The sequence below is a fragment of the Heptranchias perlo genome, unplaced genomic scaffold (assembly GCF_035084215.1).
Source record: "Heptranchias perlo isolate sHepPer1 unplaced genomic scaffold, sHepPer1.hap1 HAP1_SCAFFOLD_210, whole genome shotgun sequence".
Lineage (NCBI taxonomy): Eukaryota > Metazoa > Chordata > Chondrichthyes > Hexanchiformes > Hexanchidae > Heptranchias > Heptranchias perlo.
Genome location: NW_027139224.1, coordinates 2,983 through 291,340, shown reverse-complemented (window position 1 = coordinate 291,340; position 288,358 = coordinate 2,983). Strand labels below are relative to the sequence as shown.

The following is a 288,358-nucleotide window of genomic DNA, read 5'->3' as shown; positions in this document are numbered from 1 at the left end:
ACAGTGTTCGCACAGGGACAGAGAGAGGGAGAGACCAGGAGGTACAGTGTTAGCACAGGGACAGAGAGAGGGAGAGACCAGGAGGTACAGTGTTAGCACAGGGACAGAGAGAGGGAGAGACCAGGAGGTACAGTGTTAGCACAGGGACAGAGAGAGGGCGAGACCAGGAGGTACAGTGTTAGCACAGGGACAGAGAGAGGGAGAGACCAGGAGGTACAGTGTTCGCACAGGGACAGAGAGAGGGAGAGACCAGGAGGTACAGTGTTAGCACAGGGACAGAGAGAGGGAGGGACCAGGAGGTACAGTGTTAGCACAGGGACAGAGAGAGGGAGGGACCAGGAGGTACAGTGTTAGCACAGGGACAGAGGGAGGGAGAGACCAGGAGGTACAGTGTTAGCACAGGGACAGAGAGAGGGAGAGACCAGGAGGTACAGTGTTCGCACAGGGACAGAGAGAGGGAGAGACCAGGAGGTACAGTGTTAGCACAGGGACAGAGAGAGGGAGAGACCAGGAGGTACAGTGTTAGCACAGGGACAGAGAGAGGGAGAGACCAGGAGGTACAGTGTTAGCACAGGGACAGAGAGAGGGCGAGACCAGGAGGTACAGTGTTAGCACAGGGACAGAGAGAGGGAGAGACCAGGAGGTACAGTGTTAGCACAGGGACAGAGAGAGGGAGAGACCAGGAGGTACAGTGTTAGCACAGGGACAGAGAGAGGGCGAGACCAGGAGGTACAGTGTTAGCACAGGGACAGAGAGAGGGAGAGACCAGGAGGTACAGTGTTCGCACAGGGACAGAGAGAGGGAGAGACCAGGAGGTACAGTGTTAGCACAGGGACAGAGAGAGGGAGAGACCAGGAGGTACAGTGTTAGCACAGGGACAGAGAGAGGGAGAGACCAGGAGGTACAGTGTTAGCACAGGGACAGAGAGAGGGAGAGACCAGGAGGTACAGTGTTAGCACAGGGACAGAGAGAGGGAGAGACCAGGAGGTACAGTGTTAGCACAGGGACAGAGAGAGGGAGAGACCAGGAGGTACAGTGTTCGCACAGGGACAGAGGGAGGGAGAGACCAGGAGGTACAGTGTGAGCACAGGGACAGAGAGAGGGAGAGACCAGGAGGTACAGTGTTAGCACAGGGACAGAGGGAGGGAGAGACCAGGAGGTACAGTGTTAGCACAGGGACAGAGGAGACCGTCTCCTTGAAAAGGATTTCCCACAAACTGCTCATCCCAGCCTGTCGAGGGAAGCAGCAATGATTGGACTGATAGTTCTGGTCGTTCTGTGTGGAGGGGTCTCTGCAGGTGAGTAATGGGGTCTGAGAGGGGCTCAGTGCCAGGCTGGGTATTGGGGCATTAACCCTCGGTCAGTGGGTAATGGGGTCTGAGAGGGGCTCAGTGCCAGGCTGGGTATTGGGGCATTAACCCTCGGTCAGTGGGTAATGGCGTCTGAGAGGGGCTCAGTGCCAGGCTGGGTATTGGGGCATTAACCCTCGGTCAGTGGGTAATGGCGTCTGAGAGGGGCTCAGTGCCAGGCTGGGTATTGGGGCATTAACCCTCGGTCAGTGGGTAATGGGGGCTGAGAGGGACTCAGTGCCTGGCTGGGTATTGGGGCATTAACCCTCGGTCAGTGGGTAATGGGGTCTGAGATGGGCTCAGTGCCAGGCTGGGTATTGGGACATTGAGAGACCGGGGTGCGGGGTTGGGGAGCGGGGAGATGGAGAGAGAGAGAGAGACGGCAGGGGCACAGGGCTAGAGAGTGGGAGTGGAGAGAGGAACATCGCAGGCCATTCAGCCCCTCGAGCCTGTTCCTCCATTCAATTAGATCAAGGCTGATCTGAACCACAACTCCATTTTCCCCCTTTGCTCCATATCCCTTGATGTCCTGACCCAACAAAAATCGATCAATCTCAGTTTTGAAAGCTCCAATGAACCCCCAGAATGCTCAGCCTTTTGGGGGAGAGAGTTCCAGATTCCCACCACCCTTTGTGTGAAGAAATGCTTCCTGGTTTCACCCCTGAACGGCCTGGCTCGAATTTGAAGATTCCGTCCTCTTGTTCTTGTCTCCCCGACTGGACGAAGTTGTTTCTCCGTATCTACCCTATCAAATCCTTTTAACATTTTAAACACCCTCGATCAGATCACCCCTCAATCTTCTGAACTCGAGGGAATACAAGCCTCGTCTGTACAACCTGTCCTCGTAATTTAACCCTTTCAGCCCCGGGATCATTCTGGTGAATCTGGGCTGCACCCCCTCCAAGGCCAATCTATCCTTCCTGAGGTGCGGTGCCCAGAACTGAACACAGTCTCCAGATGTGGTCTGACCAGAGCTCTGCGCAGCTGGAACATAACTTCCTCCCCTTTGTATTCCAGCCCCCGAGATAAAGGCCAACGTTCCATTAGCCTTTCCCAATCCTTTTTGTGTCTCCACTGGCTTTTAATGATTTCTGTACTTGGACTCCCAAATCTCTCTGTTCCTCTCCAGTTCCTAGTTTCTCACCGTGTAGAAAATACTCTGATTTATCTTTCTTAGGTCTAAAGTCGATGACCTCACACTTTCCCACATTGAACTCCATTTGCCACAGTTTTGCCCACTCACTTAATCTGTCTCTGTCCCTTCACAACTCCCTGCTCCCGTCTACACTATTTCCTGTCCCTCCTAATTTAGTGTCGTCAGTAAACTTGGATATCCAGCTCTCTATTCTTCATCCAAGTCATGACCAGTACAGATCCCTGGGGGACACCACTGGTCACATCCTGCCAATCAGAGGACATCCCCTTTCTCCCCACTCTCTGTCTCCAACCTCCCAGCCAATGTTCAACCCAGGTCTAAATGGTGAGAAGCTGGGAACTGGGTGAGCAGAGAGATTTAGGGGTCTAAGTACAGAAATCACTAAAAGGTCGTAGACAGGTACGGAAAATAATTAAAAAGGCTAATGGAACGTTGGTCTTTATCTCGGGGACTGGAATACAAAGGGGAGGAAGTTATGTTCCAGCTGTACAGAGCTCTGGTCAGCCCACATCTGGAGACTGTGTTCAGTTCTGGGCACCGCACCTCAGGAAGGATAGATTGGCCTTGGAGGGAGTGCAGCCCAGATTCACCAGAATGATCCCGGGGTTTAAAGGGTTAAATTACGAAGACAGGTTGTACAGACTAGGCTTGTATTCCCTCGAGTTTAGAAGATTAAGGGGTGATCTAATTGAGGTGTTTAAAATGATTAAAGGATTTGATAGGGTAGATAGAGAGAAACTATTTCCTCTGGTGGGAGAGTCCAGAACAAGGGGGCATAACCTTTAAATTAGAGCTCGGCCGTTCAGGGTGATGTCAGGAAGCATTTCTTCACACAAAGGGGAGTGGAAATCTGGAACTCTCTCCCCCAAAAAGCTGTTGAGACTGGGGGTCAATTGAAAATTACAAAACTGAGATTGATCGATTTTTGTTGGACACGGGTATTAAGGGTTATGGAACCAAGGCGGGAGATGGAGTTAAGATACAGATCAGCCATGATTGAATGATGGAACAGGCTCGAGGGGCTGAATGGCCTCCTCCTGTTCCTATGCTCCTAAAAGACTGCCTCCAATTCCATGCGCTCTCATTTTTGCAAACAGTCTCTTGTGTGGAACCTCATCGAATGCCTCTGGAAGTCCATCGAAATAACATCCATCGACACTCCCTTATCGACATTATGAGTGAGCTCCTCAAAATATTCAACTAGATTATTCAGACAATTCACCCTTAACAAATCCATGGCTCTCTCCGATCAGCTCGTACTTGTTCAAGTGCTCACTCACTCTGTCCCTAATGACAGATTCGAGTAGCTTCCCCACAACTAACGTTAAACTGACTCCCTCGAACTCCAGCCTTTCTGTTCTGCTCCTCCCCCCTTGGACTGCCTCCTGCTCCATGGTGCCTTGGTGAACATTGTGACTGTCCCTCCCCCAGCCTTTCTCCTTATCCCCACAGGTAGCAAGTACATCGTACCTGTTGGACAGGACCAGACTCTGCGGCCCCTCCTTCCCTGCCTCCACTAGATTCCCCAACCCTGCTGACTGTCAGTCACACTCTCCTCTTCCTGTACCTGTACCTCTCGACTTGGTGGGACTGAGTTCTGGAGTAAACTATCCCGATATTCCTCCCCCTCCCTCATGTGTCAGAGAGTCTCGAACTCGCACTCCAGCTCAACGACTCTGAGCCGGAGTGAGTCAAGGCAGAGACATTTCCTGTAGTGTGACAATCCGGGACAGTCTCACTGTCCACAAACTCCCACATACTGCAGTCCCAACACACTGACTATGCTGACATTTCTATTCTATATTTATTTCCCTATTTAATGATTATATAGCAGTTATTTATATATCTCCAGTGCCAACTGAATCCCCATAAATGGTAATTCACTTTCCTCCAACACTCAGCTCAGAAATTTCAACCTATTGGGTCAATTTACAGATTTAAAGTTGATGGATTGCTTTTTACCCGTGTATTGTACGTGTTATTTTAAGATAATTAGTCACGTAATAAGAACATAAGAAATAGGAGCAGGAGTAGGCCAATCGGCCCCTCGAGCCTGCTCCGCCATTCAATAAGATCATGGCTGATCTGATCCAAACCTCAAATCTAAATTCATGTCCAATTTCCTGCCCGCTCCCCGTAACCCCTAATTCCCTTTACTTCTTGGAAACTGTCGATTTCTGTTTTAAATTTATTAAATTAAATCAAATATAATCAACCATATATACCCCTGTCAGGGGGTGTGTTACCCCAGGCCCCTCTCCCTCAGTCTGTCAGTGGGTGTGTTACCCCAGGTCCCTCTCCCTCAGTCTGTCAGTGGGTGTGTTACCCCAGGCCCCTCTCCCTCAGTCTGTCAGTGGGTGTGTTACCCCAGGCCCCTCTCCCTCAGTCTGTCAGTGGGTGTGTTACCCCAGGCCCCTCTCCCTCAGTCTGTCAGTGGGTGTGTTACCCCAGGCCCCTCTCCCTCTGTCAGTGGGTGTGTTACCCCAGGCGCCTCTCCCTCTTGTGTTGGGGTTTATTTACAGGGGATCTGTGTTGGGTTGGATTTGTTTGGGGATTTGGCATGTGGTTGGGGTTCATGCCCTGATCTCTCTTTCTCTGGGGTTGGTGTTTTGGGGTTCATGCCCTGATCTGTCTCGCTGTCTGGGGTTCGTGTTTTGGGGTTCATGCCCTGATCTCTCTCTCTGGGGTTGGTGTTTTGGGGTTCATGCCCTGATCTCTCTCTCTGGAGTTGGTGTTTTGGGATTCATGCCCTGATCTCTCTCTCTGGGTTTGGTGTTTTGGGGTTCATGCCCTGATCTCTCTCTCTCTCTGGTGTTGGTGTTTTGGGGTTCATGCCCTGATCTCTCTCTCTCTGGGGTTGGTGTTTTGGGGTTCATGCCCTGATCTCTCTCTCTCTGGGGTTGGTGTTTTGGGGTTCATGCCCTGATCTCTCTCTCTCTCTCTCTCTCTCTCTCTCTGGGGTTGGTGTTTTGGGGTCAATGCCCTGATCTCTCTCTCTCTGGGGTTGGTTTTTTGGGGTTCATGCCCTGATCTCTCTCTCTGGGGTTGTTGTTTTGGGGTTCATGCCCTGATCTCTCTCTGGGGTTGGTGTTTTGGGATTCATGCCCTGATCTCTCTCTCTGGGTTTGGTGTTTTGGGGTTCATGCCCTGATCTCTCTCTCTCTCTCTGGTGTTGGTGTTTTGGGGTTCATGCCCTGATCTCTCTCTCTCTGGGGTTGGTGTTTTGGGGTTCATGCCCTGATCTCTCTCTCTGGGGTTGGTGTTTTGGGGTTCATGCCCTGATCTCTCTCTCTCTCTCTGGGGTTGGTATTTTGGGGTTCATGCCCTGATCTCTCCCTCTCTCTGTGGTTGGTGTTTTGGGGTTCATGCCCTGATCTCTCTCTCTCTCTCTGGGGTTGGTGTTTTGGGGTTCATGCCCTGATCTCTCTCTCTGGGGTTGGTCTTTTGGGGTTCATGCCCTGATCTCTCTCTCTGGGGTTGGTGTTTTGGGATTCATGCCCTGCTCTCTCTCTCTGGGTTTGGTGTTTTGGGGTTCATGCCCTGATCTCTCTCTCTCTCTCTGGTGTTGGTGTTTTGGGGTTCATGCCCTGATCTCTCTCTCTCTGGGGTTGGTGTTTTCGGGTTCATGCCCTGATCTCTCTCTCTCTCTCTCTCTGGGGTTGGTGTTTTGGGGTCAATGCCCTGATCTCTCTCTCTCTGGGGTTGGTGTTTTGGGGTTCATGCCCTGATCTCTATCTCTGGGGTTGGTGTTTTGGGGTTCATGCCCTGATCTCTCTCTCTGGGGTTGGTGTTTTGGGATTCATGCCCTGATCTCTCTCTCTGGGTTTGGTGTTTTGGGGTTCATGCCCTGATCTCTCTCTCTCTCTCTGGTGTTGGTGTTTTGGGGTTCATGCCCTGATCTCTCTCTCTCTGGGGTTGGTGTTTTGGGGTTCATGCCCTGATCTCTCTCTCTCTCTCTCTCTCTCTGGGGTTGGTGTTTTGGGGTCAATGCCCTGATCTCTCTCTCTCTGGGGTTGGTGTTTTGGGGTTCATGCCCTGATCTCTCTCTCTGGGGTTGGTGTTTTGGGGTTCATGCCCTGATCTCTCTCTCTGGGGTTGGTGCTTTGGGGTTCATGCCCTGATCTCTCTCTCTCTCTGGGGTTGTTGTTTTGGGGTTCATGCCCTGATCTCTCTCTCTCTCTGGGGTTGGTGTTTTGGGGTTCATGCCCTGATCTCTCTCTCTCTGGGGTTGGTGTTTTGGGGTTCATGCCCTGATCTCTCTCTCTGGGGTTGGTGTTTTGGGGTTCATGCCCTGATCTCTCTCTCTCTGGGGTTGGTGTTTTGGGGTTCGTGCCCTGATCTCCCTCTCTCTCTGGGGTTGGTGTTTTGGGGTTCATGCCCTGATCTCTCTCTCTCTGGGGTAGGTGTTTTGGGGTTCATGCCCTGATCTCTCTCTCTCTGGGGTTGGTGTTTTGGGGTCCATGCCCTGATCTCTCTCTCTCTGGGGTTGGTGTTTTGGGGTTCATGCCCTGATGTCTCTCTTTCTGGGGTTGGTGTTTTGGGGTTCATACCCTGATCTCTCTCTCTGGGGTTGGTGTTTTGGGGTTCATGCCCTGATCTCTCTCTCTCTGGGGTTCGTGTTTTGGGGTTCATGCCCTGATCTCTCTCTCTCTGGGGTTGGTGTTTTGGGGTTCATGCCCTGATCTCTCTCTCTCTCTGGGGTTGTTGTTTTGGGGTTCATGTCCTGATCTCTCTCTCTCTGGGGTTGGTGTTTTTGGGTTCATGCCCTGATCTCTCTCTCTCTGGGGTTGGTGTTTTGGGGTTCATGCCCTGATCTCTCTCTGTGGTGTTGGTGTTTTGGGGTTCATGCCCTGATCTCTCTCTGAGGTTGGTGTTTTGGGGTTCATGCCCTGATCTCTCTCTCTCTGGGGTTGGTGTTTTGGGGTTCATGCCCTGATCTCTCTCTCTGGGGTTGGTGTTATGGGGTTCATGCCCTGATCTCTCTCTCTCTCTGGGGTTGGTGTTTTGGGCTTCATGCCCTGATCTCTCTCTCTCTCTCTCTGGGGTTGGTGTTTTGGGGTTCATGCCCTGATCTCTCTCTCTCTGGGGTTGGTGTTTTGGGGTTCATGCCCTGATCTCTCTCTCTCTCTGGGGGTTGGTGTTTTGGGGTTCATGCCCTGATCTCTCTCTCTCTCTGGGGTTGGTGTTTTGGGATTCATGCCCTGATCTCTCTCTCTCTGGCGTTGGTGTTTTGGGGTTCATGCCCAGATCTCTCTCTCTCTGGGGTTGGTGTTTTGGGGTTCATGCCCTGATCTCTCTCTCTCTGGGGTTGTTGTTTTGGGGTTCATGTCCTGATCTCTCTCTCTCTGGGGTTGGTGTTTTTGGGTTCATGCCCTGATCTCTCTCTCTCTGGGGTTGGTGTTTTGGGGTTCATGCCCTGATCTCTCTCTCTGGGGTTGGTGTTTTGGGGTTCATGCCCTGATCTCTCTCTCTCTCTGGGGTTGGTGTTTTGGGCTTCATGCCCTGATCTCTCTCTCTCTCTCTCTGGGGTTGGTGTTTTGGGGTTCATGCCCTGATCTCTCTCTCTCTGGGGTTGGTGTTTTGGGGTTCATGCCCTGATCTCTCTCTCTCTCTGGGGGTTGGTGTTTTGGGGTTCATGCCCTGATCTCTCTCTCTCTCTGGGGTTGGTGTTTTGGGATTCATGCCCTGATCTCTCTCTCTCTGGCGTTGGTGTTTTGGGGTTCATGCCCAGATCTCTCTCTCTCTGGGGTTGGTGTTTTGGGGTTCATGCCCTGATCTCTCTCTCTCTGGGGTTGTTGTTTTGGGGTTCATGTCCTGATCTCTCTCTCTCTGGGGTTGGTGTTTTTGGGTTCATGCCCTGATCTCTCTCTCTCTGGGGTTGGTGTTTTGGGGTTCATGCCCTGATCTCTCTCTCTGGGATTGGTGTTTTGGGGTTCATGCCCTGATCTCTCTCTCTCTGGGGTTGGTGTTTTGAGGTTCATGCCCTGATCTCTCTCTCTCTAGGGTTGGTGTTTTGGGGCTACTGCCCTGATCTCTCTCTCTCTGGGGTTGGTGTTTTGGGGTTCATGCCCTGATCTCTCTCTCTGGGATTAGTGTTTTGGGGTTCATGCCCTGATCTCTCTCTCTCTGGGGTTGGTGTTTTGGGGTTCATGCCCTGATCTCTCTCTCTCTCTGGGGTTGGTGTTTTGGGGTTCATGCCCTGATCTCTCTCTCTCTGGGGTTGGTGTTTTGGGGTTCATGCCCTGAGCTCTCTCTCTCTCTGGGGTTGGTGTTTTGGGGTTCATGCCCTGATCTCTCTCTCTCTGGGGTTGGTGTTTTGGGGTTCATGCCCTGATCTCTCTCTCTCTCTGGGGTTGGTGTTTTGGGGTTCATGCCCTGATCTCTCTCTCTCTGGGGTTGGTGTTTTGGGGTTCATGCCCTGATCTCTCTCTCTCTGGGGTTGGTGTATTGGGGTTCATGCCCTGATCTCTCTCTCTCTCTGGGGTTGGTGTTTTGGGGTTCATGCCCTGATCTCTCTCTCTCTCTGGGGTTGGTGTTTTGGGGTTCATGCCCTGATCTCTCTCTCTCTGGGGTTGGTGTTTTGGGGTTCATGGCCTGATCTCTCTCTCTCTGTGTTTCAGGCTCTCACTCTCTCCGGTATTTTTATACCTCAATGACCCCGATCCCTGGTTTTCCGGAGTTTGTTGTTGTCGGTTATGTGGACGAGGCCCAGTTTGTTGAATATAACAGCGAGCGGAGGACGATGATACCGCGGCAGCGCTGGATGGAGGAGCGTGAGGGGCCCGAGTACTGGGAACGGGAGACATGGAAAGTGCGGAGCGCGGAGCGAACCGGGAAAGTCGATATTCAGACCCTCTCGACCCGGACCAACCAATCGGGCGGTGAGTCCTCGGCCTCATCCGGGGCCCGGGGGGGGGGGCGGGTTCCGGGGTCAGTCCCACCCCCCGCGGGGGGAGCGGCCAATAGGGAGCGTCCTTCGATCGGCCGTTTCTCTCGGGCTCACCGATTGGTTCCTCGACAGGGTCTGGGATTCTGACCCCGCCCCCACATTCGGCCGACATTTAATCAGTTTAAAGGGGAAGTTCCCCCCGGCCCCGAAGCTCGAGATCATCAACGGCGTTCCCGGGGGTCCTTTAAATACACAGAGTGGGGTCTGAGAATGTCATCGATTAGAGGGCGGTCTGAGGGGAGGTGTCAGGGCGGTCCGGGGGGGGAGAGGGGTGGTGCGGCCTGCGGAGGAGGGGTCTGGGGGTCGAGGATCACTCCGCAGTATTCCTTCACTCTGACCCCTGACCCTGGGCGGTGGGTGTGCGTCTGACCCCTGACCCTGGGCGGTGGGTGTGGGTCTGACCCCTGACCCTGGGCGGTGGGTGTGGGTCTGATCCCTGACCCTGGGCGGTGTGTGTGGGTCTGACCCCTGACCCTGGGCGGTGGGTGTGGGTCTGACCCTGGGCGGTGGGTGTGGGTCTGACCCCTGACCCTGGGCGGTGGGTGTGGGTCTGACCCCTGACCCTGGGCGGTGGGTGTGGGTCTGACACCTGACCCTGGGTGGTGGGTGTGGGTCTGACCCTGGGCGGTGGGTGTGGGTCTGACCCCTGACCCTGGGTGGGTGTTGTGGGTCTGACCCCTGACCCTGGGCAGGGGGTGTGGGTCTGACTGACCCCCTGTGTTTGATTGACAGGAATCCACACGGTCCAGATGATGTACGGCTGTGAGCTGGGGGATGATGGGACCACGAGAGGGTTCTATCAATACGCCTGGGACGGGGAGGATTTGATCAACTTCGATAAGGATCAGATGGTGTGGGTAACACCGGTACAGTGGGGAGAGATCACCAAGAACAAGTTGGACCAGGACAAGGCCAGGAACCAGCAGAGGAAGGGATACCTGGAGGAGGAGTGCATCAAGTGGCTGAGGAAATACCTCGAGTACGGAAAGAGGGAACTGAGGGCCGGTGAGTGAGGGGGGGGAGTGAGAGTCGGTGAGTGAGGGGGGAGTGAGAGACGGTGAGTGAGGGGGGGAGTGAGAGTAGGTGAGTGAGGGGGGGGGAGCGAGAGTCGGTGAGTGAGGGGGGAGCGAGAGTCGGTGAGTGAGGGGGGGGAGTGAGAGTCGGTGAGTGAGGGGGGAGTGAGATTCGGTGAGTGAGGGGGGGAGTGAGAGTCGGTGAGTGAGGGGGGGAGTGAGAGTCGGTGAGTGAGGGGGGGACTGGGGTCTAATCCCCAGTTTAAAGGGGTTTGTCCCGTTCCCTGGGGTCTAATCCCCAGTTTAAAGGGGTTTGTCCCGTTCCCTGGGGTCTAATCCCCAGTTTAAAGGGGTTTGTCCCGTTCCCTGGGGTCCAATCCCCAGTTTAAAGGGGTTTGTCCCGTTCCCTGGGGTCTAATCCCCAGTTTAAAGGGGTTTGTCCCGTTCCCTGGGGTCTAATCCCCAGTTTAAAGGGGTTTGTACCGTTCCCTGGGGTCTAATCCCCAGTTTAAAGGGGTTTGTCCCGTTCCCTGGGGTCTAATCCCCAGTTTAAAGGGGTTTGTCCCGTTGCCTGGGGTCTAATCCCCAGTTTAAAGGGGTTTGCACCGTTCCCTGTCTCACACTGACTCGGCTCTGATCTGTTTTACTCTCAGTTACTCCCCAAGTGTTTCTTTCTGTGGACAAGGCCTCAGACACTAAACCGGCCCAACTCTCCTGCCTGGTCACGGGGTTTTACCCTCGAGATATCGAACTCACCCTCCTGAGAAATGGACGGCCGATCTCAGACACTGATTCCACTGGCATCCTGCCCAACCACGATGGCACCTACCAGATCAAGAGATGGGTTGAGATCGGGCCCGAGGACGGAGCCACCTACTCCTGTCAGGTGGATCACAGCAGCAAAGCAGGAGTGGAGACCCGAGACTGGGGTAAGAGGATCAGTGAGTGCAGGGGGAGAGTCTGAGGCTGAGGATTAAAGATGTTTCTATCGCCTCTCCTCATTCTTCCTTCCAAAATACATCACTTCACACTTCTCTGTGTTAAACTTCATCTGCCATGTGTCTGCCCATTTCACCAGTCTGTCTGTGTCCTCCTGAACTCTGTTACTGTCCTCCACATTGTTTACTACATTTCCGAGTTTCGTGTCAGCTGCAAACTTTGAAATTATACCCTCTATACCCAAGTCCAGGTCATTAATATCTCTCAAAAAGAGCAGTGGTCCTAATACTGAGCCCTGGGGAACCCCACTGTAAACTTCCCTCCAGTCTGAGAAACAACCCTTCACCACTACTCTCTGCTTTCTGTCCCTGAGCCAATTTACCACTGTCCCTTTAATCCCATGGCTTTAATTTTACTGACAAGTCTATTATGTGGCACTTAATCAAATGCCTTTTGAAAGTCCATATACACAACATCCACCTCACTGCCCTCATTGACCCTCTCCGTTACTTCATCAAAGAACTCAATCAAGTTGGTCAAACACGATTTGCCTTTCACAAATCCGTGCTGACTTTCTTTTATTAACCCAGACTTTTCCAAGTCTCAATTAATTTTGTCCCAGATTATTGTCTTAAAGTTTCCCCTCCACTGACGTTAGACTGACTGGCCTGGATTTCCCGGGTTTATCCCTCTCCCCTTTTTTGAACAGTGTGTAACATTTACAATCCTCCAGTCCTCTGGCACCGTCCCCATATCCGTTCCCCCCCTCTCCCCCCCTCTCTCTCTTTACTCCCAGTGCTCCGTTCCCTCCCTCTCTCTCTTTACTCCCAGTGCTCCGTTCCCTCCCTCTTTCTCTTTAATCCCAGTGCTCCGTTCCCTCCCTCTTTCTCTTTAATCCCAGTGCTCCGTTCCCTCCCTCTCTCTCTTTACTCCCAGTGCTCCGTTCCCTCCCTCTCTCTCTTTACTCCCAGTGCTCCGTTCCCTCCCTCTCTCTCCTTACTCCCAGTGCTCCGTTCCCTCCCTCTCTCTCTTTACTCCCAGTGCTCCGTTCCCTCCCTCTCTCTCTTTACTCCCAGTGCTCCGTTCTCTCCCTCTTTCTCTTTAATCCCAGTGCTCCGTTCTCTCCCTCTTTCTCTTTACTCCCAGTGCTCCGTTCCCTCCCTCTCTCTCTTTACTCCCAGTGCTCCGTTCCCTCCCTCTCTCTTTACTCCCAGTGCTCCATTCCCTCCCTCTCTCTCTTTACTCCCAGTGCTCCGTTCCCTCCCTCTCTCTCTTTACTCCCAGTGCTCCGTTCCCCCCCTCTCTCTCTTTACTCCCAGTGCTCCGTTCCCTCTCTCTTTCTCTTTACTCCCAGTGCTCCGTTCCCTCCCTCTCTCTCTTTACTCCCAGTGCTCCGTTCCCTCCCTCTCTCTCTTTACTCCCAGTGCTCCGTTCCCTCTCTCTTTCTCTTTACTCCCAGTGCTCCGTTCCCTCCCTCTCTCTCTTTACTCCCAGTGCTCCGTTCCCTCCCTCTCTCTCTTTACTCCCAGTGCTCCGTTCCCTCCCTCTCTCTCTTTACTCCCAGTGCTCCGTTCCCTCCCTTTTTCTCTTTACTCCCAGTGCTCCGTTCCCTTCCTCTCTCTCTTTACTCCCAGTGCTCCGTTCCCTCCCTCTCTCTCTTTACTCCCAGTGCTCCGTTCCCTTCCTCTCTCTCTTTACTCCCAGTGCTCCGTTCCCTTCCTCTCTCTCTTTACTCCCAGTGCTCCGTTCCCTTCCTCTCTCTCTTTACTCCCAGTGCTCCGTTCCCTCCCTCTCTCTCTTTACTCCCAGTGCTCCGTTCCCTCCCTCTCTCTCTTTACTCCCAGTGCTCCGTTCCCTCCCTCTCTCTCTTTACTCCCAGTGCTCCGTTCCCTTCCTCTCTCTCTTTACTCCCAGTGCTCCGTTCCCTCCCTCTCTCTCTTTACTCCCAGTGCTCCGTTCCCTCCCTCTCTCTCTTTACTCCCAGTGCTCCGTTCCCTCCCTCTCTCTCTTTGCTCCCAGTGCTCCGTTCCCTCCCTCTCTCTCTTTGCTCCCAGTGCTCCGTTCCCTCCCTCTCTCTCTTTACTCCCAGTGCTCCGTTCCCTCCCTCTCTCTCTTTACTCCCAGTGCTCCGTTCCCTCCCTCTCTCTCTTTGCTCCCAGTGCTCCGTTCCCTCCCTTTTTCTCTTTACTCCCAGTGCTCCGTTCCCTCCCTCTTTCTCTTTACTCCCAGTGCTCCGTTCCCTCCCTCTCTCTCTTTACTCCCAGTGCTCCGTTCCCTCCCTCTCTCTCTTTACTCCCAGTGCTCCGTTCCCTCCCTCTCTCTCTTTACTCCCAGTGCTCCGCTCCCTCCTTCTTTCTCTTCACTCCCAGTGCTCCGTTCCCTCCCTCTTTCTCTTTACTCCCAGTGCTCCGTTCCCTCCCTCTCTCTCTTTACTCCCAGTGCTCCGTTCCCTCCCTCTTTCTCTTTGCTCCGAGTGCTCCGTTCCCTCCCTCTCTTTACTCCCAGTGCTCCGTTCCCTCCCTCTCTCTCTTTACTCCCAGTGCTCCGTTCCCTCCCTCTTTCTCTTTACTCCCAGTGCTCCGTTCCCTCCCTCTTTCTCTTTACTCCCAGTGCTCCGTTCCCTCCCTCTTTCTCTTTACTCCCAGTGCTCCGTTCCCTCCCTCTCTCTCTTTACTCCCAGTGCTCTGTTCCCTCCCTCTCTCTCTTTACTCCCAGTGCTCCGTTCCCTCCCTCTCTCTCTTTACTCCCAGTGCTCCGTTCCCTCCCTCTCTCTCTTTACTCCCAGTGCTCCGTTCTCTCCCTCTCTCTCTTTACTCCCAGTGCTCCGTTCCCTCCCTCTTTCTCTTTACTCCCAGTGCTCCGTTCCCTCCCTCTCTCTCTTTACTCCCAGTGCTCCGTTCTCTCCCTCTCTCTCTTTACTCCCAGTGCGCCGTTCCCTCCCTCTTTCTCTTTACTCCCAGTGCTCCGTTCTCTCCCTCTCTCTCTGTACTCCCAGTGCTCCGTTCCCTCCCTCTCTCTCTTTACTCCCAGTGCTCCGTTCTCTCCCTCTTTCTCTTTACTCCCAGTGCTCCGTTCTCTCCCTCTCTCTCTTTACTCCCAGTGCTCCGTTCCCTCCCTCTTTCTCTTTGCTCCGAGTGCTCCGTTCCCTCCCTCTCTTTACTCCCAGTGCTCCGTTCCCTCCCTCTTTCTCTTTACTCCCAGTGCTCCGTTCCCTCCCTCTTTCTCTTTACTCCCAGTGCTCCGTTCCCTCCCTCTCTCTCTTTACTCCCAGTGCTCTGTTCCCTCACTCTCTCTCTTTACTCCCAGTGCTCCGTTCCCTCCCTCTCTCTCTTTACTCCCAGTGCTCCGTTCTCTCCCTCTCTCTCTTTACTCCCAGTGCTCCGTTCTCTCCCTCTCTCTCTTTACTCCCAGTGCTCCGTTCCCTCACTCTCTCTCTTTACTCCCAGTGCTCCGTTCCCTCCTTCTTTCTCTTTACTCCCAGTGCTCCGTTCCCTCCTTCTTTCTCTTTACTCCCAGTGCTCCGTTCCCTCCCTCTCTCTCTTTACTCCCAGTGCTCCGTTCCCTCCCTCTCTCTCTTTGCTCCCAGTGCTCCGCTCCCTCCCTCTCTCTCTTTACTCCCAGTGCTCCGTTCTCTCCCTCTTTCTCTTTACTCCCAGTGCTCCGTTCCCTCCCTCTTTCTCTTTTACTGTTGTCCCTCGGTTTAAATTCCTGAGCACCTCCTCCCCCTCTGCACCGAATTCCCACTCTCACCAAATTGCTGCTTTAAAGCCTTCTCTCCGTTTCTCAGTTGCCTCTCTCTGTGCTCGAGGTTTCTTGCTGGCCCCACGGTGGGGATTGGTTGAGGGGGTGATGAGGGAGCAGATGTGCTGAGCTCCTGGGAGAGGGTAACATGTCCCACTCCGGTAGATCCACAGTCAGTCCCCCGGGGCTGCGGCTCATCGCTCCCACTGATCAGCAGGAGAGGCACCTCCGGGAGACGAGCAGCACCTTCAAAGCCCCATTCCCCAAATCAGGCAAAGTCATGGGCGGCCGACCGGCCTGTCAATCACAGTGTGAGGCCCTCGCAGTGATGGTGTTCAGGCCCTGACCCCGCCCGATTTCCCCCAGCCCTCTGACCCCTGGCCTTCCATCTGACCCCTGGCCCTCCATCTGACCCTGGCCCTGCCTCTGACCCCTGACCCTCTATCTGTCCCCTGGCCTTCCATCTGACCCCTGGCCCTCCCTCTGACCCCTGACCCTCTATCTGACCCTGGCCCTGCCTCTGACCCTGACCCTCCCTCTGATCCCTGACCCTGGCCCTCCCTCTGACCCTGACCCTCCCTCTGATCCCTGACCCTGGCCCTCCCTCTGACCCCTGACCCTCCATCTGACCCTGACCCTCCCTCTGACCCTGACCCTCTCTCTGATCCCTGACCCTGGCCCTCCCTCTGACCCTGACCCTCCCTCTGACCCCTGATCCTGGCCCTCCCTCTGACCCCTGACCCTCCATCTGACCCTGGCCCTGCCTCTGACCCTGACCCTCCCTCTGATCCCTGACCCTGGCCCTGCCTCTGACCCTGACCCTCCCTCTGATCCCTGACCCTGACCCTCCCTCTGACCCTGACCCTCCCTCTGACCCTGGCCCTCTCTCTAACCCCTGGCCCTCCCTCTGACCCTGACCCTCCCTCTGACCCTGACCCTCCCTCTGACCCCTGACCCTGGCCCTCACTCTGCTACACTGAAATCTCAGCCTGTATTAAGTGTGATTCCTGGAGTGGGCCCGAGCCCCATAACCTCTCCCTGAGGGGAGAGCGTTCCCATCGACACCCTCCTTGGGAACTGGGAGTCGCGACTGCCGTCTCTTCCCTCATATCCCCCCCTCGCCCCCTCTGCTGATTCTGGCCTTGAGGTGAGACTGGATTTTCGGGGAGGAGGGGGTCTGGTGGGAGCCCCCATTGTAATGAGTCACCAACACTCCCATTCTGCAGAGCTGGAGATTGAGGCTCAGTTAAACCAGAGATTCTGTTCTGTCTGAAATGAAGGAAAGTGAGAATATCGTGAGTTTCAGCCCACGGTAATGGGGAAATTTTATTCAGAAATACAAGAGATTTCCAAACCTGCCTGTCTATAATGAGCAGCACCATATATCTGGGTTACACTGAGTTATTGACTGGCTGGGATCTGTGTGTCAGGTGAAGGAGGCCGTTAGTCCATTGAACTCCTCAACCTTCCATAGAAAGGCCGTATCACCCATCACTATACTTCCACCAGCCGACTCTGAGACTGTGCTGGGGATTCATCACTTGTGGAGGGGACTAGTAATGACTTTGGACTGATGGGTAATTCCAATATCTGCAGACAAGCAACAACTTGTATTTATAAAGTGCCTTTAATGGAGAGAAACGTCCCAAAGTGCTTCCCAGGAGTGGAATCAAAGCCACGCTGAACTTTCTAACCTCCAACTTGCTCTGATCAGACTGCCCATCACATCGCAGACTCGAATCGAACTCAGTCTCAGGCACAGCTTTGGTCTCATTACTTCCTAATCAGCAGCGACTGTCGTTATTCATTTCTCTCCTCCTCCTTATTCCCCCCACAGATGGGACGTTCCGAGTGACTCCGGGATCTTCAGAGGGACCGAATCTGGGTTTAATTGTTGGAATTGTTCTTGCTGCCGTCGTCCTGATTGCTCTCGTCATTGGTGCCGTTGTCTGGAAGAAGAGAGGTAGGAAATGAGGACAGGATCTGTCCCACACGGGGATGAGCAGGTTCAAATGTTACAGCACAAATGGCAGAACATTAGAGACTTCCCATAGACATGTGGGAAACTCCGACACAGTCCAGTGATGGACAGGGACCCGTACGGGGAGTGAAGGGACCGGGGCCCCGTACGGGGAGTGAAGGGACCGGGGCCCATACAGGGAGTGAAGGGACCGGGGCCCCGTACAGGGAGTGAAGGGACCGGGGCCCCGTACAGGGAGTGAAGGGACCGGGGCCCCGTACAGGGAGTGAAGGGACCGGGGCCCCGTACAGGGAGTGAAGGGACCGGGGCCCATACAGGGAGTGAAGGGACCGGGGCCCCGTACAGGGAGTGAAGGGACCGGGGCCCAGTACAGGGAGTGAAGGGACCGGGGCCCCGTACAGGGAGTGAAGGGACCGGGGCCCCGTACAGGGAGTGAAGGGACCGGGGCCCCGTACGGGGAGTGAAGGGACCGGGGCCCGTACAGGGAGTGAAGGGACCGGGGCCCCGTCCGGGGAGTGAAGGGACCGGGGCCCCGTACGGGGAGTGAAGGGACCGGGCCGGCCCCGTACGGGGAGTGAAGGGACCGGGGCCCGTACAGGGAGTGAAGGGACCGGGGCCCGTACAGGGAGTGAAGGGACCGGGGCCCCGTACGGGGAGTGAAGGGACCGGGGCCCCGTACGGGGAGTGAAGGGACTGGGGCCCCGTACAGGGAGTGAAGGGACCGGGGCCCGTACAGGGAGTGAAGGGACCGGGGCCCCGTCCGGGGAGTGAAGGGACCGGGGCCCCGTACGGGGAGTGAAGGGACCGGGGCCCCGTACGGGGAGTGAAGGGACCGGGGCCCCGTACTGGGAGTGAAGGGACCGGGGCCCCGTACAGGGAGTGAAGGGACCGGGACCCCGTACAGGGAGTGAAGGGACCGGGGCCCCGTACAGGGAGTGAAGGGACCGGGGCCCCGTACAGGGAGTGAAGGGACTGGGCCTGATTGGGGAGTGAAGGGACCGGGTGAAGAGAGGATATTGTCCGATGCCTGTTTCTCAGTGAGCCTCCTGTGAGTGCCCACAGGGAAATCTGGTCATTGCCCCTGTTTCTGGAGTAAGTTTGTGTCGGCGAGGGGCTGTGCTGATCGAGGAGCTGTTTGTAACTGAAGTTCCGTCTGTTTCTGTCTCTTGTAGGAGGAGAGAAAAAATCTGGTTACAGCCCAGCAAATCGTAAGTGTGCAAATAGTGCAAGGGTGGGTGTGTCTATGTGGGTCTCTGTCTGTCTGTGTGTGTCTCGGTGTGTGTGCGTCTCCGTGTGTGTCTCTCTGTGCATCTTTATCTATGTGTGTGTGTGTCCCTCTCTCTCTCTCTCTGAGTGTGCGTCTCTCTCTGTGCGTCTCTCTCTCTCTCTCTGAGTGTGTGTCTCTCTGTGTGTGTGTCTCTCTCTCTCTGTCTCTCTCTCTCTCTCTGATTGTGTGTCTCTGCCTGCCTCTCTCTCTCTTTGTGCCCCTCTCTCTCTTTGTGCCCCTCTCTCTCTGCGTGCGCCTCTCTCTCTCTCTGCGTGCGCCTCTCTCTCTCTGCGTGCGCCTCTCTCTCTCTCTGCGTGCGCCTCTCTCTCTCTCTGCGTGCGCCTCTCTTTCTCTCTGTGTGCGCTTCTCTCTCTATCTGCGTCCGCGTCTCTCTGCGCACATGTCTCTCTGCGTGCACCTCTTTCTGCCTCTCTCTGTGCCTCTCTCTTTCCCTACCTCTCTCTGTCTGTGTGAGTCTCTCTCTCTGCCTCTCTCTTTCTCTCTCTCCTTCTCTCTCTGTCTCTCTCTCTCCCCCTCCCTCTCTGTCTTTCTTTATCTCTCACTCTGTCTCTCTTTATCTCTCACTCTGTCTCTCTCTCTCCCTCTCTGTCTCTCTCTCTCTCTCTCTCTCCCCCTCTGTCTCTCTCTCTCTCTGTCTCTCTCTCTGTCTCTCTATCTCTCCCTCTCTCTCTCTCTCTCTGTACAGAACATTCTCTGTGTTCTACAATGTCTGTTTGACAGAAATCTTTTCTTTTCACAGCTGCTGAAAGAGGAGAATCGTCCTCGAACTCATCAGCCCGAGCCTGAGGTACGAAGTCAATCACTTGAGTTTAACAGCAGCTGAACGAGCAGCAAACCAGGTTGTGAAGAGCAGTAACTGTGGGCTCAGGGGGTCGGGAGGGAGCTGCTTATATCTGACTGGACTGAGTCTCCTCACTGGAACGCTGCTTTTTCACTTAACGTTTGTAGAGATTTCTCACTGAGTGAAACCCTGATTCCATAACACAGTCTGTAAAAGACAGAGGGGTAAAATTGGATCAGGCCTATTATTGGGCGCGGGTAGCGCGATCCGATATTAACCCGAGCCCGATGGCCCCTGTGCAGGCAGGACGAGACAATCGTCCGGCCTCAGTCCTCACCTTCAGGCAGCGTTGGAAATCAGCGTTGACACAAGGATTCATTGCAATTCGCACTTTACCCTGCAGGGGGAGCCCCAATCTCTTAAAGGGAGGATGTCTCTTAAACTCTCTTAAAGGTAGCCAGTACCTGTTGTTTGTTGAAAATGACATCTGCTGTCTGCTCGGAATCTGAATGGACATCAGACATTGCACACGTAAAACACAGATGCGGGTCCCCTCCCTATGTTTAAAAACTGCTGAGTGACGTTAACAGATTGAATTAAGGTTGCGCACTACTAAATCCCACGCTGATTGTATCCATTTTCTCCTTACTTTAAATGCTGCCGGCGTTCGATATTTGCGCCTGCGCTAATACCTATACCAAGGTGGCGTCCGGCACACGTCACGCTGGAAACGTGCGTGCGCAGCCAAGGCGCCATCTTGTCACTTCAGGAGGCCGTGTCACGCTGAAACAATGTGCGCGACACGGCCCAATTTCCAGCCCACAACCCCCAGGGGTGAAGTGGAATTCCTTTGACAGTCATGGTCCACCATTGATCAACTGGGGTTTAATACATCGCAGATCTGGCAATACGAGCTTTTTTTGTGGGAAGGAAGAGTTTTTTTGAACCCATCATCAGTGTGAATCAGGCCCAGGTGAGGTCAGGGAGAGAGTAAAGCTTCTCTCTGACCCCAGGAATCACCTGGTGACCTCTTGTTCTATTAAAGGTGCCTGAGCTGCTGCAGCATCCACTTCCCTTCAGCTAACAAACTGAAGGTCCAATCGTTCTGGGCCATCGTCAGGCCGAGGCTTTAAGTGAATATGTTGGGGGAGTGAGGAGGGAATTCCAGACGTCTGGCTGGGTTGTGGAGGTTAATATTCCTGGCAGCAGTGGAATGAATTAATTTAAACAGGGAGAACTGGAGGTTTCGAAACCAGGACTGGTGAGCAACAAACTTCTGGGTCCCGTCAGCTGCTCAGTGAGACCCTGCAGCTGTTTAATATACTGGAGGATGGAATCTGTCACCTTGAGAGGGGGAGCTGGTTGTGCTGAGGATTTGAGGATGGGGATTATACCTCACCTAGGACCCTGGGCCTTAGACTGACCCATTGTGCAGTGTACCTTGTGACACTATGCTGGAACACTCGGTCTTCTCTGAGATCTGGTGCTCCTGGAGAGGTTTGATGGGAAGGATTGTGTCCTGGGCTGGGCTGGCCGTGTTCACTCACATTGCTGCAATCTTTACTTGTGTCTGTAGGGGGCCTGTCCCGTGGCACCTGGAACGGCCACCAATGGTGGGGTGAAGGGAGTGGGGGTGGACAAGAGGCCAGAATTGGAGGAACGCAGAGATCTCGGAGGGTTGTAGGGCTGGAGGAGGTTACAGAGATAGGGAGGGGGCGAGGGCCATGGAGGGATTTGAAAACAAGGATGAGAATTTTAAAATCGAGGCGTTCCCGGACCGGGAGCCAGTGTAGGTCAGTGAGCACAGGGGGTGATGGGAGAACGGGACTTGGTGAGAGTTAGGATACGGGAGCAGAGTTTTCAATGAGTTCAAGTTTATGGAGGGTGGAAGATGGGAGGCCGGCCAGGAGAGCATTGGAATAGTCCAGTCTGGAGGTAACAGAGGCACGGATGAGGGTTTCAGCAGCAGATGAGCTGAGGGAGGGGCGGAGACGGGCGATGTTACGGAGGGGGAAGTAGGCGGTCTTGGTGATGGAGCGGATATGGGGTCAGAAGCTCATCTCAGGGTCAAATAGGACCCCAAGGTTGTGAACGGTCTGGTTCAGCCTCAGACAGTGGCCAGGGAGAGGGATGGAGTCGGGGGTCTGGGGAACGGAGTTTCTATATCGATCTCTCTCAGTCCCACCTCCTGTACTGGGTGTGAGCCTCCCTGTGAATCTGTCTCTGTTCCATTCCCCAGGCTGATCCTGAGTGAAGTTGATTGGATCCAGAATCTGGATGTTCGGTGTCGCTGGGAGGATTGATTGAGAAACGATCGGGGATTGTTAATCGCAATTAGTTTTGATTGATTGTCACTGGCTGCTCTCGCTGTTTTTTGACTGTATTCTGTAATGTTTCCATCATTGAGATGATTTTTGGCTTTTTTTCTTGGTGATTTGATCAAAATCTCCAGTTGTGTGTTTTGCCATTGAATGTTAAATGAGATGTTTTTAATTGCAGTCGTTGCCTGTGTTCCTGTCGATGGGAAATGTTCATTAAACTGATTCAGGGAGAGGTCAGCGGGCCGCTGATTAGTCCCAGATCAGTGACTCCGTCTCCAACCTCTTCCCCTCGGCAAGGGTGAAATGTTTTGATTCTCTGCTCAGTTGAAGTTTCTGTTCTTCCCGCCCGTATTGATTGGTGTCTGAAGTGGGCCCTGTGTCTCCCTGGGACTGCGGTTTGTTAAAGGGAAGGAGCAGCTTCAGGTCTCTGAACCCAGCCAGGCTGTTACTGGCCTGCTGTGTGGGACTAGGGTGGGCAATGGAAATGTTTGGGATTGCACTCTGCACCACTCTACTTACTGGCTTCAATTTATACCTGTGGAATAATAAAAGCTCTCGCTCTCCAAACTGCAGCTGTGTGTTCACTCTGTCCAGGACCAGCCCCTGGAACAGAGAGTACCAGGAACACCGGGAACAACTAGATCGGGGGGTGACTCTTAAACCATTACCCTGACCCCCCCTTGTTGGCCAGAGGCTGCAGAAACCTATTGAGTTTAATTCGAATTGCTAACAAAGACACTGACCTTTTGAACTGAGGTGACCTGGAGTTCAGTCACTGGTCTGAACTGGCCAGAACCGGTTTGAATTCGTTCCGCTTCTTCGAGGGACAAAGGAACGGTGATGAGACACCAGTCCTTATTTAGAAAAGGGGTATGAGTGATGCTACCTCACCCCTTGGAACAGAGCCAATCAGGGGATGAAACCAACCACTCCAGCAACTTTGAGAAGACAGCATCATTCGAAAAGACAGACTTGGAGTTAAAACTGAAGCATTGCAGACTTTGTGCCAGAGAGAGAGAATGTGTTTGTTTGTGAGGGAGACTCCGGAGACTGACCATCGTGGAAGTGGGAACCCTACGTCAGGGACGTAGAGTCTGCATCAGGGACGTAGAGACTATGTCGGAAGTGAGAGAGAGAATTGCCTGGCCAGCAGTATCTCTCCTTTCCGGTTAATATAATATCCTTTCTATTCTGTGACCACTCGGGGAGTGTTGGTCAGAAAAACCGAGTGGGTGTGCTCTTGAATCCTAATGCTCGGGGAGTGTTGGTCAGATAAACCTAGTGGGTGTGCTCTTGAATCCTAATGCTCGGGGAGTGTTGGTCAGATAAACCTAGTGGGTGTGCTCTTGAATCCTAATACTCAGGGAGTGTTGGTCAGATAAACCTAGTGGGTGTGCGTTTAGGTCTTAGTTTGAGTGTGAAACTGTATAACCTGCTGTAAACTGCATGCCTATATATAACGAGATGTATAAGCGGTATGTACATGATCTGATAACGTTAATAAAGCGAATTGAGAATTAAGAGAGAATTGACTCTTCCTCTGTGTACTAAACCAAAACCATTAACCGGTGACTTCCGGTCAACACCCTTGACCAGTACAATACTAGTCAGTGACTTACCAGAGCAGCCAGTAACTCAAACTGACCATCACCATCCCACCTGGATAAAAGTTACATGTCCACCCTGAACTCTGTCACTGCTTTCCCATCCCAGTGCTCCCCCTCTGCTGCCTCTGGGAGATCTTGTCTGTCCCTCCTGCTCTCGTGTCTAGAGTCGGCCAGTGGGCTGGTTACACTATCAGCTGATTGAGAAAGCACAAGGGGCAGCTTAGCCCTGCTGTCATAGGGTGCCCTCTGAATGTATCTGCAGTGACTGGACAGTGGCCTTACTTACCCTGCCAACCTGAGACCACATATCACTGGCTCACTGTGGAACTCACCACATGTCCACTGGCTCCTGGCACTGCCTCTGAACTCAGGGAACGCAGTTACAATAGTCCTTGAAAGATCGGGAAAGCCAGAGCCAAGAGCTCTCTCCAACCTGTCAGCAACTTAGGAACCACCTTTGGAGACAGCCCTCTTGATTTAGTTGTCCAGGGCCTCCATGGCAGCAGTGTGGGATGCCAGGCAGCAGCCTGCTCCTGGTCGAGGGCCCTCTTCCTTGGGAGCATCCTGTGCAGGCCTGCTTGGAGTGGCCACACGGCCCATGGAGGCCTGCAGTGATTTGAAACTCTCCCTCATGGTCAGACCTGTTGTCACCCATGGACTACAGCTGGCCTGAAAGGAGCCGTGTATGGCCGGAGACTCCGACACGCCACCTGTCTGCCCTGTGAGTGGACGCTCAGCGCTCCAGGTCCAGAGTCCACTTGTTGGTGTTTTTTGTAAATCCACATTTTCTGTGGGAAAGGTGAGTCACTGGAGCTTCAGTGCTCCTGCTCATGTGTTGCATGGTTCCTCCAATGAGCAAGACAACATCGTATCTTCATCAACATCACCTCCCTTCTCCACCTTATTTCCTTGTGATTATGTAAATGGAGTAAGTTCTCAGAGCAGAGAATGTTCATTCATTCAAATACACATCAGATCGATTTCTTTCAGAACTGAATATTTTGGGATACAGTAAATGAGTAATTTGAGACATGACGTTCGAGTAAGAGGCTGGGGAGGAACAGGTGACTTTGGACCTCTGGTTCCCAAATCTCTCCACCACTGGGGGTTTTCCTCACCTCATCAGTGGGTCTGTTGTCGACACATTGATAGAGATTGGGTGGCAGGAATGGCAGCTCAGCGTTCCTGGATACAGGGTTTTTAGACGAGATAGAGAGGGGGATAAAAAAGGAGGGGGGGTGGGCAATATTGGTTAAAGAAACAATTACGGCCGTGAGGAGGGATGATATGTTCAAAGGATCATCAAATGAAGTCACATGGGTTGAGCTAAGGAACAAAAAAGGGGCAGTCCCACTGCTGGGAGTGAACGATAGACCCCCAAACAGTCAGAGGGAGAGAGAAGAGCAAATATGGAGGCAAATTTCTGAAAAGTGCAAAAACAATGGGGCAGTAATAGTGGGGGATTTCAACGCCCCTGATATTAACTGGGATAGAATCAGTGTAAAAGGTACAGAGGGTGCAGAATTCATCAATTGCATTCAGGAGAACTTTTTTATCCAGGACGTAGCAAGCCCAACAAGAGGGGGCGGGGGGTCAGTTCTGGATTTAGTTTTCGGGAATGAAGCTGGGCAGGTAGAAGGAGGATCAGTGGGAGAGCATTTTGCTGGGAGTGATCATGGGGCCGATTTTCAGATGGCCGAGCGGCAGCATTGGGGGCGGGGGGCTCCTAAAATGGCGGAATCCCGGAGCAGTTTCGGAGCCCGGCTCCAACCCGCTGACTTCCGGGTTCCCCAGTGACGTGTTCGGGTGCGTGCGCAGCTCCCGAATGTGGGACTCCCACCGGCAATTAAAGCCGGCGGGATGCTGCTTTAGATCGTCAGATACTTGAGGTACTTGAGAGACCTCATTGAGTGGAGATTTTGGCAGGGATGCAATTTTGAAGGATCCTCAGCGTGTTTCCCGTGCTGTGGGAAACACTCCCTGTTGGAGCAGACGTGTTTCACTCAGCAGCCAGTGGGAGATGCAAAGGATTATTTGACAGGTGGGGGGAAAACCTCATTTATTGCAGCAGGACACTCTGTCACTTCAGACTAAGTTTTGGCTGCAACACCTTTGTCTTTCCACTCAAAATTATTAATTTAGACCCTAAACTCTGCTGTACAAACACATTTACCTACTTTGCGGACCCCCTCAAACTCACACCGTCAGGATGGGGGGCACCATGGCTGCATTCATCACTTCATCCGAGGGCGGGCACCATCACCAGCCTCGCCAGGCACGCCGTCCACCTCCGCCACGTGGAGCTCCACAACACAGTGCTGCGCCACAGGGACCTGCACAAAATAGTCGTGGAACTACACATACACCCACTGTAGGGTCACCCAATGGGTGGCATCAAGTGTGGGTGCTCATGGAGAACCTCATGAAAGGGACTTATTACACAAGCCAGTCAAGAATGGCCAAGACGTGGCAGTAGTGGTGACAATAATAATATTTAATGTGCCATTAACAAAAATGAAATATAAATACAAAACATGACAAACCATCAAACCCCCTTGTGCATCCCCTTCGTGCTGACAAAACCTTCACCTTTCTCTTCCGACTACTCCCACGTGGTGCATCCCCTGTGGCTGCAGCAGAGGTAGTGGCAGGTTGCTCTCGTTCATGCCCTGATCGATTAGATGCTTTGGGCCTTCGCCCTCTGGGTTTCGGTGCCCGTGAGGGCCCCTCCAAAGACTGCTCCACCTGCACCTGTGCAGGGGCAGACTCGGCCACCTGGAGAGGAGGCAGCATTGTGGGTACAGGTTGAGAGGGGGGCAATGGGTGAGACGTGGGGGCGCTTTGAGTGGCTTCCCCACTTCCATGCCCACTTTCGCCATCATCCCTCTCCTGGGCCAGGCCCACATCACTCCTACCACCCTGCTGGACGACAGTTTGGAGGACATGTGTGAAGTCTTGTCAGGCCAGTGCCAGAGTATCTGCCTGCCTGTTTAAAGCAGCAGAATGTTGCTCACCCTGAGTCCGAAGGGCCGTTGTCAGGGTCTGAATGGAATCATTGGTGAGCCGTGCTTGAAGCTCCATGGAGGCTCGCCTTCCCTCCATCGTAGACATTCCCACACTTACCCACGACACTATCTCAGAGATTCCCTCACGTCCCTGTGACAGTATCTCAGAGATTCCCTCACGTCCCTGTGACAGTATCTCAGAGATTCCCTCACGTCCCTGTGACAGTATCTCAGAGATTCCCTCACGTCCCTGTGACACTATCTCAGAGATTCCCTCACGTCCCTGTGACAGTATCTCAGAGATTCCCTCACGTCCCTGTGACAGTATCTCAGAGATTCCCTCACGTCCCTGTGACAGTATCTCAGAGATTCCCTCACGTCCCTGTGACACTATCTCAGAGGTTCCTTCCTGTACCTGTGCCACCATTCCACTCATGCAGGAGTTGGACTCCTCCATCCTCTGTGCGATTGTGGAGAGTGCGCGTGGCACTTGTTCCAGCACCTCGTAAATGTGCTGCTGCCCCTCGATCATTCTCCTTTTCATGGTTGGCCCCCAGGGTTCAGCATCTGTGTCCAGCTGAGCAGAGCCTGGAGAGGAGTGCTCCCACCGACAGGGACTCTCCACAGCTGCCCCTGCCACCAGTGTCTGCTTGTGCTCACATGGGTGTGGTGACTCACCGTGTGCGACCCCAATTAAGTGAGGACGGGGACCCACCGAGGTGTGAGTATCTGCGCTGGTGGATGGCTCGCTCAGATGTGACGGTGCCCCCCGAAGGCCGGCAGGTCCTCTGAGGAATCGCCCTCCACTGTCATGGCGGTCGCTGAAGGCCCTGTAAGAGAACAGAAGGTAATATTAAGCATGATGACAGATGTTGAGGTGCTGAAGATGGTGAGGCATGTAAACATCATTTGCTATTGTGAGTGCTGAATGTTAAAGTTCTGTCACCAGATGTTTGTCGGGTGGCAGCCTCGACATCCCCGACAGACAGGCACTCGAGGGTGCGGCTCAGCTCCAGAGCCTCCTGCTCCGCGTCTGTGAGGATGACCAGATGTTGCGGCCCCCCTCCGGTCTTCGCCCTCTCCCATGCATTCTGGGCTCTCTTTTATAAGGGGAGAAAGTAGAGAGGCGTGAGTGAGGGAGGGTGACGTGGCCAACCGCTGAATGCATTGGTTTGGGTGAGGGTGACCGTGAAAGAGATGCATCAGAGGGTGAGTATGAAACAGAGCCATGAGATTGTATGAGGATTGGGTTGAGTGGTAGTGGTGGGGTGAGTACTGGGGAGGTGAGGAAGTGCAGGTAAGTTGAGGATGAGGTTTGAGTGGGTGTGAGGAGTGATGTGATAGAGTAGTGTTGGCAGTGCAGAAGGAGTTGTGGGGTGGGGGCGGTGATGTGGAAGACGGAGTGTAGGAGAATGAGTAAGTGTGCTCACTTTGACTGACCTGGTTAGGTCATTGAAGTGCTTCCTGCACTGGATCCAGGTGCGGGAGACGTTGCTGCTGCTGGTGACCTCCTCTGCCACCTCGAGCCAGGCCTTCTTGGTGGCAGAGACAGGCCACTTCCTCCTGTCCGCCGGGTAGAAAATATCTCTCCTCCTCCTCACCCCATCCAGTAGGATTTGGAGTGAGGGATCGTTAAATCTGGGAGCAGCCTTTCCCCTGGGCTGCTCCATTCTATAATTTTGGTTCTTTGCTGCAGGAGCAGCCATTGGAGGACTGCCCCTTTAAATAGGGCTCCTCCAGCTGACAGCCTGTGATGTGGGTGCGCAGGCCGCCCGCTGCGCAGGTTGACGACGGGAAACCCGGAAGCCACGGTAAGTGGCTCCAATTTACCCGCGATCGCGTGGGGAACGGATGGATTTTACTGGGCGGGTTACCCACGTGCCCAGTCGCCCCCCCCGCTGCCATCCCGCCTCCCTGGTAATATCGGGGCCCATAATTCAGTTAGATTTAGCATAGTAATGGAAAAGGACAAAGATAGAACAGGAGTAAAAGGTCGAAATTGGGGAAAGGGCAATTTTACTAAGCTGAGAAGTGATTTAGCAAAAGTGGACTGGAAACAGCTACTTGAAGGTAAATCAGTGTCAGAGCAGTGGGAGGGGTTCAAGGGGGAGATTCGAGGGGTTCAGAGTAAACATGTTCCCACAAAGATAAAGGGTGGGACTCCCAAATCTAGAGTCCCCTGGATGACAAGGAGCACACAGGGTAAAATAAGGCAAAAAAGGGAAGTTTATGTCAGACACCGAGAGCTCAATACTGCAGAAAGCCTGGAGGAGTCTAGAAAGTGCAGGGGTGAAATTAAAAAGGAAATTAGGAAAGCAAAGAGAGGGCATGAAAAAATACTGGCAAGTAAAGTTAAAGAAAACCCAAAAATGTTTTATAAATACATGAAGAGCAAGAGAATAACTAAGGAAAGAGTAGGGCCTATTAGAGACCAAAAAGGTAACCTGTGTGTGGAGGCGGAAGATGTGGGTCTGGTTCTTAATGAATACTTTGCTTCTGTCTTCACAAAGGAGAGGGACGATGCAGAGATTATAGTTAAGGAGGAGGAGTGTGAAATATTGGATGGGATAAACAGTGAGAGAGGAAGTATTTAGGGGATTAGCATCTTTGAAAGTGCCAGGCCCGGATGAAATGAATCCCAGGCTGTTAAGAGAAGCAAGGGAGGAAATAGCGGAGGCTCTGACCATCATTTTCCAATCCTTACTGGATACAGGCGTGGTGCCAGGGGATTGGAGGACTGCTAACGTTGTCCCATTGTTTAAAAAGGGAGAAAGAGATAAACCGAATAATTACAGGCCAGTCAGTCTAACCTCGGTGGTGGGCAAATTTTTTTTAATTTTTTTTTATTCGTTCACAGGATGTGGGCGCCGCTGGCAAGGCCGGCATTTATTGCCCATCCCTAAGAGGGCAATTAAGAATCAACCAATTGGAATTGATTCTAAGGGACAGGATAAACCATCATTTCGAAAGGCACGGGTTAATCAAGGACAGTCAGCATGGATTTGTTAAGGGAAGGTCATGTCTGACTAACTTGATTGAATTTTTTGAGGAGGTAACAAGGAGGGTCGATGAGGGTAGTGCGTTTGATGTAGAATACATGGATTTTAGCAAGGCTTTTGACAAGGTCCCACATGGCAGACTGGTCAAAAAGGTAAAAGCCCATGGGATACAAGGGAAAGTAGCAAGTTGGATCCAAAATTGGTTCAGTGGCAGGAAACAAAGGGTAATGGTCGATGGGTGTTTTTGCGACTGGAAGGCTGTTTCCAGTGGGGTTCCACAAGGCTCAGTACTCGGTCCCTTGCTTTTTGTGCTATATATCAATGATTTGGACTTGAATGTGGGGGCTTGATCAAGAAGTTTGCAGATGACACAAAAATTGGTGGTGTGGTTGATCGTGAGGAGGAAATAAATATTCTATTCTATGATTGCGATGATTACTGCAGGAAGATATCAATGGGCTGGTCAGGTGGGCAGAAAAGTGGCAAATGGAATTCAATCCAGAGATGTGTGAGGTAATGCATTTGGGGAGGGCAAACAAGGCAAGGGAGTACACAATAAATGGGAGGATACTGAGAGGTGTAGAGGAACAGAGGGACCTTGGAGAGCATGTCCACAGATCCTTGAAGGTCGCAGGACAGGTTGATAAGGTGGTTAAAAAGGCATACGGGATACTTTCCTTTATTAGCTGACAATTGTAAACAATTTTACAACACCAAGTTATAGTCCAGCAATTTTATTTTATCTTTATTAGCTGAGGCATAGAATATAAGAGCAGGGAGGTTACGCTGGAACTGTATAAAATATTGGTTGGACCACAGCTTGAGTACTGTGTACAGTTCTGGTCACCACATTACAGGAAAGATGTGATTGCACTAGAGAGGATACAGAGGAGATTTACGAGGATGTTGCCAGGGCTGGAGAATTTTAGCTATGAGGAAAGATTGGATAGGCTGGGGTTGTTTTCTTTGGAACAGAGGAGGCTGAGGGGAGATTTAATTGAGGTGTATAAAATTATGAGGGGCCGAGATAGAGTGGATAGGAAGGACCTATTTCCCTTAGCAGAGAGGTCAATAATCAGGGGGCATCGATTTAAAGTAATTGGTAGAAGGATTAGAGGGGAGCTGAGGAGAAATGTTTTCACCCAGAGGATGGTGGGGGTCTGGAACTCACTGCCTGAAAGGGTGGGAGAGGCAGAAACCCTCAACTCATTTAAAAAGTACCTGGATGTGCTCCTGAAGAGCCGTAACCTACAGGGCTACGTACCAAGTGCTGGAAAGTGGGATTAAGCTGGATGGCTCTTTTTCGGCCGGCACAGACTCAATGGGTCGAATGGCCTCCTTCTGTGCCCTCACTTTCTGTGATTCTCTGATTGCTATGATTGGTGAACTCTATCATCATTGTATCATGTGACCACCAGGATAACGGGAGGAGAACGAGAGGACCCTGGTCTTTTTCCGTCCAGCAATTCCTATATTCCTCTTCCTCCATCTCCATCATTATTGGACATAGGATCACGAGGAGGCCATTCAGCCCCTCGAGCCTGTTCCATCATTCAATTAGATCATGGCTGATCTGTATTTTAACTCCATCTCCCGCCTTGGTTCCGTAACCCTTAATACCCGTGTCCAACAAAAATCGATCAATCTCAGTTTTGTAATTTTCAATTGACCCCCAGTCTCAACAGCTTTTTGGGGGAGAGAGTTCCAGATTTCCACTCCCCTTTGTGTGAAGAAATGCTTCCTGACATCATCCTGAACGGCCGAGCTCTAATTTTAAGGTTATGCCCCCTTGTTCTGGACTCTCCACCAGAGGAAATAGTTTCTCTCTATCTACCCTATCAAATCCTTTAATCATCTTAAACACCTCAATTAGATCACCCCTTAATCTTCTAAACTCAAGGGAATACAAGCCTAGTCTGTACAACCTGTCCTTGCAATTTAACCCTTTAAACCCCGGGATCATTCTGGTGAATCTGGGCTGCACCCCCTCCAAGGCCAATCTATCCTTCCTGAGGTGCGGTGCCCAGAACTGAACACAGTCTCCAGATGTGGTCTGACCAGAGCTCTGTACAGCTGGAACATAACTTCCTCCCCTTTGTATTCCAGCCCCCGAGATAAAAGCCAACGTTCCATTAGCCTTTCCCAATCCTTTTTGTATCTCTCCACTGGCTTTTAATGATTTCTGTACTTGGACTCCCAAATCTCTCTGTTCCTCTCCAGTTCCAAACTTCTCGCCATTTAGAAAATACTCTGATTGATCTGTCTTCGGTCTAAAGTCGATGATCTCACACTTCCTCACTTTGAACTCCATCTGCCTCGGTTTTACCCACTCACTTTATCGATCGATCAACTCATCTCTCAATGTCCCTTTGTCACTTCCTGCTCCCACCTACACTAATTACTCTGCCACCTAACTTAGCGTCATCAGTAAACTTAGATATACAGCTCTCCATTCCTTCATCTAAATCATTTATAAATAGAGTGAAAAGCTGATGCCCCAGTACAGATCCCTGGGGGACACCACTAGTCACATCCTGCCAATCTGAGTCCATTCCCATTATCCCCACTCTCTGTCTCCAACCTCCTGACCAATTCCCGATCCAAGCCTCCAATTCCATCCACTCTCATTTTTGTTAAGTCTCTTATGTGGCACCTTATCGAATACCTTCTGGAAAAGTCCACAGAAATAATATCCACAGACACTCCCTTATCCCACGTTAGTTACTGACGCAAAAAATTCCACCAGGTTCGTTAGACATGACTTGCCCGTTACAAATCCACACTGGCTCTCTCTGATCAGATTATATTTAATGAAATGCTCAGTCACTCTGTCCCTGATAACAGATTCTAGTAACATTGTTGTTTGAGATTTGAGCCCACTTAGGGAAGGTGATCAGGAAGAGGGATTGGATGTGGGAGCTGGAATGTAATGTGTACAGGAGAGGCCTCAGTCTGAATCCAGTATTGACGTTGCTTTTGGATCATGGGAAATGATATATCAAATGTCGAGCTTCAAACCTTCAGCTGACACAGACCCTGTCAATTCTCCCTCCGCTCCTTCAGATATTGGTCTCCCAATTGGCTGGAGTCATACCGAGCACAAACGAAGATGGTAGTGGTTGTTGGAGGCCAATCATCTCAGCCCCAGAGCACTGCTGCAGGAGTTCCTCAGGGCAGTGTCCTCGACCCAACCATCTTCAGCTGCTCCATCAATGACCTTCCCTCCATCATAAGGTCAGAAATGGGGATGTTCGCTGATGGTTGCACAGTGTTCAGTTCCATTCGCAACCCCCCAGATAATGAAGCAGTCCGTGCCCACATGCAACAAGACCTGGACAACATCCAGGCTTGGGCTGATAACTGGCAAGTAACATTCGCACCAGACAAGTGCCAGGCAATGACCATCTCCAACAAGAGAGAGTCCAACCATCTCCCCATGACATTCAACGACATTACCATCGCCGAATTCCCCACCATCAACATCCTGGGGGTCACCATTGACCAGAAACTTAACTGGACCAGCCACGTAAATACTGTGGCTACGAGAGCAGGTCAGAGGCTGGGTATTCTGCGGCGAGTGACTCACCTCCTGATTCCCCAAAGCCTTTCCACCATCTACAAGGCGCAAGTCAGGAGTGTGATGGAATACTCTCCACTTGCCTGGATGAGTGCAGCTCCAACACTCAAGAAGCTCGACACCATCCAGGACAAAGCACCCTACTTGATTGGCACCCCATCCACCACCCTAAACATTCACTCCCTTCACCACCGGCGCACCGTGGCTGCAGTGTGTACCATCCACAGGATGCACTGCAGCAACTCGCCAAGGCTTCTTTGACAGCACCTCCCAAACCCGCAACCTCCACCACCTGGAAGGACAAGGGCAGCAGGTACATGGGAACAACACCACCTGCACGTTCCCCTCCAAGTCACACACCATCCCGACTTGGAAATATATCGCCGTTCCTTCATCGTCACTGGGTCAAAATCCTGAAACTCCCTTCCTAACAGCACTGTGGGAGAACCTTCACCACACGGACTGCAGCAGTTCAAGAAGGCGGCTCACCACCACCATCTCAAGGGCAATTAGGGATGGGCAATAAATGCCGGCCTTGCTAGCGATGCCCACATCCCATGAACGAATTTTTTAAAAATGTCCATTGCCTTCTCCTGATGGGGAATCAGAGGCCTGGTGAAAGCTTGTTCTCCCCCCATAGCTTTCCTCTCCTTCATTGTGGGGTTCTTCTGTAAGACTTCAAAAATGTTGCCAAGAAGAGTAGGATTGGGAGAGCTTCAGAAACCAACAAAGGATGACCAAAAAATTGATAAAAAGGGAGAAAATAGAATATGAAAGTAAATTAGTAAGAAATATAAAAATGGATAGCAAGAGCTTCTACAATTATGTAAAAAGGAAGAGAGTAGCAAAAGTAAACGTGGGTCCCTTAGAGGCTGAGACAGGAGAAATTATAATGGGGAATAAGGAAATGGCAGATGCGTTAAAGAAATATTTTGTATCTGTCTTCACAGTAGAAGACACAAAAAGCAGACCAGAAATAGTGGAGAACCAAGGGGTAAATGAGAGTGAGGAACTTAAAACAATTAATATCACGAGAGAAAAAGTACTGGACAAACTAATGGGACTAAATGCTGATAAATCCCCTGGACCTGATGGCCGACATCCAAGGGTTCTAAAAGAGGTGGCTGCAGAGATAGTGGATGCATTGGTTGTGATCTTCCAAAATTCTCCAGATTGTGGAACGGTTCTGGTGGATTGGAAGGTAGCAAATGTAACCCCGCTATTCAAGATGGGAAGGAGAGAGAAAACAGGGAACTACAGGCCAGTTAGCCTGACATCAGTCATCGGGAAAATGCTGGAATCCATGATTAAGGAAGTGGTAACAGAGCACTTAGAAAATCATAACATGATTGAGCAGAGTCAGCATGGTTTTTTGTAAGGGAAATCATCTTTGACAAATTTATTCGAGTTTTTTTGAGGGTGCAACTAGCAGGGTAAACATAGAAACAGAAAATAGGAGCAGGAGTAGGCCATTCGGCCCTTCGAGCCTGCTCCGCCATTCAATATGATCATGGCTGATCCTCTAGCTCAAACCCATATTCCCGCTCTCTCCCCATACCCCATGATGCCTTCTGTGTCTAGAAATCTATCTATTTCCTTCTTAAATATATTCAGTGACTTGGCCTCCACAGCCTTCTGTGGTAGAGAATTCCACAGGTTCACCACCCTCTGAGTGAAGAAATTTCTCCTCATCTCAGTCCTATCCCGTATCCTGAGACTGTGACCCCTCGTTCTGGACCCCCAGCCAGGGGAAACATCCTCCCTGCATCCAGTCTCTCTAGCCCGGTCAGAATTTTATATGTTTCAATGAGATCCCCTCTCATTCTTCTAAACTCTAGTGGATACAGGCCTCGTCGACCCAATCTCTCCTCATCCGACAGTCCTGCCATCCCAGGAATCAGTCTGGTGAACCTTCGCTGCACTCCCTCTATGGCAAGTGTATTCTTTCTTAGGTAAGGAGACCAAAACTGCACACAATACTCCAGGCGTGGTCTCACCAAGGCCCTGTATAACTGCAGTAAGATATCTTTGCTCCTGTACTCAAATCCCCTTGCAATGAAGGCCAACACACCATTTGCCTTCCTAACTGCTTGCTGCACCTGCATGTTTGCTTTCAGTGACTGGTGTACAAGGACACCCAGGTCCCTTTGTACATCAACATTCCCCAATCTATCACCATTTAAATAATACTCTGCCTTTCTGTTTTTCCTTCCAAAGTGGATAACTTCACATTTGTCCACGTTATACTGCATCTGCCACGGCAACCTCTGCAAGACAAGCCAGATCATCGACACAGATACCACCATTACACGAGAGGACACCACCCACCAGGTACATGGTTCACACTCCTGTGACTCGGCCAACGTTGTCTACCTCATACGTTGCAGGAAAGGATGCCCCGGAGCATGGTACATTGACGAGACCATGCAGACACTGCGACAACGGATGAACGGACACCGCGCAACAATCGCCAGACAGGAGGGTTCCCTCCCAGTCGGGGAACACTTCAGCAGTCAAGGACATTCAGCCTCCGATCTTCGGGTAAGCGTTCTCCAAGGCGGCCTTCGAGACACACGACAACGCAAAATCGTCGAGCAGAAATTGATAGCCAAGTTCCGCACCCATGAGGACGGCCTCAACCGGGATCTTGGGTTCATGTCACGCTACATGTAACCCCACCAGCAAATAAAGTTATCTGTTTTTAATACAACTGGTCATTCTCTCTCTTTCGCTGCCTTTCGGGTGTTTCGCTCTCTCTCTCTCTCTCTGTCTTTGTGTTATGACCGCTTGTGTATTCAGTAGTCTGGGATGTAATGTTTCTCTGTCTGAAGTAAAGTTTTAGAAGTAAAGGGAATTAGGGGTTACGGGGAGCGGGCAGGAAATTGGACATGAATTTAGATTTGAGATTAGGATCAGATCAGCCATGATCTTATTGAATGGCGGAGCAGGCTCGAGGGGCCAATTGGCCTATTCCTGCTCCTGTTTCTTATGTTCTTATGTTCTTATGAACACCATCCATTCCTTTGATTGCTTTGATTATATCTATGCCTAGGTATGATAATGGGCAGTTGGAAAGATTATCTGCAATCACCAGGCATTGTTCTCTGACTATATATGCTGTGCATTTACGGAATCCTACACTCACCTGACGAAGGAGGAAAGCTCCGAAAGCTTGTGATTCCAAATAAAGCTGTTGGACTATAACCTGGTGTTGTAAGACTCCTTCCATTTGATTGAATGGTGGAGCAGGATCGAGGGGCCGAATGGCCAATCCTGCTCCTATTTCTTATGTTCATATAAAGGGGAAAACAGGAAGTGTGAAAGACACAAGAGCACAGGGAGCTGAGCATTAAACATAAGAACATAAGAAATAGGAGCAGGAGTAGGCCAATCGGCCCCTCGAGCCTGCTCCGCCATTCAATAAGATCATGGCTGATCTGATCCTAACCTCAAATCTAAATTCATGTCCAATTTCCTGCCCGCTCCCCGTAACCCCTAATTCCCTTTACTTCTAGGAAACTGTCGATTTCTGTTTTAAATTTATTTAATGATGTAGCTTCCACAGCTTCCTGGGGCAGCAAATTCCACAGACCTACTACCCTCTGAGTGAAGAAGTTTCTCCTCATCTCAGTTTTGAAAGAGCAGCCCCTTATTCTAAGATTATGCCCCCGAGTTCTAGTTTCACCCATCCTTGGGAACATCCTTACCGCATCCACCCGATCAAGCCCATTCACAATCTTATATGTTTCAAAGATTGCCTCTCATTCTTCTGAACTCCAATGAGTAGAGTCCCAATCTACTCAACCTCTCCTCATATGTCCGCCCCCTCATCCCCGGGATTAACCGAGTGAACCTTCTTTGTACTGCCTCGAGAGCAAGTATGTCTTTTCTTAAGTATGGACACCAAAACTGTATTCCAGGTGCGGTCTCACCAATACCTTATATACTGCAGCAATACCTCCCTGTTTCTTTATTCTATCCCCCTAGCAATAAAAGCCAACATTCCGTTGGCCTTCTTGATCACCTGCTGCACCTGCAAACTAACTTTTTGATTTTCTTGCACTCGGACCCCCAGATCCCTTTGTACTGCAGTACTTTCCAGTTTCTCGCCATTAAGATAATAACTTGCTCTCTGATTTTTCCTGCCAAAGTGCATAACCTCACATTTTCCAATATTGTATTGCATCTACCAAATCTCCGCCCACTCACCCAGCCTGTCTATATCCCCTTGTAGGTTTTTTATGTCCTCCTCACTCTCTACTTTCCCTCCCATCTTTGTATCATCTGCAAACTTTGATATGTTACACTCGGTCCCCTCCTCCAAATCGTTGATATAGATTGTAAAGAGTTGGGGACCCAGCACCGACCCCTGCGGAACACCGCTGGCTACTGGTTGCCAGTCCGAGAATGTACCATTTATCCCAACTCTCTGCTTCCTGTTAGATAACCAATCCTCCACCCATGCCAGAATATTACCCCCAATCCAGTGATTCTTTATCTTGAGCAATAATCTTTTATGTGGCACCTTGTCGAATGCCTTCTGGAAGTCTAAATACACTACGTCCACTGGTTCCCCTTTATCCACCCTGTACGTTATGTCCTCAAAGAACTCAAGCAAATTTGTCAGACATGACTTCCCCTTCGTAAAGCCATGCTGACTTTGTCCTATTAAATTATGTTTATCCAAATGTTCCGCTACTGTCTCCTTAATAATAGATTCCAAAATTTTACCCACCACAGATGTTAGGCTAACTGGTCTGTAATTTCCAGCCTTCTGCCTACTACCCTTTTTAAATAAGGGTGTTACATTAGCAGTTTTCCAATCTGCCGGGACCTTTGCCGAGTCCAGAGAATTTTGGAAAATTATTACCAAAGCATCCACAATCCCTACTGCCACTTCCCTCAAGACCCTCGGATGTAAGCCATCAGGTCCAGGGGATTTATCCGCCTTGAGTCCCATTATTTTACTGAGTACCAATTCCTTAGTGATTTTTATCGTATTTAGCTCCTCCCCCCCTAGTGCCCCCTGTTTGTCCAGTGTTGGGATATTCTTAGTGTCCTCTACCGTAAAGACTGAAACAAAATATTTGTTCAGCATTTTTGCCATCTCCATGTTTCCCACCATTCATTTCCCAGTCTCATCCTCTTAGGGACCTACGTTTGCCTTAGCCACCCTTTTTCTTTATGGAACTATAGAAACTCTTGTGATCTGTTTTTATATTTTTTGCTAATTTATTTTCATAATCTATCTTCCCTTTCTTAATCAATCCTTCAGTTACTTTTTGCTGTCTTTTGAAGACTTCCCAATCTTCTATCCTCCCACTAAGTTTGGCTCCCTTATATGTCCTTGTTTTTAGTCGGATGCTATCCTTAATTTCTTTACAAAGCCACGGATGGCTGTCATTTCTTTCACACCCTTTTTTCCTCAGTGGAATATATATTTTTTGAAAGTTGTAAAATAACTCCTTAAATGAACACCACTGCTCATGTACCGTCTTACCCTTTAATCTATTTTCCCAGTCCACTTTAATCAATTCCGCTCTCATACCATCATAGTCTCCTTTATTCAAGCTCAGTACGCTTGTTTGAGAACCAACCTTCTCACCCTCTAATTGGATATGGAATGATTCATTGAGGAACGATCGGGGATTGTTCATCGGAATTCCACCCTTCATGTTTCAGATCCACCCGTGATTACAGATATCTCCATGATATTCAGTGTTCCTCGATCCGCTGCTCTCGCTGCTTCCTGAGATCCAGGCTCAACGCCATGCACTGCCACATGCTCGCTCTCAACATCTGTCTCCAACAGCACCGACTCACTCTCTCTCACAGCTGTCCTGGTCCGCAGTGTTTTTACTGGATCGCCTGGGAGTGAGGGATAGAATATTGGAGCCTGGTCTTCAGTTGCTTCCAAACCTTTATTGACAGAGATCCACACGGTGCACACCCTCGACCAGCTCGTATATAAATGGATAGAAGAGAGTCTTCAATTGATACCCTCCACCTGAATACAATTAACACTAATTGAAATAAATCACACGGAGACAATGAACACGCGGTTCCATTTCATCCTTCACCTCATCCGGCATTTTAACAAAAGACTTTTCTTCCTCCTTTCAGGTGTCAGGGACCGGAATCTTCAACAACTCTTAGATACCAACACCCCTCCTGATCCTTCTTCCCCTTCCCCTTCCTCTGACCCCATCCCTCCCTCCAATCTCACCCTCAGTCGTGTTTTCACTCTCCCCTCTGACCTTCCCCCTCTCTGACCCTGAACGATCGGTCCTCAGCAGAGGCCTCAGCTTCATCTCCTTCCGTCCCCACCTCAATGAATTTCCAGCTCCACACGATGCTGAGCTCTTCTTCCGTTGCCTTCGCCTCCGCGCCCACTTCTTTGGCCGGGAGTCTTCCCCCCGCTCAGTGGACCCTTTCCCCGTCTTCAGAATACTCGTTCCACCTCGACCCCTCCCTCTGGCCTCTTACCCTCTCTCGATCTTTTCATTGCGAACTGACGGTGTGACATCGGCCGTCTCAATTTCTCTGCTCCCCTCACTCACTCTAACCTCCCTCCCTCTGAACTCGCAGCACTCCGTTCTCTCAGGTCCAACCCTGATATTGTCATTAAACCTGCTGACAAGGGCGGTGCTGTTGTTGTTTGGTGAACAGACCTCGACCCTGCGGAGACTGAACGCCAATTCTCCAAAATCTCCTCCGACCTCCCCCTGGACCATGACCCCTCCGCCGAACATCAAGCCATAGTTTCCCAGACCGTCACTGACCTCATCTCCTCTGGAGATCTTCCCTCCACGGCCTCCAACCTCATCGTCCCCCAACCCCACATGGCCCGCTTCTACCTCCTTCTCACCATGGACCTCCAGTCCCTCTACACCTCCATCCCCCACCATGGACCTCCAGTCCCTGTACACCTCCATCACTCACCATGGACCTCCAGTCCCTCTACACCTCCATCCCTCACCATGGACCCCCAGTCCCTCTACACCTCCATCCCTCACCATGGACCTCCAGTCCCTCTACACCTCCATCCCCCACCATGGACCCCCAGTCCCTCTACACCTCCATCCCCCACCATGGACCCCCAGTCCCTGTACACCTCCATCCCTCACCATGGACCTCCAGTCCCTCTACACCTCCATCCCCCACCATGGACCCCCAGTCCCTCTACACCTCCATCCCTCACCATGGACCTCCAGTCCCTCTACACCTCCATCCCCCACCATGGACCCCCAGTCCCTCTACACCTCCATCCCCCAGCATGGACCCCCAGTCCCTGTACACCTCCATCACTCACCCTGGACCTCCAGTCCCTCTACACCTCCATCCCTCACCATGGACCCCCAGTCCCTCTACACCTCCATCCCCCACCATGGACCCCCAGTCCCTCGACACCTCCATCCCTCACCATGGACCCCCAGTCCCTCTACACCTCCATCCCTCACCATGGACCCCCAGTCCCTCTACACCTCCATCCCTCACCATGGACCTCCAGTCCCTCTACACCTCCATCCCCCACCATGGACCCCCAGTCCCTCTACACCTCCATCCCTCACCATGGACCCCCAGTCCCTCTACACCTCCATCCCTCACCATGGACCCCCAGTCCCTCTACACCTCCATCCCCCACCTTGGACCTCCAGTCCCTCTACACCTCCATCCCTCAACATGGACCTCCAGTCCCTCTACACCTCCATCCCCCACCATGGACCTCCAGTCCCTCGACACCTCCATCCCCCACCATGGACCTCCAGTCCCTCGACACCTCCATCACCCACCATGGACCCCCAGTCCCTCTACACCTCCATCCCTCACCATGGACCTCCAGTCCCTCGACACCTCCATCCCCCACCATGGACCTCCAGTCCCTCTACACCTCCATCCCCCACCATGGACCTCCAGTCCCTCTACACCTCCATCACCCACCATGGACCTCCAGTCCCTCTACACCTCCATCCCCCACCATGGACCTCCAGTCCCTCCACACCTCCATCCCTCACCATGGACCTCCAGTCCCTCGACACCTCCATCCCCCACCATGGACCTCCAGTCCCTCTACACCTCCATCCCCCACCATGGACCTCCAGTCCCTCGACACCACCATCCCCCACCATGGACCCCCAGTCCCTCGACACCTCCATTCCTCACCATGGACCCCCAGTCCCTCTACACCTCCATCCCCCACCATGGACCTCCAGTCCCTCCACACCTCCATCCCTCACCATGGACCTCCAGTCCCTCGACACCTCCATCCCTCACCATGGACCCCTAGTCCCTCGACACCTCCATCCCCCACCATGGACGCCCAGTCCCTCTACACCTCCATCCCTCACCATGGACCTCCAGTCCCTCGACACCTCCATCCTCCACCATGGACCTCCAGTCCCTCTACACCTCCATCCCTCACCATGGAACTCCAGTCCCTCCACACCACCATCCTTCACCATGGACCTCCAGTCCCTCTACACCTCCATCCCTCAACATGGACCTCCAGTCTCTCTACACCTCCATCCTCCACCATGGACCTCCAGTCTCTCTACACCTCCATCCCCCACCATGGACCTCCAGTCCCTCGACACCTCCATCCCTCACCCTGGACCTCCAGTCCCTCTACACCTCCATCCCCCACCATGGACCACCAGTCCCTCTACACCTCCATCCCCCACAATGGACCCCCAGTCCCTCTGCACCTCCATCCCCCACCATGGACCCCCAGTCCCTCTACACCTCCATCCCCCACAATGGACCCCCAGTCCCTCTGCACCTCCATCCCCCACCATGGACCTCCAGTCCCTCTACACCTCCATCCCCCACTATGGACCCCCAGTCCCTCGACACCTCCATCCCCCACCATGGACCTCCAGTCCCTCTACACCTCCATCTCCCACCATGGACCTCCAGTCCCTCTACACCTCCATCCCTCACCATGGACCTCCAGTCCCTCTACACCTCCATCCCCCACCATGGACCTCCAGTCCCTCGACACCTCCATCCCCCACCATGGACCTCCAGTCCCTCTACACCTCCATCCCCCACCATGGACACCCAATCCCTCTCCACCTCCATCCCTCACCATGGATCCCCAGTCCCTCGACAACTCCATCCCTCACCATGGACCTCCAGTCCCTCGACACCTCCATCCCCCACCATGGACCTCCAGTCCCTCTACACCTCCATCCCCCACCATGGACCTCCAGTCCCTCGACACCTCCATCCCCCACCATGGACCTCCAGTCCCTCTACACCTCCATCTCCCACCATGGACCCCCAGTCCCTCGACACCTCCATCCCCCACCATGGACCTCCAGTCCCTCCACACCTCCATCCCTCACCATGGACCTCCAGTCCCTCGACACCTCCATCCCCCACCATGGACCTCCAGTCCCTCTACACCTCCATCCCCCACCATGGACCTCCAGTCCCTCGACACCACCATCCCCCACCATGGACCCCCAGTCCCTCGACACCTCCATCCCTCACCATGGACCCCCAGTCCCTCTACACCTCCATCCCACACCATGGACCTCCAGTCCCTCGACACCACCATCCCCCACCATGGACCCCCAGTCCCTCGACACCTCCATCCCCCACCATGGACCTCCAGTCCCTCGACACCTCCATCCCCCACCATGGACCTCCAGTCCCTCGACACCTCCATCCCCCACCATGGACCTCCAGTCCCTCTACAACTCCATCCCTCACCATGGACCCCCAGTCCCTCGACACCTCCATCCCCCACCATGGACCTCCAGTCCCTCGAAACCTCCATCACCCACCATGGACCTCCAGTCCCTCGACACCTCCATCCCCCACCATGGACCTCTAGTCCCTCTACACCTCCATCCCTCACCATGGACCTCCGGTCCCTCGACACCTCCATCCCTCACCATGGACCTCCAGTCCCTCGACATCTCCATCCCCCACCATGGACGTCCAGTCCCTCTACGCCTCCATCCCCCACCATGGACCTTCAGTCCCTCTACACCTCCATCCCTCACCATGGACCTCCAGTCCCTCTACACCTCCATCCCCCACCATGGACCTCCAGACCCTCTACACCTCCATCCCCCACCATGGACCCCCAGTCCCTCTACACCTCCATCCCCCACCATGGACCTCCAGTCCCTCTGCACCTCCATCTTTCACCAAGGACCTCCAGTCCCTCAACACCTCCATCCCTCACCATGGACCTCCAGTCCCTCTACACCTCCATACCTCACCATGGAACTCCAGTCCCTCTACAACTCCATCCCCCACCATGGACCCCCAGTCCCTCTACACCTCCATCCCCCACCATGGACCTCCAGTCCCTCGACACCTCCATCCCCCACCATGGACCTCCAGTCTCTCTACAACTCCATCCCCCACCATGGACCTCCAGTCCCTCTACACCTCCATCCCCCACCAAGGACCTCCAGTCCCTCTACACCTCCATCCCCCACCATGGACCCCCAGTCCCTCTACACCTCCATCCCCCACCATGGACCCCCAGTCCCTCTACACCTCCATCCCCCACCATGGACCTCCAGTCCCTCGACACCTCCATCCCCCACCATGGACCTCCAGTCCCTCTACACCTCCATCCCCCACCATGGACCTCCAGTCCCTCGACACCTCAATCCCCCACCATGGACCCCCAGTCCCTCTACACCTCCATCCCCCACCATGGACCTCCAGGCCCTCTACACCTCCATCCCTCACCATGGACCTCCAGGCCCTCTACACCTCCATCCCTCACCATGGACGCCCAGTCCCTTGACACCTCCATCCCCCACCATGGACCTCCAGGCCCTCTACACCTCCATCCCTCACCATGGACCCCCAGTCCCTCGACACCTCCATCCCCCACCATGGACCTCCAGTCCCTCGACACCTCCATCCCCCACCATGGACCTCCAGTCCCTCTACAACTCCATCCCCCACCATGGACCTCCAGTCCCTCGACACCTCCATCCCTCACCATAGACCCCCAGTCACTCTACACCTCCATCCCTCACCATGGACCCCCAGTCCCTCGACACCTCCATCCCCCACCATGGACCTCCAGTCCCTCTACACCTCCATCCCTCACCATGGACCTCTCGTCCCTCTCCACCTCCATCCCTCACCATGGACCTCCAGTCCCTCTACACCTCCATACCTCACCATGGAACTCCAGTCCCTCTACAACTCCATCCCCCACCATGGACTTCCAGTCCCTCGACACCTCCATCACTCACCATAGAACTCCAGTCCCTCCACACCTCCATCGCCCACCATGGACTTCCAGTCCCTCTACACCTCCATCCCCCACCATGGACCTCCAGTCCCTCGACACCTCCATCCCCCACCATGGACCTCCAGTCCCTCGACACCTCCATCCCCCACCATGGACCTCCAGTCCCTCGACACCTCCATCCCCCACCATGGACCTCCAGTCCCTCTACACCTCCATCCCCCACCATGGACCTCCAGTCCCTCTACACCTCCATCCCCCACCATGGACCTCCAGTCCCTCGACAACTCAATCCCCCACCATGGACCCCCAGTCCCTCTACACCTCCATCCCCCACCATGGACCTCCAGGCCCTCTACACCTCCATCCCTCACCATGGACCTCCAGTCCCTCGACACCACCATCCCCCACCATGGACCTCCAGTCCCTCTACACCTCCATCCCTCACCATGGACCTCCAGTCCCTCTACACCTCCATCCCTCACCATGGACCTCCAGTCCCTCGACAACTCAATCCCCCACCATGGACCCCCAGTCCCTCTACACCTCCATCCCCCAACATGGACCTCCAGTCCCTCTACACCTCCATCCCCCACCATGGACCTCCAGTCCCTCGACACCTCCATCCCCCACCATGGACCTCCAGTCTCTCTACACCTCCATCCCCCACCATGGACCTCCAGTCCCTCTACACCTCCATCCCCCACCATGGACCTCCAGTCGCTCGACACCTCCATCCCTCACCATGGACCTCCAGTCCCTCGACACCACCATCCCCCACCATGGACCTCCAGTCCCTCTACACCTCCATCCCCCACCATGGACCTCCAGTCTCTCTACACCTCCATACCCCACCATGGACCTCCAGTCCCTCTACACCTCCATCCCCCACCATGGACCCCCAGTCCCTCTACACCTCCATCCCTCACCATGGACACCCAGTCCCTCTACACCTCCATCCCCCACCATGGACCCCCAGTCCCTCTACACCTCCATCCCTCACCATGGACACCCAGTCCCTCTACACCTCCATCCCTCACCATGGACCTCCAGTCCCTCTACACCTCCATCCCTCACCATGGACCTCCAGTCCCTCGACAACTCAATCCCCCACCATGGACCCCCAGTCCCTCTACACCTCCATCCCCCAACATGGACCTCCAGTCCCTCTACACCTCCATCCCCCACCATGGACCTCCAGTCCCTCGACACCTCCATCCCCCACCATGGACCTCCAGTCTCTCTACACCTCCATCCCCCACCATGGACCTCCAGTCCCTCTACACCTCCATCCCCCACCATGGACCTCCAGTCTCTCTACACCTCCATCCCCCACCATGGACCTCCAGTCCCTCTACACCTCCATACCTCACCATGGAACTCCAGTCCCTCTACAACTCCATCCCCCACCATGGACTTCCAGTCCCTCGACACCTCCATCCCTCACCATAGAACTCCAGTCCCTCTACACCTCCATCGCCCACCATGGACTTCCAGTCACTCTACACCTCCATCCCCCACCATGGACCTCCAGTCCCTCTACACCTCCATCCCTCACCATGGACCCCCAGTCCCTCTACACCTCCATCCCCCACCATGGACCTCCAGTCCCTCGACACCTCCATCCCTCACCCTGGACCTCCAGTCCCTCGACACATCCATCCCCCACCATGGACCTCCAGTCCCTCTGCACCTCCATCCCTCACCATGGATCCCCAGTCCCTCGACACCTCCATCCCTCACCATGGACCTCCAGTACCTCGAAACCTCCATCCCTCACCATGGACCTCCAGTCCCTCTACACCTCCATCCCCCACCATGGACCTCCAGTCCCTCGACACCTCCATCCCCCACCATGGACCCCCAGTCCCTCTACACCTCCATCCCCCACCATGGACCTCCAGTCCCTCGACACCTCCATCCTCCACCATGGAACCCCAGTCCCTCTACACCTCCATCCCTCACCATGGACCTCCAGTCCCTCTACACCTCCATCCCCAACCATGGACCTCCAGTCCCTCTACACCTCCATCCCTCACCATGGACCTCCAGTCCCCCTACACCTCCATACCTCACCATGGACCTCCAGTCCCTCTACACCTCCATCCCCCACCATGGACTTCCAGTCCCTCTACACCTCCATCCCCCACCATGGACCTCCAGTCCCTCGACACCTCCATCCCCCACCATGGACCTCCAGTCCCTCTACACCTCCATCCCCCACCATGGACCTCCAGTCCCTCGACACCTCCATCCCCCACCATGGACCCCCAGTCCCTCTACACCTCCATCCCCCACCATGGACCTCCAGTCCCTCGACACCTCCATCCCCCACCATGGACCCCCAGTCCCTCTACACCTCCATCCCTCACCATGGACCTCCAGTCCCTCTACACCTCCATCCCCAACCATGGACCTCCAGTCCCTCTACACCTCCATCCCTCACCATGGACCTCCAGTCCCCCTACACCTCCATCCCTCACCATGGACCTCCAGTCCCTCTACACCTCCATTCCCCACCATGGACTTCCAGTCCCTCTACACCTCCATCCCCCACCATGGACCTCCAGTCCCTCGACACCTCCATCCCCCACCATGGACCTCCAGTCCCTCTACACCTCCATCCCTCACCATGGACCCTCAGTCCCTCAACACCTCCATCCCCCACCATGGACCTCCAGTCCCTCTCCACCTCCATCCCTCACCATGGACCTCCAGTCCCTCTACACCTCCATCCCCCACCATGGACCTCCAGTCGCTCGACACCTCCATCCCTCACCATAGAACTTCAGTCCCTCTACACCTCCATCGCTCACCATGGACTTCCAGGCCCTCTACACCTCCATCCCCCACCATGGACCTCCAGTCCCTCTACACCTCCATCCCCCACCATGGACCTCAAGTCCCTCGACACCTCCATCCTCCACCATGGAACCCCAGTCCCTCTACACCTCCATCCCTCACCATGGACCTCCAGTCCCTCTACACCTCCATCCCCAACCATGGACCTCCAGTCCCTCTACACCTCCATCCCTCACCATGGACCTCCAGTCCCCCTACACCTCCATACCTCACCATGGACCTCCAGTCCCTCTACACCTCCATCCCCCACCATGGACTTCCAGTCCCTCTACACCTCCATCCCCCACCATGGACCTCCAGTCCCTCGACACCTCCATCCCCCACCATGGACCTCCAGTCCCTCTACACCTCCATCCCCCACCATGGACCTCCAGTCCCTCGACACCTCCATCCCCCACCATGGACCCCCAGTCCCTCTACACCTCCATCCCCCACCATGGACCTCCAGTCCCTCGACACCTCCATCCCCCACCATGGACCCCCAGTCCCTCTACACCTCCATCCCTCACCATGGACCTCCAGTCCCTCTACACCTCCATCCCCAACCATGGACCTCCAGTCCCTCTACACCTCCATCCCTCACCATGGACCTCCAGTCCCCCTACACCTCCATCCCTCACCATGGACCTCCAGTCCCTCTACACCTCCATCCCCCACCATGGACTTCCAGTCCCTCTACACCTCCATCCCCCACCATGGACCTCCAGTCCCTCGACACCTCCATCCCCCACCATGGACCTCCAGTCCCTCTACACCTCCATCCCTCACCATGGACCCCCAGTCCCTCAACACCTCCATCCCCCACCATGGACCTCCAGTCCCTCTCCACCTCCATCCCTCACCATGGACCTCCAGTCCCTCTACACCTCCATCCCCCACCATGGACCTCCAGTCGCTCGACACCTCCATCCCTCACCATAGAACTTCAGTCCCTCTACACCTCCATCGCTCACCATGGACTTCCAGGCCCTCTACACCTCCATCCCCCACCATGGACCTCCAGTCCCTCTACACCTCCATCCCTCACCATGGACCTCCAGTCCCTCCACACCACCATCCTTCACCATGGACCTCCAGTCCCTCTACACCTCCATCCCCCACCATGGACCTCCAGTCCCTCTACACCTCCATCCCTCACCATGGACCTCCAGTCCCTCCACACCACCATCCTTCACCATGGACCTCCAGTCCCTCGACACCTCCATCCCCCACCATGGACCTCCAGTCCCTCGACACCTCCATCCCTCACCCTGGACCTCCAGTCCCTCGACACCTCCATCCCTCACGCTGGACCTCCAGTCCCTCGACACCTCCATCCCCCACCATGGATCCCCAGTCCCTCGACACCTCCATCCCTCACCATGGACCTCCAGTCCCTCGAAACCTCCATCCCCCACCATGGACCTGCAGTCCCTCTACACCTCCATCCCTCACAATGGACCTCCAGTCCCTCTACACCTCCACCCCCCACCATGGACCTCCAGTCCCTCTACACCTCCACCCCCCACCATGGACCTCCAGTCCCTCTACACCTCCATCCCCCACCATGGACCTCCAGTCCCTCGACACCTCCATCCCCCATCATGGACCTCCAGTCCCTCGACACCTCCATCCCCACCATGGACCTCCAGTCCCTCGACACTTCCATCCCCCACCATGAACCTCCAGTCCCTCTACACCTCCATCCCCCACCATGGACCTCCAGTCTCTCTACACCTCCATCCCTCACCATGGACCTCCAGTCCCTCTACGCCTCCATCCCCCACCATGGACCTCTAGTCCCTCGACACCTCCATCCCCCACCATGGACCCCCAGTCCCTCTACACCTCCATCCCTCACCATGGACCTCCAGTCCCTCTACACCTCCATCCCCCACCATGGACCTCCAGTCCCTCTACACCTCCATCCCTCACCATGGACCTCCAGTCCCTCTACTCCTAAATCCCCCACCATGGACCTCCAGTCTCTCTACACCTCCATCCCCCACCATGGACCCCCAGTCCCTCTACACCTCCATCCCCGACCATGGACCTCCAGTCCCTCTACACCTCCATCCCTCACCATGGACCTCCAGTCACTCTACACCTCCAACCCTCACCATGGACCTCCAGTCCCTCTACACCTCCATCCCCCACCATGGACCTCCAGTCCCTCGACACCTCCATCCCCCACCATGGACCTCCAGTCCCTCGACACCTCCATCCCCCACCATGGACCCCCAGTCCCTCTACACCTCCATCCCCCACCATGGACTTCTAGTCCGTCTACACCTCCATCCCCCACCATGGACCTCCAGTCCCTCTACACCTCCATCCCCCACCATGGACCTCCAGTCCCTCTACACCTCCATCCCCCACCATGGACCTCCAGTCCCTCGACACCTCCATCCCTCACCATGGACCTCCAGTCCCTCTACACCTCCATCCCCCACCATGGACCTCCAGTCCCTCTACACCTCCATCCCCCACCATGGACTCCAGTCCCTCGACACCTCCATCCCCCACCATGGACCTCCAGTCCCTCTACACCTCCATCCCCCACCATGGACCTCCAGTCCCTCTACACCTCCATCCCCCACCATGGACCTCCAGTCCCTCTACACCTCCATCCCCCACCATGGACCTCCAGTCGCTCGACACCTCCATCCTCCACCATGGACCTCCAGTCCCTCTACACCTCCATCCCCCACCATGGACCTCCAGTCCCTCGACACCTCCATCCCCCACCATGGACCTCCAGTCCCTCTACACCTCCATCCCTCACCATGGACCTCCAGTCCCTCTACACCTCCATCCCTCACCATGGACCTCCAGTCCCTCCACACCACCATCCTTCACCATGGACCTCCAGTCCCTCTACACCTCCATCCCTCACCATGGACCTCCAGTCCCTCGACACCTCCATCACTCACCCTGGACCAGCAGTCCCTCTACACCTCCATCCCCCACCATGGACCTCCAGTCCCTCTGCACCTCCATCCCCCACCATGGACCTCCAGTCCCTCGACACCTCCAACCCCCACCATGGACCCCCAATCCCTCTGCACCTCCATCCCTCACCATGGATCCCCAGTCCCTCGACAACTCCATCCCTCACCATGGACCTCCAGTCCCTCGACACCTCCATCCCCCACCATGGACCTCCAGTCCCTCTACACCACCATCCCCCACCATGGACCTCCAGTCCCTCTACAACTCCATCCCCCACCATGGACCTCCAGTCCCTCTGCACCACCATCCCCCACCATGGACCTCCAGTCCCTCTACAACTCCATCCCCCACCATGGACCTCCAGTCCCTCTACACCTCCATCCTCCACCATGGACCCCCAGTCCCTCGACACCTCCATCCTCCACCATGGACCTCCAGTCCCTCTACACCTCCATCCCCCACCATGGACCTCCAGTCCCTCGACACCTCCATCCCCCACCATGGACCTCCAGTCCCTCTACACCTCCATCCCTCACCATGGACCTCCAGTCCCTCTACACCTCCATCCCTCACCATGGACCTCCAGTCCCTCCACACCACCATCCTTCACCATGGACCTCCAGTCCCTCTACACCTCCATCCCTCACCATGGACCTCCAGTCCCTCGACACCTCCATCACTCACCCTGGACCAGCAGTCCCTCTACACCTCCATCCCCCACCATGGACCTCCAGTCCCTCTGCACCTCCATCCCCCACCATGGACCTCCAGTCCCTGGACACCTCCAACCCCCACCATGGACCCCCAATCCCTCTGCACCTCCATCCCTCACCATGGATCCCCAGTCCCTCGACAACTCCATCCCTCACCATGGACCTCCAGTCCCTCGACACCTCCATCCCCCACCATGGACCTCCAGTCCCTCTACACCACCATCCCCCACCATGGACCTCCAGTCCCTCTACAACTCCATCCCCCACCATGGACCTCCAGTCCCTCTGCACCACCATCCCCCACCATGGACCTCCAGTCCCTCTACAACTCCATCCCCCACCATGGACCTCCAGTCCCTCTACACCTCCATCCTCCACCATGGACCCCCAGTCCCTCGACACCACCATCCCCCACCATGGACCTCCAGTCCCTCTACAACTCCATCCCCCACCATGGACCCCCAGTCCCTCGACACCACCATCCCCCACCATGGACCTCCAGTCCCTCTACAACTCCATCCCTCACCATGGACCTCCAGTCCCTCTACACCTCCATACCTCACCATGGACCTCCAGTCCCTCCACACCACCATCCTTCACCATGGACCTCCAGTCCCTCTACACCTCCATCCCCCACCATGGACCTCCAGTCCCTCGACACCTCCATCCCTCACCATAGAACTTCAGTCCCTCTACACCTCCATCGCTCACCATGGACTTCCAGGCCCTCTACACCTCCATCCCCCACCATGGACCTCCAGTCCCTCTACACCTCCATCCCTCACCATGGACCTCCAGTCCCTCCACACCACCATCCTTCACCATGGACCTCCAGTCCCTCTACACCTCCATCCCCCACCATGGACCTCCAGTCCCTCTACACCTCCATCCCTCACCATGGACCTCCAGTCCCTCCACACCACCATCCTTCACCATGGACCTCCAGTCCCTCTACACCTCCATCCCCCACCATGGACCTCCAGTCCCTCGACACCTCCATCCCTCACCCTGGACCTCCAGTCCCTCGACACCTCCATCCCTCACCCTGGACCTCCAGTCCCTCGACACCTCCATCCCCCACCATGGATCCCCAGTCCCTCGACACCTCCATCCCTCACCATGGACCTCCAGTCCCTCGAAACCTCCATCCCCCACCATGGACCTGCAGTCCCTCTACACCTCCATCCCTCACAATGGACCTCCAGTCCCTCTACACCTCCACCCCCCACCATGGACCTCCAGTCCCTCTACACCTCCACCCCCCACCATGGACCTCCAGTCCCTCTACACCTCCATCCCCCACCATGGACCTCCAGTCCCTCGACACCTCCATCCCCCATCATGGACCTCCAGTCCCTCGACACCTCCATCCCCACCATGGACCTCCAGTCCCTCGACACCTCCATCCCCCACCATGGACCTCCAGTCCCTCTACACCTCCATCCCCCACCATGGACCTCCAGTCTCTCTACACCTCCATCCCCCACCATGGACCTCCAGTCCCTCTACACCTCCATCCCTCACCATGGACCTCCAGTCCCTCGACTCCTAAATCCCCCACCATGGACCTCCAGTACCTCTACACCTCCATCCCCCACCATGGACCCCCAGTCCCTCTACACCTCCATCCCCGACCATGGACCTCCAGTCCCTCTACACCTCCATCCCTCACCATGGACCTCCAGTCACTCTACACCTCCAACTCTCACCATGGACCTCCAGTCCCTCTACACCTCCATCCCCCACCATGGACCTCCAGTCCCTCGACACCTCCATCCCCCACCATGGACCTCCAGTCCCTCGACACCTCCATCCCCCACCATGGACCCCCAGTCCCTCTACACCTCCATCCCCCACCATGGACTTCTAGTCCGTCTACACCTCCATCCCCCACCATGGACCTCCAGTCCCTCTACACCTCCATCCCCCACCATGGACCTCCAGTCCCTCTACACCTCCATCCCCCACCATGGACCTCCAGTCCCTCGACACCTCCATCCCTCACCATGGACCTCCAGTCCCTCTACACCTCCATCCCCCACCATGGACCTCCAGTCCCTCTACACCTCCATCCCCCACCATGGACTCCAGTCCCTCGACACCTCCATCCCCCACCATGGACCTCCAGTCCCTCTACACCTCCATCCCCCACCATGGACCTCCAGTCCCTCTACAACTCCATCCCCCACCATGGACCTCCAGTCCCGAAACACCTCCATCCCCCACCATGGACCTCCAGTCCCTCGACACCTCCATCCTCCACCATGGACCTCCAGTCCCTCTACACCTCCATCCCCCACCATGGACCTCCAGTCCCTCGACACCTCCATCCCCCACCATGGACCTCCAGTCCCTCTACACCTCCATCCCTCACCATGGACCTCCAGTCCCTCTACACCTCCATCCCTCACCATGGACCTCCAGTCCCTCCACACCACCATCCTTCACCATGGACCTCCAGTCCCTCTACACCTCCATCCCTCACCATGGACCTCCAGTCCCTCGACACCTCCATCACTCACCTTGGACCACCAGTCCCTCTACACCTCCATCCCCCACCATGGACCTCCAGTCCCTCTGCACCTCCATCCCCCACCATGGACCTCCAGTCCCTCTACACCTCCATCCCCCACCATGGACCCCCAATCCCTCTGCACCTCCATCCCTCACCATGGATCCCCAGTCCCTCGACAACTCCATCCCTCACCATGGACCTCCAGTCCCTCGAAACCTCCATCCCCCACCATGGACCTCCAGTCCCTCTACACCACCATCCCCCACCATGGACCTCCAGTCCCTCTACAACTCCATCCCCCACCATGGACCTCCAGTCCCTCTGCACCACCATCCCCCACCATGGACCTCCAGTCCCTCTACAACTCCATCCCCCACCATGGACCTCCAGTCCCTCTCCACCTCCATCCTCCACCATGGACCCCCAGTCCCTCGACACCACCATCCCCCACCATGGACCTCCAGTCCCTCTACAACTCCATCCCCCACCATGGACCCCCAGTCCCTCGACACCACCATCCCCCACCATGGACCTCCAGTCCCTCTACAACTCCATTCCTCACCATGGACCTCCAGTCCCTCTACACCTCCATCCCCCACCATGGACCTCCAGTCCCTCTACACCTCCATCCCTCACCATGGACCTCCAGTCCCTCTCCACCTCCATCGCTCACCATGGACCTCCAGTCCCTCCACACCACCATCCCCCACCATGGACCTCCAGTCCCTCTACACCTCCATCCCTCACCATGGACCTCCAGTCCCTCTACACCTCCATCCCCCACCATGGACCTCCAATCCCTCTACACCTCCATCCCCCACCATGGACCCCCAGTCCCTCTACACCTCCATCCCCCACAATGGACCTCCAGTCCCTCTACACCTCCATCCCCCACCATGGACCCCCAGTCCCTCTACACGTCCATCCCCCACCATGGACCTCCAGTTCCTCTACAGCTCCATCCCTCACCATGGACCTCCAGTCCCTCGACACCTCCATCCCCCACCATGGACCCCCAGTCCCTCTACACCTGCATCCCCCACCATGGACCTCCAGTCCCTCGACAACTCCATCCTCCACCATGGACCCCCAGTAACTCGACACCTCCATCCCCCACCATGGACCTCCAGTCCCTCGACAACTCCAACCCCCACCTTGGACCTCCAGTCCCTCGACACCTCCATCCCCCACCATGGACCTCCAGTCCCTCTACACCTCCATCCCTCACCATGGACCCCCAGTCCCTCGACACCTCCATCCCCCACCATGGACCTCCAGTCCCTCTACACCTCCATCCCTCACCATGGACCTGCAGTCCCTCTACACCTCCATCCCCCACCATGGACCCCCAGTCCCTCGACACCTCCATCCCCCACCATGGACCTCCAGTCCCTCTACACCTCCATCCCTCACCATGGACCTCCAGTCCCTCTACACCTCCATCCCACACCATGGACCTCCAGTCCCTCTGCACCTCCATCCCCCACCATGGACCTCCAGTCCCTCGACACCTCCATCCCCCACCATGGACCTCCAGTCCCTCTACACCTCCATCCCTCACCATGGACCCCCAGTCCCTCGACACCTCCATCCCCCACCATGGACCTCCAGTCCCTCTACACCTCCATCCCTCACCATGGACCTCCAGTCCCTCTACACCTCCATCCCTCACCATGGACCCCCAGTCCCTCGACACCTCCATCCCGCACCATGGACCTCCAGTCCCTCTACACCTCCATCCCTCACCATGGACCTCCAGTCCCTCTACACCTCCATCCGCCACCATGGACCTCCAGTCCCTCTACACCTCCATCCCTCCCCATGGACGTCCAGTCCCTCTACACCTCCATCCTCCACCATGGACCTCCAGTCCCTCAACACCTCCATCCCCCACCATGGACCTCCAGTCCCTCGACACCTCGATCCCCCACCATGGACCCCCAGGCACTCTACACCTCCATCCCCCACCATGGACCTCCAGTCCCTCGACACCTCCATCCCTCACCATGGACCTCCATTCCCTCTGCACCTCGATCCCCCACCATGGACCTCCAGTACCTCTACACCTCCATCCCTCACCATGGACCTCCAGTCCCTCTACACCTCCATTCCCCACCATGGACCTCCAGTCCCTCTACACCTCCATCCCCCACCATGGACCTCCAGTCCCTCTACACCTCCATCCCCCACCATGGACCTCCAGTCCCTCTACACCTCCATCCCCCACCATGGACCCCCAGTCCCTCTACACCTCCATCCCTCACCATGGACCTCCAGTCCCTCTACACCTCCATCCCTCACCATGGATCCCCAGTCCCTCTACACCTCCATCCCCCACCATGGACCTCCAGTCCCTCTACACCTCCATCCCTCACCATGGACCTCCAGTCCCTCTACACCTCCATCCCCCACCATGGACCTCCAGTCCCTCGACACCTCCATCCCCCACCATGGACCTCCAGTCCCTCGACACCTCCATCCCCCACCATGGACCTCCAGTCCCTCTACACCTCCATCCCTCACCATGGACCTCCAGTCCCTCTACACCTCCATCCCTCACCATGGACCTCCAGTCCCTCTACACCTCCATCCCCCACCATGGACCTCCAGTCCCTCTACACCTCCATTCCCTCCATGGACCTCCAGTCCCTCTACACCTCCATCCCTCACCATGGACCTCCAGTCCCTCTACACCTCCATCCCTCACCATGGACCTCCAGTCCCTCTACACGTCCATCCCCCACCATGGACCTCCAGTCCCTCTACACCTCCATTCCCCACCATGGACCTCCAGTCCCTCGACACCTCCATCCCCCACCATGGACCACCAGTCCCTCTACACCTCCATCCCTCACCATGGACCTCCAGTCCCTCTACACCTCCATCCCCCACCATGGACCTCCAGTCCCTCTACACCTCCATCCCCCACCATGGACCTCCAGTCCCTCTACACCTCCATCCCTCACCATGGACCTCCAGTCCCTCGACACCTCCATCCCCCACCATGGACCTCCAGTCCCTCTACACCTCCATCCCCCACCATGGACCTCCAGTCCCTCTACACCTCCATCCCCCACCATGGACCTCCAGTCCCTCTACACCTCCATCCCTCACCATGGACCTCCAGTCCCTCGACACCTCCATCCCCCACCATGGACCTCCAGTCCCTCTACAACTCCATCCCCCACCATGGACCTCCATTCCCTCTACACCTCCATCCCCCACCATGGACCTCCAGTCCCTCGACACCTCCATTCCCCACCATGGACCTCCAGTCCCTCGACACCTCCATTCCCCACCATGGACCTCCAGTCCCTCTACACCTCCATCCCCCACCATGGACCCCCAGTCCCTCTACACCTCCATCCCTCACCATGGACCTCCAGTCCCTCTACACCTCCATCCCCCACCATGGACCCCCAGTCCCTCTACACCTCCATTCCCCACCATGGACCTCCAGTCCCTCGACACCTCCATTCCCCACCATGGACCTCCAGTCCCTCTACACCTCCATCCCCCACCATGGACCCCCAGTCCCTCTACACCTCCATCCCCCACCATGGACCTCCTGTCCCTCGACACCTCCATTCCCCACCATGGACCTCCAGTCCCTCGACACCTCCATTCCCCACCATGGACCTCCAGTCCCTCTACACCTCCATCCCCCACCATGGACCTCCAGTCCCTCTACACCTCCATCCCCCACCATGGACCTCCAGTCCCTCTACACCTCCATCCCTCACCATGGACCTCCAGTCCCTCTACACCTCCATCCCCCACCATGGACCTCCAGTCCCTCTACACCTCCATCCCCCACCATGGACATCCAGTCCCTCTACACCTCCATCCCCCACCATGGACCTCCAGTCCCTCTACACCTCCATCCCCCACCATGGACCTCCAGTCCCTCTACATCTCCATCCCCCACCATGGACCCCCAGTCCCTCTACACCTCCATCTCCCACCATGGACCTCCAGTCCCTCTACACCTCCATCCCCCACCATGGACCTCCAGTCCCTCTACACCTCCATCCCCCACCATGGACCTCCAGTCCCTCGACACCTCCATCCCCCACCATGGACCCCCAGTGCTCTACACCTCCATCCCCCACCATGGACCTCCAGTCCCTCGACACCTCCATCCCCCACAATGGACCTCCAGTCCCTCGACGCCTCCATCCCCCACCATGGACCTCCAGTCCCTCGACACCTCCATCGCTCACCATGGACCTCCAGTCCCTCTACTCCTCCATCCCCCACCATGGACCTCCAGTCCCTCGACACCTCCATCCTCCACCATGGACCTCCAGTCCCTCTGCACCTCCATCCCCCACCATGGACCTCCAGTCCCTCTACTCCTCCATCCCCCACCATGGACCTCCAGTCCCTCGACACCTCCATCCTCCACCATGGACCTCCAGTCCCTCTACTCCTCCATCCCCCACCATGGACCTCCAGTCCCTCGACACCTCCATCCTCCACCATGGACCTCCAGTACCTCTACACCTCCATCGCTCACCATGGACCTCCAGTCCCTCTACACCTCCATCCCCCACCATGGACCTCCAGTCCCTCTACACCTCCATCCCCCACCATGGACCTCCAGTCCCTCTACACCTCCATCTCCCACCATGGACCTCCAGTCCCTCTACACCTCCATCCCTCACCATGGACCTCCAGTCCCTCTACACCTCCATCCCTCACCATGGACCTCCAGTCCCTCTATACCTCCATCCCCCACCATGGACCCCCAGTCCCTCTACACCTCCATCCCCCACCACGGACCTCCAGTCCCTCTACACCTCCATCCCTCACCATGGACCTCCAGTCCCTCTAAACCTCCATCCCTCATCATGGACCTCCAGTCCCTCTACACCTCCATACCTCACCATGGAACTCCAGGCCCTCTACACCTCCATCCCTCACCATGGACCCCCAGTCCCTCTACACCTCCATCCCCCACCATGGACCTCCAGTCCCTCGACACCTCCATCCCCCACCATGGACCTCCAGTCCCTCTACACCTCCATCCCCCACCATGGACCTCCAGTCCCTCTACACCTCCATCCCCCACCATGGACCTCCAGTCCCTCGACACCTCCATCCCCCACCATGGACCTCCAGTCCCTCTACACCTCCATCCCCCACCATGGACCTCTAGTCCCTCGACACCTCCATCCCCCACCATGGACCTCCAGTCCCTCTACACCTCCATCCCCCACCATGGACCCCCAGTCCTTCTGCACCTCCATCCCACACCATGGACGTCCAGTCCCTCTACACCTCCATCCCTCACCATGGACCTCCAGTCCCTCTACACCTCCATCCCTCACCATGGACCTCCAGTCCCTCTACACCTCCATCCCTCACCATGGACCTCCAGTCCCTCTACACCTCCATCCCTCACCATGGACCTCCAGGCCCTCTACACCTCCATACCTCACCATGGACCTCCAGTCCCTCTACACCTCCATCCCTCACCATGGACCTCCAGTCCCTCTACACCTCCATACCTCACCATGGACCCCCAGTCCCTCTACACCTCCATCCCCCACCATGGACCTCCAGTCCCTCTACACCTCCATCCCCCACCATGGACCTCCAGTCCCTCTACACCTCCATCCCCCACCATGGACCTCCAGTCCCTCTACACCTCCATCCCCCACCATGGACCCCCAGTCCCTCTACACCTCCATCCCTCACCATGGACCCCCAGTCCCTCTACAACTCCATCCCCCACCATGGACCCCCAGTCCTTCTGCACCTCCATCCCCCACCATGGACCTGCAGTCCCTCTACACCTCCATCCCCCACCATGGACGTCCAGTCCCTCTACACCTCCATCCCCCACCATGGACCTGCAGTCCCTCTACACCTCCATCCCCCACCATGGACCTCCAGTCCCTCGACACCTCCATCCTCCACCATGGACCTCCAGTCCCTCTACTCCTCCATCCCCCACCATGGACCTCCAGTCCCTCGACTCCTCCATCCTCCACCATGGACCTCCAGTACCTCTACACCTCCATCGCTCACCATGGACCTCCAGTCCCTCTACACCTCCATCCCCCACCATGGACCTCCAGTCCCTCTACACCTCCATCCCCCACCATGGACCTCCAGTCCCTCTACACCTCCATCTCCCACCATGGACCTCCAGTCCCTCTACACCTCCATCCACCACCATGGACCTCCAGTCCCTCTACACCTCCATCCCTCACCATGGACCTCCAGTCCCTCTACACCTCCATCCCCCACCATGGACCCCCAGTCCCTCTACACCTCCATCCCTCACCATGGACCTCCAGTCCCTCTACACCTCCATCCCTCACCATGGACCTCCAGTCCCTCTACACCTCCATCCCTCACGATGGACCTCCAGTCCCTCTACACCTCCATACCTCACCATGGAACTCCAGTCCCTCGACACCTCCATCCCCCACCATGGACCTCCAGTCCCTCGACACCTCCATCCCCCACCATGGACCTCCAGTCCCTCTACACCTCAATCCCTCACCATGGACCTCCAGTCCCTCTACACCTTCATCCCCCACCATGGACCTCCAGTCCCTCGACACCTCCATCCCCCACCATGGACCTCCAGTCCCTCTACACCTCCATCCCCCACCATGGACCTCCAGTCCCTCTACACCTCCATCCCCCACCATGGACCTCCAGTCCCTCTACACCTCCATCCCCCACCATGGACCCCCAGTCCTTCTGCACCTCCATCCCCCACCATGGACGTCCAGTCCCTCTACAACTCCATCCCTCACCATGGACCTCCAGTCCCTCTACACCTCCATCCCTCACCATGGACCTCCAGTCCCTCTACACCTCCATCCCTCACCATGGACCTCCAGTCCCTCTACACCTCCATCCCTCACCATGGACCTCCAGTCCCTCTACACCTCCATCCCTCACCATGGACCTCCAGTCCCTCTACACCTCCATCCCTCACCATGGACCTCCAGTCCCTCTACACCACCATACCTCACCATGGACCCCCAGTCCCTCTACACCTCCATCCCCCACCATGGACCTCCAGTCCCTCTACACCTCCATCCCCCACCAAGGAACTCCAGTCCCTCTACACCTCCATCCCCCACCATGGACCTCCAGTCCCTCTACACCTCCATCCCCCACCATGGACCCCCAGTCCCTCTACACCTCCATCCCTCACCATGGACCCCCAGTCCCTCTACACCTCCATCCCCCACCATGGACCCCCAGTCCTTTTGCACCTCCATCCCCCACCATGGACCTCCAGTCCCTCTACACCTCCATCCCCCACCATGGACGTCCAGTCCATCTACACCTCCATCCCCCACCATGGACCTCCAGTCCCTCTACACCTCCATCCCCCACCATGGACCTCCAGTCCCTCTACACCTCCATCCCCCACCATGGACGTCCAGTCCCTCTACACCTCCATCCCTCACCATGGACCTCCAGTCCCTCTACACCTCCATCCCCCACCATGGACCCCCAGTCCCTCTACACCTCCATACCTCACCATGGACCCCCAGTCCCTCTACACCTCCATCCCTCACCATGGACCTCCAGTCCCTCTACACCTCCATCCCTCACCATGGACCTCCAGTCCCTCTACACCTCCATACCTCACCATGGACCCCGAGTCCCTCTACACCTCCACCCCTCACCATGGACCTCCAGTCCCTCTACACCTCCATCCCCCACCATGGACCCAGAGTCCTTCTGCACCTCCATCCCCCACCATGGACCCCCAGTCCCTCTACACCTCCATCCCCCACCATGGACCTCTCGTCCCTCGACACCTCCATCCCCCACCAAGGACCCCCAGTCCCTCTACACCTCCATCCCTCACCATGGACCTCCAGTCCGTCTACACCTCCATCCCCCACCATGGACCCCCGGTCCCTCTACACCTCCATCCCTCACCATGGACCTCCAGTCCTTCTGCACCTCCATCCCCCACCATAGACCTCCAGTCCCTCTACACCTCCATCCCCCACCATGGACCTCCAGTCCCTCTACACCTCCATCCCCCACCATGGACCTCTAGTCCCTCGACACCTCCATCCCCCATCATGGACCTCCAGTCCCTCGACACCTCCATCCCCCACCATGGACCCCCAGTCTCTCTACACCTCCATCCCCCACCATGGACCCCCAGTCCCTCTAAACCTCCATCTCCCACCATGGACCCCCAGTCCCTCGACACCTCCATCCCCCACCATGGACCTCCAGTCCCTCGACACCTCCATTCCCCAACTTGGACCCCCAGTCCCTCGACACCTCCATCCCCCACCATGGACCTCCAGTCCCTCGACACCTCCATCCCCCACAATGGACCTCCAGTCCCTCGACACCTCCATCCCCCACCATGGACCCCCAGTCCCTCGACACCTCCATCCCCCACCATGGACCTCCAGTCTCTCTACACCTCCATCCCCCACCATGGACCCCAGTCCCTCTACACCTCCATCCCCCACCATGGACCCCCAATCCCTCTACACCTCCATCCCTCACCCTGGACCTCCAGTCCATCTACACCTCCATCCCCCACCATGGACCTCCAGTCCCTCTACACCTCCATCCCCCACCATGGACCCCCAATCCCTCTACACCTCCATCCCTCACCATGGACCTCCAGTCCCTCTACACCTCCATCCCCTACCATGGACCTCCAGTCCCTCTACACCTCCATCCCCCAGCATGGAACTCCAGTCCCTCGACACCTCCATCCCTCACCATGGACCTCCAGTCCCTCTACACCTCCACCCCCCACCATGGACCCCCAGTGCTCTACAACTCCATCCCCCACCATGGACCTCCAGTCCCTCGACACCTCCATTCCCCACCATGGACCCCCAGTCCCTCGGCACCTCCATCCCCCACCATGGACCTCCAGTCCCTCGACACCTCCAACCCCCACAATGGACCTCCAGTCCCTCGACACCTCCATCCCCCACCATGGACCCCCAGTCCCTCGACACCTCCATCCCCCACCATGGACCTCCAGTCCCTCTACACCTCCATCCCCCACCATGGACGTCCAGTCCCTCTACACCTCCATCCCTCACCATGGACCTCCAGTCCCTCTACACCTCCATCCCCCACCATGGACCCCCAGTCCTTCTGCACCTCCATCCCCCACCATGGACGTCCAGTCCCTCTACAACTCCATCCCTCACCATGGACCTCCAGTCCCTCTACACCTCCATCCCTCACCATGGACCTCCAGTCCCTCTACACCTCCATCCCTCACCATGGACCTCCAGTCCCTCTACACCTCCATCCCTCACCATGGACCTCCAGTCCCTCTACACCTCCATACCTCACCATGGACCTCCAGTCCCTCTACACCTCCATCCCTCACCATGGACCTCCAGTCCCTCAACACCTCCATACCTCACCATGGACCCCCAGTCCCTCTACACCTCCATCCCCCACCATGGACCTCCAGTCCCTCTACACCTCCATCCCCCACCATGGACCTCCAGTCCCTCTACACCTCCATCCCCCACCATGGACCCCCAATCCCTCTACACCTCCATCCCTCACCATGGACCTCCAGTCCCTCTACACCTCCATCCCCTACCATGGACCTCCAGTCCCTCTACACCTCCATCCCCCAGCATGGAACTCCAGTCCCTCGACACCTCCATCCCTCACCATGGACCTCCAGTCCCTCTACACCTCCACCCCCCACCATGGACCCCCAGTGCTCTACACCTCCATCCCCCACCATGGACCTCCAGTCCCTCTACACCTCCATCCCCCACCATGGACCCCCAGTCCCTCTACACCTCCATCCCTCACCATGGACCCCCAGTCCCTCTACACCTCCATCCCCCACCATGGACCCCCAGTCCTTCTGCACCTCCATCACCCACCATGGACCTCCAGTCCCTCTACACCTCCATCCCCCACCATGGACGTCCAGTCCATCTACACCTCCATCCCCCACCTTGGAACTCCAGTCCCTCTACACCTCCATCCCCCACCATGGACGTCCAGTCCCTCTACACCTCCATCCCTCACCATGGACCTCCAGTCCCTCTACACCTCCATCCCCCACCATGGACCCCCAGTCCCTCTACACCTCCATACCTCACCATGGACCCCCAGTCCCTCTACACCTCCATCCCTCACCATGGACCTCCAGTCCCTCTACACCTCCATCCCTCACCATGGACCTCCAGTCCCTCTACACCTCCATACCTCACCATGGACCCCGAGACCCTCTACACCTCCACCCCTCACCATGGACCTCCAGTCCCTCTACACCTCCATTCCCCACCATGGACCCCCAGTCCCTCTACACCTCCATCCCCCACCATGGACCTCTAGTCCCTCGACACCTCCATCCCCCACCATGGACCCCCAGTCCCTCTACACCTCCATCCCTCACCATGGACCTCCAGTCCCTCTGCACCTCCATCCCCCACCATGGACCCCCAGTCCCTCTACACCTCCATCCCTCACCATGGACCTCCAGTCCTTCTGCACCTCCATCCCCCACCATGGACCTCCAGTCCCTCTACACCTCCATCCCCCACCATGGACCTCCAGTCCCTCTACACCTCCATCCCCCACCATGGACCTCTAGTCCCTCGACACCTCCATCCCCCATCATGGACCTCCAGTCCCTCGACACCTCCATCCCCCACCATGGACCCCCAGTCTCTCTACACCTCCATCCCCCACCATGGACCCCCAGTCCCTCTAAACCTCCATCTCCAACCATGGACCCCCAGTCCCTCGACACCTCCATCCCCCACCATGGACCTCCAGTCCCTCGACACCTCCATTCCCCAACATGGACCCCCAGTCCCTCAACATCTCCATCCCCCACCATGGACCTCCAGTCCCTCGACACCTCCATTCCCCACAATGGACCTCCAGTCCCTCGACACCTCCATCCCCCACCATGGACCCCCAGTCCCTCGACACCTCCATCCCCCACCATGGACCTCCAGTCTCTCTACACCTCCATCCCCCACCATGGACCCCAGTCCCTCTACACCTCCATCCCCCACCATGGACCCCCAATCCCTCTACACCTCCATCCCTCACCATGGACCTCCAGTCCCTCTACACCTCCATCCCCCACCATGGACCTCCAGTCGCTCGACACCTCCATCCCCCACCATGGACCTCCAGTCCCTCGACACCTCCATCCCCCACCATGGACCTCCAGTCTCTCTACACCTCCATCCCCAACCATGGACCCCCAGTCCCTCGACACCTCCATCCCCCACCATGGACCCCCAATCCCTCTACACCTCCATCCCTCACCCTGGACCTCCAGTCCCTCTACACCTCCATCCCCCACCATGGACCTCCAGTCCCTCTACACCTCCATCCCCCACCATGGACCCCCAATCCCTCTACACCTCCATCCCTCACCATGGACCTCCAGTCCCTCTACACCTCCATCCCCCACCATGGACCTCCAGTCCCTCTACACCTCCATCCCCCAGCATGGAACTCCAGTCCCTCGACACCTCCATCCCTCACCATGGACCTCCAGTCCCTCTACACCTCCATCCCCCACCATGGACCCCCAGTGCTCTACACCTCCATCCCCCACCATGGACCTCCAGTCCCTCGACACCTCAATTCCCCACCATGGACCCCCAGTCCCTCGACACCTCCATCCCCCACCATGGACCTCCAGTCCCTCGACACCTCCATCCCCCACAATGGACCTCCAGTCCCTCGACACCTCCATCCCCCACCATGGACCCCCAGTCCCTCGACACCTCCATCCCCCACCATGGACCTCCAGTCCCTCGACACCTCCATCCCCCACCATGGACCTCCAGTCCCTCTACCCCTCCATCCCCCACCATGGACCTCCAATCCCTCTACACCTCCATCCCCCACCATGGACCCCCAGTCCCTCTACACCTCCATCCCCCACAATGGACCTCCAGTCCCTCTACACCTCCATCCCCCACCATGGACCCCCAGTCCCTCTACACGTCCATCCCCCACCATGGACCTCCAGTTCCTCTACAGCTCCATCCCTCACCATGGACCTCCAGTCCCTCGACACCTCCATCCCCCACCATGGACCCCCAGTCCCTCTACACCTGCATCCCCCACCATGGACCTCCAGTCCCTCGACACCTCCATCCTCCACCATGGAGCCCCAGTAACTCGACACCTCCATCCCCCACCATGGACCTCCAGTCCCTCGACACCTCCATCCCCCACCTTGGACCTCCAGTCCCTCGACACCTCCATCCCCCACCATGGACCTCCAGTCCCTCTACACCTCCATCCCCCACCATGGACCTCCAGTCCCTCTACACCTCCATCCCTCACCATGGACCCCCAGTCCCTCGACACCTCCATCCCCCACCATGGACCTCCAGTCCCTCTACACCTCCATCCCTCACCATGGACCTGCAGTCCCTCTACACCTCCATCCCCCACCATGGACCCCCAGTCCCTCGACACCTCCATCCCCCACCATGGACCTCCAGTCCCTCTACACCTCCATCCCTCACCATGGACCTCCAGTCCCTCTACACCTCCATCCCACACCATGGACCTCCAGTCCCTCTGCACCTCCATCCCCCACCATGGACCTCCAGTCCCTCGACACCTCCATCCCCCACCATGGACCTCCAGTCCCTCTACACCTCCATCCCTCACCATGGACCCCCAGTCCCTCGACACCTCCATCCCCCACCATGGACCTCCAGTCCCTCTACACCTCCATCCCTCACCATGGACCTCCAGTCCCTCTACACCTCCATCCCTCACCATGGACCCCCAGTCCCTCGACACCTCCATCCCCCACCATGGACCTCCAGTCCCTCTACACCTCCATCCCTCACCATGGACCTCCAGTCCCTCTACACCTCCATCCGCCACCATGGACCTCCAGTCCCTCTACACCTCCATCCCTCCCCATGGACGTCCAGTCCCTCTACACCTCCATGCTCCACCATGGACCTCCAGTCCCTCAACACCTCCATCCCCCACCATGGACCTCCAGTCCCTCGACACCTCGATCCCCCACCATGGACCCCCAGGCACTCTACACCTCCATCCCCCACCATGGACCTCCAGTCCCTCTACACCTCCATCCCCCACCATGGACCTCCAGTCCCTCTACACCTCCATCCCTCACCATGGACCTCCATTCCCTCTGCACCTCGATCCCCCACCATGGACCTCCAGTCCCTCTACACCTCCATCCCTCACCATGGACCTCCAGTCCCTCTACGCCTCCATCCCCCACCATGGACCTCCAGTCCCTCGACACCTCCATCCCCCACCATGGACCCCCAGTCCCTCTACACCTCCATCCCCCACCATGGACCTCCAGTCTCTCTACACCTCCATCCCTCACCATGGACCTCCAGTCCCTCTACACCTCCATCCCCCACCATGGACCTCCAGTCCCTCTACACCTCCATCCCCCACCATGGACCTCCAGTCCCTCTACACCTCCATCCCTCACCATGGACCTCCAGTCCCTCTACTCCTCCATCCCTCATCATGGACCTCCAGTCCCTCTACACCTTCATCCCTCACCATAGAACTCCAGTCCCCCTACACCTCGATCCCTCACCATGGACCTCCAGTCCCTCTACTCCTCCATCCCTCACCATGGACCTCCAGTCCCTCTACACCTCCATCCCTCACCATGGACCTCCAGTGCCTCTACTCCTCCATCCCTCACCATGGACCTCCAGTCCCTCTACACCTCCATCCCCCACCATGGACCTCCAGTCCCTCTACACCTCCATCCCCCACCATGGACCTCCAGTCCCTCTACACCTCCATCCCCCACCATGGACCTCCAGTCCCTCTACACCTCCATCCCCCACCATGGACCCCCAGTCCCTCTACACCTCCATCCCTCACCATGGACCTCCAGTCCCTCTACACCTCCATCCCTCACCATGGATCCCCAGTCCCTCGACACCTCCATCCCCCACCATGGACCTCCAGTCCCTCTACACCTCCATCCCTCACCATGGACCTCCAGTCCCTCTACACCTCCATCCCCCACCATGGACCTCCAGTCCCTCGACACCTCCATCCCCCACCATGGACCTCCAGTCCCTCGACACCTCCATCCCCCACCATGGACCTCCAGTCCCTCTACACCTCCATCCCTCACCATGGACCTCCAGTCCCTCTACACCTCCATCCCTCACCATGGACCTCCAGTCCCTCTACACCTCCATCCCCCACCATGGACCTCCAGTCCCTCTACACCTCCATTCCCTCCATGGACCTCCAGTCCCTCTACACCTCCATCCCTCACCATGGACCTCCAGTCCCTCTACACCTCCATCCCTCACCATGGACCTCCAGTCCCTCTACACCTCCATCCCCCACCATGGACCTCCAGTCCCTCTACACCTCCATTCCCCACCATGGACCTCCAGTCCCTCGACACCTCCATCCCCCACCATGGACCACCAGTCCCTCTACACCTCCATCCCTCACCATGGACCTCCAGTCCCTCTACACCTCCATCCCCCACCATGGACCTCCAGTCCCTCTACACCTCCATCCCCCACCATGGACCTCCAGTCCCTCTACACCTCCATCCCTCACCATGGACCTCCAGTCCCTCGACACCTCCATCCCCCACCATGGACCTCCAGTCCCTCTACACCTCCATCCCCCACCATGGACCTCCAGTCCCTCTACACCTCCATCCCCCACCATGGACCTCCAGTCCCTCTACACCTCCATCCCTCACCATGGACCTCCAGTCCCTCGACACCTCCATCCCCCACCATGGACCTCCAGTCCCTCTACAACTCCATCCCCCACCATGGACCTCCAGTCCCTCTACACCTCCATCCCCCACCATGGACCTCCAGTCCCTCGACACCTCCATTCCCCACCATGGACCTCCAGTCCCTCGACACCTCCATTCCCCACCATGGACCTCCAGTCCCTCTACACCTCCATCCCCCACCATGGACCCCCAGTCCCTCTACACCTCCATCCCTCACCATGGACCTCCAGTCCCTCTACACCTCCATCCCCCACCATGGACCCGCAGTCCCTCTACACCTCCATTCCCCACCATGGACCTCCAGTCCCTCGACACCTCCATTCCCCACCATGGACCTCCAGTCCCTATACACCTCCATCCCCCACCATGGACCCCCAGTCCCTCTACACCTCCATCCCCCACCATGTACCTCCAGTCCCTCGACACCTCCATTCCCCACCATGGACCTCCAGTCCCTCGACACCTCCATTCCCCACCATGGACCTCCAGTCCCTCTACACCTCCATCCCCCACCATGGACCTCCAGTCCCTCTACACCTCCAACCCCCACCATGGACCTCCAGTCCCTCTACACCTCCATCCCTCACCATGGACCTCCAGTCCCTCTACACCTCCATCCCCCACCATGGACCTCCAGTCCCTCTACACCTCCATCCCCCACCATGGACCTCCAGTCCCTCTACACCTCCATCCCCCACCATGGACCTCCAGTCCCTCTACACCTCCATCCCCCACCATGGACCTCCAGTCCCTCTACACCTCCATCCCCCACCATGGACCTCCAGTCCCTCTACACCTCCATCCCCCATCATGGACCTCCAGTCTCTCTACACCTCCATCCCCCACCATGGACCCCCAGTCCCTCGACACCTCCATCCCCCACCATGGACCTCCAGTCCCTCTACACCTCCATCCCCCACAATGGACCTCCAGTCCCTCTACACCTCCATCCCCCACCATGGACCCCCAGTCCCTCGACACCTCCATCCCCCACCATGGACCCCCAGTCCCTCGACACCTCCATCCCCCACCATGGACCTCCAGTCTCTCTACACCTCCATCCCCCACCATGGACCCCCAGTCCCTCTACACCTCCATCCCCCACCATGGACCCCCAATCCCTCTACACCTCCATCCCTCACCATGGATCCCCAGTCCCTCGACACCTCCATCCCTCACCATGGACCTCCAGTCCCTCGACACCTCTATCCTCCTCCATGGACCTCCAGTCCCTCGACACCTCCATCTCCCACCATGGACCTCCAGTCCCTCTACACCTCCATCCCCCAGCATGGAACTCCAGTCCCTCCACACCTCCATCCCTCACCATGGACCTCCAGTCCCTCGACACCTCCATCCCCCACCATGGACCCCCAGTGCTCTACACCTCCATCCCCCACCATGGACCTCCAGTCCCTCGACACCTCCATTCCCCACCATGGACCCCCAGTCCCTCGACACCTCCATCCCCCACCATGGACCTCCAGTCCCTCTACACCTCCATCCCTAACCTTAGACCTCCAGTCCCTCTACACCTCCATCCCCCACCATGGACCTCCAGTCCCTCGACACCTCCATCCCCCACCATGGACCCCCAGTGCTCTACACCTCCATCCCCCACCATGGACCTCCAGTCCCTCGACACCTCCATCCCCCACAATGGACCTCCAGTCCCTCGACGCCTCCATCCCCCACCATGGACCTCCAGTCCCTCGACACCTCCATCGCTCACCATGGACCTCCAGTCCCTCTACTCCTCCATCCCCCACCATGGACCTCCAGTCCCTCGACACCTCCATCCTCCACCATGGACCTCCAGTCCCTCTGCACCTCCATCCCCCACCATGGACCTCCAGTCCCTCTACTCCTCCATCCCCCACCATGGACCTCCAGTCCCTCGACACCTCCATCCTCCACCATGGACCTCCAGTCCCTCTACTCCTCCATCCCCCACCATGGACCTCCAGTCCCTCGACACCTCCATCCTCCACCATGGACCTCCAGTACCTCTACACCTCCATCGCTCACCATGGACCTCCAGTCCCTCTACACCTCCATCCCCCACCATGGACCTCCAGTCCCTCTACACCTCCATCCCCCACCATGGACCTCCAGTCCCTCTACACCTCCATCTCCCACCATGGACCTCCAGTCCCTCTACACCTCCATCCCTCACCATGGACCTCCAGTCCCTCTACACCTCCATCCCTCACCATGGACCTCCAGTCCCTCTATACCTCCATCCCCCACCATGGACCCCCAGTCCCTCTACACCTCCATCCCCCACCACGGACCTCCAGTCCCTCTACACCTCCATCCCTCACCATGGACCTCCAGTCCCTCTACACCTCCATCCCTCATCATGGACCTCCAGTCCCTCTACACCTCCATACCTCACCATGGAACTCCAGGCCCTCTACACCTCCATCCCTCACCATGGACCCCCAGTCCCTCTACACCTCCATCCCCCACCATGGACCTCCAGTCCCTCGACACCTCCATCCCCCACCATGGACCTCCAGTCCCTCTACACCTCCATCCCCCACCATGGACCTCCAGTCCCTCTACACCTCCATCCCCCACCATGGACCTCCAGTCCCTCGACACCTCCATCCCCCACCATGGACCTCCAGTCCCTCTACACCTCCATCCCCCACCATGGACCTCCAGTCCCTCTACACCTCCATCCCCCACCATGGACGTCCAGTCCCTCGACACCTCCATCCCCCACCATGGACCTCCAGTCCCTCTACACCTCCATCCCCCACCATGGACCCCCAGTCCTTCTGCACCTCCATCCCACACCATGGACGTCCAGTCCCTCTACACCTCCATCCCTCACCATGGACCTCCAGTCCCTCTACACCTCCATCCCTCACCATGGACCTCCAGTCCCTCTACACCTCCATCCCTCACCATGGACCTCCAGTCCCTCTACACCTCCATCCCTCACCATGGACCTCCAGGCCCTCTACACCTCCATACCTCACCATGGACCTCCAGTCCCTCTACACCTCCATCCCTCACCATGGACCTCCAGTCCCTCTACACCTCCATACCTCACCATGGACCCCCAGTCCCTCTACACCTCCATCCCCCACCATGGACCTCCAGTCCCTCTACACCTCCATCCCCCACCATGGACCTCCAGTCCCTCTACACCTCCATCCCCCACCATGGACCTCCAGTCCCTCTACACCTCCATCCCCCACCATGGACCCCCAGTCCCTCTACACCTCCATCCCTCACCATGGACCCCCAGTCCCTCTACACCTCCATCCCCCACCATGGACCCCCAGTCCTTCTGCACCTCCATCCCCCACCATGGACCTGCAGTCCCTCTACACCTCCATCCCCCACCATGGACGTCCAGTCCCTCTACACCTCCATCCCCCACCATGGACCTGCAGTCCCTCTACACCTCCATCCCCCACCATGGACCTCCAGTCCCTCGACACCTCCATCCTCCACCATGGACCTCCAGTCCCTCTACTCCTCCATCCCCCACCATGGACCTCCAGTCCCTCGACTCCTCCATCCTCCACCATGGACCTCCAGTACCTCTACACCTCCATCGCTCACCATGGACCTCCAGTCCCTCTACACCTCCATCCCCCACCATGGACCTCCAGTCCCTCTACACCTCCATCCCCCACCATGGACCTCCAGTCCCTCTACACCTCCATCTCCCACCATGGACCTCCAGTCCCTCTACACCTCCATCCACCACCATGGACCTCCAGTCCCTCTACACCTCCATCCCTCACCATGGACCTCCAGTCCCTCTACACCTCCATCCCCCACCATGGACCCCCAGTCCCTCTACACCTCCATCCCCCACCATGGACCTCCAGTCCCTCTACACCTCCATCCCTCACCATGGACCTCCAGTCCCTCTACACCTCCATCCCTCACCATGGACCTCCAGTCCCTCTGCACCTCCATACCTCACCATGGAACTCCAGTCCCTCGACACCTCCATCCCCCACCATGGACCTCCAGTCCCTCGACACCTCCATCCCCCACCATGGACCTCCAGTCCCTCTACACCTCAATCCCTCACCATGGACCTCCAGTCCCTCTACACCTTCATCCCCCACCATGGACCTCCAGTCCCTCGACACCTCCATCCCCCACCATGGACCTCCAGTCCCTCTACACCTCCATCCCCCACCATGGACCTCCAGTCCCTCTACACCTCCATCCCCCACCATGGACCTCCAGTCCCTCTACACCTCCATCCCCCACCATGGACCCCCAGTCCTTCTGCACCTCCATCCCCCACCATGGACGTCCAGTCCCTCTACAACTCCATCCCTCACCATGGACCTCCAGTCCCTCTACACCTCCATCCCTCACCATGGACCTCCAGTCCCTCTACACCTCCATCCCTCACCATGGACCTCCAGTCCCTCTACACCTCCATCCCTCACCATGGACCTCCAGTCCCTCTACACCTCCATCCCTCACCATGGACCTCCAGTCCCTCTACACCTCCATCCCTCACCATGGACCTCCAGTCCCTCTACACCTCCATACCTCACCATGGACCCCCAGTCCCTCTACACCTCCATCCCCCACCATGGACCTCCAGTCCCTCTACACCTCCATCCCCCACCAAGGACCTCCAGTCCCTCTACACCTCCATCCCCCACCATGGACCTCCAGTCCCTCTACACCTCCATCCCCCACCATGGACCCCCAGTCCCTCTACACCTCCATCCCTCACCATGCACCCCCAGTCCCTCTACACCTCCATCCCCCACCATGGACCCCCAGTCCTTTTGCACCTCCATCCCCCACCATGGACCTCCAGTCCCTCTACACCTCCATCCCCCACCATGGACGTCCAGTCCATCTACACCTCCATCCGCCACCATGGACCTCCAGTCCCTCTACACCTCCATCCCCCACCATGGACCTCCAGTCCCTCTACACCTCCATCCCCCACCATGGACGTCCAGTCCCTCTACACCTCCATCCCTCACCATGGACCTCCAGTCCCTCTACACCTCCATCCCCCACCATGGACCCCCAGTCCCTCTACACCTCCATACCTCACCATGGACCCCCAGTCACTCTACACCTCCATCCCTCACCATGGACCTCCAGTCCCTCTACACCTCCATCCCTCAGCATGGACCTCCAGTCCCTCTACACCTCCATACCTCACCATGGACCCCGAGTCCCTCTACACCTCCACCCCTCACCATGGACCTCCAGTCCCTCTACACCTCCATCCCCCACCATGGACCCAGAGTCCTTCTGCACCTCCATCCCCCACCATGGACCCCCAGTCCCTCTACACCTCCATCCCCCACCATGGACCTCTAGTCCCTCGACACCTCCATCCCCCACCAAGGAACCCCAGTCCCTCTACACCTCCATCCCTCACCATGGACCTCCAGTCCGTCTACACCTCCATCCCCCACCATGGACCCCCGGTCCCTCTACACCTCCATCCCTCACCATGGACCTCCAGTCCTTCTGCACCTCCATCCCCCACCATGGACCTCCAGTCCCTCTACACCTCCATCCCCCACCATGGACCTCCAGTCCCTCTACACCTCCATCCCCCACCATGGACCTCTACTCCCTCGACACCTCCATCCCCCATCATGGACCTCCAGTCCCTCGACACCTCCATCCCCCACCATGGACCCCCAGTCTCTCTACACCTCCATCCCCCAGCATGGAACACCAGTCCCTCGACACCTCCATCCCTCACCATGGACCTCCAGTCCCTCTACACCTCCATCCCCCACCATGGACCCCCAGTCTCTCTACACCTCCATCCCCCAGCATGGAACACCAGTCCCTCGACACCTCCATCCCCCACCATGGACCTCCAGTCTATCTACACCTCCATCCCCCACCATGGACCCCCAGTCCCTCGACACCTCCATCCCCCACCATTGACCCCCAATCCCTCTACACCTCCATCCCTCACCCTGGACCTCCAGTCCATCTACACCTCCATCCCCCACCATGGACCTCCAGTCCCTCTACACCTCCATCCCCCACCATGGACCCCCAATCCCTCTACACCTCCATCCCTCACCATGGACCTCCAGTCCCTCTACACCTCCATCCCCCACCATGGACCTCCAGACCCTCTACACCTGCATCCCCCACCATGGACCTCCAGTCCCTCTACACCTCCATCCCCCAGCATGGAACTCCAGTCCCTCTACACCTCCATCCCCTACCATGGACCTCCAGTCCCTCTACACCTCCATCCCCCAGCATGGAACTCCAGTCCCTCGACACCTCCATCCCTCACCATGGACCTCCTGTCCCTCTACACCTCCACCCCCCACCATGGACCCCCAGTGCTCTACACCTCCATCCCCCACCATGGACCTCCAGTCCCTCGACACCTCCATTCCCCACCATGGACCCCCAGTCCCTCGACACCTCCATCCCCCACCATGGACCTCCAGTCCCTCGACACCTCCAACCCCCACAATGGACCTCCAGTCCCTCGACACCTCCATCCCCCACCATGGACCCCCAGTCCCTCGACACCTCCATCCCCCACCATGGACCTCCAGTCCCTCTACACCTCCATCCCCCACCATGGACGTCCAGTCCCTCTACACCTCCATCCCTCACCATGGACCTCCAGTCCCTCTACACCTCCATCCCCCACCATGGACCCCCAGTCCTTCTGCACCTCCATCCCCCACCATGGACGTCCAGTCCCTCTACAACTCCATCCCTCACCATGGACCTCCAGTCCCTCTACACCTCCATCCCTCACCATGGACCTCCAGTCCCTCTACACCTCCATCCCTCACCATGGACCTCCAGTCCCTCTACACCTCCATCCCTCACCATGGACCTCCAGTCCCTCTACACCTCCATACCTCACCATGGACCTCCAGTCCCTCTACACCTCCATCCCTCACCATGGACCTCCAGTCCCTCAACACCTCCATACCTCACCATGGACCCCCAGTCCCTCTACACCTCCATCCCCCACCATGGACCTCCAGTCCCTCTACACCTCCATCCCCCACCATGGACCTCCAGTCCCTCTACACCTCCATCCCCCACCATGGACCCCCAATCCCTCTACACCTCCATCCCTCTCCATGGACCTCCAGTCCCTCTACACCTCCATCCCCTACCATGGACCTCCAGTCCCTCTACACCTCCATCCCCCAGCATGGAACTCCAGTCCCTCGACACCTCCATCCCTCACCATGGACCTCCAGTCCCTCTACACCTCCACCCCCCACCATGGACCCCCAGTGCTCTACACCTCCATCCCCCACCATGGACCTCCAGTCCCTCTACACCTCCATCCCCCACCATGGACCCCCAGTCCCTCTACACCTCCATCCCTCACCATGGACCCCCAGTCCCTCTACACCTCCATCCCCCACCATGGACCCCCAGTCCTTATGCACCTCCATCACCCACCATGGACCTCCAGTCCCTCTACACCTCCATCCCCCACCATGGACGTCCAGTCCATCTACACCTCCATCCCCCACCTTGGAACTCCAGTCCCTCTACACCTCCATCCCCCACCATGGACGTCCAGTCCCTCTACACCTCCATCCCTCACCATGGACCTCCAGTCCCTCTACACCTCCATCCCCCACCATGGACCCCCAGTCCCTCTACACCTCCATACCTCACCATGGACCCCCAGTCCCTCTACACCTCCATCCCTCACCATGGACCTCCAGTCCCTCTACACCTCCATCCCTCACCATGGACCTCCAGTCCCTCTACACCTCCATACCTCACCATGGACCCCGAATCCCTCTACACCTCCACCCCTCACCATGGACCTCCAGTCCCTCTACACCTCCATTCCCCACCATGGACCCCCAGTCCCTCTACACCTCCATCCCCCACCATGGACCTCTAGTCCCTCGACACCTCCATCCCCCACCATGGACCCCCAGTCCCTCTACACCTCCATCCCTCACCATGGACCTCCAGTCCCTCTGCACCTCCATCCCCCACCATGGACCCCCAGTCCCTCTACACCTCCATCCCTCACCATGGACCTCCAGTCCTTCTGCACCTCCATCCCCCACCATGGACCTCCAGTCCCTCTACACCTCCATCCCCCACCATGGACCTCCAGTCCCTCTACACCTTCATCCCCCACCATGGACCTCTAGTCCCTCGACACCTCCATCCCCCATCATGGACCTCCAGTCCCTCGACACCTCCATCCCCCACCATGGACCCCCAGTCTCTCTACACCTCCATCCCCCACCATGGACCCCCAGTCCCTCTAAACCTCCATCTCCAACCATGGACCCCCAGTCCCTCGACACCTCCATCCCCCACCATGGACCTCCAGTCCCTCGACACCTCCATTCCCCAACATGGACCCCCAGTCCCTCAACACCTCCATCCCCCACCATGGACCTCCAGTCCCTCGACACCTCCATTCCCCACAATGGACCTACAGTCCCTCGACACCTCCATCCCCCACCATGGACCCCCAGTCCCTCGACACCTCCATCCCCCACCATGGACCTCCAGTCTCTCTACACCTCCATCCCCCACCATGGACCCCAGTCCCTCTACACCTCCATCCCCCACCATGGACCCCCAATCCCTCTACACCTCCATCCCTCACCGTGGACCTCCAGTCCCTCATCACCTCAATCCCCCACCATGGACCTCCAGTCGCTCGACACCTCCATCCCCCACCATGGACCTCCAGTCCCTCGACACCTCCATCCCCCACCATGGACCTCCAGTCTCTCTACACCTCCATCCCCAACCATGGACCCCCAGTCCCTCGACACCTCCATCCCCCACCATGGACCCCCAATCCCTCTACACCTCCATCCCTCACCCTGGACCTCCAGTCCCTCTACACCTCCATCCCCCACCATGGACCTCCAGTCCCTCTACACCTCCATCCCCCACCATGGACCCCCAATCCCTCTACACCTCCATCCCTCACCATGGACCTCCAGTCCCTCTACACCTCCATCCCCCACCATGGACCTCCAGTCCCTCTACACCTCCATCCCCCAGCATGGAACACCAGTCCCTCGACACCTCCATCCCTCACCATGGACCTCCAGTCCCTCTACACCTCCATCCCCCACCATGGACCCCCAGTGCTCTACACCTCCATCCCCCACCATGGACCCCCAGTCCCTCGACACCTCCATCCCCCACCATGGACCTCCAGTCCCTCGACACCTCCAACCCCCACAATGGACCTCCAGTCCCTCGACACCTCCATCCCCCACCATGGACCCCCAGTCCCTCGACACCTCCATCCCCCACCATGGACCTCCAGTCCCTCTACACCTCCATCCCCCACCATGGACGTCCAGTCCCTCTACACCTCCATCCCTCACCATGGACCTCCAGTCCCTCTACACCTCCATCCCCCACCATGGACCCCCAGTCCTTCTGCACCTCCATCCCCCACCATGGACGTCCAGTCCCTCTACAACTCCATCCCTCACCATGGACCTCCAGTCCCTCTACACCTCCATCCCTCACCATGGACCTCCAGTCCCTCTACACCTCCATCCCTCACCATGGACCTCCAGTCCCTCTACACCTCCATCCCTCACCATGGACCTCCAGTCCCTCTACACCTCCATACCTCACCATGGACCTCCAGTCCCTCTACACCTCCATCCCTCACCATGGACCTCCAGTCCCTCAACACCTCCATACCTCACCATGGACCCCCAGTCCCTCTACACCTCCATCCCCCACCATGGACCTCCAGTCCCTCTACACCTCCATCCCCCACCATGGACCTCCAGTCCCTCTACACCTCCATCCCCCACCATGGACCCCCAATCCCTCTACACCTCCATCCCTCACCATGGACCTCCAGTCCCTCTACACCTCCATCCCCTACCATGGACCTCCAGTCCCTCTACACCTCCATCCCCCAGCATGGAACTCCAGTCCCTCGACACCTCCATCCCTCACCATGGACCTCCAGTCCCTCTACACCTCCACCCCCCACCATGGACCCCCAGTGCTCTACACCTCCATCCCCCACCATGGACCTCCAGTCCCTCTACACGTCCATCCCCCACCATGGACCCCCAGTCCCTCTACATCTCCATCCCTCACCATGGACCCCCAGTCCCTCTACACCTCCATCCCCCACCATGGACCCCCAGTCCTTCTGCACCTCCATCACCCACCATGGACCTCCAGTCCCTCTACACCTCCATCCCCCACCATGGACGTCCAGTCCATCTACACCTCCATCCCCCACCTTGGAACTCCAGTCCCTCTACACCTCCATCCCCCACCATGGACGTCCAGTCCCTCTACACCTCCATCCCTCACCATGGACCTCCAGTCCCTCTACACCTCCATCCCCCACCATGGACCCCCAGTCCCTCTACACCTCCATACCTCACCATGGACCCCCAGTCCCTCTACACCTCCATCCCTCACCATGGACCTCCAGTCCCTCTACACCTCCATCCCTCACCATGGACCTCCAGTCCCTCTACACCTCCATACCTCACCATGGACCCCGAGTCCCTCTACACCTCCACCCCTCACCATGGACCTCCAGTCCCTCTACACCTCCATTCCCCACCATGGACCCCCAGTCCCTCTACACCTCCATCCCCCACCATGGACCTCTAGTCCCTCGACACCTCCATCCCCCACCATGGACCCCCAGTCCCTCTACACCTCCATCCCTCACCATGGACCTCCAGTCCCTCTGCACCTCCATCCCCCACCATGGACCCCCAGTCCCTCTACACCTCCATCCCTCACCATGGACCTCCAGTCCTTCTGCACCTCCATCCCCCACCATGGACCTCCAGTCCCTCTACACCTCCATCCCCCACCATGGACCTCCAGTCCCTCTACACCTTCATCCCCCACCATGGACCTCTAGTCCCTCGACACCTCCATCCCCCATCATGGACCTCCAGTCCCTCGACACCTCCATCCCCCACCATGGACCCCCAGTCTCTCTACACCTCCATCCCCCACCATGGACCCCCAGTCCCTCTAAACCTCCATCTCCAACCATGGACCCCCAGTCCCTCGACACCTCCATCCCCCACCATGGACCTCCAGTCCCTCGACACCTCCATTCCCCAACATGGACCCCCAGTCCCTCAACACCTCCATCCCCCACCATGGACCTCCAGTCCCTCGACACCTCCATTCCCCACAATGGACCTCCAGTCCCTCGACACCTCCATCCCCCACCATGGACCCCCAGTCCCTCGACACCTCCATCCCCCACCATGGACCTCCAGTCTCTCTACACCTCCATCCCCCACCATGGACCCCAGTCCCTCTACACCTCCATCCCCCACCATGGACCCCCAATCCCTCTACACCTCCATCCCTCACCATGGACCTCCAGTCCCTCTACACCTCCATCCCCCACCATGGACCTCCAGTCGCTCGACACCTCCATCCCCCACCATGGACCTCCAGTCCCTCGACACCTCCATCCCCCACCATGGACCTCCAGTCTCTCTACACCTCCATCCCCAACCATGGACCCCCAGTCCCTCGACACCTCCATCCCCCACCATGGACCCCCAATCCCTCTACACCTCCATCCCTCACCCTGGACCTCCAGTCCCTCTACACCTCCATCCCCCACCATGGACCTCCAGTCCCTCTACACCTCCATCCCCCACCATGGACCCCCAATCCCTCTACACCTCCATCCCTCACCATGGACCTCCAGTCCCTCTACACCTCCATCCCCCACCATGGACCTCCAGTCCCTCTACACCTCCATCCCCCAGCATGGAACTCCAGTCCCTCGACACCTCCATCCCTCACCATGGACCTCCAGTCCCTCTACACCTCCATCCCCCACCATGGACCCCCAGTGCTCTACACCTCCATCCCCCACCATGGACCTCCAGTCCCTCGACACCTCAATTCCCCACCATGGACCCCCAGTCCCTCGAAACCTCCATCCCCCACCATGGACCTCCAGTCCCTCGACACCTCCATCCCCCACAATGGACCTCCAGTCCCTCGACACCTCCATCCCCCACCATGGACCCCCAGTCCCTCGACACCTCCATCCCCCACCATGGACCTCCAGTCCCTCGACACCTCCATCCCCCACCATGGACCTCCAGTCCCTCTGCACCTCCATCCCTCACCATGAACCTCCAGTCCCTCGACACCTCCATCCCTCACCATGGACCCCCAGTCCCTCTACACCTCCATCCCTCACCATGGACCTCCAGTCCCTCGACACCACCACCCCCCACCATGGACCTACAGTCCCTCTACACCTCCATCCCTCACCATGGACCTCCAGTCCCTCGACACCACCACCCCCCACCATGGACCTCCAGTCCCTCTACACCTCCATCCCCCACCATGGACCTCCAGTCTCTCTACACCTCCATCCCTCACCATGGACCTCCATTCCCTCTGCACCTCGATCCCCCACCATGGACCCCCAGTCCCTCTACACCTCCATCCCCCACCATGGACCTCCAGTCCCTCTACACCTCCATCCCCCACCATGGACCTCGATTCCCTCTGCACCTCGATCCCCCACCATGGACCTCCAGTCCCTCTACACCTCCATCCCTCACCATGGACCTCCAGTCCCTCTACGCCTCCATCCCCCACCATGGACCTCCAGTCCCTCGACACCTCCATCCCCCACCATGGACCCCCAGTCCCTCGACACCTCCATCCCTCACCATGGACCCCCAGTCCCTCTACACCTCCATCCCCCACCATGGACCCCCAGTCCCTCTACACCTCCATCCCCCACCATGGACCTCCAGTCCCTCTACACCTCCATCCCTCACCATGGACCTCCAGTCCCTCTACACCTCCATCCCCCACCATGGACCCCCAGTCCCTCTACACCTCCATCCCTCACCATGGACCCCCAGTCCCCCTACACCTCCATCCCCCACCATGGACCCCCAGTCCCTCTACACCTCCATCCCCCACCATGGACCTCCAGTCCCTCTACACCTCCATCCCTCACCATGGACCTCCAGTCCCTCTACACCTCCATCCCTCACCATGGACCTCCAGTCCCTCTACACCTCCATACCTCACCATGGAACTCCAGTCCCTCTACACCTCCATCCCCCACCATGGACCTCCAGTCCCTCTACACCTCCATCCCTCACCATGGACCCCCAGTCCCTCTACACCTCCATCCCCCACCCTGGACCCCCAGTCCCTCTACACCTCCATCCCCCACCATGGACCTCCAGTCCCTCTACACCTCCATCCCTCACCATGGACCTCCAGTCCCTCTACACCTCCATCCCTCACCATGGACCCCCAGTCCCTCTACACCTCCATCCCCCACCCTGGACCCCCAGTCCCTCTACACCTCCATACCTCACCATGGAACTCCAGTCCCTCTACACCTCCATCCCCCACCATGGACCTCCAGTCCCTCTACACCTCCATCCCCCACCATGGACCTCCAGTCCCTCTACACCTCCATCCCCCACCATGGACCTCCAGTCCCTCTACAACTCCATCCCCCACCATGGACCTCCAGTCCCTCTACACCTCCATCCCCCACCATGGACCTCCAGTCCCTCGACACCTCCATCCCCCACCAAGGACCTCCAGTCCCTCGACACCTCCATCCCCCACCATGGACCTCCAGTCCCTCTACTCCTCCATCCCCCACCATGGACCTCCAGTCCCTCTACTCCTCCATCCCTCACCATGGACCTCCAGTCCCTCTACACCTCCATCTCCCACCATGGACTTCCAGTCCCTCTACACCTCCATCCCTCACCATGGACCTCCAGTCCCTCTACACCTCCATCCCCCACCATGGACCTCCAGTCCCTCGACACCTCCATCCCCCACCATGGACCTCCAGTCCCTCGACAACTCCATCCCCCACCATGGACCCCCAGTGCTCTACACCACCATCCCCCACCATGGACCTCCAGTCCCTCGACACCTCCATTCCCCACCATGGACCCCCAGTCCCTCGACACCTCCATCCCCCACCATGGACCTCCAGTCCCTCGACACCTCCATCCCCCACAATGGACCTCCAGTCCCTCAACGCCTCCATCCCCCACCATGGACCTCCAGTCCCTCGACACCTCCATCCCTCACCATGGACCTCCAGTCCCTCTACTCCTCCATCCCCCACCATGGACCTCCAGTCCCTCTACACCTCCATCCCCCACCATGGACCCCCAGTCCGTCTACACCTCCATCCTCCACCATGGACCTCCAGTCCCTCGACACCTCCACCCCCCACCATGGAAATCCAGTCCCTCGACACCTCCATCCCCCACCATGGACCTCCAGTCCCTCGACACCTCCATCCCCCACCATGGACCCCCAGTCCCTCGACACCTCCATCCCCCACCATGGACCTCCAGTCCCTCTACACCTCCATCCCCCAGCATGGACCCCCAGTCCCTCTACACCTCCATCCCCCACCATGGACCCCCAGTCCCTCTACACCTCCATCCCCCACCATGGACCCCCAGTCCTTCTGCACCTCCATCCCCCACCATGGACGTCCAGTCCCTCTACACCTCCATCCCTCACCATGGACCTCCAGTCCCTCTCCACCTCCGTCCCTCACCATGGACCTCCAGTCCCTCGACACCTCCATCCCCCACCATGGACCCCCAGTCCCTCTACACCTCCATCACCCACCATGGACCCCCAGTCCCTCGACACCTCCATCCCCCACCATGGACCTCCAGTCCCTCGACACCTCCATCCCCCACCATGGACCTCCAGTCCCTCTCCACCTCCATCCCTCACCATGGAACTCCAGTCCCTCTACAACTCCATCCCCCACCATGGACCTCCAGTCTCTCTACACCTCCATCCCCCACCATGGACCCCCAGTCCCTCTACACCTCCATCCCCCACCATGGACTCCCAGTCTCTCTACACCACCATCCCCCACCATGGAACTCCAGTCCCTCCACACCTCCATCCCTCACCATGGACCTCCAGTCTCTCTACACCTCTATCCCCCACCATGGACCCCCAGTCCCTCGACACCTCCATCCCCCACCATGGACCCCCAATCCCTCTACACCTCCATCCCTCACCATGGTCCCCAGTCCCTCGACACCTCCATCCCCCACCATGGACCTCCAGTCCCTCTACACCTCCATCCCTCACCATGGACCTCCAGTCCCTCGACACCTCCATCCCCCACCATGGACCTCCAGTCCCTCTACACCTCCATCCCCCACCATGGACCTCCAGTCCCTCTACACCTCCATCACCCACCATGGACCTCCAGTCCCTCTACACCTCCATCCCCCACCATGGACCCCCAATCCCTCTACACCTCCATCCCTCACCATGGATCCCCAGTCCCTCGACACCTCCATCCCTCACCATGGACCTCCAGTCCCTCGACACCTCTATCCTCCTCCATGGACATCCAGTCCCGCTACACCTCGATCCCCCACCATGGACCTCCAGTCCCTCTACACCTCCATCCCCCACCATGGACCTCCAGTCCCTCTACACCTCCATCCCCCACCATGGACCTCCAGTCCCTCTACACCTCCATCTCCCACCATGGACCCACAGTCCCTCGACACCTCCATCCCCCAGCCTGGAAGTCCAGTCCCTCCACACCTCCATCCCTCACCATGGACCTCCAGTCCCTCGACACCTCCATCCCCCACCATGGACCCCCAGTCCCTCTACACCTCCATTCCCCACCATGGACCCCCAGTCCCTCGACACCTCCATCCCCCACCATGGACCTCCAGTCCCTCGACACCTCCATCCCCCACAATGGACCTCCAGTCCCTCGACACCTCCATCCCCCACCATGGACCCCCAGTCCCTCTACACCTCCATCCCCCACCATGGACCTCCAGTCCCTCGACACCTCCATTCCCCACCATGGACCCCCAGTCCCCTTGACACCTCCATCCCCCACCATGGACCTCCAGTCCCTCGACACCTCCATCCCCCACCATGGACCCCCAGTCCCCTTGACACCTCCATCCCCCACCATGGACCTCCAGTCCCTCTACACCTCCATCCCCCACCATGGACCTCCAGTCTCTCCACACCTCCATCCCTCACCATGGACCTCCAGTCCCTCTGCACCTCCATCCCCCACCATGGACCTCCAGTCCCTCTACACCTCCATCCCTCACCATGGACCTCCAGTCCCTCTACACCTCCATCCCCCTCCATGGACCTCTAGTCCCTCTACACCTCCATCCCCCACCATGGACCTCCAGTCCCTCTACACCTCCATCCCTCACCATGGACCCCCAGTCCCTCTACAACTCCATCCCTCACCATGGACCTCCAGTCCCTCTACACCTCCATCCCTCACCATGGACCTCCAGTCCCTCTACACCTCCATCCCCCACCATGGACCTCCAGTCCCTCTCCGCCTCCATCCCCCACCATGGACCTCCAGTCCCTCGACACCTCCATCACCCACCATGGACCCACAGTCCCTCTACACCTCCATCCCCCACCATGGACCTCCAGTCTCTCTACACCTCCATCCCTCACCATGGACCTCCAGTCCCTCTACTCCTCCATCCCCCACCATGGACCTCCAGTCCCTCTACACCTCCATCCCCCACCATGGACCTCCAGTCCCTCCACACCTCCATCCCCCACCATGGACCCCCAGTCCCTCTACCCCTCCATCCCCCACCATGGACCTCCAGTCCCTCTACACCTCCATCCCTCACCATGGACCCCCCGTCCCTCTACACCTCCATCCCTCACCATGGACCTCCAGTCCCTCGACACCTCCATCCCTCACCATGGACCTCCAGTCCCTCTAAACCTCCATCCCCCACCATGGACCTCCAGTCCCTCGACACCTCCATCCCTCACCATGGACCTCCAGTCCCTCTACACCTCCATCCCCCACCATGGACTTCTAGTCCCTCTACACCTCCATCCCCCACCATGGACCTCCAGTCCCTCTACACCTCCATCCCCCACCATGGACCCCCAGTCCCTCTACACCTCCATCCCCCACCAAGGACCTCCAGTCCCTCGACACCTCCATCCCCCACCATGGACCCCCAGTCCCTCTACACCTCCATCCCTCACCATGGACCTCTCGTCCCTCTACACCTCCATCCCCCACCATGGACCTCCAGTCCCTCGACACCGACATCCCTCACCATGGACCTCCAGTCCCTCTACACCTCCATCCCCCACCATGGACCTCCAGTCCCTCTACGCCTCCATCCCCCACCATTGACCTCCATTCCCACTACACCTCCATCCCCCACCATGGACCTCCAGTCCCTCTACACCTCCATCCCCCACCATGGACCCCCAGTCCCTCGACACCTCCATTCCCCACCATGGACCTCCAGTCCCTCTACACCTCCATCCCCCACCATGGACCTCCAGTCCCTCGACACCTACATCCCTCACCATGGACCTCCAGTCCCTCTACACCTCCATCCCCCACCATGGACCCCCAGTCCCTCTACACCTCCATCCCCCACCATGGACCTCCAGTCCCTCTACACCTCCATCCCTCACCATGGACCCCCAGTCCCTCTACACCTCCATCCCTCACCATGGACCTCCAGTCAATCTACTCCTCCATCCCTCACCATGGACTCCCAGTCCCTCTACACCTCCATCCCTCACCATGGACTTCCAGTCCCTCTACACCTCCATCCCTCACCATGGACCTCCAGTCCCTCTACTCCTCCATCCCCCACCATGGACCTCCAGTCCCTCTACACCTCCATCCCTCACCATGGACCTCCAGTCCCTCTACACCTCAATCACTCACCATGGACCTCCAGTCCCTCGACACCACCAACCCCCACCATGGACCTCCAGTCCCTCGACACCTCCATCCCCCACCATGGACCTCCAGTCCCTCGACACCTCCATCCCCCACCATGGACCCCCAGTCCCTCCACACCTCCATCCCTCACCATGGACCTCCAGTCTCTCTACACCTCCATCCCCCACCATGGACCTCCAGTCTCTCTACACCTCCATCCCCCACCATGGACCTCCAGTCCCTCAACAGCTCCATCTCCCACCATGGACCTCCAGTCCCTCCACACCTCCATCCCTCACCCTGGACCTCCAGTCCCTCTACACCTCCATCCCCCACCATGGACCACCAGTCCCTCTACACCTCCATCCCCCACCATGGACCCCCAGTCCCTCTACACCTCCATCCCTCACCATGGATCCCCAGTCCCTCTACACCTCCATCCCCCACCATGGACCTCCAGTCCCTCGACACCTCCATCCCTCACCTTGGACCCCCAGTCCCTCGACACCTCCATCCCCCACCATGGACCTCCAGTCCCTCTACACCTCCATCCCCCACCATGGACCCCCAGTCCCTCGACACCACCATCGCCCACCATGGACCTCCAGTCCCTCTAAACCTCTATCCCTCACCATGGACCTCCAGTCCCTCTGCACCTCCATCCCTCACCATGGACCCCCAGTCCCTCTACACCTCCATCCCCCACCATGGACCTCCAGTCCCTCTACACCTCCATCCCTCACCATGGACCTCCAGTCCCTCTCCACCTCCATCCCTCACCATGGACCTCCAGTCCCTCTACACCACCATCCCCCACCATGGACCCCCAATCCCTCTACACCTCCATCACTCACCATGGACCCCCAATCCCTCTACACCTCCATCCCTCACCATGGACCTGCAGTCCCTCTCCACCTCCATGCCTCACCATGGACCTCCAGTCCCTCGACACCTCCATCCCCCACCATGGACCTCCAGTCCCTCTACACCTCCATCGCCCACCATGGACCTCCAGTCCCTCGACACCTCCATCCCCCACCATGGACCTCCAGTCCCTCGACACCTCCATCCCCCACCATGGACCTCCAGTCCCTCTACACCTCCATCCCCCACCATGGACCCCCAATCCCTCTACACCTCCATCCCTCACCATGGATCCCCAGTCCCTCGACACCTCCATCCCTCACCATGGACATCCAGTCCCTCGACACCTCCATACCTCACCATGGACCTCCAGTCCCTCGACACCACCAACCCCCACCATGGACCTCCAGTCCATCTACACCTCCATCCCCCACCATGGACCTCCAGTCCCTCAACACCTCCATCTCCCACCATGGACCCCTAGTCCCTCTACACCTCCATCCCTCACCATGGACCCCGAGTCCCTCTACACCAACATCCCTCACCATGGATCCCCAGTCCCTCGACACCTCCATCCCTCACCATGGACCTCCAGTCTCTCGACACCTCCATCCCCCACCATGGACCTCCAGTCCCTCAATACCTCTATCTCCCACCATGGACCTCCAGTCCCTCTACACCTCCATCTCCCACCATGGACCCCCAGTCCCTCGACACCTCCATTCCCCACCATGGACCTCCAGTCCCTCTACACCTCCATCTCCCACCATGGACCCCCAGTCCCTCGACACCTCCATCCCTCACCATGGACCTCCAGTCCCTCTACTCCTCCATCCCCCACCATGGACCTCCAGTCCCTCGACACCTCCATCCGCCACCATGGACCTCCAGTCCCTCGACACCTCCATCCCTCACCATGGACCCCCAGTCCCTCGACACCTCCATCCCCCACCATGGACCTCCAGTCCCTCGACACCTCCATACCTCACCATGGACCTCCAGTCCCTCTAACCCTCCATCCCTCACCATGGACCTCCAGTCCCTCTGCACCTCCATCCCCCACCATGGACCCCCAGTCCCTCTACACCTCCATCCCCCACCATGGACCTCCAGTCCCTCTACACCTCCATCCCTCACCATGGACCTCCAGTCCCTCTACACCACCATCCCCCACCATGGACCCCCAATCCCTCTACACCTCCATCCCTCACCATGGATCCCCAGTCCCTCGACACCTGCATCCCTCACCATGGACCTCCAGTCCCTCGACACCTCCATCGCCCACCATGGACCTCCAGTCCCTCGACACCTCCATCCCCCACCATGGACCTCCAGTCCCTCTACACCTCCATCTCCCACCATGGACCCCCAGTCCCTCGACACCTCCATCCCCCACCATGGAACTCCAGTCCCTCCACACCTCCATCCCTCACCATGGACCTCCAGTCCCTCGACACCTCCATCCCCCACCATGGACCCCCAGTCCCTCTACACCTCCATCCCCCACCATGGACCTCCTGTCCCTCGACACCTCCATTCCCCACCATGGACCCCCACTCCCTCGACACCTCCATCCCCCACAATGGACCTCCAGTCCCTCTACACCTCCATCCCTCACCATCGACCTCCAGTCCCTCGACACCTCCATCCCCCACCATGGACCTCCAGTCCCTCTACACCTCCATCCCCCACCATGGACCTCCAGTCCCTCGACACCTCCATCCCCCACCATGGACCTCCAGTCCCTCTACACCTCCATCCCTCACCATGGACCTCCAGTCCCTCTACACCTCCATCCCCCACCATGGACCTCCAGTCCCTCTACACCTCCATGCCTCACCATGGACCTCCAGTCCCTCTACACCTCCATCCCCCACCATGGACCTCCAGTCCGTCGACACCTCCATCCCCCACCATGGACCCCCAGTCCCTCTACACCTCCATCCCCCACCATGCACCTCCAGTCCCTCCACACCTCCATCCCTCACCATGGACCTCCAGTCCCTCTACACCTCCATACCTCACCATAGAACTCAAGTCCCTCTACACCTCCATCCCCCACCATGGACCTCCAGTCCCTCGACACCTCCATCGCTCACCCTGGACCTCCAGTCCCTCTACACCTCCATCCCCCACCATGGACCTCCAGTCCCTCTGCACCTCCATCCCCCACCATGGACCTCCAGTCCCTCTACACCTCCATCCCTCACCCTGGACCTCCAGTCCCTCTACACCTCCATCCCCCACCATGGACCTCCAGTCCCTCGACACCTCCATCCCTCACCCTGGACCTCCAGTCCCTCTACACCTCCATCCCCCACCATGGACCTCCAGTCCCTCGACACCTCCACCCCCAACATGGACCCCCAGTCCCTCTACACCTCCATCCCCCACCATGGACCCCCAGTCCCTCTACACCTCCATCCCCCACCATGGACCTCCAGTCCCTCGACACCTCCATCCCCCACCATGGACCTCCAGTCCCTCTACACCTCCATCCCCCACCATGGACCTCCAGTCCCTCTACACCTCCATCCCCCACCATGGACCTCCAGTCCCTCTACACCTCCATCCCTCACCATGGACCTCCAGTCCCTCTACACCTCCATCCCCCACCATGGACCCCCAGTCCCTCTACACCTCCATCCCCCACCATGGACCTCCAGTCCCTCTACACCTCCTTCCCCCACCATGGACCTCCAGTCCCTCTACACCTCCATCCCCCACCATGGACCCCCAGTCCATCTACACCTCCATCCCCCACCATGGACCTCCAGTCCCTCTACACCTCCATCCCTCACCATGGACCTCCAGTCCCTCTACTCCTCCATCCCCCACCATGGACCACCAGTCCCTCTGCACCTCCATCCCCCACCATGGACCTCCAGTCCCTCTACACCTCCATCCCCCACCATGGACCTCCAGTCCCTCTACACCACCATCCCCCACCATGGACCTCCAGTCCCTCTACACCTCCATCCCCCACCATGGACATCCAGTCCCTCTACACCTCCATCCACCACCATGGACCCCCAGTCCCTCTACACCTCCATCCCTCACCATGGACCTCCAGTCCCTCTACACCTCCATCCCTCACCATGGACTCCCAGTCCCTCTACACCTCCATCCCTCACCATGGACCTCCAGTCCCTCTGCACCTCCATCCCTCACCATGGAACTCCAGTCCCTCTACACCTCCATCCCTCACCATGGACCTCCAGTCCCTCTACACCTCCATCCCTCACCATGGACTCCCAGTCCCTCTACACCTCCATCCCTCACCATGGAACTCCAGTCCCTCTACAACTCCATCCCCCACCATGGACCCCCAGTCCCTCTACACCTGCATCCCCCACCATGGACCTCCAGTCCCTGGACACCTCCATTCCTCACCATGGACCCCCAGTCCCTCTACACCTCCATCCCCCACCATGGACCCCCAGTCCCTCTACACCTCCATCCCCCACCATGGACCTCCAGTCCCTCTACACCTCCATTCCTCACCATGGACCCCCAGACCCTCTACACCTCCATCCCCCACCATGGACCTCCAGTCCCTCTACACCTCCATCCCTCACCATGGACCCCCAGTCCCTCTACACCTCCATCCCCCACCATGGACCTCCAGTCCCTCGACACCTCCATCCCCCACCATGGACCTCCAGTCCCTCTGCACCTCCATCCCCCACCATGGACCTCCAGTCCCTCTACACCTCCATTCCTCACCATGGACCCCCAGTCCCTCTACACCTCCATCCCCCACCATGGACCTCCAGTCCCTCGACACCACCATCCCTCACCATGGACCTCCAGGCCCTCTACACCTCCATCCCCCACCATGGACCTCCAGTCCCTCGACTCCTCCATCCCCCACCATGGACCTCCAGTCCCTCTGCACCTCCATCTCCCACCATGGACCCCCAGTCCCTCTGCACCTCCATCCCCCACCATGGACCTCCAGTCCCTCGACACCTCCATCCCCCACCATGGACATCCAGTCCCTCGACACTTCCATCCCCCACCATGGACCTCCAGTCCCTCGACACCTCCATCCCCCACCATGGACTTCCAGTCCCTCTACACCTCCATCCCCCACCATGGACCTCCAGTCCCTCTACACCTCCATCCCCCACCATGGACCTCCAGTCCCTCGACACCTCCATCCCCCACCATGGACCTCCAGTCCCTCGACACCTCCATCCCCCACCATGGACCTCCAGTCCCTCGACACCTCCATCCCCCACCATGGACCTCCAGTCCCTCTACACCTCCATCCCCCACCATGGACCCCCAGTCCCTCTACACCTCCATCCCCCACCATGGACCCCCAGTCCCTCTGCACCTCCATCCCCCACCATGGACCTCCAGTCCCTCGACACCTCCATCCCCCACCATGGACCTCCAGTCCCTCGACACCTCCATCCCCCACCATGGACCCCCAGTCCCTCTGCACCTCCATCCCCCACCATGGACCTCCAGTCCCTCGACACCTCCATCCCCCACCATGGACCTCCAGTCCCTCGACACCTCCATCCCCCACCATGGACCCCCAGTCCCTCTACACCTCCATCCCCCACCATGGACCTCCAGTCCCTCTACACCTCCATCCCTCACCATGGACCTCCAGTCCCTCTACACCACCATCCCCCACCATGGACCCCCAATCCCTCTACACCTCCATCCCTCACCATGGATCCCCAGTCCCTCGACACCTCCATCCCTCACCATGGACCTCCAGTCCCTCGACACCTCCATCCCCCACCATGGACCTCCAGTCCCTCTACACCTCCATCGCCCACCATGGACCTCCAGTCCCTCGACACCTCCATCCCCCACCATGGACCTCCAGTCCCTCTACACCTCCATCTCCCACCATGGACCCACAGTCCCTCGACACCTCCATCCCCCAGCATGGAACTCCAGTCCCTCCACACCTCCATCCCTCACCATGGACCTCCAGTCCCTCGACACCTCCATCCCCCACCATGGACCCCCAGTCCCTCTACACCTCCATCCCCCACCATGGACCTCCAGTCCCTCGACACCTCCATTCCCCACCATGGACCCCCACTCCCTCGACACCTCCATCCCCCACAATGGACCTCCAGTCCCTCTACACCTCCATCCCTCACCATGGACCTCCAGTCCCTCGACACCTCCATCCCTCACCATGGACCTCCAGTCCCTCTACACCTCCATCCCCCACCATGGACCTCCAGTCCCTCTACACCTCCATGCCTCACCATGGACCTCCAGTTCCTCTGCACCTCAATCCCCCACCATGGACCTCCAGTCGCTCTACACCTCCATCCCCCACCATGGACCTCCAGTCCGTCGACACCTCCATCCCCCACCATGGACCCCCAGTCCCTCTACACCTCCATCCCCCACCATGGACCTCCAGTCCCTCCACACCTCCATCCCTCACCATGGACCTCCAGTCCCTCGACACCACCATCCCCCACCATGCACCTCCAGTCCCTCCACACCTCCATCCCTCACCATGGACCTCCAGTCCCTCTACACCTCCATACCTCACCATAGAACTCAAGTCCCTCTACACCTCCATCCCCCACCATGGACCTCCAGTCCCTCGACACCTCCATCCCTCACCCTGGACCTCCAGTCCCTCTACACCTCCATCCCCCACCATGGACCTCCAGTCCCTCTGCACTTCCATCCCCCACCATGGACCTCCAGTCCCTCTACACCTCCATCCCCCACCATGGACCTCCAGTCCCTCTACACCTCCATCCCTCACCCTGGACCTCCAGTCCCTCGACACCTCCATCCCCCACCATGGCCCTCCAGTCCCTCGACACCTCCATCCCTCACCCTGGACCTCCAGTCCCTCTACAACTCCATCCCCCACCATGGACCTCCAGTCCCTCGACACCTCCATCCCCCACCATGGACCCCCAGTCCCTCTACACCTCCATCCGCCACCATAGACCTCCAGTCCCTCGACACCTCCATCCCTCACCCTGGACCTCCAGTCCCTCTACACCTGCATCCCCCACCATGGACCTCCAGTCCCTGGACACCTCCATTCCTCACCATGGACCCCCAGTCCCTCTACACCTCCATCCCCCACCATGGACCCCCAGTCCCTCTACACCTCCATCCCCCACCATGGACCTCCAGTCCCTCTACACCTCCATTCCTCACCATGGACCCCCAGACCCTCTACACCTCCATCCCCCACCATGGACCTCCAGTCCCTCTGCACCTCCATCTCCCACCATGGACCCCCAGTCCCTCTGCACCTCCATCCCCCACCATGGACCTCCAGTCCCTCGACACCTCCATCCCCCACCATGGACATCCAGTCCCTCGACACTTCCATCCCCCACCATGGACCTCCAGTCCCTCGACACCTCCATCCCCCACCATGGACTTCCAGTCCCTCTACACCTCCATCCCCCACCATGGACCTCCAGTCCCTCTACACCTCCATCCCCCACCATGGACCTCCAGTCCCTCTACACCTCCATGCCTCACCATGGACCTCCAGTTCCTCTGCACCTCAATCCCCCACCATGGACCTCCAGTCGCTCTACACCTCCATCCCCCACCATGGACCTCCAGTCCGTCGACACCTCCATCCCCCACCATGGACCCCCAGTCCCTCTACACCTCCATCCCCCACCATGGACCTCCAGTCCCTCCACACCTCCATCCCTCACCATGGACCTCCAGTCCCTCGACACCACCATCCCCCACCATGCACCTCCAGTCCCTCCACACCTCCATCCCTCACCATGGACCTCCAGTCCCTCTACACCTCCATACCTCACCATAGAACTCAAGTCCCTCTACACCTCCATCCCCCACCATGGACCTCCAGTCCCTCGACACCTCCATCCCTCACCCTGGACCTCCAGTCCCTCTACACCTCCATCCCCCACCATGGACCTCCAGTCCCTCTGCACTTCCATCCCCCACCATGGACCTCCAGTCCCTCTACACCTCCATCCCCCACCATGGACCTCCAGTCCCTCTACACCTCCATCCCTCACCCTGGACCTCCAGTCCCTCGACACCTCCATCCCCCACCATGGCCCTCCAGTCCCTCGACACCACCATCCCTCACCCTGGACCTCCAGTCCCTCTACAACTCCATCCCCCACCATGGACCTCCAGTCCCTCGACACCTCCATCCCCCACCATGGACCCCCAGTCCCTCTACACCTCCATCCGCCACCATAGACCTCCAGTCCCTCGACACCTCCATCCCTCACCCTGGACCTCCAGTCCCTCTACACCTGCATCCCCCACCATGGACCTCCAGTCCCTGGACACCTCCATTCCTCACCATGGACCCCCAGTCCCTCTACACCTCCATCCCCCACCATGGACCCCCAGTCCCTCTACACCTCCATCCCCCACCATGGACCTCCAGTCCCTCTACACCTCCATTCCTCACCATGGACCCCCAGACCCTCTACACCTCCATCCCCCACCATGGACCTCCAGTCCCTCTACACCTCCATCCCTCACCATGGACCCCCAGTCCCTCTACACCTCCATCCCCCACCATGGACCTCCAGTCCCTCGACACCTCCATCCCCCACCATGGACCTCCAGTCCCTCTGCACCTCCATCCCCCACCATGGACCTCCAGTCCCTCTACACCTCCATTCCTCACCATGGACCCCCAGTCCCTCTACACCTCCATCCCCCACCATGGACCTCCAGTCCCTCGACACCACCATCCCTCACCATGGACCTCCAGGCCCTCTACACCTCCATCCCCCACCATGGACCTCCAGTCCCTCGACTCCTCCATCCCCCACCATGGACCTCCAGTCCCTCTGCACCTCCATCTCCCACCATGGACCCCCAGTCCCTCTGCACCTCCATCCCCCACCATGGACCTCCAGTCCCTCGACACCTCCATCCCCCACCATGGACATCCAGTCCCTCGACACTTCCATCCCCCACCATGGACCTCCAGTCCCTCGACACCTCCATCCCCCACCATGGACTTCCAGTCCCTCTACACCTCCATCCCCCACCATGGACCTCCAGTCCCTCTACACCTCCATCCCCCACCATGGACCTCCAGTCCCTCGACACCTCCATCCCCCACCATGGACCTCCAGTCCCTCGACACCTCCATCCCCCACCATGGACCTCCAGTCCCTCGACACCTCCATCCCCCACCATGGACCTCCAGTCCCTCTACACCTCCATCCCCCACCATGGACCCCCAGTCCCTCTACACCTCCATCCCCCACCATGGACCCCCAGTCCCTCTGCACCTCCATCCCCCACCATGGACCTCCAGTCCCTCGACACCTCCATCCCCCACCATGGACCTCCAGTCCCTCGACACCTCCATCCCCCACCATGGACCCCCAGTCCCTCTGCACCTCCATCCCCCACCATGGACCTCCAGTCCCTCGACACCTCCATCCCCCACCATGGACCCCCAGTCCCTCTACACCTCCATCCCCCACCATGGACCTCCAGTCCCTCTACACCTCCATCCCTCACCATGGACCTCCAGTCCCTCTACACCACCATCCCCCACCATGGACCCCCAATCCCTCTACACCTCCATCCCTCACCATGGATCCCCAGTCCCTCGACACCTCCATCCCTCACCATGGACCTCCAGTCCCTCGACACCTCCATCCCCCACCATGGACCTCCAGTCCCTCTACACCTCCATCGCCCACCATGGACCTCCAGTCCCTCGACACCTCCATCCCCCACCATGGACCTCCAGTCCCTCTACACCTCCATCTCCCACCATGGACCCACAGTCCCTCGACACCTCCATCCCCCAGCATGGAACTCCAGTCCCTCCACACCTCCATCCCTCACCATGGACCTCCAGTCCCTCGACACCTCCATCCCCCACCATGGACCCCCAGTCCCTCTACACCTCCATCCCCCACCATGGACCTCCAGTCCCTCGACACCTCCATTCCCCACCATGGACCCCCACTCCCTCGACACCTCCATCCCCCACAATGGACCTCCAGTCCCTCTACACCTCCATCCCTCACCATGGACCTCCAGTCCCTCGACACCTCCATCCCTCACCATGGACCTCCAGTCCCTCTACACCTCCATCCCCCACCATGGACCTCCAGTCCCTCTACACCTCCATGCCTCACCATGGACCTCCAGTTCCTCTGCACCTCAATCCCCCACCATGGACCTCCAGTCGCTCTACACCTCCATCCCCCACCATGGACCTCCAGTCCGTCGACACCTCCATCCCCCACCATGGACCCCCAGTCCCTCTACACCTCCATCCCCCACCATGGACCTCCAGTCCCTCCACACCTCCATCCCTCACCATGGACCTCCAGTCCCTCGACACCACCATCCCCCACCATGCACCTCCAGTCCCTCCACACCTCCATCCCTCACCATGGACCTCCAGTCCCTCTACACCTCCATACCTCACCATAGAACTCAAGTCCCTCTACACCTCCATCCCCCACCATGGACCTCCAGTCCCTCGACACCTCCATCCCTCACCCTGGACCTCCAGTCCCTCTACACCTCCATCCCCCACCATGGACCTCCAGTCCCTCTGCACTTCCATCCCCCACCATGGACCTCCAGTCCCTCTACACCTCCATCCCCCACCATGGACCTCCAGTCCCTCTACACCTCCATCCCTCACCCTGGACCTCCAGTCCCTCGACACCTCCATCCCCCACCATGGCCCTCCAGTCCCTCGACACCTCCATCCCTCACCCTGGACCTCCAGTCCCTCTACAACTCCATCCCCCACCATGGACCTCCAGTCCCTCGACACCTCCATCCCCCACCATGGACCCCCAGTCCCTCTACACCTCCATCCGCCACCATAGACCTCCAGTCCCTCGACACCTCCATCCCTCACCCTGGACCTCCAGTCCCTCTACACCTCCATCCCCCACCATGGACCTCCAGTCCCTCGACACCTCCATCCCGCACCATGGACCTCCAGTCCCTCTACACCTCCATCCCCCACCATGGACCTCCAGTCCCTCCTCACCTCCATCCCCCACCATGGACCCCCAGTCCCTCTACACCTCCATCCCCCACCATGGACCCCCAGTCCCTCTACACCTCCATCCCCCACCATGGACCTCCAGTCCCTCTACACCTCCATCCCCCACCATGGACCTCCAGTCCCTCTACACCTCCATCCCTCACCATGGACCTCCAGTCCCTCTACACCTCCATCCCCCACCATGGACCCCCAGTCCCTCTACACCTCCATCCCCCACCATGGACCTCCAGTCCCTCTACACCTCCATCCCCCATCATGGACCTCCAGTCCCTCTACACCTCCATCCCTCACCATGGACCTCCAGTCCCTCTACACCTCCATCCCCCACCATGGACCCCCAGTCCCTCTACACCTCCATCCCCCACCATGGACCCCCAGTCCCTCTACACCTCCATCCCCCACCATGGACCTCCAGTCCCTCTACACCTCCATCCCCCACCATGGACCTCCAGTCCCTCTACACCTCCATCCCCCACCATGGACCTCCAGTCCCTCGACACCTCCATCCCTCACCATGGACCTCCAGTCCCTCGACACCTCCATCCCCCACCATGGACCCTCAGTCCATCTACACCTCCATCCCCCACCATGGACCTCCAGTCCCTCTACACCTCCATCCCTCACCATGGACCTCCAGTCCCTCTTCTCCTCCATCCCCCACCATGGACCACCATTCCCTCTGCACCTCCATCCCCCACCATGGACCTCCAGTCCCTCTACACCTCCATCCCCCACCATGGACCTCCAGTCCCTCTACACCTCCATCCCCCACCATGGACCTCCAGTCCCTCTACACCTCCATCCACCACCATGGACCCCCAGTCCCTCTACACCTCCATCCCTCACCATGGACCTCCAGTCCCTCTACACCTCCATCCCTCACCATGGACTCCCAGTCCCTCTACACCTCCATCCCTCACCATGGACCTCCAGTCCCTCTACACCTCCATCCCTCACCATGGAACTCCAGTCCCTCTACACCTCCATCCCTCACCATGGACCTCCAGTCCCTCGACACCTCAATCCCTCACCATGGACTCCCAGTCCCTCTACACCTCCATCCCTCACCATGGAACTCCAGTCCCTCTACAACTCCATCCCCCACCATGGACCCCCAGTCCCTCTACACCTCCATCCCCCACCATGGACCTCCAGTCCCTCGACACCTCCATCCCCCACCATGGACCCCCAATCCCTCTACACCTCCATCCCCCACCATGGACCCCCAGTCCCTCTACACCTCCATCCCCCACCATGGACCTCCAGTCCCTCTACAGCTCCATCCCCCACCATGGACCTCCAGTCCCTCTACACCTCCATCCCCCACCATGGACCTCCAGTCCCTCTACACCTCCATTCCTCACCATGGACCCCCAGTCCCTCTACACCTCCATCCCCCACCATGGACCCCCAGTCCCTCTACACCTCCATCCCCCACCATGGACCTCCAGTCCCTCTACACCTCCATTCCTCACCATGGACCCTCAGTCCCTCTACACCTCCATCCCCCACCATGGACCTCCAGTCCCTCTACACCTCCATCCCTCACCATGGACCCCCAGTCCCTCTACACCTCCATCCCCCACCATGGACCTCCAGTCCCTCGACACCTCCATCCCCCACCATGGACCTCCAGTCCCTCTGCACCTCCATCCCCCACCATGGACCTCCAGTCCCTCTACACCTCCATCCCCCACCATGGACCCCCAGTCCCTCTACACCTCCATCCCCCACCATGGACCTCCAGTCCCTCGACACCACCATTCCTCACCATGGACCTCCAGGCCCTCTACACCTCCATCCCCCACCATGGACCTCCAGTCCCTCGACACCTCCATCCCCCACCATGGACCTCCAGTCCCTCTGCACCTCCATCTCCCACCATGGACCCCCAGTCCCTCTGCACCTCCATCCCCCACCATGGACCTCCAGTCCCTCTACACCTCCATCCCTCACCATGGAACTCCAGTCCCTCTACACCTCCATCCCTCACCATGGACCTCCAGTCCCTCGACACCTCAATCCCTCACCATGGACTCCCAGTCCCTCTACACCTCCATCCCTCACCATGGAACTCCAGTCCCTCTACAACTCCATCCCCCACCATGGACCCCCAGTCCCTCTACACCTCCATCCCCCACCATGGACCTCCAGTCCCTCGACACCTCCATCCCCCACCATGGACCCCCAATCCCTCTACACCTCCATCCCCCACCATGGACCCCCAGTCCCTCTACACCTCCATCCCCCACCATGGACCTCCAGTCCCTCTACAGCTCCATCCCCCACCATGGACCTCCAGTCCCTCTACACCTCCATCCCCCACCATGGACCTCCAGTCCCTCTACACCTCCATTCCTCACCATGGACCCCCAGTCCCTCTACACCTCCATCCCCCACCATGGACCCCCAGTCCCTCTACACCTCCATCCCCCACCATGGACCTCCAGTCCCTCTACACCTCCATTCCTCACCATGGACCCTCAGTCCCTCTACACCTCCATCCCCCACCATGGACCTCCAGTCCCTCTACACCTCCATCCCTCACCATGGACCCCCAGTCCCTCTACACCTCCATCCCCCACCATGGACCTCCAGTCCCTCGACACCTCCATCCCCCACCATGGACCTCCAGTCCCTCTGCACCTCCATCCCCCACCATGGACCTCCAGTCCCTCTACACCTCCATTCCTCACCATGGACCCCCAGTCCCTCTACACCTCCATCCCCCACCATGGACCTCCAGTCCCTCGACACCACCATTCCTCACCATGGACCTCCAGGCCCTCTACACCTCCATCCCCCACCATGGACCTCCAGTCCCTCGACACCTCCATCCCCCACCATGGACCTCCAGTCCCTCTGCACCTCCATCTCCCACCATGGACCCCCAGTCCCTCTGCACCTCCATCCCCCACCATGGACCTCCAGTCCCTCTTCACCTCCATCCCCCACCATGTACATCCAGTCCCTCGACACCTCCATCCCTCACCATGGACCTCCAGTCCCTCGACACCTCCATCCCTCACCATGGACCTCCAGTCCCTCTACACCTCCATCCCCCACCATGGACCTCCAGTCCCTCTACACCTCCATGCCTCACCATGGACCTCCAGTTCCTCTGCACCTCAATCCCCCACCATGGACCTCCAGTCGCTCTACACCTCCATCCCCCACCATGGACCTCCAGTCCGTCGACACCTCCATCCCCCACCATGGACCCCCAGTCCCTCTACACCTCCATCCCCCACCATGGACCTCCAGTCCCTCCACACCTCCATCCCTCACCATGGACCTCCAGTCCCTCGACACCACCATCCCCCACCATGCACCTCCAGTCCCTCCACACCTCCATCCCTCACCATGGACCTCCAGTCCCTCTACACCTCCATACCTCACCATAGAACTCAAGTCCCTCTACACCTCCATCCCCCACCATGGACCTCCAGTCCCTCGACACCTCCATCCCTCACCCTGGACCTCCAGTCCCTCTACACCTCCATCCCCCACCATGGACCTCCAGTCCCTCTGCACTTCCATCCCCCACCATGGACCTCCAGTCCCTCTACACCTCCATCCCCCACCATGGACCTCCAGTCCCTCTACACCTCCATCCCTCACCCTGGACCTCCAGTCCCTCGACACCTCCATCCCCCACCATGGCCCTCCAGTCCCTCGACACCTCCATCCCTCACCCTGGACCTCCAGTCCCTCTACAACTCCATCCCCCACCATGGACCTCCAGTCCCTCGACACCTCCATCCCCCACCATGGACCCCCAGTCCCTCTACACCTCCATCCGCCACCATAGACCTCCAGTCCCTCGACACCTCCATCCCTCACCCTGGACCTCCAGTCCCTCTACACCTCCATCCCCCACCATGGACCTCCAGTCCCTCGACACCTCCATCCCGCACCATGGACCTCCAGTCCCTCTACACCTCCATCCCCCACCATGGACCTCCAGTCCCTCCTCACCTCCATCCCCCACCATGGACCCCCAGTCCCTCTACACCTCCATCCCCCACCATGGACCCCCAGTCCCTCTACACCTCCATCCCCCACCATGGACCTCCAGTCCCTCTACACCTCCATCCCCCACCATGGACCTCCAGTCCCTCTACACCTCCATCCCTCACCATGGACCTCCAGTCCCTCTACACCTCCATCCCCCACCATGGACCCCCAGTCCCTCTACACCTCCATCCCCCACCATGGACCTCCAGTCCCTCTACACCTCCATCCCCCATCATGGACCTCCAGTCCCTCTACACCTCCATCCCTCACCATGGACCTCCAGTCCCTCTACACCTCCATCCCCCACCATGGACCCCCAGTCCCTCTACACCTCCATCCCCCACCATGGACCCCCAGTCCCTCTACACCTCCATCCCCCACCATGGACCTCCAGTCCCTCTACACCTCCATCCCCCACCATGGACCTCCAGTCCCTCTACACCTCCATCCCCCACCATGGACCTCCAGTCCCTCGACACCTCCATCCCTCACCATGGACCTCCAGTCCCTCGACACCTCCATCCCCCACCATGGACCCTCAGTCCATCTACACCTCCATCCCCCACCATGGACCTCCAGTCCCTCTACACCTCCATCCCTCACCATGGACCTCCAGTCCCTCTTCTCCTCCATCCCCCACCATGGACCACCATTCCCTCTGCACCTCCATCCCCCACCATGGACCTCCAGTCCCTCTACACCTCCATCCCCCACCATGGACCTCCAGTCCCTCTACACCTCCATCCCCCACCATGGACCTCCAGTCCCTCTACACCTCCATCCACCACCATGGACCCCCAGTCCCTCTACACCTCCATCCCTCACCATGGACCTCCAGTCCCTCTACACCTCCATCCCTCACCATGGACTCCCAGTCCCTCTACACCTCCATCCCTCACCATGGACCTCCAGTCCCTCTACACCTCCATCCCTCACCATGGAACTCCAGTCCCTCTACACCTCCATCCCTCACCATGGACCTCCAGTCCCTCGACACCTCAATCCCTCACCATGGACTCCCAGTCCCTCTACACCTCCATCCCTCACCATGGAACTCCAGTCCCTCTACAACTCCATCCCCCACCATGGACCCCCAGTCCCTCTACACCTCCATCCCCCACCATGGACCTCCAGTCCCTCGACACCTCCATCCCCCACCATGGACCCCCAATCCCTCTACACCTCCATCCCCCACCATGGACCCCCAGTCCCTCTACACCTCCATCCCCCACCATGGACCTCCAGTCCCTCTACAGCTCCATCCCCCACCATGGACCTCCAGTCCCTCTACACCTCCATCCCCCACCATGGACCTCCAGTCCCTCTACACCTCCATTCCTCACCATGGACCCCCAGTCCCTCTACACCTCCATCCCCCACCATGGACCCCCAGTCCCTCTACACCTCCATCCCCCACCATGGACCTCCAGTCCCTCTACACCTCCATTCCTCACCATGGACCCTCAGTCCCTCTACACCTCCATCCCCCACCATGGACCTCCAGTCCCTCTACACCTCCATCCCTCACCATGGACCCCCAGTCCCTCTACACCTCCATCCCCCACCATGGACCTCCAGTCCCTCGACACCTCCATCCCCCACCATGGACCTCCAGTCCCTCTGCACCTCCATCCCCCACCATGGACCTCCAGTCCCTCTACACCTCCATCCCCCACCATGGACCCCCAGTCCCTCTACACCTCCATCCCCCACCATGGACCTCCAGTCCCTCGACACCACCATTCCTCACCATGGACCTCCAGGCCCTCTACACCTCCATCCCCCACCATGGACCTCCAGTCCCTCGACACCTCCATCCCCCACCATGGACCTCCAGTCCCTCTGCACCTCCATCTCCCACCATGGACCCCCAGTCCCTCTGCACCTCCATCCCCCACCATGGACCTCCAGTCCCTCTACACCTCCATCCCTCACCATGGAACTCCAGTCCCTCTACACCTCCATCCCTCACCATGGACCTCCAGTCCCTCGACACCTCAATCCCTCACCATGGACTCCCAGTCCCTCTACACCTCCATCCCTCACCATGGAACTCCAGTCCCTCTACAACTCCATCCCCCACCATGGACCCCCAGTCCCTCTACACCTCCATCCCCCACCATGGACCTCCAGTCCCTCGACACCTCCATCCCCCACCATGGACCCCCAATCCCTCTACACCTCCATCCCCCACCATGGACCCCCAGTCCCTCTACACCTCCATCCCCCACCATGGACCTCCAGTCCCTCTACAGCTCCATCCCCCACCATGGACCTCCAGTCCCTCTACACCTCCATCCCCCACCATGGACCTCCAGTCCCTCTACACCTCCATTCCTCACCATGGACCCCCAGTCCCTCTACACCTCCATCCCCCACCATGGACCCCCAGTCCCTCTACACCTCCATCCCCCACCATGGACCTCCAGTCCCTCTACACCTCCATTCCTCACCATGGACCCTCAGTCCCTCTACACCTCCATCCCCCACCATGGACCTCCAGTCCCTCTACACCTCCATCCCTCACCATGGACCCCCAGTCCCTCTACACCTCCATCCCCCACCATGGACCTCCAGTCCCTCGACACCTCCATCCCCCACCATGGACCTCCAGTCCCTCTGCACCTCCATCCCCCACCATGGACCTCCAGTCCCTCTACACCTCCATTCCTCACCATGGACCCCCAGTCCCTCTACACCTCCATCCCCCACCATGGACCTCCAGTCCCTCGACACCACCATTCCTCACCATGGACCTCCAGGCCCTCTACACCTCCATCCCCCACCATGGACCTCCAGTCCCTCGACACCTCCATCCCCCACCATGGACCTCCAGTCCCTCTGCACCTCCATCTCCCACCATGGACCCCCAGTCCCTCTGCACCTCCATCCCCCACCATGGACCTCCAGTCCCTCTTCACCTCCATCCCCCACCATGTACATCCAGTCCCTCGACACCTCCATCCCCCACCATGGACCTCCAGTCCCTCGACACCTCCATCCCCCACCATGGACTTCCAGTCCCTCTACACCTCCATCCCCCACCATGGACCTCCAGTCCCTCTACACCTCCATCCCCCACCATGGACCTCCAGTCCCTCGACACCTCCATCCCCCACCATGGACCTCCAGTCCCTCGACACCTCCATCCCCCACCATGGACCCCCAGTCCCTCTGCACCTCCATCCCCCACCATGGACCTCCAGTCCCTCTGCACCTCCATCCCCCACCATGGACCTCCAGTCCCTCGACACCTCCATCCCCCACCATGGACCCCCAGTCCCTCTACACCTCCATCCCCCACCATGGACCTCCAGTCCCTCTACACCTCCATCCCCCACCATGGACCCCCAGTCCCTCTACACCTACATCCCTCACCATTGACCTCCAGTCCCTCTACACCTCCATCCCCCACCATGGACCTCCAGTCCCTCTACACCTCCATCTCCCACCATGGACCCCCAGTCCCTCTACACCTCCATCCCCCACCATTGACCTCCAGTCCCTCTACACCTCCATCCCCCACCATGGACCTCCAGTCCCTCTACACCTCCATCTCCCACCATGGACCTCCAGTCCCTCTACACCTCCATCCCTCACCATGGACCTCCAGTCCCTCTACACCTCCATCCCCCACCATGGACCCCCAGTACCTCGAAACCTCCATCCCCCACCATAGACCTCCAGTCCCTCTGCTCCTCCATCTCCCACCATGGACCCCCAGTCCCTCTGCACCTCCATCCCCCACCATGGACCTCCAGTCCCGCTACACCTCCATCCCCCACCATGGACCTCCAGTCCCTCGACACCTCCATCCCCCACCATGGACCTCCAGTCCCTCGACACCTCCATCCCCCACCATGGACCTCCAGTCCCTCTGCACCTCCATCTCCCACCATGGACCCCCAGTCCCTCTGCACCTCCATCCCCCACCATGGACTTCCAGTCCCTCGACACCTCCATCCCCCACCATGGACCTCCAGTCCCTCTACACCTCCATCCCCCACCATGGACCTCCAGTCCCTCTACACCTCCATCCCCCACCATGGACCTCCAGTCCCTCTACACCTCCATCCCCAACCATGGACCTCCAGTCCCTCTACACCTCCATCTCCCACCATGGACCTCCAGTCCCTCGACACTTCCATCTCCCACCATGGACCTCCAGTCCCTCTACACCTCCATCCCCCACCATGGACCTCCAGTCCCTCGACACCTCCATCCCCCACCATGGACCCCCAGTCCCTCGACACCTCCATCCCCCACCATGGACCTCCAGTCCCTCTGCACCTCCATCCCCCACCATGGACCTCCAGTCCCTCTACACCTCCATTCCTCACCATGGACCCCCAGTCCCTCTACACCTCCATCCCCCACCATGGACCTCCAGTCCCTCGACACCTCCATTCCTCACCATGGACCCCCAGTCCCTCTACACCTCCATCCCCCACCATGGACCTCCAGTCCCTCTGCACCTCCATCCCCCACCATGGACCCCCAGTCCCTCTGCACCTCCATCTCCCACCATGGACCCCCAGTCCCTCTACACCTCCATCCCCCACCATGGACCTCCAGTCCCTCGACGCCTCCATCCCCCACCATGGACCTCCAGTCCCTCTGCACCTCCATCTCCCACCATGGACCCCCAGTCCCTCTGCACCTCCATCCCCCACCATGGACCTCCAGTCCTTCTGCACCTCCATCCCCCACCATGGACCTCCAGTCCCTCGACACCTCCATCCCCCACCATGGACCTCCAGTCCCTCTACACCTCCATCCCCCACCATGGACCCCCAGTCCCTCTACACCTCCATCCCCCACCATGGACCTCCAGTCCCTCTACACCTCCATCCTCCTCCATGGACCTCCAGTCCCTCTACACCTCCATCCCCCACCATGGACCTCCAGTCCCTCTACACCTCCATCCCCCACCATGGACCCCCAGTCCCTCTACACCTCCATCCCCCACCATGGACCTCCAGTCCCTCTACACCTCCATCCCCCACCATGGACCTCCAGTCCCTCGACACCTCCATCCCCCACTATGGACCTCCAGTCCCTCGACACCTCCATCCCCCACCATGGACCTCCAGTCCCTCTGCACCTCCATCTCCCACCATGGACCCCCAGTCCCTCTACACCTCCATCCCCCACCATGGACCTCCAGTCCCTCGACACCTCCATCCCCCACCATGGACCTCCAGTCCCTCGACACCTCCATCCCCCACCATGGATCCCCAGTCCCTCGACACCTCCATCCCCCACCATGGACCCCCAGTCCCTCGACACCTCCATCCCCCACCATGGACCTCCAGTCCCTCTGCACCTCCATCCCCCACCATGGACCTCCAGTCCCTCTACACCTCCATTCCTCACCATGGACCCCCAGTCCCTCTACACCTCCATCCCCCACCATGGACCTCCAGTCCCTCGACACCTCCATTCCTCACCATGGACCCCCAGTCCCTCTACACCTCCATCCCCCACCATGGACCTCCAGTCCCTCTGCACCTCCATCCCCCACCATGGACCTCCAGTCCCTCTACACCTCCATCCCTCACCAGGACGGCCTGCGGGCCCTGGACTTTTTCCTTGAACGGAGGCCCACCCAGTCCCCATCCACCTCCCCCCTCCTCCGCCTGGCTGAACTTGTTCTTACATTGAACAACTTCTCCTTTGTCTCCACTCACTTCCTCCAAATAAAAGTTATTGCTCTGGGCCCCCGTCTGGGGACAGTCCTCCGGGTGTGGTCTCACCAAAGCCCTGTCCAGTTGCATCAAGGCATCCTTACTCTTGTTCTCCAACCCCTTGCAATAAAGGCCGATTTACCGATTCTACCATTTCCTTCCTCATTGCTTGCTGTCCCTGTATGTTAACTTTCTGTGATTCATGTACAAGGAAACCCAAATCCCCCTGGACACCAACATTTCATAATCTCTTACCTTTCAAAAAATATTCTGTTTTTCTATTCGTCCTACCAAAGTGAATAATCTCACATTTCCCCACATTATATTCCATCTGCCACCTTCTTGCCCACTCACTTAACCTGTCGATATCCCTTTGCAGACTCTTTGTGTCCTCCTCACAGCTTACTTTCCCACCTAGCTTTGTATTGTCAGCAAACTTGGATACATTACACTCGGTCCCTTCATCTCAGTCATTAATATAGATTGTAAATAGCTGAGGCCCAAGCACTGATCCTTGCGGCACCCCACTAGTTACTGCCTGCCAACCGACTCTGTTTTCTGTCCGTTAACCAATCCTCTATCCATGCTAATATATTACCCCCAACCCCATGAGCCCTGATCTTGTGTAACAACCTTTTAGATGGCACCTTATCGAATGCCTTTGGAAAATCCAAATATACTCCATCCACTGGTTCCCCTCGATCTACCCTGTCAGTTACACCCTCAAAAAACTCGAATAGATTTGTCAAACACGATTTCCCTTTCATTAAACTGTGTTGACTCTGCCTAATCATGTGATGATTTTCTAAGTGCTCTGTTACTCCATCCTTAATAATAGATTCCAGCATTTTCCCGACGACTGATGTCAGGTTAACTGGCCTGTAATTCCCTGTTTTCTCTCTCCCTCTTTTCTTGAAAGCGGTGTTACATTTGCTTCCTTTCAATCCACTGGGACCGTTCTAGAATCTGGAGAATTCTGGAAGATCACAACCATTGCATCCACTGTCTCTGCAGCCCCCTCTTTTAGAACCCTTGGATGTCGGCCATCAGGTCCAGGGGATTTGTCGGCTTTTAGTCCCATTAATTTCTCCAGGACTATTTTTTTTACTAATCTGAATTCCTTTGAGTTCCTCCCTCTCATTGGACCCTTGGTTCCCCACTATTTCCGGTATGTTTTTTGTGTCTTCTACTGTGAAGACAGAGCAGAGTAACTGAGGAGCCTGATCCCCGAGTAAGGGTGAGGCCCCTTTAAGAGACCTCCCCTTTATGAAGGAATTAAGGCTGGAGTGGGTGGAGACCTTCCCCAGTGAGGTGAGAGTTAAAGGGTGAGGCACAGGAGAAACACGGCTGCTGCTGCTGAGACAGAGCCCCCTGAACACAGCCCAGAGAGGAAGCTGGAAAGCAGCCGGGGCTGGCCTGGGCTCTGAGACCTGGAAAGAAGCTGATGAGCTGAAAGAGCCTGAGCCTGGGACTGGGAACGTGTACTAGGCCTCGCCAAAGGTCCTGTGTATTGGGAACGTGTACTGGGCCTCGCCAAAGGTCTTGTGTATTGGGAACGCGTACTAGGCCTCGCCAAAGGTCCTGTGTATTGGGAACGTGTACCAGGCCTCGCCAAAGGTCCTGTGTATTGGGAACGTGTACTAGGCCTCGCCAAAGGTCCTGTGTATTGGGAACGCGTACTGGGCCTCGCCAAAGGTCCTGTGTATTGGGAACGCGTACTAGGCCTCGCCAAAGGTCCTGTGTATTGGGAACGTGTACTAGGCCTCGCCAAAGGTACTGTGTATTGGGAACGTGTACTCGGTGTTTCCAAAGGTCCTGTGTATTGGGAACGTGTACTCGGTGTTTCCAAAGGTCCTGTGTATTGGGAACGTGTACTCTGTGTTTCCAAAGATCCTGTGTATTGGGAACGTGTACTCTGTGTTTCCAAAGGTCCTGTGTATTGGGAACGTGTACTCTGTGTTTCCAAAGGTCCTGTGTATTGGGAACGTGTACTCGGTGTTTCCAAAGGTCCTGTGTATTGGGAACGTGTACTCGGTGTTTCCAAAGGTCCCGCGTATTGGGAACGTGTACTCAGTGTTTCCAAAGGTCCTGTGTATTGGGAACGTGTACTCGGTGTTTCCAAAGGTCCTGTGTATTGGGAACGTGTACTAGGCCTCGCCAAAGGTCCTGTGTATTGGGAACGTGTACTAGGCCTCGCCAAAGGTACTGTGTATTGGGAACGTGTACTCGGTGTTTCCAAAGGTCCTGTGTATTGGGAACGTGTACTCGGTGTTTCCAAAGGTCCTGTGTATTGGGAACGTGTACTCTGTGTTTCCAAAGATCCTGTGTATTGGGAACGTGTACTCTGTGTTTCCAAAGGTCCTGTGTATTGGGAACATGTACTCTGTGTTTCCAAAGGTCCTGTGTATTGGGAACGTGTACTCGGTGTTTCCAAAGGTCCTGTGTATTGGGAACGTGTACTCGGTGTTTCCAAAGGTCCCGCGTATTGGGAACATGTACTCAGTGTTTCCAAAGGTCCTGTGTATTGGGAACGTGTACTAGGCCTCGCCAAAGGTCCTGTGTATTGGGAACGCGTACTGGGCCTCGCCAAAGGTCCTGTGTATTGGGAATGCGTACTAGGCCTCGCCAAAGGTCCTGTGTATTGGGAACGTGTACTAGGCCTCGCCAAAGGTACTGTGTATTGGGAACGTGTACTAGGCCTCGCCAAAGGTACTGTGTATTGGGAACGTGTACTCGGTGTTTCCAAAGGTCCCGTGTATTGGGAACGTGTACTAGGCCTCGCCAAAGGTACTGTGTATTGGGAACGTGTACTAGGCCTCGCCAAAGGTACTGTGTATTGGGAACGTGTACTCGGTGTTTCCAAAGGTCCTGTGTATTGGGAACGTGTACTAGGCCTCGCCAAAGGTCCTGTGTATTGGGAACGCGTACTGGGCCTCGCCAAAGGTCCTGTGTATTGGGAACGCGTACTAGGCCTCGCCAAAGGTCCTGTGTATTGGGAACGTGTACTAGGCCTCGCCAAAGGTACTGTGTATTGGGAACGTGTACTAGGCCTCGCCAAAGGTACTGTGTATTGGGAACGTGTACTCGGTGTTTCCAAAGGTCCCGTGTATTGGGAACGTGTACTCGGTGTTTCCAAAGGTCCCGTGTATTGGGAACGTGTACTCGGTGTTTCCAAAGGTCCTGTGTATTGGGAACGTGTACTAGGCCTCGCCAAAGGTCCTGTGTATTGGGAACGCGTACTGGGCCTCGCCAAAGGTCCTGTGTATTGGGAACGCGTACTGGGCCTCGCCAAAGGTCCTGTGTATTGGGAACGTGTACTGGGCCTCGCCAAAGGTCCTGTGTATTGGGAACGTGTACTGGGCCTCGCCAAAGGTCCTGTGTATTGGGAACGCGTACTAGGCCTCGCCAAAGGTCCCGTGTATTGGGAACGTGTACTCGGTGTTTCCAAAGGTCCCGTGTATTGGGAACGTGTACTCGGTGTTTCCAAAGGTCCCGTGTATTGGGAACGTGTACTCGGTGTTTCCAAAGGTCCCACAGTGTGACTTTGGAGTGAATTAAAAGGAACGTGTTTTGAAGTGTGAGTGGGTCGAGGATTATCGTTTGTCGTGTGGAGCAGGTTACGAGGCGGGAGGACTCTGGGACACTGCACTTCAAAACATCCTTCATTGGCTGTAAAGCGTTTTGGGACGTCCCGAGGTTGGGAATGGTGCCGGGGACAGTCTTTCTTTCCTCCCAACAACGATCGAAGAAAATTAATTGAAAATACAAAGTGCTTTAATTGAAAAGTGCTTTAATTACCAATGACGAATATTACAAACCATTACAGAGTCAGATGTGAGAGGAGGTGAAACACGGCTCAAAATATACAGAAACAAAAGAGTAAAACAGGAAAAATAATTAAAGCTCGGAGCTCGCACTGATTAGAGACTGACTGGGCCCATCCCCTCCGACCCTCGAATTAAACCCCCCGAATTAAACAACCCCCCCAAACCGCCCGAATTAAACACCCCCCCCACAAACCCCCCGATTTAAACCCCTGACTAAACATATCCCCCCGGGTGCTCCCCCCGCCCACCTCAACTCGCCCTTCCCACCCTGCGCTCAGTCTCCTCTCTCCCTCCCTCATTCAGTGCTGCCCTCCTCCCCGTTATGAAACACTCTCTGCACCAGTCGGAAGTAGCAGCCTTCCTGCTCCATTAACTGCCGATGGTTCCCCTCCTCCATCACCGTCCCGTTTTCAATCACAATGATCTTATCCGCCTGTTCCACGGTCTTCAGGCGATGGGCAATGACCAGGATTGTTTGTCCCGTGCCTCTCGATAATGCTTGTTGGATCTGGGGAGAGAGGAGAGCATTTCACCAGGCTGATCAATCAGTGCAGGGCAAAGCTCGGCCACGTCCCCTGCTCGGAACTCAGACAGAGGGAGCAATTTTAACCCCAGCCCCCGCCCGCCATACCCGGGGGGAGTGATGGGACCCGGGGGAACACTGGATTTACACCCCGCTGGACTTTACTCCCATTGAAATCAGTGGGGAATAATATCGGACCGGGGGGAAAACCAGAGTTACATCCAATCTCGTGGGATTCCCGCTCGGCCCGTGAGTGTAAAATTACCCCCAGAGTGTTTAATAGGAGCGCCAGTGCTGGGCACACCCCCTCGCCCACCCTGGGACCCACAGCTGAGGGACACGGACACTCTCCAAGGCCGAGAAGTTTATCATTGTAGAGTCCTGAAGTAATAAACACTCCCAGAACCACACGGTGTTCAATCAGCGAGAGGACGTTCAGATTGAAGGACCAACCCGGGTAATCAATGGAAAATTCGACACTCTATTACACTGTATTAAAGCTCGATTACACCAGTAATAAACTCTATTAATCTACACTCTATTACACTGTATTAAAGCTCGATTACACCAGTAATAAACTCTATTAACCTGCACTCTATTGCACTGTATTAAAGCTCGATTACACCAGTCAGAAACTCTTGTATTAATCTGGAACCTGCTTACCATGTGCTCGCTCTCCACATCCAGGGAACTGGTGGCCTCGTCCAGGATCAGTACCTGTGGCTCTCGGATCAGAGCTCGGGCAATCGCTATTCTCTGTTTCTGGCCCGCGGAGAGCTGCCCTCCCGCCTCACCCACATCTGAGCAAAAGAAAGGGAACTTCAGCGAACGACGGATGAATATCAGTGACGGAAAACACAAAACCTGCAGTGGAATTCCCCCGCGGTAACTCTCCCTCTCTCACCGGCTTCACACTGGAGAGCTGTAATGCCGGGGTTATTGGTGATCGGTCCCCGGTGTCCCCCCGCGCCGGGGTTATTGGTGATTGGTCCCCGGTGTCTCCCCGCGCCGGGGTTATTGGTGATCAGACCCCGGTGTCTCCCCGCGCCGGGGTTATTGATGATCAGACCCCGGTGTCTCCCCGCGCCGGGGTTATTGGTGATCGGACCCCGGTGTCTCCCCGTGCGCCGGGGTCCCGGGCGGTCCCTCTCCCCGTGTGCCGGGGTCCCGGGCGGTCCCTCTCCCCATGTGCCGGGGTCCCGGGCGGTCCCTCCCCGTGTGCCGGGGTCCCGGGCGGTCCCTCCCCGTGTGCCGGGGTCCCGGGCGGTCCCTCTCCCCGTGTGCCGGGGTCCCGGGCGGTCCCTCTCCCCACGCCCCGGGGTCCCGGCCGGTCCCTCTCCCCACGCCCCGGGGTCCCGGGCGGTCCCTCTCCCCACGCCCCGGGGTCCCGGGCGGTCCCTCTCCCCGTGTGCCGGGGTCCCGGGCGGTCCCTCTCCCCACTCCCCGGGGTCCCGGGCGGTCCCTCTCCCCACGCCCCGGGGTCCCGGCCGGTCCTGTGCTCTGGTTTGTGCCGGTACCTGTGTTGTATCCGTGCTCCATTCTCTCGATGAATCCGTGTGCATTGGCTCTCTGAGCTGCTGCAGTGACCGCTGTCATTGGACAGTTCTGCAGGCCGTAGCAGATATTGCCCTGGACGGAGAGTGCAAACAGCACAGGCTCCTGTCCCACTAGACCCAACTGTGCAAAGGAGAGCAAAAAGACAACAGGTTGGTTCAGAAACACTTGCAGATACACAGAGTGCAGAGCAGTTCGAAACTGCTCCGGGGACCATTGTAAGTGTGTAAATGTGTGTGTACAGAGAGCGAGAGAGGATGACAGCACAGGAACAGGCCATTCGGCCCAACAGGTCTATCCTGGTGTTTATGGCCCACACGATCCTCCTCCCTCCCTACTTCATCTCACCCTATCACCATGTCCTTCTATTCCTCTCTCCCTCATGTGTTGATCCAGCTTCCCCTTAAATCCATCTACACTATTCACCTCAACCACTCCTTGTGGGAGTGAGTTCCACATTCTCACCACTCTCTGGGTAAAGAAGTTTCTCCTGAATTCCCTATTGGATTTATTAGTGACTATCTTATATTTATGGCCCCTCGTTCTGGTCTCCCCCACAAGTGGAAATATCTTCTCTACGTCTCCCCTATCAAACCCTTTCATAATCTTAAAGACCTCTATCAGGTCACCCCTCAGTCTTCTGTTTTCTAGAGAAAAGAGTCCCAGTCTGTTCAATCTTTCCTGATAGGTAAACCTCTCAGTTCTGGTATCATCCTAGTAAAACTTTTTTGCACCTTCTCCTGTGCCTCTATATCCTTTTTATAATATGGAGACCAGAACTGTTCACATTACTCCAAGTGTGGTCTAACCAAGGTTCTATACAAGTTTAACATAACTTCTCTGCTTTTTACTTCTATCCCTCCAGAAATGAACCCCAGTGTTTGGTTTGCTGTGTCGCTACTTTTAGTGATTTGTGTATCTGTCCCCCCAGATCCCTCTGCTCCTCCACCCCATTTAAACTCTTATTATCCAATCAGTATGGGGCCTCCTTATTCTTCCCACCAAAATGTACCACCTCACACTTATCTATATTGAAATTAATTTGCCAATTACACGGCCATTCTGTAAGTTTATTGATGTCTTCCTGTATTTTGTCACAGTCCTCCTGGTACTAACTATATCCCCAATTTGGTGTCTGCAAATTTTGAAATTGTACTTCTGATTCCTGAGTCCAAATCGTTGATGTAAATGGTGAACAACAGTGGTCCCAGCACCGATCCCTGGGGAACACCACTTCCCACCTTCTGCCAGTCTGAGGAACGACCCTGAACCCCCACCCTCTGTTTTGTGTTTTGTAGCCAGCTTGTTATCCATTCTGTTCCCTGTCCCCTGACTCCACATACTCTGAAAGGTGAGAGTGCCGTGTTCTGACAGAGGGGCTTCATCAGGGAGATCGGGAAAAACTATTTCCACCAGTCAGTGAGTCAGCAACTGGAGGGAATAAATTTAACCCCATCATCAAATGAACAAAGGGAGAGGTTAGCAGAATTTGCACTGGAAAGGGATGTTAGGACATGGAATGGCCAATCACAGGCAGTGGGGACAGAATCCAGAACAGCTTTCCAAAGGCAAATGGAGAAATATTTGAAGAAGGAAAATTTGAAAAGGGCGGGGAATGGGACTGAGGGGAGAGATCGTTCAGAGAGAGGGCACAGGGGGTGATGGGGTGAATGGGGAAAGGGGGGAATGGGACTGAGGGGAGAGATCGTTCAGAGAGAGGGCACAGGGGGTGATGGGGTGAATGGGGAAAGGGGGGAATGGGACTGAGGGGAGAGATCATTCAGAGAGAGGGCACAGGGGGTGATGGGGAGAATGGGGAAAGGGGGGAATGGGACTGAGCGGAGAGATCGTTCAGAGAGAGGGCACAGGGGGTGATGGGGTGAATGGGGAAAGGGGGGAATGGGACTGAGGGGAGAGATCGTTCAGAGAGAGGGCACAGGGGGTGATGGGGTGAATGGGGAAAGGGGGGAATGGGACTGAGGGGAGAGATCGTTCAGAGAGAGGGTACAGGGGGTGATGGAGTGAATGGGGAAAGGGGGGAATGGGACTGAGGGGAGAGATCGTTCAGAGAGAGGGCACAGGGGGCGATGGGGTGAATGGGGAAAGGGGGGAATGGGACTGAGGGGAGAGATCGTTCAGAGAGAGGGACAGGGGGTGATGGGGGGAATGGGGAAAGGGGGGAATGGGACTGAGGGGAGAGATCGTTCAGAGAGAGGGCACAGGGGGTGATGGGGGGAATGGGGAAAGGGGGGAATGGGACTGAGGGGAGAGATCGTTCAGAGAGAGGGCACAGGGGGCGATGGGGTGAATGGGGAAAGGTGGGAATGGGACTGAGGGGAGAGATCGTTCAGAGAGAGGGCACAGGGGGCGATGGGGGGAATGGGGAAAGGGGGGAATGGGACTGAGGGAAGAGAACTTTCAGAGAGAGGGCACAGGGGGCGATGCGGTGAATGTCATCCTCCATGTTATTTCTCACCTGGGTATATTACACTCCGTGACTGTCCCTGGGTTTATTACACACTGACCCGGGGTATATTACATACTGACCCTGTGTATATTGCACTCTGTTACTGTCCCTGGGTATATTACACTCTGTCCCTGTGGATTTCACACTGTGTGTATATTACACTCTGTCCCTGTGGATTTCACACTGTGTTATTACACTCTGTCCCTGTGGATTTCACACTGTGTTATTACACTCTGTCCCTGTGGATTTCACTCTGTGTATATTACACTCTGTCCCTGTGGATTTCACACTGTGTATATTACACTGTCCCTGTGGTTTTCACACTGTGTTATTACACTCTGTCCCTGTGGATTTCACACTGTGTATATTACACTCTGTCCCTGTGGATTTCACACTGTGTATATTACACTCTGTCCCTGTGGATTTCACACTGTGTATATTACACTCTGTCCCTGTGGATTTCACACTGTGTATATTACACTCTGTCCCTGTGGATTTCACACTGTGTTATTACACTCTGTCCCTGTGGATTTCACACTGTGTATATTACACTCTGTCCCTGTGGATTTCACACTGTGTATATTATACTCTGTCCCTGTGGATTTCACACTGTGTTATTACACTCTGTCCCTGTGGATTTCACACTGTGTTATTACACTCTGTCCCTGTGGATTTCACACTGTGTTATTACACTCTGTCCCTGTGGATTTCACACTGTGTATATTACACTCTGTCCCTGTGAATTTCACACTGTGTTATTACACTCTGTCCCTGTGGATTTCACACTGTGTGTATATTACACTCTGTCCTTGTGGATTTCACACTGTGTATATTACACTCTGTCCCTGTGGATTTCACACTGTGTTATTACACTCTGTCCCTGTGGATTTCACACTGTGTATATTACACTCTGTCCCTGTGGATTTCACACTGTGTTTTTACACTCTGTCCCTGTGGATTTCACACTGTGTATATTACACTCTGTCCCTGTGGATTTCACACTGTGTTATTACACTCTGTCCCTGTGGATTTCACACTGTGTATATTACACTCTGTCCCTGTGGATTTCACACTGTGTTATTACACTCTGTCCCTGTGGATTTCACACTGTGTATATTATACTCTGTCCCTGTGGATTTCACACTGTGTATATTACACTCTGTCCCTGTGGATTTCACACTGTGTTATTACACTCTGTCCCTGTGGATTTCACACTGTGTTATTACACTCTGTCCCTGTGGATTTCACACTGTGTATATTGCACTCTGTCCCTGTGGATTTCACACTGTGTATATTACACTCTGTCCCTGTGGATTTCACACTGTGTATATTACACTCTGACCCTGTGGATTTCACACTGTGTGTATATTACACTCTGTCCTTGTGGATTTCACACTGTGTATAATACACTCTGTCCCTGTGGATTTCACACTGTGTTATTACACTCTGTCCCTGTGGATTTCACACTGTGTTATTACACTCTGTCCCTGTGGATTTCACACTGTGTTATTACACTCTGTCCCTGTGGATTTCACACTGTGTATATTACACTCTGTCCCTGTGGATTTCACACTGTGTTATTACACTCTGACCCTGTGGATTTCACACTGTGTGTATATTACACTCTGTCCCTGTGGATTTCACACTGTGTTATTACACTCTGTCCCTGTGGATTTCACACTGTGTATATTACACTCTGTCCCTGTGGATTTCACACTGTGTTATTACACTCTGTCCCTGTGGATTTCACACTGTGTATATTACACTCTGTCCCTGTGGATTTCACACTGTGTTATTACACTCTGTCCCTGTGGATTTCACACTGTGTTATTACACTCTGTCCCTGTGGATTTCACACTGTGTATATTACACTCTGTCCCTGTGGATTTCACACTGTGTGTATATTACACTCTGTCCTTGTGGATTTCACACTGTGTATATTACACTCTGTCCCTGTGGATTTCACACTGTGTATATTACACTCTGTCCCTGTGGATTTCACACTGTGTTATTACACTCTGACCCTGTGGATTTCACACTGTGTGTATATTACACTCTGTCCTTGTGGATTTCACACTGTGTATATTACACTCTGTCCCTGTGGATTTCACACTGTGTTATTACACTCTGTCCCTGTGGATTTCACACTGTGTTATTACACTCTGTCCCTGTGGATTTCACACTGTGTATATTACACTCTGTCCCTGTGGATTTCACACTGTGTTATTACACTCTGACCCTGTGGATTTCACACTGTGTGTATATTACACTCTGTCCCTGTGGATTTCACACTGTGTTATTACACTCTGTCCCTGTGGATTTCACACTGTGTATATTACACTCTGTCCCTGTGGATTTCACACTGTGTTATTACACTCTGTCCCTGTGGATTTCACACTGTGTATATTACACTCTGTCCCTGTGGATTTCACACTGTGTTATTACACTCTGTCCCTGTGGATTTCACACTGTGTTATTACACTCTGTCCCTGTGGATTTCACACTGTGTATATTACACTCTGTCCCTGTGGATTTCACACTGTGTTATTACACTCTGTCCCTGTGGATTTCACACTGTGTTATTACGCTCTGTCCCTGTGGATTTCACACTGTGTTATTACACTCTGTCCCTGTGGATTTCACACTGTGTTATTATACTCTGTCCCTGTGGATTTCACACTGTGTTATTACACTCTGTCCCTGTGGATTTCACACTGTGTATATTACACTCTGTCCCTGTGGATTTCACACTGTGTTATTACACTCTGTCCCTGTGGATTTCACACTGTGTATATTACACTGTCCCTGTGGATTTCACACTGTGTGTATATTACACTCTGTCCCTGTGGATTTCACACTGTGTATATTACACTCTGTCCCTGTGGATTTCACACTGTGTATATTACACTCTGTCCCTGTGGATTTCACACTGTGTATATCACACTCTGTCCCTGTGGATTTCACACTGTGTGTATATTACACTCTGTCCCTGTGGATTTCACACTGTGTTATTACACTCTGTCCCTGTGGATTTCACACTGTGTTATTACACTCTGTCCCTGTGGATTTCACACTGTGTATATTACACTCTGTCCCTGTGGATTTCACACTGTGTTATTACACTCAGTCCCTGTGGATTTCACACTGTGTATATTACACTCTGTCCCTGTGGATTTCACACTGTGTTATTACACTCTGTCCCTGTGGATTTCACACTGTGTTATTACACTCTGTCCCTGTGGATTTCACACTGTGTATATTACACTCTGTCCCTGTGGATTTCACACTGTGTGTATATTACACTCTGTCCTTGTGGATTTCACACTGTGTAGATTACACTCTGTCCCTGTGGATTTCACACTGTGTATATTACACTCTGTCCCTGTGGATTTCACACTGTGTTATTACACTCTGACCCTGTGGATTTCACACTGTGTGTATATTACACTCTGTCCTTGTGGATTTCACACTGTGTATATTACACTCTGTCCCTGTGGATTTCACACTGTGTTATTACACTCTGTCCCTGTGGATTTCACACTGTGTTATTACACTCTGTCCCTGTGGATTTCACACTGTGTATATTACACTCTGTCCCTGTGGATTTCACACTGTGTTATTACACTCTGACCCTGTGGATTTCACACTGTGTGTATATTACACTCTGTCGCTGTGGATTTCACACTGTGTTATTACACTCTGTCCCTGTGGATTTCACACTGTGTATATTACACTCTGTCCCTGTGGATTTCACACTGTGTTATTACACTCTGTCCCTGTGGATTTCACACTGTGTTATTACACTCTGTCCCTGTGGATTTCACACTGTGTATATTACACTCTGTCCCTGTGGATTTCACACTGTGTTATTACACTCTGTCCCTGTGGATTTCACACTGTGTTATTATGCTCTGTCCCTGTGGATTTCACACTGTGTTATTACACTCTGTCCCTGTGGATTTCACACTGTGTTATTATACTCTGTCCCTGTGGATTTCACACTGTGTTATTACACTCTGTCCCTGTGGATTTCACACTGTGTATATTACACTCTGTCCCTGTGGATTTCACACTGTGTTATTACACTCTGTCCCTGTGGATTTCACACTGTGTATATTACTCTGTCCCTGTGGATTTCACACTGTGTTATTACACTCTGTCCCTGTGGATTTCACACTGTGTATATTACACTCTGTCCCTGTGGATTTCACACTGTGTGTATATTACACTCTGTCCTTGTGGATTTCACACTGTGTATATTACACTCTGTCCCTGTGGATTTCACACTGTGTATATTACACTCTGTCCCTGTGGATTTCACACTGTGTTATTACACTCTGACCCTGTGGATTTCACACTGTGTGTATATTACACTCTGTCCTTGTGGATTTCACACTGTGTATATTACACTCTGTCCCTGTGGATTTCACACTGTGTTATTACACTCTGTCCCTGTGGATTTCACACTGTGTTATTACACTCTGTCCCTGTGGATTTCACACTGTGTATATTACACTCTGTCCCTGTGGATTTCACACTGTGTTATTACACTCTGACCCTGTGGATTTCACACTGTGTGTATATTACACTCTGTCCCTGTGGATTTCACACTGTGTTATTACACTCTGTCCCTGTGGATTTCACACTGTGTGTATTACACTCTGTCCCTGTGGATTTCACACTGTGTTATTACACTCTGTCCCTGTGGATTTCACACTGTGTATATTACACTCTGTCCCTGTGGATTTCACACTGTGTTATTACACTCTGTCCCTGTGGATTTCACACTGTGTTATTACACTCTGTCCCTGTGGATTTCACACTGTGTTATTACACTCTGTCCCTGTGGATTTCACACTGTGTTATTATACTCTGTCCCTGTGGATTTCACACTGTGTTATTACACTCTGTCCCTGTGGATTTCACACTGTGTATATTACACTCTGTCCCTGTGGATTTCACACTGTGTTATTACACTCTGTCCCTGTGGATTTCACACTGTGTATATTACACTGTCCCTGTGGATTTCACACTGTGTGTATATTAAACTCTGTCCCTGTGGATTTCACACTGTGTATATTACACTCTGTCCCTGTGGATTTCACACTGTGTATATCACACTCTGTCCCTGTGGATTTCACACTGTGTGTATATTACACTCTGTCCCTGTGGATTTCACACTGTGTTATTACACTCTGTCCCTGTGGATTTCACACTGTGTTATTACACTCTGTCCCTGTGGATTTCACACTGTGTATATTACACTCTGTCCCTGTGGATTTCACACTGTGTTATTACACTCTGTCCCTGTGGATTTCACACTGTGTTATTACACTCTGTCCCTGTGGATTTCACACTGTGTATATTACACTCTGTCCCTGTGGATTTCACACTGTGTTTTTACACTCTGTCCCTGTGGATTTCACACTGTGTATATTACACTCTGTCCCTGTGGATTTCACACTGTGTTATTACACTCTGTCCCTGTGGATTTCACACTGTGTATATTACACTCTGTCCCTGTGGATTTCACACTGTGTTATTACACTCTGTCCCTGTGGATTTCACACTGTGTTATTACGCTCTGTCCCTGTGGATTTCACACTGTGTTATCACACTCTGTCCCTGTGGATTTCACACTGTGTTATTATACTCTGTCCCTGTGGATTTCACACTGTGTTATTACACTCTGTCCCTGTGGATTTCACACTGTGTATATTACACTCTGTCCCTGTGGATTTCACACTGTGTTATTACACTCTGTCCCTGTGGATTTCACACTGTGCTTTTACACTCTGTCCCTGTGGATTTCACACTGTGTATATTACACTCTGTCCCTGTGGATTTCACACTGTGTTATTACACTCTGTCCCTGTGGATTTCACACTGTGTTATTACACTCTGTCCCTGTGGATTTCACACTGTGTATATTACACTCTGTCCCTGTGGATTTCACACTGTGTTTTTACACTCTGTCCCTGTGGATTTCACACTGTGTATATTACACTCTGTCCCTGTGGATTTCACACTGTGTTATTACACTCTGTCCCTGTGGATTTCACACTGTGTATATTACACTCTGTCCCTGTGGATTTCACACTGTGTTATTACACTCTGTCCCTGTGGATTTCACACTGTGTTATTACGCTCTGTCCCTGTGGATTTCACACTGTGTTATCACACTCTGTCCCTGTGGATTTCACACTGTGTTATTATACTCTGTCCCTGTGGATTTCACACTGTGTTATTACACTCTGTCCCTGTGGATTTCACACTGTGTTATTACACTCTGTCCCTGTGGATTTCACACTGTGTATATTACACTCTGTCCCTGTGGATTTCACACTGTGTTATTACACTCTGTCCCTGTGGATTTCACACTGTGTATATTACACTGTCCCTGTGGATTTCACACTGTGTGTATATTAAACTCTGTCCCTGTGGATTTCACACTGTGTATATTACACTCTGTCCCTGTGGATTTCACACTGTGTATATCACACTCTGTCCCTGTGGATTTCACACTGTGTGTATATTACACTCTGTCCCTGTGGATTTCACACTGTGTTATTACACTCTGTCCCTGTGGATTTCACACTGTGTTATTACACTCTGTCCCTGTGGATTTCACACTGTGTATATTACACTCTGTCCCTGTGGATTTCACACTGTGTTATTACAATCTGTCCCTGTGGATTTCACACTGTGTTATTACACTCTGTCCCTGTGGATTTCACACTGTGTATATTACACTCTGTCCCTGTGGATTTCACACTATGTTTTTACACTCTGTCCCTGTGGATTTCACACTGTGTATATTACACTCTGTCCCTGTGGATTTCACACTGTGTTATTACACTCTGTCCCTGTGGATTTCACACTGTGTATATTACACTCTGTCCCTGTGGATTTCACACTGTGTTATTACACTCTGTCCCTGTGGATTTCACACTGTGTTATTACGCTCTGTCCCTGTGGATTTCACACTGTGTTATCACACTCTGTCCCTGTGGATTTCACACTGTGTTATTATACTCTGTCCCTGTGGATTTCACACTGTGTTATTACACTCTGTCCCTGTGGATTTCACACTGTGTATATTACACTCTGTCCCTGTGGATTTCACACTGTGTTATTACACTCTGTCCCTGTGGATTTCACACTGTGTATATTACACTGTCCCTGTGGATTTCACACTGTGTGTATATTAAACTCTGTCCCTGTGGATTTCACACTGTGTATATTACACTCTGTCCCTGTGGATTTCACACTGTGTATATCACACTCTGTCCCTGTGGATTTCACACTGTGTGTATATTACACTCTGTCCCTGTGGATTTCACACTGTGTTATTACACTCTGTCCCTGTGGATTTCACACTGTGTTATTACACTCTGTCCCTGTGGATTTCACACTGTGTATATTACACTCTGTCCCTGTGGATTTCACACTGTGTTATTACACTCTGTCCCTGTGGATTTCACACTGTGTTATTACACTCTGTCCCTGTGGATTTCACACTGTGTATATTACACTCTGTCCCTGTGGATTTCACACTGTGTTTTTACACTCTGTCCCTGTGGATTTCACACTGTGTATATTACACTCTGTCCCTGTGGATTTCACACTGTGTTATTACACTCTGTCCCTGTGGATTTCACACTGTGTTATTACACTCTGTCCCTGTGGATTTCACACTGTGTATATTACACTCTGTCCCTGTGGATTTCACACTGTGTTATTACACTCTGTCCCTGTGGATTTCACACTGTGTTATTACGCTCTGTCCCTGTGGATTTCACACTGTGTTATTACACTCTGTCCCTGTGGATTTCACACTGTGTTATTATACTCTGTCCCTGTGGATTTCACACTGTGTTATTACACTCTGTCCCTGTGGATTTCACACTGTGTATATTACACTCTGTCCCTGTGGATTTCACACTGTGTTATTACACTCTGTCCCTGTGGATTTCACACTGTGTATATTACACTGTCCCTGTGGATTTCACACTGTGTGTATATTACACTCTGTCCCTGTGGATTTCACACTGTGTATATTACACTCTGTCCCTGTGGATTTCACACTGTGTATATTACACTCTGTCCCTGTGGATTTCACACTGTGTATATCACACTCTGTCCCTGTGGATTTCACACTGTGTGTATATTACACTCTGTCCCTGTGGATTTCACACTGTGTTATTACACTCTGTCCCTGTGGATTTCACACTGTGTTATTACACTCTGTCCCTGTGGATTTCACACTGTGTATATTACACTCTGTCCCTGTGGTTTTCACACTGTGTTATTACACTCTGTCCCTGTGGATTTCACACTGTGTATATTACACTCTGTCCCTGTGGATTTCACACTGTTATTACACTCTGTCCCTGTGGATTTCACACTGTGTGTATATTACACTCTGTCCCTGTGGATTTCACACTGTGTATATTACACTCTGTCCCTGTGGATTTCACACTGTGTTATTACACTCTGTCCCTGTGGATTTCACACTGTGTTATTACACTCTGTCCCTGTGGATTTCACACTGTGTATATTACACTCTGTCCCTGTGGTTTTCACACTGTGTTATTACACTCTGTCCCTGTGGATTTCACACTGTGTATATTACACTCTGTCCCTGTGGATTTCACACTGTGTTATTACACTCTGTCCCTGTGGATTTCACACTGTGTGTATATTACACTCTGTCCCTGTGGATTTCACACTGTGTATATTACACTCTGTCCCTGTGGATTTCACACTGTGTGTATATTACACTCTGTCCTTGTGGATTTCACACTGTGTATATTACACTCTGTCCCTGTGGATTTCACACTGTGTTATTACACTCTGTCCCTGTGGATTTCACACTGTGTATATTACACTCTGTCCCTGTGGATTTCACACTGTGTTATTACACTCTGTCCCTGTGGATTTCACACTGTGTTATTACGCTCTGTCCCTGTGGATTTCACACTGTGTTATCACACTCTGTCCCTGTGGATTTCACACTGTGTTATTATACTCTGTCCCTGTGGATTTCACACTGTGTTATTACACTCTGTCCCTGTGGATTTCACACTGTGTTATTACACTCTGTCCCTGTGGATTTCACACTGTGTATATTACACTCTGTCCCTGTGGATTTCACACTGTGTTATTACACTCTGTCCCTGTGGATTTCACACTGTGTATATTACACTGTCCCTGTGGATTTCACACTGTGTGTATATTAAACTCTGTCCCTGTGGATTTCACACTGTGTATATTACACTCTGTCCCTGTGGATTTCACACTGTGTATATCACACTCTGTCCCTGTGGATTTCACACTGTGTTATTACACTCTGTCCCTGTGGATTTCACACTGTGTTATTACGCTCTGTCCCTGTGGATTTCACACTGTGTTATTACACTCTGTCCCTGTGGATTTCACACTGTGTTATTATACTCTGTCCCTGTGGATTTCACACTGTGTTATTACACTCTGTCCCTGTGGATTTCACACTGTGTATATTACACTCTGTCCCTGTGGATTTCACACTGTGTTATTACACTCTGTCCCTGTGGATTTCACACTGTGTATATTACACTGTCCCTGTGGATTTCACACTGTGTGTATATTACACTCTGTCCCTGTGGATTTCACACTGTGTATATTACACTCTGTCCCTGTGGATTTCACACTGTGTATATTACACTCTGTCCCTGTGGATTTCACACTGTGTATATCACACTCTGTCCCTGTGGATTTCACACTGTGTGTATATTACACTCTGTCCCTGTGGATTTCACACTGTGTTATTACACTCTGTCCCTGTGGATTTCACACTGTGTTATTACACTCTGTCCCTGTGGATTTCACACTGTGTATATTACACTCTGTCCCTGTGGATTTCACACTGTGTTATTACACTCTGTCCCTGTGGATTTCACACTGTGTATATTACACTCTGTCCCTGTGGATTTCACACTGTGTTATTACACTCTGTCCCTGTGGATTTCACACTGTGTTATTACACTCTGTCCCTGTGGATTTCACACTGTGTATATTACACTCTGTCCCTGTGGATTTCACACTGTGTGTATATTACACTCTGTCCTTGTGGATTTCACACTGTGTAGATTACACTCTGTCCCTGTGGATTTCACACTGTGTATATTACACTCTGTCCCTGTGGATTTCACACTGTGTTATTACACTCTGACCCTGTGGATTTCACACTGTGTGTATATTACACTCTGTCCTTGTGGATTTCACACTGTGTATATTACACTCTGTCCCTGTGGATTTCACACTGTGTTATTACACTCTGTCCCTGTGGATTTCACACTGTGTTATTACACTCTGTCCCTGTGGATTTCACACTGTGTATATTACACTCTGTCCCTGTGGATTTCACACTGTGTTATTACACTCTGACCCTGTGGATTTCACACTGTGTGTATATTACACTCTGTCCCTGTGGATTTCACACTGTGTTATTACACTCTGTCCCTGTGGATTTCACACTGTGTATATTACACTCTGTCCCTGTGGATTTCACACTGTGTTATTACACTCTGTCCCTGTGGATTTCACACTGTGTTATTACACTCTGTCCCTGTGGATTTCACACTGTGTATATTACACTCTGTCCCTGTGGATTTCACACTGTGTTATTACACTCTGTCCCTGTGGATTTCACACTGTGTTATTATGCTCTGTCCCTGTGGATTTCACACTGTGTTATTACACTCTGTCCCTGTGGATTTCACACTGTGTTATTATACTCTGTCCCTGTGGATTTCACACTGTGTTATTACACTCTGTCCCTGTGGATTTCACACTGTGTATATTACACTCTGTCCCTGTGGATTTCACACTGTGTTATTACACTCTGTCCCTGTGGATTTCACACTGTGTATATTACTCTGTCCCTGTGGATTTCACACTGTGTTATTACACTCTGTCCCTGTGGATTTCACACTGTGTATATTACACTCTGTCCCTGTGGATTTCACACTGTGTGTATATTACACTCTGTCCTTGTGGATTTCACACTGTGTATATTACACTCTGTCCCTGTGGATTTCACACTGTGTATATTACACTCTGTCCCTGTGGATTTCACACTGTGTTATTACACTCTGACCCTGTGGATTTCACACTGTGTGTATATTACACTCTGTCCCTGTGGATTTCACACTGTGTTATTACACTCTGTCCCTGTGGATTTCACACTGTGTGTATTACACTCTGTCCCTGTGGATTTCACACTGTGTTATTACACTCTGTCCCTGTGGATTTCACACTGTGTATATTACACTCTGTCCCTGTGGATTTCACACTGTGTTATTACACTCTGTCCCTGTGGATTTCACACTGTGTTATTACACTCTGTCCCTGTGGATTTCACACTGTGTTATTACACTCTGTCCCTGTGGATTTCACACTGTGTTATTATACTCTGTCCCTGTGGATTTCACACTGTGTTATTACACTCTGTCCCTGTGGATTTCACACTGTGTATATTACACTCTGTCCCTGTGGATTTCACACTGTGTTATTACACTCTGTCCCTGTGGATTTCACACTGTGTATATTACACTGTCCCTGTGGATTTCACACTGTGTGTATATTAAACTCTGTCCCTGTGGATTTCACACTGTGTATATTACACTCTGTCCCTGTGGATTTCACACTGTGTATATCACACTCTGTCCCTGTGGATTTCACACTGTGTGTATATTACACTCTGTCCCTGTGGATTTCACACTGTGTTATTACACTCTGTCCCTGTGGATTTCACACTGTGTTATTACACTCTGTCCCTGTGGATTTCACACTGTGTATATTACACTCTGTCCCTGTGGATTTCACACTGTGTTATTACACTCTGTCCCTGTGGATTTCACACTGTGTTATTACACTCTGTCCCTGTGGATTTCACACTGTGTATATTACACTCTGTCCCTGTGGATTTCACACTGTGTTTTTACACTCTGTCCCTGTGGATTTCACACTGTGTATATTACACTCTGTCCCTGTGGATTTCACACTGTGTTATTACACTCTGTCCCTGTGGATTTCACACTGTGTATATTACACTCTGTCCCTGTGGATTTCACACTGTGTTATTACACTCTGTCCCTGTGGATTTCACACTGTGTTATTACGCTCTGTCCCTGTGGATTTCACACTGTGTTATCACACTCTGTCCCTGTGGATTTCACACTGTGTTATTATACTCTGTCCCTGTGGATTTCACACTGTGTTATTACACTCTGTCCCTGTGGATTTCACACTGTGTATATTACACTCTGTCCCTGTGGATTTCACACTGTGTTATTACACTCTGTCCCTGTGGATTTCACACTGTGCTTTTACACTCTGTCCCTGTGGATTTCACACTGTGTATATTACACTCTGTCCCTGTGGATTTCACACTGTGTTATTACACTCTGTCCCTGTGGATTTCACACTGTGTTATTACACTCTGTCCCTGTGGATTTCACACTGTGTATATTACACTCTGTCCCTGTGGATTTCACACTGTGTTTTTACACTCTGTCCCTGTGGATTTCACACTGTGTATATTACACTCTGTCCCTGTGGATTTCACACTGTGTTATTACACTCTGTCCCTGTGGATTTCACACTGTGTATATTACACTCTGTCCCTGTGGATTTCACACTGTGTTATTACACTCTGTCCCTGTGGATTTCACACTGTGTTATTACGCTCTGTCCCTGTGGATTTCACACTGTGTTATCACACTCTGTCCCTGTGGATTTCACACTGTGTTATTATACTCTGTCCCTGTGGATTTCACACTGTGTTATTACACTCTGTCCCTGTGGATTTCACACTGTGTTATTACACTCTGTCCCTGTGGATTTCACACTGTGTATATTACACTCTGTCCCTGTGGATTTCACACTGTGTTATTACACTCTGTCCCTGTGGATTTCACACTGTGTATATTACACTGTCCCTGTGGATTTCACACTGTGTGTATATTAAACTCTGTCCCTGTGGATTTCACACTGTGTATATTACACTCTGTCCCTGTGGATTTCACACTGTGTATATCACACTCTGTCCCTGTGGATTTCACACTGTGTGTATATTACACTCTGTCCCTGTGGATTTCACACTGTGTTATTACACTCTGTCCCTGTGGATTTCACACTGTGTTATTACACTCTGTCCCTGTGGATTTCACACTGTGTATATTACACTCTGTCCCTGTGGATTTCACACTGTGTTATTACAATCTGTCCCTGTGGATTTCACACTGTGTTATTACACTCTGTCCCTGTGGATTTCACACTGTGTATATTACACTCTGTCCCTGTGGATTTCACACTGTGTTTTTACACTCTGTCCCTGTGGATTTCACACTGTGTATATTACACTCTGTCCCTGTGGATTTCACACTGTGTTATTACACTCTGTCCCTGTGGATTTCACACTGTGTATATTACACTCTGTCCCTGTGGATTTCACACTGTGTTATTACACTCTGTCCCTGTGGATTTCACACTGTGTTATTACGCTCTGTCCCTGTGGATTTCACACTGTGTTATCACACTCTGTCCCTGTGGATTTCACACTGTGTTATTATACTCTGTCCCTGTGGATTTCACACTGTGTTATTACACTCTGTCCCTGTGGATTTCACACTGTGTATATTACACTCTGTCCCTGTGGATTTCACACTGTGTTATTACACTCTGTCCCTGTGGATTTCACACTGTGTATATTACACTGTCCCTGTGGATTTCACACTGTGTGTATATTAAACTCTGTCCCTGTGGATTTCACACTGTGTATATTACACTCTGTCCCTGTGGATTTCACACTGTGTATATCACACTCTGTCCCTGTGGATTTCACACTGTGTGTATATTACACTCTGTCCCTGTGGATTTCACACTGTGTTATTACACTCTGTCCCTGTGGATTTCACACTGTGTTATTACACTCTGTCCCTGTGGATTTCACACTGTGTATATTACACTCTGTCCCTGTGGATTTCACACTGTGTTATTACACTCTGTCCCTGTGGATTTCACACTGTGTTATTACACTCTGTCCCTGTGGATTTCACACTGTGTATATTACACTCTGTCCCTGTGGATTTCACACTGTGTTTTTACACTCTGTCCCTGTGGATTTCACACTGTGTATATTACACTCTGTCCCTGTGGATTTCACACTGTGTTATTACACTCTGTCCCTGTGGATTTCACACTGTGTTATTACACTCTGTCCCTGTGGATTTCACACTGTGTATATTACACTCTGTCCCTGTGGATTTCACACTGTGTTATTACACTCTGTCCCTGTGGATTTCACACTGTGTTATTACGCTCTGTCCCTGTGGATTTCACACTGTGTTATTACACTCTGTCCCTGTGGATTTCACACTGTGTTATTATACTCTGTCCCTGTGGATTTCACACTGTGTTATTACACTCTGTCCCTGTGGATTTCACACTGTGTATATTACACTCTGTCCCTGTGGATTTCACACTGTGTTATTACACTCTGTCCCTGTGGATTTCACACTGTGTATATTACACTGTCCCTGTGGATTTCACACTGTGTGTATATTACACTCTGTCCCTGTGGATTTCACACTGTGTATATTACACTCTGTCCCTGTGGATTTCACACTGTGTATATTACACTCTGTCCCTGTGGATTTCACACTGTGTATATCACACTCTGTCCCTGTGGATTTCACACTGTGTGTATATTACACTCTGTCCCTGTGGATTTCACACTGTGTTATTACACTCTGTCCCTGTGGATTTCACACTGTGTTATTACACTCTGTCCCTGTGGATTTCACACTGTGTATATTACACTCTGTCCCTGTGGTTTTCACACTGTGTTATTACACTCTGTCCCTGTGGATTTCACACTGTGTATATTACACTCTGTCCCTGTGGATTTCACACTGTTATTACACTCTGTCCCTGTGGATTTCACACTGTGTGTATATTACACTCTGTCCCTGTGGATTTCACACTGTGTATATTACACTCTGTCCCTGTGGATTTCACACTGTGTTATTACACTCTGTCCCTGTGGATTTCACACTGTGTTATTACACTCTGTCCCTGTGGATTTCACACTGTGTATATTACACTCTGTCCCTGTGGTTTTCACACTGTGTTATTACACTCTGTCCCTGTGGATTTCACACTGTGTATATTACACTCTGTCCCTGTGGATTTCACACTGTGTTATTACACTCTGTCCCTGTGGATTTCACACTGTGTGTATATTACACTCTGTCCCTGTGGATTTCACACTGTGTATATTACACTCTGTCCCTGTGGATTTCACACTGTGTGTATATTACACTCTGTCCTTGTGGATTTCACACTGTGTATATTACACTCTGTCCCTGTGGATTTCACACTGTGTTATTACACTCTGTCCCTGTGGATTTCACACTGTGTATATTACACTCTGTCCCTGTGGATTTCACACTGTGTTATTACACTCTGTCCCTGTGGATTTCACACTGTGTTATTACGCTCTGTCCCTGTGGATTTCACACTGTGTTATCACACTCTGTCCCTGTGGATTTCACACTGTGTTATTATACTCTGTCCCTGTGGATTTCACACTGTGTTATTACACTCTGTCCCTGTGGATTTCACACTGTGTTATTACACTCTGTCCCTGTGGATTTCACACTGTGTATATTACACTCTGTCCCTGTGGATTTCACACTGTGTTATTACACTCTGTCCCTGTGGATTTCACACTGTGTATATTACACTGTCCCTGTGGATTTCACACTGTGTGTATATTAAACTCTGTCCCTGTGGATTTCACACTGTGTATATTACACTCTGTCCCTGTGGATTTCACACTGTGTATATCACACTCTGTCCCTGTGGATTTCACACTGTGTGTATATTACACTCTGTCCCTGTGGATTTCACACTGTGTTATTACACTCTGTCCCTGTGGATTTCACACTGTGTTATTACACTCTGTCCCTGTGGATTTCACACTGTGTATATTACACTCTGTCCCTGTGGATTTCACACTGTGTTATTACACTCTGTCCCTGTGGATTTCACACTGTGTTATTACACTCTGTCCCTGTGGATTTCACACTGTGTATATTACACTCTGTCCCTGTGGATTTCACACTGTGTTTTTACACTCTGTCCCTGTGGATTTCACACTGTGTATATTACACTCTGTCCCTGTGGATTTCACACTGTGTTATTACACTCTGTCCCTGTGGATTTCACACTGTGTATATTACACTCTGTCCCTGTGGATTTCACACTGTGTTATTACACTCTGTCCCTGTGGATTTCACACTGTGTTATTACGCTCTGTCCCTGTGGATTTCACACTGTGTTATCACACTCTGTCCCTGTGGATTTCACACTGTGTTATTATACTCTGTCCCTGTGGATTTCACACTGTGTTATTACACTCTGTCCCTGTGGATTTCACACTGTGTATATTACACTCTGTCCCTGTGGATTTCACACTGTGTTATTACACTCTGTCCCTGTGGATTTCACACTGTGTATATTACACTGTCCCTGTGGATTTCACACTGTGTGTATATTAAACTCTGTCCCTGTGGATTTCACACTGTGTATATTACACTCTGTCCCTGTGGATTTCACACTGTGTATATCACACTCTGTCCCTGTGGATTTCACACTGTGTGTATATTACACTCTGTCCCTGTGGATTTCACACTGTGTTATTACACTCTGTCCCTGTGGATTTCACACTGTGTTATTACACTCTGTCCCTGTGGATTTCACACTGTGTATATTACACTCTGTCCCTGTGGATTTCACACTGTGTTATTACACTCTGTCCCTGTGGATTTCACACTGTGTATATTACACTCTGTCCCTGTGGATTTCACACTGTGTTTTTACACTCTGTCCCTGTGGATTTCACACTGTGTATATTACACTCTGTCCCTGTGGATTTCACACTGTGTTATTACACTCTGTCCCTGTGGATTTCACACTGTGTTATTACACTCTGTCCCTGTGGATTTCACACTGTGTATATTACACTCTGTCCCTGTGGATTTCACACTGTGTTATTACACTCTGTCCCTGTGGATTTCACACTGTGTTATTACGCTCTGTCCCTGTGGATTTCACACTGTGTTATTACACTCTGTCCCTGTGGATTTCACACTGTGTTATTATACTCTGTCCCTGTGGATTTCACACTGTGTTATTACACTCTGTCCCTGTGGATTTCACACTGTGTATATTACACTCTGTCCCTGTGGATTTCACACTGTGTTATTACACTCTGTCCCTGTGGATTTCACACTGTGTATATTACACTGTCCCTGTGGATTTCACACTGTGTGTATATTACACTCTGTCCCTGTGGATTTCACACTGTGTATATTACACTCTGTCCCTGTGGATTTCACACTGTGTATATTACACTCTGTCCCTGTGGATTTCACACTGTGTATATCACACTCTGTCCCTGTGGATTTCACACTGTGTGTATATTACACTCTGTCCCTGTGGATTTCACACTGTGTTATTACACTCTGTCCCTGTGGATTTCACACTGTGTTATTACACTCTGTCCCTGTGGATTTCACACTGTGTATATTACACTCTGTCCCTGTGGTTTTCACACTGTGTTATTACACTCTGTCCCTGTGGATTTCACACTGTGTATATTACACTCTGTCCCTGTGGATTTCACACTGTGTTATTACACTCTGTCCCTGTGGATTTCACACTGTGTGTATATTACACTCTGTCCCTGTGGATTTCACACTGTGTATATTACACTCTGTCCCTGTGGATTTCACACTGTGTGTATATTACACTCTGTCCTTGTGGATTTCAGACTGTGTATATTACACTCTGTCCCTGTGGATTTCACACTGTGTTATTACACTCTGACCCTGTGGATTTCACACTGTGTGTATATTACACTCTGTCCTTGTGGATTTCACACTGTGTATATTACACTCTGTCCCTGTGGATTTCACACTGTGTTATTACACTCTGTCCCTGTGGATTTCACACTGTGTTATTACACTCTGTCCCTGTGGATTTCACACTGTGTATATTACACTCTGTCCCTGTGGATTTCACACTGTGTTATTACACTCTGACCCTGTGGATTTCACACTGTGTGTATATTACACTCTGTCCCTGTGGATTTCACACTGTGTTATTACACTCTGTCCCTGTGGATTTCACACTGTGTATATTACACTCTGTCCCTGTGGATTTCATACTGTGTTATTACACTCTGTCCCTGTGGATTTCACACTGTGTTATTACACTCTGTCCCTGTGGATTTCACACTGTGTATATTACACTCTGTCCCTGTGGATTTCACACTGTGTTATTACACTCTGTCCCTGTGGATTTCACACTGTGTTATTACGCTCTGTCCCTGTGGATTTCACACTGTGTTATTACACTCTGTCCCTGTGGATTTCACACTGTGTTATTATACTCTGTCCCTGTGGATTTCACACTGTGTTATTACACTCTGTCCCTGTGGATTTCACACTGTGTATATTACACTCTGTCCCTGTGGATTTCACACTGTGTTATTACACTCTGTCCCTGTGGATTTCACACTGTGTATATTACTCTGTCCCTGTGGATTTCACACTGTGTTATTACACTCTGTCCCTGTGGATTTCACACTGTGTATATTACACTCTGTCCCTGTGGATTTCACACTGTGTGTATATTACACTCTGTCCTTGTGGATTTCACACTGTGTATATTGCACTCTGTCCCTGTGGATTTCACACTGTGTATATTACACTCTGTCCCTGTGGATTTCACACTGTGTTATTACACTCTGACCCTGTGGATTTCACACTGTGTGTATATTACACTCTGTCCTTGTGGATTTCACACTGTGTATATTACACTCTGTCCCTGTGGATTTCACACTGTGTTATTACACTCTGTCCCTGTGGATTTCACACTGTGTTATTACACTCTGTCCCTGTGGATTTCACACTGTGTATATTACACTCTGTCCCTGTGGATTTCACACTGTGTTATTACACTCTGACCCTGTGGATTTCACACTGTGTGTATATTACACTCTGTCCCTGTGGATTTCACACTGTGTTATTACACTCTGTCCCTGTGGATTTCACACTGTGTATATTACACTCTGTCCCTGTGGATTTCACACTGTGTTATTACACTCTGTCCCTGTGGATTTCACACTGTGTATATTACACTCTGTCCCTGTGGATTTCACACTGTGTTATTACACTCTGTCCCTGTGGATTTCACACTGTGTTATTACACTCTGTCCCTGTGGATTTCACACTGTGTTATTACACTCTGTCCCTGTGGATTTCACACTGTGTTATTATACTCTGTCCCTGTGGATTTCACACTGTGTTATTACACTCTGTCCCTGTGGATTTCACACTGTGTATATTACACTCTGTCCCTGTGGATTTCACACTGTGTTATTACACTCTGTCCCTGTGGATTTCACACTGTGTATATTACACTGTCCCTGTGGATTTCACACTGTGTGTATATTACACTCTGTCCCTGTGGATTTCACACTGTGTATATTACACTCTGTCCCTGTGGATTTCACACTGTGTATATTACACTCTGTCCCTGTGGATTTCACACTGTGTATATCACACTCTGTCCCTGTGGATTTCACACTGTGTGTATATTACACTCTGTCCCTGTGGATTTCACACTGTGTTATTACACTCTGTCCCTGTGGATTTCACACTGTGTTATTACACTCTGTCCCTGTGGATTTCACACTGTGTATATTACACTCTGTCCCTGTGGATTTCACACTGTGTTATTACACTCTGTCCCTGTGGATTTCACACTGTGTATATTACACTCTGTCCCTGTGGATTTCACACTGTGTATATTACACTCTGTCCCTGTGGATTTCACACTGTGTATATCATACTCTGTCCCTGTGGATTTCACACTGTGTGTATATTACACTCTGTCACTGTGGATTTCACACGGTGCTATTACACTCTGTCCCTGTGGATTTCACACTGTGTTATTACACTCTGTCCCTGTGGATTTCACACTGTGTTATTACACTCTGTTCCTGTGGATTTCACACTGTGTATATTACACTCTGTCCCTGTGGATTTCACACTGTGTATATTACACTCTGTCCCTGTGGATTTCACACTGTGTTGTTACACTCTGTCCCTGTGGATTTCACACTGTGTATATTTCACTCTGTCCCTGTGGATTTCACACTGTGTTATTACACTCTGTCCCTGTGGATTTCACACTGTGTTATTACACTCTGTCCCTGTGGATTTCACACTGTGTTATTACACTCTGTCCCTGTGGATTTCACACTGTGTTATTACACTCTGTCCCTGTGGATTTCACACTGTGTTATTACACTCTGTCCCTGTGGATTTCACACTGTGTATATTACACTCTGTCCCTGTGGATTTCACACTGTGTTATTACACTCTGTCCCTGTGGATTTCACACTGTGTTATTACACTCTGTCCCTGTGGATTTCACACTGTGTTATTACACTCTGTTCCTGTGGATTTCACACTGTGTTATTACACTCTGTCCCTGTGGATTTCACACTGTGTATATTTCACTCTGTCCCTGTGGATTTCACACTGTGTATATTACACTCTGTCCCTGTGGATTTCACACTGTGTATATTACACTCTGTCCCTGTGGATTTCACACTGTGTTATTACACTCTGTCCCTGTGGATTTCACACTGTGTTATTACACTCTGTCCCTGTGGATTTCACACTGTGTTATTACACTCTGTCCCTGTGGATTTCACACTGTGTTATTACACTCTGTCCCTGTGGATTTCACACTGTGTATATTACACTCTGTCCCTGTGGATTTCACACTGTGTATATTTCACTCTGTCCCTGTGGATTTCACACTGTGTATATTACACTCTGTCCCTGTGGATTTCACACTGTGTTATTACACTCTGTCCCTGTGGATTTCACACTGTGTTATTACACTCTGTCCCTGTGGATTTCGCACTGTGCATATTACACTCTGTCCCTGTGGATTTCACACTGTGTTATTACACTCTGTCCCTGTGGATTTCACACTGTGTATATTTCACTCTGTCCCTGTGGATTTCGCACTGTGTATATTACACTCTGTCCCTGTGGATTTCACACTGTGTATATTACACTCTGTCCCTGTGGATTTCGCACTGTGTATATTACACTCTGTCCCTGTGGATTTCACACTGTGTTATTACACTCTGTCCCTGTGGATTTCACACTGTGTTATTGCACTCTGTCCCTGTGGATTTCACACTGTGTATATTACACTCTGTCCCTGTGGATTTCGCACTGTGTATATTACACTCTGTCCCTGTGGATTTCACACTGTGTGTATATTACACTCTGTCCCTGTGGATTTCACACTGTGTATATTACACTCTGTCCCTGTGGATTTCACACTGTGTGTATATTACACTCTGTCCCTGTGGATTTCACACTGTGTTGTTACACTCTGTCCCTGTGGATTTCACACTGTGTATATTACACTCTGTCCCTGTGGATTTCACACTGTGTATATTACACTCTGTCCCTGTGGATTTCACACTGTGTTATTACACTCTGTCCCTGTGGATTTCACACTGTGTATATTACACTCTGTCCCTGTGGATTTCACACTGTGTATATTACACTCTGTCCCTGTGGATTTCACAACTGTGTGCATATTACACTCTGTCCCTGTGGATTTCACACTGTGTTATTACACTCTGTCCCTGTGGATTTCACACTGTGTCATTACACTCTGTCCCTGTGGATTTCACACTGTGTTATTACACTCTGTCCCTGTGGATTTCACACTGTGTGTATATTACACTCTGTCCCTGTGGATTTCACACTGTGTTATTACACTCTGTCCCTGTGGATTTCACACTGTGTTATTACACTCTGTCCCTGTGGATTTCACACTGTGTTACTACACTCTGTCCCTGTGGATTTCACACTGTGTTATTACACTCTGTCCCTGTGGATTTCACACTGTGTATATTACACTCTGTCCCTGTGGATTTCACACTGTGTTATTACACTCTGTCCCTGTGGATTTCACACTGTGTGTATATTACACTCTGTCCCTGTGGATTTCACACTGTGTTATTACACTCTGTCCCTGTGGATTTCACACTGTGTATATTACACTCTGTCCCTGTGGATTTCACACTGTGTTATTACACTCTGTCCCTGTGGATTTCACACTGTGTTATTACACTCTGTCCCTGTGGATTTCACACTGTGTTATTACACTCTGTCCCTGGATTTCACACTGTGTTATTACACTCTGTCCCTGTGGATATTACACTGTGTTATTACACTCTGTCCCTGTGGATTTCACACTGTGTTATTACACTCTGTCCCTGTGGATTTCACACTGTGTTATTACACTCTGTCCCTGTGGATTTCACACTGTGTTATTACACTCTGTCCCTGTGGATTTCACACTGTGTATATTACACTCTGTCCCTGTGGATTTCACACTGTGTGTATATTACACTCTGTCCCTGTGGATTTCAAACTGTGTGTATATTACACTCTGTCCCTGTGGATTTCACACTGTGTGTATATTACACTCTGTCCCTGTGGATTTCACACTGAGTTATTACACTCTGTCCCTGTGGATTTCACACTGTGTATATTACACTCTGTCCCTGTGGATTTCACACTGTGTATATTGCACTCTGTCCCTGTGGATTTCACACTGTGTATATTACACTCTGTCCCTGTGGATTTCACACTGTGTTATTACACTCTGTCCCTGTGGATTTCACACTGTGTATATTGCACTCTGTCCCTGTGCATTTCACACTGTGTATATTACACTCTGTCCCTGTGGATTTCACACTGTGTTATTACACTCTGTCCCTGTGGATTTCACACTGTGTTATTACACTCTGTCCCTGTGGATTTCACACTGTGTTATTACACTCTGTCCCTGTGGATTTCACACTGTGTATATTACACTCTGTCCCTGTGGATTTCACACTGTGCATATTACACTCTGTCCCTGTGGATTTCACACTGTGTGTATATTACACTCTGTCCCTGTGGATTTCACACTGTGTATATTACACTCTGTCCCTGTGAATTTCACACTGTGTTATTACACTCTGTCCCTGTGGATTTCACACTGTGTATATTACACTCTGTCCCTGTGGATTTCACACTGTGTATATTACACTCTGTCCCTGTGGATTTCACACTGTGTTATTACACTCTGTCCCTGTGGATTTCACACTGTGTATATTACACTCTGTCCCTGTGGATTTCACACTGTGTATATTACACTCTGTCCCTGTGGATTTCACACTGTGTTATTACACTCTGTCCATGTGGATTTCACACTGTGTTATTACACTCTGTCCCTGTGGATTTCACACTGTGTTATTACGCTCTGTCCCTGTGGATTTCACACCGTGTTATTACACTCTGTCCCTGTGGATTTCACACTGTGTATATTACACTCTGTCCCTGTGGATTACACACTGTGTATATTACACTCTGTCCCTGTGGATTTCACACTGTGTATATTACACTCTGTCCCTGTGGATTTCACACTGTGTTATTACACTCTGTCCCTGTGGATTTCACACTGTGTTATTACACTCTGTCCCTGTGGATTTCACACTGTGTTATTACACTCTGTCCCTGTGGATTTCACACTGTGTGTATTATACACTCTGTCCCTGTGGATTTCACACTGTGTATATTACACTCTGTCCCTGTGGATTTCACACTGTGTATATTACACTCTGTCCCTGTGGATTTCACACTGTGTGTATGTTACACTCTGTCCCTGTGGATTTCACACTGTGTGTATGTTACACTCTGTCCCTGTGGATTTCACACTGTGTTATTACACTCTGTCCCTGTGGATTTCACACTGTGTGTATATTACACTCTGTCCCTGTGGATTTCACACTGTGTGTATATTACACTCTGTCCCTGTGGATTTCACACTGTGTATATTACACTCTGTCCCTGTGGATTTCACACTGTGTTATTACACTCTGTCCCTGTGGATTTCACACTGTGTATATTACACTCTGTCCCTGTGGATTTCACACTGTGTATATTACACTCTGTCCCTGTGGATTTCACACTGTGTTATTACACTCTGTCCCTGTGGATTTCACACTGTGTTATTACACTCTGTCCCTGTGGATTTCACACTGTGTTATTACACTCTGTCCCTGTGGATTTCACACTGTGTATATTACACTCTGTCCCTGTGGATTTCACACTGTGTATATTACACTCTGTCCCTGTGGATTTCACACTGTGTTATTACACTCTGTCCCTGTGGATATCACACTGTTTTATTACACTCTGTCCCTGTGGATTTCACACCGTGTTATTACACTCTGTCCCTGTGGATTTCACACTGTGTATATTACACTCTGTCCCTGTGGATTTCACACTGTGTATATTACATTCTGTCCCTGTGGATTTCACACTGTGTTATTGCACTCTGTCCCTGTGGATTTCACACTGTGTTATTACACTCTGTCCCTGTGGATTTCACACTGTGTATATTACACTCTGTCCCTGTGGATTTCACACTGTGTTATTACACTCTGTCCCTGTGGATTTCACACTGTGTTATTACACTCTGTCCCTGTGGATTTCACACTGTGTATATTACACTCTGTCCCTGTGGATTTCACACTGTTTGTATATTGCACTCTGTCCCTGTGGATTTCACACTGTGTATATTACACTCTGTCCCTGTGGATTTCACACTGTGTATATTACACTCTGTCCCTGTGGATTTCACACTGTGTGTATATTACACTCTGTCCCTGTGGATTTCACACTGTTTGTATATTGCACTCTGTCCCTGTGGATTTCACACTGTGTTATTACACTCTGTCCCTGTGGATTTCACACTGTGTATATTGCACTCTGTCCCTGTGGATTTCACACTGTGTTATCACACTCTGTCCCTGTGGATTTCACACTGTGTTATTACACTCTGTCCCTGTGGATTTCACACTGTGTATATTACACTCTGTCCCTGTGGATTTCACACTGTGTATATTACACTCTGTCCCTGTGGATTTCACACTGTGTGTATATTACACTCTGTCCCTGTGGATTTCACACTGTGTTATTACACTCTGTCCCTGTGGATTTCACACTGTGTTATTACACTCTGTCCCTGTGGATTTCACACTATGTTATTACGCTCTGTCCCTGTGGATTTCACACTATGTTGTTACACTCTGTCCCTGTGGATATTACACTGTGTTATTACACTCTGTCCCTGAAGATTTCGCACTGTGTATATTACACTCGGTCCACATGGATTTCACACTGTGTATATTACACTCTGTCCCTGTGGATTTCACACTGTGTATATTACACTCTGTCCCTGTGGATTTCACACTGTGCATATTACACTCTGTCCCTGTGGATTTCACACTGTGTTATTACACTCTGTCCCTGTGGATTTCACACTGTGTATATTACACTCTGTCCCTGTGGATTTCACACTGTGTATATTACACTCTGTCCCTGTGGATTTCACACTGTGTTATTACACTCTGTCCCTGTGGATTTCACACTGTGTATATTACACTCTGTCCCTGTGGATTTCACACTGTGTATATTACACTCTGTCCCTGTGGATTTCACACTGTGTACATTACATTCTGTCCCTGTGGATTTCACACTGTGTTATTGCACTCTGTCCCTGTGGATTTCACACTGTGTTATTGCACTCTGTCCCTGTGGATTTCACACTGTGTTATTACACTCTGTCCCTGTGGATTTCACACTGTGTGTATATTACACTCTGTCCCTGTGGATTTCACACTGTGTTATCACACTCTGTCCCTGTGGATTTCACACTGTGTGTATATTACACTCTGTCCCTGTGGATTTCACACTGTGTATATTACACTCTGTCCCTGTGGATTTCACACTGTGTTATTACTCTGTCCCTGTGGATTTCACACTGTGTATATTACACTCTGTCCCTGTGGATTTCACACTGTGTATATTACACTCTGTCCCTGTGGATTTCACACTGTGTTATTACACTCTGTCCCTGTGGATTTCACACTGTGTATATTACACTCTGTCCCTGTGGATTTCACACTGTGTGTATATTACACTCTGTCCCTGTGGATTTCACACTGTGTGTATATTACACTCTGTCCCTGTGGATTTCACACTGTGTTATTACACTCTGTCCCTGTGGATTTCACACTGTGTTATCACACTCTGTCCCTGTGGATTTCACACTGTGTTATTACACTCTGTCCCTGTGGATTTCACACTGTGCTATTACACTCTGTCCCTGTGGATTTCACACTGTGTTATTACACTCTGTCCCTGTGGATTTCACACTGTGTTATTACACTCTGTCCCTGTGGATTTCACATTGTGTATATTACACTCTGTCCCTGTGGATTTCACACTGTGTTATTACACTCTGTCCCTGTGGATTTCACACTGTGTTATTACACTCTGTCCCTGTGGATTTCACACTGTGTATATTACACTCTGTCCCTGTGGATTTCACACTGTGTATATTACACTCTGTCCCTGTGGATTTCACACTATGTGTATATTACACTCTGTCCCTGTGGATTTCACACTGAGTTATTACACTCTGTCCCTGTGGATTTCACACTGTGTATATTACACTCTGTCCCTGTGGATTTCACACTGTGTATATTACACTCTGTCCCTGTGGATTTCACACTGTGTTATTACACTCTGTCCCTGTGGATTTCACACTGTGTATATTACACTCTGTCCCTGTGGATTTCACACTGTGTGTATATTACACTCTGTCCCTGTGGATTTCACACTGTGTGTATATTACACTCTGTCCCTGTGGATTTCACACTGTGTTATTACACTCTGTCCCTGTGGATTTCACACTGTGTTATTACACTCTGTCCCTGTGGATTTCACACTGTGCTATTACACTCTGTCCCTGTGGATTTCACACTGTGTTATTACACTCTGTCCCTGTGGATTTCACACTGTGTTATTACACTCTGTCCCTGTGGATTTCACATTGTGTATATTACACTCTGTCCCTGTGGATTTCACACTGTGTTATTACACTCTGTCCCTGTGGATTTCACACTGTGTTATTACACTCTGTCCCTGTGGATTTCACACTGTGTATATTACACTCTGTCCCTGTGGATTTCACACTGTGTATATTACACTCTGTCCCTGTGGATTTCACACTATGTGTATATTACACTCTGTCCCTGTGGATTTCACACTGAGTTATTACACTCTGTCCCTGTGGATTTCACACTGTGTATATTACACTCTGTCCCTGTGGATTTCACACTGTGTATGTTACACTCTGTCCCTGTGGATTTCACACTGTGTGTATATTACACTCTGTCCCTGTGGATTTCACACTGTGTGTATATTACACTCTGTCCCTGTGGATTTCACACTGTGTGTATGTTACACTCTGTCCCTGTGGATTTCACACTGTGTTATTACACTCTGTCCCTGTGGATTTCACACTGTGTGTATATTACACTCTGTCCCTGTGGATTTCACACTGTGTGCATATTACACTCTGTCCCTGTGGATTTCACACTGTGTGATTACACTCTGTCCCTGTGGATTTCACACTGTGTATATTACACTCTGTCCCTGTGGATTTCACAATGTGTGTATATTACACTCTGTCCCTGTGGATTTCACACTGTGTGTATATTGCACTCTGTCCCTGTGGATTTCACACTGTGTTATTACACTCTGTCCCTGTGGATTTCACACTGTGTTATTACACTCTGTCCCTGTGGATTTCACACTGTGTATATTACACTCTGTCCCTGTGGATTTCACACTGTGTATATTACACTCTGTCCCTGTGGATTTCACACTGTGTTATTACACTCTGTCCCTGTGGATTTCACACTGTGTTATTACGCTCTGTCCCTGTGGATTTCACACTATGTTGTTACAATCTGTCCCTGTGGATATTACACTGTGTTATTACACTCTGTCCCTGAAGATTTCACACTGTGTATATTACACTCGGTCCACGTGGATTTCACACTGTGTATATTACACTCTGTCCCTGTGGATTTCACACTGTGTATATTACACTCTGTCCCTGTGGATTTCACACTGTGCATATTACACTCTGTCCCTGTGGATTTCACACTGTGTTATTACACTCTGTCCCTGTGGATTTCACACTGTGTATATTACACTCTGTCCCTGTGGATTTCACACTGTGTTATTACACTCTGTCCCTGTGGATTTCACACTGTGTATATTACACTCTGTCCCTGTGGATTTCACACTGTGTTATTACACTCTGTCCCTGTGGATTTCACACTGTGTATATTACACTCTGTCCCTGTGGATTTCACACTGTGTATATTACACTCTGTCCCTGTGGATTTCACACTGTGTTATTACACTCTGTCCCTGTGGATTTCACACTGTGGAAATTACACTCTGTCCCTGTGGATTTCACACTGTGTTATTACACTCTGTCCCTGTGGATTTCACACTGTGTATATTACACTCTGTCCCTGTGGATTTCACACTGTGTATATTACACTCTGTCCCTGTGGATTTCACACTGTGTTACTGCACTCTGTCCCTGTGGATTTCACACTGTGTTATTACACTCTGTCCCTGTGGATTTCACACTGTGTTATTACACTCTGTCCCTGTGGATTTCACACTGTGTGTATATTACACACTGTCCCTGTGGATTTCACACTGTGTTATTACACTCTGTCCCTGTGGATTTCACACTGTGTTATTACACTCTGTCCCTGCGGATTTCACACTGTGTTATCACACTCTGTCCCTGTGGATTTCACACTGTGTTATTACACTCTGTCCCTGTGCATTTCACACTGTGTTATTACACTCTGTCCCTGTGGATTTCACACTGTGTTATTACACTCTGTCCCTGTGGATTTCACACTGTGTTATTACACTCTGTCCCTGTGGATTTCACACTGTGTATATTACACTCTGTCCCTGTGGATTTCACACTGTGTTATTACACTCTGTCCCTGTGGATTTCACACTGTGTTATTACACTCTGTCCCTGTGGATTTCACACTGTGTCTATTACACTCTGTCCCTGTGGATTTCACACTGTGTCTATTACACTCTGTCCCTGTGGATTTCACACTGTGTATATTACACTCTGTCCCTGTGGATTTCACACTGTGTTATTACACTCTGTCCCTGTGGATTTCACACTGTGTTATTACACTCTGTCCCTGTGGATTTCACACTGTGTATATTACACTCTGTCCCTGTGGATTTCACACTGTGTGTATATTGCACTCTGTCCCTGTGGATTTCACACTGTGTGTATATGACACTCTGTCCCTGTGGATTTCACACTGTGTTATTACACTCTGTCCCTGTGGATTTCACACTGTGTTATTACACTCTGTCCCTGTGGATTTCACACTGTGTATATTACACTCTGTCCCTGTGGATTTCACACTGTGTTATTACACTCTGTCCCTGTGGATTTCACACTGTGTTATTACACTCTGTCCCTGTGGATTTCACACTGTGTATATTACATTCTGTCCCTGTGGATTTCACACTGTGTTATTGCACTCTGTCCCTGTGGATTTCACACTGTGTTATTACACTCTGTCCCTGTGGATTTCACACTGTGTATATTACACTCTGTCCCTGTGGATTTCACAATGTGTGTATATTACACTCTGTCCCTGTGGATTTCACACTGTGTGTATATTGCACTCTGTCCCTGTGGATTTCACACTGTGTTATTACACTCTGTCCCTGTGGATTTCACACTGTGTATATTACACTCTGTCCCTGTGGATTTCACACTGTGTTATTACACTCTGTCCCTGTGGATTTCACACTGTGTTATTACACTCTGTCCCTGTGGATTTCACACTGTGTATATTACACTCTGTCCCTGTGGATTTCACACTGTGTATATTACACTCTGTCCCTGTGGATTTCACACTGTGTTATTACACTCTGTCCCTGTGGATTTCACACTGTGTTATTACACTCTGTCCCTGTGGATTTCACACTGTGTTATTACGCTCTGTCCCTGTGGATTTCACACTATGTTGTTACAATCTGTCCCTGTGGATATTACACTGTGTTATTACACTCTGTCCCTGAAGATTTCACACTGTGTATATTACACTCGGTCCACGTGGATTTCACACTGTGTATATTACACTCTGTCCCTGTGGATTTCACACTGTGTATATTACACTCTGTCCCTGTGTATTTCACACTGTGTATATTACACTCTGTCCCTGTGGATTTCACACTGTGTTATGACACTCTGTCCCTGTGGATTTCACACTGTGTATATTACACTCTGTCCCTGTGGATTTCACACTGTGTTATTACACTCTGTCCCTGTGGATTTCACACTGTGTATATTACGCTCTGTCCCTGTGGATTTCACACTGTGTATATTACACTCTGTCCCTGTGGATTTCACACTGTGTATATTACACTCTGTCCCTGTGGATTTCACACTGTGTTATTACACTCTGTCCCTGTGGATTTCACACTGTGTTATTACACTCTGTCCCTGTGGATTTCACACTGTGTATATTACATTCTGTCCCTGTGGATTTCACACTGTGTTATTGCACTCTGTCCCTGTGGATTTCACACTGTGTTATTACACTCTGTCCCTGTGGATTTCACACTGTGTATATTACACTCTGTCCCTGTGGATTTCACAATGTGTGTATATTACACTCTGTCCCTGTGGATTTCACACTGTGTGTATATTGCACTCTGTCCCTGTGGATTTCACACTGTGTTATTACACTCTGTCCCTGTGGATTTCACACTGTGTATATTACACTCTGTCCCTGTGGATTTCACACTGTGTTATTACACTCTGTCCCTGTGGATTTCACACTGTGTTATTACACTCTGTCCCTGTGGATTTCACACTGTGTATATTACACTCTGTCCCTGTGGATTTCACACTGTGTATATTACACTCTGTCCCTGTGGATTTCACACTGTGTTATTACACTCTGTCCCTGTGGATTTCACACTGTGTATATTACACTCTGTCCCTGTGGATTTCACACTGTGTATATTACACTCTGTCCCTGTGGATTTCACACTGTGTGTATATTACACTCTGTCCCTGTGGATTTCACACTGTGTGTATATTACACTCTGTCCCTGTGGATTTCACACTGTGTATATTACACTCGGTCCACGTGGATTTCGCACTGTGTATATTACACTCTGTCCCTGTGGATTTCACACTGTGTATATTACACTCTGTCCCTGTGGATTTCACACTGTGCATATTACACTCTGTCCCTGTGGATTTCACACTGTGTTATTACACTCTGCCCCTGTGGATTTCACACTGTGTCTATTACACTCTGTCCCTGTGGATTTCACACTGTGTCTATTACACTCTGTCCCTGTGGATTTCACACCGTGTATATTACACTCTGTCCCTGTGGATTTCACACTGTGTTATTACACTCTGTCCCTGTGGATTTCACACTGTGTTATTACACTCTGTCCCTGTGGATTTCACACTGTGTATATTACACTCTGTCCCTGTGGATTTCACACTGTGTATGTTACACTCTGTCCCTGTGGATTTCACACTGTGTGTATATTACACTCTGTCCCTGTGGATTTCACACTGTGTGTATATTACACTCTGTCCCTGTGGATTTCACACTGTGTGTATGTTACACTCTGTCCCTGTGGATTTCACACTGTGTTATTACACTCTGTCCCTGTGGATTTCACACTGTGTGTATATTACACTCTGTCCCTGTGGATTTCACACTGTGTATATTACACTCTGTCCCTGTGGATTTCACACTGTGTATATTACACTCTGTCCCTGTGGATTTCACACTGTGTTATTACACTCTGTCCCTGTGGATTTCACACTGTGTTATTACGCTCTGTCCCTGTGGATTTCACACTATGTTGTTACAATCTGTCCCTGTGGATATTACACTGTGTTATTACACTCTGTCCCTGAAGATTTCACACTGTGTATATTACACTCGGTCCACGTGGATTTCACACTGTGTATATTACACTCTGTCCCTGTGGATTTCACACTGTGTATATTACACTCTGTCCCTGTGGATTTCACACTGTGCATATTACACTCTGTCCCTGTGGATTTCACACTGTGTTATTACACTCTGTCCCTGTGGATTTCACACTGTGTATATTACACTCTGTCCCTGTGGATTTCACACTGTGTTATTACACTCTGTCCCTGTGGATTTCACACTGTGTATATTACACTCTGTCCCTGTGGATTTCACACTGTGTATATTACACTCTGTCCCTGTGGATTTCACACTGTGTATATTACACTCTGTCCCTGTGGATTTCACACTGTGTTATTACACTCTGTCCCTGTGGATTTCACACTGTGGAAATTACACTCTGTCCCTGTGGATTTCACACTGTGTTATTACACTCTGTCCCTGTGGATTTCACACTGTGTATATTACACTCTGTCCCTGTGGATTTCACACTGTGTATATTACACTCTGTCCCTGTGGATTTCACACTGTGTTACTGCACTCTGTCCCTGTGGATTTCACACTGTGTTATTACACTCTGTCCCTGTGGATTTCACACTGTGTTATTACACTCTGTCCCTGTGGATTTCACACTGTGTGTATATTACACACTGTCCCTGTGGATTTCACACTGTGTTATTACACTCTGTCCCTGTGGATTTCACACTGTGTTATTACACTCTGTCCCTGCGGATTTCACACTGTGTTATCACACTCTGTCCCTGTGGATTTCACACTGTGTTATTACACTCTGTCCCTGTGCATTTCACACTGTGTTATTACACTCTGTCCCTGTGGATTTCACACTGTGTTATTACACTCTGTCCCTGTGGATTTCACACTGTGTTATTACACTCTGTCCCTGTGGATTTCACACTGTGTATATTACACTCTGTCCCTGTGGATTTCACACTGTGTTATTACACTCTGTCCCTGTGGATTTCACACTGTGTTATTACACTCTGTCCCTGTGGATTTCACACTGTGTATATTGCACTCTGTCCCTGTGGATTTCACACTGTGTATATTACACTCTGTCCCTGTGGATTTCACACTGTGTGTATATTACACTCTGTCCCTGTGGATTTCACACTGAGTTATTACACTCTGTCCCTGTGGATTTCACACTGTGTATATTACACTCTGTCCCTGTGGATTTCACACTGTGTATATTACACTCTGTCCCTGTGGATTTCACACTGTGTGTATATTACACTCTGTCCCTGTGGATTTCACACTGTGTGTATATTACACTCTGTCCCTGTGGATTTCACACTGTGTATATTACACTCGGTCCACGTGGATTTCGCACTGTGTATATTACACTCTGTCCCTGTGGATTTCACACTGTGTATATTACACTCTGTCCCTGTGGATTTCACACTGTGCATATTACACTCTGTCCCTGTGGATTTCACACTGTGTTATTACACTCTGTCCCTGTGGATTTCACACTGTGTCTATTACACTCTGTCCCTGTGGATTTCACACTGTGTCTATTACACTCTGTCCCTGTGGATTTCACACTGTGTATATTACACTCTGTCCCTGTGGATTTCACACTGTGTTATTACACTCTGTCCCTGTGGATTTCACACTGTGTTATTACACTCTGTCCCTGTGGATTTCACACTGTGTATATTACACTCTGTCCCTGTGGATTTCACACTGTGTGTATATTGCACTCTGTCCCTGTGGATTTCACACTGTGTGTATATGACACTCTGTCCCTGTGGATTTCACACTGTGTTATTACACTCTGTCCCTGTGGATTTCACACTGTGTTATTACACTCTGTCCCTGTGGATTTCACACTGTGTATATTACACTCTGTCCCTGTGGATTTCACACTGTGTTATTACACTCTGTCCCTGTGGATTTCACACTGTGTATATTACACTCTGTCCCTGTGGATTTCACACTGTGTATATTACACTCTGTCCCTGTGGATTTCACACTGTGTTATTACACTCTGTCCCTGTGGATTTCACACTGTGTTATTACACTCTGTCCCTGTGGATTTCACACTGTGTATATCACATTCTGTCCCTGTGGATTTCACACTGTGTTATTGCACTCTGTCCCTGTGGATTTCACACTGTGTTATTACACTCTGTCCCTGTGGATTTCACACTGTGTATATTACACTCTGTCCCTGTGGATTTCACAATGTGTGTATATTACACTCTGTCCCTGTGGATTTCACACTGTGTGTATATTGCACTCTGTCCCTGTGGATTTCACACTGTGTTATTACACTCTGTCCCTGTGGATTTCACACTGTGTATATTACACTCTGTCCCTGTGGATTTCACACTGTGTTATTACACTCTGTCCCTGTGGATTTCACACTGTGTTATTACACTCTGTCCCTGTGGATTTCACACTGTGTATATTACACTCTGTCCCTGTGGATTTCACACTGTGTATATTACACTCTGTCCCTGTGGATTTCACACTGTGTTATTACACTCTGTCCCTGTGGATTTCACACTGTGTTATTACACTCTGTCCCTGTGGATTTCACACTGTGTTATTACGCTCTGTCCCTGTGGATTTCACACTATGTTGTTACAATCTGTCCCTGTGGATATTACACTGTGTTATTACACTCTGTCCCTGAAGATTTCACACTGTGTATATTACACTCGGTCCACGTGGATTTCACACTGTGTATATTACACTCTGTCCCTGTGGATTTCACACTGTGTATATTACACTCTGTCCCTGTGTATTTCACACTGTGTATATTACACTCTGTCCCTGTGGATTTCACACTGTGTTATGACACTCTGTCCCTGTGGATTTCACACTGTGTATATTACACTCTGTCCCTGTGGATTTCACACTGTGTTATTACACTCTGTCCCTGTGGATTTCACACTGTGTATATTACGCTCTGTCCCTGTGGATTTCACACTGTGTATATTACACTCTGTCCCTGTGGATTTCACACTGTGTATATTACACTCTGTCCCTGTGGATTTCACACTGTGTTATTACACTCTGTCCCTGTGGATTTCACACTGTGTTATTACACTCTGTCCCTGTGGATTTCACACTGTGTATATTACACTCTGTCCCTGTGGATTTCACAATGTGTGTATATTACACTCTGTCCCTGTGGATTTCACACTGTGTGTATATTGCACTCTGTCCCTGTGGATTTCACACTGTGTTATTACACTCTGTCCCTGTGGATTTCACACTGTGTATATTACACTCTGTCCCTGTGGATTTCACACTGTGTTATTACACTCTGTCCCTGTGGATTTCACACTGTGTTATTACACTCTGTCCCTGTGGATTTCACACTGTGTTATTACACTCTGTCCCTGTGGATTTCACACTGTGTATATTACACTCTGTCCCTGTGGATTTCACACTGTGTATATTACACTCTGTCCCTGTGGATTTCACACTGTGTGTATATTACACTCTGTCCCTGTGGATTTCACACTGTGTGTATATTACACTCTGTCCCTGTGGATTTCACACTGTGTATATTACACTCGGTCCACGTGGATTTCGCACTGTGTATATTACACTCTGTCCCTGTGGATTTCACACTGTGTATATTACACTCTGTCCCTGTGGATTTCACACTGTGCATATTACACTCTGTCCCTGTGGATTTCACACTGTGTTATTACACTCTGTCCCTGTGGATTTCACACTGTGTCTATTACACTCTGTCCCTGTGGATTTCACACTGTGTCTATTACACTCTGTCCCTGTGGATTTCACACCGTGTATATTACACTCTGTCCCTGTGGATTTCACACTGTGTTATTACACTCTGTCCCTGTGGATTTCACACTGTGTTATTACACTCTGTCCCTGTGGATTTCACACTGTGTGTATATTGCACTCTGTCCCTGTGGATTTCACACTGTGTGTATATGACACTCTGTCCCTGTGGATTTCACACTGTGTTATTACACTCTGGCCCTGTGGATTTCACACTGTGTATATTACAGTCTGTCCCTGTGGATTTCACACTGTGTTATTACACTCTGTCCCTGTGGATTTCACACTGTGTATATTACACTCTGTCCCTGTGGATTTCACACTGTGTATATTACACTCTGTCCCTGTGGATTTCACACTGTGTTATTACACTCTGTCCCTGTGGATTTCACACTGTGTTATTACACTCTGTCCCTGTGGATTTCACACTGTGTATATTACATTCTGTCCCTGTGGATTTCACACTGTGTTATTGCACTCTGTCCCTGTGGATTTCACACTGTGTTATTACACTCTGTCCCTGTGGATTTCACACTGTGTATATTACACTCTGTCCCTGTGGATTTCACAATGTGTGTATATTACACTCTGTCCCTGTGGATTTCACACTGTGTGTATATTGCACTCTGTCCCTGTGGATTTCACACTGTGTGTATATGACACTCTGTCCCTGTGGATTTCACACTGTGTTATTACACTCTGGCCCTGTGGATTTCACACTGTGTATATTACAGTCTGTCCCTGTGGATTTCACACTGTGTTATTACACTCTGTCCCTGTGGATTTCACACTGTGTATATTACACTCTGTCCCTGTGGATTTCACACTGTGTATATTACACTCTGTCCCTGTGGATTTCACACTGTGTTATTACACTCTGTCCCTGTGGATTTCACACTGTGTTATTACACTCTGTCCCTGTGGATTTCACACTGTGTATATTACATTCTGTCCCTGTGGATTTCACACTGTGTTATTGCACTCTGTCCCTGTGGATTTCACACTGTGTTATTACACTCTGTCCCTGTGGATTTCACACTGTGTATATTACACTCTGTCCCTGTGGATTTCACAATGTGTGTATATTACACTCTGTCCCTGTGGATTTCACACTGTGTGTATATTGCACTCTGTCCCTGTGGATTTCACACTGTGTTATTACACTCTGTCCCTGTGGATTTCACACTGTGTATATTACACTCTGTCCCTGTGGATTTCACACTGTGTTATTACACTCTGTCCCTGTGGATTTCACACTGTGTTATTACACTCTGTCCCTGTGGATTTCACACTGTGTATATTACACTCTGTCCCTGTGGATTTCACACTGTGTATATTACACTCTGTCCCTGTGGATTTCACACTGTGTTATTACACTCTGTCCCTGTGGATTTCACACTGTGTTATTACACTCTGTCCCTGTGGATTTCACACTGTGTTATTACGCTCTGTCCCTGTGGATTTCACACTATGTTGTTACAATCTGTCCCTGTGGATATTACACTGTGTTATTACACTCTGTCCCTGAAGATTTCACACTGTGTATATTACACTCGGTCCACGTGGATTTCACACTGTGTATATTACACTCTGTCCCTGTGGATTTCACACTGTGTATATTACACTCTGTCCCTGTGGATTTCACACTGTGCATATTACACTCTGTCCCTGTGGATTTCACACTGTGTTATGACACTCTGTCCCTGTGGATTTCACACTGTGTATATTACACTCTGTCCCTGTGGATTTCACACTGTGTATATTACACTCTGTCCCTGTGGATTTCACACTGTGTTATTACACTCTGTCCCTGTGGATTTCACACTGTGTATATTACGCTCTGTCCCTGTGGATTTCACACTGTGTATATTACACTCTGTCCCTGTGGATTTCACACTGTGTATATTACACTCTGTCCCTGTGGATTTCACACTGTGTTATTACACTCTGTCCCTGTGGATTTCACACTGTGTTATTACACTCTGTCCCTGTGGATTTCACACTGTGTATATTACATTCTGTCCCTGTGGATTTCACACTGTGTTATTGCACTCTGTCCCTGTGGATTTCACACTGTGTTATTACACTCTGTCCCTGTGGATTTCACACTGTGTATATTACACTCTGTCCCTGTGGATTTCACAATGTGTGTATATTACACTCTGTCCCTGTGGATTTCACACTGTGTGTATATTGCACTCTGTCCCTGTGGATTTCACACTGTGTTGTTACACTCTGTCCCTGTGGATTTCACACTGTGTATATTACACTCTGTCCCTGTGGATTTCACACTGTGTTATTACACTCTGTCCCTGTGGATTTCACACTGTGTTATTACACTCTGTCCCTGTGGATTTCACACTGTGTATATTACACTCTGTCCCTGTGGATTTCACACTGTGTATATTACACTCTGTCCCTGTGGATTTCACACTGTGTTATTACACTCTGTCCCTGTGGATTTCACACTGTGTTATTACACTCTGTCCCTGTGGATTTCACACTGTGTTATTACGCTCTGTCCCTGTGGATTTCACACTATGTTGTTATAATCTGTCCCTGTGGATATTACACTGTGTTATTACACTCTGTCCCTGAAGATTTCACACTGTGTATATTACACTCGGTCCACGTGGATTTCACACTGTGTGTATTACACTCTGTCCCTGTGGATTTCACACTGTGTATATTACACTCTGTCCCTGTGGATTTCACACTGTGTTATTACACTCTGTCCCTGTGGATTTCACACTGTGTATATTACACTCTGTCCCTGTGGATTTCACACTGTGTTATTACACTCTGTCCCTGTGGATTTCACACTGTGGAAATTACACTCTGTCCCTGTGGATTTCACACTGTGTTATTACACTCTGTCCCTGTGGATTTCACACTGTGTATATTACACTCTGTCCCTGTGGATTTCACACTGTGTATATTACACTCTGTCCCTGTGGATTTCACACTGTGTTATTACACTCTGTCCCTGTGGATTTCACACTGTGGAAATTACACTCTGTCCCTGTGGATTTCACACTGTGTTATTACACTCTGTCCCTGTGGATTTCACACTGTGTATATTACACTCTGTCCCTGTGGATTTCACACTGTGTATATCACACTCTGTCCCTGTGGATTTCACACTGTGTATATTACACTCTGTCCCTGTGGATTTCACACTGTGTTATTACACTCTGTCCCTGTGGATTTCACACTGTGTGTATATTACACTCTGTCCCTGTGGATTTCACACTGTGTTATTACACTCTGTCCCTGTGGATTTCACACTGTGTATATTACACTCTGTCCCTGTGGATTTCACACTGTGTATATTACACTCTGTCCCTGTGGATTTCACACTGTGTATATTACACTCTGTCCCTGTGGATTTCACACTGTGTTATTACACTCTGTCCCTGTGGATTTCACACTGTGTTACTGCACTCTGTCCCTGTGGATTTCACACTGTGTTATTACACTCTGTCCCTGTGGATTTCACACTGTGTTATTACACTCTGTCCCTGTGGATTTCACACTGTGTGTATATTACACACTGTCCCTGTGGATTTCACACTGTGTTATTACACTCTGTCCCTGTGGATTTCACACTGTGTTATTACACTCTGTCCCTGCGGATTTCACACTGTGTTATCACACTCTGTCCCTGTGGATTTCACACTGTGTTATTACACTCTGTCCCTGTGCATTTCACACTGTGTTATTACACTCTGTCCCTGTGGATTTCACACTGTGTTATTACACTCTGTCCCTGTGGATTTCACACTGTGTTATTACACTCTGTCCCTGTGGATTTCACACTGTGTATATTACACTCTGTCCCTGTGAATTTCACACTGTGTATATTACACTCTGTCCCTGTGGATTTCACACTGTGTGTATATTACACTCTGTCCCTGTGGATTTCACACTGTGTGTATATTACACTCTGTCCCTGTGGATTTCACGCTGTGTATATTACACTCGGTCCACGTGGATTTCGCACTGTGTATATTACACTCTGTCCCTGTGGATTTCACACTGTGTATATTACACTCTGTCCCTGTGGATTTCACACTGTGCATATTACACTCTGTCCCTGTGGATTTCACACTGTGTTATTACACTCTGTCCCTGTGGTTTTCACACTGTGTCTATTACACTCTGTCCCTGTGGATTTCACACTGTGTTATTACACTCTGTCCCTGTGGATTTCACACTGTGTTATTACACTCTGTCCCTGTGGATTTCACACTGTGTATATTACACTCTGTCCCTGTGGATTTCACACTGTGTGTATATTGCACTCTGTCCCTGTGGATTTCACACTGTGTGTATTACACTCTGTCCCTGTGGATTTCACACTGTGTATATTACACTCTGTCCCTGTGGATTTCACACTGTGTTATTACACTCTGTCCCTGTGGATTTCACACTGTGTTATTACACTCTGTCCCTGTGGATTTCACACTGTGTATATTACATTCTGTCCCTGTGGATTTCACACTGTGTTATTACACTCTGTCCCTGTGGATTTCACACTGTGTATATTACACTCTGTCCCTGTGGATTTCACACTGTGTTATTACACTCTGTCCCTGTGGATTTCACACTGTGTATATTACACTCTGTCCCTGTGGATTTCACACTGTGTATATTACACTCTGTCCCTGTGGATTTCACACTGTGTTATTACACTCTGTCCCTGTGGATTTCACACTGTGTTATTACACTCTGTCCCTGTGGATTTCACACTGTGTTATTACACTCTGTCCCTGTGGATTTCACACTGTGTGTATATTACACACTGTCCCTGTGGATTTCACACTGTGTTATTACACTCTGTCCCTGTGGATTTCACACTGTGTTATTACACTCTGTCCCTGCGGATTTCACACTGTGTTATCACACTCTGTCCCTGTGGATTTCACACTGTGTTATTACACTCTGTCCCTGTGCATTTCACACTGTGTTATTACACTCTGTCCCTGTGGATTTCACACTGTGTTATTACACTCTGTCCCTGTGGATTTCACACTGTGTTATTACACTCTGTCCCTGTGGATTTCACACTGTGTATATTACACTCTGTCCCTGTGGATTTCACACTGTGTATATTACACTCTGTCCCTGTGGATTTCACACTGTGTGTATATTACACTCTGTCCCTGTGGATTTCACACTGTGTGTATATTACACTCTGTCCCTGTGGATTTCACGCTGTGTATATTACACTCGGTCCACGTGGATTTCGCACTGTGTATATTACACTCTGTCCCTGTGGATTTCACACTGTGTATATTACACTCTGTCCCTGTGGATTTCACACTGTGTATATTACACTCTGTCCCTGTGGATTTCACACTGTGTTATTACACTCTGTCCCTGTGGTTTTCACACTGTGTCTATTACACTCTGTCCCTGTGGATTTCACACTGTGTTATTACACTCTGTCCCTGTGGATTTCACACTGTGTTATTACACTCTGTCCCTGTGGATTTCACACTGTGTATATTACACTCTGTCCCTGTGGATTTCACACTGTGTGTATATTGCACTCTGTCCCTGTGGATTTCACACTGTGTTATTACACTCTGTCCCTGTGGATTTCACACTGTGTTATTACACTCTGTCCCTGTGGATTTCACACTGTGTATATTACATTCTGTCCCTGTGGATTTCACACTGTGTTATTACACTCTGTCCCTGTGGATTTCACACTGTGTATATTACACTCTGTCCCTGTGGATTTCACACTGTGTTATTACACTCTGTCCCTGTGGATTTCACACTGTGTATATTACACTCTGTCCCTGTGGATTTCACACTGTGTATATTACACTCTGTCCCTGTGGATTTCACACTGTGTTATTACACTCTGTCCCTGTGGATTTCACACTGTGTTATTACACTCTGTCCCTGTGGATTTCACACTGTGTTATTACGCTCTGTACCTGTGGATTTCACACTATGTTGTTACAATCTGTCCCTGTGGATATTACACTGTGTTATTACACTCTGTCCCTGAAGATTTCACAATGTGTATATTACACTCGGTCCACGTGGATTTCACACTGTGTATATTACACTCTGTCCCTGTGGATTTCACACTGTGTATATTACACTCTGTCCCTGTGGATTTCACACTGTGTTATTACACTCTGTCCCTGTGGATTTCACACTGTGTATATTACACTCTGTCCCTGTGGATTTCACACTGTGTATATTACACTCTGTCCCTGTGGATTTCACACTGTGTTATTACACTCTGTCCCTGTGGATTTCACACTGTGTATATTACGCTCTGTCCCTGTGGATTTCACACTGTGTTATTACACTCTGTCCCTGTGGATTTCACACTGTGTTATTACACTCTGTCCCTGTGGATTTCACACTGTGCATATTACACTCTGTCCCTGTGGATTTCACACTGTGTTTATTACACTCTGTCCCTGTGGATTTCACACTGTGCATATTACACTCTGTCCCTGTGGATTTCACACTGTGTATATTACACTCTGTCCCTGTGGATTTCACACTGTGTTATTACATTCTGTCCCTGTGGATTTCACACTGTGTTACTGCACTCTGTCCCTGTGGATTTCACACTGTGTTATTACACTCTGTCCCTGTGGATTTCACACTGTGTGTATATTACACTCTGTCCCTGTGGATTTCACACTGTGTTATTACACTCTGTCCCTGTGGATTTCACACTGTGTTATGACACTCTGTCCCTGTGCATTTCACACTGTGTTATTACACTCTGTCCCTGTGGATTTCACACTGTGTTATTACACTCTGTCCCTGTGGATTTCACACTGTGTTATTACACTCTGTCCCTGTGGATTTCACACTGTGTTATTACACTCTGTCCCTGTGGATTTCACACTGTGTATATTACACTCTGTCCCTGTGGATTTCACACTGTGTTATTACACTCTGTCCCTGTGGATTTCACACTGTGTATATTACACTCTGTCCCTGTGGATTTCACACTGTGTTATTACACTCTGTCCCTGGGGATTTCACACTGTGTTATTACACTCTGTCCCTGTGGATTTCACACTGTGTATATTACACTCTGTCCCTGTGGATTTCACACTGTGTATATTACATTCTGTCCCTGTGGATTTCACACTGTGTGTATATTACACTCTGTCCCTGTGGATTTCACACTGAGTTATTACACTCTGTCCCTGTGGATTTCACACTGTGTATATTACACTCTGTCCCTGTGGATTTCACACTGTGTGTATATTACACTCTGTCCCTGTGGATTTCACACTGTGTGTATATTACACTCTGTCCCTGTGGATTTCACACTGTGTATATTACACTCGGTCCACGTGGATTTCGCACTGTGTATATTACACTCTGTCCCTGTGGATTTCACACTGTGTTATTACACTCTGTCCCTGTGGATTTCACACTGTGTCTATTACACTCTGTCCCTGTGGATTTCACACTGTGTTATTACACTCTGTCCCTGTGGATTTCACACTGTGTTATTACACTCTGTCCCTGTGGATTTCACACTGTGTTATTACACTCTGTCCCTGTGGATTTCACACTGTGTATATTACACTCTGTCCCTGTGGATTTCACACTGTGTTATTACACTCTGTCCCTGTGGATTTCACACTGTGTCTATTACACTCTGTCCCTGTGGATTTCACACTGTGTATATTACACTCTGTCCCTGTGGATTTCACACTGTGTATATTACACTCTGTTCCTGTGGATTTCACACTGTGTATATTACACTCTGTCCCTGTGGATTTCACACTGTGCATATTACACTCTGTCCCTGTGGATTTCACACTGTGTGTATATTGCACTCTGTCCCTGTGGATTTCACACTGTGTGTATATTACACTCTGTCCCTGTGGATTTCACACTGTGTATATTACACTCGGTCCACGTGGATTTCGCACTGTGTATATTACACTCTGTCCCTGTGGATTTCACACTGTGTTATTATACTCTGTCCCTGTGGATTTCACACTGTGTTATTGCACTCTGTCCCTGTGGATTTCACACTGTGTTATTACACTCTGTCCCTGTGGATTTCACACTGTGTGTATATTACACTCTGTCCCTGTGGATTTCACACTGTGTTATTACACTCTGTCCCTGTGGATTTCACACTGTGTGTATATTACACTCTGTCCCTGTGGATTTCACACTGTGTTATTACACTCTGTCCCTGTGGATTTCACACTGTGTGTATGTTACACTCTGTCCCTGTGGATTTCACACTGTGTTATTACACTCTGTCCCTGTGGATTTCACACTGTGTGTATATTACACTCTGTCCCTGTGGATTTCACACTGTGTGATTACACTCTGTCCCTGTGGATTTCACACTGTGTATATTACACTCTGTCCCTGTGGATTTAACACTGTGTTATTACACTCTGTCCCTGTGGATTTCACACTGTGTATATTACACTCTGTCCCTGTGGATTTCACACTGTGTTATTGCACTCTGTCCCTGTGGATTTCACACTGTGTGTATATTACACTCTGTCCCTGTGGATTTCACACTGTGTATATTACACTCTGTCCCTGTGGATTTCACACTGTGTTATTACACTCTGTCCCTGTGGATTTCACACTGTGTTATTACACTCTGTCCCTGTGGATTTCACACTGTGTATATTACATTCTGTCCCTGTGGATTTCACACTGTGTTATTGCACTCTGTCCCTGTGGATTTCACACTGTGTTATTACACTCTGTCCCTGTGGATTTCACACTGTGTTATTACACTCTGTCCATGTGGATTTCACACTGTGTCTATTACACTCTGTCCCTGTGGATTTCACACTGTGTATATTACACTCTGTCCCTGTGGATTTCACACTGTGTTATTGCACTCTGTCCCTGTGGATTTCACACTGTGTTATTACACTCTGTCCCTGTGGATTTCACACTGTGTTATTACACTCTGTCCCTGTGGATTTCACACTGTGTATATTACACTCTGTCCCTGTGGATTTCACACTGTGTTATTACACTCTGTCCCTGTGGATTTCACACTGTGTCTATTACACTCTCTCCCTGTGGATTTCACACTGTGTATATTACACTCTGTCCCTGTGGATTTCACACTGTGTATATTACACTCTGTTCCTGTGGATTTCACACTGTGTATATTACACTCTGTCCCTGTGGATTTCACACTGTGCATATTAGACTCTGTCCCTGTGGATTTCACACTGTGTGTATATTACACTCTGTCCCTGTGGATTTCACACTGTGTGTATATTACACTCTGTCCCTGTGGATTTCACACTGTGTATATTACACTCTGTCCCTGTGGATTTCACACTGTGTGTATATTACACTCTGTCCCTGTGGATTTCACACTGTGTATATTACACTCTGTCCCTGTGGATTTCACACTGTGTATATTACACTCTGTCCCTGTGGATTTCACACTGTGCATATTACACTCTGTCCCTGTGGATTTCACACTGTGTTATTACACTCTGTCCCTGTGGATTTCACACTGTGTATATTACACTCTGTCCCTGTGGATTTCACACTGTGTATATTACACTCTGTCCCTGTGGATTTCACACTGTGTGCATATTACACTCTGTCCCTGTGGAATTCACACTGTGTTATTGCACTCTGTCCCTGTGGATTTCACACTGTGTTATTATACTCTGTCCCTGTGGATTTCACACTGTGTTATTACACTCTGTCCCTGTGGATTTCACACTGTGTGTATATTACACTCTGTCCCTGTGGATTTCACACTGTGTGTATGTTACACTCTGTCCCTGTGGATTTTACACTGTGTGTATGTTACACTCTGTCCCTGTGGATTTCACACTGTGTGTATATTACACTCTGTCCCTGTGGATTTCACACTGTGTTATTACACTCTGTCCCTGTGGATTTCACACTGTGGTATTACACTCTGTCCCTGTGGATTTCACACTGTGTATATTACACTCTGTCCCTGTGGATTTCACACTGTGTGTATATTACACTCTGTCCCTGTGGATTTCACACTGTGTGTATATTACACTCTGTCCCTGTGGATTTCACACTGTGTGATTACACTCTGTCCCTGTGGATTTCACACTGTGTATATTACACTCTGTCCCTGTGGATTTCACACTGTGTTATTACACTCTGTCCCTGTGGATTTCACACTGTGTGTATATTACACTCTGTCCCTGTGGATTTCACACTGTGTGTATATTACACTCTGTCCCTGTGGATTTCACACTGTGTGTATATTACACTCTGTCCCTGTGGATTTCACACTGTGTTATTACACTCTTTCCCTGTGGATTTCACACTGTATTACATTCTGTCCCTGTGGATTTCACACTGTGTTATTGCACTCTGTCCCTGTGGATTTCACACTGTGTTATTACACTCTGTCCCTGTGGATTTCACACTGTGTATATCACACTCTGTCCCTGTGGATTTCACACTGTGTATATTACACTCTGTCCCTGTGGATTTCACACTGTGTATATTACACTCTGTCCCTGTGGATTTCACACTGTGTTATTACACTCTGTCCCTGTGGATTTCACACTGTGTGTATATTACACTCTGTCCCTGTGGATTTCACACTGTGTTATTACACTCTGTCCCTGTGGATTTCACACTGTGTATATTACACTCTGTCCCTGTGGATTTCACACTGTGTATATTACAATCTGTCCCTGTGGATTTCACACTGTGTATATTACACTCTGTCCCTGTGGATTTCACACTGTGTATATTACACTCTGTCCCTGTGGATTTCACACTGTGTTATTACACTCTGTCCCTGTGGATTTCACACTGTGTGTATATTACACTCTGTCCCTGTGGATTTCACACTGTGTTATTACGCTCTGTCCCTGTGGATTTCACACTGTGTTATTACACTCTGTCCCTGTGGATTTCACACTGTGTGTATATTACACTCTGTCCCTGTGGATTTCACACTGTGTGTATTATACACTCTGTCCCTGTGGATTTCACACTGTGTGTATATTACACTCTGTCCCTGTGGATTTCACACTGTGTATATTACACTCTGTCCCTGTGGATTTCACACTGTGTGTATATTACACTCTGTCCCTGTGGATTTCACACTGTGTTATTACACTCTGTCCCTGTGGATTTCACACTGTGTTATTACACTCTGTCCCTGTGGATTTCACACTGTGTTATTACACTCTGTCCCTGTGGATTTCACACTGTGTTATTACACTCTGTCCCTGTGGATTTCACACTGTGTATATTATACTCTGTCCCTGTGGATTTCACACTGTGTTATTACACTCTGTCCCTGTGGATTTCACACTGTGTATATTACACTCTGTCCCTGTGGATTTTACACTGTGTATATTACACTCTGTCCCTGTGGATTTCACACTGTGTTATTACACTCTGTCCCTGTGGATTTCACACTGTTATTACACTCTGTCCCTGTGGATTTCACACTGTGTATATTACATTCTGTCCCTGTGGATTTCACACTGTGTTATTGCACTCGGTCCCTGTGGATTTCACACTGTGTTATTACACTCTGTCCCTGTGGATTTCACACTGTGTTATTACACTCTGTCCCTGTGGATTTCACACTGTGTATATTACACTCTGTCCCTGTGGATTTCACACTGTGTGTATATTACACTCTGTCCCTGTGGATTTCACACTGTGTGTATATTGCACTCTGTCCCTGTGGATTTCACACTGTGTTATTACACTCTGTCCCTGTGGATTTCACACTGTGTATATTACACTCTGTCCCTGTGGATTTCACACTGTGTATATTACACTCTGTCCCTGTGGATTTCACACTGTGTATATTACACTCTGTCCCTGTGGATTTCACACTGTGTTATTACACTCTGTCCCTGTGGATTTCACACTGTGTATATTACACTCTGTCCCTGTGGATTTCACACTGTGTTATTACTCTGTCCCTGTGGATTTCACACTGTGTTATTACACTCTGTCCCTGTGGATTTCACACTGTGTTATCACACTCTGTCCCTGTGGATTTCACACTGTGTATATTACACTCTGTCCCTGTGGATTTCACACTGTGTATATTGCACTCTGTACCTGTGGATTTCACACTGTGTTATTACACTCTGTCCCTGTGGATTTCACACTGTGTTATTACACTCTGTCCCTGTGGATTTCACACTGTGTATATTACACTCTGTCCCTGTGGATTTCACACTGTGTTATTACACTCTGTCCCTGTGGATTTCACACTGTGTATATTACACTCTGTCCCTGTGGATTTCACACTGTGTTATTACACTCTGTCCCTGTGGATTTCACACTGTGTATATTACACTCTGTCCCTGTGGATTTCACACTGTGTATATTACACTCTGTCCCTGTGGATTTCACACTGTGTTATTACACTCTGTCCCTGTGGATTTCACACTGTGTATATTACACTCTGTCCCTGTGGATTTCACACTGTGTTATTACACACTGTCCCTGTGGATTTCACACTGTGTATATTACACTCTGTCCCTGTGGATTTCACACTGTGTGTATTACCCTCTGTCCCTGTGGATTTCACACTGTGTATATTACACTCTGTCCCTGTGGATTTCACACTGTGTGTATATTACACTCTGTCCCTGTGGATTTCACACTGTGTTATTACACTCTGTCCCTGTGGATTTCACACTGTGTATATTACACACTGTCCCTGTGGATTTCACACTGTGTTATTACACTCTGTCCCTGTGGATTTCACACTGTGTATATTACACTCTGTCCCTGTGGATTTCACACTGTGTATATTACACTCTGTCCCTGTGGATTTCACACTGTGTTATTACACTCTGTCCCTGTGGATTTCACACTGTGTATATTACACTCTGTCCCTGTGGATTTCACACTGTGTTATTACACTCTGTCCCTGTGGATTTCACACTGTGTATATTACACTCTGTCCCTGTGGATTTCACACTGTGTATATTACAATCTGTCCCTGTGGATTTCACACTGTGTTATTACACTCTGTCCCTGTGGATTTCACACTGTGTTATTACACTCTGTCCCTGTGGATTTCACACTGTGTTATTACGCTCTGTCCCTGTGGATTTCACACTGTGTTATTACACTCTGTCCCTGTGGATTTCACACTGTGTGTATATTACACTCTGTCCCTGCGGATTTCACACTGTGTGTATTATACACTCTGTCCCTGTGGATTTCACACTGTGTGTATATTACACTCTGTCCCTGTGGATTTCACACTGTGTATATTACACTCTGTCCCTGTGGATTTCACACTGTGTGTATATTACACTCTGTCCCTGTGGATTTCACACTGTGTTATTACACTCTGTCCCTGTGGATTTCACACTGTGTTATTACACTCTGGCCCTGTGGATTTCACACTGTGTATTATACACTCTGTCCCTGTGGATTTCACACTGTGTGTATATTACACTCTGTCCCTGTGGATTTCACACTGTGTATATTACACTCTGTCCCTGTGGATTTCACACTGTGTTATTACACTCTGTCCCTGTGGATTTCACACTGTGTATATTACACTGTGTCCCTGTGGATTTCACACTGTGTTATTACACTCTGTCCCTGTGGATTTCACACTGTGTTATTACACTCTGTCCCTGTGGATTTCACACTGTGTTATTACACTCTGTCCCTGTGGATTTCACACTGTGTATATCACACTCTGTCCCTGTGGATTTCACACTGTGTATATTACACTCTGTCCCTGTGGATTTCACACTGTGTTATTACACTCTGTCCCTGTGGATTTCACACTGTGTTATTACACTCTGTCCCTGTGGATTTCACACTGTGTATATTACATTCTGTCCCTGTGGATTTCACACTGTGTTATTGCACTCTGTCCCTGTGGATTTCACACTGTGTTATTACACTCTGTCCCTGTGGATTTCACACTGTGTTATTACACTCTGTCCCTGTGGATTTCACACTGTGTATATTACACTCTGTCCCTGTGGATTTCACACTGTGTGTATATTACACTCTGTCCCTGTGGATTTCACACTGTGTATATTACACTCTGTCCCTGTGGATTTCACACTGTGTTATTACACTCTGTCCCTGTGGATTTCACACTGTGTATATTACACTCTGTCCCTGTGGATTTCACACTGTGTATATTACACTCTGTCCCTGTGGATTTCACACTGTGTTATTACACTCTGTCCCTGTGGATTTCACACTGTGTTATTACACTCTGTCCCTGTGGATTTCACACTGTGTTATTACGCTCTGTCCCTGTGGATTTCACACTATGTTGTTACACTCTGTCCCTGTGGATATTACACTGTGTTATTACACTCTGTCCCTGAAGATTTCACACTGTGTATATTACACTCGGTCCACGTGGATTTCACACTGTGTATATTACACTCTGTCCCTGTGGATTTCACACTGTGTTATTACACTCTGTCCCTGTGGATTTCACACTGTGTTATTACACTCTGTCCCTGTGGATTTCACACTGTGTTATTACGCTCTGTCCCTGTGGATTTCACACTGTGTTATTACACTCTGTCCCTGTGGATTTCACACTGTGTGTATATTACACTCTGTCCCTGTGGATTTCACACTGTGTGTATTATACACTCTGTCCCTGTGGATTTCACACTGTGTGTATATTACACTCTGTCCCTGTGGATTTCACACTGTGTGTATATTACACTCTGTCCCTGTGGATTTCACACTGTGTTATTACACTCTGTCCCTGTGGATTTCACACTGTGTTATTACACTCTGGCCCTGTGGATTTCACACTGTGTGTATATTACACTCTGTCCCTGTGGATTTCACACTGTGTGTATATTACACTGTGTCCCTGTGGATTTCACACTGTGTTATTACACTCTGTCCCTGTGGATTTCACACTGTGTTATTACACTCTGTCCCTGTGGATTTCACACTGTGTATATTACACTCTGTCCCTGTGGATTTCACACTGTGTTATTACACTCTGTCCCTGTGGATTTCACACTGTGTTATTACACTCTGTCCCTGTGGATTTCACACTGTGTATATTACACTCTGTCCCTGTGGATTTCACACTGTGTTATTACACTCTGTCCCTGTGGATTTCACACTGTGTATATTACACTCTGTCCCTGTGGATTTCACACTGTGTTATTACACTCTGTCCCTGTGGATTTCACACTGTGTTATTACGCTCTGTCCCTGTGGATTTCACACTGTGTGTATATTACACTCTGTCCCTGCGGATTTCACACTGTGTGTATTATACACTCTGTCCCTGTGGATTTCACACTGTGTGTATATTACACTCTGTCCCTGTGGATTTCACACTGTGTATATTACACTCTGTCCCTGTGGATTTCACACTGTGTATATTACACTGTGTCCCTGTGGATTTCACACTGTGTTATTACACTCTGTCCCTGTGGATTTCACACTGTGTTATTACACTCTGTCCCTGTGGATTTCACACTGTGTTATTACACTCTGTCCCTGTGGATTTCACACTGTGTATATTACACTCTGTCCCTGTGGATTTCACACTGTGTATATTACACTCTGTCCCTGTGGATTTCACACTGTGTTATTACACTCTGTCCCTGTGGATTTCACACTGTGTTATTACACTCTGTCCCTGTGGATTTCACACTGTGTATATTACATTCTGTCCCTGTGGATTTCACACTGTGTTATTGCACTCTGTCCCTGTGGATTTCACACTGTGTTATTACACTCTGTCCCTGTGGATTTCACACTGTGTTATTACACTCTGTCCCTGTGGATTTCACACTGTGTATATTACACTCTGTCCCTGTGGATTTCACACTGTGTGTATATTACACTCTGTCCCTGTGGATTTCACACTGTGTATATTACACTCTGTCCCTGTGGATTTCACACTGTGTTATTACACTCTGTCCCTGTGGATTTCACACTGTGTTATTACACTCTGTCCCTGTGGATTTCACACTGTGTATATTACACTCTGTCCCTGTGGATTTCACACTGTGTATATTACACTCTGTCCCTGTGGATTTCACACTGTGTTATTACACTCTGTCCCTGTGGATTTCACACTGTGTTATTACACTCTGTATCTGTGGATTTCACACTGTGTTATTACGCTCTGTCCCTGTGGATTTCACACTATGTTGTTACACTCTGTCCCTGTGGATATTACACTGTGTTATTACACTCTGTCCCTGAAGATTTCACACTGTGTATATTACACTCGGTCCACGTGGATTTCACACTGTGTTATTACACTCTGTCCCTGTGGATTTCACACTGTGTTATTACACTCTGTCCCTGTGGATTTCACACTGAATTATTACGCTCTGTCCCTGTGGATTTCACACTGTGTTATTACACTCTGTCCCTGTGGATTTCACACTGTGTGTATATTACACTCTGTCCCTGTGGATTTCACACTGTGTGTATTATACACTCTGTCCCTGTGGATTTCACACTGTGTGTATATTACACTCTGTCCCTGTGGATTTCACACTGTGTATATTACACTCTGTCCCTGTGGATTTCACACTGTGTGTATATTACACTCTGTCCCTGTGGATTTCACACTGTGTTATTACACTCTGTCCCTGTGGATTTCACACTGTGTTATTACACTCTGGCCCTGTGGATTTCACACTGTGTTATTACGCTCTGTCCCTGTGGATTTCACACTATGTTGTTACACTCTGTCCCTGTGGATATTACACTGTGTTATTACACTCTGTCCCTGAAGATTTCACACTGTGTATATTACACTCGGTCCACGTGGATTTCACACTGTGTATATTACACTCTGTCCCTGTGGATTTCACACTGTGTTATTACACTCTGTCCCTGTGGATTTCACACTGTGTTATTACACTCTGTCCCTGTGGATTTCACACTGTGTTATTACGCTCTGTCCCTGTGGATTTCACACTGTGTTATTACACTCTGTCCCTGTGGATTTCACACTGTGTGTATATTACACTCTGTCCCTGTGGATTTCACACTGTGTGTATTATACACTCTGTCCCTGTGGATTTCACACTGTGTGTATATTACACTCTGTCCCTGTGGATTTCACACTGTGTATATTACACTCTGTCCCTGTGGATTTCACACTGTGTGTATATTACACTCTGTCCCTGTGGATTTCACACTGTGTTATTACACTCTGTCCCTGTGGATTTCACACTGTGTTATTACACTCTGGCCCTGTGGATTTCACACTGTGTGTATATTACACTCTGTCCCTGTGGATTTCACACTGTGTGTATATTACACTGTGTCCCTGTGGATTTCACACTGTGTTATTACACTCTGTCCCTGTGGATTTCACACTGTGTTATTACGCTCTGTCCCTGTGGATTTCACACTGTGTGTATATTACACTCTGTCCCTGCGGATTTCACACTGTGTGTATTATACACTCTGTCCCTGTGGATTTCACACTGTGTGTATATTACACTCTGTCCCTGTGGATTTCACACTGTGTATATTACACTCTGTCCCTGTGGATTTCACACTGTGTGTATATTACACTCTGTCCCTGTGGATTTCACACTGTGTTATTACACTCTGTCCCTGTGGATTTCACACTGTGTTATTACACTCTGGCCCTGTGGATTTCACACTGTGTGTATATTACACTCTGTCCCTGTGGATTTCACACTGTGTGTATATTACACTCTGTCCCTGTGGATTTCACACTGTGTTATTACACTCTGTCCCTGTGGATTTCACACTGTGTATATTACACTGTGTCCCTGTGGATTTCACACTGTGTTATTACACTCTGTCCCTGTGGATTTCACACTGTGTTATTACACTCTGTCCCTGTGGATTTCACACTGTGTATATTACACTCTGTCCCTGTGGATTTCACACTGTGTATATTACACTCTGTCCCTGTGGATTTCACACTGTGTTATTACACTCTGTCCCTGTGGATTTCACACTGTGTTATTACACTCTGTCCCTGTGGATTTCACACTGTGTATATTACATTCTGTCCCTGTGGATTTCACACTGTGTTATTGCACTCTGTCCCTGTGGATTTCACACTGTGTTATTACACTCTGTCCCTGTGGATTTCACACTGTGTTATTACACTCTGTCCCTGTGGATTTCACACTGTGTATATTACACTCTGTCCCTGTGGATTTCACACTGTGTGTATATTACACTCTGTCCCTGTGGATTTCACACTGTGTATATTACACTCTGTCCCTGTGGATTTCACACTGTGTTATTACACTCTGTCCCTGTGGATTTCACACTGTGTTATTACACTCTGTCCCTGTGGATTTCACACTGTGTATATTACACTCTGTCCCTGTGGATTTCACACTGTGTTATTACACTCTGTCCCTGTGGATTTCACACTGTGTTATTACACTCTGTATCTGTGGATTTCACACTGTGTTATTACGCTCTGTCCCTGTGGATTTCACACTATGTTGTTACACTCTGTCCCTGTGGATATTACACTGTGTTATTACACTCTGTCCCTGAAGATTTCACACTGTGTATATTACACTCGGTCCACGTGGATTTCACACTGTGTTATTACACTCTGTCCCTGTGGATTTCACACTGTGTTATTACACTCTGTCCCTGTGGATTTCACACTGAATTATTACGCTCTGTCCCTGTGGATTTCACACTGTGTTATTACACTCTGTCCCTGTGGATTTCACACTGTGTGTATATTACACTCTGTCCCTGTGGATTTCACACTGTGTGTATTATACACTCTGTCCCTGTGGATTTCACACTGTGTGTATATTACACTCTGTCCCTGTGGATTTCACACTGTGTATATTACACTCTGTCCCTGTGGATTTCACACTGTGTGTATATTACACTCTGTCCCTGTGGATTTCACACTGTGTTATTACACTCTGTCCCTGTGGATTTCACACTGTGTTATTACACTCTGGCCCTGTGGATTTCACACTGTGTGTATATTACACTCTGTCCCTGTGGATTTCACACTGTGTGTATATTACACTGTGTCCCTGTGGATTTCACACTGTGTTATTACACTCTGTCCCTGTGGATTTCACACTGTGTTATTACACTCTGTCCCTGTGGATTTCACACTGTGTATATTACACTCTGTCCCTGTGGATTTCACACTGTGTTATTACACTCTGTCCCTGTGGATTTCACACTGTGTATATTACACTCTGTCCCTGTGGATTTCACACTGTGTATATTACACTCTGTCCCTGTGGATTTCACACTGTGTTATTACACTCTGTCCCTGTGGATTTCACACTGTGTTATTACACTCTGTCCCTGTGGATTTCACACTGTGTATATTACATTCTGTCCCTGTGGATTTCACACTGTGTTATTGCACTCTGTCCCTGTGGATTTCACACTGTGTTATTACACTCTGTCCCTGTGGATTTCACACTGTGTTATTACACTCTGTCCCTGTGGATTTCACACTGTGTGTATATTACACTCTGTCCCTGTGGATTTCACACTGTGTGTATATTGCACTCTGTCCCTGTGGATTTCACACTGTGTTATTACACTCTGTCCCTGTGGATTTCACACTGTGTATATTACACTCTGTCCCTGTGGATTTCACACTGTGTATATTACACTCTGTCCCTGTGGATTTCACACTGTGTTATTACACTCTGTCCCTGTGGATTTCACACTGTGTTATTACACTCTGTCCCTGTGGATTTCACACTGTGTATATTACACTCTGTCCCTGTGGATTTCACACTGTGTATATTACACTCTGTCCCTGTGGATTTCACACTGTGTTATTACACTCTGTCCCTGTGGATTTCACACTGTGTTATTACACTCTGTCCCTGTGGATTTCACACTATGTTGTTACACTCTGTCCCTGTGGATATTACACTGTGTTATTACACTCTGTCCCTGAAGATTTCACACTGTGTATATTACACTCGGTCCACGTGGATTTCACACTGTGTATATTACACTCTGTCCCTGTGGATTTCACACTGTGCATATTACACTCTGTCCCTGTGGATTTCACACTGTTATTACACTCTGTCCCTGTGGATTTCACACTGTGTATATTACACTCTGTCCCTGTGGATTTCACACTGTGTATATTACACTCTGTCCCTGTGGATTTCACACTGTGTTATTACACTCTGTCCCTGTGGATTTCACACTGTGTATATTACACTCTGTCCCTGTGGATTTCACACTGTGTTATTACACTCTGTCCCTGTGGATTTCACACTGTGTTATTACACTCTGTCCCTGTGGATTTCACACTGTGTTATTACACTCTGTCCCTGTGGATTTCACACTGTGTTATCACACTCTGTCCCTGTGGATTTCACACTGTGTATATTACACTCTGTCCCTGTGGATTTCACACTGTGTGTATGTTACACTCTGTCCCTGTGGATTTCACACTGTGTGTATGTTACACTCTGTCCCTGTGGATTTCACACTGTGTTATTACACTCTGTCCCTGTGGATTTCACACTGTGTGTATATTACACTCTGTCCCTGTGGATTTCACACTGTGTTATTACACTCTGTCCCTGTGGATTTCACACTGTGTTATTACACTCTGTCCCTGTGGATTTCACACTGTGTTATTACACTCTGTCCCTGTGGATTTCACACTGTGTATATTACACTCTGTCCCTGTGGATTTCACACTGTGTGTATATTACACTCTGTCCCTGTGGATTTCACACTGTGTGATTACACTCTGTCCCTGTGGATTTCACACTGTGTATATTACACTCTGTCCCTGTGGATTTCACACTGTGTATATTACACTCTGTCCCTGTGGATTTCACACTGTGTTATTGCACTCTGTCCCTGTGGATTTCACACTGTGTGTATGTTACACTCTGTCCCTGTGGATTTCACACTGTGCATATCACACTCTGTCCCTGTGGATTTCACACTGTGTATATTACACTCTGTCCCTGTGGATTTCACACTGTGTTATTACACTCTGTCCCTGTGGATTTCACACTGTGTATATTACACTCTGTCCCTGTGGATTTCACACTGTGTATATTACACTCTGTCCCTGTGGATTTCACACTGTGTTATTACACTCTGTCCCTGTGGATTTCACACTGTGTTATTACACTCTGTCCCTGTGGATTTCACACTGTGTATATTACATTCTGTCCCTGTGGATTTCACACTGTGTTATTACACTCTGTCCCTGTGGATTTCACACTGTGTATATTACACTCTGTCCCTGTGGATTTCACACTGTGTATATTACACTCTGTCCCTGTGGATTTCACACTGTGTTATTACACTCTGTCCCTGTGGATTTCACACTGTGTTATTACACTCTGTCCCTGTGGATTTCACACTGTGTATATTACACTCTGTCCCTGTGGATTTCACACTGTGTATATTACACTCTGTCCCTGTGGATTTCGCACTGTGTATATTACACTCTGTCCCTGTGGATTTCACACTGTGTGTATATTACACTCTGTCCCTGTGGATTTCACACTGTGTGATTACACTCTGTCCCTGTGGATTTCACACTATGTATATTACACTCTGTCCCTGTGGATTTCACACTGTGTATATTACACTCTGTCCCTGTGGATTTCACACTGTGTTATTGCACTCTGTCCCTGTGGATTTCACACTGTGTGTATATTACACTCTGTCCCTGTGGATTTCACACTGTGTTATTACACTCTGTCCCTGTGGATTTCACACTGTGTTATTGCACTCTGTCCCTGTGGATTTCACACTGTGTATATTACATTCTGTCCCTGTGGATTTCACACTGTGTATATCACACTCTGTCCCTGTGGATTTCACACTGTGTATATTACACTCTGTCCCTGTGGATTTCACACTGTGATATTACACACTGTCCCTGTGGATTTCACACTGTGTATATTACACTCTGTCCCTGTGGATTTCACACTGTGTATATTACCCTCTGTCCCTGTGGATTTCACACTGTGTATATTACACTCTGTCCCTGTGGATTTCACACTGTGTGTATATTACACTCTGTCCCTGTGGATTTCACACTGTGTTATTACACTCTGTCCCTGTGGATTTCACACTGTGTATATTACACACTGTCCCTGTGGATTTCACACTGTGTATATTACACTCTGTCCCTGTGCATTTCACACTGTGTATATTACACTCTGTCCCTGTGGATTTCACACTGTGTTATTACACTCTGTCCCTGTGGATTTCACACTGTGTATATTACACTCTGTCCCTGTGGATTTCACACTGTGTTATTACACTCTGTCCCTGTGGATTTCACACTGTGTTATTACACTCTGTCCCTGTGGATTTCACACTGTGTTATTACACTCTGTCCCTGTGGATTTCACACTGTGTATATTACACTCTGTCCCTGTGGATTTCACACTGTGTATATTACAATCTGTCCCTGTGGATTTCACACTGTGTATATTACACTCTGTCCCTGTGGATTTCACACTGTGTATATTACACTCTGTCCCTGTGGATTTCACACTGTGTTATTACGCTCTGTCCCTGTGGATTTCACACTGTGTTATTACACTCTGTCCCTGTGGATTTCACACTGTGTGTATATTACACTCTGTCCCTGTGGATTTCACACTGTGTGTATTATACACTCTGTCCCTGTGGATTTCACACTGTGTGTATATTGCACTCTGTCCCTGTGGATTTCACACTGTGTGTATGTTACACTCTGTCCCTGTGGATTTCACACTGTGTATATTACACTCTGTCCCTGTGGATTTCACACTGTGTGTATATTACACTCTGTCCCTGTGGATTTCACACTGTGTTATTACACTCTGTCCCTGTGGATTTCACACTGTGTTATTACACTCTGGCCCTGTGGATTTCACACTGTGTGTATATTACACTCTGTCCCTGTGGATTTCACACTGTGTTATTACACTCTGTCCCTGTGGATTTCACACTGTGTATATTACACTCTGTCCCTGTGGATTTCACACTGTGTTATTACACTCTGTCCCTGTGGATTTCACACTGTGTATATTACACTCTGTCCCTGTGGATTTCACACTGTGTATATTACATTCTGTCCCTGTGGATTTCACACTGTGTTATTACACTCTGTCCCTGTGGATTTCACACTGTGTTATTACACTCTGTCCCTGTGGATTTCACACTGTGTATATTACACTCTGTCCCTGTGGATTTCACACTGTGTGTATATTACACTCTGTCCCTGTGGATTTCACACTGTGTGTATATTGCACTCTGTCCCTGTGGATTTCACACTGTGTTATTACACTCTGTCCCTGTGGATTTCACACTGTGTATATTACACTCTGTCCCTGTGGATTTCACACTGTGTTATTACACTCTGTCCCTGTGGATTTCACACTGTGTTATTACACTCTGTCCCTGTGGATTTCACACTGTGTATATTACACTCTGTCCCTGTGGATTTCACACTGTGTATATTACACTCTGTCCCTGTGGATTTCACACTGTGTTATTACACTCTGTCCCTGTGGATTTCACACTGTGTATATTACACTCGGTCCACGTGGATTTCACACTGTGTATATTACACTCTGTCCCTGTGGATTTCACACTGTGTATATTACACTCTGTCCCTGTGGATTTCACACTGTGCATATTACACTCTGTCCCTGTGGATTTCACACTGTGTTATTACACTCTGTCCCTGTGGATTTCACACTGTGTATATTACACTCTGTCCCTGTGGATTTCACACTGTGTATATTACACTCTGTCCCTGTGGATTTCACACTGTGTTATTACACTCTGTCCCTGTGGATTTCACACTGTGTTATTACACTCTGTCCCTGTGGATTTCACACTGTGTTATTACACTCTGTCCCTGTGGATTTCACACTGTGTGTATATTACACTCTGTCCCTGTGGATTTCACACTGTGTTACTGCACTCTGTCCCTGTGGATTTCACACTGTGTTATTACACTCTGTCCCTGTGGATTTCACACTGTGTTATTACACTCTGTCCCTGTGGATTTCACACTGTGTGTATATTACACTCTGTCCCTGTGGATTTCACACTGTGTTATTACACTCTGTCCCTGTGGATTTCACACTGTGTTATCACACTCTGTCCCTGTGGATTTCACACTGTGTTATTACACTCTGTCCCTGTGGATTTCACACTGTGTTATTACACTCTGTCCCTGTGGATTTCACACTGTGTACATTACACTCTGTCCCTGTGGATTTCACACTGTGTGTATATTACACTCTGTCCCTGTGGATTTCATACTGTGTGATTATACTCTGTCCCTGTGGATTTCACACTGTGTATATTACACTCTGTCCCTGTGGATTTCACACTGTGTATATTACACTCTGTCCCTGTGGATTTCACACTGTGTTATTGCACTCTGTCCCTGTGGATTTCACACTGTGTGTATATTACACTCCGTCCCTGTGGATTTCACACTGTGTATATTGCACTCTGTCCCTGTGAATTTCACACTGTGTTATTACACTCTGTCCCTGTGGATTTCACACTGTGTATATTACACTCTGTCCCTGTGGATTTCACACTGTGTATATTACACTCTGTCCCTGTGGATTTCACACTGTGTTATTACACTCTGTCCCTGTGGATTTCACACTGTGTTATTACACTCTGTCCCTGTGGATTTCACACTGTGCATATTACATTCTGTCCCTGTGGATTTCACACTGTGTTATTGCACTCTGTCCCTGTGGATTTCACACTGTGTTATTACACTCTGTCCCTGTGGATTTCACACTGTGTATATCACACTCTGTCCCTGTGGATTTCACACTGTGTATATTACACTCTGTCCCTGTGGATTTCACAATGTGTATATTACACTCTGTCCCTGTGGATTTCACACTGTGTTATTACACACTGTCCCTGTGGATTTCACACTGTGTATATTACACTCTGTCCCTGTGGATTTCACACTGTGTATATTACACTCTGTCCCTGTGGATTTCACACTGTGTTATTACACTCTGTCCCTGTGGATTTCACACTGTGTATATTACACTCTGTCCCTGTGGATTTCACACTGTGTTATTACACTCTGTCCCTGTGGATTTCACACTGTGTTATTACACTCTGTCCCTGTGGATTTCACACTGTGTATATTACACTCTGTCCCTGTGGATTTCACACTGTGTACATTACAATCTGTCCCTGTGGATTTCACACTGTGTATATTACACTCTGTCCCTGTGGATTTCACACTGTGTATATTACACTCTGTCCCTGTGGATTTCACACTGTGTTATTACGCTCTGTCCCTGTGGATTTCACACTGTGTTATTACACTCTGTCCCTGTGGATTTCACACTGTGTATATTACACTCTGTCCCTGTGGATTTCACACTGTGTGTATTATACACTCTGTCCCTGTGGATTTCACACTGTGTGTATATTACACTCTGTCCCTGTGGATTTCACACTGTGTGTATGTTACACTCTGTCCCTGTGGATTTCACACTGTGTATATTACACTCTGTCCCTGTGGATTTCACACTGTGTGTATATTACACTCTGTCCCTGTGGATTTCACACTGTGTTATTACACTCTGTCCCTGTGGATTTCACACTGTGTTATTACACTCTGGCCCTGTGGATTTCACACTGTGTGTATATTACACTCTGTCCCTGTGGATTTCACACTGTGTGTATATTACACTCTGTCCCTGTGGATTTCACACTGTGTTATTACACTCTGTCCCTGTGGATTTCACACTGTGTATATTACACTCTGTCCCTGTGGATTTCACACTGTGTTATTACACTCTGTCCCTGTGGATTTCACACTGTGTTATTACACTCTGTCCCTGTGGATTTCACACTGTGTATATTACACTCTGTCCCTGTGGATTTCACACTGTGTTATTACACTCTGTCCCTGTGGATTTCACACTGTGTATATTGCACTCTGTCCCTGTGGATTTCACACTGTGTATATTACACTCTGTCCCTGTGGATTTCACACTGTGTTATTACACTCTGTCCCTGTGGATTTCACACTGTGTTATTACGCTCTGTCCCTGTGGATTTCACACTATGTTGTTACACTCTGTCCCTGTGGATATTACACTGTGTTATTACACTCTGTCCCTGAAGATTTCACACTGTGTATATTACACTCGGTCCACATGGATTTCACACTGTGTATATTACACTCTGTCCCTGTGGATTTCACACTGTGTTATTACACTCTGTCCCTGTGGATTTCACACTGTGTATATTACACTCTGTCCCTATGGATTTCACACTGTGTTATTACACTCTGTCCCTGTGGATTTCACACTGTGTTATTACACTCTGTCCCTGTGGATTTCACACTGTGTTATCACACTCTGTCCCTGTGGATTTCACACTGTGTTATTACACTCTGTCCCTGTGGATTTCACACTGTGTTATTACACTCTGTCCCTGTGGATTTCACACTGTGTTATTACACTCTGTCCCTGTGGATTTCACACTGTGTATATTACACTCTGTCCCTGTGGATTTCACACTGTGTTATTACACTCTGTCCCTGTGGATTTCACACTGTGTTATTACACTCTGTCCCTGTGGATTTCACACTGTGTATATTACACTCTGTCCCTGTGGATTTCACACTGTGCATATTACACTCGGTCCACGTGGATTTCGCACTGTGTATATTACACTCTGTCCCTGTGGATTTCACACTGTGTATATTACACTCTGTCCCTGTGGATTTCACACTGTGCATATTACACTCTGTCCCTGTGGATTTCACACTGTGTTATTACACTCTGTCCCTGTGGATTTCACACTGTGTCTATTACACTCTGTCCCTGTGGATTTCACACTGTGTATATTACACTCTGACCCTGTGGATTTCACACTGTGTATATTACACTCTGTCCCTGTGGATTTCACACGGTGTTATTACACTCTGTCCCTGTGGATTTCACACTGTGTTATTACACTCTGTCCCTGTGGATTTCACACTGTGTATATTACACTCTGTTCCTGTGGATTTCACACTGTGTATATTACACTCTGTCCCTGTGGATTTCACACTGTGTATATTACACTCTGTCCCTGTGGATTTGACACTGTGTGTATATTACACTCTGTCCCTGTGGATTTCACACTGTGTGTATATTACACTCTGTCCCTGTGGATTTCACACTGTGTATATTACACTCGGTCCACGTGGATTTCGCACTGTGTATATTACACTCTGTCCCTGTGGATTTCACACTGTGTATATTACACTCTGTCCCTGTGGATTTCACACTGTGCATATTACACTCTGTCCCTGTGGATTTCACACTGTGTTATTACACTCTGTCCCTGTGGATTTCACACTGTGTTATTACACTCTGTCCCTGTGGATTTCACACTGTGTATATTACACTCTGTCCCTGTGGATTTCACACTGTGTATATTACACTCTGTCCCTGTGCATTTCACACTGTGTTATTACACTCTGTCCCTGTGGATTTCACACTGTGTGTATATTACACTCTGTCCCTGTGGATTTCACACTGTGTTATTACACTCTGTCCCTGTGGATTTCACACTGTGTATATTACACTCTGTCCCTGTGGATTTCACACTGTGTGTATATTACACTCTGTCCCTGTGGATTTCACACTGTGTATATTACACTCTGTCCCTGTGGATTTCACACTGTGCATATTACACTCTGTCCCTGTGGATTTCACACTGTGTTTATATTGCACTCTGTCCCTGTGGATTTCACACTGTGTGTATGTTACACTCTGTCCCTGTGGATTTCACACTGTGTGTATGTTACACTCTGTCCCTGTGGATTTCACACTGTGTTATTACACTCTGTCCCTGTGGATTTCACACTGTGTGTATATTACACTCTGTCCCTGTGGATTTCACACTGTGTATATTACACTCTGTCCCTGTGGATTTCACACTGTGTTATTACACTCTGTCCCTGTGGATTTCACACTGTGTTATTACACTCTGTCCCTGTGGATTTCACACTGTGTTATTACACACTGTCCCTGTGGATTTCACACTGTGTATATTACACTCTGTCCCTGTGGATTTCACACTGTGTATATTACCCTCTGTCCCTGTGGATTTCACACTGTGTATATTACACTCTGTCCCTGTGGATTTCACACTGTGTGTATATTACACTCTGTCCCTGTGGATTTCACACTGTGTTATTACACTCTGTCCCTGTGGATTTCACACTGTGTATATTACACACTGTCCCTGTGGATTTCACACTGTGTTATTACACTCTGTCCCTGTGGATTTCACACTGTGTATATTACACTCTGTCCCTGTGGATTTCACACTGTGTATATTACACTCTGTCCCTGTGGATTTCACACTGTGTTATTACACTCTGTCCCTGTGGATTTCACACTGTGTATATTACACTCTGTCCCTGTGGATTTCACACTGTGTTATTACACTCTGTCCCTGTGGATTTCACACTGTGTTATTACACTCTGTCCCTGTGGATTTCACACTGTGTATATTACACTCTGTCCCTGTGGATTTCACACTGTGTACATTACAATCTGTCCCTGTGGATTTCACACTGTGTATATTACACTCTGTCCCTGTGGATTTCACACTGTGTTATTACGCTCTGTCCCTGTGGATCTAACACTGTGTTATTACACTCTGTCCCTGTGGATTTCACACTGTGTATATTACACTCTGTCCCTGTGGATTTCACACTGTGTGTATTATACACTCTGTCCCTGTGGATTTCACACTGTGTGTATATTACACTCTGTCCCTGTGGATTTCACACTGTGTGTATGTTACACTCTGTCCCTGTGGATTTCACACTGTGTATATTACACTCTGTCCCTGTGGATTTCACACTGTGTGTATATTACACTCTGTCCCTGTGGATTTCACACTGTGCATATTACACTCTGTCCCTGTGGATTTCACACTGTGTTATTACACTCTGTCCCTGTGGATTTCACACTGTGTTATTACACTCTGTCCCTGTGGATTTCACACTGTGTATATTACACTCTGTCCCTGTGGATTTCACACTGTGTATATTACACTCTGTCCCTGTGCATTTCACACTGTGTTATTACACTCTGTCCCTGTGGATTTCACACTGTGTGTATATTACACTCTGTCCCTGTGGATTTCACACTGTGTTATTACACTCTGTCCCTGTGGATTTCACACTGTGTATATTACACTCTGTCCCTGTGGATTTCACACTGTGTGTATATTACACTCTGTCCCTGTGGATTTCACACTGTGTATATTACACTCTGTCCCTGTGGATTTCACACTGTGCATATTACACTCTGTCCCTGTGGATTTCACACTGTGTTTATATTGCACTCTGTCCCTGTGGATTTCACACTGTGTGTATGTTACACTCTGTCCCTGTGGATTTCACACTGTGTGTATGTTACACTCTGTCCCTGTGGATTTCACACTGTGTTATTACACTCTGTCCCTGTGGATTTCACACTGTGTGTATATTACACTCTGTCCCTGTGGATTTCACACTGTGTATATTACACTCTGTCCCTGTGGATTTCACACTGTGTTATTACACTCTGTCCCTGTGGATTTCACACTGTGTTATTACACTCTGTCCCTGTGGATTTCACACTGTGTTATTACACACTGTCCCTGTGGATTTCACACTGTGTATATTACACTCTGTCCCTGTGGATTTCACACTGTGTATATTACCCTCTGTCCCTGTGGATTTCACACTGTGTATATTACACTCTGTCCCTGTGGATTTCACACTGTGTGTATATTACACTCTGTCCCTGTGGATTTCACACTGTGTTATTACACTCTGTCCCTGTGGATTTCACACTGTGTATATTACACACTGTCCCTGTGGATTTCACACTGTGTTATTACACTCTGTCCCTGTGGATTTCACACTGTGTATATTACACTCTGTCCCTGTGGATTTCACACTGTGTATATTACACTCTGTCCCTGTGGATTTCACACTGTGTTATTACACTCTGTCCCTGTGGATTTCACACTGTGTATATTACACTCTGTCCCTGTGGATTTCACACTGTGTTATTACACTCTGTCCCTGTGGATTTCACACTGTGTTATTACACTCTGTCCCTGTGGATTTCACACTGTGTATATTACACTCTGTCCCTGTGGATTTCACACTGTGTACATTACAATCTGTCCCTGTGGATTTCACACTGTGTATATTACACTCTGTCCCTGTGGATTTCACACTGTGTTATTACGCTCTGTCCCTGTGGATCTAACACTGTGTTATTACACTCTGTCCCTGTGGATTTCACACTGTGTATATTACACTCTGTCCCTGTGGATTTCACACTGTGTGTATTATACACTCTGTCCCTGTGGATTTCACACTGTGTGTATATTACACTCTGTCCCTGTGGATTTCACACTGTGTGTATGTTACACTCTGTCCCTGTGGATTTCACACTGTGTATATTACACTCTGTCCCTGTGGATTTCACACTGTGTGTATATTACACTCTGTCCCTGTGGATTTCACACTGTGTTATTACACTCTGTCCCTGTGGATTTCACACTGTGTTATTACACTCTGGCCCTGTGGATTTCACACTGTGTGTATATTACACTCTGTCCCTGTGGATTTCACACTGTGTGTATATTACACTCTGTCCCTGTGGATTTCACACTGTGTTATTACACTCTGTCCCTGTGGATTTCACACTGTGTATATCACACTCTGTCCCTGTGGATTTCACACTGTGTATATTACACTCTGTCCCTGTGGATTTCACACTGTGTATATTACACTCTGTCCCTGTGGATTTCACACTGTGTTATTACACACTGTCCCTGTGGATTTCACACTGTGTATATTACACTCTGTCCCTGTGGATTTCACACTGTGTATATTACCCTCTGTCCCTGTGGATTTCACACTGTGTATATTACAATCTGTCCCTGTGGATTTCACACTGTGTGTATATTACACTCTGTCCCTGTGGATTTCACACTGTGTTATTACACTCTGTCCCTGTGGATTTCACACTGTGTATATTACACACTGTCCCTGTGGATTTCACACTGTGTTATTACACTCTGTCCCTGTGGATTTCACACTGTGTATATTACACTCTGTCCCTGTGGATTTCACACTGTGTATATTACACTCTGTCCCTGTGGATTTCACACTGTGTTATTACACTCTGTCCCTGTGGATTTCACACTGTGTATATTACACTCTGTCCCTGTGGATTTCACACTGTGTTATTACACTCTGTCCCTGTGGATTTCACACTGTGTTATTACACTCTGTCCCTGTGGATTTCACACTGTGTATATTACACTCTGTCCCTGTGGATTTCACACTGTGTACATTACAATCTGTCCCTGTGGATTTCACACTGTGTATATTACACTCTGTCCCTGTGGATTTCACACTGTGTATATTACACTCTGTCCCTGTGGATTTCACACTGTGTTATTACGCTCTGTCCCTGTGGATTTCACACTGTGTTATTACACTCTGTCCCTGTGGATTTCACACTGTGTATATTACACTCTGTCCCTGTGGATTTCACACTGTGTGTATTATACACTCTGTCCCTGTGGATTTCACACTGTGTGTATATTACACTCTGTCCCTGTGGATTTCACACTGTGTGTATGTTACACTCTGTCCCTGTGGATTTCACACTGTGTATATTACACTCTGTCCCTGTGGATTTCACACTGTGTGTATATTACACTCTGTCCCTGTGGATTTCACACTGTGTTATTACACTCTGTCCCTGTGGATTTCACACTGTGTGTATATTACACTCTGTCCCTGTGGATTTCACACTGTGTGTATATTACACTCTGTCCCTGTGGATTTCACACTGTGTTATTACACTCTGTCCCTGTGGATTTCACACTGTGTATATTACACTCTGTCCCTGTGGATTTCACACTGTGTTATTACACTCTGTCCCTGTGGATTTCACACTGTGTTATTACACTCTGTCCCTGTGGATTTCACACTGTGTATATTACACTCTGTCCCTGTGGATTTCACACTGTGTTATTACACTCTGTCCCTGTGGATTTCACACTGTGTATATTGCACTCTGTCCCTGTGGATTTCACACTGTGTATATTACACTCTGTCCCTGTGGATTTCACACTGTGTTATTACACTCTGTCCCTGTGGATTTCACACTGTGTTATTACGCTCTGTCCCTGTGGATTTCACACTATGTTGTTACACTCTGTCCCTGTGGATATTACACTGTGTTATTACACTCTGTCCCTGAAGATTTCACACTGTGTATATTACACTCGGTCCACATGGATTTCACACTGTGTATATTACACTCTGTCCCTGTGGATTTCACACTGTGTTATTACACTCTGTCCCTGTGGATTTCACACTGTGTATATTACACTCTGTCCCTGTGGATTTCACACTGTGTTATTACACTCTGTCCCTGTGGATTTCACACTGTGTTATTACACTCTGTCCCTGTGGATTTCACACTGTGTTATCACACTCTGTCCCTGTGGATTTCACACTGTGTTATTACACTCTGTCCCTGTGGATTTCACACTGTGTTATTACACTCTGTCCCTGTGGATTTCACACTGTGTTATTACACTCTGTCCCTGTGGATTTCACACTGTGTATATTACACTCTGTCCCTGTGGATTTCACACTGTGTTATTACACTCTGTCCCTGTGGATTTCACACTGTGTTATTACACTCTGTCCCTGTGGATTTCACACTGTGTATATTACACTCTGTCCCTGTGGATTTCACACTGTGCATATTACACTCGGTCCACGTGGATTTCGCACTGTGTATATTACACTCTGTCCCTGTGGATTTCACACTGTGTATATTACACTCTGTCCCTGTGGATTTCACACTGTGCATATTACACTCTGTCCCTGTGGATTTCACACTGTGTTATTACACTCTGTCCCTGTGGATTTCACACTGTGTCTATTACACTCTGTCCCTGTGGATTTCACACTGTGTATATTACACTCTGACCCTGTGGATTTCACACTGTGTATATTACACTCTGTCCCTGTGGATTTCACACGGTGTTATTACACTCTGTCCCTGTGGATTTCACACTGTGTTATTACACTCTGTCCCTGTGGATTTCACACTGTGTATATTACACTCTGTTCCTGTGGATTTCACACTGTGTATATTACACTCTGTCCCTGTGGATTTCACACTGTGTATATTGCACTCTGTCCCTGTGGATTTGACACTGTGTGTATATTACACTCTGTCCCTGTGGATTTCACACTGTGTTATTACACTCTGTCCCTGTGGATTTCACACTGTGTTATTACACTCTGTCCCTGTGGATTTCACACTGTGTATATTACACTCTGTCCCTGTGGATTTCACACTGTGTATATTACACTCTGTCCCTGTGCATTTCACACTGTGTTATTACACTCTGTCCCTGTGGATTTCACACTGTGTTATTACACTCTGTCCCTGTGGATTTCACACTGTGTATATTACACTCTGTCCCTGTGGATTTCACACTGTGTGTATATTACACTCTGTCCCTGTGGATTTCACACTGTGTATATTACACTCTGTCCCTGTGGATTTCACACTGTGCATATTACACTCTGTCCCTGTGGATTTCACACTGTGTTTATATTGCACTCTGTCCCTGTGGATTTCACACTGTGTGTATGTTACACTCTGTCCCTGTGGATTTCACACTGTGTGTATGTTACACTCTGTCCCTGTGGATTTCACACTGTGTTATTACACTCTGTCCCTGTGGATTTCACACTGTGTGTATATTACACTCTGTCCCTGTGGATTTCACACTGTGTTATTACACTCTGTCCCTGTGGATTTCACACTGTGTATATTACACTCTGTCCCTGTGGATTTCACACTGTGTTATTACACTCTGTCTCTGTGGATTTCACACTGTGTTATTACACTCTGTCCCTGTGGATTTCACACTGTGTTATTACACTCTGTCCCTGTGGATTTCACACTGTGTTATTACACTCTGTCCCTGTGGATTTCACACTGTGTATATTACACTCTGTCCCTGTGGATTTCACACTGTGTTATTACACTCTGTCCCTGTGGATTTCACACTGTGTTATTACACTCTGTCCCTGTGGATTTCACACTGTGTTATTACGCTCTGTCCCTGTGGATTTCACACTGTGTTATTACACTCTGTCCCTGTGGATTTCACACTGTGTTATTACACTCTGTCCCTGTGGATTTCACACTGTGTGTATATTACACTCTGTCCCTGTGGATTTCACACTGTGTTATTACACTCTGTCCCTGTGGATTTCACACTGTGTTATCACACTCTGTCCCTGTGGATTTCACACTGTGTTATTACACTCTGTCCCTGTGCATTTCACACTGTGTTATTACACTCTGTCCTTGTGGATTTCACACTGTGTTATTACACTCTGTCCCTGTGGATTTCACACTGTGTTATTACACTCTGTCCCTGTGGATTTCACACTGTGTTATTACACTCTGTCCCTGTGGATTTCACACTGTGTATATTACACTCTGTCACTGTGGATTTCACACTGTGTTATTACACTCTGTCCCTGTGGATTTCACACTGTGTTATTACACTCTGTCCCTGTGGATTTCACACTGTGTTATTACACTCTGTCCCTGTGGATTTCACACTGTGTATATTACACTCTGTCCCTGTGGATTTCACACTGTGTGTATATTGCACTCTGTCCCTGTGGATTTCACACTGAGTTATTACACTGTGTCCCTGTGGATTTCACACTGTATATATTACACTCTGTCCCTGTGGATTTCACACTGTGTATATTACACTCTGTCCCTGTGGATTTCACACTGTGTGTATATTACACTCTGTCCCTGTGGATTTCACACTGTGTGTATATTACACTCTGTCCCTGTGGATTTCACACTGTGTGTATGTTACACTCTGTCCCTGTGGATTTCACACTGTGCATATTACACTATGTCCCTGTGGATTTCACACTGTGTGTATATTACACTCTGTTCCTGTGGATTTCACACTGTGTGTATATTACACTCTGTCCCTGTGGATTTCACACTGTGTGTATATTACACTCTGTCCCTGTGGATTTCACACTGTGTGTATATTACACTCTGTCCCTGTGGATTTCACACTGTGTATGTTACACTCTGTCCCTGTGGATTTCACACTGTGTGTATGTTACACTCTGTCCCTGTGGATTTCACACTGTGTGTATGTTACACTCTGTCCCTGTGGATTTCACACTGTGTTATTACACTATGTCCCTGTGGATTTCACACTGTGTGTATATTACACTCTGTCCCTGTGGATTTCACACTGTGTGTATATTACACTCTGTCCCTGTGGATTTCACACTGTGTTATTACACTCTGTCCCTGTGGATTTCGCACTGTGTTATTACACTCTGTCCCTGTGGATTTCACACTGTGTTATTACACTCTGTCCCTGTGGATTTCACACTGTGTTTTTACACTCTGTCCCTGTGGATTTCACACTGTGTTATTACACTCTGTCCCTGTGGATTTCACACTGTGTTATTACACTCTGTCCCTGTGGATTTCACACTGTGTATATTACACTCTGTCCCTGTGGATTTTACACTGTGTTATTACGCTCTGTCCCTGTGGATTTCACACTGTGTTATTACGCTCTGTCCCTGTGGATTTCACACTGTGTTGTTACACTCTGTCCCTGTGGATATTACACTGTGTTATTACACTCTGTCCCTGAAGATTTCACACTGTGTATATTACAGTCGGTCCCCGTGGATTTCGCACTGTGTATATTACACTCTGTCCCTGTGGATTTCACACTGTGTATATTACACTCTGTCCCTGTGGATTTCACACTGTGCATATTACACTCTGTCCCTGTGGATTTCACACTGTGTTATTACACTCTGTCCCTGTGGATTTCACACTGTGTGTATATTACACTCTGTCCCTGTGGATTTCACACTGTGTATATTACACTCTGTCCCTGTGGATTTCACACTGTGTATATTACACTCTGTCCCTGTGGATTTCACACTGTGTATATTACACTCTGTCCCTGTGGATTTCACACTGTGTATATTACACTCTGTCCCTGTGGATTTCACACTGTGTTATTACACTCTGTCCCTGTGGATTTCACACTGTGTATGTTACACTCTGTCCCTGTGGATTTCACACTGTGTTATTACACTCTGTCCCTGTGGATTTCACACTGTGTTATTACACTCTGTCCCTGTGGATTTCACACTGTGTTATTATACTCTGTCCCTGTGGATTTCACACTGTGTTATTACACTCTGTCCCTGTGGATTTCACACTGTGTTATTACACTCTGTCCCTGTGCATTTCACACTGTGTTATTACACTCTGTCCCTGTGGATTTCACACTGTGTTATTACACTCTGTCCCTGTGGATTTCACACTGTGTTATTACACTCTGTCCCTGTGCATTTCACACTGTGTTATTACACTCTGTCCCTGTGGATTTCACACTGTGTTATTACACTCTGTCCCTGTGGATTTCACACTGTGTATATTACACTCTGTCCCTGTGGATTTCACACTGTGTATATTACACTCTGTCCCTGTGGATTTCACACTGTGTGTATATTACACTCTGTCCCTGTGGATTTCACACTGAGTTATTACACTCTGTCCCTGTGGATTTCACACTGTGTATATTACACTCTGTCCCTGTGGATTTCACACTGTGTATATTACACTCTGTCCCTGTGGATTTCACACTGTGTGTATATTACACTCTGTCCCTGTGGATTTCACACTGTGTGTATATTACACTCAGTCCCTGTGGATTTCACACTGTGTGTATATTACACTCTGTCCCTGTGGATTTCACACTGTGTGCATGTTACACTCTGTCCCTGTGGATTTCACACTGTGTGTATGTTACACTCTGTCCCTGTGGATTTCACACTGTGTTATTACACTCTGTCCCTGTGGATTTCACACTGTGTGTATATTACACTCTGTCCCTGTGGATTTCACACTGTGTGTATATTACACTCTGACCCTGTGGATTTCACACTGTGTTATTGCACTCTGTCCCTGTGGATTTCACACTGTGTTATTACACTCTGTCCCTGTAGATTTCACACTGTGTATATTACACTCTGTCCCTGTGGATTTCACACTGTGTTATTACACTCTGTCCCTGTGGATTTCACACTGTGTTATTACACTCTGTCCCTGTGGATTTCACACTGTGTATATTACACTCTGTCCCTGTGGATTTCACACTGTGTATATTACACTCTGTCCCTGTGGATTTCACACTGAGTTATTACACTCTGTCCCTGTGGATTTCACACTGTGTATATTACACTCTGTCCCTGTGGATTTCACACTGTGTGTATATTACACTCTGTCCCTGTGGATTTCACACTGTGTGTATATTACACTCTGTCCCTGTGGATTTCACACTGTGTGTATATTACACTCTGTCCCTGTGGATTTCACACTGTGTGTATGTTACACTCTGTCCCTGTGGATTTCACACTGTGTGTATGTTACACTCTGTCCCTGTGGATTTCACACTGTGTTATTACACTATGTCCCTGTGGATTTCACACTGTGTGTATATTACACTCTGACCCTGTGGATTTCATACTGTGTATATTACACTCTGTCCCTGTGGATTTCACACTGTGTTATTACACTCTGTCCCTGTGGATTTCACACTGTGTTATTACACTCTGTCCCTGTGGATTTCACACTGTGTATATTACACTCTGTCCCTGTGGATTTCACACTGTGTTGTTACACTCTGTCCCTGTGGATTTCACACTGTGTTGTTGCACTCTGTCCCTGTGGATATTACACTGTTATTACACTCTGTCCCTGTGGATTTCGCACTGTGTATATTACACTCTGTCCCTGTGGATTTCACACTGTGTTATTACACTCTGTCCCTGTGGATTTCACACTGTGCATATTACATTCTGTCCCTGTGGATTTCACACTGTGTTATTACACTCTGTCCCTGTGGATTTCACACTGTGTATATTACATTCTGTCCCTGTGGATTTCACACTGTGTTATTACACTCTGTCCCTGTGGATTTCACACTGTGTTATTATACTCTGTCCCTGTGGATTTCACACTGTGTTATTACACTCTGTCCCTGTGGATTTCACACTGTGTATATTACATTCTGTCCCTGTGGATTTCACACTGTGTTATTACACTCTGTCCCTGTGGATTTCACACTGTGTTATTACACTCTGTCCCTGTGGATTTCACACTGTGCATATTACATTCTGTCCCTGTGGATTTCACACTGTGTTATTACACTCTGTCCCTGTGGATTTCACACTGTGTATATTACATTCTGTCCCTGTGGATTTCACACTGTGTTATTACACTCTGTCCCTGTGGATTTCACACTGTGTTATTATACTCTGTCCCTGTGGATTTCACACTGTGTTATTACACTCTGTCCCTGTGGATTTCACACTGTGTATATTACACTCTGTCCCTGTGGATTTCACACTGTGTATATTACACTCTGTCCCTGTGGATTTCACACTGTGTATATTATACTCTGTCCCTGTGGATTTCACACTGTGTATATTACATTCTGTCCCTGTGGATTTCACACTGTGTTATTGCACTCTGTCCCTGTGGATTTCACACTGTGTTATTACACTCTGTCCCTGTGGATTTCACACTGTGTTATTACACTCTGTCCCTGTGGATTTCACACTGTGTATATTACCCTCTGTCCCTGTGGATTTCACACTGTGTTATTACACTCTGTCCCTGTAGATTTCACACTGTGTATATTACACTCTGTCCCTGTGGATTTCACACTGTGTATATTACACACTGTCCCTGTGGATTTCACACTGTGTATATTACACTCTGTCCCTGTGGATTTCACACTGTGTATATTACACTCTGTCCCTGTGGATTTCACACTGTGTATATTATACTCTGTCCCTGTGGATTTCACACTGTGTTATTACACTCTGTCCCTGTGGATTTCACACTGTGTTATTACACTCTGTCCCTGTGGATTTCACACTGTGTGTATATTACACTCTGTCCCTGTGGATTTCACACTGTGTTATTACACTCTGTCCCTGTGGATTTCACACTGTGTGTATATTACACTCTGTCTCTGTGGATTTCACACTGTGTATATTACACTCTGTCCCTGTGGATTTCACACTGTGTTATTACACTCTGTCCCTGTGCATTTCACACTGTGTTATTACACTCTGTCCCTGTGGATTTCACACTGTGTATATTACACTCTGTCCCTGTGGATTTCACACTGTGTTATCACACTCTGTCCCTGTGGATTTCACACTGTGTTATTACACTCTGTCCCTGTGGATTTCACACTGTGTTATTACACTCTGTCCCTGTGCATTTCACACTGTGTTATTACACTCTGTCCCTGTGGATTTCACACTGTGTATATTACACTCTGTCCCTGTGGATTTCACACTGTGTTATTACACTCTGTCCCTGTGGATTTCACACTGTGTGTATATGACACTCTGTCCCTGTGGATTTCACACTGTGTGTATATTACACTCTGTCCCTGTGGATTTCACACTGTGTTATTACACTCTGTCCCTGTGGATTTCACACTGTGTGTATATTACACTCTGTCCCTGTGGATTTCACACTGTGTTATTACACTCTGTCCCTGTGGATTTCACACTGTGTATATTACACTCTGTCCCTGTGGATTTCACACTGTGTTATTACACTCTGTCCCTGTGGATTTCACACTGTGTTATTACACTCTGTCCCTGTGGATTTCACACTGTGTATATTGCACTCTGTCCCTGTGGATTTCACACTGTGTTATTACACTCTGTCCCTGTGGATTTCACACTGTGTATATTACACTCTGTCCCTGTGGATTTCACACTGTGTGTATATTACACTCTGTCCCTGTGGATTTCACACTGTGTATATTACACTCTGTCCCTGTGGATTTCACACTGTGTATATTACACTCTGTCCCTGTCGATTTCACACTGTGTTATTACACTCTGTCCCTGTGGATTTCACACTGTGTTATTACACTCTGTCCCTGTGGATTTCACACTGTGTTATTACACTCTGTCCCTGTGGATTTCACACTGTGTTATTACACTCTGTTCCTGTGGATTTCACACTGTGTTATTACACTCTGTCCCTGTGGATTTCACACTGTGTTATTACACTCTGTCCCTGTGGATTTCACACTGTGTTATTACACTCGGTCCCTGTGGATTTCACACTGTGTGTATATTACACTCTGTCCCTGTGGATTTCACACTGTGTTGTTACACTCTGTCCCTGTGGATTTCACACTGTGTTATTACACTCTGTCCCTGTGGATTTCACACTGTGTTATTACACTCTGTCCCTGTGGATTTCACACTGTGTATATTACACTCTGTCCCTGCAGATTTCACACTGTGTATATTACACTCTGTCCCTGTGGATTTCACACTGTTTGTATATTACACTCTGTCCCTGTGGATTTCACACTGTGTATATTACACTCTGTCCCTGTGGATTTCACACTGTGTGTATATTACACTCTGTCCCTGTGGATTTCACACTGAGTAATTACACTCTGTCCCTGTGGATTTCACACTGTGTATATATTACACTCTGTCCCTGTGGATTTCACACTGTGTTATTACACTCTGTCCCTGTGGATTTCACACTGTGTATATTACACTCTGTCCCTGTGGATTTCACACTGTGTTATTACACTCTGTCCCTGTGGATTTCACACTGTGTTATTACACTCTGTCCCTGTGGATTTCACACTGTGTTATCACACTCTGTCCCTGTGGATTTCACACTGTGTTATTACACTCTGTCCCTGTGGATTTCACACTGTGTTATTACACTCTGTCCCTGTGGATTTCACACTGTGTATATTACACTCTGTCCCTGTGGATTTCACACTGTGTTATTACACTCTGTCCCTGTGGATTTCACACTGTGTTATTACACTCTGTCCCTGTGGATTTCACACTGTGTATATTACACTCTGTCCCTGTGGATTTCACACTGTGTTATTACACTCTGTCCCTGTGGATTTCACACTGTGTATATTGCACTCTGTCCCTGTGGATTTCACACTGTGTGTATATTACACTCTGTCCCTGTGGATTTCACACTGTGTGTATATTACACTCTGTCCCTGTGGATTTCACACTGTGTGTATGTTACACTCTGTCCCTGTGGATTTCACACTGTGTGTATGTTACACTCTGTCCCTGTGGATTTCACACTGTGTGTATGTGACACTCTGTCCCTGTGGATTTCACACTGTGTGTTATTACACTCTGTCCCTGTGGATTTCACACTATGTTGTTACACTCTGTCCCTGTGGATATTACACTGTGTTATAACACTCTGTCCCTGAAGATTTCACACTGTGTATATTACACTCGGTCCACGTGGATTTCACACTGTGTATATTACACTCTGTCCCTGTGGATTTCACACTGTGTATATTACACTCTGTCCCTGTGGATTTCACACTGTGCATATTACACTCTGTCCCTGTGGATTTCACACTGTGTTATTACACTCTGTCCCTGTGGATTTCACACTGTGTATATTACACTCTGTCCCTGTGGATTTCACACTGTGTATATTACACTCTGTCCCTGTGGATTTCACACTGTGTTATTACACTCTGTCCCTGTGGATTTCACACTGTGTATATTACACTCTGTCCCTGTGGATTTCACACTGTGTTATTACTCTGTCCCTGTGGATTTCACACTGTGTTATTACACTCTGTCCCTGTGGATTTCACACTGTGTTATCACACTCTGTCCCTGTGGATTTCACACTGTGTATATTACACTCTGTCCCTGTGGATTTCACACTGTGTATATTACACTCTGTCCCTGTGGATTTCACACTGTGTTATTACACTCTGTCCCTGTGGATTTCACACTGTGTATATTACACTCTGTCCCTGTGGATTTCACACTGTGTTATTACACACTGTCCCTGTGGATTTCACACTGTGTATATTACACTCTGTCCCTGTGGATTTCACACTGTGTATATTACCCTCTGTCCCTGTGGATTTCACACTGTGCATATTACACTCTGTCCCTGTGGATTTCACACTGTGTGTATATTACACTCTGTCCCTGTGGATTTCACACTGTGTTATTACACTCTGTCCCTGTGGATTTCACACTGTGTATATTACACACTGTCCCTGTGGATTTCACACTGTGTTATTACACTCTGTCCCTGTGGATTTCACACTGTGTATATTACACTCTGTCCCTGTGGATTTCACACTGTGTATATTACACTCTGTCCCTGTGGATTTCACACTGTGTTATTACACTCTGTCCCTGTGGATTTCACACTGTGTATATTACACTCTGTCCATGTGGATTTCACACTGTGTTATCACACTCTGTCCCTGTGGATTTCACACTGTGTTATCACACTCTGTCCCTGTGGATTTCACACTGTGTTATTACACTCTGTCCCTGTGGATTTCACACTGTGTATATTACACTCTGTCCCTGTGGATTTCACACTGTGTATATTACAATCTGTCCCTGTGGATTTCACACTGTGTATATTACACTCTGTCCCTGTGGATTTCACACTGTGTATATTACACTCTGTCCCTGTGGATTTCACACTGTGTTATTACACTCTGTCCCTGTGGATTTCACACTGTGTTATTACACTCTGTCCCTGTGGATTTCACACTGTGTTATTACACTCTGTCCCTGTGGATTTCACACTGTGTTATTACGCTCTGTCCCTGTGGATTTCACACTGTGTTATTACACTCTGTCCCTGTGGATTTCACACTGTGTGTATATTACACTCTGTCCCTGTGGATTTCACACTGTGTGTATTATACACTCTGTCCCTGTGGATTTCACACTGTGTGTATATTACACTCTGTCCCTGTGGATTTCACACTGTGTATATTACACTCTGTCCCTGTGGATTTCACACTGTGTGTATATTACACTCTGTCCCTGTGGATTTCACACTGTGTTATTACACTCTGTCCCTGTGGATTTCACACTGTGTTATTACACTCTGGCCCTGTGGATTTCACACTGTGTGTATATTACACTCTGTCCCTGTGGATTTCACACTGTGTGTATATTACACTCTGTCCCTGTGGATTTCACACTGTGTTATTACACTCTGTCCCTGTGGATTTCACACTGTGTATATTACACTGTGTCCCTGTGGATTTCACACTGTGTTATTACACTCTGTCCCTGTGGATTTCACACTGTGTTATTACACTCTGTCCCTGTGGATTTCACACTGTGTTATTACACTCTGTCCCTGTGGATTTCACACTGTGTATATTACACTCTGTCCCTGTGGATTTCACACTGTGTGTATATTACACTCTGTCCCTGTGGATTTCACACTGTGTTATTACACTCTGTCCCTGTGGATTTCACACTGTGTTATTACACTCTGTCCCTGTGGATTTCACACTGTGTTATTACACTCTGTCCCTGTGGATTTCACACTGTGTATATTACACTCTGTCCCTGTGGATTTCACACTGTGTATATTACACTCTGTCCCTGTGGATTTCACACTGTGTTATTACACTCTGTCCCTGTGGATTTCACACTGTGTTATTACACTCTGTCCCTGTGGATTTCACACTGTGTTATTACGCTCTGTCCCTGTGTATTTCACACTATGTTGTTACACTCTGTCCCTGTGGATATTACACTGTGTTATTACACTCTGTCCCTGAAGATTTCACACTGTGTATATTACACTCGGTCCACGTGGATTTCACACTGTGTATATTACACTCTGTCCCTGTGGATTTCACACTGTGTTATTACACTCTGTCCCTGTGGATTTCACACTGTGTTATTACACTCTGTCCCTGTGGATTTCACACTGTGTTATTACGCTCTGTCCCTGTGGATTTCACACTGTGTTATTACACTCTGTCCCTGTGGATTTCACACTGTGTGTATATTACACTCTGTCCCTGTGGATTTCACACTGTGTGTATATTACACTCTGTCCCTGTGGATTTCACACTGTGTATATTACACTCTGTCCCTGTGGATTTCACACTGTGTGTATATTACACTCTGTCCCTGTGGATTTCACACTATGTTATTACACTCTGTCCCTGTGGATTTCACACTGTGTTATTACACTCTGGCCCTGTGGATTTCACACTGTGTGTATATTACACTCTGTCCCTGTGGATTTCACACTGTGTTATTACACTGTGTCCCTGTGGATTTCACACTGTGTTATTACACTCTGTCCCTGTGGATTTCACACTGTGTTATTACACTCTGTCCCTGTGGATTTCACACTGTGTATATTACACTCTGTCCCTGTGGATTTCACACTGTGTTATTACACTCTGTCCCTGTGGATTTCACACTGTGTATATTACACTCTGTCCCTGTGGATTTCACACTGTGTATATTACACTCTGTCCCTGTGGATTTCACACTGTGTTATTACACTCTGTCCCTGTGGATTTCACACTGTGTTATTACACTCTGTCCCTGTGGATTTCACACTGTGTATATTACATTCTGTCCCTGTGGATTTCACACTGTGTTATTGCACTCTGTCCCTGTGGATTTCACACTGTGTTATTACACTCTGTCCCTGTGGATTTCACACTGTGTTATTACACTCTGTCCCTGTGGATTTCACACTGTGTGTATATTACACTCTGTCCCTGTGGATTTCACACTGTGTGTATATTGCACTCTGTCCCTGTGGATTTCACACTGTGTTATTACACTCTGTCCCTGTGGATTTCACACTGTGTTATTACACTCTGTCCCTGTGGATTTCACACTGTGTATATTACACTCTGTCCCTGTGGATTTCACACTGTGTATATTACACTCTGTCCCTGTGGATTTCACACTGTGTTATTACACTCTGTCCCTGTGGATTTCACACTGTGTTATTACACTCTGTCCCTGTGGATTTCACACTGTGTTATTACGCTCTGTCCCTGTGGATTTCACACTATGTTGTTACACTCTGTCCCTGTGGATATTACACTGTGTTATTACACTCTGTCCCTGAAGATTTCACACTGTGTATATTACACTCGGTCCACGTGGATTTCACACTGTGTATATTACACTCTGTCCCTGTGGATTTCACACTGTGTATATTACAATCTGTCCCTGTGGATTTCACACTGTGCATATTACACTCTGTCCCTGTGGATTTCACACTGTTATTACACTCTGTCCCTGTGGATTTCACACTGTGTATATTACACTCTGTCCCTGTGGATTTCACACTGTGTATATTACACTCTGTCCCTGTGGATTTCACACTGTGTTATTACACTCTGTCCCTGTGGATTTCACACTGTGTATATTACACTCTGTCCCTGTGGATTTCACACTGTGTTATTACACTCTGTCCCTGTGGATTTCACACTGTGTTATTACACTCTGTCCCTGTGGATTTCACACTGTGTTATTACACTCTGTCCCTGTGGATTTCACACTGTGTTATCACACTCTGTCCCTGTGGATTTCACACTGTGTATATTACACTCTGTCCCTGTGGATTTCACACTGTGTTACTGCACTCTGTCCCTGTGGATTTCACACTGTGTTATTACACTCTGTCCCTGTGGATTTCACACTGTGTTATTACACTCTGTCCCTGTGGATTTCACACTGTGTGTATATTACACTCTGTCCCTGTGGATTTCACACTGTGTTATTACACTCTGTCCCTGTGGATTTCACACTGTGTTATCACACTCTGTCCCTGTGGATTTCACACTGTGTTATTACACTCTGTCCCTGTGGATTTCACACTGTGTTATTACACTCTGTCCCTGTGGATTTCACACTGTGTTATTACACTCTGTCCCTGTGGATTTCACACTGTGTTATTACACTCTGTCCCTGTGGATTTCACACTGTGTTATTACACTCTGTCCCTGTGGATTTCACACTGTGTTATTACGCTCTGTCCCTGTGGATTTCACACTATGTTGTTACACTCTGTCCCTGTGGATATTACACTGTGTTATTACACTCTGTCCCTGAAGATTTCACACTGTGTATATTACACTCGGTCCACGTGGATTTCACACTGTGTATATTACACTCTGTCCCTGTGGATTTCACACTGTGTATATTACAATCTGTCCCTGTGGATTTCACACTGTGCATATTACACTCTGTCCCTGTGGATTTCACACTGTTATTACACTCTGTCCCTGTGGATTTCACACTGTGTATATTACACTCTGTCCCTGTGGATTTCACACTGTGTATATTACACTCTGTCCCTGTGGATTTCACACTGTGTTATTACACTCTGTCCCTGTGGATTTCACACTGTGTATATTACACTCTGTCCCTGTGGATTTCACACTGTGTTATTACACTCTGTCCCTGTGGATTTCACACTGTGTTATTACACTCTGTCCCTGTGGATTTCACACTGTGTTATTACACTCTGTCCCTGTGGATTTCACACTGTGTTATCACACTCTGTCCCTGTGGATTTCACACTGTGTATATTACACTCTGTCCCTGTGGATTTCACACTGTGTTACTGCACTCTGTCCCTGTGGATTTCACACTGTGTTATTACACTCTGTCCCTGTGGATTTCACACTGTGTTATTACACTCTGTCCCTGTGGATTTCACACTGTGTGTATATTACACTCTGTCCCTGTGGATTTCACACTGTGTTATTACACTCTGTCCCTGTGGATTTCACACTGTGTTATCACACTCTGTCCCTGTGGATTTCACACTGTGTTATTACACTCTGTCCCTGTGGATTTCACACTGTGTTATTACACTCTGTCCCTGTGGATTTCACACTGTGTTATTACACTCTGTCCCTGTGGATTTCACACTGTGTATATTACACTCTGTCCCTGTGGATTTCACACTGTGTGTATATTACACTCTGTCCCTGTGGATTTCACACTGTGTGATTACACTCTGTCCCTGTGGATTTCACACTGTGTATATTACACTCTGTCCCTGTGGATTTCACACTGTGTATATTACACTCTGTCCCTGTGGATTTCACACTGTGTTATTGCACTCTGTCCCTGTGAATTTCACACTGTGTATATTACACTCTGTCCCTGTGGATTTCACACTGTGCATATCACACTCTGTCCCTGTGGATTTCACACTGTGTATATTACACTCTGTCCCTGTGGATTTCACACTGTGTTATTACACTCTGTCCCTGTGGATTTCACACTGTGTATATTACACTCTGTCCCTGTGGATTTCACACTGTGTTATTACACTCTGTCCCTGTGGATTTCACACTGTGTTATTACACTCTGTCCCTGTGGATTTCACACTGTGTATATTACATTCTGTCCCTGTGGATTTCACACTGTGTTATTACACTCTGTCCCTGTGGATTTCACACTGTGTATATTACACTCTGTCCCTGTGGATTTCACACTGTGTATATTACACTCTGTCCCTGTGGATTTCACACTGTGTTATTACACTCTGTCCCTGTGGATTTCACACTGTGTTATTACACTCTGTCCCTGTGGATTTCACACTGTGTATATTACACTCTGTCCCTGTGGATTTCACACTGTGTGTATATTACACTCTGTCCCTGTGGATTTCACACTGTGTGTATATTGCACTCTGTCCCTGTGGATTTCACACTGTGTGTATATTACATTCTGTCCCTGTGGATTTCACACTGTGTATATTACACTCTGTCCCTGTGGATTTCACACTGTGTTATTACACTCTGTCCCTGTGGATTTCACACTGTGTTATTACACTCTGTCCCTGTGGATTTCACACTGTGTTATTACACTCTGTCCCTGTGGATTTCACACTGTGTATATTACACTCTGTCCCTGTGGATTTCACACTGTGTATATTACACTCTGTCCCTGTGGATTTCACACTGTGTTATTACACTCTGTCCCTGTGGATTTCACACTGTGTTATTACACTCTGTCCCTGTGGATTTCACACTGTGTATATTACATTCTGTCCCTGTGGATTTCACACTGTGTTATTGCACTCTGTCCCTGTGGATTTCACACTGTGTTATTACACTCTGTCCCTGTGGATTTCACACTGTGTTATTACACTCTGTCCCTGTGGATTTCACACTGTGTATATTACACTCTGTCCCTGTGGATTTCACACTGTGTGTATATTGCACTCTGTCCCTGTGGATTTCACACTGTGTTATTACACTCTGTCCCTGTGGATTTCACACTGTGTATATTACACTCTGTCCCTGTGGATTTCACACTGTGTTATTACACTCTGTCCCTGTGGATTTCACACTGTGTTATTACACTCTGTCCCTGTGGATTTCACACTGTGTTATTACACTCTGTCCCTGTGGATTTCACACTGTGTTATTACACTCTGTCCCTGTGGATTTCACACTGTGTTATTACACTCTGTCCCTGTGGATTTCGCACTGTGTATATTACACTCTGTCCCTGTGGATTTCACACTGTGTGTATATTACACTCTGTCCCTGTGGATTTCACACTGTGTGATTACACTCTGTCCCTGTGGATTTCACACCATGTATATTACACTCTGTCCCTGTGGATTTCACACTGTGTATATTACACTCTGTCCCTGTGGATATCACACTGTGTTATTGCACTCTGTCCCTGTGGATTTCACACTGTGTGTATATTACACTCTGTCCCTGTGGATTTCACACTGTGTTATTACACTCTGTCCCTGTGGATTTCACACTGTGTTATTACACTCTGTCCCTGTGGATTTCACACTGTGTATATTACATTCTGTCCCTGTGGATTTCACACTGTGTATATCACACTCTGTCCCTGTGGATTTCACACTGTGTATATTGCACACTGTCCCTGTGGATTTCACACTGTGTATATTACACTCTGTCCCTGTGGATTTCACACTGTGTTATTACACACTGTCCCTGTGGATTTCACACTGTGTATATTACACTCTGTCCCTGTGGATTTCACACTGTGTATATTACCCTCTGTCCCTGTGGATTTCACACTGTGTATATTACACTCTGTCCCTGTGGATTTCACACTGTGTGTATATTACACTCTGTCCCTGTGGATTTCACACTGTGTTATTACACTCTGTCCCTGTGGATTTCACACTGTGTATATTACACACTGTCCCTGTGGATTTCACACTGTGTTATTACACTCTGTCCCTGTGGATTTCACACTGTGTATATTACACTCTGTCCCTGTGGATTTCACACTGTGTATATTACACTCTGTCCCTGTGGATTTCACACTGTGTTATTACACTCTGTCCCTGTGGATTTCACACTGTGTATATTACACTCTGTCCCTGTGGATTTCACACTGTGTATATTACAATCTGTCCCTGTGGATTTCACACTGTGTATATTACACTCTGTCCCTGTGGATTTCACACTGTGTTATTACGCTCTGTCCCTGTGGATTTCACACTGTGTTATTACACTCTGTCCCTGTGGATTTCACACTGTGTGTATATTACACTCTGTCCCTGTGGATTTCACACTGTGTGTATTATACACTCTGTCCCTGTGGATTTCACACTGTGTGTATATTACACTCTGTCCCTGTGGATTTCACACTGTGTGTATGTTACACTCTGTCCCTGTGGATTTCACACTGTGTATATTACACTCTGTCCCTGTGGATTTCACACTGTGTGTATATTACACTCTGTCCCTGTGGATTTCACACTGTGTTATTACACTCTGTCCCTGTGGATTTCACACTGTGTATATTACACTCTGTCCCTGTGGATTTCACACTGTGTTATTACACTCTGTCCCTGTGGATTTCACACTGTGTATATTACACTCTGTCCCTGTGGATTTCACACTGTGTATATTACACTCTGTCCCTGTGGATTTCACACTGTGTTATTACACTCTGTCCCTGTGGATTTCACACTGTGTTATTACACTCTGTCCCTGTGGATTTCACACTGTGTATATTACATTCTGTCCCTGTGGATTTCACACTGTGTTATTGCACTCTGTCCCTGTGGATTTCACACTGTGTTATTACACTCTGTCCCTGTGGATTTCACACTGTGTATATTACACTCTGTCCCTGTGGATTTCACACTGTGTGTATATGACACTCTGTCCCTGTGGATTTCACACTGTGTGTATATTGCACTCTGTCCCTGTGGATTTCACACTGTGTTATTACACTCTGTCCCTGTGGATTTCACACTGTGTATATTACACTCTGTCCCTGTGGATTTCACACTGTGTATATTACACTCTGTCCCTGTGGATTTCACACTGTGTATATTACACTCTGTCCCTGTGGATTTCACACTGTGTTATTACACTCTGTCCCTGTGGATTTCACACTGTGTATATTACACTCGGTCCACGTGGATTTCACACTGTGTATATTACACTCTGTCCCTGTGGATTTCACACTGTGTATATTACATTCTGTCCCTGTGGATTTCACACTGTGCATATTACACTCTGTCCCTGTGGATTTCACACTGTGTTATTACACTCTGTCCCTGTGGATTTCACACTGTGTATATTACACTCTGTCCCTGTGGATTTCACACTGTGTATATTACACTCTGTCCCTGTGGATTTCACACTGTGTTATTACACTCTGTCCCTGTGGATTTCACACTGTGTTATTACACTCTGTCCCTGTGGATTTCACACTGTGTTATTACACTCTGTCCCTGTGGATTTCACACTGTGTTATTACACTCTGTCCCTGTGGATTTCACACTGTGTGTATATTACACTCTGTCCCTGTGGATTTCACACTGTGTTACTGCACTCTGTCCCTGTGGATTTCACACTGTGTTATTACACTCTGTCCCTGTGGATTTCACACTGTGTTATTACACTCTGTCCCTGTGGATTTCACACTGTGTGTATATTACACTCTGTCCCTGTGGATTTCACACTGTGTTATTACACTCTGTCCCTGTGGATTTCACACTGTGTTATCACACTCTGTCCCTGTGGATTTCACACTGTGTTATTACACTCTGTCCCTGTGGATTTCACACTGTGTAATTACACTCTGTCCCTGTGGATTTCACACTGTGTACATTACACTCTGTCCCTGTGGATTTCACACTGTGTGTATATTACACTCTGTCCCTGTGCATTTCATACTGTGTGATTACACTCTGTCCCTGTGGATTTCACACTGTGTATATGACACTCTGTCCCTGTGGATTTCACACTGTGTATATTACACTCTGTCCCTGTGGATTTCACACTGTGTTATTGCACTCTGTCCCTGTGGATTTCACACTGTGTGTATATTACACTCCGTCCCTGTGGATTTCACACTGTGTATATTACACTCTGTCCCTGTGAATTTCACACTGTGTTATTACACTCTGTCCCTGTGGATTTCACACTGTGTATATTACACTCTGTCCCTGTGGATTTCACACTGTGTATATTACCCTCTGTCCCTGTGGATTTCACACTGTGTATATTACCCTCTGTCCCTGTGGATTTCACACTGTGTATATTACACTCTGTCCCTGTGGATTTCACACTGTGTGTATATTACACTCTGTCCCTGTGGATTTCACACTGTGTTATTACACTCTGTCCCTGTGGATTTCACACTGTGTATATTACACACTGTCCCTGTGGATTTCACACTGTGTTATTACACTCTGTCCCTGTGGATTTCACACTGTGTATATTACACTCTGTCCCTGTGGATTTCACACTGTGTATATTACACTCTGTCCCTGTGGATTTCACACTGTGTTATTACACTCTGTCCCTGTGGATTTCACACTGTGTATATTACACTCTGTCCCTGTGGATTTCACACTGTGTATATTACACTCTGTCCCTGTGGATTTCACACTGTGTTATTACACTCTGTCCCTGTGGATTTCACACTGTGTTATTACACTCTGTCCCTGTGGATTTCACACTGTGTATATTACACTCTGTCCCTGTGGATTTCACACTGTGTATATTACAATCTGTCCCTGTGGATTTCACACTGTGTATATTACACTCTGTCCCTGTGGATTTCACACTGTGTATATTACACTCTGTCCCTGTGGATTTCACACTGTGTTATTACGCTCTGTCCTTGTGGATTTCACACTGTGTTATTACACTCTGTCCCTGTGGATTTCACACTGTGTGTATATTACACTCTGTCCCTGTGGATTTCACACTGTGTGTATTATACACTCTGTCCCTGTGGATTTCACACTGTGTGTATATTACACTCTGTCCCTGTGGATTTCACACTGTGTGTATGTTACACTCTGTCCCTGTCGATTTCACACTGTGTATATTACACTCTGTCCCTGTGGATTTCACACTGTGTGTATATTACACTCTGTCCCTGTGGATTTCACACTGTGTTATTACACTCTATCCCTGTGGATTTCACACTGTGTTATTACACTCTGGCCCTGTGGATTTCACACTGTGTGAACATTACACTCTGTCCCTGTGGATTTCACACTGTGTGTATATTACACTCTGTCCCTGTGGATTTCACACTGTGTTATTACACTCTGTCCCTGTGGATTTCACACTGTGTATATTACACTCTGTCCCTGTGGATTTCACACTGTGTTATTACACTCTGTCCCTGTGGATTTCACACTGTGTTATTACACTCTGTCCCTGTGGATTTCACACTGTGTATATTACACTCTGTCCCTGTGGATTTCACACTGTGTTATTACACTCTGTCCCTGTGGATTTCACACTGTGTATATTACACTCGGTCCACGTGGATTTCACACTGTGTATATTACACTCTGTCCCTGTGGATTTCACACTGTGTATATTACACTCTGTCCCTGTGGATTTCACACTGTGCATATTACACTCTGTCCCTGTGGATTTCACACTGTGTTATTACACTCTGTCCCTGTGGATTTCACACTGTGTATATTACACTCTGTCCCTGTGGATTTCACACTGTGTATATTACACTCTGTCCCTGTGGATTTCACACTGTGTTATTACACTCTGTCCCTGTGGATTTCACACTGTGTTATTACACTCTGTCCCTGTGGATTTCACACTGTGTTATTACACTCTGTCCCTGTGGATTTCACACTGTGTGTATATTACACTCTGTCCCTGTGGATTTCACACTGTGTTACTGCACTCTGTCCCTGTGGATTTCACACTGTGTTATTACACTCTGTCCCTGTGGATTTCACACTGTGTTATTACACTCTGTCCCTGTGGATTTCACACTGTGTGTATATTACACTCTGTCCCTGTGGATTTCACACTGTGTTATTACACTCTGTCCCTGTGGATTTCACACTGTGTTATCACACTCTGTCCCTGTGGATTTCACACTGTGTTATTACACTCTGTCCCTGTGGATTTCACACTGTGTAATTACACTCTGTCCCTGTGGATTTCACACTGTGTACATTACACTCTGTCCCTGTGGATTTCACACTGTGTGTATATTACACTCTGTCCCTGTGCATTTCATACTGTGTGATTACACTCTGTCCCTGTGGATTTCACACTGTGTATATGACACTCTGTCCCTGTGGATTTCACACTGTGTATATTACACTCTGTCCCTGTGGATTTCACACTGTGTTATTGCACTCTGTCCCTGTGGATTTCACACTGTGTGTATATTACACTCCGTCCCTGTGGATTTCACACTGTGTATATTACACTCTGTCCCTGTGAATTTCACACTGTGTTATTACACTCTGTCCCTGTGGATTTCACACTGTGTATATTACACTCTGTCCCTGTGGATTTCACACTGTGTATATTACCCTCTGTCCCTGTGGATTTCACACTGTGTATATTACCCTCTGTCCCTGTGGATTTCACACTGTGTATATTACACTCTGTCCCTGTGGATTTCACACTGTGTGTATATTACACTCTGTCCCTGTGGATTTCACACTGTGTTATTACACTCTGTCCCTGTGGATTTCACACTGTGTATATTACACACTGTCCCTGTGGATTTCACACTGTGTATATTACACTCTGTCCCTGTGGATTTCACACTGTGTATATTACAATCTGTCCCTGTGGATTTCACACTGTGTATATTACACTCTGTCCCTGTGGATTTCACACTGTGTATATTACACTCTGTCCCTGTGGATTTCACACTGTGTTATTACGCTCTGTCCTTGTGGATTTCACACTGTGTTATTACACTCTGTCCCTGTGGATTTCACACTGTGTGTATATTACACTCTGTCCCTGTGGATTTCACACTGTGTGTATTATACACTCTGTCCCTGTGGATTTCACACTGTGTGTATATTACACTCTGTCCCTGTGGATTTCACACTGTGTGTATGTTACACTCTGTCCCTGTCGATTTCACACTGTGTATATTACACTCTGTCCCTGTGGATTTCACACTGTGTGTATATTACACTCTGTCCCTGTGGATTTCACACTGTGTTATTACACTCTGTCCCTGTGGATTTCACACTGTGTTATTACACTCTGGCCCTGTGGATTTCACACTGTGTGAACATTACACTCTGTCCCTGTGGATTTCACACTGTGTGTATATTACACTCTGTCCCTGTGGATTTCACACTGTGTTATTACACTCTGTCCCTGTGGATTTCACACTGTGTATATTACACTCTGTCCCTGTGGATTTCACACTGTGTTATTACACTCTGTCCCTGTGGATTTCACACTGTGTTATTACACTCTGTCCCTGTGGATTTCACACTGTGTATATTACACTCTGTCCCTGTGGATTTCACACTGTGTTATTACACTCTGTCCCTGTGGATTTCACACTGTGTATATTGCACTCTGTCCCTGTGGATTTCACACTGTGTTATTACACTCTGTCCCTGTGGATTTCACACTGTGTATATTACATTCTGTCCCTGTGGATTTCACACTGTGTTATTGCACTCTGTCCCTGTGGATTTCACACTGTGTTATTGCACTCTGTCCCTGTGGATTTCACACTGTGTTATTACACTCTGTCCCTGTGGATTTCACACTGTGTATATTACACTCTGTGCCTGTGGATTTCACACTGTGTTATTACACTCTGTCCCTGTGGATTTCACACTGTGTTATTACACTCTGTCCCTGTGGATTTCACACTGTGTATATTACACTCTGTCCCTGTGGATTTCACACTGTGTATATTACACTCTGTCCCTGTGGATTTCACACTGTGTTATTACACTCTGTCCCTGTGGATTTCACACTGTGTTATTACACTCTGTCCCTGTGGATTTCACACTGTGTTATTACGCTCTGTCCCTGTGGATTTCACACTATGTTGTTACACTCTGTCCCTGTGGATATTACACTGTGTTATTACACTCTGTCCCTGAAGATTTCACACTGTGTATATTACACTCTGTCCACGTGGATTTCACACTGTGCATATTACACTCTGTCCCTGTGGATTTCACACTGTGTATATTACACTCTGTCCCTGTGGATTTCACACTGTGCATATTACACTCTGTCCCTGTGGATTTCACACTGTGTTATTACACTCTGTCCCTGTGGATTTCACACTGTGTATATTACACTCTGTCCCTGTGGATTTCACACTGTGTATATTACACTCTGTCCCTGTGGATTTCACACTGTGTTATTACACTCTGTCCCTGTGGATTTCACACTGTGTTATTACACTCTGTCCCTGTGGATTTCACACTGTGTGTATATTACACTCTGTCCCTGTGGATTTCACACTGTGTGTATATTATACTCTGTCCCTGTGGATTTCACACTGTGTATATTACACTGTCCCTGTGGATTTCACACTGTGTATATTACACTCTGTCCCTGTGGATTTCACACTGTGTGTATATTATACTCTGTCCCTGTGGATTTCACACTGTGTTATTACACTCTGTCCCTGTGGATTTCACACTGTGTATATCACACTCTGTCCCTGTGGATTTCACACTGTGTATATTACACTCTGTCCCTGTGGATTTCACACTGTGTTACTGCACTCTGTCCCTGTGGATTTCACACTGTGTTATTACACTCTGTCCCTGTGGATTTCACACTGTGTTATTACACTCTGTCCCTGTGGATTTCACACTGTGTGTATATTACACTCTGTCCCTGTGGATTTCACACTGTGTTATTACACTCTGTCCCTGTGGATTTCACACTGTGTTATCACACTCTGTCCCTGTGGATTTCACACTGTGTTATTACACTCTGTCCCTGTGGATTTCACACTGTGTTATTACACTCTGTCCCTGTGGATTTCACACTGTGTTATTACACTCTGTCCCTGTGGATTTCACACTGTGTATATTACACTCTGTCCCTGTGGATTTCACACTGTGTTATTACACTCTGTCCCTGTGGATTTCACACTGTGTTATTACACTCTGTCCCTGTGGATTTCACACTGTGTATATTACACTCTGTCCCTGTGGATTTCACACTGTGCATATTACACTCGGTCCACGTGGATTTCGCACTGTGTATATTACACTCTGTCCCTGTGGATTTCACACTGTGTATATTACACTCTGTCCCTGTGGATTTCACACTGTGCATATTACACTCTGTCCCTGTGGATTTCACACTGTGTTATTACACTCTGTCCCTGTGGATTTCACACTGTGTATATTACACTCTGTTCCTGTGGATTTCACACTGTGTATATTACACTCTGTCCCTGTGGATTTCACACTGTGTATATTACACTCTGTCCCTGTGGATTTGACACTGTGTGGAAATTACACTCTGTCCCTGTGGATTTCACATTGTGTGTATATTACACTCTGTCCCTGTGGATTTCACACTGTGTATATTACACTCGGTCCACGTGGATTTCGCACTGTGTATATTACACTCTGTCCCTGTGGATTTCACACTGTGTATATTACACTCTGTCCCTGTGGATTTCACACTGTGCATATTACACTCTGTCCCTGTGGATTTCACACTGTGTTATTACACTCTGTCCCTGTGGATTTCACACTGTGTTATTACACTCTGTCCCTGTGGATTTCACACTGTGTATATTACACTCTGTCCCTGTGGATTTCACACTGTGTATATTACACTCTGTCCCTGTGCATTTCACACTGTGTTATTACACTCTGTCCCTGTGGATTTCACACTGTGTGTATATTACACTCTGTCCCTGTGGATTTCACACTGTGTTATTACACTCTGTCCCTGTGGATTTCACACTGTGTATATTACACTCTGTCCCTGTGGATTTCACACTGTGTGTATATTACACTCTGTCCCTGTGGATTTCACACTGTGTATATTACACTCTGTCCCTGTGGATTTCACACTGTGCATATTACACTCTGTCCCTGTGGATTTCACACTGTGTGTATATTACACTCTGTCCCTGTGGATTTCACACTGTGTGTATGTTACACTCTGTCCCTGTGGATTTCACACTGTGTGTATGTTACACTCTGTCCCTGTGGATTTCACACTGTGTTATTACACTCTGTCCCTGTGGATTTCACACTGTGTGTATATTACACTCTGTCCCTGTGGATTTCACACTGTGTGTATATTACACTCTGTCCCTGTGGATTTCACACTGTGTTATTACACTCTGTCCCTGTGGATTTCACACTGTGTATATTACACTCTGTCCCTGTGGATTTCACACTGTGTTATTACACTCTGTCCCTGTGGATTTCACACTGTGTTATTACACTCTGTCCCTGTGGATTTCACACTGTGTTATTACACTCTGTCCCTGTGGATTTAACACTGTGTTATTACACTCTGTCCCTGTGGATTTCACACTGTGTATATTATACTCTGTCCCTGTGGATTTCACACTGTGTTATTACACTCTGTCCCTGTGGATTTCACACTGTGTTATTACACTCTGTCCCTGTGGATTTCACACTGTGTTATTACGCTCTGTCCCTGTGGATTTCACACTGTGTATATTACACTCTGTTCCTGTGGATTTCACACTGTGTATATTACACTCTGTCCCTGTGGATTTCACACTGTGTATATTACACTCTGTCCCTGTGGATTTGACACTGTGTGGAAATTACACTCTGTCCCTGTGGATTTCACATTGTGTGTATATTACACTCTGTCCCTGTGGATTTCACACTGTGTATATTACACTCGGTCCACGTGGATTTCGCACTGTGTATATTACACTCTGTCCCTGTGGATTTCACACTGTGTATATTACACTCTGTCCCTGTGGATTTCACACTGTGCATATTACACTCTGTCCCTGTGGATTTCACACTGTGTTATTACACTCTGTCCCTGTGGATTTCACACTGTGTTATTACACTCTGTCCCTGTGGATTTCACACTGTGTATATTACACTCTGTCCCTGTGGATTTCACACTGTGTATATTACACTCTGTCCCTGTGCATTTCACACTGTGTTATTACACTCTGTCCCTGTGGATTTCACACTGTGTGTATATTACACTCTGTCCCTGTGGATTTCACACTGTGTTATTACACTCTGTCCCTGTGGATTTCACACTGTGTATATTACACTCTGTCCCTGTGGATTTCACACTGTGTGTATATTACACTCTGTCCCTGTGGATTTCACACTGTGTATATTACACTCTGTCCCTGTGGATTTCACACTGTGCATATTACACTCTGTCCCTGTGGATTTCACACTGTGTGTATATTACACTCTGTCCCTGTGGATTTCACACTGTGTGTATGTTACACTCTGTCCCTGTGGATTTCACACTGTGTGTATGTTACACTCTGTCCCTGTGGATTTCACACTGTGTTATTACACTCTGTCCCTGTGGATTTCACACTGTGTGTATATTACACTCTGTCCCTGTGGATTTCACACTGTGTGTATATTACACTCTGTCCCTGTGGATTTCACACTGTGTTATTACACTCTGTCCCTGTGGATTTCACACTGTGTATATTACACTCTGTCCCTGTGGATTTCACACTGTGTTATTACACTCTGTCCCTGTGGATTTCACACTGTGTTATTACACTCTGTCCCTGTGGATTTCACACTGTGTTATTACACTCTGTCCCTGTGGATTTAACACTGTGTTATTACACTCTGTCCCTGTGGATTTCACACTGTGTATATTATACTCTGTCCCTGTGGATTTCACACTGTGTTATTACACTCTGTCCCTGTGGATTTCACACTGTGTTATTACACTCTGTCCCTGTGGATTTCACACTGTGTTATTACGCTCTGTCCCTGTGGATTTCACACTGTGTTGTTACACTCTGTCCCTGTGGATATTACACTGTGTTATTACACTCTGTCCCTGTGGATTTCACACTGTGTTATTACACTCTGTGCCTGTGGATTTCACACTGTGTTATTACACTCTGTCCCTGTGGATTTCACACTGTGTTATTACACTCTGTCCCTGTGGATTTCACACTGTGTATATTACACTCTGTCCCTGTGGATTTCACACTGTGTATATTACACTCTGTCCCTGTGGATTTCACACTGTGTTATTACACTCTGTCCCTGTGGATTTCACACTGTGTTATTACACTCTGTCCCTGTGGATTTCACACTGTGTTATTACGCTCTGTCCCTGTGGATTTCACACTATGTTGTTACACTCTGTCCCTGTGGATATTACACTGTGTTATTACACTCTGTCCCTGAAGATTTCACACTGTGTATATTACACTCTGTCCACGTGGATTTCACACTGTGCATATTACACTCTGTCCCTGTGGATTTCACACTGTGTATATTACACTCTGTCCCTGTGGATTTCACACTGTGCATATTACACTCTGTCCCTGTGGATTTCACACTGTGTTATTACACTCTGTCCCTGTGGATTTCACACTGTGTATATTACACTCTGTCCCTGTGGATTTCACACTGTGTATATTACACTCTGTCCCTGTGGATTTCACACTGTGTTATTACACTCTGTCCCTGTGGATTTCACACTGTGTTATTACACTCTGTCCCTGTGGATTTCACACTGTGTGTATATTACACTCTGTCCCTGTGGATTTCACACTGTGTGTATATTATACTCTGTCCCTGTGGATTTCACACTGTGTATATTACACTGTCCCTGTGGATTTCACACTGTGTATATTACACTCTGTCCCTGTGGATTTCACACTGTGTGTATATTATACTCTGTCCCTGTGGATTTCACACTGTGTTATTACACTCTGTCCCTGTGGATTTCACACTGTGTATATCACACTCTGTCCCTGTGGATTTCACACTGTGTATATTACACTCTGTCCCTGTGGATTTCACACTGTGTTACTGCACTCTGTCCCTGTGGATTTCACACTGTGTTATTACACTCTGTCCCTGTGGATTTCACACTGTGTTATTACACTCTGTCCCTGTGGATTTCACACTGTGTGTATATTACACTCTGTCCCTGTGGATTTCACACTGTGTTATTACACTCTGTCCCTGTGGATTTCACACTGTGTTATCACACTCTGTCCCTGTGGATTTCACACTGTGTTATTACACTCTGTCCCTGTGGATTTCACACTGTGTTATTACACTCTGTCCCTGTGGATTTCACACTGTGTTATTACACTCTGTCCCTGTGGATTTCACACTGTGTATATTACACTCTGTCCCTGTGGATTTCACACTGTGTTATTACACTCTGTCCCTGTGGATTTCACACTGTGTTATTACACTCTGTCCCTGTGGATTTCACACTGTGTATATTACACTCTGTCCCTGTGGATTTCACACTGTGCATATTACACTCGGTCCACGTGGATTTCGCACTGTGTATATTACACTCTGTCCCTGTGGATTTCACACTGTGTATATTACACTCTGTCCCTGTGGATTTCACACTGTGCATATTACACTCTGTCCCTGTGGATTTCACACTGTGTTATTACACTCTGTCCCTGTGGATTTCACACTGTGTATATTACACTCTGTTCCTGTGGATTTCACACTGTGTATATTACACTCTGTCCCTGTGGATTTCACACTGTGTATATTACACTCTGTCCCTGTGGATTTGACACTGTGTGGAAATTACACTCTGTCCCTGTGGATTTCACATTGTGTGTATATTACACTCTGTCCCTGTGGATTTCACACTGTGTATATTACACTCGGTCCACGTGGATTTCGCACTGTGTATATTACACTCTGTCCCTGTGGATTTCACACTGTGTATATTACACTCTGTCCCTGTGGATTTCACACTGTGCATATTACACTCTGTCCCTGTGGATTTCACACTGTGTTATTACACTCTGTCCCTGTGGATTTCACACTGTGTTATTACACTCTGTCCCTGTGGATTTCACACTGTGTATATTACACTCTGTCCCTGTGGATTTCACACTGTGTATATTACACTCTGTCCCTGTGCATTTCACACTGTGTTATTACACTCTGTCCCTGTGGATTTCACACTGTGTGTATATTACACTCTGTCCCTGTGGATTTCACACTGTGTTATTACACTCTGTCCCTGTGGATTTCACACTGTGTATATTACACTCTGTCCCTGTGGATTTCACACTGTGTGTATATTACACTCTGTCCCTGTGGATTTCACACTGTGTATATTACACTCTGTCCCTGTGGATTTCACACTGTGCATATTACACTCTGTCCCTGTGGATTTCACACTGTGTGTATATTACACTCTGTCCCTGTGGATTTCACACTGTGTGTATGTTACACTCTGTCCCTGTGGATTTCACACTGTGTGTATGTTACACTCTGTCCCTGTGGATTTCACACTGTGTTATTACACTCTGTCCCTGTGGATTTCACACTGTGTGTATATTACACTCTGTCCCTGTGGATTTCACACTGTGTGTATATTACACTCTGTCCCTGTGGATTTCACACTGTGTTATTACACTCTGTCCCTGTGGATTTCACACTGTGTATATTACACTCTGTCCCTGTGGATTTCACACTGTGTTATTACACTCTGTCCCTGTGGATTTCACACTGTGTTATTACACTCTGTCCCTGTGGATTTCACACTGTGTTATTACACTCTGTCCCTGTGGATTTAACACTGTGTTATTACACTCTGTCCCTGTGGATTTCACACTGTGTATATTATACTCTGTCCCTGTGGATTTCACACTGTGTTATTACACTCTGTCCCTGTGGATTTCACACTGTGTTATTACACTCTGTCCCTGTGGATTTCACACTGTGTTATTACGCTCTGTCCCTGTGGATTTCACACTGTGTTGTTACACTCTGTCCCTGTGGATATTACACTGTGTTATTACACTCTGTCCCTGTGGATTTCACACTGTGTTATTACACTCTGTCCCTGTGGATTTCACACTGTGTTATTACACTCTGTCCCTGTGGATTTCACACTGTGTTATTACACTCTGTCCCTGTGGATTTCACACTGTGTATATTACACTCTGTCCCTGTGGATTTCACACTGTGTGTATATTACTCTCTGTCCCTGTGGATTTCACACTGAGTTATTACACTGTGTCCCTGTGGATTTCACACTGTATATATTACACTCTGTCCCTGTGGATTTCACACTGTGTATATTACACTCTGTCCCTGTGGATTTCACACTGTGTGTATATTACACTCTGTCCCTGTGGATTTCACACTGTGTTATTACACTCTGTCCCTGTGGATTTCACACTGTGTATATTACACTCTGTCCCTGTGGATTTCACACTGTGTGTATATTACACTCTGTCCCTGTGGATTTCACACTGTGTTATTACACTCTGTCCCAGTGGATTTCACACTGTGTATATTACACTCTGTCCCTGTAGATTTCACACTGTGTTATTACACTCTGTCCCTGTGGATTTCACACTGTGTGTATATTACACTCTGTCCCTGTGGATTTCACACTGTGTATATTACACTCTGTCCCTGTGGATTTCACACTGTGTGTATATTACACTCTGTCCCTGTGGATTTCACACTGTGTGTATGTTACACTCTGTCCCTGTGGATTTCACACTGTGTGTATGTTACACTCTGTCCCTGTGGATTTCACACTGTGCATATTACACTATGTCCCAGTGGATTTCACACTGTGTGTATATTACACTCTGTTCCTGTGGATTTCACACTGTGTGTATATTACACTCTGTCCCTGTGGATTTCACACTGTGTGTATATTACACTCTGTCCCTGTGGATTTCACACTGTGTGTATATTACACTCTGTCCCTGTGGATTTCACACTGTGTATGTTACACTCTGTCCCTGTGGATTTCACACTGTGTGTATGTTACACTCTGTCCCTGTGGATTTCACACTGTGTGTATGTTACACTCTGTCCCTGTGGATTTCACACTGTGTTATTACACTATGTCCCTGTGGATTTCACACTGTGTGTATATTACACTCTGTCCCTGTGGATTTCACACTGTGTGTATATTACACTCTGTCCCTGTGGATTTCACACTGTGTTATTACACTCTGTCCCTGTGGATTTCGCACTGTGTTATTACACTCTGTCCCTGTGGATTTCACACTGTGTTATTACACTCTGTCCCTGTGGATTTCACACTGTGTTTTTACACTCTGTCCCTGTGGATTTCACACTGTGTTATTACACTCTGTCCCTGTGGATTTCACACTGTGTTATTACACTCTGTCCCTGAAGATTTCACACTGTGTATATTACAGTCGGTCCCCGTGGATTTCGCACTGTGTATATTACACTCTGTCCCTGTGGATTTCACACTGTGTATATTACACTCTGTCCCTGTGGATTTCACACTGTGCATATTACACTCTGTCCCTGTGGATTTCACACTGTGTTATTACACTCTGTCCCTGTGGATTTCACACTGTGTGTATATTACACTCTGTCCCTGTGGATTTCACACTGTGTATATTACACTCTGTCCCTGTGGATTTCACACTGTGTTATTACACTCTGTCCCTGTGGATTTCACACTGTGTATGTTACACTCTGTCCCTGTGGATTTCACACTGTGTTATTACACTCTGTCCCTGTGGATTTCACACTGTGTTATTACACTCTGTCCCTGTGGATTTCACACTGTGTTATTATACTCTGTCCCTGTGGATTTCACACTGTGTTATTACACTCTGTCCCTGTGGATTTCACACTGTGTTATTACACTCTGTCCCTGTGCATTTCACACTGTGTTATTACACTCTGTCCCTGTGGATTTCACACTGTGTTATTACACTCTGTCCCTGTGGATTTCACACTGTGTTATTACACTCTGTCCCTGTGCATTTCACACTGTGTTATTACACTCTGTCCCTGTGGATTTCACACTGTGTATATTGCACTCTGTCCCTGTGGATTTCACACTGTGTTATTATACTCTGTCCCTGTGGATTTCACACTGTGTTATTACACTCTGTCCCTGTGGATTTCACACTGTGTTATTACACTCTGTCCCTGTGCATTTCACACTGTGTTATTACACTCTGTCCCTGTGGATTTCACACTGTGTTATTACACTCTGTCCCTGTGGATTTCACACTGTGCATATTACACTCTGTCCCTGTGGATTTCACACTGTGTATATTACACTCTGTCCCTGTGGATTTCACACTGTGTGTATATTACACTCTGTCCCTGTGGATTTCACACTGAGTTATTACACTCTGTCCCTGTGGATTTCACACTGTGTATATTACACTCTGTCCCTGTGGATTTCACACTGTGTATATTACACTCTGTCCCTGTGGATTTCACACTGTGTGTATATTACACTCTGTCCCTGTGGATTTCACACTGTGTGTATATTACACTCTGTCCCTGTGGATTTCACACTGTGTGTATATTACACTCTGTCCCTGTGGATTTCACACTGTGTGTATGTTACACTCTGTCCCTGTGGATTTCACACTGTGTGTATGTTACACTCTGTCCCTGTGGATTTCACACTGTGTTATTACACTCTGTCCCTGTGGATTTCACACTGTGTGTATATTACACTCTGTCCCTGTGGATTTCACACTGTGAGTATATTACACTCTGTCCCTGTGGATTTCACACTGTGTTATTACACTATGTCCATGTGGATTTCACACTGTGTGTATATTACACTCTGACCCTGTGGATTTCATACTGTGTTATTGCACTCTGTCCCTGTGGATTTCACACTGTGTGTATATTACACTCTGACCCTGTGGATTTCACACTGTGTTATTACACTCTGTCCCTGTGGATTTCACACTGTGTTATTACACTCTGTCCCTGTGGATTTCACACTGTGTTATTACACTCTGTCCCTGTGGATTTCACACTGTGTATATTACACTCTGTCCCTGTGGATTTCACACTGTGTATATTACACTCTGTCCCTGTGGATTTCACACTGTGTGTATATTACACTCTGTCCCTGTGGATTTCACACTGAGTTATTACACTCTGTCCCTGTGGATTTCACACTGTGTATATTACACTCTGTCCCTGTGGATTTCACACTGTGTATATTACACTCTGTCCCTGTGGATTTCACACTGTGTGTATATTACACTCTGTCCCTGTGGATTTCACACTGTGTGTATATTACACTCTGTCCCTGTGGATTTCACACTGTGTGTATGTTACACTCTGTCCCTGTGGATTTCACACTGTGTGTATGTTACACTCTGTCCCTGTGGATTTCACACTGTGTTATTACACTCTGTCCCTGTGGATTTCACACTGTGTGTATATTACACTCTGTCCCTGTGGATTTCACACTGTGTGTATATTACACTCTGTCCCTGTGGATTTCACACTGTGTTATTGCACTCTGTCCCTGTGGATTTCACACTGTGTTATTACACTCTGTCCCTGTGGATTTCACACTGTGTGTATATTACACTCTGTCCCTGTGGATTTCACACTGTGTTATTACACTATGTCCCTGTGGATTTCACACTGTGTGTATATTACACTCTGACCCTGTGGATTTCATACTGTGTTATTACACTCTGTCCCTGTGGATTTCACACTGTGTGTATATTACACTCTGACCCTGTGGATTTCACACTGTGTATATTACACTCTGTCCCTGTGGATTTCACACTGTGTTATTACACTCTGTCCCTGTGGATTTCACACTGTGTTATTACACTCTGTCCCTGTGGATTTCACACTGTGTTATTACACTCTGTCCCTGTGGATTTCACACTGTGTATATTACACTCTGTCCCTGTGGATTTCACACTGTGTATATTACACTCTGTCCCTGTGGATTTCACACTGTGTTATTACACTCTGTCCCTGTGGATTTCACACTGTGTTATTACACTCTGTCCCTGTGGATTTCACACTGTGTATATTACACTCTGTCCCTGTGGATTTCACACTGTGTTGTTACACTCTGTCCCTGTGGATATTACACTGTGTTATTACACTCTGTCCCTGAAGATTTCACACTGTGTATATTACACTCGGTCCCCGTGGATTTCGCACTGTGTATATTACACTCTGTCCCTGTGGATTTCACACTGTGTATATTACACTCTGTCCCTGTGGATTTCACACTGTGTATATTACACTCTGTCCCTGTGGATTTCACACTGTGTATATTACACTCTGTCCCTGTGGATTTCACACTGTGTATATTACACTCTGTCCCTGTGGATTTCACACTGTGTATATTACACTCTGTCCCTGTGGATTTCACACTGTGTTATTACACTCTGTCCCTGTGGATTTCACACTGTGTTATTACGCTCTGTCCCTGTGGATTTCACACTGTGTTGTTGCACTCTGTCCCTGTGGATATTACACTGTTATTACACTCTGTCCCTGAAGATTTCACACTGTGTATATTACACTCGGTCCCCGTGGATTTCGCACTGTGTATATTACACTCTGTCCCTGTGGATTTCACACTGTGTATATTACACTCTGTCCCTGTGGATTTCGCACTGTGTATATTACACTCTGTCCCTGTGGATTTCACACTGTGTTATTACACTCTGTCCCTGTGGATTTCACACTGTGTTATTACACTCTGTCCCTGTGGATTTCACACTGTGTATATTACATTCTGTCCCTGTGGATTTCACACTGTGTTATTACACTCTGTCCCTGTGGATTTCACACTGTGTTATTACACTCTGTCCCTGTGGATTTCACACTGTGTATATTACATTCTGTCCCTGTGGATTTCACACTGTGTTATTACACTCTGTCCCTGTGGATTTCACACTGTGTATATTACATTCTGTCCCTGTGGATTTCACACTGTGTTATTACACTCTGTCCCTGTGGATTTCACACTGTGTTATTATACTCTGTCCCTGTGGATTTCACACTGTGTTATTGCACTCTGTCCCTGTGGATTTCACACTGTGTTATTACACTCTGTCCCTGTGGATTTCACACTGTGTTATTACACTCTGTCCCTGTGGATTTCACACTGTGTTATTACACTCTGTCCCTGTGGATTTCACACTGTGTATATTACACTCTGTCCCTGTGGATTTCACACTGTGTTATTACACTCTGTCCCTGTGGATTTCACACTGTGTTATTACACTCTGTCCCTGTGGATTTCACACTGTGTATATTACACTCTGTCCCTGTGGATTTCACACTGTGTATATTACACTCTGTCCCTGTGGATTTCACACTGTGTATATTATACTCTGTCCCTGTGGATTTCACACTGTGTATATTACATTCTGTCCCTGTGGATTTCACACTGTGTTATTGCACTCTGTCCCTGTGGATTTCACACTGTGTTATTACACTATGTCCCTGTGGATTTCACACTGTGTTATTACACTCTGTCCCTGTGGATTTCACACTGTGTATATTACCCTCTGTGCCTGTGGATTTCACACTGTGTTATTACACTCTGTCCCTGTAGATTTCACACTGTGTATATTACACTCTGTCCCTGTGGATTTCACACTGTGTATATTACACACTGTTCCTGTGGATTTCACACTGTGTATATTACACTCTGTCCCTGTGGATTTCACACTGTGTATATTACACTCTGTCCCTGTGGATTTCACACTGTGTATATTACACTCTGTCCCTGTGGATTTCACACTGTGTTATTACACTCTGTCCCTGTGGATTTCACACTGTGTGTATATTACACTCTGTCCCTGTGGATTTCACACTGTTATTACACTCTGTCCCTGTGGATTTCACACTGTGTGTATATTACACTCTGTCTCTGTGGATTTCACACTGTGTATATTACACTCTGTCCCTGTGGATTTCACACTGTGTTATTACACTCTGTCCCTGTGCATTTCACACTGTGTTATTACACTCTGTCCCTGTGGATTTCACACTGTGTATATTACACTCTGTCCCTGTGGATTTCACACTGTGTTATCACACTCTGTCCCTGTGGATTTCACACTGTGTTATTACACTCTGTCCCTGTGGATTTCACACTGTGTTATTACACTCTGTCCCTGTGCATTTCACACTGTGTTATTACACTCTGTCCCTGTGGATTTCACACTGTGTATATTACACTCTGTCCCTGTGGATTTCACACTGTGTTATTACACTCTGTCCCTGTGGATTTCACACTGTGTGTATATGACACTCTGTCCCTGTGGATTTCACACTGTGTGTATATTACACTCTGTCCCTGTGGATTTCACACTGTGTTATTACACTCTGTCCCTGTGGATTTCACACTGTGTGTATATTACACTCTGTCCCTGTGGATTTCACACTGTGTTATTACACTCTGTCCCTGTGGATTTCACACTGTGTATATTACACTCTGTCCCTGTGGATTTCACACTGTGTTATTACACTCTGTCCCTGTGGATTTCACACTGTGTTATTACACTCTGTCCCTGTGGATTTCACACTGTGTATATTGCACTCTGTCCCTGTGGATTTCACACTGTGTTATTACACTCTGTCCCTGTGGATTTCACCCTGTGTATATTACACTCTGTCCCTGTGGATTTCACACTGTGTGTATATTACACTCTGTCCCTGTGGATTTCACACTGTGTATATTACACTCTGTCCCTGTGGATTTCACACTGTGTATATTACACTCTGTCCCTGTGGATTTCACACTGTGTTATTACACTCTGTCCCTGTGGATTTCACACTGTGTTATTACACTCTGTCCCTGTGGATTTCACACTGTGTTATTACACTCTGTCCCTGTGGATTTCACACTGTGTTATTACACTCTGTTCCTGTGGATTTCACACTGTGTTATTACACTCTGTCCCTGTGGATTTCACACTGTGTTATTACACTCTGTCCCTGTGGATTTCACACTGTGTTATTACACTCGGTCCCTGTGGATTTCACACTGTGTGTATATTACACTCTGTCCCTGTGGATTTCACACTGTGTTGTTACACTCTGTCCCTGTGGATTTCACACTGTGTTATTACACTCTGTCCCTGTGGATTTCACACTGTGTTATTACACTCTGTCCCTGTGGATTTCACACTGTGTATATTACACTCTGTCCCTGTGGATTTCACACTGTGTTATCACACTCTGTCCCTGTAGATTTCACACTGTGTATATTACACTCTGTCCCTGTGGATTTCACACTGTGTGTATATTACACTCTGTCCCTGTGGATTTCACACTGTGTATATTACACTCTGTCCCTGTGGATTTCACACTGTGTTATTACACTCTGTCCCCGTGGATTTCACACTGTGTTATTACACTCTGTCCCTGTGGATTTCACGCTGTGTTATTACACTCTGTCCCTGTGGATTTCACACTGTGTGTATGTTACACTCTGTCCCTGTGGATTTCACACTGTGTGTATGTTACACTCTGTCCCTGTGGATTTCACACTGAGTTATTACACTCTGTCCCTGTGGATTTCACACTGTGTGTATATTACACTCTGTCCCTGTGGATTTCACACTGTGTGTATATTACACTCTGTCCCTGTGGATTTCACACTGTGTTATTACACTCTGTCCCTGTGGATTTCGCACTGTGTTATTACACTCTGTCCCCGTGGATTTCACACTGTGTTATTACACTCTGTCCCTGTGGATTTCACGCTGTGTTATTACACTCTGTCCCTGTGGATTTCACACTGTGTTATTACACTCTGTCCCTGTGGATTTCACACTGTGTTATTACACTCTGTCCCTGAAGATTTCACACTGTGTATATTACACTCGGTCCCCGTGGATTTCGCACTCTGTATATTACACTCTGTCCCTGTGGATTTCACACTGTGCATATTACACTCTGTCCCTGTGGATTTCACACTGTGTTATTACACTCTGTCCCTGTGGATTTCGCACTGTGTTATTACACTCTGTCCCTGTGGATTTCACACTGTGTATATTACACTCTGTCCCTGTGGATTTCACACTGTGTTATTGCACTCTGTCCCTGTGGATTTCACACTGTGTATATTACACTCTGTCCCTGTGGATTTCACACTGTGTTATTACACTCTGTCCCTGTGGATTTCACACTGTGTATATTACACTCTGTCCCTGTGGATTTCACACTGTGTTATTACACTCTGTCCCTGTGGATTTCACACTGTGTATATTACACTCTGTCCCTGTGGATTTCACACTGTGTTATCACACTCTGTCCCTGTGGATTTCACACTGTGTATATTACACTCTGTCCCTGTGGATTTCACACTGTGTTATTACACTCTGTCCCTGTGGATTTCACACTGTGTATATTACACTCTGTCCCTGTGGATTTCACACTGTGTATATTATACTCTGTCCCTGTGGATTTCACACTGTGTTATTACACTCTGTCCCTGTGGATTTCACACTGTGTATATTACACTCTGTCCCTGTGGATTTCACACTGTGTTATTACACTCTGTCCCTGTGGATTTCACACTGTGTATATTACACTCTGTCCCTGTGGATTTCACACTGTGTTATTACACTCTGTCCCTGTGGATTTCACACTGTGTGATTACACTCTGTCCCTGTGGATTTCACACTGTGTATATTACACTCTGTCCCTGTGGATTTCACACTGTGTATATTACACTCTGTCCCTGTGGATTTCACACTGTGTTATTACACACTGTCCCTGTGGATTTCACACTGTGTATATTACACTCTGTCCCTGTGGATTTCACACTGTGTATATCACACTCTGTCCCTGTGGATTTCACACTGTGTTATTACACTCTGTCCCTGTGGATTTCACACTGTGTTATTACACTCTGTCCCTGTGGATTTCACACTGTGTATATTACACTCTGTCCCTGTGGATTTCACACTGTGTTATTACACTCTGTCCCTGTGGATTTCACACTGTGTATATTACACTCTGTCCCTGTGGATTTCACACTGTGTTATTACACTCTGTCCCTGTGGATTTCACACTGTGTATATTACACTCTGTCCCTGTGGATTTCATACTGTGTTATTACACTCTGTCCCTGTGGATTTCACACTGTGTTATCACACTCTGTCCCTGTGGATTTCACACTGTGTTATTGCACTCTGTCCCTGTGGATTTCACACTGTGTTATTACGCTCTGTCCCTGTGGATTTCACACTGTGTTTTTTCACTCTGTCCCTGTGGATTTCACACTGTGTATATTACACTCTGTCCCTGTGGATTTCACACTGTGTTATTACACTCTGTCCCTGTGGATTTCACACTGTGTTATCACACTCTGTCCCTGTGGATTTCACACTGTGTATATTACACTCTGTCCCTGTGGATTTCACACTGTGTTATTACACTCTGTCCCTGTGGATTTCACACTGTGTATATTACACTCTGTCCCTGTGGATTTCACACTGTGCATATTATACTCTGTCCCTGTGGATTTCACACTGTGTATATTACACTCTGTCCCTGTGGATTTCACACTGTGTATATTACACTCTGTCCCTGTGGATTTCACACTGTGTTATTACACTCTGTCCTTGTGGATTTCACACTGTGTTATTACACTCTGTCCCTGTGGATTTCACACTGTGTATATTACACTCTGTCCCTGTGGATTTCACACTGTGTTATTACACTCTGTCCCTGTGGATTTCACACTGTGTATATTACACTCTGTCCCTGTGGATTTCACACTGTGTTATTACACTCTGTCCCTGTGGATTTCACACTGTGTGATTACACTCTGTCCCTGTGGATTTCACACTGTGTATATTACACTCTGTCCCTGTGGATTTCACACTGTGTATATTACACTCTGTCCCTGTGGATTTCACACTGTGTTATTACACACTGTCCCTGTGGATTTCACACTGTGTATATTACACTCTGTCCCTGTGGATTTCACACCGTGTATATCACACTCTGTCCCTGTGGATTTCACACTGTGTTATTACACTCTGTCCCTGTGGATTTCACACTGTGTTATTACACTCTGTCCCTGTGGATTTCACACTGTGTATATTACACTCTGTCCCTGTGGATTTCACACTGTGTTATTACACTCTGTCCCTGTGGATTTCACACTGTGTATATCACACTCTGTCCCTGTGGATTTCACACTGTGTTATTACACTCTGTCCTTGTGGATTTCACACTGTGTTATTACACTCTGTCCCTGTGGATTTCACACTGTGTATATTACACTCTGTCCCTGTGGATTTCACACTGTGTTATTACACTCTGTCCCTGTGGATTTCACACTGTGTATATTACACTCTGTCCCTGTGGATTTCACACTGTGTTATTACACTCTGTCCCTGTGGATTTCACACTGTGTGATTACACTCTGTCCCTGTGGATTTCACACTGTGTATATTACACTCTGTCCCTGTGGATTTCACACTGTGTATATTACACTCTGTCCCTGTGGATTTCACACTGTGTTATTACACACTGTCCCTGTGGATTTCACACTGTGTATATTACACTCTGTCCCTGTGGATTTCACACCGTGTATATCACACTCTGTCCCTGTGGATTTCACACTGTGTTATTACACTCTGTCCCTGTGGATTTCACACTGTGTTATTACACTCTGTCCCTGTGGATTTCACACTGTGTATATTACACTCTGTCCCTGTGGATTTCACACTGTGTTATTACACTCTGTCCCTGTGGATTTCACACTGTGTATATCACACTCTGTCCCTGTGGATTTCACACTGTGTTATTACACTCTGTCCCTGTGGATTTCACACTGTGTATATTACACTCTGTCCCTGTGGATTTCACACTGTGTATATTACACTCTGTCCCTGTGGATTTCATACTGTGTTATTACACTCTGTCCCTGTGGATTTCACACTGTGTTATTACACTCTGTCCCTGTGGATTTCACACTGTGTATATTACACTCTGTCCCTGTGGATTTCACACTGTGTATATTACACTCTGTCCCTGTGGATTTCATACTGTGTTATTACACTCTGTCCCTGTGGATTTCACACTGTGTATATTACACTCTGTCCCTGTGGATTTCACACTGTGTTATTGCACTCTGTCCCTGTGGATTTCACACTGTGTTATTACACTCTGTCCCTGTGGATTTCACACTGTGTATATTACACTCTGTCCCTGTGGATTTCACACTGTGTATATTACACTCTGTCCCTGTGGATTTCACACTGTGTATATTATACTCTGTCCCTGTGGATTTCACACTGTGTTATTACACTCTGTCCCTGTGGATTTCACACTGTGTTATTGCACTCTGTCCCTGTGGATTTCACACTGTGTATATTACACTCTGTCCCTGTGGATTTCACACTGTGCATATTACACTCTGTCCCTGTGGATTTCACACTGTGTTATTACACTCTGTCCCTGTGGATTTCGCACTGTGTTATTACACTCTGTCCCTGTGGATTTCACACTGTGTATATTACACTCTGTCCCTGTGGATTTCACACTGTGTTATTGCACTCTGTCCCTGTGGATTTCACACTGTGTATATTACACTCTGTCCCTGTGGATTTCACACTGTGTTATTACACTCTGTCCCTGTGGATTTCACACTGTGTATATTACACTCTGTCCCTGTGGATTTCACACTGTGTTATTACACTCTGTCGCTGTGGATTTCACACTGTGTATATTACACTCTGTCCCTGTGGATTTCACACTGTGTTATTACACTCTGTCCCTGTGGATTTCACACTGTGTATATTACACTTTGTCCCTCTGGATTTCACACTGTGTTATTACACTCTGTCCCTGTGGATTTCACACTGTGTTATTACACTCTGTCCCTGTGGATTTCACACTGTGTTATTACACTCTGTCCCTGTGGATTTCACACTGTGTATATTACACTCTGTCCCTGTGGATTTCACACTGTGTTATTACACTCTGTCCCTGTGGATTTCACACTGTGTATATTACACTCTGTCCCTGTGGATTTCACACTGTGTTATTACACTCTGTCCCTGTGGATTTCACACTGTGTATATTACACTCTGTCCCTGTGGATTTCACACTGTGTTATTACACTCTGTCCCTGTGGATTTCACACTGTGTTATTACACTCTGTCCCTGTGGATTTCACACTGTGTTATTACACTCTGTCCCTGTGGATTTCACACTGTGTTATTACACTCTGTCCCTGTGGATTTCACACTGTGTTATCACACTCTGTCCCTGTGGATTTCACACTGTGTATATTACACTCTGTCCCTGTGGATTTCACACTGTGTTATTACACTCTGTCCCTGTGGATTTCACACTGTGTATATTACACTCTGTCCCTGTGGATTTCACACTGTGTATATTATACTCTGTCCCTGTGGATTTCACACTGTGTTATTACACTCTGTCCCTGTGGATTTCACACTGTGTATATTACACTCTGTCCCTGTGGATTTCACACTGTGTATATTACACTCTGTCCCTGTGGATTTCACACTGTGTATATTATACTCTGTCCCTGTGGATTTCACACTGTGTTATTACACTCTGTCCCTGTGGATTTCACACTTTGTATATTACACTCTGTCCCTGTGGATTTCACACTGTGTATATTACACTCTGTCCCTGTGGATTTCACACTGTGTATATTACACTCTGTCCCTGTGGATTTCACACTGTGTTATTACACTCTGTCCCTGTGGATTTCACACTGTGTGTATATTACACTCTGTCCCTGTGGATTTCACACTGTGTTATTGCACTCTGTCCCTGTGGATTTCACACTGTGTATATTACCCTCTGTCCCTGTGGATTTCACACTGTGTTATTACACTCTGTCCCTGTGGATTTCACACTGTGTTATTACACTCTGTCCCTGTGGATTTCACACTGTGTGTATATTACACTCTGTCCCTGTGGATTTCACACTGTGTATATTACACTCTGTCCCTGTGGATTTCACACTGTGTATATTACACTCTGTCCCTGTGGATTTCACACTGTGGAAATTGCACTCTGTCCCTGTGGATTTCACACTGTGTATATTACCCTCTGTCCCTGTGGATTTCACACTGTGTTATTACACTCTGTCCCTGTGGATTTCACACTGTGTGTATATTACACTCTGTCCCTGTGGATTTCACACTGTGTTATTACACTCTGTCCCTGTGGATTTCACACTGTGTGTATATTACACTCTGTCCCTGTGGATTTCACACTGTGTTATTACACTCTGTCCCTGTGGATTTCACACTGTGTTATTACACTCTGTCCCTGTGGATTTCACACTGTGTTATTACACTCTGTCCCTGTGGATTTCACACTGTGTTATTACACACTGTCCCTGTGGATTTCACACTGTGTTATTGCACTCTGTCCCTGTGGATTTCACACTGTGTATATTACACTCTGTCCCTGTGGATTTCACACTGTGCATATTACACTCTGTCCCTGTGGATTTCACACTGTGTTATTACACTCTGTCCCTGTGGATTTCGCACTGTGTTATTACACTCTGTCCCTGTGGATTTCACACTGTGTATATTACACTCTGTCCCTGTGGATTTCACACTGTGTTATTGCACTCTGTCCCTGTGGATTTCACACTGTGTATATTACACTCTGTCCCTGTGGATTTCACACTGTGTTATTACACTCTGTCCCTGTGGATTTCACACTGTGTATATTACACTCTGTCCCTGTGGATTTCACACTGTGTTATTACACTCTGTCGCTGTGGATTTCACACTGTGCATATTACACTCTGTCCCTGTGGATTTCACACTGTGTTATTACACTCTGTCCCTGTGGATTTCACACTGTGTATATTACACTTTGTCCCTGTGGATTTCACACTGTGTTATTACACTCTGTCCCTGTGGATTTCACACTGTGTTATTACACTCTGTCCCTGTGGATTTCACACTGTGTTATTACACTCTGTCCCTGTGGATTTCACACTGTGTATATTACACTCTGTCCCTGTGGATTTCACACTGTGTTATTACACTCTGTCCCTGTGGATTTCACACTGTGTATATTACACTCTGTCCCTGTGGATTTCACACTGTGTATATTACACTCTGTCCCTGTGGATTTCACACTGTGTTATTACACTCTGTCCCTGTGGCTTTCACACTGTGTATATTACACTCTGTCCCTGTGGATTTCACACTGTGTATATTATACTCTGTCCCTGTGGATTTCACACTGTGTTATTACACTCTGTCCCTGTGGATTTCACACTGTGTATATTACACTCTGTCCCTGTGGATTTCACACTGTGTTATTACACTCTGTCCCTGTGGATTTCACACTGTGTATATTACACTCTGTCCCTGTGGATTTCACACTGTGTTATTACACTCTGTCCCTGTGGATTTCACACTGTGTGATTACACTCTGTCCCTGTGGATTTCACACTGTGTATATTACACTCTGTCCCTGTGGATTTCACACTGTGTATATTACACTCTGTCCCTGTGGATTTCACACTGTGTTATTACACACTGTCCCTGTGGATTTCACACTGTGTATATTACACTCTGTCCCTGTGGATTTCACACTGTGTATATCACACTCTGTCCCTGTGGATTTCACACTGTGTTATTACACTCTGTCCCTGTGGATTTCACACTGTGTTATTACACTCTGTCCCTGTGGATTTCACACTGTGTATATTACACTCTGTCCCTGTGGATTTCACACTGTGTTATTACACTCTGTCCCTGTGGATTTCACACTGTGTATATTACACTCTGTCCCTGTGGATTTCACACTGTGTTATTACACTCTGTCCCTGTGGATTTCACACTGTGTATATTACACTCTGTCCCTGTGGATTTCATACTGTGTTATTACACTCTGTCCCTGTGGATTTCACACTGTGTTATCACACTCTGTCCCTGTGGATTTCACACTGTGTTATTGCACTGTGTCCCTGTGGATTTCACACTGTGTTATTACGCTCTGTCCCTGTGGATTTCACACTGTGTTATTACACTCTGTCCCTGTGGATTTCACACTGTGTTATCACACTCTGTCCCTGTGGATTTCACACTGTGTATATTACACTCTGTCCCTGTGGATTTCACACTGTGTTATTACACTCTGTCCCTGTGGATTTCACACTGTGTATATTACACTCTGTCCCTGTGGATTTCACACTGTGTATATTATACTCTGTCCCTGTGGATTTCACACTGTGTATATTACACTCTGTCCCTGTGGATTTCACACTGTGTATATTACACTCTGTCCCTGTGGATTTCACACTGTGTTATTACACTCTGTCCTTGTGGATTTCACACTGTGTTATTACACTCTGTCCCTGTGGATTTCACACTGTGTATATTACACTCTGTCCCTGTGGATTTCACACTGTGTTATTACACTCTGTCCCTGTGGATTTCACACTGTGTATATTACACTCTGTCCCTGTGGATTTCACACTGTGTTATTACACTCTGTCCCTGTGGATTTCACACTGTGTGATTACACTCTGTCCCTGTGGATTTCACACTGTGTATATTACACTCTGTCCCTGTGGATTTCACACTGTGTATAGTACACTCTGTCCCTGTGGATTTCACACTGTGTTATTACACACTGTCCCTGTGGATTTCACACTGTATATATTACACTCTGTCCCTGTGGATTTCACACCGTGTATATCACACTCTGTCCCTGTGGATTTCACACTGTGTTATTACACTCTGTCCCTGTGGATTTCACACTGTGTTATTACACTCTGTCCCTGTGGATTTCACACTGTGTATATTACACTCTGTCCCTGTGGATTTCACACTGTGTTATTACACTCTGTGCCTGTGGATTTCACACTGTGTATATCACACTCTGTCCCTGTGGATTTCACACTGTGTTATTACACTCTGTCCCTGTGGATTTCACACTGTGTATATTACACTCTGTCCCTGTGGATTTCACACTGTGTATATTACACTCTGTCCCTGTGGATTTCATACTGTGTTATTACACTCTGTCCCTGTGGATTTCACACTGTGTTATTACACTCTGTCCCTGTGGATTTCACACTGTGTATATTACACTCTGTCCCTGTGGATTTCACACTGTGTATATTACACTCTGTCCCTGTGGATTTCATACTGTGTTATTACACTCTGTCCCTGTGGATTTCACACTGTGTATATTACACTCTGTCCCTGTGGATTTCACACTGTGTTATTGCACTCTGTCCCTGTGGATTTCACACTGTGTTATTACACTCTGTCCCTGTGGATTTCACACTGTGTATATCACACTCTGTCCCTGTGGATTTCACACTGTGTATATTACACTCTGTCCCTGTGGATTTCACACTGTGTATATTATACTCTGTCCCTGTGGATTTCACACTGTGTTATTACACTCTGTCCCTGTGGATTTCACACTTTGTATATTACACTCTGTCCCTGTGGATTTCACACTGTGTATATTACACTCTGTCCCTGTGGATTTCACACTGTGTATATTACACTCTGTCCCTGTGGATTTCACACTGTGTTATTACACTCTGTCCCTGTGGATTTCACACTGTGTGTATATTACACTCTGTCCCTGTGGATTTCACACTGTGTTATTGCACTCTGTCCCTGTGGATTTCACACTGTGTATATTACCCTCTGTCCCTGTGGATTTCACACTGTGTTATTACACTCTGTCCCTGTGGATTTCACACTGTGTTATTACACTCTGTCCCTGTGGATTTCACACTGTGTGTATATTACACTCTGTCCCTGTGGATTTCACACTGTGTATATTACACTCTGTCCCTGTGGATTTCACACTGTGTATATTACACTCTGTCCCTGTGGATTTCACACTGTGTATATTGCACTCTGTCCCTGTGGATTTCACACTGTGTATATTACCCTCTGTCCCTGTGGATTTCACACTGTGTTATTACACTCTGTCCCTGTGGATTTCACACTGTGTGTATATTACACTCTGTCCCTGTGGATTTCACACTGTGTTATTACACTCTGTCCCTGTGGATTTCACACTGTGTGTATATTACACTCTGTCCCTGTGGATTTCACACTGTGTTATTACACTCTGTCCCTGTGGATTTCACACTGTGTTATTACACTCTGTCCCTGTGGATTTCACACTGTGTTATTACACTCTGTCCCTGTGGATTTCACACTGTGTTATTACACACTGTCCCTGTGGATTTCACACTGTGTTATTGCACTCTGTCCCTGTGGATTTCACACTGTGTATATTACACTCTGTCCCTGTGGATTTCACACTGTGTATATTATACTCTGTCCCTGTGGATTTCACACTGTGTTATTGCACTCTGTCCCTGTGGATTTCACACTGTGTATATTACACTCTGTCCCTGTGGATTTCACACTGTGTATATTACACTCTGTCCCTGTGGATTTCACACTGTGTATATTACACTCTGTCCCTGTGGATTTCACACTGTGTATATTATACTCTGTCCCTGTGGATTTCACACTGTGTATATTACACTCTGTCCCTGTGGATTTCACACTGTGTATATTACACTCTGTCCCTGTGGATTTCACACTGTGTATATTATACTCTGTCCCTGTGGATTTCACACTGTGTATATTATACTCTGTCCCTGTGGATTTCACACTGTGTTATTACACTCTGTCCATGTGGATTTCACACTGTGTATATTACACTCTGTCCCTGTGGATTTCACACTGTGTTATTACACTCTGTCCCTGTGGATTTCACACTGTGTTATTACACTCTGTCCCTGTGGATTTCACACTGTGTTATTACACTCTGTCCCTGTGGATTTCACACTGTGTTATTACACTCTGTCCCTGTGGATTTCACACTGTGTTATTACACTCTGTCCCTGTGGATTTCACACTGTGTATATTACACTCTGTCCCTGTGGATTTCACACTGTGTTATTACACTCTGTCCCTGTGGATTTCACACTGTGTTATTACACTCTGTCCCTGTGGATTTCACACTGTGTTATTACACTCTGTCCCTGTGGATTTCACACTGTGTATATTACACTCTGTCCCTGTGGATTTCACACTGTGTATATTACACTCTGTCCCTGTGGATTTCATACTGTGTTATTACACTCTGTCCCTGTGGATTTCACACTGTGTTATTACACTCTGTCCCTGTGGATTTCACACTGTGTATATTACACTCTGTCCCTGTGGATTTCACACTGTGTATATTACACTCTGTCCCTGTGGATTTCATACTGTGTTATTACACTCTGTCCCTGTGGATTTCACACTGTGTATATTACACTCTGTCCCTGTGGATTTCACACTGTGTTATTGCACTCTGTCCCTGTGGATTTCACACTGTGTTATTACACTCTGTCCCTGTGGATTTCACACTGTGTATATTACACTCTGTCCCTGTGGATTTCACACTGTGTATATTACACTCTGTCCCTGTGGATTTCACACTGTGTATATTATACTCTGTCCCTGTGGATTTCACACTGTGTTATTACACTCTGTCCCTGTGGATTTCACACTTTGTATATTACACTCTGTCCCTGTGGATTTCACACTGTGTATATTACACTCTGTCCCTGTGGATTTCACACTGTGTATATTACACTCTGTCCCTGTGGATTTCACACTGTGTTATTACACTCTGTCCCTGTGGATTTCACACTGTGTGTATATTACACTCTGTCCCTGTGGATTTCACACTGTGTTATTGCACTCTGTCCCTGTGGATTTCACACTGTGTATATTACCCTCTGTCCCTGTGGATTTCACACTGTGTTATTACACTCTGTCCCTGTGGATTTCACACTGTGTTATTACACTCTGTCCCTGTGGATTTCACACTGTGTGTATATTACACTCTGTCCCTGTGGATTTCACACTGTGTATATTACACTCTGTCCCTGTGGATTTCACACTGTGTATATTACACTCTGTCCCTGTGGATTTCACACTGTGTATATTGCACTCTGTCCCTGTGGATTTCACACTGTGTATATTACCCTCTGTCCCTGTGGATTTCACACTGTGTTATTACACTCTGTCCCTGTGGATTTCACACTGTGTGTATATTACACTCTGTCCCTGTGGATTTCACACTGTGTTATTACACTCTGTCCCTGTGGATTTCACACTGTGTGTATATTACACTCTGTCCCTGTGGATTTCACACTGTGTTATTACACTCTGTCCCTGTGGATTTCACACTGTGTTATTACACTCTGTCCCTGTGGATTTCACACTGTGTTATTACACTCTGTCCCTGTGGATTTCACACTGTGTTATTACACACTGTCCCTGTGGATTTCACACTGTGTTATTGCACTCTGTCCCTGTGGATTTCACACTGTGTATATTACACTCTGTCCCTGTGGATTTCACACTGTGTATATTATACTCTGTCCCTGTGGATTTCACACTGTGTATATTACACTCTGTCCCTGTGGATTTCACACTGTGTATATTACACTCTGTCCCTGTGGATTTCACACTGTGTATATTATACTCTGTCCCTGTGGATTTCACACTGTGTATATTACACTCTGTCCCTGTGGATTTCACACTGTGTGTATATTACACTCTGTCCCTGTGGATTTCACACTGTGTATATTACACTCTGTCCCTGTGGATTTCACACTGTGTATATTACACTCTGTCCCTGTGGATTTCACACTTTGTATATTGCACTCTGTCCCTGTGGATTTCACACTGTGTATATTACCCTCTGTCCCTGTGGATTTCACACTGTGTTATTACACTCTGTCCCTGTGGATTTCACACTGTGTGTATATTACACTCTGTCCCTGTGGATTTCACACTGTGTTATTACACTCTGTCCCTGTGGATTTCACACTGTGTGTATATTACACTCTGTCCCTGTGGATTTCACACTGTGTTATTACACTCTGTCCCTGTGGATTTCACACTGTGTTATTACACACTGTCCCTGTGGATTTCACACTGTGTTATTGCACTCTGTCCCTGTGGATTTCACACTGTGTATATTACACTCTGTCCCTGTGGATTTCACACTGTGTATATTATACTCTGTCCCTGTGGATTTCACACTGTGTTATTGCACTCTGTCCCTGTGGATTTCACACTGTGTATATTACACTCTGTCCCTGTGGATTTCACACTGTGTATATTACACTCTGTCCCTGTGGATTTCACACTGTGTATATTATACTCTGTCCCTGTGGATTTCACACTGTGTATATTACACTCTGTCCCTGTGGATTTCACACTGTGTATATTACACTCTGTCCCTGTGGATTTCACACTGTGTATATTATACTCTGTCCCTGTGGATTTCACACTGTGTATATTATACTCTGTCCCTGTGGATTTCACACTGTGTTATTACACTCTGTCCATGTGGATTTCACACTGTGTATATTACACTCTGTCCCTGTGGATTTCACACTGTGTTATTACACTCTGTCCCTGTGGATTTCACACTGTGTTATTACACTCTGTCCCTGTGGATTTCACACTGTGTTATTACACTCTGTCCCTGTGGATTTCACACTGTGTTATTACACTCTGTCCCTGTGGATTTCACACTGTGTTATTACACTCTGTCCCTGTGGATTTCACACTGTGTATATTACACTCTGTCCCTGTGGATTTCACACTGTGTTATTACACTCTGTCCCTGTGGATTTCACACTGTGTTATTACACTCTGTCCCAGTGGATTTCACACTGTGTTATTACACTCTGTCCCTGTGGATTTCACAATGTGTATATTACACTCTGTCCCTGTGGATTTCACACTGTGTATATTTCACTCTGTCCCTGTGGATTTCACACTGTGTATATTACACTCTGTCCCTGTGGATTTCACACTGTGTATATTACACTCTGTCCCTGTGGATTTCACACTGTGTTATTACACTCTGTCCCTGTGGATTTCACACTGTGTTGTTACACTCTGTCCCTGTGGATTTCACACTGTGTTATTACACTCTGTCCCTGTGGATTTCACACCGTGTATATTACACTCTGTCCCTGTGGATTTCACACTGTGTATATTACACTCTGTCCCTGTGGATTTCACACTGGGTATATTACACTCTGTCCCTGTGGATTTCACACTGTGTTATTACACTCTGTCCCTGTGGATTTCACACTGTGTATATTACACTCTGTCCCTGTGGATTTCACACTGTGTATATTACACTCTGTCCCTGTGGATTTCACACTGTGTATATTACACTCTGTCCCTGTGGATTTCACACTGTGTTATTACACTCTGTCCCTGTGGATTTCACACTGTGTATATTACACTCTGTCCCTGTGGATTTCACACTGTGTATATTACACACTGTCCCTGTGGATTTCACACTGTGTTATTACACTCTGTCCCTGTGGATTTCACACTGTGTTGTTACATTCTGTCCCTGTGGATTTCACACTGTGTATATTACACTCTGTCCCTGTGGATTTCACACTGTGTTATTACACTCTGTCCCTGTGGATTTCACACTGTGTTATTACACTCTGTCCCTGTGGATTTCACACTGTGTATATTACACTCTGTCCCTGTGGATTTCACACTGTGTATATTACACTCTGTCCCTGTGGATTTCACACTGTGTATATTACACTCTGTCCCTGTGGATTTCACACTGTGTATATTACACTCTGTCCCTGTGGATTTCACACTGTGTATATTACACTCTGTCCCTGTGGATTTCACACTGTGTATATTACACTCTGTCCCTGTGGATTTCACACTGTGTATATTACACTCTGTCCCTGTGGATTTCACACTGTGTTATTACACTCTGTCCCTGTGGATTTCACACTGTGTATATTACACTCTGTCCCTGTGGATTTCACACTGTGTTATTACACTCTGTCCCTGTGGATTTCACACTGTGTATATTACACTCTGTCCCTGTGGATTTCACACTGTGTATATTACACACTGTCCCTGTGGATTTCACACTGTGTTATTACACTCTGTCCCTGTGGATTTCACACTGTGTTATTACATTCTGTCCCTGTGGATTTCACACTGTGTATATTACACTCTGTCCCTGTGGATTTCACACTGTGTTATTACACTCTGTCCCTGTGGATTTCACACTGTGTTATTACACTCTGTCCCTGTGGATTTCACACTGTGTATATTACACTCTGTCCCTGTGGATTTCACACTGTGTATATTACACTCTGTCCCTGTGGATTTCACACTGTGTTATTACACTCTGTCCCTGTGGATTTCACACTGTGTTATTACACTCTGTCCCTGTGGATTTCACACTGTGTTATTACACTCTGTCCCTGTGGATTTCACACTGTGCATATTACACTCTGTCCCTGTGGATTTCACACTGTGTTATTACACTCTGTCCCTGTGGATTTCACACTGTGTTATTACACTCTGTCCCTGTGGATTTCACACTGTGTTATTACACTCTGTCCCTGTGGATTTCACACTGTGTATATTACACTCTGTCCCTGTGGATTTCACACTGTGTATATTACACTCTGTCCCTGTGGATTTCATACTGTGTTATTACACTCTGTCCCTGTGGATTTCACACTGTGTTATTACACTCTGTCCCTGTGGATTTCACACTGTGTATATTACACTCTGTCCCTGTGGATTTCACACTGTGTATATTACACTCTGTCCCTGTGGATTTCATACTGTGTTATTACACTCTGTCCCTGTGGATTTCACACTGTGTATATTACACTCTGTCCCTGTGGATTTCACACTGTGTTATTGCACTCTGTCCCTGTGGATTTCACACTGTGTTATTACACTCTGTCCCTGTGGATTTCACACTGTGTATATTACACTCTGTCCCTGTGGATTTCACACTGTGTTATTGCACTCTGTCCCTGTGGATTTCACACTGTGTTATTACACTCTGTCCCTGTGGATTTCACACTGTGTATATTACACTCTGTCCCTGTGGATTTCACACTGTGTATATTACACTCTGTCCCTGTGGATTTCACACTGTGTATATTATACTCTGTCCCTGTGGATTTCACACTGTGTTATTACACTCTGTCCCTGTGGATTTCACACTTTGTATATTACACTCTGTCCCTGTGGATTTCACACTGTGTATATTACACTCTGTCCCTGTGGATTTCACACTGTGTATATTACACTCTGTCCCTGTGGATTTCACACTGTGTTATTACACTCTGTCCCTGTGGATTTCACACTGTGTGTATATTACACTCTGTCCCTGTGGATTTCACACTGTGTTATTGCACTCTGTCCCTGTGGATTTCACACTGTGTATATTACCCTCTGTCCCTGTGGATTTCACACTGTGTTATTACACTCTGTCCCTGTGGATTTCACACTGTGTTATTACACTCTGTCCCTGTGGATTTCACACTGTGTGTATATTACACTCTGTCCCTGTGGATTTCACACTGTGTATATTACACTCTGTCCCTGTGGATTTCACACTGTGTATATTACACTCTGTCCCTGTGGATTTCACACTGTGTATATTGCACTCTGTCCCTGTGGATTTCACATTGTGTATATTACCCTCTGTCCCTGTGGATTTCACACTGTGTTATTACACTCTGTCCCTGTGGATTTCACACTGTGTGTATATTACACTCTGTCCCTGTGGATTTCACACTGTGTTATTACACTCTGTCCCTGTGGATTTCACACTGTGTGTATATTACACTCTGTCCCTGTGGATTTCACACTGTGTTATTACACTCTGTCCCTGTGGATTTCACACTGTGTTATTACACTCTGTCCCTGTGGATTTCACACTGTGTTATTACACTCTGTCCCTGTGGATTTCACACTGTGTTATTACACACTGTCCCTGTGGATTTCACACTGTGTTATTGCACTCTGTCCCTGTGGATTTCACACTGTGTATATTACACTCTGTCCCAGTTGATTTCACACTGTGTATATTATACTCTGTCCCTGTGGATTTCACACTGTGTATATTACACTCTGTCCCTGTGGATTTCACACTGTGTATATTACACTCTGTCCCTGTGGATTTCACACTGTGTATATTATACTCTGTCCCTGTGGATTTCACACTGTGTATATTACACTCTGTCCCTGTGGATTTCACACTGTGTGTATATTACACTCTGTCCCTGTGGATTTCACACTGTGTATATTACACTCTGTCCCTGTGGATTTCACACTGTGTATATTACACTCTGTCCCTGTGGATTTCACACTTTGTATATTGCACTCTGTCCCTGTGGATTTCACACTGTGTATATTACCCTCTGTCCCTGTGGATTTCACACTGTGTTATTACACTCTGTCCCTGTGGATTTCACACTGTGTGTATATTACACTCTGTCCCTGTGGATTTCACACTGTGTTATTACACTCTGTCCCTGTGGATTTCACACTGTGTGTATATTACACTCTGTCCCTGTGGATTTCACACTGTGTTATTACACTCTGTCCCTGTGGATTTCACACTGTGTTATTACACTCTGTCCCTGTGGATTTCACACTGTGTTATTACACTCTGTCCCTGTGGATTTCACACTGTGTTATTACACACTGTCCCTGTGGATTTCACACTGTGTTATTGCACTCTGTCCCTGTGGATTTCACACTGTGTATATTACACTCTGTCCCTGTGGATTGCACACTGTGTATATTATACTCTGTCCCTGTGGATTTCACACTGTGTTATTGCACTCTGTCCCTGTGGATTTCACACTGTGTATATTACACTCTGTCCCTGTGGATTTCACACTGTGTATATTACACTCTGTCCCTGTGGATTTCACACTGTGTATATTATACTCTGTCCCTGTGGATTTCACACTGTGTATATTACACTCTGTCCCTGTGGATTTCACACTGTGTATATTACACTCTGTCCCTGTGGATTTCACACTGTGTTATTACACTCTGTCCCTGTGGATTTCACACTGTGTATATTACACTCTGTCCCTGTGGATTTCACACTGTGTATATTGCACTCTGTCCCTGTGGATTTCACACTGTGTTATTATACTCTGTCCCTGTGGATTTCACACTGTGTTATTACACTCTGTCCCTGTGGATTTCACACTGTGTTATTACACTCTGTCCCTGTGCATTTCACACTATGTTATTACACTCTGTCCCTGTGGATTTCACACTGTGTTATTACACTCTGTCCCTGTGGATTTCACACTGTGTTATTACACTCTGTCCCTGTGGATTTCACACTGTGTATATTACACTCTGTCCCTGTGGATTTCACACTGTGTTATTACACTCTGTCCCTGTGGATTTCACACTGTGTTATTACACTCTGTCCCTGTGGATTTCACACTGTGTATATTACACTCTGTCCCTGTGGATTTCACACTGTGTATATTACACTCTGTCCCTGTGGATTTCACACTGTGTGTATATTACACTCTGTCCCTGTGGATTTCACACTGAGTTATTACACTCTGTCCCTGTGGATTTCACACTGTGTATATTACACTCTGTCCCTGTGGATTTCACACTGTGTGTATATTACACTCTGTCCCTGTGGATTTCACACTGTGTGTATATTACACTCTGTCCCTGTGGATTTCACACTGTGTGTATGTTACACTCTGTCCCTGTGCATTTCACACTGTGTTATTACACTCTGTCCCTGTGGATTTCACACTGTGTATATTACACTCTGTCCCTGTGGATTTCACACTGTGTATATTACACTCTGTCCCTGTGGATTTCACACTGTGTGTATATAACACTCTGTCCCTGTGGATTTCACACTGAGTTATTACACTCTGTCCCTGTGGATTTCACACTGTGTTATTACACTCTGTCCCTGTGGATTTCACACTGTGTTATTACCCTCTGTCCCTGTGGATTTCACACTGTGTGTATATTACACTCTGTCCCTGTGGATTTCACACTGTGTTCTTACACTCTGTCCCTGTGGATTTCACACTGTGTATATTACACTCTGTCCCTGTGGATTTCACACTGTGTATATTACACTCTGTCCCTGTGGATTTCACACTGTGTTATTACACTCTGTCCCTGTGGATTTCACACTGTGTATATTACACTCTGTCCCTGTGGATTTCACACTGTGTTATTACACTCTGTCCCTGTGGATTTCACACTGTGTATATTACACTCTGTCCCTGTGGATTTCACACTGTGTTATTACACTCTGTCCCTGTGGATTTCACACTGTGTATATTACACTCTGTCCCTGTGGATTTCACACTGTGTTATTACACTCTGTCCCTGTGGATTTCACACTGTGTTATTACACTCTGTCCCTGTGGATTTCACACTGTGTTATTATACTCTGTCCCTGTGGATTTCACACTGTGTTATTACACTCTGTCCCTGTGGATTTCACACTGTGTTATTACACTCTGTCCCTGTGCATTTCACACTGTGTTATTACACTCTGTCCCTGTGCATTTCACACTGTGTTATTACACTCTGTCCCTGTGGATTTCACACTGTGTATATCACACTCTGTCCGTGTGGATTTCACACTGTGTATATTACACTCTGTCCCTGTGGATTTCACACTGTGTTATTACACTCTGTCCCTGTGGATTTCACACTGTGTATATTACACTCTGTCCCTGTGGATTTCACACTGTGTATATTGCACTCTGTCCCTGTGGATTTCACACTGTGTTATTATACTCTGTCCCTGTGGATTTCACACTGTGTTATTACACTCTGTCCCTGTGGATTTCACACTGTGTTATTACACTCTGTCCCTGTGCATTTCACACTATGTTATTACACTCTGTCCCTGTGGATTTCACACTGTGTATATTACACTCTGTCCCTGTGGATTTCACACTGTGTTATTACACTCTGTCCCTGTGGATTTCACACTGTGTATATTACACTCTGTCCCTGTGGATTTCACACTGTGTTATTACACTCTGTCCCTGTGGATTTCACACTGTGTTATTACACTCTGTCCCTGTGGATTTCACACTGTGTATATTACACTCTGTCCCTGTGGATTTCACACTGTGTATATTACACTCTGTCCCTGTGGATTTCACACTGTGTGTATATTGCACTCTGTCCCTGTGGATTTCACACTGAGTTATTACACTCTGTCCCTGTGGATTTCACACTGTGTATATTACACTCTGTCCCTGTGGATTTCACACTGTGTATATTACACTCTGTCCCTGTGGATTTCACACTGTGCATATTACACTCTGTCCCTGTGGATTTCACACTGTGTTATTACACTCTGTCCCTGTGGATTTCACACTGTGTGTATATTACACTCTGTCCCTGTGGATTTCACACTGTGTTATTATACTCTGTCCCTGTGGATTTCACACTGTGTTATTACACTCTGTCCCTGTGGATTTCACACTGTGTTATAACACTCTGTCCCTGTGCATTTCACACTGTGTTATTACACTCTGTCCCTGTGGATTTCACACTGTGTTATTACACTCTGTCCCTGTGGATTTCACACTGTGTTATTACACTCTGTCCCTGTGCATTTCACACTGTGTATATTACACTCTGTCCCTGTGGATTTCACACTGTGTTATTACACTCTGTCCCTGTGGATTTCACACTGTGTTATTACACTCTGTCCCTGTGGATTTCACACTGTGTATATTGCACTCTGTCCCTGTGGATTTCACACTGTGTATATTGCACTCTGTCCCTGTGGATTTCACACTGTGTATATTGCACTCTGTCCCTGTGGATTTCACACTGTGTTATTACACTCTGTCCCTGTGGATTTCACACTGTGTTATTACACTCTGTCCCTGTGGATTTCACACTGTGTATATTACACTCTGTCCCTGTGGATTTCACACTGTGTATATTACACTCTGTCCCTGTGGATTTCACACTGTGTATATTGCACTCTGTCCCTGTGGATTTCACACTGTGTTATTATACTCTGTCCCTGTGGATTTCACACTGTGTTATTACACTCTGTCCCTGTGGATTTCACACTGTGTTATTACACTCTGTCCCTGTGCATTTCACACTATGTTATTACACTCTGTCCCTGTGGATTTCACACTGTGTTATTACACTCTGTCCCTGTGGATTTCACACTGTGTTATTACACTCTGTCCCTGTGGATTTCACACTGTGTATATTACACTCTGTCCCTGTGGATTTCACACTGTGTTATTACACTCTGTCCCTGTGGATTTCACACTGTGTTATTACACTCTGTCCCTGTGGATTTCACACTGTGTATATTACACTCTGTCCCTGTGGATTTCACACTGTGTATATTACACTCTGTCCCTGTGGATTTCACACTGTGTGTATATTACACTCTGTCCCTGTGGATTTCACACTGAGTTATTACACTCTGTCCCTGTGGATTTCACACTGTGTATATTACACTCTGTCCCTGTGGATTTCACACTGTGTATATTACACTCTGTCCCTGTGGATTTCACACTGTGTGTATATTACACTCTGTCCCTGTGGATTTCACACTGTGTGTATATTACACTCTGTCCCTGTGGATTTCACACTGTGTGTATGTTACACTCTGTCCCTGTGCATTTCACACTGTGTTATTACACTCTGTCCCTGTCGATTTCACACTGTGTATATTACACTCTGTCCCTGTGGATTTCACACTGTGTATATTACACTCTGTCCCTGTGGATTTCACACTGTGTGTATATTAAACTCTGTCCCTGTGGATTTCACACTGAGTTATTACACTCTGTCCCTGTGGATTTCACACTGTGTTATTACACTCTGTCCCTGTGGATTTCACACTGTGTTATTACACTCTGTCCCTGTGGATTTCACACTGTGTGTATATTACACTCTGTCCCTGTGGATTTCACACTGTGTTATTACACTCTGTCCCTGTGGATTTCACACTGTGTATATTACACTCTGTCCCTGTGGATTTCACACTGTGTATATTACACTCTGTCCCTGTGGATTTCACACTGTGTTATTACACTCTGTCCCTGTGGATTTCACACTGTGTATATTACACTCTGTCCCTGTGGATTTCACACTGTGTTATTACACTCTGTCCCTGTGGATTTCACACTGTGTATATTACACTCTGTCCCTGTGGATTTCACACTGTGTTATTACACTCTGTCCCTGTGGATTTCACACTGTGTATATTACACTCTGTCCCTGTGGATTTCACACTGTGTTATTACACTCTGTCCCTGTGGATTTCACACTGTGTTATTACACTCTGTCCCTGTGGATTTCACACTGTGTTATTATACTCTGTCCCTGTGGATTTCACACTGTGTTATTACACTCTGTCCCTGTGGATTTCACACTGTGTTATTACACTCTGTCCCTGTGCATTTCACACTGTGTTATTACACTCTGTCCCTGTGCATTTCACACTGTGTTATTACACTCTGTCCCTGTGGATTTCACACTGTGTATATCACACTCTGTCCGTGTGGATTTCACACTGTGTATATTACACTCTGTCCCTGTGGATTTCACACTGTGTTATTACACTCTGTCCCTGTGGATTTCACACTGTGTATATTACACTCTGTCCCTGTGGATTTCACACTGTGTATATTGCACTCTGTCCCTGTGGATTTCACACTGTGTTATTATACTCTGTCCCTGTGGATTTCACACTGTGTTATTACACTCTGTCCCTGTGGATTTCACACTGTGTTATTACACTCTGTCCCTGTGCATTTCACACTATGTTATTACACTCTGTCCCTGTGGATTTCACACTGTGTTATTACACTCTGTCCCTGTGGATTTCACACTGTGTTATTACACTCTGTCCCTGTGGATTTCACACTGTGTATATTACACTCTGTCCCTGTGGATTTCACACTGTGTTATTACACTCTGTCCCTGTGGATTTCACACTGTGTTATTACACTCTGTCCCTGTGGATTTCACACTGTGTATATTACACTCTGTCCCTGTGGATTTCACACTGTGTATATTACACTCTGTCCCTGTGGATTTCACACTGTGTGTATATTACACTCTGTCCCTGTGGATTTCACACTGAGTTATTACACTCTGTCCCTGTGGATTTCACACTGTGTATATTACACTCTGTCCCTGTGGATTTCACACTGTGTATATTACACTCTGTCCCTGTGGATTTCACACTGTGTGTATATTACACTCTGTCCCTGTGGATTTCACACTGTGTGTATATTACACTCTGTCCCTGTGGATTTCACACTGTGTGTATGTTACACTCTGTCCCTGTGCATTTCACACTGTGTTATTACACTCTGTCCCTGTGGATTTCACACTGTGTATATTACACTCTGTCCCTGTGGATTTCACACTGTGTATATTACACTCTGTCCCTGTGGATTTCACACTGTGTGTATATTACACTCTGTCCCTGTGGATTTCACACTGTGTGTATGTTACACTCTGTCCCTGTGGATTTCACACTGTGTGTATATTACACTCTGTCCCTGTGGATTTCACACTGTGTGTATATTACACTCTGTCCCTGTGGATTTCACACTGTGTTATTACACTCTGTCCCTGTGGATTTCACACTGCGTTATTACACTATGTCCCTGTGGATTTCACACTGTGTGTATATTACACTCTGACCCTGTGGATTTCACACTGTGTTATTACACTCTGTCCCTGTGGATTTCACACTGTGTGTATATTACACTCTGTCCCTGTGGATTTCACACTGTGTTATTACACTCTGTCCCTGTGGATTTCACACTGTGTATATTACACTCTGTCCCTGTGGATTTCACACTGTGTTATTACACTCTGTCCCTGTGGATTTCACACTGTGTTATTACACTCTGTCCCTGTGGATTTCACACTGTGTTATCACACTCTGTCCCTGTGGATTTCACACTGTGTTATTACACTCTCTCCCTGTGGATTTCACACTGTGTATATTACACTCTGTCCCTGTGGATTTCACACTGTGTATATTACACTCTGTCCCTGTGGATTTCACACTGTGTTATTACACTCTGTCCCTGTGGATTTCACACTGTGTTATTACACTCTGTCCCTGTGGATTTCACACTGTGTATATTACACTCTGTCCCTGTGGATTTCACACTGTGTTGTTACACTCTGTCCCTGTGGATATTACACTGTGTTATTACACTCTGTCCCTGAAGATTTCACACTGTGTATATTACACTCGGTCCCCGTGGATTTCGCACTGTGTATATTACACTCTGTCCCTGTGGATTTCACACTGTGTATATTACACTCTGTCACTGTGGATTTCACACTGTGCATATTACACTCTGTCCCTGTGGATTTCACACTGTGTATATTACACTCTGTCCCTGTGGATTTCACACTGTGTATATTACACTCTGTCCCTGTGGATTTCACACTGTGTATATTACACTCTGTCCCTGTGGATTTCACACTGTGTTATTACACTCTGTCCCTGTGGATTTCACACTGTGTATATTACACTCTGTCCCTGTGGATTTCACACTGTGTTATTACACTCTGTCCCTGTGGATTTCACACTGTGTTATTAAACTCTGTCCCTGTGGATTTCACACTGTGTTATTACACTCTGTCCCTGTGGATTTCACACTGTGTTATTACACTCTGTCCCTGTGGATTTCACACTGTGTGTATATTACACTCTGTCCCTGTGGATTTCACACTGTGTATATTACACTCTGTCCCTGTGGATTTCACACTGTGTATATTACACTGTGTCCCTGTGGATTTCACACTGTGTATATTACACTCTGTCCCTGTGGATTTCACACTGTGTATAGTACATTCTGTCCCTGTGGATTTCACACTGTGTTATTGCACTCTGTCCCTGTGGATTTCACACTGTGTTATTACACTCTGTCCCTGTGGATTTCACACTGTGTTATTACACTCTGTCCCTGTGGATTTCACACTGTGTGTATATTACACTCTGTCCCTGTGGATTTCACACTGTGTTATTACACTCTGTCCCTGTGGATTTCACACTGTGTATATTACACTCTGTCCCTGTGGATTTCACACTGTGTTATTACACTCTGTCCCTGTGGATTTCACACTGTGTGTATATTACACTCTGTCCCTGTGGATTTCACACTGTGTGTATATTACACTCTGTCCCTGTGGATTTCACACTGTGTTATTACACTCTGTCCCTGTGGATTTCACACTGTGTTATTACACTATGTCCCTGTGGATTTCACACTGTGTGTATATTACACTCTGACCCTGTGGATTTCACACTGTGTTATTACACTCTGTCCCTGTGGATTTCACACTGTGTGTATATTACACTCTGTCCCTGTGGATTTCACACTGTGTTATTACACTCTGTCCCTGTGGATTTCACACTGTGTATATTACACTCTGTCCCTGTGGATTTCACACTGTGTTATTACACTCTGTCCCTGTGGATTTCACACTGTGTTATTACACTCTGTCCCTGTGGATTTCACACTGTGTTATCACACTCTGTCCCTGTGGATTTCACACTGTGTTATTACACTCTCTCCCTGTGGATTTCACACTGTGTATATTACACTCTGTCCCTGTGGATTTCACACTGTGTATATTACACTCTGTCCCTGTGGATTTCACACTGTGTTATTACACTCTGTCCCTGTGGATTTCACACTGTGTTATTACACTCTGTCCCTGTGGATTTCACACTGTGTATATTACACTCTGTCCCTGTGGATTTCACACTGTGTTGTTACACTCTGTCCCTATTACACTGTGTTATTACACTCTGTCCCTGAAGATTTCACACTGTGTATATTACACTCGGTCCCCGTGGATTTCGCACTGTGTATATTACACTCTGTCCCTGTGGATTTCACACTGTGTATATTACACTCTGTCCCTGTGGATTTCACACTGTGCATATTACACTCTGTCCCTGTGGATTTCACACTGTGAATATTACACTCTGTCCCTGTGGATTTCACACTGTGTATATTACACTCTGTCCCTGTGGATTTCACACTGTGTATATTACACTCTGTCCCTGTGGATTTCACACTGTGTTATTACACTCTGTCACTGTGGATTTCACACTGTGTATATTACACTCTGTCCCTGTGGATTTCACACTGTGTTATTACACTCTGTCCCTGTTGATTTCACACTGTGTTATTAAACTCTGTCCCTGTGGATTTCACACTGTGTTATTACACTCTGTCCCTGTGGATTTCACACTGTGTTATTACACTCTGTCCCTGTGGATTTCACACTGTGTGTATATTACACTCTGTCCCTGTGGATTTCACACTGTGTATATTACACTCTGTCCCTGTGGATTTCACACTGTGTATATTACACTGTGTCCCTGTGGATTTCACACTGTGTATATTACACTCTGTCCCTGTGGATTTCACACTGTGTATATTACATTCTGTCCCTGTGGATTTCACACTGTGTTATTGCACTCTGTCCCTGTGGATTTCACACTGTGTTATTACACTCTGTCCCTGTGGATTTCACACTGTGTTATTACACTCTGTCCCTGTGGATTTCACACTGTGTGTATATTACACTCTGTCCCTGTGGATTTCACACTGTGTTATTACACTCTGTCCCTGTGCATTTCACACTGTGTGTATATTACACTCTGTCCCTGTGGATTTCACACTGTGTTATTACACTCTGTCCCTGTGCATTTCACACTGTGTTATTACACTCTGTCCCTGTGGATTTCACACTGTGTTATTACACTCTGTCCCTGTGGATTTCACACTGTGTTATTACACTCTGTCCCTGTGGATTTCACACTGTGTTATTACACTCTGTCCCTGTGGATTTCACACTGTGTTATTACACTCTGTCCCTGTGGATTTCACACTGTGTATATTACACTCTGTCCCTGTGGATTTCACACTGTGTGTATATTACACTCTGTCCCTGTGGATTTCACACTGTGTTATTACACTCTGTCCCTGTGGATTTCACACTGTGTTATTACACTCTGTCCCTGTGGATTTCGCACTGTGTTATTACACTCTGTCCCTGTGGATTTCACACTGTGTTATTACACTCTGTCCCTGTGGATTTCACACTGTGTTTTTACACTCTGTCCCTGTGGATTTCACACTGGGTTATTACACTCTGTCCCTGTGGATTTCACACTGTGTTATTACACTCTGTCCCTGTGGATTTCACACTGTGTTATTACACTCTGTCCCTGTGGATTTCACACTGTGTTATTACGCTCTGTCCCTGTGGATTTCACACTGTGTTATTACACTCTGTCCCTGTGGATTTCACACTGTGTATATTACATTCTGTCCCTGTGGATTTCACACTGTGTATATTACATTCTGTCCCTGTGGATTTCACACTGTGTTGTTACACTCTGTCCCTGTGGATATTACACTGTGTTATTACACTCTGTCCCTGAAGATTTCACACTGTGTATATTACAGTCGGTCCCCGTGGATTTCGCACTGTGTATATTACACTCTGTCCCTGTGGATTTCACACTGTGTATATTACACTCTGTCCCTGTGGATTTCACACTGTGCATATTACACTCTGTCCCTGTGGATTTCACACTGTGTTATTACACTCTGTCCCTGTGGATTTCACACTGTGTATATTACACTCTGTCCCTGTGGATTTCACACTGTGTATATTACACTCTGTCCCTGTGGATTTCACACTGTGTATATTACACTCTGTCCCTGTGGATTTCACACTGTGTATATTACACTCTGTCCCTGTGGATTTCACACTGTGTATATTACACTCTGTCCCTGTGGATTTCACACTGTGTTATTACACTCTGTCCCTGTGGATTTCACACTGTGTATATTACACTCTGTCCCTGTGGATTTCACACTGTGTTATTACACTCTGTCCCTGTGGATTTCACACTGTGTATATTACACTCTGTCCCTGTGGATTTCACACTGTGTATATTACACACTGTCCCTGTGGATTTCACACTGTGTTATTACACTCTGTCCCTGTGGATTTCACACTGTGTTATTACATTCTGTCCCTGTGGATTTCACACTGTGTATATTACACTCTGTCCCTGTGGATTTCACACTGTGTTATTACACTCTGTCCCTGTGGATTTCACACTGTGTTATTACACTCTGTCCCTGTGGATTTCACACTGTGTATATTACACTCTGTCCCTGTGGATTTCACACTGTGTATATTACACTCTGTCCCTGTGGATTTCACACTGTGTATATTACACTCTGTCCCTGTGGATTTCACACTGTGTATATTACACTCTGTCCCTGTGGATTTCACACTGTGTATATTACACTCTGTCCCTGTGGATTTCACACTGTGTGTATATTACACTCTGTCCCTGTGGATTTCACACTGTGTGTATATTACACTCTGTCCCTGTGGATTTCACACTGAGTTATTACACTCTGTCCCTGTGGATTTCACACTGTGTATATTACACTCTGTCCCTGTGGATTTCACACTGTGTGTATATTACACTCTGTCCCTGTGGATTTCACACTGTGTGTATATTACACTCTGTCCCTGTGGATTTCACACTGTGCATATTACACTCTGTCCCTGTGGATTTCACACTGTGTTATTACACTCTGTCCCTGTGGATTTCACACTGTGTGTACATTACACTCTGTCCCTTACCTTGTTATGATAATATTTGTGCTCGTATTCCTCGATCGGTTTCCCGTCCAGCAGGATCTGCCCTGACTGAGGTTCATAAAAGCGCTCCAGGAGACTGACGCAGGTGGTCTTCCCCCCTCCAGAGGGGCCCACCAGGGCAGTGATCTCCCCACACTTCAGCTCAAAGGACACATTCTGAAAACAAATCCAATAATCATGTGAAGTCAATCAACACCGAGCAGTATCGGCGATTGGAAATGTGGGCTGGAATTAAATGGTGAATGGGGAAAGGACGGGTAAAATATGTTGACTGGTTTGTCTCCAGTCAGAACACTTTCATTATCCAGAGCGGGAAACAATCTGGACGTGGATATAAAAGGCTGGCCATCAAAGTATGGGACTGATACCAAGCTAGAGAGTCAGGAATAATGTAGGAGACTACAGGAGGATCGAAACAGGCTCAGAGAACAGGTAGGGAGTCGGCCGACACAGCTTAACACAGGAAAATGTGGGAATATATTTTAGGAACAAGATCAAAGAATGGAAATAGGCCTGAAATGGTGAATCTCTCAATGAGTGGAGAAGCACAATGATGGAGGTGAAAAGGTGGAGGATCTCAAACAAGTCTAATGGGCCTCGTTCAGATCGACCGTAACATTACCGTCAATACCCGATCTCAGGGATCACTGGGATCCACTGTAACATTACCGTCAATACCTGATCTCAGGGATCGCTGGGATCCACTGTAACATTACCTTCAATACCTGATCTCAGAGATCGCTGAGATCCACTGTAACATTACCTTCAATACACGATCTCAGGGATCGCTGGGATCCACTATAACATTACCGTCAACACTCGATCTCAGGGATCGCTGGGATCCACTGTAACATTACCATCAATACCCGATCTCAGGGATCACTGGGATCCACTGTAACATTACCGTCAATACCCGATCTCAGGGATCGCTGGGATCCACTGTAACATTACCTTCAATACACGATCTCAGGGATCGCTGAGATCCACTGTAACATTACCTTCAATACACGATCTCAGGGATCGCTGGGATCCACTGTAACATTACCGTCAATACCCGATCTCAGGGATCGCTGGGATCCACTGTAACATTACCGTCAATACCCGATCTCAGGGATCACTGGGATCCACTGTAACATTACCTTCAATACACGATCTCAGGGATCGCTGGGATCCACTGTTACATTACCATCAACACTCGATCTCAGGGATCGCTGGGATCCACTGTAACATTACCGTCAATACCCGATGTCAGGGATCGCTGGGATCCACTGTAACATTACCTTCAATACCTGATCTCAGGGATCGCTGAGATCCACTGTAACATTACCTTCAATACCTGATCTCAGGGATCGCTGAGATCCACTGTAACATTACCGTCAATACACGATCACAGGGATCACTGGGATCCACTGTAACATTACCGTCAATACCTGATCTCAGGGATCGCTGGGATCCACTGTAACATTACCGTCAATACCTGATCTCAGGGATCGCTGGGATCCACTGTAACATTACCGTCAATACCTGAGCTCAGGGATCGCTGGGATCCACTGTCACATTACCGTCAATACCTGAGCTCAGGGATCGCTGGGATCCACTGTAACATTACCGTCAATACCCGATCTCAGGGATCACTGGGATCCACTGTAACATTACCGTCAATACCCGATCTCAGGGATCACTGGGATCCACCGTAACATTACCGTCAATACCCGATCTCAGGGATCACTGGGATCCACTGTAACATTACCATCAATACCCGATCTCAGGGAGCACTGGGATCCACTGTAACATTACCATCAATACATGATCTCAGGGATCACTGGGATCCACTGTAACATTACCGTCAATACCTGATCTCAGGGATCACTGGGATCCACTGTAACATTACCGTCAATACCCAATCTCAGGGGTCACTGGGATCCACTGTAACATTACCGTCAATACCTGATCTCAGGGATTACTGTGATCCACTGTAACATTACCTTCAATACATAATCTTAGAGATCACTGGGATCCACTGTAATATTACCTTCAATACCTGATCTCAGGGATCTCTGGGATCCACTGTAACATTACCTTCAATACCTGATCTCAGGTATCACTGGGATCCACTGTAACATTACCTTCAATACCTGATCTCAGGGATCACTGGGATCCACTGGAACATTACTGTCAATACCTGATCTCAGGGATCACTGGGCTCCACTGTAACATTACCGTCAATACCCGATCTCAGGGATCGCTGGGATCCACTGTAACATTACCGTCAATACCTGATCTCAGGCCTCATTGGGTATCAATCTATATAACCTCACCTTTAAGACCTGGATCTCGGGCCTGGTTGGGTAGGAGAAGGACACATTCTGGAACTCCACGTGTCCTTTCAGAGTCTCGGTTTCCAGCTTCCCATCAGTGCGAACACTGGGCTTCCGGTCTAGATATTCAAAGACTTTCTCTGCTGCTCCCACTGAGTGAATCATTTCTGAGTACATGTGAACCAACGTCTGTTCGGATTAAAGCAGAGAGACGTTACTATGAATGTATCCATGCATTTCTTCAAAAGGAAGACTAGAGCGCACTCAACACACAGTGACACACACGGAAACACAGGCAACACGCGGAAACACGGGCGACCGCACGGAAACATAGGCCACACGCGGAAACACAGGCCACACAGAAACATAGGACACACGCGGAAACACAGGCCACACGCGGAAACACGGGCGACCGCACGGAAACATAGGCCACACGCGGAAACACGGGCCACACGCGGAAACGCGGGCCACACGCGGAAACACGGGCCACACGCGGAAACACATGGAAACACAGACACACACAAACAACACATGGAAACACAGACACACAAACAACACATGGAAACACAGACACACACAAACAACACATGGAAACACAGGGACACACAAACAACACATGGAAACACAGACACACAAACAACACATGGAAACACAGACACACACAAACAACACATGGAAACACAGACACACACAAACAACACATGGAAACACAGGGACACACAAACAACACATGGAAACACAGACACACAAACAACACATGGAAACACAGACACACACAAACAACACATGGAAACACAGACACACAAACAACACATGGAAACACAGGGACACACACAAACAACACATGGAAACACAGACACACAAACAACACATGGAAACACAGACACACACAAACAACACATGGAAACACAGACACACACAAACACATGGAAACACAGGGAAACACACAAACAACACATGGAAACACAGACACACAAACAACACATGGAAACACAGACACACACAAACAACACACGGAAACACAGACACACACAAACAACACATGGAAACACAGACACACACACAAACAACACACGGAAACACAGACACACAAACAACACAGGGAAACACAGGGACACACACAAACAACACATGGAAACACAGACACACACAAACAACACACGGAAACACAGGGACACACACAAACACATGGAAACACAGACACACACAAACAACACATGGAAACACAGGGACACACAAACAACACATGGAAACACAGGGACACACAAACAACACATGGAAACACAGGGACACACAAACAACACATGGAAACACAGGGACACACACAAACAACACATGGAAACACAGGGACACACAAACAACACATGGAAACACAGGGACACACACAAACAACACATGGAAACACAGACACACACAAACAACACATGGAAACACAGGGACACACACAAACAACACATGGAAACACAGGGACACACACAAACAACACATGGAAACACAGGGACACACACAAACAACACATGGAAACACAGGGACACACACAAACAACACATGGAAACACAGGGACACACACAAACAACACATGGAAACACAACACATGGAAATAGAGGAAACACGAGCGACACACGGGAACACAAGCAAGACACGGAAACACGGTGACACACACGAACACGAGCAACATTTGTAAACATAGTAACACTGTAGCATTGGTGACACGAGAACATACATCATCAGGTGGGGGACCACACGCAACACCATAGCACAAGCGACACACAGGAATACGAGCAACTGCGCCTTTGGATTGGAAAATTGCAAATATCATTCCATTATTGAAAACAGGAGGGAGGGAGAAACCAGGAAACTACAAACCTGTCAGTTTCGGTCCGTGTGGGGAAGTTACTGGAATCTATCGTCAGGGACAGAGTGACTGAGCACTTGGACAGGTCTGAGCTGATCAGAGAGTCAGCATGGATCAGTGAAGGGTCTGTCATGTCTGACCAGTTGAATCTTTTTGGGAAGGTAACTAACGTTGTGGATAAGGGAGTTTCTACGGATGTTGTCAATATCGGAAGGCATTTGATAAGGTTCCACACACGAGATTTTTAGTGAGGATGAGAGCGCGTGGAATTGGACTTAACCTTGTGACATGGGTTGGAAATTGGTTGGGAGATGGGAGACGGAGAGTGGGGATAAAGGATGTGACCAGTGGTGTTCCCCAGGGATCTGCACTGGGGCCTGAACCATTCACCATATTTATTAATGACTTGGATGAAGGAATCTAGAGTTGAATATCCAAGTTTGCTGATGGCACTAATATTTTCTAAATGGTGAGCAGCTCGGAACTGTGGGTGAGCAGAGAGATTTAGGGGTCCAAGTACAGAAATCACGAAAAACCAGTGGACAGGTCCAGAAAATAATTAAAAAGGCTCATGGAATGTTGGCCTTTATCTCGGGGGCTGGAATACAAAGGGGAGGAAGTTATGTTCCAGCAGTGGTGAACCTTTGTTTTTCGGACTGGAGGGAGATATACAGTGGTGTTCCCCAGGGGTCGGTACTGGGACCACTGCTTTTTTCAGAGCTCTGGTCAGACCACATCTGGAGACTGTGTTCAGTTCTGGGCACCGCACCTCAGGAAGGATAGATTGGCCTTGGAGGGGGTGCAGCCCAGATTCACCAGAATGATCCCGGGGTTTAAAGGGTTAAATTACGAGGACAGGTTATAGAGTCATAGAGTCATAGAGTCATAGAGTTATACAGCACGGATAGAGGCCCTTCGGCCCATCGTGTCCGCGCCGGCCATCAGCCCTGTCTACTCTAATCCCATATTCCAGCATTTGGTCCGTAGCCTTGTATGCTATGGCATTTCAAGTGCTCATCCAAATGCTTCTTGAATGTTGTGAGGGTTCCTGCCTCCACAACCCTTTCAGACAGTGAGTTCCAGACTCCAACCACCCTCTGGGTGAAAAAGTTCTTTCTCAAATCCCCTCTAAACCTCCCGCCTTTTACCTTGAATCTATGTCCCCTTGTTATAGAACCCTCAACGAAGGGAAAAAGCTCCTTAGTATCCATCCTATCTGTGCCCCTCATAATTTTGTACACCTCAATCATGTCCCCCCTCAGCCTCCTCTGCTCCAAGGAAAACAAACCCAATCTTCCCAGTCTCTCTTCATAGCTGAAGCGCTCCAGCCCTGGTAACATCCTGGTGAATCTCCTCTGCACCCTCTCCAAAGCGATCACATCCTTCCTGTAGTGTGGCGACCAGAACTGCACACAGTACTCCAGCTGTGGCCTAACCAGTGTTTTATACAGACTAGGCTTGTAATCCCTTGAGTTTAGAAGATTGAGGGGTGATCTAATTGAGGTGTTTAAAATGATTAAAGGATTTGATAGGGTAGATAGAGAGAAACTATTTCCTCTGGTTGGGGAGTCCAGAACAAGGGGGCATAACCTTAAAATTAGAGCTCGGCCGTTCAGGGTGATGTCAGGAAGCATTTCTTCACACAAAGGGGAGTGGAAATCTGGAACTCTCTCCCCCAAAAAGCTGTTGAGACTGGGGGTCAATTGAAAATTTCAAAACTGAGATTGATCGATTTTTGTTGGACACGGGTATTAAGGGTTACGGAACCAAGGCGGGAGATGGAGTTAAGATACAGATCAGCGATGATCTAATTGAATGGCGGAGCAGGCTCGAGGGGCAGAATGGCCTCCTCCTGTTCCTATGCTCCGACACTTGGTGAGGAGACGCCAGTCCCTGAAATGTTATGCTCACAACAACATACAGGTGCAATACCGTCACAATGTTGAGACCACTCACCATTTTAAGATCTAATAGATCGATGAACAAACCAATTGGAGTGGTGGTTGTTGTATTAAGGCAGAGATTTCCACAGTATGGGGAAAGGACAGCTCCAGGTGGTGAGCATCAGCAAAGGTACCAGAGTCCTCCTGCCCTGGAATCTCTCTGAATCTATACAGGACGGGGCAACGGGCGGGGCCCGGAGGGCGATGGACAGCGGCAGCATGGATACGAAATTGGCTAAGTGACAGGAAACAGAGAGTGGTGGTGAACGGTTGTTTTTCGGACTGGAGGGAGGTGTACAGTGGTGTTCCCCAGGGGTCGGTACTGGGACCACTGCTTTTCTTGATATATATTAATGACTTGGGCCCTGATATTACCAGGGAGGTGGGTTGGCAGCGGGGGGGGGGGGGGAGGGGTGGAGGCGACTGGGCGCGTGGGTAACCCGCCCAGTAAAATCCATCCGTTCCCCACGCGATCGCGGGTGAATTGAAGACACTGCGCAGCGGGCGGACTGCGCACCCGCATCACAGATTGTCAGCTGGAGGAGCCCTATTTAAAGGCGCAGTCCTCCAATGCTGCTCCTGCAGCAAACAGCCAAAATTACAGCATGGAGTAGCCCAGGGGAAAGGCTGCTCCCAGCTTCACCGATCCCTCACTCCAGGTGTTACTGAATGGGGTGAGGAGGAGGAGGGAGATCTTCTACCCGGCAGACGGGAGGAAGTGGCCTGCCTCTTCCACCAAGAAGGCCTGGCTCGAGGTGGCAGAGGAGGTCACCAGCACCACCAACATCTCCCGCACCTGGATCCAGTGCAGGAAGCGCTTCAATGACCTAACCAGGTCAGTCAAAGTGAGTACACTTACTCATTCTCCTACACTCCGTCTTTTACATCACCACCCCCTCCCCACAACTCCTTCTGCACTGCCAACACTACTCTATCACATCACTCCTCACACCCACTCAAACCTCATCCTCAATTTACCTGCACTTCCTCACCTCCCCAGTACTCATCCCACCACTACCACTCAACCCAATCTTCATACAATCTCATGGCTCTGTCTCATACTCACCCTCTGATGCATCTCTTTCACGGTCACCCTCACCCAACCTGCCACAGGGGATGCATCATGTTTGAGTAGTAGGAAGCGTAAGGCAAAGGTTTCGTGAGCACAAAGGGGATGCACAAGGGTGTTTGACGGTTTGTCATGTTATTTATTTATATTTGATTTTGGTTCAACTCACATTAAATATTATTATTGTCACCACTACTGCCACGTCTTGGCCATTCTTGACTGGCTTGTGTAATAAGTCCCTTTCATGAGGTTCTCCATGAACACCCACACTTGATGCCACCCATTGGGTGACCCGACAGTGGGTGTACGTGGAGTTCCACGACTATTTTGTGCAGGTGCCTGTGGTGCAGCACTGTGTTGTGGAGCTCCACGTGGCGGAGGTGGACGGCGTGCCTGGCGAGGCTGGTGATGGTGCCCGTCCTCGGATGAAGTGATGAATGCAGCCATGGCGCCCCCCATCCTGACGGTGTGAGTTTGAGGGGGTCCGCAAAGTGGGTAAATGTGTTTGTACAGCAGGGTTTAGGGTCTAAATTAATAATTTTGAGTGGAAAGACAAAGGTGTTGCAGACAAAACTTAGTCTGAAGTGACAGAGTGTCCTGCTGCAATAAATGAGGTTTTCCCCCCACCTGTCAAATAATCCTTTGCATCTCCCACTGGCTGCTGAGTGAAACACGTCTGCTCCAACAGGGAGTGTTTCCCACAGCACGGGAAACACACTGAGGATCCTTCAAAATTGCACCCCTGCCAAAATCTCCACTCAATGAGGTCTGTCAAGTGCCTCAACGAGGTAAGTAAATATTTAAATTGTCATCCCGCCGGCTTTAATTGCCGGTGGGAGTCCCGCATTCGGGGGCTGTGCGCGTCCAAACACGTCATTGGGGAACCCGGAAGTGGACGGGTTGGAGCCAGGCTCTGGACCCGCTTCGGGATTCCCCGATTTTAGGAGACCCCCTGCCCCCAACGCACCCGCTCGGCCATCCTAAAATCAGCCCCTTGGACTTGGGTGTGCAGGGCACAATTTCAAAATTTGCAGATGACATAAAACTTGGAAGTGTAGTGAACAGTGAGGAGGATAGTGATAGACTTCAAGAGGACAGAGACAGGCTGGTGGAATGGGCGGACACGTGGCAGATGAAATTTAATGCAGAGAAGTGAGAAGTGATACATTTTGGAAGGAAGAATGAGGAGAGGCAATAGAAACTAAATGGAACAATTCTAAAGGGGGTGTAGGAACAGAGAGATCTGGAGGTATATGTCCACAAACCATTGAAGGTGACAGATTGAGAAAGTAGCTAAAAAGTATACGGGATCCTGGGCTTTATAAACAGAGGCATAAAAAAGCAAGGAATTTATGTTGAACCTTTATAAAACACACAGCTGGAGTATTGTGTCCAATTCTGAGCACCGCACTTTAGGAAGGAAGTGAAGGCCTTAGAGAGGGTGCAGAAAAGATTTACTGGAGTGATTGCAGGGATGAGGGACTTCAGTTATGTGGAGAGACTGGAGAAGCTGGGATTGTTCGCCTTAAAGCAGAGAAGGTTAAGGGGGGATTTGATAGAAGTGTTCAAAATCATGTAGGGTTTAGATAAAGTAAATAAAGAGAAACCAGAGGACTTAGATTTAAGGTGATTGGCAAAAGAACCAAAGGCGACATGAGGGAAAACTTTTAATGCAGCGAGTAGTTTTGATCTGGAATGTGCTGCCTGAAAGGGAGGTGGAGGCAGATTCAATCGTGGCTTTCAAAAAGGAATTGGATAAATACTCGAAGGGAAAAAATTTGCAGGGCTACGGGGAAAGAGCGGGAGAGTGGGACTAACAGGATTGCTCTTAAAAAGAGGCGGCTCGGGATCGATGGGCCGAATGGCCTCCTTCTGTGCTGTAACCATTCTATGATTCTTCTATGACAGGGGCCAGATGGGAATGGACCGGGGTCGGATGGGAATGGACAGGGGTCGGATGGGAATGGACAGGGGTCGGATGGGAATGGACAGGGGTCGGATGGGAATGGACTGGGGTCGGATGGGAATGGACTGGGGATGGATGGGAATGGACTGGGGTCGGATGGGAATGGACTGGGGTCGGATGGGAATGGACTGGGGTCGGATGGGAATGGACTGGGATAGGATGGGAATGGACCGGGGTCGGATGGGAATGGACTGGGGTCGGATGGGAATGGACTGGGGTCGGATGGGAATGGACTGGGATAGGATGGGAATGGACCGGGGTCGGATGGGAATGGACTGGGGTCGGATGGGAATGGACTGGGGTCGGATGGGAATGGACCGGGGTCGGATGGGAATGGACTGGGGTCGGATGGGAATGGACTGGGGTTGGATGGGAATGTACTGGGATAGGATGGGAATGGACTGGGGTCGGATGGGAATGGACTGGGGTCGGATGGGAATGGACTGGGGCCGGATGGGAATGGACTGGGGTCGGATGGGAATGGACTGGGGTCGCATGGGAATGGACTGGGGTCGCATGGGAATGGACTGGGGTCGCATGGGAATGGACTGGGGCCTGATGGATGTGGACTGGGGCCGGATGGGAATGGACTCGGGTCGGATGGGAATGGACTCGGGTCGGATGGGAATGGACTCGGGTCGGATGGGAATGGACTCGGGTCGGATGGGAATGGACTCGGGTCGGATGGGAATGGACTGGGGTCAGATGGGAATGGACTCGGGTCGGATGGGAATGGACTCGGGTCAGATAAGAACATAAGAAATAGGAGCAGGAGTAGGCCATTCGGCCCCTCCAGCCTGCTCCCCCATTTAACAAAATCATGGCTGATCTTCGACCTCAGCTCAACTTTCCCGCTTGATCCCCATATCCCTTGATTCCCTTAGATTCCAAAAATCTATCGATTTCAGCCTTGAATACACTCAATGACTGAGCATCCACAGACCTCTGGGGTAGAGAATTCCAAACGTTCACAACCCTCTGACTGAAGAAATTCCTCCTCAGCTCAGTCTTGAATGGCTGACCCCTTATCCTGAGACTATGCCCCCTGGTTCTGGACTCTCCAGCCAGGGGAAACAATCTCTCAGCATCTACCCTGTCAAGCACTCTCAGAATCTTATATGTTTCAATGAGATCACCTCTCATTCTTCTAAACTCCAGAGAGTATCGGCCCATTCTACTCAATCGCTCTTCATAGGACAACCCTCTCATCCCAGGAATCAATTTGGTGAACCTTTGTTGCACTGCCTCTAAGGCAAGTATATCCTTCCTTAGATAAGGAGACCAAAACTGCACACAGTACTCCAGGTGAGGTCTCACCAAAGCCCTGTACAATTGTAGTAAGACTTCCTTATTCTTGTACTCCAACCCCCTTGCAATAAAGGCCAACATGCCATTTCCCTTCCTAATTGCCTGCTGTACCTGCACATTAACTTTTTGAGTTTCGTGTACAAAGACACCCAAATCTCTCTGAACACCAACATTTAATAGTTTCTCACCATCTAAAAAATATTCTGTTTTTCTATTCTTCCTACCAAAGTGAATAATCTCACATTTCCCCACATTATACTCCATCTGCCACCTTCTTGCCCACTCACTTAACCTGTCTATATCCCTTTGCAGACTCTTTGTATCCTCCTCACAGCTTACTTTCCCACCTAGCTTTGTATTGTCAGCAAACTTGGATACATTGCACTCGGTCCCTTCATCTAAGTTATGAATATAGATTGTAAATAGCTGAGGCCCAAGCACCGATCCTTGTGGAACCCCACTAGTTACTGCCTGCCAACCTGAGAATGACCCGTTTATTCCTACTCTGTTTTCTGTCCTTTAACCAATGCTAATCTGTAACCCCCCAACCCCATGAGCCCTTATCTTGCATAACAACATTTTATGTGGCACCTTATCGAATGCCTTTTGAAAATTCTAATATACGACATCCACTGGTTCACCTTTATCTACCCTGCTAGTTACACCCTCAAAAAACTCGAATAGATTTGTCAAACACGATTTCCCTTTCATAAAACCATGTTGACTCTGCCTAATCACATTATGATTTTCTAAGTGCCCTGTTACCATTTCCTTAATGATGGATTCCAGCATTTTCCCGACGACCAATGTTAGGCTAACTTGCCTGTACTTCCCTGTTTTCTCTCTCCCTCCTTTCTTGAATAGCGGGGTTACATTTGCTACCTTCCAATCCACTGGGACCATTCTAGAATCTAGGGAATTTTGGAAGATCACAACCATTGCATCCACTCACTCTGCAGCCTCCTCTTTTAGAACCCTCGGATCTAGGCCATCAGGTCCAGGGGATTTATCGGCTTTTAGTCCCATTAATTTCTTTAGTACTTTTTCTTTACTAATATTAATTTCTTTAAGTTCCTCACTCTCATTAGCCCCTGGTATTTTTTTGTGTCTTCTACTTTGAAGATAGATACAAAATATTTGTTTAACATCTCTGCCATTTCCTCATTCCCATTATAATTTCATCTCTAAGGGACCCACGTTTACTTTTGCTACTCTCTTCCTTTTTACATACTGTAGAAGCTCTTACAATCTGTTTTCATATTTCTTGCTAGTTTACTCTCATTTTATTTTCTCCCTTTTTATCAATATTTTGGTCATCCTTTGGTTTCTAAAACTCTCCCAATCCCTAGGCTTACTACTCTTCTTGGCAACATTATAAGCCTCTTCTTTTAATCTAATACTATCCTTAACTTCTTTAGTTAGCCACGGATGGATCACTTTTCCCATGGAGTTTTTATTTCTCAAAGGAATGTATATTCGTTGAGAATTTTGAAATATTTCTTTAAATGTTTGCCATTGTTTATCTACTTGTTCGTACCTTTTCATCTAATGTCCCAATCTACATTAGCCAACTTGCTCCTCATACCTGTGCAATTGGCCTTATTTTAGACACTACTTTAAGACATTAGTTTCGGACTTAAGTATGTCGTTCTCGAACTCAATGTGAAATTCTATCATATTATGATCACTCTTCCCCAGAGGATTCTTTACTATTAGATTACTAATTAATCCTGTCTCATTACACAATGCAACATCTAAAATAGCCTGTTCCCTGGTCAGTTTCTCGACATATTGTTCGAGGAAACTGTCTCGAATGCATTCCATGAACTCATCCTCCAAATTACCTTTGCCAATTTGATTTGTCGAGTCTATATGAAGATTAAAGTCCCTCTGAAATGGCCTAGCAAGCCACTCAGTTGTAAAATCTCGCTAAAAAAAGTCACAATAAGAATAAAACCGGACGGACCGCCCGGCATCGGACCACTAGGCACCGGACACGACAAAGACAAACCAAGCCCAGTCGACCCTGCAAAGTCCTCCTCACTAACATCTGGGGACTTGTGCAAAAATTGCGAGAGCTGTCCCACAGACTAGTCAAGCAACAGCCTGACATAGCCATACTCACAGAATCATACCTTTCAGCCAACGTCCCAGACTCTTCCATCACCATTCCTGCGTACGTCCAGTCCCACAGGCAGGACAGACCCACCGGAGGTGACGGTACAGTGATATACAGTCAGGAGGGAGTGGCCCTGGGAGTCCTCAACATTGACTCTGGACCCCAGGAAATCTCATGGCATCAGGTCAAACATGGGCAAGAAAACCTCCTGCTGATTATCACCTACCGCCCTCCCTCAGCTGATGAATCAGTCCTCCTCCATGTTGAACACCACTTGGAGGAAGCACTGAGGGTAGCAAGGGCACAGAATGTGCTCTGGGTGGGAGACTTTAATGTCCATCACCAAGAGTGGCTCGGTAGCACCACTACTGACCGAGCTGGCCGAGTCCTGAAGGACATGGCTGCCAGACTGGGCCTGCGGCAGATGGTGAGCGAACCAACACGAGGGAAAAACGTACTTGACCTCATCCTCACCAATCTACCTGTCACAGATGCATCTGTCCATGACAGTATTGGTAGGAGTGACCACTGCACAGTCCTCATGGAGATGAAGTCCCGTCTTCGCACTGAGGACACCATCCAACGTGTTGTGTGACACTGCCATCGTGCTAAATGGGATAGATTCAGAACAGATCCAGCAGCTCAAAACTGGGCATCCATGAGGCGCTGTGGGCCATCAGCAGCAGCAGAATTGTATTCCAGCACAATCTATAACCTCATGGCCTGGCATATTCCTCACTCTACCATTACCAACAAGCCAGGGGATCAACCCTGGTTCAATGAGGAGTGTAGAAGAGCATGCCAGGAGCAGCACCAGGCGTACCTAAAAATGGAGGTGCCAACCTGGTGAAGCTACAACTCAGGACTACATGCATGCTAAACAGCAGAAGCAACATGCTATAGACAGAGCTAAGCGATTCCACAACCAACGGATCAGATCAAAGCTCTGCAGTCCTGCCACATCCAGTCGTGAATGGTGGTGGACAATTAAACAACTAATGGGAGGAGGAGGCTCTGTAAACATCCCCATCCTCAACGATGGCGGAGTCCAGCATGTGAGTGCAAAAGACAAGGCTGAAGCGTTTGCAACCATCTTCAGCCAGAAGTGCCGAGTGGATGATCCATCTCGGCCTCCTCCCGATAGCCCCACTATCACAGAAGCCAGTCTTCAGCCAATTCGATTCACTCCACGTGATATCAAGAAACGGCTGTGTGCACTGGATACAGCAAAGGCTATGGGCCCCGACAACATCCCGCCTGTAGTGCTGAAGACTTGTGCTCCAGAACTAGCTGCGCCTCTAGCCAAGCTGTTCCAGTACAGCTACAACACTGGCATCTACCCGACAATGTGGAAAATTACCCAGGTATGTCCTGTCCACAAAAAGCAGGACAAATCCAATCCAGCCAATTACCGCCCCATCAGTCTACTCTCGATTATCAGCAAAGTGATGGAAGGTGTCGTTGACAGTGCTATCAAGCGGCACTTACTCACCAATAACCTACTCACCGATGCTCAGTTTGGGTTCCGCCAGGACCACTCGGCTCCAGACCTCATTATAGCCTTAGTCCAAACATGGACAAAAGAGCTGAATTCCAGAGGTGAGGTGAGAGTGACTGCCCTTGACATCAAGGCAGCATTTGACCGAGTGTGGCACCAAGGAGCCTGAGTAAAATTGAAGTCAATGGGAATCAGGGGGAAAACTCTCCAGTGGCTGGAGTTATACCGAGCACAAAGGAAGATGGTAGTGGTTGTTGGAGGCCAATCATCTCAGCCCCAGGACATTGCTGCAGGAGTTCCTCAAGGCAGTGTCCTAGGCCCAACCATCTTCAGCTGCTTCATCAATGACCTTCCCCCCATCATAAGGTCAGAAATGGGGATGTTCGCTGATGATTGCACAGTGTTCAGTTCCATTCGCAACCCCTCAGATAATGAAGCAGTCCGAGCCCGCATGCAGCAAGGCCTGGACAACATCCAGGCTTGGGTTCATAAGTGGCAAGTAACATTCGCACCAGACAAGTGCCAGGCAATGACCATCTCCAACAAGAGAGAGTCTAACCACCTCCCCTTAACATTCAACGGCATTACCATCGCCAATCCCCCACCATCAACATCCTGGGAGTTACCATTGACCAGAAACTTAACTGGACCAGCCATGTAAATACTGTGGCTACGAGAGCAGGTCAGAGGCTGGGTATTCTGCGGCGAGTGACTCACCTCCTGACTCCCCAAAGCCTTTCCACCATCTACAAGGCACAAGTCAGGAGTGTGATGGAATACTCTCCACTTGCCTGGATGAGTGCAGCTCCAACAACACTCAAGAAGCTTGACACCATCCAGGACAAAGCAGCCCGCTTGATTGGCACCCCATCCACCACCCTAAACATTCACTCCCTTCACCACCGGCGCACTGTGGCTGCAGTGTGTACCATCCACAGGATGCACTGCAGCAACACGCCAAGGCTTCTTCGACAGCACCTCCCAAACCCGCGACCTCTACCACCTAGAAGGACAAGGGCAGCAGGCACATGGGAACAACACCACCTGCACGTTCCCCTCCAAGTCACACACCATCCCGACTTGGAAATATATCGCCGTTCCTTCATCGTCGCTGGGTCAAAATCCTGGAACTCCCTTCCGAACAGCACTGTGGGAGAACCTTCACCACACGGACTGCAGCGGTTCAAGAAGGCGGCTCACCACCACCTTCTCAAGGGGCAATTAGGGATGGGCAATAAATGCCGGCCTCGCCAGCGAAGCCCACATCCCATGAACGAATTTTAAAAAATGATTATTGCATTACCTTTGTTACAAACTCCTGTTATTTCATGATTAATACTCTGTCCAACAGTCGAGCTACTGTACGGGGGCCGATAAACTGCTGCCACCAGTGGTTTCTGCCCCTTGTTATTTCTTATTTCCACCCAGACTGATTCTACTTCCTGATCATCCAACCTAAGATCCTTTCTCACCACTGTCCTTATGTCATCCTTTATTATCAGGGCTACACTCCCACCCCACCTCCTTTTCCATTTTGTCTGTCTTTCCGAAACTTCAAGTACCCTGGAATATTTAGTCCCCAAAATTGGTCACCCTGCAACCAAGTCTTTAATGGCGATGAGATCAAACCAATTTATCTGTATTTGTGCCATTAATTCCTCGATCTTGTTACGAATACTTTGTGCATTCAGATAAAGAGCCTTTAATTTTAACTTTTTACCATTTTTCCCTGCTTTGACCTTATTCGTTGATGCAGTATCACCGTTAAACTCTCTGTCCCTTCCTGCCACACTCTGCTTATCTTTACCCAGATCACTGCACTGCTCCATTGCCTTGACTTTTCTCATTAGATTTCTAAATTTCCCCTCACCTGAACCCTCCCCCCACTTTTTAGTTTAAAGGTCGATCTACTAGTTAGGGGATGGGAATATACTGGGGTCGGATGGGAATGGACAGGGATAGGATGGGAATGGACAGGGATAGGATGGGAATGGACAGGGATAGGATGGGAATGGACAGGGATAGGATGGGAATGGACAGGGATAGGATGGGACTATAGAGGGATACACAGACCACTGCAAGAAAATCTGGGAGTGCGCTGTAAGATTTGTTCACCACTCTGCTCCTGACTGTAATCACTCAGCTATTTCATTGCAGTTTAGACGCACAGAGGCAGATCGAGGTAGTTGTCGGGGTCCAGACGATTGCTATAGAGATCGGCCGACTTTCACTTCCTTTCAGCTCATGTCAAGCCCTTCCTCTGCTAAGCTGTGAACTGGAGTAATTCAGGTTTACATCAGCCTCCGGTTCCCCATCCATCCCTAACATGGCAGCATCTCGGGAAGAGAAAGGCCTCTCCTTCCCCTCTAACACATCAATCACGAGACCAGAATCGTCCAGGAGAGGGGGGAGGGACTTAGACAAAAGTTAAACTTACCCGCACGTAATCTCCTAAATTCATCTGGTACAGGATGAAAGAGATGAGGCTCCCACTGCTCATCTGGCCTGTCCGTATCAGGTACTGTCCACAGTACAAGAGGATCAGCTGCATAGCAAGCTGCACGTGCTGCGTCAAAACAGGAAAGCAATCAGTGACTGGACGGAGTGAGAGACACAGCACTCCCCCTGTACACAGGGACAGAGTGAGGGACACAGCACTCCCCCTGTACACAGGGACAGAGTGAGGGACACAGCACTCCCCCTGTACACAGGGACAGAGTGAGGGACACAGCACTCCCCCTGTACACAGGGACAGAGTGAGAGACACAGCACGCCCCTGTACACAGGGACAGAGTGAGAGACACAGCACTCCCCCTGCACACAGGGACAGAGTGAGGGACACAGCACTCCCCTGTACACAGGGACAGAGTGAGGGACACAGCACTCCCCCTGTACACAGGGACAGAGAGTGAGGGACACAGCACTCCCCCTGTACACAGGGACAGAGTGAGGGACACAGCACTCCCCCTGTACACAGGGACAGAGTGAGGGACACAGCACTCCCCCTGTACACAGGGACAGAGAGTGAGGGACACAGCACTCCCCCTGTACACAGGGACAGAGTGAGGGACACAGCACTCCCCCTGTACACAGAGACAGAGTGAGAGACACAGCACTCCCCCTGTACACAGGGACAGAGAGTGAGGGACACAGCACTCCCCCTGTACACAGAGACAGAGTGAGGGACACAGCACTCCCCCTGTACACAGAGACAGAGTGAGAGACACAGCACTCCCCCTGTACACAGAGACAGAGAGTGAGGGACACAGCACTCCCCCTGTACACAGGGACAGAGTGAGGGACACAGCACTCCCCCTGTACACAGGGACAGAGTGAGGGACACAGCACTCCCCCGTACACAGGGACAGAGTGAGGGACACAGTACTCCCCCTGTACACAGAGACAGAGAGTGAGAGACACAGCACTCCCCCTGTACACAGGGACAGAGAGTGAGAGACACAGCACTCCCCCGTACACAGGGACAGAGTGAGGGACACAGCACTCCCCCTGTACACAGGGACAGAGTGAGGGACACAGCACTCCCCCTGTACACAGGGACAGAGAGTGAGGGACACAGCACTCCCCCTGTACACAGGGACAGAGAGTGAGGGACACAGCACTCCCCCTGTACACAGGGACAGAGAGTGAGGGACACAGCACTCCCCCTGTACACAGGGACAGAGTGAGGGACACAGCACTCCCCCTGTACACAGGGACAGAGAGTGAGAGACACAGCACTCCCCCTGTACACAGGGACAGAGTGAGGGACACAGCACTCCCCCTGTACACAGGGACAGAGTGAGGGACACAGCACTCCCCCTGTACACAGGGACAGAGTGAGGGACACAGCACTCCCCCTGTACACAGGGACAGAGAGTGAGGGACACAGCACTCCCCCTGTACACAGAGACAGAGAGTGAGGGACACAGCACTCCCCCTGTACACAGAGACAGAGTGAGAGACACAGCACTCCCCCTGTACACAGGGACAGAGTGAGGGACACAGCACTCCCCCTGTACACAGGGACAGAGTGAGAGACACAGCACTCCCCCTGTACACAGGGACAGAGTGAGGGACACAGCACTCCCCCTGTACACAGGGACAGAGAGTGAGGGACACAGCACTCCCCCTGTACACAGGGACAGAGAGTGAGAGACACAACACTCCCCCTGTACACAGGGACAGAGTGAGGGACACAGCACTCCCCCTGTACACAGGGACAGAGTGAGAGACACAGCACTCCCCCTGTACACAGGGACAGAGAGTGAGGGACACAGCACTCCCCCTGTACACAGGGACAGAGAGTGAGGGACACAGCACTCCCCCTGTACACAGGGACATAGAGTGAGAGACACAGCACTCCCCCTGTACACAGGGACAGAGAGTGAGGGACACAGCACTCCCCCTGTACACAGGGACAGAGTGAGGGACACAGCACTCCCCCTGTACACAGGGACAGAGAGTGAGGGACACAGCACTCCCCCGTACACAGGGACAGAGAGTGAGGGACACAGCACTCCCCCGTACACAGGGACAGAGTGAGGGACACAGCACTCCCCCTGCACACAGGGACAGAGTGAGAGAGACACAGCACTCCCCCTGTACACAGGGACAGAGTGAGAGACACAGCACTCCCCCTGTACACAGGGACAGAGTGAGGGACACAGCACTCCCCCTGTACACAGGGACAGAGTGAGGGACACAGCACTCCCCCTGTACACAGGGACAGAGAGTGAGGGACACAGCACTCCCCCTGTACACAGGGACAGAGTGAGGGACACAGCACTCCCCCTGTACACAGGGACAGAGTGAGGGACACAGCACTCCCCCTGTACACAGGGACAGAGTGAGAGACACAGCACTCCCCCTGTAAACAGGGACAGAGAGTGAGGGACACAGCACTCCCCCTGTACACAGAGACAGAGAGTGAGGGACACAGCACTCCCCCTGTACACAGGGACAGAGAGTGAGGGACACAGCACTCCCCCTGTACACAGGGACAGAGAGTGAGAGACGCAGCACTCCCCCTGTACACAGGGACAGAGAGTGAGGGTCACAGCACTCCCCCTGTACACAGGGACAGAGTGAGAGACACAGCACTCCCCCTGTACACAGGGACAGAGAGTGAGGGACACAGCACTCCCCCTGTACACAGGGACAGAGAGTGAGAGACACAGCACTCCCCCTGTACACAGGGACAGAGAGTGAGGGACACAGCACTCCCCCTGTACACAGGGACAGAGAGTGAGGGACACAGCACTCCCCCTGTACACAGGGACATAGAGTGAGAGACACAGCACTCCCCCTGTACACAGGGACAGAGAGTGAGGGACACAGCACTCCCCCTGTACACATGGACAGAGAGTGAGAGACACAGCACTCCCCCTGTACACAGGGACAGAGAGTGAGGGACACAGCACTCCCCCTGTACACATGAACAGAGAGTGAGAGACACAGCACTCCCCCTGTACACAGGGACAGAGTGAGGGACACAGCACTCCCCCGTACACAGGGACAGAGAATGAGAGACACAGCACTCCCCCTGTACACAGGGACAGAAAGTGAGGGACACAGCACTCCCCCTGTACACAGGGACAGAGTGAGAGACACAGCACTCCCCCTGTACACAGGGACAGAGAGTGAGGGACACAGCACTCCCCCGTACACAGGGACAGAGAGTGAGAGACACAGCACTCCCCCTGTACACAGGGACAGAGAGTGAGGGACACAGCACTCCCCCTGTACACAGGGACAGAAAGTGAGGGACACAGCACTCCCCCGTACACAGGGACAGAGAGTGAGGGACACAGCACTCCCCCTGTACACAGGGACAGAGAGTGAGAGACACAGCACTCCCCCTGTACACAGGGACAGAGTGAGGGACACAGCACTCCCCCTGTACACAGGGACAGAGAGTGAGGGACACAGCACTCCCCCTGTACACAGGGACAGAGTGAGGGACACAGCACTCCCCCTGTACACAGGGACAGAGTGAGAGACACAGCACTCCCCCTGTACACAGGGACAGAGAGTGAGGGACACAGCACTCCCCCTGTACACAGGGACAGAGAGTGAGAGACACAGCACTCCCCCTGTACACAGGGACAGAGAGTGAGAGACACAGCACTCCCCCTGTACACAGGGACAGAGAGTGAGAGACACAGCACTCCCCCTGTACACAGGGACAGGGTGAGGGACACAGCACTCCCCCTGTACACAGGGACAGAGTGAGGGACACAGCACTCCCCCTGTACACAGGGACAGAGAGTGAGGGACACAGCACTCCCCCTGTACACAGGGACAGAGAGTGAGGGACACAGCACTCCCCCTGTACACAGGGACAGAGAGTGAGGGACACAGCACTCCCCCTGTACACAGGGACATAGAGTGAGAGACACAGCACTCCCCCTGTACACAGGGACAGAGTGAGAGACACAGCACTCCCCCGTACACAGGGACAGAGAATGAGAGACACAGCACTCCCCCTGTACACAGGGACAGAAAGTGAGGGACACAGCACTCCCCCTGTACACAGGGACAGAGTGAGAGACACAGCACTCCCCCTGTACACAGGGACAGAGAGTGAGGGACACAGCACTCCCCCGTACACAGGGACAGAGAGTGAGAGACACAGCACTCCCCCTGTACACAGGGACAGAGAGTGAGGGACACAGCACTCCCCCTGTACACAGGGACAGAGTGAGGGACACAGCACTCCCCCTGTACACAGGGACAGAGTGAGAGACACAGCACTCCCCCTGTACACAGGGACAGAGAGTGAGGGACACAGCACTCCCCCTGTACACAGGGACAGAGAGTGAGAGACACAGCACTCCCCCTGTACACAGGGACAGAGAGTGAGGGACACAGCACTCCCCCTGTACACAGGGACAGAGAGTGAGGGACACAGCACTCCCCCTGTACACAGGGACATAGAGTGAGAGACACAGCACTCCCCCTGTACACAGGGACAGAGAGTGAGGGACACAGCACTCCCCCTGTACACATGGACAGAGAGTGAGAGACACAGCACTCCCCCTGTACACAGGGACAGAGTGAGGGACACAGCACTCCCCCTGTACACAGGGACAGAGAGTGAGGGACACAGCACTCCCCCTGTACACAGGGACAGAGAGTGAGAGACACAGCACTCCCCCTGTACACAGGGACAGAGAGTGAGGGACACAGCACTCCCCCTGTACACAGGGACAGAGAGTGAGGGACACAGCACTCCCCCTGTACACAGGGACATAGAGTGAGAGACACAGCACTCCCCCTGTACACAGGGACAGAGAGTGAGGGACACAGCACTCCCCCTGTACACATGGACAGAGAGTGAGAGACACAGCACTCCCCCTGTACACAGGGACAGAGAGTGAGGGACACAGCACTCCCCCTGTACACATGAACAGAGAGTGAGAGACACAGCACTCCCCCTGTACACATGAACAGAGAGTGAGAGACACAGCACTCCCCCTGTACACAGGGACAGAGTGAGGGACACAGCACTCCCCCCGTACACAGGGACAGAGAGTGAGGGACACAGCACTCCCCCTGTACACAGGGACAGAGAGTGAGGGACACAGCACTCCCCTGTACACAGGGACAGAGTGAGGGACACAGCACTCCCCCTGTACACAGGGACAGAGAGTGAGAGACACAGCACTCCCCCTGTACACAGGGACAGAGAATGAATCGTGGAGTCTCACACTGTTTTTACTGTTTGTAAATGTGGAGATATAATGAGGTGGATCGATACTCAGGGTTGGGGTTGACTGTAAGCCGAGAGAAGCAGTCCCAATGATGGGCCATACACGGGGGAGATGGACCGAGCTCTTTCCACCTACCCTGAGACACACGAGGTACACAGCTGTGACTAAGTCGCGTTTTGTTTTCAGTTGGTGCGTTTCCTGCAGCTTCTCCTCGAACAATCGCGACTCCTCATCCTCAGTCCCGAAACTCCGGACTGTTTTTATGGAGGAGATGATCTCACCGGCCAGTTGGTTTGACTTGGCGATGGAATCCTGCACCTCCTGCACCAGTTTCTGGCCCAAAACAAAACACAAGCTTCAATCTTCAATAATAGTGTTTCTTTGAGGAAATAACACAGAGTATTATTGGGCGTGTAATTGGCAAATGAATTTCAATATAGAGAAGTGTGAGGTGGTGCATTTTGGTAGAAAGGATAAGGGGGCCAGAAACTGTTCGGATAATAAGAGTCTAAATGGGGGAGAGGAGCAGAGGGATCTGGGGTTCAGATACACAAATCACTAAAAGTAGCGACACGGGTTAATAAGGTCATAAAAAAGCAAATCAAACACTGGGGTTCATTTCTAGAGGGATAGAATTAAAAAGCAGAGAAGTTATGTTAAACTTGTATCGAACCTTGGTTAGACCACACTTGGAGTAATGTGAACAGTTCTGGTCTCCATATTACAAAAAGGATAAAGAGGCACTGGAGAAGGTGCAAAAATGATTCACAAGGCTGATAGCAGAACTGAGAGATGAAACCTATCAGGAAAGGCTGAACAGGTTGGGGTTTTTTTCTCCAGAAAAGAGAAGGCTGAGTGATGACCTGATAGAGGTCTTTAAGATTATGAAAAGGTTCGATAGGGGAGACGTAGAGAAAATGTTTCCACTTGTGGGGGAGACCAGAACTAGAGGTCATAAAAGACAGTCAACGACAAATCCAATAAAAATTCAGGACAAACTTCTTTACCCAGAGAGTGGTTAGAATGTGGAACATTTTTTTTTATTCGTTCATGGGATGTGGGCGTCGCTGGCAAGGCCAGCATTTATTGCCCATCCCTAATTGCCCTTGTATAGAGCTGGGGTTAATGGAACTATGTACGGAGTTGGGGTTACTGGAACAATGCACAGAGTTGGGGTGACTGGAACAATGCACAGAGTTGGGGTTACTGGAACAATGTACAGAGTTGGGGTTACTGGAACAATGTACAGAGTTGGGGTTACTGGAACAATGCACAGAGTTGGGGTTACTGTGACAATGTACAGAGAGTTGGGGTTACTGGAACAATGCACAGAGTTGGGGTTACTGGAACAATGTACAAAGTTGGGGTTACTGGAACAATGCACAGAGTTGGGGTTACTGGAACAATGCACAGAGAATTGGGGTTATTGGGACAATGTACAGAGTTGGGGTTACTGGAACAATGTACAGAGTTGGGGTTACTGGGACAATGTACAGAGAGTTGGGGTTACTGGGACAATGTACAGAGTTGGGGTTACTGGAACAATGTACAGAGTTGGGGTTACTGGATTAATGTACAGAGTTGGGGTTACTGGCACAATGTACAGAGTTGGGGTTACTGGAACAATGTACAGAGTTGGGGTTACTGGAACAATGCACAGAGTTGGGGTTACTGGAACAATGTACAGAGTTGGGGTTACTGGGACAATGTACAGAGTTGGGGTTACTGGAACAATGTACAGAGTTGGGGTTACTGGAACAATGTACAGAGTTGGGGTAACTGGAACAATGTACAGAGTTGGGGTTACTGGAACAATGTACAGAGTTGGGGTTACTGGAACAATGTACAGAGTTGGGGTTACTGGGACAATGTACAGAGAGTTGGGGTTACTGGGACAATGTACAGAGTTGGGGTTACTGGAACAATGTACAGAGTTGGGGTTACTGGAACAATGTACAGAGTTGGGGTTACTGGAACAATGTACAGAGTTGGGGTTACTGGGACAATGTACAGAGAGTTGGGGTTACTGGGACAATGTACAGAGTTGGGGTTACTGGAACAATGTACAGAGTTGGGGTTACTGGAACAATGTACAGAGTTGGGGTTACTGGGACAATGTACAGAGTTGGGGTCACTGGAACAATGTACAGAGTTGGGGTTACTGGAACAATGTACAGAGTTGGGGTTACTGGAACAATGTGCAGAGTTGGGGTTACTGGGACAATGTACAGAGTTGGGGTCACTGGAACAATGTACAGAGTTGGGGTAACTGGGACAATGTACAGAGAGTTGGGGTTACTGGAACAATGTACAGAGTTGGGGTTACTGGAACAATGTACAGAGTTGGGGTTACTGGAACAATGTACAGAGTTGGAGTAACTGGGACAATGTACAGAGTTGGGGTTACTGGAACAATGTACAAAGTTGGGGTTACTGGGACAATGTACAGAGTTGGGGTTACTGGAACAATGTACAGAGTTGGGGTTACTGGAACAATGTACAGAGTTGGGGTTACTGGGACAATGTACAGAGTTGGGGTTACTGGAACAATGTACAGAGTTGGGGTTACTGGAACAATGTACAGAGTTGGGGTTACTGGAACAATGTACAGAGTTGGAGTAACTGGGACAATGTACAGAGAGTTGGGGTTACTGGAACAATGTACAGAGTTGGGGTTACTGGAACAATGTACAGAGTTGGGGTTACTGGAACAATGTGCAGAGTTGGGGTTACTGGAACAAAGTACAGAGTTGGGGTTACTGGAACAATGTACAGAGAGTTGGGGTTACTGGGACAATGTACAGAGAGTTGGGGTTACTGGAACAATGTACAGAGTTGGGGTTACTGGAACAATGTACAGAGTTGGGGTTACTGGAACAATGTACAGAGTTGGGGTTACTGGGACAATGTACAGAGTTGGGGTTACTGGAACAATGTACAGAGTTGGGGTTACTGGAACAATGTACAGAGTTGGGGTAACTGGAACAATGTACAGAGTTGGGGTTACTGGAACAATGTACAGAGTTGGGGTTACTGGAACAATGTACAGAGTTGGGGTTACTGGGACAATGTACAGAGAGTTGGGGTTACTGGGACAATGTACAGAGTTGGGGTTACTGGAACAATGTACAGAGTTGGGGTTACTGGAACAATGTACAGAGTTGGGGTTACTGGGACAATGTACAGAGTTGGGGTCACTGGAACAATGTACAGAGTTGGGGTTACTGGAACAATGTACAGAGTTGGGGTTACTGGAACAATGTGCAGAGTTGGGGTTACTGGGACAATGTACAGAGTTGGGGTCACTGGAACAATGTACAGAGTTGGGGTAACTGGGACAATGTACAGAGAGTTGGGGTTACTGGAACAATGTACAGAGTTGGGGTTACTGGAACAATGTACAGAGTTGGGGTTACTGGAACAATGTACAGAGTTGGAGTAACTGGGACAATGTACAGAGTTGGGGTTACTGGAACAATGTACAAAGTTGGGGTTACTGGGACAATGTACAGAGTTGGGGTTACTGGAACAATGTACAGAGTTGGGGTTACTGGAACAATGTACAGAGTTGGGGTTACTGGGACAATGTACAGAGTTGGGGTTACTGGAACAATGTACAGAGTTGGGGTTACTGGAACAATGTACAGAGTTGGGGTTACTGGAACAATGTACAGAGTTGGAGTAACTGGGACAATGTACAGAGTTGGGGTTACTGGAACAATGTACAGAGTTGGAGTAACTGGGACAATGTACAGAGAGTTGGGGTTACTGGGACAATGTACAGAGTTGGGGTGACTGGAACAATGTACAGAGTTGGAGTAACTGGGACAATGTACAGAGAGTTGGGGTTACTGGAACAATGAACAGAGTTGGGGTTACTGGGACAATGTACAGAGTTGGGGTTACTGGAACAATGTACAGAGTTGGGGTTACTGGAACAATGTGCAGAGTTGGGGTTACTGGGACAATGTACAGAGTTGGGGTTACTGGAACAATGTACAGAGTTGGGGTTACTGGGACAATGTACAGAGTTGGGGTTACTGGAACAATGTACAGAGAGTTGGGGTTACTGGAACAATGTGCAGAGTTGGGGTTACTGGGAGAATGTACAGAGAGTTGGGGTTACTGGGACAATGTACAGAGAGTTGGGGTTACTGGAACAATGTACAGAGTTGGGGTTACTGGGACAATGTACAGAGTTGGGGTTACTGGAACAATGTACAGAGTTGGGGTTACTGGAACAATGTACAGAGTTGGGGTTACTGGAACAATGTACAGAGAGTTGGGGTTACTGGAACAATGTACAGAGTTGGGGTTACTGGGACAATGTACAGAGTTGGGGTTACTGGAACAATGAACAGAGTTGGGGTTAATGGAACAATGTACAGAGTTGGGGTTACTGGAACAATGTACAGAGAGTTGGGGTTACTGGAACAATGTACAGAGTTGGGGTTACTGGAACAATGTACAGAGAGTTGGGGTTACTGGAACAATGGACAGAGTTGGGGTTACTGGGACAATGTACAGAGTTGGGGTTACTGGGACAATGTACAGAGAGTTGGGGTTACTGGAACAATGTACAGAGTTGGGGTTACTGGGACAATGTACAGAGAGTTGGGGTTACTGGAACAATGTGCAGAGTTGGGGTGACTGGAACAATGTACAGAGTTGGGGTTACTGGGACAATGTACAGAGAGTTGGGGTTACTGGAACAATGTGCAGAGTTGAGGTTACTGGAACAATGTACAGAGTTGGGGTTGCTGGGACAATGTACAGAGTTGGGGTTACTGGAACAATGTACAGAGTTGGGGTTACTGGAACAATGTACAGAGTTGGGGTTACTGGGACAATGTACAGAGTTGGGGTCACTGGAACAATGTACAGAGTTGGGGTTACTGGAACAATGTACAGAGTTGGGGTTACTGGAACAATGTGCAGAGTTGGGGTTACTGGGACAATGTACAGAGTTGGGGTCACTGGAACAATGTACAGAGTTGGGGTAACTGGGACAATGTACAGAGAGTTGGGGTTACTGGAACAATGTACAGAGTTGGGGTTACTGGAACAATGTACAGAGTTGGGGTTACTGGAACAATGTACAGAGTTGGAGTAACTGGGACAATGTACAGAGTTGGGGTTACTGGAACAATGTACAAAGTTGGGGTTACTGGGACAATGTACAGAGTTGGGGTTACTGGAACAATGTACAGAGTTGGGGTTACTGGAACAATGTACAGAGTTGGGGTTACTGGGACAATGTACAGAGTTGGGGTTACTGGAACAATGTACAGAGTTGGGGTTACTGGAACAATGTACAGAGTTGGGGTTACTGGAACAATGTACAGAGTTGGAGTAACTGGGACAATGTACAGAGTTGGGGTTACTGGAACAATGTACAGAGTTGGAGTAACTGGGACAATGTACAGAGAGTTGGGGTTACTGGGACAATGTACAGAGTTGGGGTGACTGGAACAATGTACAGAGTTGGAGTAACTGGGACAATGTACAGAGAGTTGGGGTTACTGGAACAATGTACAGAGTTGGGGTTACTGGGACAATGTACAGAGTTGGGGTTACTGGAACAATGTACAGAGTTGGGGTTACTGGAACAATGTGCAGAGTTGGGGTTACTGGGACAATGTACAGAGTTGGGGTTACTGGAACAATGTACAGAGTTGGGGTTACTGGGACAATGTACAGAGTTGGGGTTACTGGAACAATGTACAGAGAGTTGGGGTTACTGGAACAATGTGCAGAGTTGGGGTTACTGGGAGAATGTACAGAGAGTTGGGGTTACTGGGACAATGTACAGAGAGTTGGGGTTACTGGAACAATGTACAGAGTTGGGGTTACTGGGACAATGTACAGAGTTGGGGTTACTGGAACAATGTACAGAGTTGGGGTTACTGGAACAATGTACAGAGTTGGGGTTACTGGAACAATGTACAGAGAGTTGGGGTTACTGGAACAATGTACAGAGTTGGGGTTACTGGGACAATGTACAGAGTTGGGGTTACTGGAACAATGAACAGAGTTGGGGTTAATGGAACAATGTACAGAGTTGGGGTTACTGGAACAATGTACAGAGAGTTGGGGTTACTGGAACAATGTACAGAGTTGGGGTTACTGGAACAATGTACAGAGAGTTGGGGTTACTGGAACAATGTACAGAGTTGGGGTTACTGGGACAATGTACAGAGTTGGGGTTACTGGGACAATGTACAGAGAGTTGGGGTTACTGGAACAATGTACAGAGTTGGGGTTACTGGGACAATGTACAGAGAGTTGGGGTTACTGGAACAATGTGCAGAGTTGGGGTGACTGGAACAATGTACAGAGTTGGGGTTACTGGGACAATGTACAGAGAGTTGGGGTTACTGGAACAATGTGCAGAGTTGAGGTTACTGGAACAATGTACAGAGTTGGGGTTGCTGGGACAATGTACAGAGTTGGGGTTACTGGAACAATGTACAGAGTTGGGGTTACTGGAACAATGGACAGAGTTGGGGTTACTGGGACAATGTACAGAGTTGGGGTTACTGGAACAATGTACAGAGTTGGGGTTACTGGAACAATGTACAGAGTTGGGGTTACTGGGACAATGTACAGAGTTGGGGTTACTGGGACAATGTACGGAGTTGGGGTTACTGGAACAATGTACAGAGAGTTGGGGTTACTGGAACAATGTACAGAGTTGGGGTTACTGGAACAATGTACAGAGTTGGGGTTACTGGGACAATGTACAGAGAGTTGGGGTTACTGGAACAATGTACAGAGTTGGGGTTACTGGAACAATATACGGAGTTGGGGTTACTGGAACAATGTACAGAGTTGGGGTTACTGGAACAATGTACAGAGTTGGGGTTACTGGAACAATGTACAGAGTTGGGGTTACTGGAACAATGTACAGAGTTGGGGTTACTGGAACAATGTACAGAGTTGGGGTTACTGGAACAATGTACAGAGTTGGGGTTACTGGGACAATGTACAGAGTTGGGGTTACTGGAACAATGTACAGAGTTGGGGTTACTGGGACAATGTACAGAGAGTTGGGGTTACTGGAACAATGTACAGAGTTGGGGTTACTGGAACAATGTACAGAGTTGGGGTTACTGGGACAATGTACAGAGTTGGGGTTACTGGGACAATGTACAGAGTTGGGGTTACTGGAACAATGTACAGAGTTGGGGTTACTGGAACAATGTACAGAGTTGGGGTTACTGGGACAATGTACAGAGTTGGGGTTACTGGAACAATGTACAGAGTTGGGGTTACTGGAACAATGTACAGAGTTGGGGTTACTGGGACAATGTACAGAGTTGGGGTAACTGGGACAATGTACAGAGTTGGGGTCACTGGAACAATGTACAGAGTTGGGGTTACTGGAACAATGTACAGAGTTGGGGTTACTGGAACAATGTGCAGAGTTGGGGTTACTGGGACAATGTACAGAGTTAGGGTCACTGGAACAATGTACAGAGTTGGGGTAACTGGGACAATGTACAGAGAGTTGGGGTTACTGGAACAATGTACAGAGTTGGGGTTACTGGAACAATGTACAGAGTTGGGGTTACTGGAACAATGTACAGAGTTGGAGTAACTGGGACAATGTACAGAGTTGGGGTTACTGGAACAATGTACAGAGTTGGGGTTACTGGGACAATGTACAGAGTTGGGGTTACTGGAACAATGTACAGAGTTGGGGTTACTGGAACAATGTACAGAGTTGGGGTTACTGGGACAATGTACAGAGTTGGGGTTACTGGAACAATGTACAGAGTTGGGGTTACTGGAACAATGTACAGAGTTGGGGTTACTGGGACAATGTACAGAGTTGGAGTAAATGGGACAATGTACAGAGTTGGGGTTACTGGAACAATGTACAGAGTTGGAGTAACTGGGACAATGTACAGAGAGTTGGGGTTACTGGGACAATGTACAGAGTTGGGGTTACTGGAACAATGTACAGAGTTGGAGTAACTGGGACAATGTACAGAGAGTTGGGGTTACTGCAACAATGTACAGAGTTGGGGTTACTGGGACAATGTACAGAGTTGGGGTTACTGGAACAATGTACAGAGTTGGGGTTACTGGAACAATGTACAGAGTTGGGGTTACTGGGACAATGTACAGAGTTGGGCTTACTGGAACAATGTACAGAGTTGGGGTTACTGGGACAATGTACAGAGTTGGGGTTACTGGAACAATGTACAGAGAGTTGGGGTTACTGGAACAATGTGCAGAGTTGGGGTTACTGGGAGAATGTACAGAGAGTTGGGGTTACTGGGACAATGTACAGAGAGTTGGGGTTACTGGAACAATGTACAGAGTTGGGGTTACTGGGACAATGTACAGAGTTGGGGTTACTGGAACAATGTACAGAGTTGGGGTTACTGGGACAATGTACAGAGTTGGGGTTACTGGAACAATGTACAGAGTTGGGGTTACTGGAACAATGTACAGAGTTGGGGTTACTGGGACAATGTACAGAGTTGGGGTAACTGGGACAATGTACAGAGTTGGGGTCACTGGAACAATGTACAGAGTTGGGGTTACTGGAACAATGTACAGAGTTGGGGTTACTGGAACAATGTACAGAGTTAGGGTCACTGGAACAATGTACAGAGTTGGGGTAACTGGGACAATGTACAGAGAGTTGGGGTTACTGGAACAATGTACAGAGTTGGGGTTACTGGAACAATGTACAGAGTTGGGGTTACTGGAACAATGTACAGAGTTGGAGTAACTGGGACAATGTACAGAGTTGGGGTTACTGGAACAATGTACAGAGTTGGGGTTACTGGGACAATGTACAGAGTTGGGGTTACTGGAACAATGTACAGAGTTGGGGTTACTGGAACAATGTACAGAGTTGGGGTTACTGGGACAATGTACAGAGTTGGGGTTACTGGAACAATGTACAGAGTTGGGGTTACTGGAACAATGTACAGAGTTGGGGTTACTGGGACAATGTACAGAGTTGGAGTAAATGGGACAATGTACAGAGTTGGGGTTACTGGAACAATGTACAGAGTTGGAGTAACTGGGACAATGTACAGAGAGTTGGGGTTACTGGGACAATGTACAGAGTTGGGGTTACTGGAACAATGTACAGAGTTGGAGTAACTGGGACAATGTACAGAGAGTTGGGGTTACTGCAACAATGTACAGAGTTGGGGTTACTGGGACAATGTACAGAGTTGGGGTTACTGGAACAATGTACAGAGTTGGGGTTACTGGAACAATGTACAGAGTTGGGGTTACTGGGACAATGTACAGAGTTGGGCTTACTGGAACAATGTACAGAGTTGGGGTTACTGGGACAATGTACAGAGTTGGGGTTACTGGAACAATGTACAGAGAGTTGGGGTTACTGGAACAATGTGCAGAGTTGGGGTTACTGGGAGAATGTACAGAGAGTTGGGGTTACTGGGACAATGTACAGAGAGTTGGGGTTACTGGAACAATGTACAGAGTTGGGGTTACTGGGACAATGTACAGAGTTGGGGTTACTGGAACAATGTACAGAGTTGGGGTTACTGGAACAATGTACAGAGTTGGGGTTACTGGAACAATGTACAGAGAGTTGGGGTTACTGGAACAATGTACAGAGTTGGGGTTACTGGGACAATGTACAGAGTTGGGGTTACTGGAACAATGTACAGAGTTGGGGTTAATGGAACAATGTACAGAGTTGGGGTTACTGGAACAATGTACAGAGAGTTGGGGTTACTGGAACAATGTACAGAGTTGGGGTTACTGGAACAATGTACAGAGAGTTGGGGTTACTGGAACAATGTACAGAGTTGGGGTTACTGGGACAATGTACAGAGTTGGGGTTACTGGGACAATGTACAGAGAGTTGGGGTTACTGGAACAATGTACAGAGTTGGGGTTACTGGGACAATGTACAGAGAGTTGGGGTTACTGGAACAATGTGCAGAGTTGGGGTGACTGGAACAATGTACAGAGTTGGGGTTACTGGGACAATGTACAGAGAGTTGGGGTTACTGGAACAATGTGCAGAGTTGGGGTTACTGGAACAATGTACAGAGTTGGGGTTGCTGGGACAATGTACAGAGTTGGGGTTACTGGAACAATGTACAGAGTTGGGGTTACTGGAACAATGTACAGAGTTGGGGTTACTGGGACAATGTACAGAGTTGGGGTTACTGGAACAATGTACAGAGTTGGGGTTACTGGAACAATGTACAGAGTTGGGGTTACTGGGACAATGTACAGAGTTGGGGTTACTGGGACAATGTACGGAGTTGGGGTTACTGGAACAATGTACAGAGAGTTGGGGTTACTGGAACAATGTACAGAGTTGGGGTTACTGGAACAATGTACAGAGTTGGGGTTACTGGGACAATGTACAGAGAGTTGGGGTTACTGGAACAATGTACAGAGTTGGGGTTACTGGAACAATGTACAGAGTTGGGGTTACTGGAACAATGTACAGAGTTGGGGTTACTGGGACAATGTACAGAGAGTTGGGGTTACTGGAACAATGTACAGAGTTGGGGTTATTGGAACAATGTACAGAGTTGGGGTTACTGGAACAATGTACAGAGTTGGAGTAACTGGGACAATGTACAGAGTTGGGGTTACTGGAACAATGTACAGAGTTGGGGTTACTGGGACAATGTACAGAGTTGGGGTTACTGGAACAATGTACAGAGTTGGGGTTACTGGAACAATGTACAGAGTTGGGGTTACTGGGACAATGTACAGAGTTGGGGTTACTGGAACAATGTACAGAGTTGGGGTTACTGGAACAATGTACAGAGTTGGGGTTACTGGAACAATGTACAGAGTTGCAGTCACTGGGACAATGTACAGAGTTGGGGTTACTGGAACAATGTACAGAGTTGGAGTAACTGGGACAATGTACAGAGAGTTGGGGTTACTGGGACAATGTACAGAGTTGGGGTTACTGGAACAATGTACAGAGTTGGAGTAACTGGGACAATGTACAGAGAGTTGGGGTTACTGGGACAATGTACAGAGTTGGGGTTACTGGAACAATGTACAGAGAGTTGGGGTTACTGGAACAATGTGCAGAGTTGGGGTTACTGGGAGAATGTACAGAGAGTTGGGGTTACTGGGACAATGTACAGAGAGTTGGGGTTACTGGGACAATGTACAGAGAGTTGGGGTTACTGGAACAATGTACAGAGTTGGGGTTACTGGGACAATGTACAGAGTTGGGGTTACTGGAACAATGTACAGAGTTGGGGTTACTGGAACAATGTACAGAGTTGGGGTTACTGGAACAATGTACAGAGAGTTGGGGTTACTGGAACAATGTACAGAGTTGGGGTTACTGGGACAATGTACAGAGTTGGGGTTACTGGAACAATGTACAGAGTTGGGGTTAATGGAACAATGTACAGAGTTGGGGTTACTGGAACAATGTACAGAGAGTTGGGGTTACTGGAACAATGTACAGAGTTGGGGTTACTGGAACAATGTACAGAGAGTTGGGGTTACTGGAACAATGTACAGAGTTGGGGTTACTGGGACAATGTACAGAGTTGGGGTTACTGGGACAATGTACAGAGAGTTGGGGTTACTGGAACAATGTACAGAGTTGGGGTTACTGGGACAATGTACAGAGAGTTGGGGTTACTGGAACAATGTGCAGAGTTGGGGTGACTGGAACAATGTACAGAGTTGGGGTTACTGGGACAATGTACAGAGAGTTGGGGTTACTGGAACAATGTGCAGAGTTGGGGTTACTGGAACAATGTACAGAGTTGGGGTTGCTGGGACAATGTACAGAGTTGGGGTTACTGGAACAATGTACAGAGTTGGGGTTACTGGAACAATGTACAGAGTTGGGGTTACTGGGACAATGTACAGAGTTGGGGTTACTGGAACAATGTACAGAGTTGGGGTTACTGGAACAATGTACAGAGTTGGGGTTACTGGGACAATGTACAGAGTTGGGGTTACTGGGACAATGTACGGAGTTGGGGTTACTGGAACAATGTACAGAGAGTTGGGGTTACTGGAACAATGTACAGAGTTGGGGTTACTGGAACAATGTACAGAGTTGGGGTTACTGGGACAATGTACAGAGAGTTGGGGTTACTGGAACAATGTACAGAGTTGGGGTTACTGGAACAATATACGGAGTTGGGGTTACTGGAGCAATGTACAGAGTTGGGGTTACTGGAACAATGTACAGAGTTGGGGTTACTGGAACAATGTACAGAGTTGGGGTTACTGGAACAATGTACAGAGTTGGGGTTACTGGAACAATGTACAGAGTTGGGGTTACTGGAACAATGTACAGAGTTGGGGTTACTGGGACAATGTACAGAGTTGGGGTTACTGGAACAATGTACAGAGTTGGGGTTACTGGGACAATGTACAGAGAGTTGGGGTTACTGGAACAATGTACAGAGTTGGGGTTACTGGAACAATGTACAGAGTTGGGGTTACTGGGACAATGTACAGAGTTGGGGTTACTGGGACAATGTACAGAGTTGGGGTTACTGGAACAATGTACAGAGTTGGGGTTACTGGAACAATGTACAGAGTTGGGGTTACTGGGACAATGTACAGAGTTGGGGTTACTGGAACAATGTACAGAGTTGGGGTTACTGGAACAATGTACAGAGTTGGGGTTACTGGGACAATGTACAGAGAGTTGGGGTTACTGGAACAATGTACAGAGTTGGGGTTACTGGGACAATGTACAGAGAGTTGGGGTTACTGGGACAATGTACAGAGAGTTGGGGTTACTGGGACAATGTACAGAGTTGGGGTTACTGGAACAATGTACAGAGTTGGGGTTTCTGGAACAATGTGCAGAGTTGGGGTTACTGGGACAATGTACAGAGTTGGGGTTACTGGGACAATGTACGGAGTTGGGGTTACTGGAACAATGTACAGAGAGTTGGGGTTACTGGAACAATGTACAGAGTTGGGGTTACTGGAACAATGTGCGGAGTTGGGGTTACTGGAACAATGTACAGAGTTGGGGTTACTGGGACAATGTACAGAGAGTTGGGGTTACTGGAACAATGTACAGAGTTGGGGTTACTGGAACAATGTACGGAGTTGGGGTTACTGGAACAATGTACAGAGTTGGGGTTACTGGAACAATGTACAGAGTTGGGGTTACTGGAACAATGTACAGAGTTGGGGTTACTGGGACAATGTACAGAGTTGGGGTTACTGGAACAATGTACAGAGTTGGGGTTACTGGGACAATGTACAGAGAGTTGGGGTTACTGGAACAATGTACAGAGTTGGGGTTACTGGAACAATGTACAGAGTTGGGGTTACTGGGACAATGTACAGAGAGTTGGGGTTACTGGAACAATGTACAGAGTTGGGGTTACTGGAACAATGTACAGAGTTGGGGTTACTGGAACAATGTACAGAGTTGGGGTTACTGGCACAATGTACAGAGTTGGGGTTACTGGAACAATGTACAGAGTTGGGGTTACTGGAACAATGTACGGAGTTGGGGTTACTGGAACAATGTACAGAGTTGGGGTTACTGGAACAATGTACAGAGTTGGGGTTACTGGAACAATGTGCAGAGTTGGGGTTACTGGGACAATGTACAGAGTTGGGGTTACTGGAACAATGTACAGAGTTGGGGTTACTGGGACAATGTACAGAGAGTTGGGGTTACTGGAACAATGTACAGAGTTGGGGTTACTGGAACAATGTACAGAGTTGGGGTTACTGGGACAATGTACAGAGTTGGGGTTACTGGGACAATGTACAGAGTTGGGGTTACTGGAACAATGTACAGAGTTGGGGTTACTGGAACAATGTACAGAGTTGGGGTTACTGGAACAATGTACAGAGTTGGGGTTACTGGGACAATGTACAGAGTTGGGGTTACTGGGACAATGTACAGAGAGTTGGGGTTACTGGAACAATGTACAGAGTTGGGGTTACTGGAACAATGTACAGAGTTGGGGTTACTGGAACAATGTACAGAGTTGGGGTTACTGGCACAATGTACAGAGTTGGGGTTACTGGGACAATGTACAGAGAGTTGGGGTTACTGGGACAATGTACAGAGAGTTGGGGTTACTGGAACAATGTACAGAGTTGGGGTTACTGGAACAATGTACAGAGTTGGGGTTACTGGGACAATGTACAGAGAGTTGGGGTTACTGGGACAATGTACAGAGAGTTGGGGTTACTGGGACAATGTACAGAGAGTTGGGGTTACTGGAACAATGTACAGAGAGTTGGGGTTACTGGGACAATGTACAGAGAGTTGGGGTTACTGGCACAATGTACAGAGTTGGGGTTACTGGAACAATGTACAGAGTTGGGGTTACTGGAACAATGGACAGAGTTGGGGTTACTGGAACAATGTACAGAGTTGGGGTTACTGGCACAATGTACAGAGTTGGGGTTACTGGAACAATGTACAGAGTTGGGGTTACTGGAACAATGGACAGAGTTGGGGTTACTGGAACAATGTACAGAGTTGGGGTTACTGGCACAATGTACAGAGTTGGGGTTACTGGAACAATGTACAGAGTTGGGGTTACTGGAACAATGTACAGAGTTGGGGTTACTGGAACAATGTACAGAGTTGGGGTTACTGGAACAATGTACAGAGTTGGGGTTACTGGGACAATGTACAGAGTTGGGGTTACTGGGACAATGTACAGAGTTGGGGTTACTGGAACAATGTACAGAGTTGGGGTTACTGGAACAATGTACAGAGTTGGGGTTACTGGAACAATGTACAGAGTTGGGGTTACTGGGACAATGTACAGAGAGTTGGGGTTACTGGAACAATGTACAGAGTTGGGGTTACTGGAACAATGTACAGAGTTGGGGTTACTGGAACAATGTACAGAGTTGGGGTTACTGGCACAATGTACAGAGTTGGGGTTACTGGGACAATGTACAGAGAGTTGGGGTTACTGGGACAATGTACAGAGAGTTGGGGTTACTGGAACAATGTACAGAGTTGGGGTTACTGGAACAATGTACAGAGTTGGGGTTACTGGGACAATGTACAGAGAGTTGGGGTTACTGGGACAATGTACAGAGAGTTGGGGTTACTGGGACAATGTACAGAGAGTTGGGGTTACTGGAACAATGTACAGAGAGTTGGGGTTACTGGGACAATGTACAGAGAGTTGGGGTTACTGGCACAATGTACAGAGTTGGGGTTACTGGAACAATGTACAGAGTTGGGGTTACTGGAACAATGGACAGAGTTGGGGTTACTGGAACAATGTACAGAGTTGGGGTTACTGGCACAATGTACAGAGTTGGGGTTACTGGAACAATGTACAGAGTTGGGGTTACTGGAACAATGGACAGAGTTGGGGTTACTGGAACAATGTACAGAGTTGGGGTTACTGGCACAATGTACAGAGTTGGGGTTACTGGAACAATGTACAGAGTTGGGGTTACTGGAACAATGTACAGAGTTGGGGTTACTGGAACAATGTACAGAGTTGGGGTTACTGGAACAATGTACAGAGTTGGGGTTACTGGGACAATGTACAGAGTTGGGGTTACTGGGACAATGTACAGAGTTGGGGTTACTGGAACAATGTACAGAGTTGGGGTTACTGGAACAATGTACAGAGTTGGGGTTACTGGAACAATGTACAGAGTTGGGGTTACTGGGACAATGTACAGAGTTGGGGTTACTGGGACAATGTACAGAGAGTTGGGGTTACTGGAACAATGTACAGAGTTGGGGTTACTGGAACAATGTACAGAGTTGGGGTTACTGGAACAATGTACAGAGTTGGGGTTACTGGCACAATGTACAGAGTTGGGGTTACTGGGACAATGTACAGAGAGTTGGGGTTACTGGGACAATGTACAGAGAGTTGGGGTTACTGGGACAATGTACAGAGAGTTGGGGTTACTGGAACAATGTACAGAGTTGGGGTTACTGGAACAATGTACAGAGTTGGGGTTACTGGGACAATGTACAGAGAGTTGGGGTTACTGGGACAATGTACAGAGAGTTGGGGTTACTGGGACAATGTACAGAGTTGGGGTTACTGGAACAATGTACAGAGAGTTGGGGTTACTGGGACAATGTACAGAGAGTTGGGGTTACTGGCACAATGTACAGAGTTGGGGTTACTGGAACAATGTACAGAGTTGGGGTTACTGGGACAATGTACAGAGAGTTGGGGTTACTGGGACAATGTACAGAGAGTTGGGGTTACTGGGACAATGTACAGAGAGTTGGGGTTACTGGAACAATGTACAGAGTTGGGGTTACTGGAACAATGTACAGAGTTGGGGTTACTGGGACAATGTACAGAGAGTTGGGGTTACTGGGACAATGTACAGAGAGTTGGGGTTACTGGGACAATGTACAGAGTTGGGGTTACTGGGACAATGTACAGAGTTGGGGTTACTGGAACAATGTACAGAGTTGGGGTTACTGGAACAATGTACAGAGTTGGGGTTACTGGAACAATGTACAGAGTTGGGGTTACTGGGACAATGTACAGAGTTGGGGTTACTGGGACAATGTACAGAGAGTTGGGGTTACTGGAACAATGTACAGAGTTGGGGTTACTGGAACAATGTACAGAGTTGGGGTTACTGGAACAATGTACAGAGTTGGGGTTACTGGCACAATGTACAGAGTTGGGGTTACTGGGACAATGTACAGAGAGTTGGGGTTACTGGGACAATGTACAGAGAGTTGGGGTTACTGGGACAATGTACAGAGAGTTGGGGTTACTGGAACAATGTACAGAGTTGGGGTTACTGGAACAATGTACAGAGTTGGGGTTACTGGGACAATGTACAGAGAGTTGGGGTTACTGGGACAATGTACAGAGAGTTGGGGTTACTGGGACAATGTACAGAGTTGGGGTTACTGGAACAATGTACAGAGAGTTGGGGTTACTGGGACAATGTACAGAGAGTTGGGGTTACTGGCACAATGTACAGAGTTGGGGTTACTGGAACAATGTACAGAGTTGGGGTTACTGGAACAATGTACAGAGTTGGGGTTACTGGAACAATGTACAGAGTTGGGGTTACTGGCACAATGTACAGAGTTGGGGTTACTGGAACAATGTACAGAGTTGGGGTTACTGGAACAATGCACAGAGTTGGGGTTACTGGAACAATGTACAGAGTTGGGGTTACTGGAACAATATACGGAGTTGGGGTTACTGGAACAATGTACAGAGTTGGGGTTACTGGAACAATGTACAGAGTTGGGGTTACTGGAACAATGTACAGAGTTGGGGTTACTGGAACAATGTACAGAGTTGGGGTTACTGGCACAATGTACAGAGTTGGGGTTACTGGAACAATGTACAGAGTTGGGGTTACTGGAACAATGCACAGAGTTGGGGTTACTGGAACAATGCACAGAGTGTTGTCCCTCAGGGGTCAGTGTTGGGTCCATTTCACTTCTCAATCTGGACTTGGGTATCGGGGGCAAAGAATCAAAATATACAAACAATAAAATTAGGGAGTGTGTGGTAACTGAATGGAATGGTCAGGGACTTCAGGAGGACACACACAGGGTCATAGATTTCCGGCGGACAGAAGTCAGCTGACGTTTGATGTGGAGAAAGGTGAAATGATAGATTTTGAGAGGATGAATAAAGAGAGGCAATATTCACAAAGTGGCCAAACTTTAAAAGCCGAGAGATTTCAGGGCAGAGAGACACAAATCTTTCAAGGTGGGAGAACAAATTGCTAAAGACATCATCAAAACATCTGGGTCCAAAGAAGAGGAAAGTGAAACTGTATCCAGTTGTGTTGGTGGATGTGGACCTACCATATGATACTGATTATAGAGCTTCTGAATCACGATAGTGAGCGGAGACTCAATAAACATCAGGACGGTGAGTTGCCAGGAGAGCGAAAACATGAAGAAAAGGATCCCAACTGTCTTCACCAAACTTCGTAGGACGACATTCACATTGAGTGCGATGGACTGACTCATGAGGGCAGTGTCAGTGGAGAGGCGGGAAGTGATATCACCTGAGGGATAAAGGGGAACGAGTGATAGGAGCATTAATGTGTGTTAAATAGTGCCAGGAATAATAAACTAACAGTAATAGAAGATTGTTCATTATTAACAGTCATATTAGAGTGTGTTCATTATTAACAGTAATATTAGAGTGTGTTCATTACTAACAGTAATGTTAGAGTGTGTTCATTACTGATGGTAATATTACAGTGTATTCATTACTGACAGTAATATTGGAGTGTGTTCATTACTGATGGTAATAGTAGAGTGTATTCATTACGAACAGTAATATTGGAGTGTGTCCATTATTAACAGTAATGTTGGAGTGTGTTCATTACTAACAGTAATATTAGAGTGTGTTCATTATTAACAGTAATATTGGAGTGTGTTCATTACTAACTGTAATATTAGAGTGTGTTCATTATTAACAGTAATATTGGAGTGT

The 288,358-nt window shown here is 49.3% G+C and overlaps 2 protein-coding genes and 1 long non-coding RNA gene across 4 annotated transcripts; 2 read left to right on the top strand and 1 right to left on the bottom strand.

The window, feature by feature from the left end:
* Positions 1–4: 4 nt before the first annotated feature.
* LOC137310074 (uncharacterized) lies at positions 5–1,146 on the top strand. Its single transcript, XR_010960046.1, has 3 exons — positions 5–299; positions 343–1,030; positions 1,074–1,146. It is a non-coding gene; the product is annotated as an uncharacterized lncRNA (long non-coding RNA).
* Positions 1,147–1,150: 4 nt separating this feature from the next.
* On the top strand, positions 1,151–23,046 carry LOC137310073 (class I histocompatibility antigen, F10 alpha chain-like). 2 transcript variants are annotated; one of them, XM_067978042.1, is made up of 8 exons: positions 1,151–1,298; positions 9,126–9,386; positions 10,187–10,459; positions 11,121–11,396; positions 16,985–17,110; positions 18,301–18,336; positions 19,156–19,203; positions 21,437–23,046. In XM_067978042.1, exons 1-7 carry the CDS (start codon positions 1,250–1,252, stop codon positions 19,200–19,202), a joined length of 1,068 nt encoding a protein of 355 aa, XP_067834143.1. In that variant the 5' UTR covers positions 1,151–1,249; the 3' UTR covers position 19,203; positions 21,437–23,046. The 2 variants fall into 2 exon arrangements, with proteins under 2 accessions (XP_067834143.1, XP_067834144.1); XM_067978043.1 differs by lacking the exon at positions 19,156–19,203 and having other exon boundaries at positions 1,160–1,298.
* An 87,091-nt stretch (positions 23,047–110,137) lies between these two features.
* LOC137310072 (ABC-type oligopeptide transporter ABCB9-like) lies at positions 110,138–287,920 on the bottom strand. The gene is made up of 8 exons (XM_067978041.1): positions 287,719–287,920; positions 270,081–270,278; positions 264,671–264,799; positions 250,476–250,664; positions 248,140–248,313; positions 111,924–112,083; positions 111,070–111,206; positions 110,138–110,391 (listed from the first exon to the last, which is right to left on the bottom strand). The coding sequence occupies exons 1-8, from the start codon at positions 287,884–287,886 to the stop codon at positions 110,179–110,181; spliced, it is 1,368 nt and encodes a 455-aa protein (XP_067834142.1). The 5' UTR covers positions 287,887–287,920; the 3' UTR covers positions 110,138–110,178.
* Positions 287,921–288,358: the final 438 nt, after the last annotated feature.

Excerpts from the sequence above, each read along its gene's own strand:
- LOC137310073 (XM_067978042.1), top strand. The coding sequence starts at position 1,250 with ATGATTGGACTGATAGTTCTGGTCGTTCTGTGTGGAGGGGTCTCTGCA. Across the intron at positions 11,397-16,984 it reads AGTGGAGACCCGAGACTGGG|ATGGGACGTTCCGAGTGACT; the intron begins GTAAGAGGATCA and ends TTCCCCCCACAG. Across the intron at positions 18,337-19,155 it reads TGGTTACAGCCCAGCAAATC|CTGCTGAAAGAGGAGAATCG; the intron begins GTAAGTGTGCAA and ends TTCTTTTCACAG.
- LOC137310072 (XM_067978041.1), bottom strand. The coding sequence starts at position 287,886 with ATGAGTCAGTCCATCGCACTCAATGTGAATGTCGTCCTACGAAGTTTG. Across the intron at positions 270,279-287,718 it reads TCTATAATCAGTATCATATG|AAACTGGTGCAGGAGGTGCA; the intron begins GTAGGTCCACAT and ends GTTTTGGGCCAG. Across the intron at positions 248,314-250,475 it reads CCGAGATCCAGGTCTTAAAG|AATGTGTCCTTTGAGCTGAA; the intron begins GTGAGGTTATAT and ends ATTTGTTTTCAG.